Here is a 286,556-nt window from a genome sequence, read left to right as displayed (position 1 = left end):
CCACTTCAGATCTCTCTCTTCAGAAAGGATCTAGACAGTTAAGGACTCACCTGATTAGGTCAGGCCCACCCAGAATGGTCTTTCTTTTAATTGCCTCATAATCAGCTGATTTGGGACCTTGATTATATCTACAAAACCCTTTCACATTTGTCTTATAACATTGTATTCACAGTCCCATCCACACTTAAGAAGGAAGGAGATTATATAGGGTATGTTCACCAGAGGCAGGAATTGGGGCCATCTTAGAATGTTATTGGTTGCATTCCTCTGGAGAACCCTGGCACATACACAAGGTTAGTGCATGAGTTACAATTCGGGTCCACTGTGCATCTCTCCAAACCCAATCTGTCCTGTATTTTAACTACCTTCACACAAGGGGCAAGAATGTTAACCCTCAAGGATGCTTAAATATTCAGTTCAGCCCAGAGGGCTCCAGCAGACTTGAATTCTATGTAACCTTGAGGTTGTCATTGGTTTAGTTTACCCAGAAACCAGTGACTGTCACTTCCCCCTTGGGAGACTTTTCTGTAGGCACAATTAATGTTCTCAGCCTGATGACACAGAAAGTGGAAGACAATAAACAGAGAATGCTGCTGTTGCAGTGGATATGATATTAACTATCAGACATGCTTTCAGCTGCAAATGATTAAAACCCTAACCAAACGAGGCTTAAACAACAGTAAAGACGTGTCCATACCAGGTATGGAGACAGAGAGGCTCCAGGTTAATTATTCAATTACTCATAAAGTACATGGGTTCTTTCCTTCTTTCTCCTCTGCCACCCTTAGGATGTTGACTTGGGAATATCTTCCATTATATTCCCAGAGAGGCTGCCATAGATATAGGTATAACACAGTGATGACATCTAGAAGCACAGTGTGGTCCTTCTCACTTGCCTCTTTTTACCTTTTAGAATATAATAGAATTTACCAATTTAGCTCTGAGAAGAGCTAAATTGCAATGCAAAATAGTGAAAAACACCAGTGCTTCACAAATTCTTCCACAAAAAGAAGACGAAACACCTCCAAACTCACTCTATGAGGCCAGTATTACCATGATACCAAAACCATAACAAAGATATTACAAGAAAAGAAAACTATAGGCCAATATCCCTTATGAATATAGAAACAAAAATCCTCAACATAATACTAGCAAACTGAAAACAGCAACATAAAAACAGGTTTATGTACTATAACCAAGTGGGATTTATCTCAGGAATACAAGGTTGGTTGATATGAAAATCAATCAATGTAATACACTTTAATGGAATAAAGTGAGAAAACACATGATCTGACATGGAAAAAGCATTTAACGAAACCCCACGCTCTTCCATGATAAAAACAATGAATAAAGTAGAAATAGAAGGGAACTTTCTCCACCTGACAAAGGGCATAAACAAAAACTCATAGTTAATATATTTTTCACTGTAAATTTACAAGTTATAATTGTATGTATTTATGAAGTACAAAAATTTATGATATATTTATACAATGTGGAATGATTAAATCGAGCTGCTAACATACCCATCACCTCAAATACTTACCATTTTTTGCAGTGAGAACATTTGAAATTTACTCTCAGCAATTTTGAAATATACAATACACTACTGTTAATTATAGGCATGCTGTTGTGCAATTGGTCTCCGAAACCTATTCCTTCTGACTGAAACTTTATACTCTTTGACCATAACCTCCCTGTTCTTCTCACAACCCCAGCGTCTGGCAACCACCTTTCTACTCTCTGCTTCTATGAGTTTAATTGTTTCAGATGCCATATACAAGTGAAATCACGCAGTATTTGTCTTTTGGTGCTAGACTTGGTACATTTAGCATAATGGCCTCCAGGTTCATCCATGTTGTCGCAAATAAGAGAATTTCCTTCTTTTTTAAGGCTAAATATTATTCCATTGTGTCCATACCACATTTTCTTTATCCATTCATCCACTGATGAACATTTAGGTTGATTTCAAAACCTGGCTATTGTGAATAATGCTGCAAGGAACACAGGAGTGCAGGTATGTCTTTGACATACTGATTGCAAATCCTGTGGATATATTCCCAGAGATTACTGGATCATATGGTAATTCTATTTTTAGTTTCTTGAGGAATCTTCATACAATTTTCCATCATGGCCGTACTAAGTTATATTCCCATCAACAGTGTACAAGGCGTCCCTTTTCTCCACATCCTTGCCAACACTTATCTTGCATCTCTTTGATAATAGCCACTCTATTGTGTGAGGTGATATTTCATTGTGGTTTTAATTTGCATTTCCCTAATGATTAGTGATGTTGAGTGCTTTTTCATATAGCTGTTGGCCATTTGTATGTCTTCTGTTTTGTTTTTTTTTTTTCTTTTTTTTGAGACAGAGTCTCTCTCTGTTGCCCAGGCTAGAGTGCAGTGGCATGATCTCAGCTCACTGCAACCTTCACCTCCTGGGATCAAGCGATTCTTGTGCCCTGCCACTCGAGTAGCTGGGACTACAGGTGTGTGTCACCACACCTGGCTAATTTTTATGTTTTTGGTAGAGACAGGGTTTCACCATGTTGGCCCGGCTGGTCTCGAACTCCTGGGCTCAAGCAATCCCCTGCCTCGGCCTCCCAAAGTGCTGGGATTACAGGCGTGAGCCACTGTACCCAGCCTGTATGTCTTCTTTTCAGAAATGTTTATTCAAGTCCTTTGACCATTTTTAACTGTATTATTTGTTTTCTTGCTATTGAGTTGTTTGAGTTCCTTATAGATTTTGGATATTAACCCCTTATCACATGTATGGTTTGTAAATATGTTTTCCTAATCTATAGGTTGTTTCTTCACTCTGTTGTTTCCTTTGTGGTGCAGAAGCTTTTTAGTTTGAAGTAATCCCATTTGTCTATTTTTGCTGTACCCGTGATTTTGGAGTCAAATTCAAAAAAATAATTGCCCAGACCAATGTCATGCAGTTGGACCCTTATCTCTTAACATATACAAAAAGTAATTGAAATGAATCAAAGTCCTGAATGCAAGAGCTAAAACTCTAAAACTCTTAGAAGAAAAAAAAATAAGTATAAGCCTTCATGACCTTCAATTAGGCAATGGTTTCTTTGACATGACACCAAAAGCACAAACAACCAAATGAAACAAATAGATAAATCAGGCTTCATCAAAATCAAAAACTTTTGTGCTTCAAAGGACACTGTCAGGAAAGTGCAAAGGCAACCCACAGAATGGGAGAAGATATTTCAAATCATATATATCTGTTAAGGGTCTAGCATCCACAATATATAAAGAAATCTTACAACTCAACAATAAAAGGATAAATAATTCAATTGTTAAATGCAAATCAAAACCGCAAGATACTTCCTCACACCCACTAGGATGGCTTCAATGTAAAAGACAAAAAAACAAGTGTTGGTGAGGATGTGGAGAAACTGGGACCCTCATACACTACTGGTGGGAATGTAAGATGATGCAGCCACTTTTTTCTTTTTTTTTTTTTTTTGAGACAGAGTCTTGCTCTGTCACCCAGGCTGGAATGCAATGGCATGATCTCAGCTCGCTGCAACCTCTGCTATTTTTTAAAATTGCTGAGTAAAATGTTGGATGTGACTCAGGCATCCCGAAAGTCTCAAAGCTCTGAATATTCAACGTCAATTTAAAGAAGACACAAGATACTGGACTTTTTTCCCCATTGTCAAAATATGGGGCGTATGCCATTGCAAGTTGAGTATGTAAAAAACCATGATGCTATTTTATAGTCATGGAATCAATCACGAGAATTCACAGTCTTGTGAACAGGGACTTCTCATATGTGATAAATGACTTGATTGCTGTGTTTCTGATTAGCGGCTTTTCAAGTGCATTACAAATGTTGGAAACATCCATTAGTCACTATTTAGCAACATTTTAGGAACTGATTAAAGTGAATCAGTGTTTCAGAAACATAGAGGAACTACTTGTGCTATGAACGCAACAGTGAAGATATCCAGCAGATCCTTTCGGAAGAGAGAAATAGACAAGAATCTTAAGCCACCTTCCTTTTGTTGTTGTTAGAGACAGAGTCTCACTCTGTCACCCACACTGGACTGCAGTAGTGTGATCATAGCTCACTGCAGCCTCAATCTCCCAATCTCAAGCAATCCTCCCACCTCAGCCTCCTAAGTAGCTCGGACTACAGGTGCACACCACCACACCTGGCTCATTTTTCTTTTTCTAATTTTTAGTAGAGACGAGCTCTTGCTATGTTGCCTAGGCAAGTCTCAAACTCCTAGCCTCAAGCGATCCTTAAGCCTCAGCCTCCCAGAGTGCTGGGATTACAGGCATGAGCTACTGCTCCCATCCCAGGCCATCTTCTGAATGTAATTTAATGTCTGCAGGTTTGCCAGTTAGCTTGTCACTTTTACCTAGAAGTATTTCAGAGAGAAAAAAAAAGTTAAAGCAGGTGTGGAGCGAGAGGGAAAGCAGACACAAATGCAATCCAATATTATAGTAGAAGATCACTGCTTAGATTGTCTCCATAGTTCATCTTTGCTTTGGTTTCCATCTTAATTTTTTTTGTGAAAAGATATACATATATTTAGAATTAGCCAGTTGCACTCAGTTTAGATGACCCCAATTTTGTTGGCAACATCCAAAGCGTCGTAATCCGGAGCCGGTGGAATATATGCCTTCTTCTCTCCATCAGGCCGAATCAGGGTGTTGACCTTGGCCATGTCAATGTCATAGAGCTTTTTCACAGCCTGTTTGATCTGGTGCTTGTTGGCTTTCACATCCACAATGAACACACATGTGTTGTTGTCACCTGTTTTCTTTATGGCCAACTCGGTGGTCAGCGGAAACTTGATAATAGCATAGTGGTGAAGCTTGTTTCTCCTGGGGGTGTTCTTCTGAGGATATTTGGGCTGCCTCTGGAGTCGCAGTGTTTTGGACTGCTGGAAGGTGGGTGACGTGGATCATTTTTTTTGTGGCTGTGGACACCTTTCAACACTGCCTTCTTGGCCTTTAAAGCCTTCGCTTTGGCTTCAGCTTTAGGAGGGCAGGAGCTTCCTTCTTTGCTTTCGGTGCCATCTTATGAAAAGCCCATCTTAATTTTTAAATTGAGATTGGTAAAGTTTTTCTATTTCTTCATAGTAAATATGTTCAGCTTTGCAGGCCATACATACAGTCTCTGTTGCAACTACTCAGCTCTGCCTTTGTAAGAACAAAGCAGCCATAGGCAATATGTAAATGAAGGGTGTGTGTAGCTGTGTTTCCATGAAACTTTATTAATAAAAACAGGCATCGGGGCTGGGCACGGTGGCTCATGCCTGTAATCCCAGCACTTTGGGAGGCCAAGGTGGGACGATCACTTGAGCTCAGGAGTTCGAAACCAGCCTGGCCAACATGGTGAAACCCTGTCTCTACAAAAAATACAAAAATTAGCTGGGCGTGGTGGCACGCACCTGTAGTCCCAGCTACTCAGGAGGCTGAGGCAGGAGAATCGCTTGAACCCAGGAGGCGGACATTGCATGCAGTGAGCCAAGATCGCACCACTGCACCCAGCCTGGGTGACAGAACGAGACTCCATCTCAAAAACAAACAAACAAACAAACAAAAACCAGGCATTAGGTTGGATTTGGCCCATGGGTCACAGTTCATCAACCCAGCTCTTCACTATGCTAGAATCAAGAGCCATGATTATGTTTTACAATTTTGATAGCTGCTGACATCAGTGATTGTATGTCATATTTACCCTACTTCAGACCAATATTTATTTCCTTTTCTCTTTGTACATTGCCAGATTACATTGCAATGCTATATCACAAATTTGGAGGTAACACATTTTAATGGGAAAGAAAGATTGTGATAATGGAGACAAATATACATCACTCCAAGCCTCCCCACCGCTATCCTATGCCCCCATGAAAATGAATGATTGTGGAGGAGTGGAGCAAGAAGTTTTCAGTGGAAATAGTGAAATGATTCTAAAATCCCTCTGCTTCCACCAAGCATGGTGGTTCACACCTGTAATCCCAGCACTTTGGGAGGCTGAGGCGGGTGGATCACCCGAGGTCAGGAGTTCGAGGCCAGCCTGGCTAACATGGTGAAACCCCATCTCTACTAAAAATACAAAAATTAGCTGGGCGTGGTGGTGCACGCCTGTAGTCCCAGCTACTCGGGAGACTGAGACAGGAGAATTGCTTGAACCTGGGAGGCAGAAGTTGCAATGAGCCGAGATAGCACCACTGTACTCCAGCCTGGGTGACGGAGCAAGACTCCGTCTCAAAAAAACAAAAAACAAACAAACAAAACCCCCAAAAAACAAAAAGAAATGCTTCGCTTTTCCTCCTCAGTCCTTAACTTCCTCTCTTCCTCCCCTTTCAGAATGAGATTTTGCGTGGTAAGATTTGGGGAGACATGTTTTGATATTCCTTGTGCTTTTGAATGGGAGGCCAAGCAGGGCTTCAGGAAGTGAAGCCCAGAGCTGGTGTTCCTGGGCTTGGTGACAGGTCCTGGGCCCCTCTGTGTCTGAGGATACCATTCTATGTGTCCCCATCACAACTCCGAGGTTTGATGCTGGTGGAGCTGATTGCTTCCATGAGGGCTTCATAGTCTAATTCTAGCACATTCTCCATTTCTCAATGGACCACTCCAAAAAGCTTCCCTCGAAGGATCAGTCTGGCCAAGAAAAACTTGCATGGCCCTGGGTACCTGTCTACCTGCACAGCTCCAGACAACTGCAGAATCCTGATGCCCGCTCTATGTGGGACCAAGAAAGGCCCTCTCGACATTGTCCTGCTCTCAGATTTCTTTTTCCAGAAAGTTCAGCTGCGGCTCCCATTTCCACTGCTCTGTAACACTGCTGTGCTCTGGCTGGGGAAGCCCCTATTTTTCCAACAGGGAAATAATCTCATATATTGAGACCAACTGTAACATTATCCCAAGCAGCTACGAGGTGTGCACAAGTCATTTGTTATTAATCCAAATTTAGCCTCCCTGACATAAAATTAAATTGTGCCTTCAAAAGCCTAGAATGGCTTAAACATCATCCCTAAAATAATGTCACTTCCGATGTGCTTTCTGTAGTGGAAAAAAAAGAAGTTAGGTGAGAATGAATGAACCACCTATGCTTCCCCTCACAACCCAGAAGCCCTTGATCCACAGTGAGCAGCCGTGGGAACTACAGATTGTTCTGCTGCTTGCAGGTGTGGTTTTATAGTTTCTGTTGTTTTCTTTTGCATTTCATTCTGAAATATATTCTTCGTTTTCTTTTTTCTTTTCTTTTTTTTTTCGAGACATAGTCTCGCTCTGTTGCCCAGGCTGGAGTGCAGTGATGCGATCTCGGCTCTCTGCAATCTCCGCCTTCCAGGTTCAAGTGATTCTACTGCCTCAGACTTCTGAGTAGCTGGGATTACAGGTGCCCACCGCCACACCTGGCTAATTTTTTTTTGTATTTTTGGTAGAGATGGGGTTTCACCATGTTGGCCAGGCTGGTCTTGAGGTCCTGACCTCAAGCTGTCTACCCCACTGAGCCTCTCAAAGTGCTGAGATTATAGGCGTGAGCCACCGTGCCCGGCCCTGAGATGGATTTTTAACAGGAAAGATGTCAAGGCTAAACGCACGTGTGAGTAACACCTGCACTGCTGATGAACAAATACGCCACCCTGCCTCTCTCCAGGCAAAGAGGAGAAACCTGCCATCAGGCTGTATGAACTCCTCTTTGCTTTTTTCCAGTATTATCATTCAGATTAGCTTTCATGCACATACCACAAAAAAAATTAGATGTCCTGGATTTGTCCTGTGTTCCTCATCAGCAGGGGAAGCCACTAGCAGCCCTTATGAGAATCAAGGCTACTCTACTGGAGCTCTTCTTACATAGCCAAAAATGTGTGAATTCCATTTACTGTGATTTTTAACAAAAATGTGTTTATTTAAATGTGTTTATTGTGGTACTTGCTTGCTTAATTATCTTATTTATTTTATTTATTGTATTTTTGAGACAGATTCTCACTCTGTAGCCCAGACTAGAGTGCAGTGATGCAATCCTAGCTCACTGCAGCCTTAACCTCCTGGGCTCAAGCAATCCTCCTGCCTCAGCCTCCAGAATAGTTGGGACTACAGCTCTGTGCCAGCATGCCCAGCTAATTTTGTGTGTGTGTGTGTGTGTGTGGAGACGAGGTCTTGCTGTGTTGAGCAGGCTGGTCTCAAACTCCTGGCCTCAAGTGATCCTCCCGCCTCAACCTCCCAAAGTGCTGGGATTACAGGTGTGAGCCATCACTACCCTTGGCCTGTTTGCTTAATTATCTGTGGAATATAGAAAAGGAAGACAAATCAGTGCTCTTTTAAAAAATAATCTAGTCCTTAAAACACATTTTTAGACCAGCCACAGTGGCTCATGGCTGTAATCCCAGCACTTTGGGAGGCCAAAGTGGGTGGATCATTTGAGGTGAGGAGTTCAAGACCAGTCTGGCCAATGTGGCAAAACCCCATCTCTATTAAAAATACAAAAATTAGCCAAGTGTGGTGGTGAGCGCCTGTAATCTCAGCTACTCAGGAAGCTGAGGCAAAAGAATCTATTGAATCCAGGAGGTGGAGTTTGCAAGGAGCCAAGATTGCACCACTGCACTCCAGCCTGGATGACAGAATGAGACTCTGTCTCCAAAAAAAAACTAAAAAATAAAATACATTTTAAATGATTTTCAATGACTAGTTTTTGAGACCTTTACATGGCTGCTTTACTCATGTGGATGAATGTGTTTATCAATGTCCCTGGGGGGGAAAAAAAAGCAGCATTATTTGCCTTACTTCCCTACCAGATTTTTGATATTTTCTCAAAATCAGCTGGGTGCAGGAGCATGAGCCTGTAACCCCACGCTACTCAGGAGGCTGAGGTGGGAGGATCAGTTAAGCCCAGGAGGTCAAGGCTGCAGTAAGCTGTCACTGCACCACTGTACTCCAGCCTGGGTGACAGAGCAAGACTCCGTTTCTTTAAAAAAAAATAAAATAAACTTATATTTTCTCAAAATCGGAGTCCACTCATGGGATGTGTCATTTTATTAGCTATATATATATACATCTATTCCATTTGGATTTGAATGCCATCCATTATATGTTGCAGTGGGTTGAATTGTGTCCCCTTCCCCCAAAAAAAGACATGCCCAATCCCTAAGTCCCAGTACCTGTGAATGCGGCCTTGCTTGGAAATCATATCTTTGCAGATGTCATTAAGAGAAGGATCTCAAGTTGAGATCATACTAGATTAGCTGTGTGAGCCCTGAATGCAATGAGCCTTACAAGACAAAAGGAGAAACAGATACAGAAAGAGACATGGGAGAAGGTGATGTGACCACAGAGGCAGAGATGAGAGTGACGCAGTGGCAAACCAGGGAGCCCTACGGATGGCCGGCCGCCACCAAAAGCTGGGAGAAAGGCAGGGAACAGATTCTCCCTGAGAGCCTTCAGAGCAAGCACAGCCCTGCTGACACCATGATTTCAGACTTCCAGCCTCCAGGACTGTGTGAGAATAAATGTCTGTTGTTTTAAGCCACCGAGCTTGTGGAACTTTGTAATGGCAGCCCTGGGAAACTAACACCTATGGGTCAAGGCAGGGGAAAAAATGCTGCCCCAGTATAGAGAAGATTTGCTCCAGGTTCTAAGAGAGCCAAAAAGCAGCATCTCATGGCTGTCAGCAAACCCCTGGGAGGATGGCAGACCCGGCGAGGGGGGGCGAGCAAGCTTGCTGGTGGTTGGAGCATGCCTGATGCTATCACTCTGTGGGTACCAAGTACCAGGCAAACACTTAGGCCTTGTTCAAAGCCAGTGATGGAGAGAGGCACTCGCCAACAGAGCCATCGAAGAGAGCACATACTGTATCAGCTCTAGCAGAGGCCAGCAAAGGGCTTGATAGTAAATATTTTCAGCTTTGTGAACCACAAACCTAAGTAGTCTCTGTCATACCTACTCAGCTCTGCTGTTGGGAAGTGAAACCAAGCATATGCAACTGGCAAACAAATACACATGAAAATCTTTATTTACACATGCCTGGGTCTATACCCAAAAAAATGTAAAGCAGGGACTCAAATAGATACTTGTATATGAATGTTATTCTCACAACAGCCAAGAGGTGGAAATAACCCAGGTGTTCATCAACAAATGAATGGACAAACGAAATGTGTAGATACACATACATAGAAAGGAATAGTATACAGCCTTAAAAAGGAATGAAATTCTGACACATGCTACAACATGGGTGAACCTGAACGCATGATGCTAAGTAAAATAAGCCAGACACAAAAGTAAAAAGATCGTATGACTGCACCTACATGAAGTACCTAGAACAGGCAAATTCATAGAGATAGAAGGTAGAAGTTACCAGAAGCTCGGAAAGTGGGAAATGGAAAGTTACTGATTCATGGTACAGAGTTCCTATTTGGGGTGCTGAAAAAGTTTTGAAATTAGATAGTGGGGATGGTTATACAAAGTGTGAATATACTCAATGCCACTGAATTGTACAATTTAAAATGGTTAAAATAGTAAATTTTATGTTATGCATATTTTGTCATAATAAAAAAGTTTGCATTTAGAAAAAAAAATTTCTTTCAGAGTCTCACTCTGTCACCCAGGCTGGAGTGCAGTGGCATGATCTTGGATCACTGCAACCTCTGCCTCCCAGGTTCAAGTCATTCTTTCTGCCTCAGCTTCCTGAGTAGCTGGAATTACAGGTGTGCATCACAACGAGCTAATTTCTGTATTTTTCGTAGAAATGGGGTTTTGCCATTTTGGCCAGGCTGGTCTCGAACTTCTGACCTCAAGTGATCCACCCAGCTCAGCCTCCCAAAGTGCTGGGATTACAGGTGTGAGCAACCATACCCGGCTTAGGAAAAAAAAAAAATTATTTACAAAAATAGAAACTGGCCATAGTTTGCCAACTCCTGGTATAGAATTTTCTATAACATCAAAGTGGCTCTTGGTATGTGATTGTTCCAGAATTATCCCAGCATAGCAGATATGAGGTGGTACTTCCCATGAGCTCCGCCATCCTCAGTCCCTGGACTGCGTCATTTGGGAATGTGCACATATGCCCCTGGAACATGGAGGAAGGCATATTAATAGGGGGTAGTATGGATTTAAAAGCCTCAAAACTGTGTCATTGATGCTATGCTCTGTTCCTGGAAGTGAAAATGCACAGAGGAACCAGCTGGTACAGCATGATGTTAACAGGCTTAGGGTACCCAGTCACCATTCACTGCATGGCCTGTCACATTATCCCAGCTCTCTGGGCCTCAGTTTAATCAGATGATTCTCATTTGCTGGCTATATGATGTCCTGCTCTGGAAAAGCATGTAACTTAGAAATGAGACTGCATGTGAAGGTATTACACCACCCCCGGTGAATGGCTGCCACCATCCTTAAGCATATTTTCATCCAGAAGAATAAACATCCTCAGAGAAATACACATGAAACGCAAAGCTTGAAGTCATAACTCAATACATAACAACCTGCAAACCAGTACAGGTTTATGAGCTAGCTAATAAAATAAATCATAGTCGTGTTTTTAAAATGACTTTTCATGTGTTGTCATTACTTCTCTGACGTGCCGTAAATTAACTGTGAAGTGCTACTTCCTGCAGGGAGGTTTTCCCCCCCCCAAATATAAAGAGGTTGTAAGGCTAAAGAATGCAGACATGCATCATGTCTGCGAAAATCATTTTTTAAAAAGATCAAATGTAATATTTTCTTTCAACATGGACAACTGCTTTGAGATTTTCCATTCAAGCAGCCTTGAACACAGCCTCCAGCGTTTGCCAATTACTCCTGACAAATACCATTTGGGCCTGAGTGAGGTTGTAAGTGAAATAAAACAGTGGAAGGAAAAAAACCAGAACATGATAAAAGGAATTTTTTTTGGTCTGCTGAGAACTTACTGTAAGTTATACATTCAGGAGGGAAGGCCCTGCTTCCTGCCAGTGACAGACTCCATGTGAGCTGGAGTTTGAAGGTGACTTTTGTTTGACAGTAATAGGAAGGGAAGACAAAACTCAGTTTTCATGTCCCTTGAAAGGGAGTCAGCTCTTTTTTCTCCCTCACAAAGAGGAAAAAAGTATATAAACAAAAGAAGGGAAAAAGAGGCACTAGGCCCTGTTCCCCGTCATTCTGCACAATACGCACTAATGGCTGAAAACAATCCCATGAAATCAGCCTGGCCAGCATGCCCGGGCGGCCGGCAGCCCCACCTGCCTCCGTACGTGAGCCCTGAGCATGTTAGAACCAGCTGAAGGCAACCAAAGCCAAAGGAAAGAGAGGGCACAGCCAACTTTCAAAGTGCAGTCATCTGGTCCCACCCCCACCCCCCTACCCCCATCTCTCCCGAAGTTTCCTCCTTTTTTTTTTTTTTTTTTTTTTTTTGAGACAGAGTCTCCCTCTGTTGCCCACGCTGGAGTGCAGTGCTGCAATCTCAGCTCCTGCAACCTCCACCTCCTGGATTCAAGCGATTCTAGTGCCTCAGCCTCCCAAGTAGCTGGGATTACAGGCACCCACCACCACACTCGACTAATTTTTGTATTTTTAGTAAAGACGGGGTTTCACCATGTTGACCAGGCTGATCTCAAACTCCTGATCTCAAGTGAACTGCCCACCTTGGCCTCCCAAAGTGCTGGGATTACAGGTATGAGCCACCACGCCCGGCCAAGTTTCCTCCTTTTCTGAGGTTCCTGTCCCAGAATCTATGATGGCCAAGACAAAGCAAAGGCGAAGTCTGCTCCCCTTCCACCACCGCCTTTCCCAACATCCTTCTCTGCTTGTTCTTTAAGATTCCACTGAAACTCAACCTTGACCTCAGTGCTGTGAGGAATCAGAGAGCAGCCAGGGGAAATGACTGGAAAGAGGCTGGGTGGTAACTGGGCACAGTGGCTCATGCCTGTAATCCCAGCATTTTGGGAGACCAAGGTGGGAGGATTGCTCGAGGCCTAGAGTTTGAGACCAGTCTGCACAACATGGTGAGACCCCTGTCTCTACAAAATATTTTTAGAATTAGCCAGGTGTGGTGGTGCATGCCTGTAGTTCCAACTGCTCAGGAGACGGAGGCAGGGTGGTTGCTTGAGCTCAGGAATTTGAGGCTGCAGTGAGCCATGACTGGCCGTTGCACTCCAGCCTGGGCAAAAGAGCAGGACCCTCTCAAGGCTGCGAGGGTACCAAGTGCCCGCATGGTATCCAGCAGACCAGGACCCAAAGCTGGTCTGTCTATACCAGCCACGAACCTTGGAAAAGGAAGGGACTTTGTTAGCTAATAAAAATAAGCTGGACTGACTGACCGAGCTGGACTTTCCCCATCTGTTGGGAGTAGACTAGTGTAGCCATTGAGGACGAAACTGATTCAAGGCTGGCAGCCTGTGGTAACGTGCTGGCACCTAGAAATGCTAAGTCAATGCCACGGTCCAGTCTGAACATCCTGGGACCCCTCCAATCAGGGTGCACCAGTCCTAATGCACCTGTGGGGCTCGGCGATTTTGTAACCACACTGCTGCACTGGGATCTGTTTTTCCCGGTGAATGAGAAACGCATGAATGCATGTGATTTAGGCTGGAGGTCCATAGCCCCATGGCACAGAGGGTCTCCAGCATGTGATGTAAGGGGCTGGTGGCTTTCTGTCCAGCTGCCTCCCACTTCAAGAAGTCTTTGGCAACTGCCATGCCCCAAAGTAAAAGGAGCAAAACCATGCTCATTGTGCTGATAATCGGGCCTCGTGGGTCCTCTGAGCAGAACGCCAGCCAGCCCTACCTCACTTTCTGTAAATGAGCCATCTCCACTGGCACCTCGTGTCAAGGAAGGGTGAACCACAACAGGGCTAAAGGGATTGCCAATGGACAGCCCATAAGACGGGTCATAAACTGCCCAACTGGCTCGATCCCTGGAGTCGGTCACACCTCGAAGACACTGTTTTTCTAACTTTCACGTACATAGGAATCTTGTTCCGATGCAGATTCTGATTCAGTGGGTCCCGGGCAGGGCCTGGGATCCTGAATCTCTTTTTATTTGTGTGTGTGTGTGTGTGCGCGTGTGTGTGTGTGTGTGTGTGTTTGAGACAGAGTCTCACTCTGTCGCACAGGCTAGAGTGCAGTGGTGCGATCTCGGCTCACCTCCCAGGTTCAAGCGATTCTCCTGACCTCAAGTGATCTGGCTCAGCCTCCCTGGGTAGCTGGGATTATAGGTGCCATCACCACACCCAGCTAATTTTTGTGTTTTCAGTAGAGACGGGGTTTCCCCATGTTGGCCAGGCTGATCTTGAACTCCTGACCTCAGGTGATCCTCTGCCTCCCAGGGTGCTGGGATTACAGGTGTAAGCCACCGCGCCCAGCAGAGAGCCTGAATTTCTAATAGGCTCCCAGGTGCTGCTGATGCTGTGCTCTGCAGATCACCCTGTGAGGAGCAGGGTTCTAAAGCAAACGGCCCCAATCAACAAAGCTGAAAGCACTTATTTAGCTTCCTGGGGGACATTTTTTGGTGGTAGTGGCCTCCTTTATAGACTTTTTCCCTGGTGACCTATAAAAGAAAGAAGCTAGATCCTAGCAGTTGCCCCCTGCCAGTACTTTTCTCCTGCTGGTATCAGAGACACTGCCTTCTAATACAGAGACACAGTATTTCTTCTCTCGCACGATTGCTGCCATGGTTGTGAGTCAAGACTCCCTGCCTAGACTACATGGTGGCCACCTACTCTTAACATTGAACCACAACCATCAAAAATCACTTGTGGCCAGGTGTGGGTGGCTCACACCTGTAATCCCAGCACTTTGGGAGGCCGAGGCGGTTGGATCACCTAAGGTCAGAAGTTCAAGACCAGCCTGGCTAACCATGGCAAAACCCATCTCTACTAAAAAAAATACAAAAAAATTAGCTGAGAGTGGTGGTGTAGTGCATGCCTGTAACCCCAGCTACTTAGGAGGCTGAGGCAGGAGAATCACTTGAACCCAGGAGGTGGAGGTTGTAGTGAGCTGAGATTGTGCCACTGCTGCACTCCAGCCTGGGTGACAGAGCATGAAACTGTCTCAAAAAAACTTATTCCAACCTGAATACTTCTTTTTTTTTTTTTTGAGATGGAGTTTCACTCTTTTTGCCCAGGCTGGAGTGCAATGGTGCGATCTCGGCTCACCGCAACCTACGCCTCCCAGGTTCAAGTGATTCTCCTGTCTCAACCTCCCGAGTAGCTGAGATTATAGGCGTGAGCCACCGTGCCCTGCTAATTTTGTATTTTTAGTAGAGACGGGGGTTTCTCCATGTTGGTCAGGCTGGTCTCGAACTCCTGACCTCAGGTGATCTGTCTGTCTCAGCCTCCCAAAGTGCTGGGACTACAGGCGTGAGCCACCTCACCCGGCCTACTCTTTTTTTTTGAGACAAAGTCTTGCTCTGTTGCCCAGACTGGAGTACAGCGGCATGATCTAGGCTCACTACAACCTGGGCCTTCCAGATTCAAGCGATTCTCATGCCTTGGCCTCCTGAGTAGCTAGCATTACAGGGATGTGCCACCACGCCTGGCTAATTTGTGTATTTTTTTTAGTAGAGATTGGGTTTTGCTGTGTTGGCCAAGCTGATCTGGAACTCCTGGCCTCAAGTGATACGCCTGCCCCAGCCTCCCAAAGTGCTGGAATTACAGGCATGAGCCACCATGACTGGCCCCAAACTGAATTCTCTTAAATAATATCTGAATTCCATGTACATAATCACCATCACCAGTGAGGCAACTCCAATCAGATAAACAGTAATGTATACCTTTCTCTACTCCTCCAATTAAAAAAAAAAAAACCTTCAATATTGTGATATTGAATATTGGCCTCATTGATGTCTTGGTAGCACCCTCTAGATCAACATGCCAAAGAGAAAACAAACTTCCACTCAACACAAAGCCAGAATGTGTATCAATAGCACGGGGCTGGGGAGGAGAAGGGTATCAGGAGGGAGAAAAGCATTATAGCAGCTTCCCGGTTCACAAGTTGAATTCATCTACACGTAAGAGCAGATGACAGAGCCTCTGATAAAGTCCAGCTGACCAAAGAAATCATTTCAAGTGAGGCCATCAGCGTCAAGTCACCATGTGATGTTGTACTGAGTCAGTCCCCATCACCAGCCATTTGGGGATCCACAGTGTCTCAGTCACCTGCGGACAGAGAAGCTCAAGGGCACTCTGATGGTTTTTTCACTCTACCTTGAGGCCCCAACCTCTGATCAATCATGCACCTCTAACAACAGATGGGCCAGGCCACCCCTCGGTCAGCAGAAATGGATTCTTTCCACCTCACCACAAAATGCTTCACGTTCTTATTCTAGAAATACCTGGTGGATGAGAAGCTAGGAGCCACAGGATCCATCCCTCTGTCTTTCTGTGGGTGGTCAGTTTCAGCTCCTTAAATGCCATCCTTCTGGCCAGGCGCAGTGGCTCACACCTGTAATCCCAGCACTTCCTAGCACTTTGGGAGTCCGAGGCAAGTGGATCACCTGAGGCCTGGAGTTCAAGACCAGCCCTATCTCTACTAAAAATAAAAAAATCAGCCAGGCATGGTGGTGCATGCCTGTAAGGCCAGCTACTTGGGAGGCTGAGGCAGGAGAATTGCTTGAACCTGGGGTGCAGAGGTTGCAGTGAGCAGAGATCGCGTCATTGCACTCCAGCCTGAGCAACAAGAGTGAAACTCCGTCTCATAAAAAAAAAAAAACAGAGCCATCCTTCTTTTGGCCTGCCTGAAACAGCCTGAGTCTACCTGCTATCAATTAGGATAGAAATTGAAACCTGCTACCCGGTGTGAAAAGTTCTTTCCTCCTCAAAAGTAAGGGCTAAATATATGCCTTTATTTGTGGCTCCTCTGTAGGCAGAGCCAGGATGGTTCCTGCACAGTCTCACCCCCTCCCCCTCTCGCCATGACCTCTGAGCCACCACTGCCCTCTCCAGCCCCTGCCCCACCTGGCCAGGTCCCTTCCAGAGCAGCTATCACTTTGAAGTGGTGTTTATCCGCCCAAAGGAGAATGTGAACGTTGGCATTTTCCTCCAGGAGAAACGCAGAGACTTGCTTTTGCCTTGTTTGGATGCTACTAATATTTGGGAAAACCACTCTCTGCTGCCTGACTTGACCGAGCCTCAGTACCCAGGTCAGCTCGGCGGTCCTCTTGCGCCATCTAGTGTACGAAAGGTGGAAGTGGCTCAAGCACGTTGCCAAGTCCCACGGGGATTCCAAGATCCACCTGGTACTTACCAAGCATCAGCCCAAACACTCTGGACACGGAGAGGTGTGGCTCCTTTTAAAGGAGACACGTGGAATTAACGTTTGCTAATCATTTGTTGTGGACTGGGCGGGCACTCCAACTGTATTTACTGAGCCAAATGATAAAGAGTTGATCTCTGGATTCATCTGTACTCAACATGAAGTGGTACTATTTAAAAGATCATTTAGGCAGCATGAACTTGTGTAGTATAAGAATTGACACTCTTGGCCAGGCGTGGTGGCTCCCGCCTGTAATCTCATTACTTTGGGAGGCCGAGGAGGGTGGACTTCCTGAGCTCAGGAGTTCGAGACCAGCCTGGGCAACACGGTGAAACCCCCATCTCTACTAAACACAAAAAATTAGCTGGGTGTGGCAGCATGCACCTGTAATCCCAGCTACTCGGGAGGCTGAGGCAGGAGAATTGCTTGAACCCAGGAGGCAGAGGTTGCAGTGAGCCGAGATCACGCCATTGCACTCCAGCCTGGGCGACAGAGCGAGACTCTATCTCCAAAAATATTAGAAAATAAATAAATAAATAATTGACACTCTCCAGCTTGCCTCCCACACCTCTGAAAACCAGAAAGTTCCAGCTGCGAAAAGGTAAAGCAGCTTGCTGCCATATCCCAGAGGTTCAGAAAGGGAACTTTGGTGAACATCAGTCACGTGGGAGCTTTAAATCTCCAATGCCCCGGCACACCTCAGGCCAACTAGTTCAGACCCCTGCAGTGGGAACCCGGCCTTAGAATTTTTTAAAGCTCCGCATGTGATTCTAGTGAACAGCAAAGCCACCAACCACTGCTACAGCCTTTACCATCAGAGGCTTAGAAGGCAAAGACGTCCAGTGACACAGGTCTCAGACATGGCACGAGAAGCAGAGGTCTACGCTGCCTGTCCCAAACACGCTCCCCTTAGACCCGACCTGCTTCCTCTGTGACATCCCAAACTCTCTTTTATCTGTCAACAGTTTAGTCTCCCTTTGTGATTATCACAGTAAAAACTGGAATTGTTGACTGTCCCAAGCATTCCTGAGTGGGGTCTTTGCCGTTCTGATCTTGGCCCTATCTTCTGACTCTGGGCATTAGGAAGAGATTTCAGGGTTCTGAGCAGTTTCTGTGGCACTGAGACAAAGCTTTCAACTGCAGCAGGAGAGCCTCTCCCCTGAGACGAACTCCACGGAAACGAGAAAAGGCCTGCTTTGGGCTCACTCACCCCTTCTCGGCCCTCTAATAACAGCTATGCCCTGTATGAGATATGAGCTGTCAGTGTGATGAGGAGTGGGCTGTAAAACTGAAATGGGACCATTCGAGGTGAGGCTGCAGTGAGAGAGACTGGCTCACTCTTTGCCCTGCAGCGGGGCCAGGGAGTGGAGCTGCCTGGTTCCTCCAGAACAGCCTGCAAGGTGAGGTAGTCACTCGGCCTTTCACAAAGCAAAACCAGACAACACAAACTGCTTGAAGGTGGTGGGTCCCCTCCCCTACCCTAGACTGCCTAACTTAGGAGGCAGAAACAGGTATCACTCACACATCAGAGGCAGGAACTCAGACACCGGACACTGCTGGCTTCTAATCCCCGCCACATGATGTGGGAGAAGTCATTTGACCCATCTATGCCTCAGTGTCTTCAACTCTAACAAAAGATGGAATACCTACCTCATAGAGCTATTGTGACAATTAGATGAGAAAGAGGAATATCACGCCGGGTACCAGGAGGACACAGTGGCTGTGAGTCCCACTCCACCTTTTTTTTTTTTTTTTTTACAGACAGGGTCTCAATTGTCGCAGGTGGGTGACAACCATTTGGGCCAGTGGCATGCAGGGGTAAAAGAATTTACCAAGACAGCTGTAGGTAAAGAAAGGCAGATTTACACCAGGAATAATGAAAACACGTTGTTAGGAGGCAACGGGCAGATCAGCAGAGGAGGAGGTGACTGCCAGAGACAAAGGCTCCTGGAGATTTTATAGGATGGTTTCGGCTACATAGGGCTACCCGCAATACTGATAACGCCAGGGCTGCAAGGAGCTAACGTGCCTTTTTCTATCAGCCAAGGTGTCTGATGATAAACAGAAGTGTTTGATGTTAAGTTGGGTGCAGGAGGATTGAGGGTAATGTACGTTATCTGCACTGGAGCGCTATGGACCATGAAGAAGGCAGGCCGATAACTTATTTGCTTTATCTCTTTAACTCCCTCAGTTCCGCCAGCCTGACTCCTTTGCCCTAATTAGGACTTCACAGATTTGTCATCCAGGCTGGAGTGCAGCTGTGCGATCATAGCTCACTGCAGCTTCGAACCCCTGGACTCATGCCATCCTCCTGCCTCAGCCTCCAGAGTAGCTAGGACCACAGGCATGCAGCACCACACCCAGCTATTTTTTTATTATTATTTTTTGTAGAGACATGGAGGTCTCACTATGTTGCCCAGGCTGGTCTCAAACTTCTGGCCTCAAGTGATCCTCCCACCTCGGATAGTAACAGCACCTCCTACTATCTACCTTGTGGAGTGGTAAGCTTACATTTTTATTAAATACATTCTATTTGGGGGAGTTTTTTGTTTTTTGTGTTTTTGAGATGGAGTTTTCACTCTGTTGCCTGTGCTGAAGCGCAGTGGCATGATACCGGCTTACTGCAACCTCCGCCTCCTGGGTTCAAGCAATTCTCCTGCCTAAGCCTCCGGAGTAGCTGAGATTACAGGCACCCGCCACCACACCCAGCTTATTTTTTGTATTTTTAGTAGAGACGGGGTTTCACCATGTTGGCCAGGATGGTCTCGATCTCCTGACCTCGTGATCCACCCGCCTCGGCCTCCCAAAGTGCTGGAATTACAGGCGTGAGCCACCGCGCCTGGCCCAGGAGTTTTTGTTTTTTTTTGTTTAATTTTCTTATAGCCTAATGTTAAAACTACATAGAATAAAAGGATATTAAAACAAGAAAATAGCAAAAGGTTACAACATGAAGATGAGAAACGCCCTCTGAAAGGTGAGAGGGATGAGCATGGGAGAGAAACGTCTGCTGGCAGGGGCAGGTGCTGGCGTGCTGTCAGTGGGACTCTAGCATGTCTGGGGGACACTGGTGTGGGGGGGAACACTGGCATGTCATGTGGGGGACACTGGCATGTTCTGTGGGGGCAATGGTGTGTTGTGTGGGGGACACTGGCGTGTTGTGCAGGGGACACTGGCGTGTGCGGGGGACACTGGCGTGTCATGTGGGGAACACTGTCATGTTCTGTGGGGGCAATGGCGTGTTGTGTGGGGGACACTGGCACGTGTGTGGGAAATGCTGGCGTGTTGTGTGTGGGGACACTGGTGCATTGTGTGAGGGGCACTGATGTGTGTGGGGGGTCGCTGTCCTACTGTGGGGGGAATCTGATGTGTGTGGGGGGATCGCTGTCCTACTGTGGGGGGCACTGATGTGTGTGTGGGTCACTGTCCTACTGTGGGGGTCGCTGTCCTATTGTGGGGGCTGCTGATGTGTGTGGGGGTCACTGTCCTATTGTGGGGGCTGATGTGTGTGGGGGTCGCTGTCCTATTGTGGGGGCTGATGTGTGTGGGGGTCACTGTCCTATTGTGGGGGCTGCTGATGTGTGTGGGGGTCGCTGTCCTATTGTGGGGGCTGCTGATGTGTGTGGGGGTCACTGTCCTATTGTGGGGGCCGCTGAAGTGTGTGGGGGTCGCTGTCCTGTTGTGGGGCGCTGATGCATGGATACACTGGCCTGGCTGGAGAAAGATGCATTGTCCCTGCTCCTTCCTTCCTCCGTTTTGTTCCCTTTAGTTCCCACAGGACTTTCTGGACTGTGGGAGAAAGCTCTTTTACAAGGGATTCCACAGGTGGCATTCCTGACAAGGCTGTTCAAATATCAGCCCACAAGTCATGGGTTCTGTTACACGTTCCCCCTCGGGACAAAATCTGCTGCCCAGCATTTACCTATAGTACGGAAGGCAGCAGCCGACCACCAAGGAGGAGCCAGAAACGCCTCTGCTGGACCCCATGGGCCCTCAAGGGGCACAGCCAGGAGTTTCGGTGAGAAAGCCATTTTCACCGAATTACAGACCTATTTCCTCAAACATCACTGCCAGCCTCCAGACTTAACACCCTCCACAGAGGAGGGCCTATTCTATTCTTAGCTGGAAAGATGATCGAGGAATGCCTCCAATCACCCTTAACTTCTTGCTGTCTGTCCCCTCGGGCCAAGTCAGCAGTTGGAGGTTTACCACCCAAACTCAGAACCAGACGCCAACAGGGGTGCAAGTCCTTAGGAGCCTCAGGCACACCCAAAGCACCAGCAAAGAGAAAACGAAGAAAGATGGCTAGGGGGAGTCCGGGGAGGGCGGTGGCGATTAGAGAATAAGGAAGAAAATAGCGCCGTTGGTTAAACAGCACCGCACACAGCACTGCACGCTGCCTCTCCCTAGGTGGGGATAGATGGGTTTGCTGCCCTCAGAATGACTTGACAAGAACAGCCTGCCACTGGAGTCTTTGAGTCCAAAACAAAAGAGCAGCCAAAAGGAAGTGTATGAACTGTAAGCGACGGTTTCACCCTGTGGCCACGGACTGCCCCACAAGGGGCCACAAGCTTCTTGCAAGGGGTCCGTGACTTCACATAACTAGCATTGTCTACAGTCTCACACTACTATTCTTCAAATAAATGCAGATCTGCTGTGCTGATGAACTATTACTCAGCTGTAAATAAATGCAGATCTGCTGTGCTGATGGAGTGTTACTCAGCTGTAAATAAATGTAGATCTGCGGTGCTGATGAACTATTAGTTGTAAATGTTTCTGAGTAGCTGCTTTTTTGTCACTGTGTATTTTTAAATTTTTCTTTATTATTATTTTTAGAGACAGGGTCTCACTCAGTTAGTTGTTGCCCAGGCTGGAGTACAGTAGCGCGATCCTGGCTCACTGCAACCTCAAACTCCTGGGCTCAAGCCATCCTCCAGCCTCACCCTTCTGAGTGGCTGCAGCTACAGGCACGGGCCACCCCGCCCAGCTCATTTTTTAAATTGTTTTGTAGGAACGGGGTTGGGGGGCGGGGGGACTCTTTACGTCACCCAAGCTGTTCCTGAACTCCTGGGCTCAAGAGATCCTCCCACCTCAGCCTCCCCTAACGTGACCACAGGTGTAAGCACCGCACCCACCCATCGCGCATTTTTTCTAATCACTGGACAAGGAAAGCACAATGACCATGCGGGGTCTGCGAGGTGTTTAATGCTCAAGGGGCTGCCGTTTTGAAAGGTGTCATGTAATTAACATATTTACGTCCACTCATAGGGAAGAGGAAAAAAAAATTCTGGCATAGCAGAGGGGTCAGGAAACTACGGCCCGCCACCTGTCGTTGTCAATAGTTTCCCTGGAGCCCAGCCTTGCAAATGGTTGACATGCTGCCGATGGCCGCTCTGCAGAATCGCTGGGACTAAGACCACAGGTCCAGAAAGCTTCAAATGGTTACTATCGGGCCCTCCACAGAAGTCTGCCCACTCTCCATACAGCATATGATGAAATACACTGCATTATACTGAATATTGAAAAAAAGAAATATACTGCAACTATTGAAAAATAAACACAAACTGTATATACAAACAGGGAAAGATGTTCAAGAAATCATGAGAAAGTTTTATTTTAAACTCTGCCTGCCTCCTCAGGCCAGCAGGCCCCATTCATTTGGTTTCGCTAGGCTCCAATGAGGAAGGAATTTGAGTTCTTGGGAAGAATGAACCATGGGAGGGTAAACAGGACTCTGGGCAACACTGTCTAAGTGGCGTCCCCGGCACGGGCCTGAACGGGACCAGAAGCCCCTCCGTTACTTATGCAGGCAGTCCCAAGGCCACAGGCCACTGAGAGCTGTGCAGGAAGCGTCCCCTTCTCCCTACCCAGGGTCTGAGCAGTATCAAAACTCAAGAATAAGAACAGAGGCCAAACCACCACCGTGGTTTGCCATCAGCTGACCTGCACTGAACCCCAGAATCAAGCAGACAGGCCCACCACGGCCCAGCTGTGCAGGACGAGCCAGCTCCCCAGGTGGAAAGGCCTGCCCAGGAAAGTCGCCAGAACAAAGCGGAAAGAGCCGCTGGCTGAGCCAGTCATTCTTCCCAGGTGAATAATTAAACAAGCGCCACCTTGAGAGGCCAGGAGCATGCTTAGAGGACATTCCCTCCTCCCGGAAGCCGTGTGTCCCCTAGGGGGCTCTTCAACACCCACCTCAGTGCAGCCACACAGGGAAGGGCTGGCGGCTGGGCCACCCTGATGGGGACCTAGGACTACCTCACACTGCCCCACACCCACCGCCAATCTGCCCCTTAACCCAATGGTATCAGAGCATCTTAAAAGCACAACCACTAGACTCTGATAGCTGCTGTGTCAGATAAGAAGCAGGCCCCGTGGTGACAGACCACACACGGATGCAGCTGGCTCCTGGCTGCCTCACAGTCCGCCTCTCTCCTCACAGTTCAGCACTTTATTCAAAAGAGTATTAGACGTGCCATCCAGACAGCTTGTCCACCTTCACTCACAGCCTCACAGTCCCAGAACCTGTGCTGCCCCCTGCAGAAATCCTGCGTGTCCTGGGGGCAGCCACCACACCAGCCCACAATGACGCTCTTCAAATTAACTTCTGTTTCTGTAGGAAAAGCAAAAGGAAAAGGATTAAGTTCCTAATTGTTGAACAGATACCACTCATCGACTCTAAACTATATTAACTTAGTCCATCAAACTTTAGTCTAAAATGTGTGACTAACACCCACCAGAGGAGGTGACCAAACGCGCTTTGGTGAAATCAGGTAGAAGCTGTTTGCAAACTGTGCAGGGTCTCGGCAGATGCCCTGAGAATCTTTAGCTCTTCTGTCCACAAGGATTCCACCAAACTGAGTTGGTTTATCAGGGCCTCTTTTTCATCCTTCATATGAGACACCTGAAAGTTATTTTTTAATTATTGTTATTGCAGTAAAACATATATATAGATATATATCTCATAGAATGTACCTTTTTAACTAATTTTAAGTGTATGGTTCAGCAGCATGAAGAACATTCACATTGTTATAGATCCACTGCCACTCTCCAGCTCCAGAACTTTTTCTATCACCCCAAACTCTACAACCATTCATCAATAACCCTATTCCCCTCTCCCCAAACCCCCAGTCACCTCTACTCCACTCTCTGTCTCTATGAACTTGTCTGTTCTAGGAACCTCACAGAAGTGGAATCATACAGTATTTGTCCTTTTGTGTCTGGCTTATTTCATTTCCAATAACGTCTTCAAGCTTCATTAAAATCACTCTTTAAATCCCAGGCATGTTTTCATACGAATGAGCTGATTTCTCATTTAACTAAAACATTTACTAAACACATCAATGAGAAAGAATGCTTGAAGTCACACAGTAACTTTTACTTTTTGCCTTTTAATAAAAAGTAAAGGCAAAGATATGGAATCAACCTAAGTATTCATCAACAGATGAATAAAGAAAACGTGGCACATATACCCAGTGAAGTACATTCAGCCTTATAAAAAAGGAAATTTTGTCATTTGTGACAACCTGGATGAACCTGGAGGACATGTTGTCACATGGCAATAGGCCAGCACAGAATGACAAATATTGCATGATCTCACTATATGTGGACTCTAAATCATCAAACTGATAGATGCAGGGAGTCAAACTGTGGTCACCAGAGGCTGAGGGGTTGGAGGGGGATTAGGGAGATGTTGATCAAAAGACACCAAATTTCAGCTGGACCAGAGGACGAAGTTCAAGAGATCCATGGTACATTGTGGTGACTACAGTCAGTAACAATATATTATGTACATGAAAATTGCTAAGAGTAGATTTTAAGTGTTCTCACCACAAAAAAATAAGTATATGTGATCATGCATATGTTAAATAGCTTGATTTAGCCATCCACAATGTATACCTATTTTAAAACATCATGTGGTCCACTATAAATATGTACAATTTTTACTGACCAATTAAAAATAAAGAGGCCAGGTGCGGTGGCTCATGCCTGTAATCCCAGCACTTTGGGAGGCTGAGGTGGGCAGATCACCCGAGGTCAGGAGTTTGAGACTAGCCTGCCCAACATGGTGAAACCCCGTCTCTACTAAAAATACAAAAATTAGCCAGACGTGGTGGCGGGCACCTGTAATCCCAGCTACTCAGGAGGCTGAGGCAAGAGAATCACTTGAACCCAGGAGGTGGAGGTTGCAGTAAGCCAAGATCGTGCCATTGCACTCCAGCCTGGGAGACAGAGCAAGACTCTGTCTCAAAAAAAAAAAAAAAAAGAAAAAATCAATGAAAAGAAAGAAAGAAAAAAATTGAGAGAAAAAGCATAGGTACTATGTTAACAGTCAAAAATGGAGGCCAGATGTGGTGGTTCAGGCCAGGCGCAGTGGACACTTGTAATCCCAGCACTTTGGGAGGCTGAGGCGGGTAGATCACCTGAGGTCAGGAGTTCAAGACCACCCTGGCCAACATGGTGAAACCCCATCTCTACTAAAAATACAAATATTAGCTGGGCATAGTGGCGGGTGCCTGTAATCCCAGCTACCCGGGAGGCTGAGGCAGGAGAATCGCTTGAACCTGGGAGGTGGAGGTTGCAGTGAGCCAAGATCGTGTCATTGCACTCCAGCCTGGGCAGCAAGAGTGAAACTCCATCTCAAAAAAAAAACAAAAATAGAGATTACATCAACATTTATTTATTTAAGGCACTAAACAATGCTCTTATGAAATGCACTATCCCTAATAACATGTACAAAACAAGGAACTGCTGAATCAAGACACTTCTTTAAGGATGTCATATTCTAGAAACATACCTTTTGAAGCACAGCATTAGTCTCTTCTATGAAATAATAGCATATTTTCTGGGCTATGTCCAAACTTGTCTTCTCATTCGTATCTGAAATTACCTCCCCAAGAAGTACTTTCTTCCAGCATGTACTAGAACCAAAATGTTCCATGACACAATTTTAGCAGACTCTCAAAAACCAGACTTTTCTGTTTCAATGCAACACATAAACTCCTTCTCCTATTTCTCCAGGGGCATAATACAACTCATTCCATAAGCAGATTCCCCAAACCTCCACGCCACTTGCAGCTCCCGTGTGGAAGCCGACCAGGTAACGGGAAAGGAGGAAGAGGAGCTGAGAATAAAAAGCACGGGGGGTGGGTACTCTCTGCAAGCAAGGACTGAATGTTATTATCATCACAAACCTGTGTCTGACCCATGAGTGAATGAAGTCCTGTTCCCGGCCATGGGAACGAAGCCAGTGACAGAACAGGAGGGCGAGTCCACAGCCGAAAGGCAGAGGACTAAGGAGCAAAGGCAGGAGTTTTCCTTCAAGTGACAGTCTGTCCAAAATAGTAGCAAACTGGGACCCAATTCACAAAGTCAAATGCTCCGTGTCTGGAAGGAGGAATCTACAGCAAGCCTTTATCCCCATGCAGGTCATTCCAGTGCTCTACCACAAAGGCTCGCAGGAAATGGGGCTCAGTCAGCAGGCAGGGCCCACTCTGGCAGGTCTGCTGTGGCAGGTGCAAGGGAGCCACAGCAGGACGCGGAGCAGAGGTGGCTGCGCCAGACCTAGACACTAGAAAGAAGAACTACTGGGAGAAAAGAGGATAGAGGACCGGATTCTGAACACCGAGAATCTGGAAGTGGAAGTGGCTTCGAAGGGGAGGAAAGATGGCTGCTGTGGAAGTAAACAGGAGCCCATTAGATTCAGAACAGCTGGCAAGACACAGCCCAGAATAGTCTCAGAAGGCTTCAGTTTCAGAGATGACAGGTGAAACGAGTTCTCAGTAAAGAAAAAGGAAATGACTGTGTGTCAGTCAGAATGGTTATTCATGAATAACCATTACCTAATTTAATCTTCACAGTTACCTAGCAAAGAAAGCACGATTATCCCCATGCTAGACTCAAAGAAACTCTCAGGAAAGTTGAAGCACTCACCCTAAGTGACAGAGCTAATGAGGCAGAAAGAACTGCAAACACGCATCAGCCGGAGCCCCACACGTGCTTTTTCCGCCACCCACTCCGTAAGCAGTAACTCTAAATGGAAGAAAAGAGGCCTAAGGAAGATCTCTGGGAAACAGCCAGTTGTTGTATTTAATTTTAGGCTGAAGTGTCCGAAAAGGACTCATACCTTGTTGCCAGAAGGATTTAAAGAAGCTAACATAAGTACATACAAAATAAAAGGTAAGATGAATGAAGGCAGAAAACAAGACAAAGGAAGACAAAAGGAGAAAAGACAAGACAGCAGGAATGGGCCAGTGCGAAACCACACACCCTAACACTAGGTACGACTGGATGGACCTCAGATTTGCCTCGCAGTTTTCCAGTGAACAAGAAAAAGAAGGAAACATCAGTTAAAGAATTCATAGTATCTGTGAGATAAAAACACTCTATTTGCTAAGAATAAAAATAAAAACTATGTCTAGTGTTGAGACCAGAGAGAAATTTTACTCCAAAAGTTCCTAGAGAAAAAGAAGGAAGCACCATCATCTCATCCACAAGAAGAACAGGCGTCACTGAAGGGGCACCGACTGCTCCCAGGCACTGTGCCTACTCCTCTCAGTCAGTCCTCCCAACTGCTCAAGGACAGCCGGCACCATCTTCAAGAGGTTCTCCCTGGATATCTAGCAGCAGAAGGTTGAAGGCTGCTCTCCCTGCCAGGGACTCAGGCTGAAGCTGCCCCTGCGCTGGGTACAGCACAGCTGGATGTGCCGACAGGTGGCTGCGGGGAGCAGGACTGACAGCAGGCAGGAACATGAGGGAGCCTGGCCAGGATGCACACCCACACCGGGGACTCCCCGACCTGCCTCCCCCATGGAAAAGTCCAGCCCTTCAGTCAGGTTTCTGGATCTGCCCCAGGGCAGGACCGACGTTAGGGGCTCTAGCTCTACTTGTCCTGGACAAAAGCTACCTACTCTAAGACTTTCCTCTGAACAGTGCCAATGCCCACACTTTTTAAAGGATTTCAGGTCACCAGGAAGAAAATATGAGTAGAAACAAAAAAATTATCAAAACTATGTATTCTGATTATGAGTCTAAAACCAGAATTCCAAAACAGTTAAAACTTAGAAATGGAACATTCACTACGTGGGCAAGTTACATAATGAGAAAGCAACTCCAGTGTCTGACATTCCTTTTTCCTCCCTGGTTGGGTATCTGAATGCAAGCCAAAAACAAACAAACCCTCCAAAGTTCTATCTAGCCTGTTGCTACAGCTTAAGACCAACACATGTGAAACTTACAATTTTTCAGCTTCCAGACATAACAACTTAAGGGCTGTGAGTAGCCTCCAAGATGGTCCATCCCATCCGAATGTCAAATTTCTGAAGTAGAAAAACAAATAATGACAAATCCGTCATTTCAGTATTTCATGACCTCATAGCAAACAACTGAAGAGCCAAATACCTTTTTAAAGGGGTTGCTAAATGTCATGCAACCTGCCATCTTGGTCAAAGGACAAGAGAAAATCAGTCTGCAAATACTTAAGAACAAAGCCTAAGTAACAGAAAATTCTCTCCCCATTTTTTTTCTAAAGAGTAAACAGCTGGCCGGGCGCGGTGGCTCACGCCTGTAATCCCAGCACTTTGGGAGGCTGAGGCGGGCAGATCAGGAGGTCAGGAGATTGAGACCATCCTGGCTAACACGGTGAAACCCCATCTCTACTAAAAATACAAAAAATTAGCCGGGCGTGGTGGCGGGTGCCTGTAGTCCCAGCTACTTGGGAGGCTGAGGCAGGAGAATGGCGTGAACCCGGGAGACGGAGCTTGCAGTGAGCCGAGATTGCACCACTGCACTCCAGCCTAGGCGACAGAGCAAGACTCCGTCTCAAAAAAAAAAAGAAAAAAAAAAGACAGAAGCTTGAACATGGATGAGGGGCCAGAGGCAAGGCCCATGCACTGGAGTTCCCAGTAAAAGAAACGCTTAAGAACTGGAACTACCCTGGGCATCCCACTGATAGCAGCCACCACTGCCAGGCTGCTCTCACACCATGGCGGGATCATTTCAAACTTAATTTCATCCAGAAAAGAAAATCCAAAAGGGAGAGCCTTGAACCCTGTTTAGCCACTTGGCATGGAATCACCTCGCTACCCACCTACCCCAAGAGCCTGAACCACGTTGCCAGGTGCGTGGGCTCTCCTGAGGCCCAGCCTGGCCTTTCCACATGACCACAGGGGAGACAGACTCACCCTGGGCCACTCATCAACACATCCAAGCTCTCTTTTGGTACCATAATTTAATATTTCTAGCTTGTACCTTATGTCCCTAAAGAAGTTTCTTTCAAGTGTCTTATACTCCTTATGTCCTCCACAACATCAAGCACAGTTTTACTGCACATACTAAGTGCTCAATACCTACCTGTCAGCTGATACAGGGTCAGGAGGTGTCTCACCCCCATCAAAAATTTAACCCCAGGTTTTCCATGAAAATTTCCTAAAGAAATAATTTTAAGAGGGAAAGAGAAACACTTACTCTATATAACCATGATCCTTTAAAATAGAAATCTTTTTGTCCATCTGTTTATCTGTTGATGGAAGATATTTAACAAGTATTTCTATATTAAAAAAAAAATCAGACTGTTAGGGCATGAATTTAGACAAAAGTATGTCTCCCTTCCCTTCTCAACTCACTTCCTTTCTCCTTAGCAACCCAGACATGCATAAACAGTTCCACCTAATTCACACAAAGGAAGTCTACTCTTCAAGTCCAATTCAGTCACATCAGTACTGAGTCCCTGAAAGGCTGTAAGAATTTCAAGGCTGGAGGACTAAACACGCATAACCTCAGCTCGTGCTCCCACTAAGTAAATCCACCAAAAACAAGCAGGTCATTAGGACATCAGCATGACTGTTGGAAAATTACAGTCAACAGAAGTAGAGGCCCTGCAAAAACACGAGGAAAGGTTTACAACACTGAGCTTTTTCCAAACCAGAATTCAAAGGAGTCTGGATATTAGTGACTGCAACTACAAAAAACTCAAAGTAAATATGCACAAATTAACAAAGCTATTTGGAGAAGCAGGGTAATGAGGGATTTTTCTATTTTATTTTTCAAATGTAAATATAACTAAAATATAATTTTTGCTCAAATTAATTTATTCAACAAATGAACACTTCATGGACATCAATATTAAATGTATCAGGATTTTGAAAACATGAAGCCAATCTCAAAGCTGGTTTTCTAGCAACAAGACCCAGTTTTTACTTTTCTATTTTTATTTTGAGAAATCACATTATTATTCTGCCTATAAGATGGAGTAGTAACAGCTTGGCCAAGTTTCTATTTCCAATCAAATCTATATTAAAAAATGCTTCAAATTATATATTTAATAAATCTCTTGCCGTTTTTTCATGGCCTAGAAAACTGCTTCTCTACAGTTTCAGAAAGGGAAAGATCAGTCTTCTATGTACTTTTTTAACACTATATTTGGGATTTTCACATTGTAAGTGTAATGGCTAACTTACTATTTTAAAATAATAAAACTGGGCCAGGCACAGTGGCTCACTCCTATAATCCTAGCACTTTGGGAGGCTGAGGCAGGCAGATCACTTGAGGCCAGGAGTTCAAGACCAGCCTGGCCAACATGGCGAAACCCCGTCTCTACTAAAATTACAAAAAGTAGCCAGGCATGGTGGTGTGTGCCTGTAATCCCAGCTACTCTGGAGGCTAAGGCACAAGAATTGGCTGAACCTGGGAGGCAGAGGTTGCAACGAGCCAAGATCACGCCACTGCACTCCAGCCTGAGCAACAGAGTGCGACTCTGACTCAAGAATAATAAAAGCAATGATGATGGCTAGTTAATAGATTACAAAAGAACATACATGAAATCAAATCTCATCATGGCATCCACCTCCAGAAACAAGGACTATAGATAGATTTATCTCTGTGATTAACACAGTGTCTTACACACAATAGGTGCTTAATAAATATTTTGTATTCATTGCTCTCTAATCCTATTTTCTTTAGTGCCAGTGACAACGTCTCAGTATAAACATTTCCATCCTTTAATACTGTATTTATTTCCTTAGCAGTTTTCCTTTTCTTCCATTCTATCTTCTGACCCAATGCAATGAAAACTTCTCAATTATTCTTATCCTGAATATCAGTGAAAACTTTGCTGTTTTTACTTCAACACTGAAATTACAGTCAGTAACAGTAAGGCTAGGCCTACCTATTAGAAAATTGGTGATGTGTCTGTCAGTCTCACGGTTTTGATATTTTTATTAAAACTGAAAATACACATCTCCAAATGGGGGAAAAAATTGTGTAGTGTTAATGTTAAGAACAAAGTTGATTCCAACCTCTTGAGACATAAACACAAGCATGAGGATTACGGACGGAAACAAATCCGTATTCCAAGAATAGCCGCTGATTATCGTGAGGGCCGTAACAGATGAATACCTCTTCATGCTTTCTCCAACGCGAAGTCGTTCTAATTTCATAAGAGTGAGTTTCTTCATTAAATGCTGCTTTTACCTAGAAAGAAAAACTGTTAAAGGTATTTTTTAAAGTAAGGTGTAAAACTACAAAGCTGATTAAGTTATTACATAATATTAATATGAGTCAGGTGCAGCTTTCAAACACCCATCAACACATGTAACTACGCACAGGGAAAATGCCATTTCCGGTTTCATCCACCTCGACTTCACCCCGTTGATGATGGAGCGAGCCCTGCCCTAGGGCTCTGGGGATGGCCACACCACAACACCTGACACAGCACAGATGACATCATCAGCAGCTTATTAGTCACGTCCACTCACAGCCCAGGGAAGGAGGACATGGTGGTGCCAATAAACTTTATCTGTAAAAAGCTACAGAGTAAATATGTTCAGCTTTGCCAGCACTATGTGGTCTCTGTCACAAGTTGTTGTATTTTTACAATCCTTTCAAAGTGTAAAAACCATTCTTAGCTCAGGGTTCTCGGGCCACAAGCCCACAGGCTGTAGTTTGTGGTGTGGTCTTCCTACAGTAAACTATAAAATCATTGTTTTGGCACATAAATGTACCAGAAGTCCCAATAAAAATAAATCACTGCACTGGGGACTGACGGAGTCCTCATGTCTAGCATCCTAAAGCACTACACACCCGATATTATTTCATCGACATCAACCACAGAAACCTCACCTAATCCCAGGCTCCTTTGCTCCCGATTGTTAAAGATACTTCTTTCTACAAAAGTAACAAGCAGACAGCCCTTGTTCTTGGGCTAAGAAAGCAGAGCAGGAACCTCCCTAAGCTCTGATCTCACGTGGAGAGCACGTGAGCTTAGCACGTGGGCTCACAAGGCATGGCTGCTCTTCTCCAGTGGAATGTCACGTGAAGGCGATGGCCAGGACATGGATCCCAGCCATGTCCCTCCACAACACACCCCAAAGGGGTTACAGGTGAGCCGACTGATGGACTCTCTTCTGCTCTCCAAGCCAGGCCTCTACCCCTGCATGCCCCACAAATACACTCATTTCCTAAATGAGCCACCTGGGGAAAACGCTGGGGAGGAGGCGATCTGTGACCACCTCCCAAATCAGGTTTCTTTCATTATTTCCCAGAACCCTTTCCCCACAAATACCCATCCACTCAATAAACATTTACTGAACACCTACTATGTGCCAGGCCCTGCCATGAGCACTGGGGTGACAGGGGAACAAGACAAAGACCCCATTCTCAAAGATTTCAGAGCTCAGTGGGAAAAAGAGCAAGTCAGTCAGTGATCAGAGCAAAGAGAAATGCTGTGACAGCTATAACACCAAGTTTAAAAGGACAGGGCAGGAAAACAAGCTGGGCTTCAGTCCCGGAAGGAGGAACGAGGCAGAAGGAAGGAAGGCTCTGCACCACAGGCTGCTGGGAAAGACCGGACAGAGGATGCAGCACGAGGCTCTGTAGGCCTGAAGAGGAGAGTGGAGAAAAGGGGCTGAGGCAAGCACTGCAGGAGGGACAGTGGGGTCTAGAAGAACAACAGGAGCCTCCTGACGTCAGGCCAACTCGACAGGGTCACCTGAAGCCGCCGACGCCATCTACAGCCACAGGTTCTGGGTGGTGGAAGCCTTCCTATCCAAATAGAATAGCTGCTCCCTTGTCAGCTTCTCACCTGGACATGTGGGCTATGATTCAGCAGGTCCAGGTACGGAGCGAGCGCACAGGTGTCCGGCTCTGCAGAAAGGCATTCCCGCTGCCTGGGCCTCAGGTACACGGCTCTGGTGTTGACGGTGCACCAAGCCCACAGCAGGGCACTGTAGCTGAAGATGCTGTCAACAGCCTCCGCAAACAGAGGCTGCAGAGAAGAGAAAAAGTCTCTGGAGGAAGCAAAGAACTCCTGCACGTGGGCTCTCTGCTCTTCAGCCTTCGCTTTTAAAGATTTGGGAAGAAGGTTCACCACTTCTGGCTCCAAACAAACAGGGCAGGTATAGGCCTTGGGTAAAATCTCCAGGTAAGGCTTCCAAAGAGATCGGTCCCCAGCATGCTTTTCTGAAACTAAAAAGGTGCACAGCGCCAGCAGAGGAGATGGAGGAGGCTTCCACCTTTGAAAATTAAAAGCCAGTTTAAAGGAATTACTTTGATTCAAAATACGAAATAAGCCAAGCAGTTTGTTTTGCTGCCAGAAGGAGTGTGTTCAAACTGTCAACACGCTCAGTTTACTTAACAGACTCAAAAGAGTTCCTTCCTCCCTTCCTTAAGGCTCTTCCTCTCCGGGGGAACACAGCCCCAGTGCTAGTGCTCTGAAAGAGCCATACTTACATGTCAGAAAAACTGACTCGCTAAGCCAAGTTCCAGGTTTGTTTGCAAGAGATTCCTCTTTGCAAAAAAACCTCTTTGCTTCCAACTTGGTTCTCCAGTTGTAAAGCTTTTGACCTAAGTCCATTTGTCTCACCTATACAAAGATATAAAATATGGTGGGGAAAAAATGGTGGAAAGAACTGAGACCTGTAGCAGCTGATATAGTAATCACTGGGTACACAGAGCTATTTAAATTTAACCTTTAATTATTTAGAATTGAATATTTAAAATTCAATCCCTTGGTGAGATAAGCTATGTTTTAATTGCGCAATAGCCATTCAGAGCTAGTGGCCACCATACTGGACAATGCAGAAAAAACATCTCTGTCATTGCTAAAAGCTCTATTGGAGGGCACCAACCTAAACCAAAACTGAATATGCTCATATACACTTGTTGCAGTTCTAAAGCTTTTATTCCTAAGTTTACTTGCTCTATTACAAATTATGTATCACAGTATTTTTATTTGCACAATTGCCAATAAAAAGATCTCATGGTGCCTGAATGTATTTAGAAAAAGTTTTCATCAGTCCTTCAACATCCAGATTCCTATACTGCCATACATTCCACTCAAAATTTCAGAATGATTCAGAAAATGTTAATAATGACAGCATCGTTGCCTCTACACAGGCCTAAAAGACCTATTCACTTTCTTCCAAAAACATGCCGGGGGAAAAAAAGACCAGCACTTACCTAATGGTTAAGAAACAGTATACGCCAGGCACAGTGGCCCTTTGCCTATATCCCAGCACTTTGGGAAGCCAAAGTGGGTGGATCTCTTGAGGCCAGGAGTTCGAGACCAGCCTGACCAACATGGAGAAACCCCGTCTCTACTAAAAATACAAAATTAGCAGGGCATGGTGGCACACACCTGTAATCCCAGCTACTCTGGAGGCTGAGGCATGAGAATTGCTTGAACCTGGAAGGTGGAGGTTGCAGGGAGCCAAGATCATGCCACTGCACTCCAGCCTAGGCAATTCAGCAAGACCCTGACTCAGAAAGAAAGAAGCGGTATACTCTTTCAACCCTTGTATTTAGAAATCCCTTCCACTGCGGGTCTCACTCTGTCCTCAAAGATGCCCCAAAACAAAGGCCCAGCAGAATGTGTGCCAGAAAACAGTTCTCTCACATCATCCTCCTCTCTTCTATACCTAAATAAAACTAATTCTTTCACAATGTCAACAGCTCTTCAAAGTTCAAGAAAAACTGAAGTACAATAAGGGCAGAAATAAGAGAGAGTAACTTACATTTGTCAAGAGCTACTATGATGGAAGAGAAGAGGCTACTATGAGCCAAGGCACTCAGCTGTGATTTACATATATTATCCCATTTAATTTTTATTTCTTAGTCAGTGATGGATCGGGATATCATACCCACACTCCAGGAAGCCTATTAAAAACCTTAGAAATGCCATTTACAGTGAATTAAGAACAAACTTTCTGGGCAGGCACGGTGGCTCACACCTGTAATCCTGGCACTTTGGGAGGCCGAGGCAGGTGGATCACGAAGTCAGGAGCTCAAGACGAGCCTGGCCAAGATGGTGAAACCCTGTCTCTACTAAAAATACAAAAAAAAAAAAAAAAATTAGCTGGGCGTGGTGGCAGGCACCTGTAATCCCAGCTACTTGGGAGGCTAAGGCAGGAGAATCGCTTGAACCCGGGAGGTAGTGGTTGCAATAAGCCAAGGATCACGACACTGCACTCCAGCCTGGGCAACAGGTGAGACTCTGTCTCAAGCAAGAAAGAGAGAGAGAGAGAGAGAGAGAGACAGGAAGGAAGGAAGGAAGGAAGGAAGGAAGGAAGGAAGGAAGGAAGGAAGGAAGGAAGGAAGGAAGGGCAGGCAAACTTTCTAGAATGGAGTAAACTTTTCACATCATTCAGGTATTTATCAGCTCTACAAAGGACTGGGTTCTAATGAATTATGTCTCAAGTGACATATTTGCCAATGACAGACCTTAAGGAGAAGCACTTGCACCAGGTAAGCATGTGTGTGGTCACTTACTTAGTAATGTATGCCCCTAAGTAGCTTCGAATCACTGTGTCCGTGGTGAGCAGGCAACTCTCAGGCAATGAAATAATCATCTGTCCCTCCTGGCCAAAAGGAAAGTAAAGTTGAGGACGCCTGTGCTTTGGGAAGGACCCATGAGTATGAGTCTTACAAAGTCTTTGATCCCACAATCACCTACCAGTAACCTACTATAACTCAACCAAAAGCCACCAATGAGCCCACCAATGGAGTCACTCCCAACTCTGTGAGTCAGCAGATGCACACGAGGCTGCTCCAATGCCAGGTCCCACAGCCCCAACAAAAATGAAAGGTTAATTATGTGACTGACGCCCACAAGCAGTCAACCCTTCACCAGAATGAGTGGTGGAAACATGTTGACAATTCAAATTACACTGTTTCTTCACTTTTTTTTTGAGATGGAGTTTTGCTCATCTCCCAGGCTACAGCGCGATGGCGCGATCTCGGCTCACTGCAACCTCCACCTCCCAGGTTCAAGCGATTCTCCTGCCTCAGCCTCCCAAGCAGCTGGGATTACAGGCACCCACCACCATGCCCAGCTAATTTTTGTATTTTTAATAGAAACAGGGTTTCACCTGTTTCTTCACTTTCTTATGCCAGGAAATAGTGCTACCAATAGCAAACAGACAGAAACTACCCCAAAAAATTGTATCCAGTGAAATCCAAGCGGCCAGGTGATGGTCTGCTCTCTACATAACCCGCGCCTATGAGCTAAAGGAAGGCCGGCATGCCCAGCACAGTGAGCATCGAACTCTACCACTTGCAGGAGTAGCGTTTTCAGTGTCTCCCACTGAGATAGAACCATAGAAAGAAAAATCAGATGTAAAGTAATAGAAAACAGTTTAAATAAACACAGCATGAAGAAGCCAGATGTAAGACTCTCCTTTAATTCTAACTGGCATCTAAGTTGGTTAAAAATCTCAGCCAAGGCCGGGCGCAGTGGCTCATGCCTGTAATCCCAGAACTTTGGGAGGCTGAGGTGGGTGGATCACTTGAGGTCAGGAGTTCAAGATCAGCCTGACCAACATGATGAAACCCTATCTTTACTAAAAATACAAAAATTAGCTGGCCATGGTGGTGGGCGCCTGTAATCCCAGCTACTCGGGAGGCTGAGGCAGGAGAATCACTTGAACTCGAGAGGCCAAGATTGCGCCACTGCACTCTGGCCTGGGCAACAGAGCGTGACAAATTTCTCATCTCAAAAAAGAAAAAAAAAAATTCTCAGCCAAAAAATCTTCCAGGATCAATTTCTGGTTTCCTCATCTGTAAAGCAAGATTAAGCTGGATGATCACTATGGTCACTTCCCATTCCAACATCCTATGATCTTCTGGTTCGAAAATATTTGGGTAAATCTCTTTATCATCAAAATGCAAACTGTACACTTCACTGTGCATTTCACTATATGTAAAATATGTCTCAATTTTCAAAAACTTTTAATAAAACAACCACATTTGAATGTATATGTGAAACAACTGCCAATTATTTCACGACCTAAACAAAAACTACCTGTAGTTACTGCTGCATACATGACATTTCTCATCCCCAAATTCTGCTACAGAATAAAGTCAATTACACTTTCCTCCAAAAATAAAAATATTGTACAACAATATGAATGTACTTAATACTACTGAACTTCAAAATGGTTAAGATGGTAAGTTTTATGTCAGATGAGCTTCCGGGTTTATGGATTCATGGGCTGCTTCCACCTGCTAGGAGGGTGGTGCACTCTAACTCGGGGACAGAAGCCCCTGTGCTCAGGACTCTTGCAGACCTCTATATCTGACTGTTCATCTTCCATAATCAGCTGGCAGATGTTACATCCAAGAGGAAATAATCTAGGCAAGGAAGCACAAGCTGATCAAGATGTGTAGTTCTGTGGCTGCCAAGTTGTGGTTTTTGACAGATCATCACATCAGGGAAGACTATCCTCAAAAAGAGATTTTACGAGCATTGAAGGCCAAACGTTGTGAGGAGGAACTGGACTTCAGGGCTGTGGTGATGGATGAGGTGGTGCTGACAATCGAGAAAGGAAACTTGGGTCTGCGGATCAATGGAGAGCTAATCACTGCCTACCCACAAGTGGTGGTAGTCAGAGTACCAACCCCTTGGGTGCAAAGTGATAGTGACATCACTGTTTTGTGCCATCTAGAGAAGATGGGATGCCAGTTAGTGAACCGACCTCAAGCCATCCTAAACTGGGTTAATAAGTTCTGGACATTTCAAGAGTTGGCTGGCCACGGTGTTCCTCTGCCAGATACTTTCTCTTATGGTGGCCATGAAAATTTTGCTAAAATGATTGATGAAGCTGAAGTACTGGAGTTCCCAATGGTAGTAAAGAATACGCGGGGTCACAGAGGTAAAGCCGTTTTCTTGGCTCGAGATGAGCACCATTTGGCTGATCTAAGCCATCTTATTTGCCATGAAGCACCATACTTGTTCCAGAAGTATGTTAAAGAGTCACATGGACGGGATGTACATGTCATTGTCGTGGGAGACCGTGTGGTTGGCACCATGTTACATTGTTCAACAGATGGGAGAATGCAAAGCAACTGCTCATTAGGTGGTGTGGGGAATGATGTGCTCATTGAGTGAACAAGGGAAGCAGCTAGCTATCCAGGTATCTAATATCCTGGGGACAGATGTGTGTGGCATTGACCTGTTGATGAAAGATGGCGGCTCCTTCTGTGTCTGTGAGGCCAATGCAAATGTAGGTTTCATCACCTTTGATAAGGCTTGTAATCTAGATGTAGCTGGTATCATAGCAGACTATGCTGCCTCCCTTCTACCCTCTGGCCGGCTCGCCCGGCGTATGTCCCTGCTCTCTGTGGTGTCCACTGCCAGTGAGACTAGTGAGCCGGAGCTGGGTCCTCCAGCCAGCACTGCTGTTGACAACATGAGTGCAAGTTCCAGCTCTGTTGACAGTGACCCTGAAAGCATGGAGCAAGAGCTGCTCACCAAGCTCCCAGGGGGCCTGTTCAACATGAACCAGCTGCTAGCCAATGAAATCAAACTACTGGTGGACTGACTCCACTGGTAATTAACCAACAAAACCCTTGTAAAACTTTCTTTCTTTTTTCTTTTCTATTTTTAAAACCAACTTGCAATGCTGTTCACAGAGGATGCTCAGGAAGATGAGGGAAAATTAGTAGGATTAGTTGGAGAGAGTGGGAGATAGATGAGACCTCTGCTAGAAAGATGTTACTTTCATTTACAAATCCTACAGACAGGCAGAATAGGTGGGGTATAGAAAAATGTCAGGCTGTCGGTTACCCTTTTAAATTGCTAAAAAATTTGTACGCTCATAGGCCATGAGGAACAAATACTTTTTTTTCATGGTCCCTTGCTTTTGTTTTTGTACAAAAAAAAACGGTTTTGCTACAAATATCCAAGTAGCATAACTTCACATTGTGTTGTAAGATTTGTCATCAGTGAGGAAAACATCTGCTTAAATTACAGGAATTTTTGTATTACACAGCTCTGAAAATTCTGCCATTTCCTTATTAACTAGCAGCTTTAGTTTGTAGTTTATGAAATCTTGAGGGGCTCTTTTACTGGGATTTCTTATTTTTGTTTTTCATTTTTTCCCTCTTAATTTGGCAGGAGGGTCAAAGTGAATATAACCCAATAAAGGCTTCTTAATTACAAAAAAAAAAGTTTTATGTTACATATATTTTACCACAATTAAAAATTTTTAAATGCTGAAAACATTAACATGGCATAATAGAATTACAACATTAAAACATACCATTCTTTATATATTGGACTTCTTGTGTTTGTGATTTTCATCTGTTTAGGAGAGATAACCTGAATTCCCTTGCTGACTATGCTTGCATTTTATTTTTTATTTTTTATTTTTTTTTTTTTTTTTGTGAGACGGAGTCTCGCTCTGTCGCCCAGGCTGGAGTGCAGTGGCGCAATCTCGGCTCACTGCAAGCTCCGCCTCCCGGGTTCACGCCATTCTCCTGCCTCAGCCTCTCCGAGTAGCTGGGACTACAGGCGCCCGCCACCACGCCCGGCTAATTTTTTCTATTTTTTTAGTAGAGACGGGGTTTCACTGTGGTCTCGATCTCCTGACCTCGTGATCCGCCCGCCTCGGCCTCCCAAAGTGCTGGGATTACAAGCGTGAGCCACCGCGCCCGGCCGCTTGCATTTTAAAGAAACTATACTTTCCTTTAATATTTTAAAAACTTATCTTTTTAACACAACATTTTTAACAATTAAAATTACTTTTGGGCCAGACATAATAACTCATGCTTGTAATCCCAACACTTTGGGAGGCCAAGGCGGGCAGATCACCTGAGATCAGGAGCTCAAGACCAGCCTAGCCAAGATGGTGAAACCCAGTCTCTACTTAAAAAAAAAAAAAAAAAAATTAGCTGGGCATGGTGGCATACACCTGTAATTTCAGCTACTCAGGAGGCTGAGGCAAGAGAATCGCTTGAACCCAGGAGACGGAGGTTGCAAGGAGCCAAGATCGCGCCACTGCACTCCAGCCTGGGCAACAGAGCAAGACTGTCTCAAAAAAAAAAAAAAAAAAGACCTTTTATCTACTTAAAAAAAAAAAAAAAAGATACCATTCCTTAGCCTAAATATATGTACACATCTGAGTGCGAGTTTTAAATAGAGAATTAAAAATAAGATAATTTTTAAATAAAGGAAGAAATTAATTTCTGGCTTCACAGAAAATCGTGCGCTAGAGATCCTTTAAAATAGCATCGGAAGAATGAAAAGAAAGCTTGGAGGCTGTCATTTACTTCCTCATTTTGTAGGTGAGGAAACAAAAGCCAAGAGTATGAGGGGTCTCATGCTGGGGCCCCCAGGCAGCTGAAGGCAACTCTGGCCCAAGCCTGAGGCCTCATCCTCCCCTAGCTCTGGTTTCTACCTGCCGCACCACGACTGCCTCACAGACAGCAGCAGCTCCCTTAGCATACTTAAAACGTGATCTGACATGTAACATGTGCTGTGGCAGAGATTGCTAGTTGCCTATCCCAACACGCCTTCTCTCCCCCTCCTCACTAACGGAATCCTACTTAGAGGGCACGTGGCTGGGGAAAGGCCAGCATGGATCTCCTCCCTTGCAGCTGGCTAGGGCTGTGTACCTGATCACTGGCCAAGGACAGAGGGACTGGAATTTCCTTAAAGGAAGGAAGCCTGCCCTTCCTCACCCGCTTGCTCTCTCCTGCTGCCCAAGTTCCAAGACCCGCACCTTGACCTGAGGGTGCAAGTTCCCTTAAGGACATGAGAGAGCTGGAAGGAGTTGGGGCCTCTGCCAGCCATGGGACTGCCCCACCAGCCAGGGTAGCCTACTCCAAGCTTGTTTCTATGAGTGAGAACAAAATAAATTTCCATGCTGCTTAAGCACCTCAATTTTGGGCTTGTCTTTTATTGCAACAAACTTAATCCTAGTTGATAGAACCATATTCAAACATATCTATTAGGTAAGTAAGAAATGACTATATGTCTGAAATTTTTTTAATCCACTTCGTTTGAAGCACAAAAACAAAGCAGCAAAATCTACATTGGGTTTCAAGGATCAAAGAAAAGTTCTCACCTGCAGGGATGTTTGACTCATCAGCCCTCTTCCTGTACCTAGGAAAGCAAAGACAGAAAGAGAGTAAATCCTACTATACACTTCAAGGTCCTAGAGATACCATTATGGAAAAAAAAAAAAAATGTGAACTTCAAAATTATACAAGGCTGAAGCTGGATGTCTCTCAGCCTTTGGTTCCCAGGGAAAACAGGGAGTAAGAAAGCTATTCCAGAAAATGTCGACCTCCAGTGAGTTATAATCCTTGAGGGGCAAAGTCAGCTTCAGAGGTGAGACCTAAAGAGCACCGTGGACTTTATACAGACCTACTGCTGGGCCTCCTGCAGGACGCTTTGGGCTGGACTCTCTCCCCTGGGGCCTACCAGCTAACAAGGTGCTATTCCGAATGCCCAGCCAACCTCTGAGGCTAGAGCCCCAGGCCACTTATCCCCATTACCAAACTCAGCTCTCCCGAGTAAAGACCTTGAGACCCCTTTGATTGGCCGGTTGGCCAGCAAACCCCACTCAAGTCCCCACAAAGCCTGCAGACATCCTCCCCTCTGATCAAGTAACCCATGAGATGGGCTCTCCATGACTTGGTGAGCTCAGCTGGGTAGGTCAGCTCCAGCTGTTCCCTGTGAGCCAAGGCTCCGGCTGGAGCACAGTCACCATAGTAACCTCAGCAGCTGCATTAGTACCAATTAATTCAATAAATTCCTTTATTTAAAAATTAATACCAACTTCCAGAAGTTTCTCCCTCCATGCCTAAGCTTCTGCTCCTGGAACAGTCAGACGAACACTGAAAGGATGATCAGATGACAGCTTTTCTGGCAGGCATAGGTATTACGTGATCATAAGAGGCCTAGAGCATTAATGTCTCCAATTCATCATTCTTCACCTTTCCTCTCTTAGCTCGGAGGGAAAATAATTCAGTCAAGTCAATGCAGGACTACTGGGAGCTCCCGGCTCACGGTGGCTCACTGCCCAAGTCCTCCATCAGTTTCCCGCAACTTAAATTTGATGCTCCCGACTCATGGTGGGAATTCCTGCCTCAAGTCTTCCATCAGTTTCCTGGCAGGTTGGATTTGATGCTCCCGGCTCATGGTGGGAATTCCTGCCTCAAGTCCTCCATCGGTTTCCCAGCAAGTTGGATTTGATGAGTCCCAATTCATCTCCCCTCCCAGGAGGATACTGACTGCTCATACAGCTAGTTCTAGCGTTAACTTACTTCACTGATTTTGTGTACCCCATTGTGGAGTTAATCATCCCTGTGCGCCAGAACTCCTCCTGGAATCAATTACTAATGGGAAGATTTTCTTCTACGTGGTTATCCTTCCAAAAACTTACATGCTAATCTAAGTAGAAATTCTCTCCAAACATATATATGAACAAAAGCTGGCCTATGGAATACATCTAGAAGATCCTTTACCTATATTTATATGATAGATAGTGTTTAATATCAAAAAACATATAGTAATCTACACTTACTTTCATTTTCATATTGGATATACTAGGCAAAGTAGAAGTGGCCATTAGAAACTCATAAGAGTAAAGCTTATTACAAATGTCTCAAAGCCTCAAAATTTCCACTATCATCAATCTACATGGGAGGCCCTGACCTGGCTAGTGCTTTTGGTGGTGAAAGGAAATGCTGGGGTCAGTTCCCAAGGCAGAAAAGAAGAGAGAGTCTAAAGATGGAATCCTGCTTAGGAGATTTCCTGTGCCCCTCCACAAACTAAGATGAATTCCCCAGAGTTCATACATTTTGACCGAAGCCCAAAAATGTCACCTCCTATCATATACTAATTAAGAGCTAAAAACTACATGAAGCACTTACAGAAGGTTCCTTGTCCCCAGAACTGTAAGCACTGGCCATAGGTCACTGCCAAGCCACTGTGCTTTTGCACCTGCATCACTGGAAATCTGGGGTTGGGGCCAGGGCAAGTTGTTCTCACTTTTAAAAATAGGAACTCTTTACTGCTCCAAATTACAAACAGATGACCTATTCTCAGGTATTCCAACTGAACCATCTGCTGATTCCTGCTTGATGATTTTAAACCCATCCTTCTTAGGGGAAATGACACCAGAGATGTGGGCAGGCCTTAGACACGGCAAGTTTACTGCTGACACTACTGACTCTCTTGATCATCTGGGGAAAAACTCTGTTCTGTACATCTAAGGGTGTGGCTTTTACTGACCATCTTTGACACACAAAAACAGAAAGTCAAGCGTTATTTTAGAGGCTGACAATATGGTTCATGACCATCAACTAGAAGGGGCCCTAATAGAAAATGGCTCAAATCAAGCATTTTAGTTCAAAGTCATGATGTGTAACTGACTCATGGAGAACAACTTTACACACATCACCTCACTCAGCAAGGGGCACAGATGGGAAATCATTTGCCTTGGCGCGGGGTATATGAGGAAGTTAATTTGCTCAAAGTTCAATTACCTAATGGGTACTTGAGTAATAATTCTAATGGCCAAGGGGAGCATTGTCTGGTATATGCTTTGACTTTTCTGTAAGGTGCAGCCTGCCCTGTGATGTAGAATTTTGGGGCCCTAATTGCACCACTATCTCTGTGCTACAGCAGACTCCAAATCCTTTTAAAGAGCATCTTGATGGCCGGGCGCGGTGGCTCACGCTTGTAATCCCAGCACTTTGGGAGGCCGAGGCAGGCGGATCACGAGGTCAGGAGATCGAGACCATGGTGAAACCCCGTCTCTACTAAAAATACAAAAAAAAATTAGCCGGGCGTGGTGGTGGGCACCTGTAGTCCCAGCTACTCGGAGAGGCTGAGGCAGGAGAATGGCATGAACCCGGGAGGCGGAGCTTGCAGTGAGCCGAGAGCGCGCCACTGCAGTCCGGCGTGGGTGAAAGAGCGAGACTCCGTCTCAAAAAAAAAAAAAAAAAAAAAAAAAGAGCATCTTGGTCCTCCCTGTGGTTATCTCCTGCCCACCCGTGGGAAGAGTGGAGTGGCCACGTATGCAGGCACACACCCATAGCAAGCTGCCCAACTTCTGTGAGAGAATGTTCCAGAAGAAAGTGGTTTTTGTTTTTTGTTAGTTTTTTGAGACAAGGTCTCACTCTCTCGCCCAAGCTGGAGTGCAAGGGCATGATCATGGCTTTCTGCAGCCTCAACCTCCCGGGCTCAAGCAATCCTCCCGCCTAAGCCTCTAGAGTAGCTGGGACTACAGGGCACACCACCGCGCCTGGCTAACTTTTGTACTTTTAGTAGAGACAGGATTTCGTCATGTTGGCCAGGCTGGTCTCAAACTCCTGAGCTCAAGTGATCTGCCTGCCTCAGCCTCCCAAAGTGCTGGGATTACAGATGTGAGCCACCGCGCCTGGCAAAATGTTAACCTAACCTCCCTAATAAGCACAAGTTCCAGAAGAGAATGTCAGTCTACCTCAGCTCAGTGCTGAGGCCCACCACTCCGCAATTAACTGGCCACACATAGGGGGCTCCTCCTCCAACCCAAGGGGAACACATGCAAACCAGCTGAAGGACAATATCTGCTGAGGCCCACCTGCAAGAGTGGCCCCTACCATCTATCTGGCTCTCGTGTGGGAAAGGGCAGGACAGCTGAAGGCTAGATCTTACCTGGAAAACAAGCAGGCGCTAAGTTTGAATCTTGAAACTTCCTAGCTTTCAGCCACTTCCTCAGCTCTATAAATTCAGACTTGTGGCTCTCATTCACTATCAGGCAAGGAGAGAACAAATGGTGATTAAAACCACTATATAATCAGATTACCATTTTTAAAAGAACATGTCTGATGAAATGTGTCAGACAGACTTACAAAATAGTTAAGAACTGGTGTATCTAAACATAGAAAAGTTACAACAAAAACACAGTATTGGCCAGGCGCAGTGGCTCACATCTGTATTCCCAGCATTTGGGAGGCCAAGGTGGGAGGACTGCTTGAGGCCAGGAGTTTGAGACCAGCCTGGCCAACATAGAAAGACCCCATCTCTTAAAAAAAAAAAAATACAATATTATAATCTGGTAAGACTACCACTGTACATGTGATCCACCAACCAAAACATACTTACGCAACATACGACTATGTTCATTCAATGTAATCCTAATCAAAATTCAAGCAGGCTTTCATACAGGAATTAACAAGATGATCCCGAAATTCATGTGGAAATATAAAATGCCTAGAATAGCCCCAATATCTTTGAAAGATTGATTTTAAAACTTATTATAAAGCTACAGTAATCAAATTAGTGTGATATTGTCAAGACAGACACAAATAGGTCAAAGGAACAACACAGAAAATAGGAAGAGGTCCACCTGTAAATGAACAACTGATTTTTGACAAAGTGCAAAGGCAAATCAGTGGAAAAAGATAGTCTTTTCAATAAATGATGATCAAACAACTGGATCTCCATCAGCAAAAAACAAAACAAAACAGTGAACTTATCAATATCTTGTACCATATCCAGTTGGATTTACATAGGACTTTCCAGATGGCCAAGCACTTTTGTATTGAACAAGATACAGTATCTTCTTCAAACAGGGTGACCCCGAATTTGAAGTCATAAATTTACATCCAAACATTGATATCCTACAGGTAGCTAAAGGCCAAGACCAGAAAAAGAAACTTGGGAGTCATCCCCAGAGAAGACAGTTGAAACAATGAGTTAGATATCTTCACATTCCCACCAGGATCTAAAAGAATACAATGGCACCATTAAAAAGAGTGTTATTTAAGAAATATTCTCTTTGGGCTGGGCACAGTGGCTCACAACTGTAATCCCAGTGCTTTGGGAGGCCGAGGCAGGAGGACCACTTGAGCCCAGGAGTTCAAGACCAGCCTGCACATCATAGTGAGACCCTGTCGCTAAAACAAATTTAAAAAAACATTAGCTGGGTGCAGTGGCACGTACCTGTAGTCCCAAGTACTTGGGAAGCTGAGGCAGGAGGGAGGCTAAGGGAGGAGATCACTTGAGCCTGGGAGTTCAAGGCTGTAGAGAGCCATGATCACACCACTGCACTCCAATCTGGGTAACAGAATGTACCTTGTCTCCAAAAAAAAAAAAAAAAGAAAGAAAAAAGAAAGATTCTCTTTGAACACTGTGTGCCTTTGAGAAAAGCTGTGTGTTAGGCTGAGCATGGTGGCTCACGCCTGTAGTCCCAGCTACTTGGGAGGCTGAGGCAGAAGAATCACTTGAACCGGGGAAGCAGAGGTTGCAGTGAGCCAAGATCACGCCACTGCACTGCAGCCTGGGTGACAGAGCGAGAATCCGTCTCAGAAAAAAGAAAGAAAGAAAGAAAGAAAGAAAAGCTACGTATGAACAAACAAGCAATCACAAAAGGATTTATTTTTTCATTACTGGCACTAAAAGAAAAACTGTACCTCCTCTTGATTCAGAACTTCTGCAGAGTTTTCGTCTTCTGATCCGGCTTGTTCTCCCTTTTCCTTTCTGCATGCTAAAACTGTAGTTTCTTTTTTCTGAAACACAGTTCTGTTTTTTCAAAAAGGACAAAACGGTATTTCTGTGGAAATGCTCGATCTAAAATAAAAAACATTTCTTTGATTTACTTTCCAGTTATATGATAATCACTGTTCTTTGTACCTTTAAGTATACAAATGCATGTTTTGGTAAACTGTTTCTCTCAAGTGCTTTTGTACATGAAAGGTTTATACGGTGAGCTAAATCATGATCCCTACAGTAACAGAATTCCCATTATATCAGTCCCTCTAAAACAGTTTTATCTTGCAGACCTAGCGACTACAGCTTAATCTACTAAAAACACAAAAAATAGCTAGGCGTGGTGGCACACGCCTGTAATCCCAGCTACTTGGGAGGCTGAGGCAGGAGAATCGCTTGAACCCGGGAGGGGGAGGTTGCAGTGAGCCGAGATCACGCTACTGCACTCCAGCCTGGGCGACAGAGCGAGGCTCCGTCTCAAAAAATAAATACATAAATAAAAATAAAATAATGGCTGGGCACAGTGGCTCATGCCTGTAAAACCAGCACTTTGGGAGCCTGAGGCGGGCTGAGGTCAGGAGTTCGAGACCAGCCTGGCCAACATGGTGAAACCCCGTCTCTACTAAAAATACAAAAATCAGCCGGGCGTGGTGGCGGGCACCTGTAATACCAGCTACTCGGGAGGCTGAGGCAGGAGAATCGCTTGATCTCAGGAGGCGGAGGCTGCAGCTAGACGAGATCACGCCACTGCACTCCAGCCTGGGCGACAGAGCGAGACTCTGTCACAAAAAATAAGTAAATAAAAATTAAAAATAAAATAAATCTACTCCTAAAACATATGAGGGCAGAATGAGCAAGAGACAAGAACTCCAGGCAATATTAATACCGCACTTCCGCAGTATAAGGTTCATTATTTGACCTAACGAAAGTCGGCATGTCCAGCTCCAGAGGCAAACGGCTGCTGGTTCGGTCCGGGTGCCAGCGCTCAGTCCACAGACCGCGCCGGGAAGTGTCCCCAAGACTCCCGGGCCCTCGCGCAAGCTGTCCACCAGCACCCTGCTGAGGACCACGTGAAGCCCGGTGACCGCCACAGACACAGGCACCGTCCCCGCCCCCACAGTCCTCAAACTGTAGTCGTGAGGCCGTCCTACGGTCCGACACACACCGCTCCCGCCGCCACAGGCCAGCCAAGCGAGCATCGGACCTCAGGCCTCAGGCTCCTTAGCGTTACGCAACGCGCCGGAGCAATATGCGCTAAGTGAACAACTCCACAAGATGAGAGGTTACTGCAGCGCACACGATAATGCCCGCCCTGGAGGGGACCTGCGACCTGAACTCAGTTCTTTTTACGCTGAATGAAAGACTAAGGAACGCACCAGGGCGACTCTGCTCCCGTTACCAGGGCAACTGGAGGCCCGACCCGGAAGTCCTACTAGCTCACCTAGGCGCCGGCGGCCGCTTCCAAGATGGCGGCTGCAGTGGGCGGGCCCAAGGCACGTGAAAACACCAAACAGCCCCAAATGAACGCAAGTTAAAGGAACGGGCCAAAACTGCAGAGGGAGAGGCTGAAGGCCGTCGCGCCCGCCTGGTGTCCTTAAGCAACCGAAGTCCTCAGTCTCCCGGGTCCGCCCCTTCCGCCCCGGGCGGAAGCTTTCGGCTCGCGCATGCGCAGTGTCCGCATGTGCAGTTGACTCGCCGCCAACTCCCAAAACAGCCGGGGACGAAGTCGGCATCCCCACATCCCCATAACCCCTACCTCGAGTCAGGGGTCAGAAAACCCAGTAACCCGCAGGCGGGCAAGCTGCGCACTAAAGAGCCGGCCTGCGGAGTCTTTCCTTACGAAGTTAAACCACCTAGGGCGCGCGGCCCTGTTCGCCCCGACCTCGGGCTTTCCTGCCAGGCTGGATTTGCCGGGTCGAGTCACTTTGCTCGCCAATCCCCGCCCCCATTCCACCGTTTCAGTGTGACCCCAGGATCCGCCTCACAGGAAAATTTTAAATAATATATCTAAATACCCCTTCTTCCAATAGCGGGAGCTCGATTTCTGCCCCACCCACCCCCACTTTGATTATGGGCTATGCCTAGTAACTTGATTCCGAAGAGTACAGCCTGGAATGGTGTTGGGGGCTACTGTGGAGAAACGTGGCAAACGGTACCTTACCAGGTGGTGAAGGATAACATCAGGAAGAAATCATGCTGATAGCATTTTCCTATGGTATCTCTCTCCAAAACCCTTCTTCTATGGAAATCTTCTATGGGGGAAAAAAAAAATTAGTACTCCTAAACATGTTTTCTGTCATGAAAAACAAGTACAGTTGTCCCTTGGTGTCCGTGGGAGAATGGTTCCAGGACCCTGCGGATACCAGAATTAGAATGCTCAAGTCCCTTGTATACAATGATGTAAACCTAAGTAACAAAAGAGGCTCCCTAAAAGAAAATTATATTTATCTGGGAGTAGCATTGCAATGGGAATATGCATGCCATAGTAAACTATGTGCGTTTTGGGGGAGGTTGAAGCAAGGAGATGTTTTTAAAAGGAAAATGAAGATTATATGAGTTGCTTTAAATCAATTATCTTTGGCTAAAAGAATCACAAAGGTAGCATCAGTCCAAGTTGCTGGACAGATGTCCTTGCAGAAGTATTTTCTGTGTAAGATTGGGCCTTTCTGCAAGGTTGTGGTTTATGCAGAGTCTTTTGTGACAATTCTTGTTATGAGGCATAGTGCACGAGAACCCTTCCTTCAAGATCTTCCCCAGCTGCATCTATCAGGGTTTTCACAAGTGACTCCATTTTGATTCTGCAACTTTCACAATGGTGTAATATTTGCATATAACCAATGCACATCCTCCCATATACTTTAAATCATCTCTAGATTACTTATAATATCTAATACAATGTAAATACTGTGTAAATAGTGAAGGAGTGGCCTGCTCCTCCACACCTGTGGGTGTTTCTCATCGGGTAGGACAAGAGACTGAGAAAAGAAAGAGACACGGAGACAAAGTATAGCGAAAGAAAAGTGGGCCCAGGGTACCGGCGCTCAGCATACGGAGGACCCGCGCCGGCACCAGTCTCTGACTTCCCTCAGTATTTGTTGATCGTTATCTCTACCATCTCGGAGAGGGGGATGTGGCAGGACAATAGGGTAATAGTGGGGGAGAGGGTCAGCAGGAAAACATGTTAACAAATGTCTCTGTGTCATAAACAAGGTTAAGAAAAAGGTGCTGTGCTTTGACGTGTACATACATAAACATCTCAGTGCATTAAAGAGCAGTATTGCCACCAGCATGTCTCACCTCCAGCCCTAAGGCGGTTTTCTCCTATCTCAGTAGATGGAATATACAATCAGGTTTTATACCGAGACATTCCATTGCCCAGGGAGGAGCAGGAGACAGATGCCTTCCTCTTATCTCAACTGCAAAGAGGCCTTCCTCTTTTACTAATCCTCCTCAGCACAGACCCTTTACCAGTGTTGGGCTGGGGGACGGTCAGGTCTTTCCCTTCCCATGAGGCCATATTTCAGACTATCACATGGGGAGAAACCTTGGACAGTACCTGGCTTTCCTAGGCAGAGGTCCCTGTGGTCTTCAGCAGTGTTTTGTGTCCCTGGGTATTTCAGATTAGGGAGTGGTGATGACTTTTAACAAGCATGCTGCCTTTAAGCATTTGTTTAACAAAGTACATCCTGCATAGCCCTAAATCCACTAAAGCTTGAGTCAACACAGCACATGTTTCTGCGAGCACAGGGTTGGGGGTAGGGTTACAGATTAACAGCATCTCAAGGCAGAAGAATTTTTCTCAGTACAGAACAAAATGGAGTCTCTTATGTCTACTTCTTTCTACACAGACACAGTAACAGTCTGATCTCTCTTTTCCCCACAAAATAGTTGTTATATGTATTTTTATTTGGAATGTTTCTGGTTGAAGATATTATTTGTGATTTACGGTCATGGTGACCTTAGCCATTAGGCTGATGCCCTTTGGATTTAGGCGGGTTTTTTTTTTTTTTTTTTTTGCCGGAGTCTTGCTCTGTTGCCCAGGATGGAGTGCAGTGGTGCTACCTCAGCTCACTGCCAGCTCCACCTCCTGGGTTCATGCCATTCTCCTGCCTCAGCCTCCAGAGTAGCTGGGACTACAGGCACCCACCACCATGCCCGGCTAATTTTTTGTATTTTTAGTAGAGATGGGGTTTCACCAAGGTAGCCAGGATGGTCTCGATCTCCTGACCTCGTGATCTGCCCACCTCGGCCTCCCAAATTGCTGGAATTACAGGCATGAGCCACTGCACCCGGCCTAGGCGGTTTTTTATTAAGGTGAACTTTAGAATGAGGGGCTTGTCCAAGATGGTGATGCTTCTGCTCTGTCATTGTGGAACAGGGGGTTAGTTAGCACCTGGTGGTGCAAGAGTGGTAATTGTTTTAATATTGCTTAGGTGGAGGTGAGTGCTTGTTTAGCTGCTAGAGAAAAAGAAAAACCTTGTAGCCATTAGAACAGAATTTATTCTTGAAGTGACTTAACCCTTTCCTGGCATGGCCTTAGGTCTTGTTTATAATTTTTGTATTTTATTGCCATAAACAGTCTGTTCCGTCAGTCTCATGGTCTCTATTTTAACATCAATGCTGGCCAGTTGTGTCTAAACTGTAAAAGAGAGAGGGTATAATGAAGCATGTCTGACCTCCCATTCCATCAGGGCTGGGAACTACGTTTTTAAGTTTTCTTCTGGGCCCTCTTGGCCAAAAGGGGTTCCATTCAGTCAGTAGGGGCTTAGGATTTGTTTAGTTTACAGCTGTTAGAAACTATGTTAGTGTTTAAATCTTTTAGTGTTGGGGGGCAGGGGTGAATAAAATCTTTTGTGTTTAGAATCTGTAGTTTAAATAGGATTTGTGCTCAGAGGAATGTGTCTGGAATTCACTGGTCAAGGAGAGAATCTTTGTCAACTGCTATGTATTTTTTATTGTTTTACTGTTGATTTATTTATTTTGATTTTTAATTTTCCCTCCTTTGTTGGTTGAATCCCCAGATGCAGAACCCGAGGATACAGAGGGCCAGCTGTAAACTCTGACAAGCTGTCATAAACCAGAGGCTACTAGGGAGACGTGACAACTCAGTGCAATATGGGACACTGAAGGATCCTGGAATAGAAAGGGACAGGAGCAGGAAAACTGGTGAAATCCAAATCAAGCATGGAGCTTAGTTAATAGTACTATTACAATCATGGTTTCTAGCTGTGACAAATGTACCGTAGTAGTAAGATGTTGATTTTAGGAGAAACTGGGTAGGAGATACACAGGAATTCTCCATACTACATTTGCAACTTTTCAGTAAATCGAACTATTCTGACATTTAAAGTTTATTTTTTTTAAAAAAGGGGCAATGGGGGGCTAGAAATAGATGGATCCAGATTTGGAATTGTTAAAAGATAAACTTTGGCACATTAAAATTTTTAAAGTTCATTTGAGCAGTCAGAAATTCATGAATCAGGCAGCTCCAAACCAGAAGTGCTTAGGTCTTCTCTAAAGTGGCCAGTTTTTGAAGCAATGGGCCTTGCTAAAAGAAGAAAGAAAAGAAAAAAAGTGGCATGAGAGGAAGGCTTTTATAGAGTTGATGTGGACATAGAGCAAGGAAATTATCTGATTAGTTAAAGTTTGATCAAGCTCCATATTTGAATTATTCCTATGGGAAGTTCAACACAATATAACTAATGCCCAGTTGACCACTTGTGATTAGCTGAGCTTAAGTTTCATTTTCTTTTAAATTCTGAGTTAGGTTTTGGTTTGCTTATGTAGGAACCCATGGCATTAGAGCTACCTCAGCCTAATGGCCCCCTATTTAATTATTTTAACAAATCCATGATTCCATGATGTCATCAAAGATCAACACTCTAACTTTCCACATTATCATCCATAAGAAGTTGGCTATTCACATTTGTTTGTTTGCTTGTGGTCTCAAGGTAGATGCTGCAGCTCCAGGCATCACACTCTCATACAACTAGATTCAAGACAGGAAGAAAAGGGTCAGCTGAAATGGGGACTTTCCTTTTATGAGGGAGGAAAATAATGCATACTCCCATTTTTACACGGCAGTTGACAAAGATTCTTTGCTTGACCAGTGAATTCCAGACACATTCCTCTGAGCACAAATCCTATTTAAACTACAGATTCTAAACACAAATGATTTTATTCACCCCTGTCCCCCAACACTAAAAGATTTAAACACTAACATAGTTTCTAACAGCTGTAAACTAAACAAATCCTAAGCCCCTACTGACTGAATGGAACCCCTTTTGGCCAAAAGGGCCCCAGAAGAAAACTTAAAAACGTAGTTCCCAGCCCTGATGGAATGGGAGGTCAGACATGCCTCATTATACCCTCTCTCTTTTACAGTTCAGACACAACTGGCCAGCATTGATGTTAAAATAGAGACCATGAGACTGACGGAACAGACTCTTTGTGGCAATAAGATACAAAAATTATAAACAAGACCTAAGGCCATGCCAGGAAAGGGTTAAGTCACTTCAAGAATAAATTCTGTTCTAATGGCTACAAGGTTTTTCTTTTTCTCTAGCAGCTAAACAAGCACTCACCTCCACCTAAGCAATATTAAAACAATTACCACTCTTGCACCACCAGATGCTAACTAACCCCCTGTTCCACAATGACAGAGCAGAAGCATCACCATCTTGGACAAGCCCCTCATTCTAAAGTTCACCTTAATAAAAAACCGCCTAGGCTGGGTGCAGTGGCTCATGCCTGTAATCCCAGCACTTTGTGAGTCTGAGGCGGGCAGATCACGAGGTCAGGAGATCGAGACCATCCTGGCTACCTCGGTGAAACCCCATCTCTACTAAAAATACAAAAAATTAGCCGGGCATGGTGGCGAGCACCTGTAGTGCCAGCTACTCTGGAGGCTGAGGCAGGAGAATGGCATGAACCCAGGAGGTGGAGCTTGCAGTGAGCTGAGGTAGTGCCACTGCACTCCATCCTGGGCGACAGAGCAAGACTCTGGCTAAAAAAAAAAAAAAACCCGCCTAAATCCAAAGGGCATCAGCCTAATGGCTAAGGTCACCATGACCGTAAATCACAAATAATATCTTCAAACAGAAACATTCCAAATTCCTCCCCGACCAGAAACATGGTAGCCCCAAGATAAACCCCGCTCCGGCTGGAAAGTGGGGAAGATGCTAGCCCTGAGATAACACCCCTCGGGGCTGGAAAGATGTCTGCCCCAAGATAACCTCCCCTCTTCCCAGAGAGATTCCAACCCCGCCATGAACTTCTCCACACACATAAACATTCCAAGCTTGTGGTAAGCCCCCTCACCCTAAAACCAATATATACACTTAGTCTCTAAGAGAAAGCGCTCCTGATTGAAACAGGCCAGGAGCACCTCTCTGGTTTCATATAAGGTAAACCTGTCTCTAACTGCCAGCCGCGTTTAGTGTTCCTTACCTCTTTCTTGAACTCTTACATTTGGTGCGGAAACCCAGGCCGGGTGCTGGGGGCAGAGGCTCTCTTGCAACCCAGGAAGCAGTGGGCAACCGCAGCTGGTCCTGAGCTAATTTCTGGATCCTGAGGGTCTCTGGCCACCCGTCCCATCTTTTCTCTCACTTCACTTTTCCCTCATCCTCTCTTTTCTCTCTCTTTCCTTCTCTCTCTCTCTTTCTTTCTCTCTCTTCCTCATGCAGCTGCAGTCCAAGAGGCCCTTTGCCAATTCCAACTAGAATATCCAACATCGGACACGAATCCAGCCAACTGGTAAGATCTGCCCTCCCCTGGCTTTCTCGTGGTAACCGGGAAAAGTCAGGTCGACCGTCTGGTCCTCAGAGGACCAGCAGGACTAAGCTAGAGGAAATCTTGGGGATGCCCAGTTTCTTCTCAGCTTGACCATCCTCTTTAGTAAGAGGATTCTGGGTCTCTGTCTTTTGTCTGGGAATGCCTAGAACAAAAAGAGACACGCTCTGCTTCTTCTCGCCAGTCCACATGGATGCCAAACAATCCCACAGTCCTTACACACACCACAGATAACATCTCCAACCAGAAACATTCCAAACTCCTCCCCGACCAGAGACATGCTAGCCCCGAGATAACCCCCCTCCAGGCCAGAAAGATGTCTGCCCCAAGATAACCTCCCCTCCTCGCAGAGAGAGTCCAACCCCACCATAAACTTCTCCACACACGTAAACATTCCAAGTCTGTGATAAGCCCCCTCACCCTAAAACCAATATATACTCTTAGTCTGTAAGAGAAAGAGCTCCTGACCAAAATGGGCCAGGAGTGCCTCTCAGGTTTCATCGAAAGTAAGCCTGTCTCTAACTGCCAACGCATTTTTGCTTCTTTCCTCTTTTTCTAACTCTTACACACAAGCCATAACTACAGCTTTGATTAGACAAGAGACCGATTTCAACAACTTTCTCCTGATAAGAAGATCGTGGACTATGGAATGGACTGGTTCTGGTTTACAGAGGCTGTGTACTTGCGTGCCTTGATGTCCTGAAAGAGCTTTTGACAGATAGGGCCTAATCGTAATACACTTAAATGTCAAGTCACCATCCCAGAGTGAATATACATGAGTCGTACGTTACATGCATGTTTCTTCAATATGCATGTATCAGGACCACCTTCATGAATATTCACAGCTCCTCCTGTAAACTGTTGAATGTGTAAGTTTAGCCAAACTGTTCAGTCTAAAGCTCCTGCCTCAAAGCCTCCCCCTTCAAAGTGCCCATCTCTGTTTCTGCTGGAGTCAGCTCCCCAGCCTCCAGGATGGCTACCTTGCAGGTTGTACCCCTTTAGAAGAAATAAAGTCCCCGTCTCCTTTTCTAAATTTATACATTGTGAGTTGTTTTTGGTTTTTCCTTTTTTTTTTTTTAAACACAGCTCAAGGCTACATGGCTAGGATGACCCTATCACCCCTAGGATGACTCTAGCCCCTTCCTGAGAATGTTAAGCTGCCAAAAAAAAATGCGGTGTTTGTAATAACCAACTTCTGACAATAGGCCCCTGATTGCCCTTTCTTAAAGCATTTACTAAAAATGGCTTACAGCTGTGAATTCTCTCTGTCCCTTTGAGATGTATCTCCCACCCAGGAGTGTTTCTTGGCTGGGCATGGTGGCGCACGCCTGTAATCCCAACACTTTGGGAGGCCAAGGTGGGCGGATCACCTGAGGTCAGGAGTTCCAGACCAGCCTGGCCAACATAGCGAAACTCTTTCTCTATTAAAAATACAGAAAGTTAGTTGTGCATGGTAGCGCACGCTTGTAGTCCCAGCTACTCGAGAGGCTGAGGCAGGAGAATCTCCTGAACCTGGGAGGCAGAGGTTGCAGTGAGCCGAGATCGCACCACTGCACTCCAGCCTGAGAGATAAGAGAGAAACTCCATCTCAAAAAAAAAAAAAAAAAAAAAAAAAAAAGAGTGTCTTTCTCAAGGACCTGGAAGCCATTCCTCTGAAATGTAATCATCAGAAATTATAGGGCCTCTGTCTTTCGGTCTTTATAGTGGGAGAATAGAATCCCAACTTTGCTAATTGCCAGCTAACAGACACAGCTGGCCTAACCAACATTTCCACTGAGCAACCCTTGGTAATTTGTCATTTCCCTAACTCCTCCCACTTCCTGATCCTTCACTCTCCCTTTAAAAGGCACAGTCACATCTGTACAAATGAAAGTTCATTTACACTGGACCCTCTTTCCTATTACAGGAGTTCATTATTGACTAAAATCTGTCCTTACCACCTTAGTGTCTGGCTTTGTCTTTCACAGAATTCAGTAAATTGCTTGAGTTACATAACTACTAAGCACCTAAGCCACAGATTGATTCCAGGTCTCAAAGTCCATGGTCTACCCCTTTAGAAAGGCTTACTGAATATCCTAAACAAGCATAAAATGCAAGAGGAACACAGCCAGTGTCAAGCAGAGATCCGTGAGGGTAAATAATCAAAGGAACGATCCGGAGAACCCCACAGTTCGTAATTTAACAACATTATTTTCCAACATCTTTTCTTTTAATATATACCACGGAACTGTGTTTTGGGCTTTTCTGTTTTTTTGTTTTTAGATTCGGGGGTACATGTGCAGGTTTGTTATATCAGTATATTGCCTGATGCTGAGGTTTGGGCATCTAATGCTCCCAAGTAGAAAACATAGTACCCAATAGTTTGTTTTTCAACCCTTACCCCCTCCCTCCCCCTTTTGGAATCCCCAGTGTTATTGTTCCCATCTTTGTGTCCCTGTGTACTCAAATGTTTAGCTCCCACTTATAAGTGAGAACATGCGTTATTTGGTTTTCTGTTTCTGTGTTAATTCACCTAGCACAATAGCCTCCATCTGCATCCATGTTGCTGCAAAGGAAATGATTCCATTCTTTTTTGTGGGAACTGTGTTCTTTAGTTGCTTTAAACTAGTGGGTAGTAGTGCTCGTTTGGGCAGCACATATACTAAAACTGGAATGATACAGACAAGATTTAGCATGGTGCCTGTGCAAGGATGACATGCAAATTCATGAAGCGTTCTATTAAAAAAAAAAAACGGTGGGTAGTAAAGATATGAATTCATTCCACAGGTTAATTGGTGTGATAAAATTCTTTATCTGTATAGCAGCCAATATAGTCTCAGACCTTTGATTCTTACAACTAAGGCATGTCTTCCAACTTAGCCAATAGCAGTAATAGCAGAGATCTGGAAACTCCATCTTTAAATTTCTGTTTTATTTCTTAAATTGTTCAGAATCCAAACAAGGTGCTACATGTTGGAGGCTCCTCACACATACCACCAGAATCAAGGCCCAGATGTAAGAGAGACAACCATACAAAATCATCCAAGTAGAGCTTAATTCACAGGCTTTAAATTATGCTTTTCAAAAACAAATTTTCAAAAAGTTTCCCGTAGTCAAACCCATCAGACATTTATGATTCTTCCCCTATTTTTATGCGTATAAAATAAAGCATTTTCCCCTATTGAAAATAAAAATTTTACTTTTGTTTTCTTTTAGTTGTTTTATGGATTCATTTATAAATCACTGTTTCTCTCTCTCTCTTCAGAAATTATTTAGTGTATGTTGTAAGGGATCTTTTTTCTTTCCAATCATTATGCCCTTTCCCCAGTGCTAATTTTGGAATAATTCTTTCCCTCACTAGTTGTTAAACCACCTTTATCATACAGTAAATTCTTGTTAATACATATTTTATATATCTTCTGGAGCATCCTGCCCAATGTACCTGTCAATTCTTATGTTGGTACCAGTCCTAAAAAAATAAACAAATCAGACTCAAACTCATGATTCATGGCCCTTGTAGGATTTGCCTTTTGAAACAGCAGGACCCTCACCCTGTCCAAAGTTCCCTGTACACCATGTGCTATTGCTGACTGGCCCTCTTAATAAATTTAATCCATCCCACTCTAACACTGACTCACACCAGCTACAGAAGACAGTAGCTAGTGAAGTGGAGAGAACCCAGCCAATGACAGACCCAACACGCACACACTGGGATAGGAAAGAAAATCCAAAACAGAGCTCTGAATTATCCTGAGTGGAAAAAAGAAACAAAACAAAATACTACAAACTGTATGACTCCATCTATGTAACAATTTTGAAACAACAAACTTGTAGAAATGGTGAACAGATTAGTGGTTGCCATGAATTAGAGTTGGTTTGGGGAGTAATAGAGAGGTATGTTTGGTGATAAAAGTGCAACAGGAGGGCTCTTTGTGCTAATGGAAACATTTTCATTTAACTATAGTGGTGGATACACAAACCAACATTTGATAAAATTATATAGGACTAAATACATACACAAAGTACACATCAAACTGGGGAAATCTGAGTATGATTGGTGGACTGTTTTGTTGTCAATATCTTCACTGTGATGTTGTACTATACTTTTGCAATATGTTACTATTGAGGGAAACTGAGTAAAGGGTAAGGAATCTATTATTTCTTACAACTGCATGTGAGTCTATAATTAGCTCGACAAAAATTTCAGTTGAAAAAAAGCAAGGGTCTTTCCTTGATTATTAACTTGTTTTAAAGCAACTAATTGGAAACCTACCTTGAAATTGCAATGTAATTGCAATCTATTTAAAGCAGTGCTGTTCAACAGACCTTTCTGCAAGGATGGAAATATCCTAAATCTGTACTGCCCAATACAGTGACCACTAACACATGCAAATATTGAGCACCGGCGATGTGGCTAGTGCAACTAAAAAACTGAATTACAAATTTTGCTTAATTTGAATTTATGTTTAAATGGCCACCTGTGACAGCAGCAACCTATCGGACAGCACAGAAATGAAACTTGACCTTATTCCCGATTCCCTTGTAAGTAGGAAGGAGGAACACTCACTTTGAAACCATGCAATTTCCCCACAGGACAGATGTTTATGGTTTTTTTTTTTTTTTTTTTGAGACGGAGTCTCACTCTGTTGCCCAGGCTGGAGTGCAGTGGCATGATCTCGGCTCACTGCAACCTCCACCTCTGGGGTTCAAGCAAGCAATTCTCTGCTTCAGCCTCCCAAGTAGCTGGGATTACAGGTGCCTGCCACCACACCCGGCTAATTTTTGTATATATATATATATTTTTTTTAAGTAGAGATGGGGTTTCACCATCTTGGCCAGGCTGGTCTTGAACTCCTGACCTCATGATCCACCTGTCTCAACCTCCCAAAGTGCTGAGATTACAGGCGTGAGCCACTGCACCTGGCCTGGTATCCTTTGAATAAACAAATTGACCCTCCCAGTCTAAAAACTTGAGAAATTTACATTTGTCTTATCTGAGTTCCTTTCTCAGGAAACTAGCCATCAGGCCTCCCAGATAGCACCAAGGAACTGAAACTTATCAGATCACCACATCTGGACAATCAGACACCAGACCCCTCACCTGCAATGATTGCCTGATGCCTGTTGACCCACTCCTCCTCATCTCTCCCTAACTCCTGCTATTTTCCCACATGCAGGTACATTTCTTCCCTGCTATATCCTAATTTTAATCAGTTGAGAAGATGGATTTGAGACTGATCTCCCCCTCTAGGCTGTAGCACCCAAATAATGCCCTCTTCCCTGACAATAATGGGGTCTCAGTGACTGGCTTTCTGTGCTGTGAACCACCGGACCTAGACCGAACTCCTGGCATTTCTCTAACAATTTCCCACCACTGAACTAAGTTATAAACTCTGAGGACAGATCCCTGTTTCTTCATTTTAAGATGGGGATTAAAAGGTCCATCCTGGAGTGTTATTGTAAGTGTAAAATAGGGCTGTGAAACCTCCTACACCTACGCACAGGTAAACTGATGGCCCTGCAAGTGCCCAGAGAAGTAACCTTGTAAAGATTTAGTGACTGTTTCCCACCATTATTGGAAAATCTGGCTAAGTCAGTAGCTTTGTTTTCATATACTTAGGGGGGAAATCAACAAAAACTTGATGCCCTGTCATTTCCTTCCAGTTTCTTCTGCAACTCTAGCTCCAAAGACTGCAGTTCCTGCAGTATTTTTTTTTTTTGGAACACCAGGAAAAAAAGAGAAAAAAACCATGCAAATGTACTATTTCTTCAAACACAACTAGGAATGATTGAACAGCTAGGAGAATAGAAAGAAAACCCCTCAGAGAACCAAGTACAAGCAGTGAGTTCAGATCTAGGCACATGGCCACTACGAATGGTTCTTCACTGCCACGTGGGCAGCCAGCAGCTAGTAGCTAGAGACCAGCCTCGGTCTTAGGCCAGCGGGTTCTGCAAAGTCAGGCTAGCTGGCTCTCCGCCTGCTCCGCACCCCGGCGAAGTTCCGCCGGGGAGGGGTAGGGGTGGTTCGGCCCCGCCCTGCTAGGGGCGGAGCCTGCGCCTGCGCGTTCAGCGACCTGGCGTGTAACCTACAGGTGCGCGCCCACGCCCGCCAGACTCTAGCAATCTCTGGAACACGCCGCACGGCTCCGGGGCTTGAGCCAGGTGTGTTCTCCACGCAGGTGTCCCGCGCGCCCCGTTCAGCCATGTCGTCCGGCGTCCGTGTAGCGCTGGTGACTGGAGGCAACAAGGGCATCGGCTTGGCCATCGTGCGCGACCTGTGCCGGCTGTTCTCGGGGGACGTGGTGCTCACGGCGCGGGACGTGGCGCGGGGCCAGGCAGCCGTACAGCAGCTGCAGGCGGAGGGCCTGAGCCCGCGCTTCCACCAGCTGGATATCGACGATCTGCAGAGCATCCGCGCCCTGCGCGACTTCCTGCTCAAGGAGTACGGGGGCCTGGACGTGCTGGTCAACAACGCGGGCATCGCCTTCAAGGGTATGGGGAGGGGACGTGGACTCCCCGAAGAAGAAGCGCAGCACTGGGGCTCCTGGCGTCTGCGGGGTCCATAACGGCTCCCTAGGGAGGAGAGGGAGGAGCTGGGAGATGCAGGGAGTGCAGAAACCTTGGAGAAAGTGAGAGTTTTCCAGCCAAAGGGAACTTTGTGTTTCCCTGGCTGGGACTCTTGGGGATCTTTTTCGGGTTTTCTGCAGTTTTTCTGAATTGAGCTTTAAGGCAATTGGATGAATTTTGAACTGATTTTAAAATAAACGACAAATTGCAAAAAAGAAAAAATGGTTATGCCAAGATCCAGTGTGCGCCCTTCATCCTTCTTCCCCCAGTGGTACCATCTTACAAAAATACTAGAACGTGATCAAACCAGGAGATTGACATTGGCACAATACTGTAACCAGACACAGACTTTAGGCAGAAGGCACTACGTTTTTTTTTGTTTTTGTTTTTTTTTTTAGTATCATTCTATAGAATTTTACCCCATGGGTACAATGTATTAACTATGTTCTCTTTCTCTCCTAAAAGTTGCTGATCCCACACCCTTTCATATTCAAGCTGAAGTGACGATGAAAACAAACTTCTTTGGTACCCGAGATGTGTGCACAGAATTACTCCCTCTAATAAAACCCCAAGGTGAGTCTGATGGGAAACAGCACACCTTCTCTTTGGGGCTTGATCTGGCCCCTGCTTGCCTGGGATCTCTCCTGCAGGCTCCTGCTTCCTCTCCATGCTGCACGTGCACTGACCTCTGTGCTTTGTCTCCTGCCAGTTGATATGTGCCATTTTGCCTCAGGACTTTGTCCTCACTTCTCCCACTCCCACGGCCATTCGTCCTCCCTGTCCCACTGGTCTTTGCACACCCGGCTGACTCCCTCATCCTTCAGGTCTTAGCTCAAACGTCTCCTGAGAGATGCCCTTTATTTGCTCCGTGCCCCTCCACATGGGAGTCCATCCTGTACCCTTTCTCTGCTCTTTCAGAGAGATCTTATTCAGGCTGGTGGAGCCTTTACTACCACCAGTTCATTAGGTCCTTCTAATGCCTGTCATCTGTCTGGAACACTCCTTAAGCTCCCAACCACATAGTTGTCTTGCCGCCTTTCCATCTCTTCCTGATGCCTTTCCCCACAATCTAAAATATTTCCAGAGGATCCCTATCCTTTTCCCTAAGTCGTCTGGGACACAGACCCCACCACCCACCCACCAGGATCCTGCAGGTCACCATGCCCCACCCCTCATAATCACTTACTAGGTCCTAGGAGTTGTGCCCACTGAGTTCCTCCTGAATCCGTCTCATCCCGGCTCTACAGCAGGCCCTCACCTGTCCCTCTGGACAATTGCAAACCCTCACAAGGCACCTCTGGTCTTGAGTCTTTTCCTTTCCCAGCATCCTGCATACTGTCTGCATGGTCATGCCTCTCCCAAAATCCCTGGGAAAGTCCAAGCCCTTAGCATGGTTCACAGAGATGTCCATAATCTGCCGCTGCTTAACTCTGGGCCCATTTTAACTCCCTTTCAACGTGCTGAAGGTGCTGGACATGACTATCACATTTCTTTGGTTGTAAACTGCTGTGATGGTTACCCTAAGTAATGGGACAGGAGATGAACCCACCCATTAAATAACACAGCAATCAAGCAGCCACTTTTAGAAAAATTTAAATGTGTGGCTTCGAGTTGGGTACTTGCATGTACAGCTTACTCTCAGCTTTTATCCTGTTTCCCTGTCCTGTCGTCCTGTTAAGTTGTGCTACTTCTAAGGCTCTGGTTCACCAGGACCTCAAAGGGCAGCTCTTCCAAATCTCACCTGACTCTACTCAGCCAAAATTTGAAGGCAGGAATGAAGTTCTTTATGCAACTACCACCACACTTTCTATGCGTATTCCTCTTAGAACTCATACCAGTAACTGTCTCTCATATGAAAATTTTCTGCTCCAAAATCTCTGCAAATCTGGCTTTCTGCGGGATTGTTGCACACCTTTCTACATAATGCTTTGTGGTGTATCTTAGGGAGAGTGGTGAACGTATCTAGCAGCATGAGTGTCAGAGCGCTTAAAGGCTGCAGCCCAGAGCTGCAGCAGAAGTTCCGCAGTGAGACCCTCACTGAGGAGGCGCTGGTGGGGCTCATGAACAAGTTTGTGGAGGATACAAAGAAGGGAGTGCACCAGAAGGAGGGCTGGCCCAGCAGCGCATACGGGGTGACGAAGATTGGCGTCACCGTTCTGTCCAGGATCCACGCCAGGAAACTGAGTGAGCAGAGGAAAGGGGACAAGATCCTCCTGAATGCCTGCTGCCCAGGGTGGGTGAGAACTGACATGGCGGGCCCCAAGGCCACCAAGAGCCCAGAAGAAGGAGCAGAGACCCCTGTGTACTTGGCCCTTTTGCCCCCAGATGCTGAGGGTCCCCATGGGCAATTTGTTTCGGAGAAGAGAGTTGAACAGTGGTGAGCTGGGCTCACAGCTCCATCCATGGGCCCCAATTTGTACCCTGTCCTGAGTTGGTCCAAAGGGCATTTACAATGTCATAAATATCCTTATATAAGAAAAAAAATGATCTCTTATCAATTAGCACTCACTAATGTACTACTAATTGAGCAGCCTACGCACTCAGTTGACTACCTAAATCTGTCAGGTCTTTTGTGATTTCCTCTGATGCAGGAGAGGAAAAATTGTAATTGATGAAAATAATGAATGAAAACAGATGAATAAATGGTTCCTTATAAGTGTCCATTTGTACAGATTGTTTAGATGCTAAATAAGCTTTGTCTCAAGTACAATCAACCTAAAAGGTCAAGGGAAGGGACAGTACAACTTGGGGGTGAACAAACCCAGAAAGTAAAGAAAGAGCCAGTTAGTCAATATTTTCAATGTTGTAGGTCAAACAATGCATTGGAACTCCCCAAATCCACATTATGTAACAAAAGCTGGCAGCATGTAAGCCTGTGAGCATAGCTGGCTCCGGCCCTTCCCAGCCTCTAGGAAAACATGGACAGTACCACAAAGGCAAAGGCAGCTGACCTGGTCTCTTTAAAAAGCCAAAGTCATTGGGGAAAAACAACCAGTTGCTATGTGTGAAACGTGAGTGTGCACTTGGGTGAAACACTGAGCTGATGAGGGACCTATCAGATCTCCATAGGAATGTGTTAGTTATGTAGGGATGAAGTGTCATGAGGTGTACAACGTATGCCCCAGGTGTACAACGTGTTTCAGCAAAGTATACACAGACTGATGAACAGGTAAGGCAAAAACAAACTTTTCTGTTTGTTGAAAGCTTTCAAAACCTGGGGGTTGGGAGGGGAAACTCCTAGCTCTGCCTGCTGAGTTCCTGACCTCAGGCAGAATACCGTATCTGGCTTTATCTCTGTTTCCTCAACTGTCAAATTGGGATGACAGTCATAGGATTATATGTATTGAGATAAAGTGTTGAGAACAAGTTAGACGGGTGTGATGGTGGGCGCCTGTAATCCCAGCTATTCAGGAGGCTGAGGCAGGAGAATCGCTTGAACCCAGGGGGTGGAGGTTGCAGTGAGCCGAGATTGCACCACTGCACTCCAGCCTGGGTGACAGAGCGAGACTTCATCTCAAAAAAAAAAAAAATAGTGTTGAGAACAGCCCCTGCTGTCATTAGTTCCTGTAAATGGGCCTGACGCTGTCCCTGTTGGTAATGAGAAGTGTGTGTTTACTGTCTAACACCCAGTAAATATCCACGCCATTCTCTTTCTTCCACAGAATCACAGTGTTGTGATCTCTCACACTTCACCAGTGAGAATTAAGGTTTACAGAAACAAAAAGCGATCACCCGTGAAAAGGAGGCCCCTTATTTTATTTTTATTTATTTTTTAATTCTCCAAACTGCTTCAGAAGAGTCCCTTATTTTATTTATTTGTTTGTTTGTTTATTTATTGAGACAGAGTCTCAATCTCAGCTCAGTGCAACCTCTGCCTCCTGGGTTCAAGTGATTCTTCTGCCTCAGCCTCCTGAGTAGCTGGGATTACAGGCGCCCGCCACCACGCCTGGCTAACTTTTGTATTTTTAGTAGAGACAGGGTTTCGTCATGTTGGCCAAGCTGATCTCGAACTTCTGGCCTCAAGTGATCCACCCGCCTCGGCCTCCCAAAGTACTGGGATTACAGACGTGAGGCATCACGCCCAGCCTAGTCCCTTAGGTTAAAAGTGAGGTTTACTTTAACAAGTTTCACCTTTCAGTAGGGCTGTTCATTTCTTCCTAGTTTTTGTAAACAGACACCAGAAAACAACCATGTCTGCAGCAAGACTGGTATTCTCAAGTGCTGGTTGAGAAATTTATACCTGTATTGCAAAGATATTTTTCCCTTAATACCTTAAAAATAACACCTAGCTTCTTTAAGCGATTTAGAGAAAGCATTGTTCCAAATTCAAGTACCTGCTTACCTCTGGGGGTGAGGGGAGGAAGACACACGTGGTTCTGTCTTTATTGCTAAAGATTTCTTTATTATACCACGTGATAGGTACATGGTGCTAAAATAAAGTTTTCAGAAAAAGGTAAAATCATGACCGTCATACAGATGTAAAAATAATATTCAAAAAAATGTATTTTACTCATAAGGGAACCAGGGAAATGTTATAACTGGTTCAAAGGAAAAGTTAAAAGGGCACAGATTATATGGAATCAACAAATGTTGAGCTGAATTGCAAATGACGACAAAACTGGTGTTTTCACAGGGAGGAGGAGGTCAATTCCATCACCACTAGACAGGACAGACAGCACTTGCACCTCTGTTACCTACAATTTAGAAAGAGATGCAAAATATCTCAAAGAATGAACAGGGCCATAGTTCGATGCTACGAGTCTTGCCTTGCAAACACCCTTCACTCTGTTGTGTGAGTCTGGCAAACACCCATCCCCATGCTTAATAACCAGCCTGCTCTAGCAGCTCTTAACAGATGATGATGCTGGGCAGAAAGGAAACAAGAGGCTGACTGTGCTCTTTTATGTTCCCACCCCAATCCCAAACAGACAAGCAATTCTCCTAGCCAATGCTGTCTTTTCCCCTAGGAAATTCACTCTCCTCCTCTGGAAGATGATTATTCTTTCCGCATATCTCCCAGACTGATTGTGCTAGAAGATGTCCTCAAATCTGTTCCCTAGAAAAGAAATAGATGCCCCTGAGGAGAGTCGTTCAACGTACCTGCAACCAGACAGCACACCCTGCCCCCCTTTCCGTTACAAGAAGTGGCACACTGCTTCCCAGGCAGCACCCCCACCGGAGTCCTGGTTCGTCCATTTATCACCCTCCCAAACATTTTGTTCTTGTAATTATTCCCTTTCTTCCCTTCACCAAATTCACCTCTCTGAGATTACCACTGCATAAAAATATGCTTTAATATCTCTCCCAGCTCTTAAAACTAGAGTTGAGTCACACAATGTTCTCTGACCACACTGGAATTAAGTTAGAAATCAATAGCAAGATGGCTAGAAAATCCCCAAATAGTTGGAAACCAACAAAATACACTTTCAAACACCCTTAGTCAAAAAGATATCAAAAGTTAAGAAAAAAAAGCAAAAAATAAAATTTTTTTAAAAGATATTGAAAGTTAAATTCAAAAGTATTTTGAACTAAATGAAACTGAAAACACAACATATCAATGTTCGTGGGATGGCACTAAAGTGGTACTTAGAGGGAAGTTTATACTACATAATGCCTACACTAGAAAAGAACTGTCTCAAACAATGACCTCAGCTTCCATGGTAAGAAACTAGAATAAGAGCAAATGAAACCCCAAATAAGCAGATGAAAGGAAATAAAGATCAGAACAAAAATCAATATAATCAGAAGAAAGCAATAAAGGTAAAAAAAAAAAAAAAAAATCAATGAAGCCAAAAGCCCGTTCCCAGAGGGAAAAAAAAAAAAAAAAAAAAAAAGCTAAACCTCTAGCCAGACAGATCAGAAAAAGAAAAAAAATGAAAGACAGATTACCAATGTCAGGAATGAGAAGCAGCATCATGATGATCAATAAGAAGATAATAAGGGGTTGGGCACAGTGGCTCACACCTAAAATCCCAGCTCTTTGGGAAGCCGAGGCGGGTGGATCACCTGAGGTCAGGAGTTCAAGCTCAGCTGGCCAACAGGGTGAAACCCCATCTCTACTAGAAATACAAAAACTAGCCAGACATGGTGGCAGACACCTGTAATCCCAGCTACTCTGGAGGCTGAGGCAGGAGAATCACTTGAACCCGGGAGGTGGAGATTGCAGTGAACCGAGATCATGCCACTGCACTCCAGCCTGGGCAACAGAGTAAGACTCTGTCTAAAAAAAAAAAGAGCATTTTACTAACAACCTCATATCATTGGAATTAACAACTTACATAAAATGTACACATTTATTAATATTTAGAAAAACACTAAGCTCACTGAAGAAGAAGTGGAAAACCTGAATAGCTCTATGTCTGTAAAGTGAAGTTTCAAATACTCTTTGGAAAGAAAGAAATATTGGTTGGGGCATAAAGGGAACCACACCCAGCAGGTGCCCAGCTATTAACTTGACTTTGATAGAGAAAGTGGAGTCAGGGTGGCAGAGCACAGGCAATTCAGCCAGATCTGCCTGAGTAAAGCAGAGTCATGATGAGATGGTAGCTCTCTGCTAATCTCAGAGTCACTAATCAAACACACTCAGATCAAACACGTGGGTTACAGTGAAGATGAATGGAGTCCAATTGCCCGTCCATACCTTGACACACCTTTGATAATTCCTTTGTTTCATGGGTACACATTTCATGGGGAGATGCCATATATTTTACATATTAACTGTGACTTTGGATAAAACAAAAATGCAGACACTTTTAGCAAACGGGTTATGTAACAATTAGATAAAACATTCTAATAAATGGCTTACAGCATAGTAGGAGCTTCATAAACATTCTCTCTCATTTGAGGGCATACTAGGAACCACACAGAGATTGCCTGCCCATGCCTGGAAGTCTAATTACAGGACATCTTTTTTCTCTAATTCTTAAGTTTCAGTTTCTCTTAAGCAAGAAAGGGGATCTATGTCCTGAGAAGCAGTTAGTGTGTGAATAATTTCATTGCATCTTAAGATAAAGCAAACGTCTGCATTTTGCAGTGGGTGATGGGTGCACAACCAAGAAAATTACTTGGCACGTGTTTTCCTCCCTTTGGGATTCTCCCAAAATACTTTTAATTCAACTGTCACCTGTCTCAGGCCCCCTACTGACCCATCACCATCCAGTTTTGCTTTCAGGGAGCCCGACCTCTTAGCCCTGCAAACTATTGCTTGGCTCAGTTAGGATCAAAAGAGGGATGTGTCTTGGCATGACCCAATACACAGCTCATGGAGAGGGTAGACCCAGGAGTGGGGGCATTAGAAAACTTTCTGGAACATTCAGCCCCTCTGGAGTTGCAGCACTGGAACACAGAACTTAGTTCTGCTGTACAGCCCCAACCCAGCCATGCTGGCCTGCAGCCATGAGGCACCTTCAGGCTGGAACAATTCAGAGAATTGACATCTGTGTACACACATGTCTCAGTACCACTTCTAATGTGTATGAGGTGTTAGTCTCAGATAAACAGGACTGGGCATGTTGGCCGCAAACAAAGTAGCATCTGGTGGGGCACAAGGAGGTACAAGGGAAAGAGGAGTTGTTCATGACACGGGGTCAGAATCCATGCCTTCCATTAGCTGGGCTACTCGATCTCCATAATCCCAATATAGGTGAGAAGGTGTCTATACCCTGTGAAGTATAATTTTGGCAGAACAAAGTACATTTCTTAGGATATGGACTATCCCAGGAAGTCTATTCCTCACAAGGATTTGCCATTCAGAACTGCCCAGTCCTGACACTAAAAGACAACAAAGCAGATTTAGGGTCACACTAGCTATTGCAGAAAGTCAGCCCCTAACTTTTCTGTAATCGCCACAATTCTATAACTTTAAGTCATCTATGCCAGAATTCCCATTTTTGGGAACAGTAATAGATTGAAGGCTGGCTGCCAAGAAGATATGTCCATGTGTCAGAATCTATGAATATTTTCTTTGAAAGAAAGATTTTTGCAAATGTAATTAAGGATTTCAAGCTGAGCTCATCCTGGATTATCTGGGTGGGCCCTAAGTCAATGACAAGTGTCTTTTTACAAAACAGAGAGAGACAAGGCAGGCATATGAAGACAGGCTGATTAGAGGGATGTGGCCGTAGCCTCAAGACAAGGAAAGCCTGCAGCCCACAAAAGCTGGAAGAGTCAAGGAAAGATTTCTCTCTAGAGACTTTGGAAGGAATGCAGCTACTGACAGCTTGATTTCAGACTTCTGGCCTCCAGAACTATGAGAGTAAATCTCTGTTGTAAGTCACCAAGGTTGGGGTTATCTGTTTTGTTTTGTTTTGTTTTGTTTTTTGAGACAAAGTCTCGCTCTGTTGCCCGGGCTGGAGTGCAGTGATGCGATCTCGGCTCACTGAAACCTCTGCATCCCGGGTTCAAGCTCAGGAGTAGCTGGGATTACGGGTACACACCACCACGCCTGTCTAATTTTTGTATTTTTGTAGAGATGGGGTTTCATCATGTTGGCCAGGCTGGTCTCAAACTCCTGACCTCAAGTGATCCACCTGCCTTGACCTCTCAGACTGCTGGGACTACAGGCATGAGCCACCACGCCCTCCCGGATCATGTGTTATGGTGGCCCTAGGAAAGTGAAACAGAAACCAGAACATAAGCAGATATCCTGTGACTGAAATTAACCCTCCAACAACTTCCCACTCTGGCCTTACCTAACTATGAACCCCTCTGCTCAGTCATACAGAAAGGCTTCCAACTTTTACCCAGTTCTCTGGAGCCTAGAAGCAAAAAGCTATGACAACCTTTTTCTTGATCCGGCAGCAAAGACCCATCCATCTCGTCTCAGAGCAGCAGTAGCAGCAGCAGCCGTGTACCTGAAGCCCTCTGTGGCCTTACCCCTGGAGCCTCCTTTAACACAGGGCCCTCCAGCTGCACAATTTTTGCTGCTCACTGAAAATAGTCAACATTTCTGAGAAAACTGATTCACCTCCTGAGACATTAGATCGAGATCTCGAATGCCTAGAACAACTGACTGCTGTACGTGTCTTCACATTTTTGTTTCTTACATACCTTTGTTTTTAGTTACTTTTGTTCCTTATTTACCTTTGTTTTTTTTGTCCCTTTCTCTGCTGGTTTAAGGTTCTGGATTGCAAATAGCTACTTGTTATCTCCTAACTATGTCACCCATGTGGGCCCCTGTTCCTAATACTGCCTTTGTACCCCTCGTGACTCCATGGCTTAAACATAATTTAACCACTGGAATTATGTCCATATTTGATATGTTTTGGATCTATGTCCCCACCCAAATCTCATGTCAATAATCCTCCCAGTGCTGAAGGTGGGTCTCGTGGGAGTGACTGGATCATGGGGACGGGTTCTCATGAATGGGTTAGCACCATTCCCCCAGTGTTGTCTTGTGATAGAGTTCTCATGAGATCTAGCTGTTTAAAAGTGTGCGGCCCCTCTTCCCTTTCTTTCTGCCTTCTACTCTAGCCATGTAAGTTGTACCTGCTTCCCGCCACGACTGTAAATTTCCTGAGGCCTCCCCAGCCATGCTTCCTGTACAGCTTGTGGAACTGTGAGCCAATTAAACCTCTTTTATTTGTAAGTTACCCAGTCTCAGAAATTGTTTTATAGCAGGGAGAGAATGGACTGATACAACATCCCTTTGAGCATTTCCCAGTTTCCATTAGTACTGATCCCTTGTAGTGAATCAGTTGGTTGTATAAACGGCAAATACTATAACAAGCTAGATGACCAAAAACCGAGTACTCTTTATAATGTCATGCAAAAAAATGGGAATTTTCTGTCTCTGTTAAAATGAAACTTGGGTATCCTTTCATAGAAATTAGCACTTCAACCAAACTTACTAATAGAGCTTAGTAAGTAACCAGCTGATGTGGGACTAACTGTACAAGTGGAAGATTCTTCTTTTACACAGATGCTTTAAGGAAGGTTTCTACTTACGCTTAGTCTCCTTGACTATGGAACTATGTGCTGATGTCTGCATCTCACTGTCTGGTGCTGGAATCGACTTGTGTTGACTTGTGTCAAAGCTGTAGGATAATTACACAATATCAAGGGGTATTTTGGCCAACAATGGAACGTTGGGTGGCCTCCAGTGACTGATAGTGGATTTATGCTACAAAAGCTTATCGGCTACTGCCCACAAATCTGACAGAGACATGCCAACCCAATAAGCTGATGCCAACTATCAGGAAAGTTCCTGATATTTCTCTGGGTCCCTTTGGCCCATTGATTTCCCCTCATTTTTTAAAAAAAAAAGTCTTCGAATCTCTTAATTCAAGATAAAGAAGCCAGGCATGGTGACTCATGCCTATATTCCCTGCACTCTGGGAGGCCAAGACAGGAGGATTGCTTGAGGCCAGGAGTTCAAGACCAGCCTGGGCAATATAGTGAGATCCCATCTCTACAAAAAAATTTAAAAATTAGCTGGCCATAGTGGCACATACATGTAGTCCCAACTGCTGGGGAGGTTGAGGCAGGAGGATCCCTTGAGCCTGGGAGTTTAAGGCTGCAGTGAGCTATGATCATGCCCCTGCACTCCAGCCTGAGCAACGGAGCAAGACACTGTCTCAAAAAAAAAAAAAAAAAAAAAAAAAAGAAAAGAAAAGAAAAGAAAACGTGAGCTTCAATTTAAAACCCTAAACTTTAACATTTGAGGAACAATTCCGTGCTGCTTTATTCTGTCTTCAGGCATACCTATTTCACACTTTAAAGAAGGCCCAAAAAGTGGCTCAAAAAACCCTACGTGTCTTGGTTCAGAGACTGACAGAGAACTAGGGAGTGTAATTAAAGCCAGAGGTCTCCTTGCCTAAGAAATTCACAGGACTGGATTGACAATGGGTTAAAAAGAGTCATTCTAGACATACTACTGCCTTCTCAAGGCAGAACAGGCACCATCTTAGAGCATGTTAAACTTCCATCCTACAGTCTTTTCTATGATCTTTAATATTATAGAGATCTGGGAAATAAAGACATTAGAAAATTCAGCAATCTGGGCTGGGTGTGGTGGCTCACACCTGTAATTCCAGCACTTTGGGAGGCCCTGGTGGACAATCACCTGAGGTTAGGAGTTCAAGACCAGCCTGTCCAATATAGTGGAACCCCATCTCTACTAAAAAAATACAAAAGTTAGGGGATAACACCTGGCTAATTTTGTATTGTTTTTAAGTAGAGATGGAGTAGTGCACGACTGTAGCCCCAGCTCCTTGGGAGGCTGATGCAGGCGAATCGCTTGAACCTGGGAGGTGAAGGTTGCAGTGAGCCTAGATCTCACCACTGCACTCCAGCCTGGGCAACAGATCGAGACTCTATCTGAAAAAAAAAAAAAAAAGAAAATTCAGTAATTTGGTTGATATTCCCACATCCAGTTCTTTGGGCTCTTCAAACAGAGCAGATAGTATCTGCTTTCTTGGCTTAAATTGTGCAAATTTGGTTCCTGGCTGAGAAGTAGACTACAAACAGTTCTTCAGTGTTGCAATGATCAAACATGTACTTCTACAGAATCATAAATGTTGCCACACAGCTGCTATTTTATCAACGATCTTGTTGACAAAAACAAGAAGACCTAATATCTATTGAAACTGAAGTGACTTCCAACCATGAATATTCCATCCAGTGCTGTAGGTCAAAGATGTTTTCTCTTCCATAGATGTGGTTGAAATATGATTCAAAAATTATGTCTCAGTAATAGAAAAGTGAAGAAATTATAACTTGTCAAGCAGATTAATTATATAGAGACCACAAACTTAAAATCCAGATAGACTGGTTCAAATTCAAACACCTTGAGTGTCAGTTTGTTCGGTGGAGTCATGTTTTAGAAAGATAAGCTCATAAACGGTTCAAATACAAACAACGTTAGCACCTCTCCTAGTTTACAAATTCTGACCAACCATAACGTAAACCTCAATTATGAACTTCTGCTCTAAGATCACCCTATGACTAACCATCCAAACATAAAAACTCGTAGCTCAAGACCCTGGGGGAGTCTATTGGGTGGAATTATTCAGCCAGTGGCTCCCTTGCTTAGTAAGTTTCTAATAAAGTTAGCTTTTTTATTTTTTAATAATCAGGTTTTTCTGGTGGTCATATATGAGTCTTTGAAAGCTTATTGTGTAATATTCAGGAAGCAGTAAAGAAGGCTTTTTATACCCTTGAACTTGCTTTCTTTCCTACTGTTTATAGCCAATGATTCTGGGATAGAGAATATAAGAAGAGGGAAGTTGTTTGTTCAAATTACATATTCCCTTACTTTCCCCAATCTCCAACAAGATCCTGCCATGCAACCCAAAACTCAGAAGCACAACTGCAGTAAGCCAGTGCCAGTGAAAGAGGTAAGTTGCTCCTCCAAATAGTGCTAGAGAAAGTGTTGAAACCATTGGCCATGTTGAAATCATCCACGCAAAACCATATTAAGTTGGAGATATGACAGTAAGTTAGTATAACATTTGCTGGGGCCAGGCACCATGGTTCATGCCTGTAATCCCAGCACTTTGGGAGGCTGAGGCAGGTAGATCACCTGAGGTCAGGAGTTCAAGACCAGTCTGGCTAACATGGCAAAATCTTGTCTCTAGTAAAAATACAAAAACTTAGCAGAGCCTGGTGGCACGCCTGTAATCCCAGCTACTTGGGAGGCTGAGGCATGAGAATCGCTTGAACCTGGGAGGCAGAGATTGCAGTGAGCCGAAATCACACCGCTGCACTCTAGCCTGGGCAACAGAGTGAAACTGTGTTGCAAAACACAAACAAACAAAAAAACAAAAACACACACACACATTTGCAAAAAACATAACTTCAAAGAGTAGCTCTTCAAGTCACTACTCCCATCTCTCTATGCCATGTGATATCACCTGCTTTCTCACTAGGTGAGGGCTTGGTGGGGGTGGTTACAAGGAAGAACACATCAGGGAGAAGCACCAGAGGTAGCAAGGTCACAGGTGTGGGGCCTGGAAGCATCATTGCTGCTCACATCATTAGTGCTGCTGGTGCTGGTCCTCACTCCAACCCCATGTCTGAGCTCAGGAGAACTAGAGTCCCGCCGTCCCTCCTGTGCCTCCACTTCATGCTAGAGGCCTTAAAGGACTGCAACCACTGGAAACACAAACAGGCCCCTGGCAGGGCTGGTCTTTGGACAATTGTGAAAGACACAAAAGAAGACAGCTTCTAGGGGTGGGCATGGTGGCTCACACCTGTAATCCCTGTACTTTGGGAGGCCGAGGCAAGTGAGTCACTTGAGATCAGGAGTTCGAAACCATTCTGGCCAACATGGTGAAACCCTGTCTCTACTAAAAATACAAAAATTAGGCCGGGTGCAGTGGCTCACGCCTGTAATTCCAGCTACTTGGGAGGCTGAGGTAGGAGAATCGCTTGAACCCGGGAGGTGGAAGTTGCAGTGAGCCAGGATGGCACCACTGCACTCTAGCCTGGGCGATAGAGTGAGATTGCTTCTCAAAAAATAAATAAAATAAATTAAAATCAGCCAGGCATGGTGGTGCATGCCTATAATCCCAGCTACTCAGGAGGCTGAGGCAGGAGAATCACTTGAACCCGAGAAGGGGAGGTTGCAGTGAGCTGAGATCACACCAATGCACTACCTGGGTGACAGAGTAAGATTCCATCTCAAAAAAAAAAAAAAGACAGCTTCTAGGACTCTCACAATGCAGTGAGAATTCTTGAGTTCTTGGAATGGATGCATTAACCTCTGTTTCCAAGATGGAGAAGGAAGCCAAGTGTGGGGATGCTGTTCTGTCCAGGGGGAAGATCTGAAGATTCAAACAGAAGGCACAAATCCAGGAGGCAGTCCACAAGCCAAGCCTACGAAAATGTATATCCTACAAGATTCAGGTTGCTGATTTTGGAGAACAATTTTCTGAACCCAGCTTATGAAGGCCACCTAATGGTGGGGACTCCTACTCATGACAAGGTATGGAAAATCTGACAAAGAAAATTATAGAACTCCTAATCCTCTTTGGCCAATATGAACTGAAGCTTCAGAACAAAGTTCTAGGCCCCCAAAAAAAGTCTTGATCCAGCCTTTTTAATCCAAAACACACCATAGTTATAGCATTGCAGTTGGGACAGAGTAACTGTATCCTCAGAATCAGGAGCAGTTGTATGCAAGGGCTTCAGACTTACTCAATAGCAGAATTTGTGTAGGTGATTTGAATACTTAGGGTCACTTGAGATCAGTGCCATCAAGACCAGCTTTTGGGAGATCTCAGTCTCCCAAGCAGTTGTCCCTCACAAGAAAATCCATGCCATGGGCAGACTGCTCCCTGTTCAGATGGAAAACATCAAGCACTCACACTCAGAGCTCATCAGCTGCTGGCTTCAGCTTGAGCAAGAAGTCTTCAGTGTCCCAGCAGGTGATATCTCACTACCGACTTGCTTTGCACAGATTTGCTGCTGCTCCATCAAGATGCACAGGCCAGGCTGGGTGTTGCGTGGCTCACACCTATAATCCTAGCCCTATTGGGAGGCCAAGGCAGAAGGATTGTATGAACCCAAGAGTTCAAGACCAGCCTGGGCAACACAGCAAGACCTCGTCTCTAAAAACAAAGACAAAAACAAAAAAAAAACTAGCCAGACATGGTGGCATGTACCCATAGTCCCCCCCTCCACCCCAAAAAAATGCACAGACCAACCAGAATCCAAGGATAACCATTCTGACATTCATGGGTTCCATCTCTGATGGCTACTTCGTCACATACCAGAGACACCAAGGGTTCCCTCAGCCCAGGTCTCCATGCCAACCAGGCTCAAGTTTTAAACCCTAGAAATTAGGTTCTCTAGGGCCAACGAGAGACTAGAGATAAAACCTAGAGATAAAATCCAGGTCCCAGCTGTGCTGGCCTCTGCCAAGGATTCTTCAGGCTTCCCTGCTTCTTCATCGTCAGGATCCCTAATCTTACAAGCAGTAGCCAGGGCCTTTGCCCACTGCCACGCCCAACTAATTTTTGTATTTTTAATAGAGATGGGGTTTCATCATGTTGGCTAGGCTGGTCTCGAACTCCTGACTTCAGACAATCTGTCCCCCTCGGCCTTCCAAAGTGCTGGGATTACAGGCATGAGTCACCATGTCCAGCTTGTATTGTTTAATTTCCATGTGTTTGTGTAATTTCCAAAGTTTCTCTTGTTATTGATGTCTAGTTTTCTTCCATTGTGGTCAGAAAAGATACTTGATATGGTTTCTATTTTTTTGAATGTGTTCAGACTTGTTTTGTGGCCTAAGATATGGTCTATTCTGGAGAATGTTCTATGTGCTGATGAAAATGTGTATTATGCAACAGTTGGGTGAAATGTTCTCCTATTGTGAGTTAGGCCTATTAGATGTAGTGTGTAGTTTAACTCTGTTTCTTTTTTGATTTTCTGCCTGAATAATCTGTACATTAAAAGTCTTCTACTATTATTGTATTTCAGTCTGTCTTTCCCTTTAAATCTATTCATGTTTGCTTTATATACTTGAGGGCTGCAGTGTTGGTTGCATATAGGTTTATAATTGTTATATCATATCTTCTTGCCAAATTGATCCTTTTATCATTACATAGGGACCTTCTTTGTTTCATTTTAGTCTGATTTGTAGTCTATTTTATCTGATATAAGTAGACCGCCAGGCGCGGTGGCTCATGCTTGTAATCCCAGCACTTTGGGAGGCCGAGGCGGATGGATCACAAGGTCAGGAGATCGAGACCACGGTGAAACCCTGTCTCTACTAAAAATACAAAAAAATTAGCCGGGCGTGGTGGCGGGCGCCTGTAGTCCCAGCTACTCGGAGAGGCTGAGGCAGGAGAATGGCGTGAACCCGGGAGGTGGAGCTTGCAGTGAGCCGAGATTGCGCCACTGCACTCCAGCCTGGGCGACAGAGCAAGACTCCGTCTCAAAAAGAAAAAAAAAAAAAAAAAGTAGAGCTACTCCTGCTGTTTTTTGGTTTCCAATTGCATGGAATATCTTTTTCCACGCCTACACTTTCAGTCCATGTGTGTCTTTATAGGTAAAGTGGGTTTCTTGTTGGCAGCATATATGGGTCTTGTTTCTTTATCCATTCAGCCTCTCTATGCCTTTTAATTGGAGAACTGAGTCCATTTATGTTTTTCATTACTGACAAGTAAGAACATACTACTGCAATTATGTTGGTTGTTTTCTGGTTGTTTTGTAACTCCTCTCTTCTTTTCTCACTGTCTTCCTTTGTGGTTAAGGTATTTCCTCTGGAAATGTTTTAATTCATTGCTGTTTATTTCTGGTGAATTTATTATAGGTTTTTGTGTTGTGGTTACCATGAAACTTAGAAAAAACATCTTAGAGGCCAGGTACTGTGGCTCATGCCTGTGGTCTCAGCACTTTGGGAGGCTGAAGTGGGTGGATCACAGGGTCAGGAGTCGAAGACCAGCCTGGCCTACATGATGAAACCTCATCGCTACTAAAAATATGAAAATTAGCTGGGCATGATGGCAAGCGCCTGTAATCCTAGCTGCTTGGGAGGCTGAGGCAGGAGAATCGCTTGAGCCTGGGAGGCAGAGGATGCAGTGAGCCGAGATAACGCCATTGCACTCCAGCCTGGGTGACAGAGCAAGACTCCATCTCAAAAAAAAAAAAAAAAAAAAAAAAAAAAAAAATTCATAGAGATAGAACAAGTTATTTTAAAGAGATGACAACTTAGATCACAAAGAAACAAAAAACAAAAAAAAAGTTTACACTTTAACTCCATCCCCTCCCACACATTTTGACTTTTAATTGTCTCAATTTATATATTTTATTTCACCTCTTAACTAGTTGCTATTGCCATTATTATTTTTCGATAGATTTGTCTTTAGGGTTTCATATGAGAGTGATGAGTGGACCGCACACCATACTTACAGCATTAAAATATTCTGGGTTTGTCCACGTACTTAATTGTACCCATGGATTTTATACCTTCAATTGCTTTCTCTTTTCACATTAATGTTTTTTCTTTCAGATTGAAGAACTCCCTTTAGCATTTCTAAATGCCACGGGTCTAGCAGTGGTGAATTCTCTCATAATTCAGTAGTGCTCATTAGCTTATTTTTATATTAGTAGCTTTAAGGTTTTTGTCTTTCTTTGAGTGAGATTCTCTGCCTCAGATTTGGTCCACGGCCATCCTTTCTTAAGTTACTAAGGCACACGTTAGGCTTGGCCTCAGCCAGCCCCCCAGTGGTACAGCTCATGCCCCCAAGAGTCCCCTACTCTTCTCCCACATCACACAGGGACACTGGAGTTGTTCCCAGGGTGTATCCTTGGTCTGGGTCATTTTCTGTGTTGAGATGACATCATGGCCGGCAAACAAAGACAGTGTTATCTGTTGCTCTTTTTATACAATGCCAAGTACCAGCCTACCCAAGCCTCCATCCTACTGCCAGCCAGCGTGGAAAGGCCTCATTGGCATTCAGCACCAGGCTTCCAGACACTCAGGCACCCAACAGTTGCCACCATACCTCAGCTGCCTGCCCTTTCACAAAGAGGAGGGTGGGCAAGTGAGAGCTCATGTTTCCCACCAAGGAAGGGATTTATCAGCCAGTGGGAGAGGGAGAAGCTTAAGAGAAGAAGAGACTAGAAGTTTCCCTCTCCTCCAGTCTCTCATTCACAATCTCCGCAACCTTCAGAGAATGGCTCCTCTGTTCCTGGATGCTGAATAGTTAGTGGGTGACTGGACATTTCTCAGAGAGCTCATGGCCCTCTGCCAGCTGCCCTCAGGAGGATCTGGGGCCTGCCAGAGCTAGCTATAAAGGGATGCTGGGTTTTGGAAGGAAGAAGAAGCAGTTCTCCTCCATAAGGAAAGGTCCTAAAACTGCTCAGGGATGGAGAGGCAACCTGGCTGATATTTATTGGTGGCTGGGCCTGGCCTTCCCCCACACAGGGCACCAGGCATGTGACTGAGATTATCTTGGACCCTCTAGCCCACCCCAGCCACCAATAAATATTACCAAGAAATTCCAGTGAACATCGCATGAAGCAAAAGAACTGATCATCTATGTCCTGCCCGAATTCCCTGACCCACAGAAGCATAAGAATAGTTGTCATTTTAAGCCAATATATTTTGGGGTAATTTGTTACATAGTAACAGACAGCTAGAACCCCTGACCAATATAACTCTCAATAGGAAATGGGCAAATATCTTAAACAGATAATTCACAATAGAAGAAATATTGACTACTGAGAATATGGAGAAATTATGTCCCAAATTCATTATTAATAATAAAGAATAAACTGAAACAAATAGACTATGTGTCAACTTGGGAAGTTTGTGTTTTTGTTTTTAATACCTGGTATTTGCAAGACTGTGGTAGAAGTGCTATTTTCTTGTTCTCCTGATGCTATGGTTTTAATTTTTGTTCCTTCTAAAACTCATGTTAAGCTGAGGCAGGTGGATCACTTGAGGTCAGGAGTTTGAGAACAGCCTGGCCAACATGGTGAAATCCCATCTCTACTAAAAATACAAAAACTAGCTGGGCATGGTGGCAGGTGCCTGTTATCCCAGCTGTTTGGGAGGCTGAAGAAGGAGAATCACTTGAACCCAGATAGCAGAGGTTGCAGTGAGTCGAGATTGTGCCACTGCACTTTAGCCTGGGTGACAGAGCAAGACTCCAGCTCAGGAAAAAAAAAAAAAAAAAAAAAACTTAACCCCCAGTGTGGCAGTATTGAGAGGTGGGGCCTTTAAGAGGTGATTGGCTCATGGCCCTGCGCCGTGAGTGGATTAATCCATTCATGGACTAATGGGTTATCACAGGAGTAGGACTGGAAGCTTTATAAGGGGAAAAGGGACCTGAGCTAGCATGCTCACCCCCCTCAGGACTCTACAGAGAGTCTCCACCAGCAAGTAGGCAGATGCACCCCTTTGACCTTGTACTTCCCAGCCTCCAGAACTATAAGAAATAAATTGGTTCTTTATAAATTACCCAATTTCAGATACTCTCTTATAAACAATGGAAAATGGATTAAGATACCTGACTATGAATTTTTCTTTTTTTTTTTTGAAACAGGGTCTCACTCTGTAACCTAGGCCTAGAGTACAGTGGACACAATCACAGCTCACTGCAGCCTCAAACTCCTGGGCTCAAGGGATCCTCCTATTTCAGCACCTCACTGCTGCCCCCAACCCCTTTTTTTAAGGAAAATGTAATAAATACTAAATCTTTTATGAACCACTTTGGAAAAACCAGCCACTGATTCTATGACTCTTGTTTTTCCCCTGTGCATCCTCAAGCTGGTTCAATAAACCTTGGTGGTTTGAGACTTAGTGCCTCAGTCACTCATTTTGGTTGTAATTTTGGTAACCATGAAGGGATTATGGAGAAGAGATTAGCTCCTTTGACCTGCAGCAATTCTCCTTCCAACAAGAGATTCCCTCTGACTGTGCAAATTGCAAAGGTTCAGAAGCTTGCTCTCTCTCCTGAGGTTCCCTGATCTCCCGAAATTTTTGGTTTGAGATTCAAGGTTTATTTTGCTAGGGAACTCCTCTAGAAAAGGAGTTTGCTCACTTCGGATAAGGAAGGTGAGTTTGCTGCTTCCATGCCAACAAAGAGCAGTCTTCAGCTTGGGCTGCATCTCCAGGCAAGGAAGTGGTTTGGGATTTCATTTGGGGATTTGGTAGCTGAAGGTCAAGGTTTATTGACAGCTGGCTATAACTTCTCCTTTATACTCAGAGGTCCCAGCAATATGTAAATTTTGCTATTGCTTTTTCTGCTCTTTTTGTTTCAGTCCATCTTCTGTTAGATTTGACCAATTCTTACCACCTCTCCATGTTGATTAAAACCCCTGCAGCTGCAGAAAATCAAGTTTCTACCCCAGGAACACTGGCTGGTTAAGATAAATGAATATTTTACCCTCCAAAAAATATTTAAAAATTATTTTACCCCCCAAAAAGTATAATATATATATATAAATATATATATTTTTACATGTAAATATATATATATATTTTTATATGTAAATATAAATATATATATTTTATATATGTAAATATATATATTTTTATATGTAAATATATATATAAAAATATATATATATTTATATGTAAATATATATATATATATTTTTTTTTTGAGACAGACTCTTCTCAAAGAGAAGAGGCTAGAGTTGTCCAGGCTAGAGTCCAGTGGTGCATCTCAGCTCACTTCAGCCTTGACTTCCCAGACTCAGGTGGTTCTCCCACATCAGCCTCCCCAGTAGTTTGGACTACAGGTGCATGCCACCATGTCAGGCTAATTTTTTGTATTTGTGGTAGAAATGGGGTTTCACTACATTGCCCAGGCTGGCCAAAATATATATCTTTGACATATTTTAAAGTAGCCCTGCCAGACTTTCTCTAGTCTGAATCTAGGAAAGGTTAGCTAAGGTCTTCATTCTGAAGGCTCCCTTGTACACATGTTAAATAAATGTGCATGCCTTTCCTACTAATAATCTGCTTCACACCAGTGATTTTTTTTCAGTGAACCTTTAGGGGGCCAAGGGCCTATGACTCCCACAGTGTGGCACAGCAAGCAGGGTGGAAAAAGCCATTCTTCTCTTCTGGAACCCACAGTGAAGAGAATCCAGGAACCTGATCTGCCAGCCAAGAACTAGGAATTTCTCACCAGCCAGGGTCTCTGTGGACTCCAGCTGGGTGGATGGTAAAAATCACTGTCTCATCTCCAAGGTTCTTTTTTTGTTTTGTTTTTGTTTCTGTTTTAGATAGGATCTCACTTCATTACCCAGGCTGGAGTGCAGTGGCACAAACACAGCTCACTCTAGCCCCGACCTCCAGGGCTCAAGTGATCCTTCTACCTCAGCACCCCCAAGTAGCTGGGACTGCAGGCATGCACCACCATGCCCAGGTAACATTTTTAGTATTTTTTGTAGAGATGGAGTTTTGACATGTTGCCAAGCCTGATCTCAAACTCCTGGGCTCAAGTGATTCTCCTGCCTCAGCCTCCCAAAGTGCTGGAATTGCAGGTGTGAACCACCATGCCCAACCTCATCTGCAAAGTTTTGATTATGGGAAAAAAAGGATTTGTGTAACTAGTCTTGCATTGTGGTGACTCTGCTGTAACTCTGGTATTTTGTGTTATGAGTATTCACATTTGATCCCTTTTCCTCTAATATCCTTTTTTGTTGCCACTTTGCTTCTTCTTTCTGTGTCCTTCTGTCAGAATGAAACTGACCCAATTATTCCATAGAACTTTACAGTTCACCATCTCATAGATGTTTACAGTTTCTTTTGAATAAACATAGAAATTTACCTTTCCAATCTTGAAACTTGAGAAAGTTACATTCGTCTTATCTGAGTTCCTTTCTCAAGAAACCAGCCATCAGGTCTCCCAGATAGAATCAAAGAATTGAAACTCATCGGATCACCACGCCTGAATAATGAGATGCCATACCTCTCTCCCTTTATGATTGACCGACCCACCACCTGCTGCCTATTGACCAAGGTCCCTTTCCTACCCCTTCCTAATTCCTGTTTTCCTGCATGTTGTTACATTTCTGCTGTATAAACTCCTAACTTTAGTCAATGAGGAGACAGATTTGAGACTGATCTCCCATCTCCTCTGCTGCAGCACCCAATTAAAGCCTAGCAATACTGGCTGTCTCAGTGAGTGGCTTTCTGTGCAGTGAGCAGCGGGACCTAGCCTAAACCTCTAGGGTTTCAGTAACAATAAAGGGGGGTACCATAGGGTAGAACACGAGCCTAGAACTCTTGTAAGCCCCTGTAAGCCTGCTGTGAAAACGGCACTGCAGCCTGGTCAGTCTTTTGTGGTTCTGACCAGACCAGTGTCTGTTAAGACAAACTTTGCTGTGGGTCCCTGAAACAAAAACCAGATGAAGTTTCCCACTCTTCCTGTTTCGTGTCCTTGAGAGCTTCACTTTGTGACTAAGGGGGGGATACTCTTAGTCTCTGCCATCCAGAAAATGTGATTTTTCGGGTCCTCATCTGATTTTCTGAGGGTCCAAGACACATAATATTTTAAACAGCTCACTTTTTACTCTGAATGTATCAGGCTGTTATGGGAGTTTTGTCTTAAAAGGTCCCATCCCTACAGGGCTTTTGTCATTTGCTATCTTTTTTTTTTTTTTTTTTTTTGAGACAGAGTTTTGCTCTTGTTGCTCAGGCTGGAGTGCAATGGCGTGACCTCAGCTCACCACAACCACCACCTCCCAGGTTCAAGTGATACTCCTCCTCAGCCTCCCGAGTAGCTGGGATTACAGACATGTGCCACCATGCCCAGCTAATTTTGTAGTTTATTAGAGACAGAGTTTCTCCAATGTTGGTCAGGCTGGTCTCGAATTCCTGACCTCAGGTGACCTGCCCACCTCAGCCTCCCAAAGTGCTGGGATTACAGGCGTGAGCCACCATGCCTGGCCATCTTTTGCTATCTTAAGTCTATTTATAAGAGTGAATTTTGGGAGATCATGAAGATGCCTCCTCTATACCCTTTCTAGGAATATCTCTTGCTTACATGGTAAAAAACCTGGAAAATTCCCACCTAGGCTTGAAAGAAGCTTTTGGATTGAGTCACTATTGGAACTAAATAAACCGCTGAAAATAAAAAAATGTTGGAGATATCTTATTCCAAGCAATGTCAGGAAGTTACGCTATATGGTCTAAAAAGGGGAAGCATGAATAATTCACCCCTCGTTTAGCATATAATCAAGAAATAACTATAAAAATGGGTAACCAGCAGCCCTCAGGGCTGCTCTGTCTATGGAGTAGCCATTTTTGATTCCTTTCCTTTCCTAATAAACATGGTTTCACTTTATAGACTCACCCCTAATTCTTTCTTGCACGAGATCCAAGAATCCTCTCTCGGGGTCTGGATCGGGACCCCTTTCCAGTAACACTGCTGCAAAACCAAAAGACAGTTCAGGAGGACTTATCAAATCTGCTGTCTCAACTTCTCCTCAAGAGTCTTACAGATGCTAGTAAACACATTAGGCTAATTAACAAGAAAATGCTGAAGGCATCCGGGATCATGGTGGCTCACACTTATAATCCCAGCACTATGGGAAGCCGAGGCAGGCAGATCACTTATGGTTAGGAGCTTGAGACCCATCTGGCCAACATAGTGAAACCCTGTGTCTACTAAAAATACAAAAAATTAGCTGAGTGTGGTGGTGCACGCCTGTAATCACAGCTACTCGGGAGGCTGGGGCACAAGAATTGCTTGAGCCCAGGAGATGAAGGTTGCAGCAAGCCAAGATCACGCCACTGCACTCCAGCCTGGGCAACAGAGTGAGACTCTGTCTCAAAAAAAAAAAAAAAAAAAATGGTGAAGGCAAAAGGGGGAATCAAAGGACTCATCCCAAAAAGGTGGGGATTTTTAAGCAGTTATTTACAAAGTAAGGTAAAACTTAAAAATCACTGATGGGGTGAAACTAAGAAAAAAGAAAGGGCAAATCATGGAACCCATCACAGCAGGGTGGAAATCTTTAGATGGTTATTAAGAAATGAAATGAAGGCTAGGCACGGTGGCTCACCCCTATAATCCCAACACATTTGGAGGCCGAGGCAGGTGGATCAACTCAGGTCAGGAGTGTGAGACCAGCCTCGACAAACATGGAGAAACCCCATCTCTACTAAAAATGCAAAATTAGCCAGGTGTGGTGGTGCATGCCTTTGCTCTATATATGTTATGTGTAATGTCTATTAAAAGAGCTCTAATTGATTGGCTTAAAGAAAAATAAGTGCTTAAATCAAATATTTTTTAGTTCACATAACTTTAAGAAATAAAATGGTCAAGGATTATTGGTAAAATGCAAGTGTTGTCAAAATACAAATAGGTGGTCTAAATCATACAGCTTAGATACTAGGTTTGCTAAATGTTCCAAGGTTGTGTATACTGCCTGCTTTTCAGATAGGTAAGGCTTGGGACACATGGAGTCAGATGCTGAAAAGTCAGACTTTATCTGCACTTCTGTCTGAGTCCTAGGATCCACATCTGGTACATAATTAAAATAGATTACTAACCAGGTTTTTCACCAAAAATAAAAGTTGCTAAAAGTTTAACAGTGAACATTAATTAGACTTAAAAGTGTATTATATGATCTTTTCATAAATTGAGCATTGAAATAAAAGCACAGCAAAGAGGTCTTAAGACACTAATCTGTCCTTTAGTAAAAGGGTTATGAAAGGTTTGTAAAGATTTCACCTCATGGTCAAATTGGTTAAGGTTAGATGGAATGATCTATAAGGTTTAATTTAAACAAATTGGGGTTAACATTAATAAATTAATGCAAGGGTAAAATTTGGGTTTGAACAGGATTTTCATGTCATAGTAAAGGCCAATGAACAGTTTTTGCCTTTTAAGTCACCATTTTGGCAAAATAAATAATGTATGGCAATCTGGAATTCCATTTCATAACATCAAGTGTTTTAAACCTCAAACATTTAACAGGCATCCTAAAGTCAGACTTCAAGTTTCAAAATTGTCCTTCCTGATGCCTGGCTTTTTGGTGGTTCAGAGGGCCCCTGAAACATTCAGAAAAGAGATAAACAGGATTATCTGACATATTTAATCACATGAGATTGCCAAAATGATGTCCAATCTTAAGTTATACTTTGGTAAATAATACTAATATATTCTGGCCGGGCACAATGGCTCAAGCCTATAATCCCAGCACTTTGGGAGGCTGAGGCAGGTGGATCACCTAAGGTCAGGAGTTCAAGACCAGCCTGGCCAACACGGTGAAACCCCATCTCAACTAAAAATACAAAAAAATTAGCCAGGTGTGGTGGCAGGTGCCTGTAATCCCAGCTACTTTGGGAGGCTGAGGCAGGAAAATCACTTGAAACCAGAAGGCACAGTTTGCAATGAGCCAAGATTGTGCCACTGCACTCCAGCCTGGGCAACAAGAGTAAAACTCCATTTCATAAAAATAATTTTTAAAAAATACTAACGTATGTTCCAAAATTATATATGATTTCTAAAATTCTGATGTCTAAGTATATGCTATCAATCATAATTAAGGGTAAAGTTGTTGTAAACCACAGAAATAAATAAATTTGTCAATCATGTTGTTAACTGTAAATATCCTGGAAATTTTGTCATTCACAGACAATTGTTATCTTGCTTTGTTCCTTCTCAAAAGATGGTTTATAATCAAGCTATATTAAAGACTTTAACAGGTGTTCTCAAATGCAGGTTTTTAATAGCTTTGAAGATTGTAACATTGGAATAGAGAAAGAATGTATGGGACTGATAATGATCTTACATGTTCACAAATCAAGCAAAACAAGAGTTAACTAGATGGACTGTACTCAGAAGGTTAAAGCAACTTTTTGACTCTTGCTTGGAATATTGCTGATCCTTGTTTTATTTTTCAGAGTGAAGGAAACTTATTTTGAACTATTTATGGCCTTTGATAATTGAGTAAGGTATACTACTGTAAACAAAATTTGGAGTGTATTTGTTTTTCTCTGCCTGGTTCCTCTAGAATTTGGAAACTATCTGTGAGTACTCTTAACTTATGGCAATATTTGCATCAGTGCAATAAGAATCAATTTTTCTTTGTCAACAGGACACAACTGAAAAAACTGGTTATTTTACCAAGGCTTTGACTGAAAGGGTGTGTTTCCCTTTAAGGAATCAAGCTTGACATGCAGACCCAATAAAAGCCCCTTGAGGAGAACTGGCCTCATACCTTGTCTATACAGTTCTTGCACAAGGTTCCTAAATTGTAGTCAGTAAAGAATGTCACTTTCTAACAGGTCCAGCAGCTCCAAATTTACCTTGGAACCTCAAGAGGAGAGGATTACCCAACTCACAGGTATTTGAGGATACAAACCCATGGCTGGGCTCAGCTTTAAAGATCTTATCTGAAATTCCTTGTGGAACAGAGTTTCATCAAAGCCAATCCAAAAGGCCTACATAGAAATAACCATTCTTGCTGCACTTTATGCAAATAATCAGACCAAGTATAAGACTAAAGTTTATTCTATGAACAACCCACATGGTCCTATCATAATTTGTTTTTACCAAAAATGAGGACTGGAGAGAGAAATTGTGCTCCAAAGCTTATCATACATTTGTCATTAAATCCTAGTCTTGTTAATTGTTTTTAAGCTTTTCGCCTACATTTTAGACTAACCCTGCTTATTCCTGTTAATCAAGTGGTGATCTCCTGCAGCTTGGAAAAATCAAAAGGGGATGGTTAACATAAAAACCTGGATCAATATGCTAGTTCTGGACAATTCTCCTGCAAATTCTGCCAGGTAATGAAAGTGAGTAGGGTGTCCATAACCCAGAGGTTTCTTTGTTTGGGAAAATAAAACCAAGGAACTTCACAGACCTCCCCAAAAGGAAATTCTATATCTTAGGTTAACACCTCTGGTAAAGTAGAGGAAAATTGTTAGATATGAGTTCTAAATTTCTCTTCAAAGAATCAATATGTTAGTATGTTCAATTCTTTGCCTTCTACTTATAAACTTAACTTCCTCATAAAGCAACCTTTTTCCATTACCTGCTCCACCCGGACTCATTCCGATTTCCTGCTCTGCCATAACCATTTTTCCCACCAAGCCACACACCCCGTCACTCTCTTTAAATTAGCCAATTGGAATTAGTTTAGTCTGTGCGATCTAACCCTAGCGAATAGGGAAATGACACAGCAGCAGGGGCCACGTGTGTCAGGGATAATAACCCCTTCCCCTCCTTTGTCCAAGTGTGCGCTCACCATTGCTCCATCTGTCAGGGTGTACCCTTCTATAGAAGTACATTGCCTTGCAGAGAATTAAAATTTTATGTTTGAGTGCTATTTCTTTTTGCGGCACTGAAGCTTTATTTATAACAATTTCAGGGCTCGCCCTTGATTACATTTCCCCCCAGGGGCGGTCTCTGGTTCTCTCGCGTGAGGAGGCGCACCCCGCCCCCTTGTGGTGGCCTCAGGGGTGAGAAATCAGGACTCACCCAGTGCGAAGAATGACCGGAGCTCTCTGCAGAAAGAAACTGGCCAGCAACCTAACTTAAAGGGTCCGCACACCTGCGGCGATGACTCTGTGCACAGACCAAGGAAGAAGCCACCGGAGCCAGTAAAGTACTCCCTTGGTGGTCAAATTCCGGAGGGCTAAATGTGTGTGTGCATGAATGATCACAAACAACCCTACTTGCGGTGTTGTTCGTGTGGATGGTGACAAGTCCTACTGCTGGACAGAGTGAGTGGGACCTCTCCCCATTTCCGTAGCTACCTCATATGGCTTAGGGCGGATCCTGCCGTGGGATTTATACTGGCACACCGACACTAAGAGGGGCCTAATTCTCCCTTGGGGGAGCAGCCAGAGAGGACAACGCAAGTGGGAAGTGTGCAAGGGACCTTGAGAGGGGGAAAGGGAGGAAACAGGTCAACCTTCCAGAGAGGCAAGGCATGACATCCCTGATTTAAGGGATTGAGCATTCCAGGGCAGGCAAAGCAAGACATCCCTGGTTTGAGGGGTTGAGCCTTCCAGGGCAGGCAAGGCAAGACACCCCTGTTTTGAGGGGTTGAAACTTCTGCAAGCTTCATGAACCTCACACAAACCTCCAGTAGTAAGAAAAATATTCGTAACTCTCCTTTCCTTTCTTCTCAGGGGAAGAAAGAGTAACTCCACTCCTGCAGGTCCCTCCCCTAGGGAAAGGGGAAGGAGAGGGGAGAACAGCAGCGTAAGCGGCTGGCAGAGGCAGAGAAAGAGAGAGTCAAAGAGAGAGAGACAGAGAGAAGAGAGGCAGAGAGAGAGAGAGAAAGAGACAGAGAGACAAAGAGGGAGTCAAAGAGAGAGAAATTGAGAGAGAGAGAGAGAAGTAGTAAAGAGAAAACAGTGTAACCTATTCCTTTAAAAGCCAGGGTAAATTTAAAACCTGTTAATTAATAATTGAAGGTCTTCTCCATGACCCTGTAACACTCCAATACCACCTTGTTGTCAGTGTTAACAAGGGCATAGCCCGAAAGCACTGAGGCCACTGACAACCCGTAGCCTTCCTATCAAAAATCCTCAACCCAGTAACCCACGGATGGCCCAAATGTATTCAATATGTAGTGGCAACTGCTTTGCTAACAGAAGAAAGTAGAAAAATAACTTTTAGAGGAAACCTCATTGTGAGCACACCTCACCAGTTCAGAACTGTCTAAGTCAAAAAAGCAAAAAGGTAGCTTACTAACTCAATCTTAAAGTATGGGGCTATTCTACTAGAAAAAGATGATTTAACACTAGCCACTGAAAATTCCCTTAACCCAGCAGGTTTCCTAACAGGGGATCTAAATCTTAATTACCATAGAAAGGTCAGACCAGACCTAGGAGGAACTCCCTTCAGGACAGGACGATAGATGGTTCCTCCAGGGTGATTGAGGGAAAAAGACACAATGGATATTCAGTAAGTGATAAAGAAACTCTTGTAGGAGCAGAGTTAGGCAAATTGCCCAGTAATTGGTCTGCTCAAACGCGGGAGCTGTTTGCACTCAGCCAAGCCTTAAAGTACTTACAGAATCAGGAAGGAGCCATCTATACAAATTCTAAGTTAATAGGGACTGAACGAGGTCTTATTAATAGCAAAGAATAATTGAAATCCCAAACATACAAGGTTTTCAACAAAAGTAAAGTTTGCTAAAAGTTATCAGTGTAACGTAATATCCTAACTTCTAATCTTGTGGCCTTAGACACAGACATGAAGTTCACTTTGGAAAAGAATGGTTATCATCTTTGAGAAAAAAAAGGGGGCCGGGCGCAGTGGCTCACGCTTGTAATCCCAGCACTTTGGGAGGCCGAGACGGGCGGATCACGAGGTCAGGAGATCGAGACCACGGTGAAACCCTGTCTCTACTAAAAATACAAAAAAATTAGCCGGGCGTGGTGGCGGGCGCCTGTAGTCCCAGCTACTCGGAGAGGCTGAGGCAGGAGAATGGTGTGAACCCGGGAGGCGGAGCTTGCAGTGAGCCGAGATTGCGCCACTGCACTCCAGCCTGGGTGAAAGAGCGAGACTCCGTCTCAAAAAAAAAAAAGGGGGGGGGAGGGGTAGAATTTATGTAAAAAGGAATGTTATGGTAAATTCTTAAAGTAAGTTAACTGGTTGTTTAAAGAAAGGGATGTTTGCAACAAGTTAGAAAGTTGAGGCATGTCGAAGAATTGTCTGTGAAAGTCGTGGAAAAATGTTATAAAAGGGAATTTATGCAAGAAATGTATAATTTAAAAGTAATTAGGCCTCCTGAATGTAAAACTATTGAAGAAACAGTTTGTGTGCAAGGTGTGTAAGGAAAGTAGAATATAGTTTTGGCAAAAGGATTATAAGGACGCATAAGTATGTGGATTTTTACCTACATTAAAAGGTTAAAAAAATACATTTTGTTTTAAAGGTTTAAGCAAGTTTTGAATTGTTAATTGTAAAGGAAATTCTGTGTGTAATCATATTGGCTGAAGTTAAAGGGGTATCATCCAGTTTTTCTGTGAACTAGACATTAAAATAAAAGCACAACAGGTTTTTCTTAAAGCACTAACCTGCTCTTTAACCAAAATTATAAAAAGGTTAAAAAGAGTCTATAAAAATCTCACCTTATGATCAGACATTAAAAATTGGATAAATATGCCTACAAGGTTTTATTAAAATTAAGTTTAACATTAATAACACACTAACATAAAGGTGAAATTTAGCTTATCTGGTATAAAAATCATACAGGAAGCGATGTCAAATACAAAATGGTGTTTGGCTTTCTTTGGTCTAAAAACTAACAAAAATAGGTGCCAAAGAAAATTTCTCAACAAGAAGGCATGAAGGACTATAAAGTCCACTGTTGATATCCCCACATTTAAAACAAAAGATCAATTTCTTAGAAATTATGTACTTGGTTTATCCTCCACCTTCTCTTCCCTTAAAACAGAGGTCTTTTAGCACAGGCACTGCCTTTGGACTTTGCAGTACATCAGCATCGGCCTGGGGATCACGTTCTCATCAAAGTGGGGAAAGAAGGGAAACTCCAGCCAGCCTGGGAAGGACCCTACCTTGTGCTGCTAACCACTGAGACTGCTGTTCGTAAGGTTGGAAAGGGATGGACACATCACACACGAGTCAAGCAAGCACCATTATCCTCAGAATCATAGGCCACTGTTCCTGGATCAAGCCCTACCAAATTAAAGCTAAGGAAAGCTTAGTCTGTCTATCTTTTCCTTTCCTTTCCTTACCCAGTGCTTATATGCATTACTATTCCTACCACTAGCAACTCTAACCCCACTTTAGAGCGCTTCTATGCTTTAGGAGCAGAGGTCACTGCAAAGGATCCTATGGGCTTCTTTAAGGTGCACTTTGTTCTCCCTCCCCCACCTCCTATGGCTGCCCCTTTCCCAAACCTACGAAATCAAACTATGACTCACCTCATGGCAAATGACAAAAGCAAGGTCCCAGTAGTAGAAATAGGAGACCTAAGGCAAACGATAGCCATTAAAACAGGGTATAAAAATGTAAATGCCTGGTTGAAATGGATTAAATGTTCTGTCCACACGTTAAACAAAGGCAATTGTTATACTTGTGCACACGACAGGCCAGAAGCCCAGATTGTCCCCTTCCCACTAGGGTGGCCCTCTAGTTGACCAGGCATGGCCTGCATGGTAGCTCTTTTCCAGGATTATTCAGCCTGTGGTAACAAGTCGTGCCAAGCTCTCTCTCTGCTATATCCCGAAGTTCGACACCCTGTGGGTCAGCCCCCAAGGGCCATCCAGCTTCCATCTCCCAACACTAAGTTCACTTCATGTCTCTCACGACCGGGAGGAAACTTAGCATTTCTTGGAGACCTGAAGGGATGCAGTGAGCTTAAGAAATTTCAAGAGCTTACCAATTAGCCCTTATTCATCCCTGAGCAGATGTGTAGTGGTATTATGATGGACCTTTACTGGACACTCTGCCGAGTAACTGAAGTGGCACTTATGCTTTAGTCCAATTGGCTATCCCTTTCACCCTGGCATTTCATCAACCAGAGAAAGGAAAAATAAGATATTGTAAAGCAAAAGAAGCCCCTTATGGGTCTTTTGACTCTCACATCTATTTAGACACAATTACAGTCCCACAGGGAATACCAGATCAATTTAAAGCCTGAAATAAAATAGCTCCAGGATTTGAGTCAATACTTTGGTGGGTGACAATAAAATGTAAATTGGATAAACTACATGTATTACAACCAACAGCCATCCATTAACTACACTAGAGATGCTGTTGCTGTTAAAGGAATAGCTGAGCAATTAGGGGCTACTAGCCAGATGGCTTGGGAAAAATAGGATAGCCTTAGACATGATATTAGCAGAAAAAGGAAGAATTTGCATCATAATTAAAAATCAATGTTGTACCTTCATCCCAAACAACACCGCCTCCAATGGAAGTATAACAAAGGTATTGCAAGGTCTGACTGCTCTATCCCATGAGTTAGCCAACAACTCAGGGGTAAATGACTCCTTTACAGGATGGCTAGAAAAGTGGTTCAGTAAATGGAAAAGAATAATAGCCTCAATTCTTACTTCCCTCGCAGCCGTCATAGGTGTATTTATTCTTGTCAGGTGCTGTGTCACACTAAGGAAGGAGACCACTACTACTCCTGCTGCCCTCCTCCCACCACCTTGCCTAGTTCACAAGACAGGAGGAAAGAGAGAAAGCAAAAAGCTGGAAAGAAACAAAAGTAAGATAAATAGCCAGACAACCTTGGCACCACCACCCGGCCCTAGGAGTTAAAAAAGTAATAATAATAACATCAACCCCTGACCTAAACTACTTGTGTTACCTGTAAATTCCAGACATTGTATGAAAAAGCACTGCAAAACTTTCTGTTCTGTTAGCTGATGCATGTAGCCCCCAGTCACGTTCCCCATGCTTGCTCATTTATCACGACCTTTTCATGTGGACCCCTTAGAGTTGTAAGCCTTTAAAAAGGCCAAGAATTTTAGTTTTGAGGGAGCTTGGCTCTTGAGACACAAGTCTGCCGATGCTCCCAGCTGAATAAACCTCTTCCTTCTTTAATCCAGTGTCTGGGGAGTTTTGTCTGCGTTGGTGCAGAGGCTTATAAAAACGGCACTTACTAAAACCTCCCTTAACTGTCCTCCACCTTATCCAGAGAAGCTTCTTCTTTTGGAAAATCAAGCAGAACAACTAAGCCAAGACATGTTAAAGAAGTTTGAAGAGAAAGAGCTGTAAGGAAATGCAAGAGGAGAGATTGTTAGATGTGAGTTCTAAATTTCTCTTCATAGAATCAATATGTCAGTATGTTCCTTTCTTTGCCTTCTACTTTTAAGTTTAACTTCCTTGTAAAGCAACCATTTTCGATTACCTGCTCTGCCCTGACTCATTCCGATTACCTGCATGCCCTGACTCATCCCCTACCATGACTCATTCTGATTTCCTGCTCTGCCATAACCATTTTTCCCGCCAAACCACTCACCCTGTCGCTGTCTTTAAATTAACCAATCAGAATTAGTTTAGCCTGTGCGGTCTAACCCTAGCCAATAGGGGAATGACACAGCAGCAGGGGCCACGTGCATCAGGGATAAGAATCCTTTCCCCTCCCTTGTCCAAGTGTGTGCTCACCACTGCTCCATCTGTAAGGGCGCACCCTTCTATAGAAGTACATTGCCTTACGGAGAATTAAAAAGAAAATTTTATATTCGAGTGCTATGTCTTTTGCGGCACCGAAACTTTATTATAATAAACAAAATCTACAGGGGCTTAAAGACAAAATCAAAATTACTGACAGGCTCAGGGAAAATGCAGACTTCAGTCCCAGGTGGCTACAATCCCTCTTTAACGAATTCCAGTCTTCTTTATGGAATTGGTTAACCCCTTTAGTAAGCCCCCTCTTGCTTTTATGTCTTGTATTAATAATTGGACCCTGTATACTCAATACTATAACTTGAATTGTTTCCTCTCACCTAGAAGCGATCATACTCCAAATGGTCCTGCAAACTGAGCCACCCATGGACAGGCCATTCTTCTGAGGACCTTTAGATTGACCCCACGAGGAGCCCGCACTGCTGTTCCCCATACAACGCCCCTTTTCAGCAGGAAGCAGCCAGAAAGAGTCATTACCCAAAACCCCCTAACAGCAATTAGGGTGACCCCTCCACAGTGAGGAATGTTATAGGAGTTATTAAGAAATCACTTTAGGCAGATAGAGAGGAAAAAGGGTCCTTGGGAAGTTTTTGTTTCTCTTAAAGCAGCTCCAGAAACATTTCTTGTCTAGCAGGAAAGCCCGGGCTCTTAGAGCCAGGCCGGCAAACTTTGATATGCAAATGCAGGCCATTAAAAACTGGGTCCACCCAAACATGGTGATTCCTGCCCTCTTCTTCTTAGTGCCTCAATCACTCATTTTGGTCATTACCAGAAAGGAACTCATATTTAGCTGGAATCTATGCCAGGTAATGTTACAGAGGGTAGTAGTCAGACATGAACAGAGCAGGAGAAGGCCCCCACACCCCACCAGAAATGTCAGGTGATGGTCCAGCAGTTATCACGCTGCCTCTCTAAAATAATAACTGGTCTGAGCCAGCACCAGGGAAAGACAGTTTCCCAACAGATTAAAAAACACCTGAAACTGGTGATTGGCAGCTTCCCGATAAGATCTCAGGAATTGGGTGAGTGGGCTCAAGCATGTACATTAAGAGGCAAAACAGCAGAGTTTAACTGGCATATGACCTTCCAGGTACATTCCACCAGAAAAGGGAAGAACACCTACCTCAGGTGAGCATGCATACAACTCTAGCAAACACACTGGGCATGCTCATCTCCCAAGCCTAGCAGGCCACTGCGCATGAACGCGGCTCACCCTCACCCTAAGGGAAGAATGAGGGGAAGATGCACAAGATGCTGGAAGTATGCCAGCATCTAAATCCCTAAATCCAAGGTCAAGTGGGGCACTTGTCCTTCAGCTTGCCCACTTGGGCCTCCTCCAAGTGTACTTTCCTTTCCTTCATTCCCGTTCTAAAGCTTTTTAATAATCTTTCACCTCTGCTCTGATACTTGCCTTGGTCTCTTATTCTGCCTTATGCCCCTCAGTCAAATTCTTCTGAGGAGGCAAGAATTCAGGGAAGGAAGGAAGGAAAGAGAAGGAAGGAAGGAGAAGGGAAGAAGGAAAGGAAGGAAGGATACACCCTTGAGAAAGGATCAATAAGGACCAAAGCCCCAAAATGACAAATGTCCCATAGGACAGGGTGGGGTAGCATTTCTAATGTGGTGCTAGCCTGCGTTCCATCAAAAATGGGTTTACTGGCCGGGTACCATGGCTCACGCCTGTAATCCCAGCACTTTGGGAGGCCGAGGTGGGTGGATCACTTGAGGTCAGGAGTTCGAGACCAGCCTGGCCAACATGTTGAAACCCCAACTCTCCTAAAAATACAAAACATTAGCTGGGCGTGGTGGTGGGCGCCAGTAATCCCAGCTACTCGGGAGGCTGAAACAGGAGAATCGCCTGAACCCGCGAGGCAGAGGTTGCAGTGAATTGAGATTGTGCCATTGCACTCCAGCCTGGGCAACAAGAGTAAAACTCCGTCTCAAAGAAAAAAAAAAGTTTACAAATCCCATCATAACCCTAAGGCAATCGCTTTGAGATCTGTTCACAAGAGCCATAGATTTATCATGTAACTTAACTTCATTTGGTATAAACTTTGTTTTTTTTTTTTTTTGGAGTTGGCCCCATTTGGGAAAATCAGAATGTAGATCTGGAATTTAAATATTGCCTAAAAAGCTAAGTAGACAAAATGCAGTTCTTTCTTACCTGAAACAAATGTTTGCGGCATCTAAGGACTGATAGGTTGGGACAGAATTAAGATAGTGTTAGGAAAGGGTCCCCTAAAGCTGGGTCGAGTTGCCTTTCAATAGGAAGAAGAGAGGCCTGGGAAAACTTTCTAACCAGGAAGGTAGACATTAATGTCCATAGTTAACATTAGTCAATGGTTACTTACTAGGTATGCTCGTTTTAGAGACGTTTATGTACCCTCTCATTTAGTCTTAATACAGCTCATAATGAGCTGGTAATATTATAACCCTCATTTTACAGAGGAGGAAACAGGCTTCAACATGTGTACGGAAATCAGTGAAGCCTGCCTATCACCCATACTTGCTGGGTTCAACATGAACGGCACAGGCAAGGAGAAAGCCCTGTGACCAGCGGTGCCAGAAAGAGTGAAAGGGCGCCATCTAGTGACTGTCATGGTGGTTGGCAGTAGAGGCTGGAAGCCAGTGGTTTTTTTTCGTGGGTTTTTTTGTTGTTGTTTTGGGGTTGTTTTTTTGTGTAAGACAGAGTTTTACTCTTGTTGCCCAGGCTGGAGCGCAACTGCGGACTACCAATTTCAGTTGTTTCTATCTATTGAGAAACTGCCGCTCCCTGGTGCCAGCTGCAACCAATTATCATTTTAGAGAGGCAGTATGACAACCTCCGGCCCATCACGTGATGGTCGCCTGACATTTCTAGTGGGTAAGGGGAGCTGTCTCCTGCCCTGCTCATGCCCCACTAGCTACCTACTGTAACATTCTTGGGTATCTGGAATACAGTACTAAGCACCTTAAAAAAATTTCACTGGCGGCGGGGCTCAGTGGCTCATGCCTGTAATCCCAGCACTTTGGTAGACCGAAGCAGGCGGATCGCGAGGTGAGGAGTTAGAGACCAGCCTGGCCAACATGGTGAAACTCCATCTCTACTAAAAGTACAAAAATGAGCTGGGCATGGTGGTGCGCGCCTGTAGTCCCAGCTACTCAGGAGGCTGAGGCAGGAGAATCACTTGATTCTGGGAGGCAGAGGTTGCTGTGAGCCGAGATTGCACCATTGCACTCCAGCCTGGGCAACTAACAGTGAAATTCTGACTCAAAAAAAAAACACGAAAAACAAAAAAACCACACACACACACACACACACACACACACACACACACACACACACAGGCAAAATGGCGGAGGGTAACCTTCTGGGGGCCATTCCACCGGAAATGGGAAGAACGACTCAGGTGAGCATGCCTGCAGCTCCAGTAAACACACGTAACTCAGGTAAACATGCTTGCCTCCCAAGCGCAATCAGGTCACTGCGCATGCGGGTGGCTCACCCTAAGGGAAGAATGAAGGGAAAGGGGTGTAAGACGCCAGAAGCAGGGCAACATGTAAAATCCTAGGTCCAAGGTCAAACAGAGCACTTGACCTCCAAGGTGCCCCCTTAAGCCTCTTCCAAGTGTACTTTCTTTCATTCCTGCTCTAAACCTTTTTCATCAATTTCCACTCCGCTCTAAAACTTGCCTCGGTCTCTTTTCTTGCCTTATGACAGTCTAATTTTTTCTTCTGAGGAAGGAAGAGTTGAGGCTGCTGCAGACTTGTACAGATTCGCTGCCGGTATCTCAGATAACTTCCACTACTAGCAAGAAAGCAAACATACCACATCAATGAACCACCACCATGTAGCTTAAGAGCCTTAAACTTTCACTTTTCCTTTTTTTTTTTTTTTAAAATGGAGTCTCCCTCTGTCACCCAGGCTGGAGTGCAATGGCACAATCTTGGCTCACTGCAACCTCCACCTCCGGGGTTCAAGCAGTTCTCCTGCCTCACCCTCCCGAGTAGCTGGGATGACAGGCATGTGCCACCACACCTGGCCAACTTTTTGTAGAGATGGGGCTTTGCCATGTTGGCCAGGCTGATCTCAAACGCCCAGCCTCAAGTGATCCACCCGCCTCAGCCTCCCAAAGTGCTGGGATTACAGGCGTGAACCACTGTGCCCGGCCAATTCTTCACTTTTTCAAGTAAATATATGCACACTGATTAAAAACCCAAATGAACGAAAGCTAGATAGAGTGAGAAGTCAGCCTCCATATCCCCCAGCTACCCAGTCGTCCCCAGAAGCAACTGCTGTTACCAGCTTCCCATGTCCCCTTCCAGAGACAGTCTAAGTAAGCAAATATTTTGATACAAATAATAGCACACCACGGTAGCCGGAATAAAGCCTCCTCACCAAGATGTCCATGTCCTAATGCCTGGGATCAGTAAATATGTGATACGGCAATAGGGACGGGGCAGCTGATTAAAGTTAAAGGCCTTGAGAAGGCAGATTATCCAGGTGGGCCCCATGTATGGGCCCCATGTAACCACACAAATCCTTAAAGTTGAGAACCTTCCCAGGATGTAGTCAGAAGAAGATGTGACTTTGGGGTTAGAGAGACGCAAAGTTGCTGGTACTGAAGATGGAGGAAGCCAAGTAATGCAGGTGGCAAAAACACTGATTCTCTGCTTAGCCCCCTGGAAAGGCATGCAGCCCTGCTGGTGCCTTGATCTCAGGCAGGTGAGGCCTGTGTCAGACTTCCTATCCCAGAATCAGAAGGTAGTAAGTTTGTGTCTTAAGCCCCTAAATTTAAGACCATTTGCTACAGCAACAATAGAAAACTAATAAATACACTAGTACCCTTTTCTTTCCTTTTTTTTTTTTTTTTTTTTTGACGGAGACTCTGTCACCCAGGCTGGAGTGTAGTGACGTGATCTCGGCTCACTGCAACCTCTGCCTCCCCTGTTCGTTCAAGCAATTCTCCTGCCTCAGCCTCCCAAGTAGCTAGGATTAGAGATGCACAGCACCACACCTGGCTATTTTTTTTTTTTTTTTTGTATTTTTAGTAGAGACATGGTTTCACTACATTGGCCAGGCTGGTCCGGAACTCCTGACCTCAAGTGATCCACCCACCTCAGGCTCCCAAAGTGCTGGGATTATAGGCATTAGCCACTGTGCCCAGCATCATCATCTTCTTTTTTTTTTTTTTTTTTTTTAAGATAAGGTCTTGCTTTGTTGCCCAGACTGAGTGCAGTGGTGCAATCATGGCTTACAGCAGCCTCAAACTCCATGGCTCAAGCGACCCTCCTGCCTCAGCCCCAGGAGTAGCTGGGACCACAGATACGCACCACCACACTCAGCTAATTTTTAAAAATTTTTTGTAGAGATGGGGTCTGTGTTGCCAAGGCTGGTCTTAAACTTCTGGCCTTAAGCAATCATCCCACCTCAGGCTCCCAAAGTTCTAGGATTAGAGGCATGGGCCACCGTGTCCCACCTCCTTTCTTCACTTAATACATTTTGAAGCCTCTTCCCTTTTACAATATTTAGAGCTGCCTCATTCATTTTAATGGCTGCATAGCATCTCATCATATGAGTATTTAATCATTCTATTAAGGATGGTCACGGGGCTATTTGAGACATATAAATAAGTTACAAATAAGTCTGTAATGTCATACTTCCCAATTATTTTCATCTCATAGCACACACAAATATGTTAATATTTATATAACACACTGAAGTGAATTGAAGGTACTGAGGTCATTTACCTTGGACCTTGATGGAAAAGGTTACTAATAATACATTTTCTTTTTCTGTTCTTTTTTTTTTTTTTTTTTTTAATGAGACAAGTTCTCATTCTATTGCCCAGGCTGGAATGCAGTGGCATGATCACGGCTCACTGCAGCTTCAGCCTCCCAAGTACCTGGGACCATCAGTGCACACCACCACACCTGGCTAATTTTTTATTTTTAGTAGAGACGAGGTCTTATATGTTACCCAGGCTGGTCTGGAACTCCTGGGCTCAAGTGATCCTCTCACCTCAGCCTTCCAAAGTGCTGGGATTACAAGCGTGAGCCACCATACCCGGCCTATATTCTTTATATTATACAGTTTTGTTAGTTTTTTCAGACAGGCTTCTCTCTGTCACCAAGGCTGGAGTGCAGTGAAATGATCTCAGCTCACTGCAGCCTCCACCTCCTGGGCTCAAGCTATCCTCCTGCCTCAGCCTCCCAAGTAGCTGTGACCATAGACATGCATTACCACACTTGGCTAATTTTTGTATTCTTTTGGTAGAGTCAGGGTTTCACCATGTTACCCAGGCTGGTCTCAAACTCCTAGACTCAAGCAATCCACCTGCCTCGGCCTCCCAAAGTGCTAGGATTACAAGTGTAAGCCACCACACCTGACATACAGTTATTAAACACACAAACACACATACAGGAGAAGATATTGATACTGAATTTATATAAAACTTTTTTTTAACTGAGGGTCCCACTCTGTCACCCAGGCTAGAGTACAGTGGTGTGATCCTAGCTCATTGCAACCTCAAACTCTAGGGCTCAAGGGATCCTCCCACCTCAGCCTCTCAAGTAGCTAGGACTACAGGTATGCACCACCACACCCATGTAATTTTATTTTATTTTTTTAGAGTCTCTCTTTACTGCCCAGGCTGGTCTCAAACTCCTGGGTTCAAGCAATCCTACTTCAACTTCCCAAAGTGTTGAGATTACAAGCATGAGCTACCACACCTGGCCTATACAAAACTTCTAAGTCTTTAATTTTTCTGAAGAAGTTGATTTTTTTATTTTTTTATTTATAATATCAGGCTTTATAATATTTAATATTTTAAATATCAGGCTTTATGCCTGAAATAGCTGATTCTCATTATTCACCACGGTTATGTTCTATAAAGTCACTGCAAACACTGAATCTGTTAATACTAAATTATTGTTCCTAGTGGAAATACAGGGTTAAGTTCCTATGAACCTCTGGCCACATTTTTGTAAACTGAAATGCCACCTGTGGTATAGGTTCATTTGCCAACTTCCTTGCATAACAAACCAGTTTCATTAGCATTGAAAACCTGTTCTTCCACAGGACTCTTTTAAAATACCACTCAGCAGGTATTTTAAAAATTCTTCCAGATCTACAGAACATGCCTCACCTGCAACTTGATGTTTTTCACTCCATGTCACCTTCTGAAACATGCTTGGTGACCAGCAATGGCTGAGAAGGGTTTAACAATGTTCTGATCCTGTATTGCGTGACTGGAAGTTTCCTGGGCTTTCAGCTTCACAGTGCTGTCTGCTGTGGTTGGTTGGTTTTGTTAAATGGGTCGTCATCTCAGGAATCCACAAATGTAGCCACTTCTCCATAGCTTCATCACAGATTGGCAGTCTTCCTCTTCCTTTTTCTGGATGGACTGTATTGTTACTCATTCACGCTGAGCTCACAGCCAAAAGCACTGCAACTCATGCCTGAATTGAAGCCTATCGAAGGCCCATCCCAGCCTTCCTGTGCCAAGGAATGCTGGACAGCCCCCTCTGCATAGGGCCATTTTGAACAAGCGCAGTGGCTCACACCTATAGTCCCAACATTTTGGGAAGCCAAGGTGGGCAGATCACTTGAGGTTAGGAGTTTGAGACCAGCCTGGCCAACATGGTGAAACCCCATCTCTACTAAAAATACAAAAATAAGCTGGGAGTAGTGGTGTGCACCTGTAATCCCAGCTACTAGGGAAGCTGAGGCAGGAGAATTGCTTGAACCCCAGAGTGCAGTGGTTGCAGTGAGCAGAGATTGCACCACTGTATTCCAGCCTGGGTCACAGAGCAAGACTCTGTCTCGAAAAAAAAAAAAAAAAATCACCACCAAGAGGCACAAAAATGTGAAAAATGTGGCACTAAGACCACAAAAAGGACACTGATTTACAATATTAGAACAAAACAAGAAGGCAGGGTGTCCCCCTGTTTGACTTCATCTGCGAACGTGCATGTTAGGTGATAAAAATTTTTGCCACTCTGTGCATATCTGCAAACAGCTGCAAAAGTGCCAGGAGCACTGATTTTGGAGTTACACGTAAATTTTAGTGAGTAGTTGAATTCACAAAATGGAGTTCATGAATAATGAGGACTCTCTAGATGCAATTCCTGATCAAGGTAACTTTTTAAAGATGATCACTTCCATTTTTTTTTTTTTTAGCGTTACCATTGATTAGAAAATGTGTTTGTAGGCCAGGCGCGGTGGCTCACGCCTGTAATCCCAGCACTTTGGGAGGCCAAGGTGGGCAGATCACAAGGTCAGGAGATCGAGACCATCCTGGCTAACACGGTGAAACCCCATCTCTACTAAAAATACAAAAAATTAGCCGAGCATGGCAGCGGGTGCTTGTGGTCCCAGCTACTTGGGAGGCTGAGGCAGGAGAATGGCATGAACCCGGGAGGCGGAGCTTGCAGTGAGCCAAGATCGCGCCACTGCACTCTGGCCTGGGTGACAGAGCGATACTCCATCTCAAAAAAAAAAAAAAAAAAAGGATATATGTTTGCTCAAGTAGGTGGGAACAAACAGGAGACTGTTTATCCCTATTTTTTAAACATTTTCTGTTCTTGCCATTAACTAGATTTCAGATAATTTAATCTATTTAATTCTTAGTTCAAAGCAATAGTCTAGTCTTTAAATCTAATAGCTTTTCTTTTCATTCACAAATTGACATCGTCTTGTGATATTGTCAATGAATTCTGAGTCCAGTCAAACTTTTCCATTTCAAATCATCACTAACCAAAAGAAACAGAATTTCAGCTACAAATGCAATCACATGTCATTTCAAATTTTGTAGTAGCACATTACAGTAGAAAAAAACATGTGAAACTAACATTTTAACATTTAATTTCACCCAACACAAAATATCATTGGAAAATGATGTATTTTGCAGTATGATCAGCATGAAAAATATTGGTGAGGTACTTAACAATTTTCTGTACTAAGTCTTTGAAAGTTTATGTTGATGGCAACATCCCATTCAGGCTGGTAACATTAAGTGATCACCAGCCACAATGTGACTACCTCATTGAACAGCACAGTTTTACTTCAAAAATAACGCTCAAGCCATTCCTCAAGTACATGTAAATATTATTCTAGTAACTATAATTTTTTAGAATTAAATTTATATTAATAATACTGACTAGTAGCTACTAGTAAAAAATTCCTAAACTCGCTTTTCCAAAGTTGAATTTTTGCTTTGAAAGCACACACTTTTTCAATACACATTTGTATCTGTACATACATATGAGATATTTTCACATGATCCATGCAGTATTCTTTTCTTTCTTTCCTTCTTTCTTTTATTTTCTTCCTTGCTTTTGTTTTTATTTTTTTGGAGTCAGGGTCTAACTCCCATAGCCCAGGCTGGAGTGCAGTGATATGACATGATCTTGGCTCACTGCAACCCCCACCTCAGCCTCCCAAGTAGCTGGTATAGGCGTGCACAACTGCACCTGGCTAATTTTTGTCTTTTTAAAAGAGAAGGAGTTTTGCTATGTTGCCGAAGCAGGTCTGGAACTCCTGGACTCAAGCTATCTGCCTGCCTCAGCCTCCCAAAGTGTTGGGATTACAGACATGAGCCACCGTGCTTGGCAATATTAATTAAAAAAAATTTTTTTTAGAGACAGAGTCTCACTCTGTCACCCAGGCTAGAATGCAGTAGTGTGATGACAGGTCACTTGCAGCCTCAAGCTCCTGGGCTCAAGGGATCCTCCTGCCTCAGCCTCCTAAGTAGGTAGGACTACAGGTGCACACCACCACACCTGGCTAATTTTTTTAATGTTTTGTGGAGATGGCTATTTTTTAAAATTTTTTGTGAAGATGGAGTCTCACTATGATGCCCAGGATGGTCTGAGACTCCTGGCCTCAAGTCATCCTCCCACCTCAGCCTCACAAAGTGCTGGGATTACAGGTGTGAGCCACCGTGCTCCACCTCCCTAATCTTTCTGTATTACCTACTGGGCAACATAAGTGATTTTTTGACTGCCAGTCTAGGGAGTCAGATGACTGCCCAGCTTGTGGTGGCCGGCCTCCAAGACCATCCCATGATCCCTGCCTTCTGTTCTTCAGACCGTGTGTAGGCCCTTCCCACACTGGATCAGACTTGCTCTGTGTGACCAGCAGACATGCGGAAGGAATGGTAGAAGTAACTAGGTCATAAAAGACAGTTTGGCTTTCATCTTTCTCACTCTCTTGGGTCACTCATTCTGGAGGAAGCCAGCTGCAGTGTCTTGAGGCCACCCAAAGAGAGGCCCTCTTGGCTAAGAGCTGAGGCCTCCAGCCACGAGCTTTCTGTCCCCAGATGACCGCAGCCCCAGCTGACAGCAAGATGGCTCACAAGAGGCCCCAAGGCGGAACTACCCAGCCAAGCTACTCTCATTCCTGATCTACAGAAACTGAGAAAATAAATGTTTTAAGCCACCAGAGTTTGAAGTAACTTGTTATGCAGCAATAAGTTACTAACACACAGACTTAACTTTAAAAGTTATATTTAGCTGGGCACAGTGGCTCATGCCTGTAATCCCAGCACTTTGGGAGGCTGAGGTGGGCAGATCACCTGAGGTCAGGGGTTCGAGACCAACCTGGCCAACATGGGAAACCATTAGTCCATGATATATTAATCCATTGGTGAGGACAGTGCACTAATGACCCAATCACCTCGTACAGGCTCCACCTGTCAATATTGTTACATTTGGGATTAAGTTTCATCATGAGTTTCAGAGGGGAGAATCATTCAAACCATAGCAAACTCCTATGATGATAGAAAAATAAATATAAGAGCAAACTGTGCCAAAAGGAAACTAAGCTTTATATATGCTGCTATAGTTTGAATTATGTGTCATCCCAAAATGTATATGTTGAAACCTAATCACCAAGATGATGGTATTAGAAGGTGGAGCTTTTGGGGAGGTGATTGCATCATGAGGGCTCTGTCCTCACAAATGGGATTAATGACCTTATAAAAGATATATAAGGGAGCTGCCTCCCTCCTTTTTGCCCTTCCACCATGCGAAGACAAAGCATCCATCCCCTCTGGAAGGCAAAACAACAAGGCATCATCTTGGAAGCACAGACCAGGCCCTCACCAGACTTCGTAGAACCTTGACCTTGGACTTTCTAGTCTCCAGAACCACAAGAAGTAAATTTCTATTGTTTATAAATTACCCAGTCTCACGTATTTTGTTACAGCAACACAAATGGACTAAGACATGCAGACAAGAATTTATGATAGGCAAGGCACGGTGGCTCATGCCTGTAATTCCAGCACTTTAGGAGGCCGAGGCGGGAGGATCACCTGAGATCAGGAGTTCGAGACCAGCCTGGCCAACATGGCGAAATCCCATCTCTACTGGAAAAAAAAAAAAAAAAAAAAAAAAAAAAAAAATATATATATATATATATATATATATATATAAATTAGCCAGGTGTGGTGGTGCACACTTGTAATCTCAGCTACTCAGGAGGCTGAGACAGGAGAATTGCAGAATTCTCCTGTAATTCAGGAAGCAGAGGTTGCAGTGAGCTGAGATCGTGCCACTGTACTCCAGCCTGGGCAACAGAGCAAGACTCCATCTCAAAAAAGAATGTATGATAAACAAGTCAGGCTGTCCAGATGCAAGGGCTCATGCCTGTAATTCCAGCACTTTAGGAGGCCAAGGTAGGAGGATTGCTCTAGCCCAGGACTTCAAGACCAGCTTGGGCAATATAGCAAGACCCCACCTCTTAAAAACATATATAAAAATAAAAAATTGTCCAGGCATGGCGGCACACCCCTGTAGTCTCAGCTACAAAGGATCACTTGAGCCTGGGAGGTCAAGGCTGCGATGAGCTATTATCATGCCACTGCATTCCAGCCTGGGCAACAGAGCAAGACACTGTCTCGAAAAAAAAAAAAAAAAATTCAGGCTAAGTAATATATTAGACCAATTGAAAGGGATCAATAGAAACATTAAAGAAAGATTCTATAGTGGGTTAGTTCTGTAGTGTCCCCTCAAAATTCATGTCCACCTGCCACCTCAGAATGTGCCCTTTTGGTAATAGGGTCTTTACGGATGTAATTAGTTAAGATGAGATTATGCTGGAAGACTAATGTCCTTATAAGAAGAGGAGAAGGGTCAGGCATGGTGGCTCATGCCTGTAATCCCCACACTTTGGGAGGCTGAGGCGGGTGGATCACTTGAGGTCAGGAGTTCGAGACCAGCCTGGGCAACATGGTGAAACCCTGTCTCTACTAAAAATACACAAATTAGCTAGGCGTAGTGGCGGGCGCCTGTAATCCTGGCTACTTGGGAGCCTGTAATCCTGGCTACTGAGGCTTGAGAATTGCTTGAACACAGGAGACGGAGGTTGCAGTGAGCCAAGATCATGCCACTGCACTCCAGCCTGGGCGACAGAGTGAGACTGTCTCAGGAAAAAAACAAAAACAAAAACAAAAACAAAAAAAGGAAGAGGAGAGGAGAAGACATACACAGATGCCCAGTAGAGACAGCAGCTGTATGAAGACAGAGGCAGAGATTGGTATGATGCTGTCCCAAGACAAGGAACGCCAAAGATTGCTAGCAACCACCAGCAAGTGGAAGAGGCAGGGAAGGATTCTTTCCCAGCGCTTGGAGGGAGAGCATGGTCCTGACAACATTTTCATCTCGGACTTCTGGCTTCCAGAACTATGAGAGAATGAACCTCTGCACCCGTATTTGGTGTTTAGTTACGGTGACCCCAGGAAACTGATACATATGCCATGTAGTGCAGCCACTTAACCACAAGGGGCACTGTCTGGCAGCAAGTTCTACAACACAAACGGTCCAAAATAATTACTGAAGTTCACAGAGAAAGCCATACAAATAGCATTCAAATATTTTTAACGATGATCAACAGGCTACAATTCATCATTTTTAAAAACATAAAACCATTATCATCTTGCTGAATAATTTGTGACCTATGTAACAAACTGGCTGGGAACCACTTTCAAAGAACGTCCTGGTCCAGCTATCATTACACACACGAGAGGGTATCTGTAGGATAAATTCCCCCAGCAATTCCCTTTCCAAGAAGAGATGCGTATTTTTAATTTCAATAGACAACAGCCAAATTACCCTCCAAAGAGGAGGTACATTACACTTGCCAGAAATATACATGAATGGCTGGTTTTCCCCAGCCTTGGCAATACTTTGCCAAGCTAAGAGACAAGAACAGGCTTTAAAACAAACCAAGATGCAGTTCCCACGGAGAGGACTGGGGCCTTCGGACCCACATTTACCAGCACAGGTGCTTCACCAGCCTGCCATGGCCCCTTCTCCGTCCAGTTTAGCAAGGGTGTAGCAGATTTCCTTTCAGGCACAGAGCCCAGCCTTCCAGACATCACACTTAAACTGGTTCCTACCACATTTGCAAGGAGAATCTCTTCCTCCAAGTCAGCAGTGTTTACAATAAGCAGTACGCTTTTCCCTGAGTCACTCTGAATATAGAGACCAGAAACCAATTCCAGGGTAGCAAACGGACAGCCACCATGGTGAGCTCAAGCATACAAATCACACACCTGCTTGTCCTGCCTGGTCAAGCCCTGTTGGGATCGTGCATAATCCTGACCACAGCGCTCGGGCACAGAACACTTAGGAGATGAAGGCAAGGTTTCAGCTACATGAGGTGGCATCGTAGGAATTGTCTTCTCCCTGACACCCCCCATGGCACTCAACAGCCTCACTGTCCTGACCCTAAACCACTTTGTGACCCACCCCTGGGAAGGGCAGGCAGTGAAGAACTAGGGATAGAGAAGAAGAGGTGGGAGTTACCAAGCTGTTTGCTGACCTCTTCATTTGACTCAGAACCTGACCTTAATCTTGCTTCCAGAAAAACAATGGGCCCCATTCCTGCCCAAGCTTGCCTTCTGCAACCCAGACTTTCTTAGAACGCGATGGGAGTCAAGAGCACTTTCTTTAAGGCGAAGCTGTAGACAGGTTCCCCTCACCTCCCGCCTCTGCCCACATTATCTGCCTCTAGCAAATTATGGTAGTCTGACTGTGCCTGTTACCCAGGAGAACATCAATCAATGGCTGTAAAGACAAGAATGTATGGTTTTAGATGGTGTCTGCCTGCCTTTGCTGAAAAATGTAAGAACAGCAAACATCTATATATTACCGTTTGTCAGTACTGCGCTAAGCACTTTTATAATATTAAACATTCATGCTGTACTCCTTAGAGCAATCATAAGAGCTAGGCACTAAAACTATTCCCATTGTACAGATGAGCAAACTGAGACACTGAGAGATTGGGAACCTTGCCCAAGATCACACAGTGAGTAAGTAGGAGCTACAATAAGGAGCCATGAGGGCAGGGAGCTCCACTCCTGCCCTCCCCAGCCCTCTGTTCACTCCTGAGCATGACTGGTACCTAACAGGTGCTCAGACAGTCGCTGGATGCAGATGAGGGAACGGCTGTGGACATTCAGTCCCTCAGACCACAAAAGGACTTTGGAAGGAGAGGAACCCTGGAAAAATGCCATGTTACTGGCAAAGGTTTGGTTTCTTACCCAATGATTTGGTAAACACAAAGGGACAATAGCATTAAGTGATAGCAAAGCCAATCTAAACAGAATCACAGCCGTAAACCACCAGAACCCACAACTTTTTTTTTTTTTGAGACGGAGTTTTGCTCTTGTTGCCCAGGCTGAAATGCAAAGGCGCCATCTCGGCTCGCCACAACCTCCATCTCCCAGGGTCACCCAATCCTCCCAGCTGGAACTACCAGCACACACCACCACACCCAGCTACTTTTTGTATTTTTGGTAGAGACAGGGTTTCACTATGTTGCCCAGGCTGGACTCAAGCTACCTGCTTACCTCAGCCTCCCAAAGTGCTGGAATTACAGGCATGAGCCACCATGCCTGGCCACCAGTATTTTCTTTTCTTTTCTTTTCTTTTCTTTTTTGAGATGGAGTCTTACTCTTTTGCCAGGCTGGAGTGCAGTGGCACAATCTAGGCTCACTGCAACCTCCGCCTCCCGAGTTCAAGCAATTCTCCTGCCTCAGCCTCCCCGAGTAGTTGGGACTATAGGCACGTACCACCATACCCAGGTGATTTTTGTATTTTTAGTAGAGATGGGGTTTCAGCCTGTTGGCCAGGATGGTCTCAATCTCTTGACCTTGTGATCCACCCTCCTCAGCCTCCCACAAGTGTTGGGATTACAGGCGTGAGCCACTGAGCCCGGCCCGCTCTTTTTCTTAAAAGATCTGCTCACAATTCCAATTATTTGCACAATGCTGTGCTAAGTACAAGAGAAAGGTGTTTCCTCTCAGCCAGGACAGAAGGTAGGAATCTTCCTCTAACTTCAGTCCTTTCTATGGCCACTATAACAAATTACCACAAACTGAGGGGTGTGAGACAACACAAGTTTATGATCTTACCATTCTGGGGGTTAGAAGTCCTCAAGTCAAGGTATCAGAGCTGTGCTCCTTCCAGAGTCCCTGAGGGAGGAACCCCTCTACTGTCCTGCCAACTTCTGGAGGCTGTGTTCCTTGGCACATGCTCTTCCTCTGTCTCCAAATCTCTCCTGACCTCTGCTTCTACCATCTTCGTCTCGGACCCTTCTGCCTCCCTCTCATAAAGACCCTTGTGTCTACACTGGACCCACCTTGGTAACCCAGGCTAATCTTCCCACATCAAGATCCGTAATCACTTCTGCAAAGTCCCTCTTGTGAAGGAAAGCAAAATTCACAGGCTCTGCGGATTCTAATGCAGACCTCTTGGGGGAGGGGCGTTATTCTGTCCACGGCAATAACCGGAGCCATTTCTTTCTTTCTTTCCTCTTTTCTTTTCTTTCTTTCTCTTTTTCTTTCTTTCTTCTTTTTTTTTTTTTTGAGACAAACTCTCACTCTATTGCCAGGCTCCAGTGCAGTGGTGTGATCCTGGCTCACTGCAATCTCCACCCCCTGGGTTCAAGCGATTCTCCTGCCTCAGCCTCCTGAGTAGCTGAGACTGCAGATGGATGCCACCACACCTGGTTTTGTTTTTTTTTTTGTTGTTGTTGTTGTTGTTTTGAGACAGAGTCTCACTCTGTCACTGTCACCCAGGCTGGAATGCAGTGGCCTGATCTTGGCTCACTGCAAGCTCCGCCTCCCAGGTTCACACCATTCTCCTGCCTCAGCCCTCCCGAGTAGCTGGGACTATAGGCGACCACCACCACACCCGGCCAATTATTTGTTCACATTTTTAGTAGAGACAGGGTTTCACCGTGTTAGCCAGGATAGTCTTGAACTCCTGGCTTCCAGTGATCTGCCTGCCTTGGCCTCCCAAAGTGCTGGGATTACAGGTATGAGCCAGAGAAAAAAAAAAAAATCACTCTCAATCTGCAGAATGGCTACTGTCTTCAATTTCCCCACACTGATCCCTCTCAATTATGACCTCAAATCTCTCACCCTCCAAAGAGATAATGAGAGGTGACAGCGTGCTGGCAGTCCTCACAGCCCTCGCTCGCTCTCGGCGCCTCCTCTGCCTGGGCTCCCACTGTGGCTGCACTTGAGGAGCCCTTCAGCCCACCGCTGCACTGTGGGAGCCCTTTTCTGCGCTGGCCAAGGCCAGAGCCCACTCCCTCAGCTTGCAGGGAGGTGTGGAGGGAGGCGCGAGCGGGAACCGCGGCTGTGCTCGGCGCTTGCGGGCCAGCTGGAATTCCGGGTGGGCGTGGGCTTGGCTGGCCCCGCACTCGGAGCAGCCGGCCGGCCCTGCCGGCCCCAGGCAATGAGGGGCTTAGCACCCGGGCCAGCAGCTGCGGAGGGTGTACTGGGTCCCCCAGCAGTGCCAGCCCACCGGCGCTGCGCTCGATTTATCACCGGGCCTTAGCTGCCTTCCAGCGGGGCAGGGCTCGGGACCTGCAGCCCGCCATGTCTGAGCCTCCCCCACCCTCTGTGGGCTCCTGTGCGGCCCGAGCCTCCCGGACGAGCGCCGCCCCCTGCTACACGGCGCCCAGTCCCATCAACCACCCAAGGGCTGAGGAGTGCGGGCACAGGGCACGGGGACTGGCAGGCAGCTCCACCTGTAGCCCTGGTGTGGGATCCACTGGGTGAAGCCAGCTGGGCTCCTGAGTCTGGTGAGGACGTGGAGAACCTTTATGTCTAGCTCAGGGATTGTAAATACACCAATCAACACCCTGTGTCTAGCTCAGGGTTTGTGAATGCACCAAGACGCTCTGTATCTAGCTACTCTGGTGGGGCCTTGGAGAACCTTTATGTCTAGCTCAGGGATTGTAAATACACCAATCAGCACCCTGTGTCTAGCTCAGGGTCTGTGAATGCATCAATCGATACTCTGTATCTAGCTACTCTGGTGGGGACTTGGAGAACCTTTGTGTGGACACTCTATCTAGCTAATCTAGTGGGGACGTGGAGAACTTTTGTGTCTAGCTCAGGGATTGTAAAGGCACCAATCAGCGCCCTGTCAAAACAGACCACTCAGCTCTACCAATCAGTAGGATGTGGGTGGGGCCAGATAAGAGAATAAAAGCAGGCTGCCCGAGCCAGCAGTAGCAACCCGCTCCGGTCCCCTTCCACACTGTGGAAGCTTTGTTCTCTTCCTCTTTGCAATAAATCTTGCTACTGCTCACTCTTTGGGTCCACACTGCTTTTATGAGCTGTAACACTCACCGCAAAGGTCTGCAGCTTCACTCCTGAGCCAGCGAGACCACGAACCCACCAGAAGGAAGAAACTGCAAACACATCCGAACATCAGAAGGAACAAACTCCAGACGCGCCACCTTAAGAGCTGTAACACTCACCACAAGGGTCCGCTGCTTCATTCTTGAAGTCAGTGAGACCAAGAACCCACCAATTCCGGACACAATAACAGATGCCCTCAGGAAGACCTTAGTTTCCCCAACATGCTTGGGTCTAAACCCACACACTCTGCCTTCCCTTGTGTTACAAGAGAAGAGGTGTGCTGCTTCCCCCTCCACACCCCCACCTGATTCCTGGATCCACCCGTGCTTGGTCTTCCCACACATTTTGTTCTTGCAGTTCTTCCTGTTCTTCAACTGTTCTCTCTCTGAGATTATTATCGTTACATAAAACATGCTTTAATATCTCTCTCAGCTTTTGAAATTCTTTAAAAAGGAGATAAGTTGTGCAATGTCAGTTCATTGACCACAGTGGATTTAAGTTAGAAATCAATCGCAAGATACCTGGAAAAATCCCCAAGTAAGTTAGAAACTTAAAAAATACACTTCTAGCCAGGGGCGGTGGCTCACACCTGTAATCCCAGCACTTTGGGAGGCCAAGGTAGGCAGATTGCTTGAGGTCAGGACTTCGAGACCAGCCTGGTCAACATGGTGAAACCCCATCTCTACTAAAAATACAAAAATTAGCTGGGTGTGGTGGCGGGCGCATCCCAGTTACTCAGAAGGCTGAGGCACAAGAATCGCTTAAATCCAGGAGGTGGAGGCTGCAGTGAGCTGAGATCGCACCACTACACTCCAGCCTCAGTGATAGAGCAAGACTGTCTCAAAAAATAAATAAGAATAAAAATAAAAATAAAAATAAACTGAATGAAATTGAAAACATATCAATGTGAGATGCCACTAAAGTCATACTAAAAGGGAATTTACACCACTTACTGCCTACATTAGAAAAGAAGTCTCAAATCAATGCAAATCAATGACTTCTGCCTTTACAGTAAGAAACTAGAAAAAGAGCAAATAAAATCCAGTAAGCAGAAGAAAGGAAACAAAGATCAGAACAGAAATTAATATAATCAGGAAAAGAGAGAGAGCGAGAGAGAGAATCATTGTAACCAAAAGTCTGAGGAAAATCAAAACAATTGATGAACCCCTAGCCAGACAGATCAGAAAAAAATACGAAAGACACAAACCAGTCTCAGAAATGACAGGTAGCATTATTACCAACATTAAAAGGATAAGGGCATATTAAAAGGATAAGGGTATCAATAGAATCAACACCTTAGATGAAATATATAAAAAATTTGAGCTCTTTCTCAGTGACCAGGGCCTGCGCTTAGGCATAGACGGGCAAGTGGAGCCAACATGCCAGTGGCCCAGAGCTGGGTTTGTCGCAAAACTTATGTGACCCCGCAGAGACCCTTCGAGAAAGCTCATCTCGACCAAAAGCTGAAGCTGATTAGTGAGTATGGGCTCCAGAACAAATGTGAGGTCTGGAGGGTCAAATTTACGCTGGTCAAGATCCATAAGGCTGCCCGGGAGCTGCTGACGTTTGACGAGAAGGACCCATGGCGTCTGTTCGAAGGCATTGCCCTGCTGCAGTGGCTGGTCCGCACTGGGGTGCTGGATAAGGGCAAGATGAAGCTGGATTACAGCCTGGGCCTGAAGATCGATGATTTCTTAGAGATGCCTACAGACCCAGGTCTTCAAGCTTGACTTGGCTAAGTCCATCCGCCACACTCATGTGCTGATCCAACAGTGTCATATCCGTGTCCGTGAGCAGGTGGTAAATATCCTGTTCTTCACTGTCCACCTGGATTCCCAGAAGCACATCGACTTCCCCCTCTGCTTCTCTACTGGGATGGCCACCCCAGCCACGTGAAGAGGAAGAATGCCAGGAAGGGCCAGGGTGGGGCTGGAGCCAGAGATGACGAGGAGGAGGATTAAGCCTGCATGTCCCCTCCTGGGCTGGTGGATTGTCTAGTTTTCCTGCCAAATGATAAAACAGGATCAATGCTTTATTTTAAAAAATGAAATTGTGAAAAACAGAAATTAAGGTCACTCAAGAAGAACTAGGCCAGGCACGGTGACACAAGCCTGTAATACCAGCACTTTGAGAGGCCAAGGAGGGAGAATCGATGTAGCCCAGGAGTTCAACCAGCCTGAGCAACACAGTGAGACCCCTATCTCTAAAAAAAAATTTAAAAAATTATCCAGGCATGACTGTGGCACACCTGTAGTCCCAGCTACTAAGGAGGCTAAAGGGGAGGATCATCTGAGCTCAGGAGATTGACGCTACAGTGAGCCATGACTGCAGCACTGCACTCCAGCCTGGGCGACAGAGAAGACCCTATTTCAAAAAAAAAAAAAAAAAAAAAAAAAACACAGAAATAGAAAGCCTAAATAGCCCCGTATCTTTAAAACAACGTTCCAAATGATCTTTTTTTTTTTTTTTTTGAGAAGGAGCCTCACTGTGTTGCACAGGTTGGAGTGCAGTGGTGCAATCTCGGCTCACTGCAACCTCTGCCTCCCAGGTTCAAGCAGTTCTCCTGCCTCAGCCTCCTAAGTAGCTGGGATTACAGGCACATGCCACCACACCCAGCTAATTTTTGTATTTTTAGTAGAGATGGGGTTTCACCATGTTGGCCAGGCTAGCCTCGAACTCCTGACTTCAGGTAATCCATCAGCCTCGGCCTCCCAAAGTGCTGGGATTACAGGTGTGAGCCACCGCGCCCGGACCAAATGATCTTTAGGAGAAAAAAGAAGGAAATACTGGGGGAGGCGCAGTAGGAGATCACAGCAGGGGCCCACCTCCGGAACCTCAAGTAAGGACTTCAGAGAGAAGGTGGAGTCAGAGTAACAGAGGCACAGGCGGGTTAGCCAGCTCTGCATGGAAAAGGCTGAGTCGTGATGATGTCATAGTTCTCCCCAAATCTCAAAGTCACTGATCAAACAACTCAGTTTACACTGAAGACGATGGACGAGACTCTAATTTTGTGCCCACAGCTTGACACACCTTTGGGAATTTGGTTTCAGTTTAACTTTCTTTGCCGGTACACAGATCTCACTGTGAGCCTATATGATCAATCCAGATCTTTATAGATCTATATCCTCCTTGGACAAACCTAAATGCAGACACTTTTAGCACCCATAGGAGTTAGGTAGGATTAAATAAAAACATTCCCTCCCACTTGGGGGCACATTCACTGGGAATCCCAGAGCGATGTCGCCTGCCCACACCTGCTAAGTGTGCTCACAGGGCATCTAATTCCCTCTCCTTGAGTTCTTTTTAAGCAAGCAAAGCAACCTATGTCCAGAGAAGCAGTTACTGTGTCTAAGTAAGTCACTGCATCTTAGGAAAAAGCAAACATTCGCATTTTGCAGTGCATGATGGGCGCACACCCAAGAAAATTACTCAGCACTTGTTTTTCTCACTTTGGGGTTTTCCAAAAATAATTTCTTCAGTCCAGTTGTCATGAATCTGGAGCCCCCGACTGACCCAACAAGGTCCGATTTGGCTTCGGACACCTCGCAGATCACCCCGCGGCTCAGAGCCCAGATCCTGAAGGGCGCAGCGTGGGCAGGGGGCGGGCCCGGGAGTTGGAACAGAAGGCACAGACGGCCCCTCCTAGGAGGGGAGGGACCGAAGCCGTGGCCTTTTTCTTTAAGACTCGCAGCACTGGATCCCAGAACTTAGTCTGCGCGGCGGCATTGACACTAGCTGGGCTCCTCGGGGCGCGCCCCAGGTGGTCCGAAGCCCGGTCCGCCCTCCACGCAGGTGCCCCGAGTGCCGCGCTCAGCCATGTCGTCCTGCAGCCGCGTGGCGCTGGTGACCGGAGCCAACAGGGGTATCGGCTTGGCCATCGCGCGCGAACTGTGCCGACAGTTCTCGGGCGATGTGGTGCTCACCGCGCGGGACGTGGCGCGGGGCCAGGCGGCCGTGCAGCAGCTGCAGGCGGAGGGCCTGAGCCCGCGCTTCCACCAACTGGACATCGACGACCTGCAGAGCATCCGCGCCCTGCGCGACTTCCTGCGCAAGGAGTACGGGGGGCTCAATGTACTGGTCAACAACGCGGCCGTCGCCTTCAAGAGTAGGTGCAGGGCTTGGGTTGGGGCCCCCTGGAGCGCTCCGAGGGTGCGGGGCGGCCAGACGCAGGCTCTCCACCCATCCACTTGAGCGACCGCGGAGGGTGGCGCCGGCCCCTAGGGATGCGCTCAGCCCACGCCTCCCGCGAGGCGGTTTTCGCTTTCCGTGATTCGCTGAGCCCCAGGCGGGCCCGGGCGACAGACACAGCGCGCCCCGCCTGCCGGCCTGTGCGGGCCTGTGCGCGGCCCGGGGCCCTCCCCGAACTGTCAGCCGCTGCTGTGTGCAGGAAAACTGGCCTCCTGGGAGGGGGCAACGCCCTGCTAGAGTTCATCAGCTTTTCTTCCAACGCGAGAAACATTTTCTCTGCAAAGAAAAGGTCTCCGCTCGCTTTGGGCTTTCGCTTTCCTTGAAAGGGTGCATTCATAGATGCCCGGAGGCATTTGCTCGGGAAAGGAAATGAATCGCTAAAACAGGATTAGCGCGCACTTGCACTTGGTGGACTTGACAATTTGTGTAATGCAGAGCTTTGATAGGCTCTGGCAAAAAGGAAGCGAGCCTTCTCGTTCCCTCCCCCCAGGGAGCTTATGTTTGTTATAAAATACGTGCGTGTGGTCTTAAAAGCAACTTCCTTAAGGAGAGGGGCGGGGATCAAGACATTACTTATTCTAACTACTACTGAAGAAAATTACAGGACGGGCGCAGTGGCTCACGCCTGTAATGCCAGCACTGTAATGCCAGAAAAGATTCTATGGAGAAATAAACAGGCCGGCTTCACCTCCAGCCTAGTGGGAAAAAAAGCCTAAGAGGGAGTGAAATGAAGGATGGGGAAGCAGAAGTCTCCACCCATCCCTTTGGCCCTAGGCACTCCGCATTGTTGTGCATGGGGACCTGAGACTTTCTTTGACCCGCATCGGCAACTCAGCCTGCCGGCTTTCTGGGAGCTGGGGTGCAGGAGTGGGGATTAACACCCCCAACGCAACCCTCAGCCATGGGCTGAGAGATTGGTGGATAAATACGCGGCTTCCTGGACGACAGGCGGAGCGACTTCCCCTTGCCTTCCAAGGTGTGGGGAATGGACCACCAGCAGCTGCAAACCTGGGCGCTGATGGCAAGGCAGAATCTCCTGCCTTGCCCAACACCTGCTGAATCAAAATCTGCGTTTCCGCTGGGCGCGGTGGCTCACGCCTGTAATCCCAGCACTTTGGGAGGCTGAGGCAGGCAGATAACCTGAGGTCAGGAGTTCAAGACCAGCCTGGGAAACATGGTGAAACACCAACTCTACTAAAAATACAAAAATTAGCTGGGCGTGGTGGCTCACTCCTGTAATCCCAGCTACTCGGGAGGCTCAGGCACAAGAATCCCTTGAACCCAGGAGGCAGAGGTTGCAGGAAGAAGAGATTGCGCCCCTGCACTCCAGCCTGGGTGACAGAGCGAGACTGTCTCAAAAAAAAAAAAAAAAAAAAAAAACCTGCATTTCAACAGAATCCCCAGCTCCCTCCTGTGCACCTTTAAGTTTAAGAAGTGGTAGTCAAAGCCAAGTGTTCTCAAGGTGTGGCTGGAGACCAGTAGCTGTCACATCATCTGGGAACTTAGAAATGCAAACTCAGGCCAGGTGCGATGGCTCACGCCTACAATCCCAGCACTTTGGGAAGCCGAGGCGGGTGGATCACTTGAGGTCAGGAGTTGGGGACCAGCCTGGCCAACATGGCGAAACCCCGTCTCTGCAAAAAGTAAAAAAATTAGCTGGGTGTGGTGGCACATGCCTGTAATCCCAGCTACTCCAGAGGCTGAGGCAGGAGAATCGTTTGAACCCAGGAGGTGGAGGTTGCAGTGAGCCGAGATTGCGCCACTGCACTCCAGCCTGGGTGACAGAGTAAAACTGCAAAAAAAAAAAAAAAAAGGAAGGAAAGAAAGAAGGAAAGAAGGAAGGAGAAAGAAAGAAGGAAAGAAAGAAAGAGAAGAAGAAAGAAAGAACGAAAGAAAAGAAAAGAAAAGAAAAATACAAATTCTGGAGCCCTTATTCCAGCCCTTTGCAATCAGAAACTCCAATGGTGAGGCCCAGGAAGCTGTGTTTTAACAGGCTCTACAAGTGATTCGGATGCACACTAAAGTTTGAGAATCACCGACCTCGTTTTTAAAAATTGTTTTAAAATTAACTTGTTTTTCCTTTAGTTGTTAGGAGTTAGGATCCACTTTGTCATGTGAGTTTCAGGGGGAAAAATATGACTTTCTTTTTGTTTCTTTCTCTTTTTGAAAGGTGATGATCCAATGCCCTTTGACATTAAAGCTGAGATGACACTGAAGACCAATTTTTTTGCCACTAGAAACATGTGCAACGAGTTACTGCCAATAACGAAACCTCATGGTAAGCCCAATGTATGGACAGTCGGGTTGCATCCCTCAGTAAGAAGTGGGCCACAGGCTTCCCGGAGCAGGGCTGCCCTGCAGAAATCACTCAGGGTTGCTATTTCTCTGAAGGGGGAAAAATAGAAAATTGCTTCATTTTCCCACAGTGTTTGGCTTCTCACTCCAACATTTTAGGTTTGTTTTGTTTTGTTTTGTTTTGTTTGGCGGGGGTTGGGTGGTGGGAAGAAATTTTGCTCTTGTTGTGCAGGCTGTAGTGCAATGGTGTGATCTCGGCTCACTGCAACCTCCACCTCCCGGGTTCAAGCAATTCTCCTGCCTCAGCCTCCCGAGTAGCTGGGATTACAGGCACCCACCACCATACCCGGCTAATTTTTCATATTTTTAGTAGAGACGCGGTTTCACCATGTTGGCCAGGCTGGTCTCGAACTCCTGACCTTAAGGTGATCCACCCACCTTGGCCTCTCAAAGTGTTGGAATTACAGGCGTGAGCCACTATGCCCAGCCTTAGCTTTAAGTTCCAAAGATAAGTGTGACATATCACAATGCTTTTGGGATCCATGTCATGAACTCAATCCTAGAATGATAGAATGCTGTGAGTCCCCAAAGGCCTCTTGCCTCTGGTCAATCTCATGAGTCCTCCAGCCCTCCAAGGTGATGGGCCCACATCTAGCTCATCTCTGGATCTTGGTATCTGTTTCAACATTACGACTTTTCCTATATTCCTTTCTTCTTGTACCAAACTTTCTCAAGTTGATTCAGAAAATCCAAAAGAAAAATTTTTTTTTTTTTTGAGACAGAGTCTCACGCTGTCATCCAGGCTAGAGTACAGTGGCACAATTTCGGCTCACTGCAGTCTCCACCTCCCAGTTTCAAGCGATTCTCCTGTCTCAGCCTCCCAAGTAGCTGGGATTACTGGTGTGCACCATCACACCCAGCTTATTTTGTATTTTTAGTAGAGATGGGATTTCACCATGTTGGCCAGGCTGGTCTCAAACTCCTGACCTCAAGTGATCCACCCACCTCTGTCTCCCAAAATGCTGGAATTACAGGTGTGAGCCACTGTGCCCTAAATAAATTTTCTTTATTAGGAAACATCTTGCCTATACCTGCAGGTATTCAATAAGTGTTACTATTATACTTTTCCTACAAATATTGGAGTGCCTGCCATATTCCAGGCATTATGCTGGGATCTGGGTGTACAATGGTGAGCATTACAGACAGGGACCATCTCATTTGTGGAACTGAGAGTGCAGTGGGGGAGATAGCCATTAGCAAATAATCTGAAGTGTGAAATGACAGCTGTGCTGGGGGACAGGGAAGCTTGCTTCCTTGAGGATTTTCTTCCCCAAGAAGTTAACTGTGGATTCTTAGAACTGTGGTTCTTATTAAAAATGTGCCCTTTTTTTTTTTTTTTTTTGACAGAGTCTCACTCTGTTGCCCAGGCTGGAGTGCGGTGGCAGGATCTCAGCTCACTGCAACCTCCACCTTCTGGGTTCAAGGGATACTCCTGCCTTAGCCTCCTGAGTAGTTGGGACAATAGGCGTGTGCCACTACGCCCAGCTAATTTTTATATTTTTAGTAGAGGCAGGGTTTTGCCATGTTGGCCAGGCTGGTCTTGAACTCCTGACCTCAAGTGATTCACCTGCCTCAGCCTCCCAAAGTGCTGGGATTACAGGCGTGAGCTACTGCACCTGGCCAGAAGTAGTGTGCTTTTCTTAATTTAACATTTTGAATAAGGATTATTGGCTGGGTGTGGTGACTCATGCCTGTAATCTCGGCACTTTGGGAGGCTAAGGCAGGAGGATCACTTGAGCCCAGGAGTTTAAGACCAGGCTGGAAAACATGGACTCTCGTCCCTTTAAACAAACAAAATTATCTCTGGATGCAAAAACTTTTTTTTTTTTTTTTTTTTTGAGACAAAGTCTCCCTCCATCGCCCAGGCTGGAGTGCAGTGGCACAATCTCAGGTCACTGCAACCTCCGCCTCCCAGGTGCAAGAGATTCTCCTACCCCAGCCTCCCAAGTAGCTGGGGTTACAGGCGAGCACCACCACACCCAGCTAATTTTTTTGTATTTTTAGTAGAGACAGGGTTTCACCATGTTGGCCAGGTTGATCTTGAAATCCTGACCTCAGGTGATCCACCCGCCTTGGCCTCCCAAAATGCTGGGATTACAGGCTTGAGCCACCATACCCAGCCGCAAAAACTTCTTAACCTAAGAAGGTGAATGGTGAGCGTTGCACTTGTACTCTATCAGTTTCTTAGTGGGATGAGATTGTAGAAAGCCTGCAGGGAGAACTGCAGGTGCTTTGAAAGGGGATGGAGTTTCTAAATGCAAATCTGAGCCAATATAAATGCACATTTTAAAAACTCTCCTCTTTACACAAAAGGTAACATTTCATACAATGTTTGCCACTTTGCTTTTTTTACTCCTTATGTCTGGGGCTCTCTCCAGATTTGGTCAGAAAGCTTTTATCTTTTTTTGTGGCTACATAGGGATACAGCCATTATAGGGATGTCTTTTACCCAGTGTTGGGACGTTTTCTCCAGATAAATTTTTGAATGGGAACTTGACAGCTGCAAGGTATTAAAGATACCTTTAAAACTCCATCTCCCTTCAGAGCACCTGCAGTTCTCCCTGCAGGCTTTCTCCAATCCCATCTCACTAAGAAACTGAGCAAGCACAAGAGTACAAGTGCAATTCTCACCATTCACCTTTTTAGGTTAAGAAGTTTTTGTGGCCGTGCACAGTGGCTCACACCTGTAATCCCAGCACTTTGGGAGGCCGAGGAGGGCAGATCAAGAGGTCAGGAGATCAAGACCATCCTGGCTAACATGGTGAAACCCCGTCTCTACTAAAAATACAAAAAAATTAGCCGGGCGTGGTGGTGGGCGCCTGTAGTCCCAGCTACTCGGGAGGCTGAGGCAGGAGAATGGTGTGAACCCGGGAAGCGGAGCTTGCAGTGAGCTGAGATCGCGCCACTGCACTCCAGTCTGGGCGACAGAGCCACACTCCTTCTCAAAAAAAAGAAAGAAAGAAAGAGAGACAGAGAGAGAAAGAAAGAGAAAATATCATAAGAATGGACTTAATCCTGAGCAACATAGGGAGACCCCATCTCTACACAAAAAATGAAAATTAAAAATTAGCTGGGCATAGCGGCATGCTCCAGCTTCTCGACAGACTGAGGTGGGAGGATTGCTTGGGCCCAGGAGGTTGAGGCTGCAGTGAGCTATGATTGTGCCATTGTACTCTAGCCTGGGCGACAGAGCAAGACCTTGTCTCAAAAAAAACAAAAAATGCATTTAACGCATCTGACGTACCAAACCCCATAGGTCAGCCTCGCCTAGCTTCAAGGTGCTTTGAACGCTTACATTAGCCTACAGTCTGGCAAAGTCATCTAACACAAAGCCTATTTTATCATAAAATGTTGAGTATCTTATGTAATTTATTGAATCTGTACTGAAAGTGAAATGCAGAATGGTTGTATGGGGGCTCCAAGTACAGATTCTGCAGAATGCATATCGTTTCCTCGTCCGTCAGTGAAGTCAGTAAGTCCTAAGTGGAACCATCAGAAGGCAGGGACCATCTGTATTTGACTTGCTTGCTTGTTCAAGGTTCTGAGTAAATAGGCCAAGTAACTACTAAGCCACTAGAGGGCGCTACTTGCCTACTCTTTCTAGAGTAAGGCAGCAGGAGTTTCGGGCCTGGTGGGGCCACTTGGACCTCAGTGGAGGGTGGTGTGGGTGCAGCCCTTCCCAGGGCTGATGACCCATCTGGCTGACGAGGCTGACTGTCAGCCTCTGGCCTCTCTCCCAGAGGTGTGCCCTCAGATCAAAGAGGACACCTCCTCCCCTTAAGAGGATTTATTTCCTCGAAGGCACAGCTTCTATGATCTCTGTTTTTCTTTCTTCCTTTCCCTTTTACATTTAATTCCTTGTAGCCACCAAGTTTTTGAGAACAAAGCTGTTTAGAAAGCAATGAAGAATGCAACATCACTGATGTAGTATTCCTGGCCAAAATATTGATGTGACTCTCATCATGAGAAAATCAGACCAATTTACTTTGAGAGAAATACTATGAACTAATGGTCTACAGTTTTCAAAAAAGTCATTGCCAACTACTCTACATTAAAATATATGAAAGAGATGTGACAATTTGCAATCCATGGGCCAGACGCGGTGACTCACACCTGTAATCCCAGCACTTTGGGAGACCGAGGCGGGCAGATCATGAGGTCAGGAGATTGAGACTATCCTCGCTAACATGGTAAAAGCCCATCTCTACTAAAAATACAAGAAATTAGCCGGGCATGGTGGTGGGCGCCTGTAGTCCCAGCTAGTTGGGAGGCTGAGGCAGGAGAATGGCATGAACCCGGGAGGTGGAGCTTGCAGTGAGCCGAGATCACGCCACTGCACTCCAGCCTGGGGGACAGAGTGAGACTCCACGTCAAAAAAAAAAAAAAAAAAATGCAATCCATGATCCTACTTTGGACCCTAGATTAAAGCAAACAAAAACTGTAAAAGAACATTACTGGGACAATTTGGACACATTTGAATATGGGCTGTATTTTAGATAATAGTGTTGTATAATGATAAATGCCTCGCATGTGGTCACAACTGTAGTAACGTAGGGGAATGCCCTTGTTACCATATATAATACTAAAGTGTTTAAGATGAAGGTTTATGATATCAGCAACTTGGAGAGAAAAAGGGACAGAGAGGGAAAAAGCAAACATAGCAAAATGTTAACAATTAGTGAACTTAGGTGATGGGCATAGGGTATTTATCGAACTATTCTTGCAACTTCTCTGTAACAGTTAGGAAATACATACATACACTTCATCTTTGAAAGTGAGAGAGAGAAGGAAGGAAAGAAATACTGAACAGTACTAGGTACCTGGAGGGATGAGTGAGGTGCTAGTTTCCAAGGACAGAGTGAGGCTATCTCTTGTGGGATTGGGGTCCACAAGAATGTGCAGCTCCCCTACGATGGGAACCTGTGGGGAATGCCATTCAGAAAATGAAATAAAATCTACAGATCCGGCCGGCTGTGGTGGCTCATGCCTGCAACCCCAGCACTTTGGGAGGCCGAGGAAGGCAGATCACCTGAGGTCAGGAGTTTGAGACCAGCCTGGCCAACATGGTGAAACCCCATCTCTACTAAAAATACAAAAATTAGCTGGGCATGGTGGCACACATCTGTAATCCCAGCTACTTGGGAGGCTGAGGCAGGAGAATCACTTAAACCCGAGAGATGGAGGTTGCAGTGAGCCGAGATCACGCCACTGCACTCCAGCCTGGACGACAGAGCAAGACTCATCTCAAAAAAAAAACAAAACAAAAACTAGAGACCCTATTGGACACAGAGAATATGCATTCAGAATAATATATAATAAAAGAACTCACTAAAATTAGTGGGGTTTGATGCTGATGAAACGTGTAAATTAACACATTTACTGGTTTTTGGATTTCCACCAGTACTTCAAATTGTTGTAAAACTTTTGGCCTACATATTTGTTTCTATGGGCACAATTGTCTCTTTAGTAGCTGTGAATTATGATCAACATGAATATTAATTCATAATTTAATGAATATTAATATTATCAAATAGGGACTAAAAAGTAATGAAATCAGGCCGGATGCAGTGGGTCACGCCTATAATCCTAGCACTTTGGGAGGCCGAGGCAGGCAGATCTCCTGAGCTCAGGAGTTTGCGACCAGCCTGGCCAACATGGAGAAACCCTGTTTCTATGAAAAATACAAAAATTAGTCGGGCGTGGTGGTGTGTGCCTGTGGTCCCAGCTATTTGTGGGGCTGAGGCAGGAGGATCACTTGAGCCTGGGAAGTGGAGGCTACAGTGAGCCGAGATCATGCCACTGCACTCCAGCTTGGGTGGCAGAGCGACATTCTGTCTCAAAAAAAAAAAAAAAAGTAATGAAATAAAAACCAGGATGGAAAAACAGCCCTTTCCACATGTGAGGTGTCCATAATGAAGGACAGAGTCATCCCCAGGGATTCCTTACTGCTGATTGTGGCACTAAGGAATTGGGGTGGCTGCCCACGGTCCTAGGAAATTGGGTGTGCCTAGGAAATTGAGAGCGTTAGTCCTTAGGATGAGAGCACTGTCCCTTGGAAAGCAGGTTTATAAGTACTTGGAGTGTGTATGCTGGGGAGGAGCAGTTTTATAAAACTGCCAGCGGGCTGGGCACATGGTGGCTCACACCTGTAATCCTAGCACTTTGGGAGGCCAAAGCGGGCAGATCACTTGAGGTCAGGAGTTCAAGCCCAGTATGGCCAACATGGTGAAACCTCATCTCTACTAAAAAAATACAAAAATTAGCTGGGCATGGTGGTGCACACCTGTCATCCCAGCTACTTGGGAGGCTGAAGCAGTAGAATCACTTGATCCTGGGAGGTGGAGGTTGCAGTGAGCCGAGATTGTGCCACTGCACTGCAGCCTAGGAGACAAAATGAGACTCTGTCTCACAAAACAAAATAAAAAATTTTAGGCTGGGTGTAGTGGCTCACGCCTGTAATCTCAGCACTTTGGGAGGCCGAGGTGGGCAGATCACTTCAGGTCAGGAGTTCAATACCAGCCTGGCCAACATGGCAAAACCCTGTCTCTACTAAAATTACAAAAATTAGCTGGGCGTGGTGGTGGGCACCTGTAGTCCCAGCTACTTGGGAGGCTGATGCAAGAGAATTGCTTGAACCCAGAAGTCAGAGGTTGCAGTGAGCCAAGATTGTGCCACGGCACTCCAGCCTGGGTGATAGAGCAAGACTGCGTCTTGAAAAATAAATAAATTTAAGTAAAAATAAAACTGCCTGGGGAATCTAACAAATTTACTACCTCACCCATCTCTCAGAGAATCCCTGAGAAAGGGAGCCCCTCTCGCTGATGGAGGTGTGTTCTTCCCCTTCGGAGAATAGGGCCAAAAAAATATTAAAGCCCATGGGTGCACAGATTTTATGCCTTCAATAGTCACATTTTTAATTTTTTTTAAATTTGATTATTACTTTTTGAGAAAGGGTCTCATTCATGTCACCCAGGCTGGAGTGTAGTGGAGTGTAGTGGTGTGATCATGGCTCACTGCAATCTCTACTTCCTGGATTCAGGTGATCCTCTTACCTCAGCTTCCTGAGTAGCTGAGACCACAGGCGCACGCCACCACACCCAGCTAAGTTTTCTATTGTTAGTAGAGACAGAGTTTTGCCATGTTGCCCAGGCTGGTCTTGAACTCCTGGGTTCAAGTGATCCACTCCTTTCGGCCTCCCAAAGTGCTGGGATTACAGGCATGAGCCACAGTGTCCAGTCACTTTTTTGGTTTTAATCAGCAATTAAACCTGCACAATGGCCGGGCGCGGTGGCTCACGCCTGTAATCTCAGCACTTTGGGAGGCTGAGGCAGGCGGATCACTTGAGGTCAGGAGTTCACGACCAGCCTGGCCAACATGGTGAGACCCTGTCTCTACTAAAAATACAAAAATCAGCCAGATGTGGTGGCTCAAGTCTGTAATCCCAGCTACTCGGGAGGCTGAGGCAGGAGAATTGCTTGAACCCGGGAGGCAGAGTTTGCAGTGGGCTGAGATGGCACCACTGCACGCTAGCTTGGGCAACAGGGCGAGACTCTGTCTCAAAAAAAAAGAAAAACCAACCTGCACCAAGACTCAATTATATGTTTGGTATATTCAACCAGTGGTTGTATCTCTGTGATATGCTTTCATATTTTTATCATTCTGTTTCAGGGAGAGTGGTGAATATCAGTAGTTTACAGTGTTTAAGGGCTTTTGAAAGCTGCAGTGAAGATCTGCAGGAAAAGTTCCACAGTGAGACACTTACAGAGGGAGACCTGGTGGATCTCATGAAAAAGTTTGTGGAGGACACAAAAAATGAGATGCATGAGAAGGAAGGCTGGCCTAACTCACCTTATGGGGTGTCCAAGTTGGGGGTCACGGTCTTATCGAGGATCCTGGCCAGGCGTCTGGATGAGAAGAGGAAAGCCGACAGGATTCTGGTGAATGCGTGCTGCCCAGGACAAGTGAAGACAGACATGGATGGGAAAGACAGCATCAGGGCTGTGGAGGAAGGGGCTGAGACCCCTGTCTACCTGGCCCTCTTGCCTCCAGATGCCACTGAGCCACAAGGCCAGCTGGTCCATGACAAAGTTGTGCAAAACTGGTAAACGTCTGCTTCGGAGCTTGATGCTTAATAAATGTTGCTGGAATGAATGAATGAATTGATGCTATGGTTTGATTATTTCTGTTCTTTTTTTTTTTTTGAGACAGAGTCTCGCTCTTGTCGCCCAGGCTGGAGTGCAGTGGCATGATCTCAGCTCACTGCAACCTTTGCCTCCTGGGTTCAAGCTGTTCTCCTGCCTCAGCCTCCCGAGCAGCTGGGATTACAGGCATGTGCCACCACACCTGGCTAATTTTGTATTTTTAGTAGAGACGGGGTTTCTCCATGTTGGTCAGGCTGGTCTCGAACTCCCAACCTCAGGTGATCCACCCGCTTCAGCCTCCCAAAGATCTGGGATTACAGGCGTGAGCCACCGCACCTGGCTTCTTTCTGTTCTTGAAAAGGAATGTTCCTAAGAATCTCCCGGGGAGAAAGGTGTCTAGTTCTGGAATCTGGAGCTGAACAACATTGCTATGCCCAACTCTTTAGCCTGAGATGGAGAAGAACATGGTCTCAAATTTTAGTGGGCATCGGGACCATCTGGAGGGCTGATTAAAACAGATTGCTGGTTCCCCTCCCCACACCAATTCACTGCATTTCTAACAAGTTCTCAGGTAGTGCTGACACTGCTGGTCCTGGGACTGCACTTAGAACCACTGGCATAGCCAGTGGTTTTAGAGCTATGGAGCCATTTTCCAGCTGTTCCTTGCTGTTTCCAGTTTTTTGATTCTGTAAGGGTGATGCTTTATCCTCTATTTCCTTAGCTCTGCAAGCTTTCTTTGCATCTCATTCTGTTTTAAGTATATTTTTATTGGTTCTTATACTTTTTTTTTGTTTGAGACAGAGTCTCACTGTGTCGCCCAGGCTGGAGTGCAGTGGCACAATCTCGGCTCACTGCAACCTCCACCTCCTGGGTTCAAGCAATTCTTCTGCCTCAGCCTCCCAAGTAGCTGGGACTACAGGCGCCCGCCACCATGCCTGGCTAATATTTTGTGTTTTTAGTAGAGATGGGGTTTCACCATGTTGGCCAGGCTGGTCTCAAATTCCTGGCCTCAAGTGATCCGCCCACCCCGGCCTCACAAAGTGCTGGGATTACAAGCATGAGCCACCACACCCGGCTGGTTCTTATACTTAAAAGTAGTAGAGCTTGACAGACTCAGGAGGAATACCTTCTTTAATTGGGACATGATTTCTTCTAGATTTTTCAGCTGGGTTTTGCATTCTGCATTCCTTCCCAGAATGTTTACAAGGTTGCCCAGCCACGCAACTTTCTCTCTTTGCTAAAACACATGCAGATGTCTTCTCCTTAACCTATGCACACCCGCTGTGAACTACATACAGCCCAGGGTGATTCTTCAGTAACTCCCTAAGCCTTTTTTTTTTTTTTTTTTTTAATTTGAGACAGGGTCTTTCTTTGTTGCCCAGGCTAGAGTGCAGTGGCACGATCATGAGTTACTGCAGCCTCGACCTCCAGGGCAAGAAACTTCCATGACTAAAACCTCAAGTGATCCTCCCACCTCAGCCTCCTAAGTAGCTGGGACTACAGGCATGTGCCATCATGCCCAAATAATTTTTTAATTTTTGGTAGAGACAGGGTCTCACTATGTTGCCCAGGCTGGTCTTGCACTCCTGGACTAAAGTGATCCTCGCTCCTTTGCCTCTCAAAATGCTGGGATTCCAGACATGAGCCACCACACTCATCCTCTTTCATAATTTTTTTTTTTTTTTTTCCGACAGAGTCTCGCTCTGTCGCCTGGCTGGAGTGCAGTGGTGCCGTCTTGGCTCACTGCAACCTCCACCTCCCAGATTCAAGCAATTCTCCTGCCTCAGCCTCCTGAGTAGAGTGGCTGGGATTACAGGCGTGCACCACCATGCCTGGCTAATTTTTGTATTTTTAGTAGAGATGGGGTTTTGCCATGTTGGCCAGGCTGGTCTTGAACTCCTGACCTCAGGTGATCTGCCTGCCTTGGCCTTCCAAAGTGCTGGGATTACAGGAGTGAGCCACAGCCTCTTTTATAATCTTTATGACAATAGGTGAGTTCACATTCCCTGCTTTCAAATGGGATTGGTTTTGCAACAGGCCTCCTGGCTTCTGGTCACACCCTGTAGAAAAAAAGACTTGGAGACCAAGGAGTCTTCTGAAATAGAAGAAATGTACTCGCAAAGGTTTGCAAGAGTGTCAAGGCTTTGGCAAGAATGGCTAATCAAACAAAAAAATTCAGTGGAATTTAAATTCCTGCTGGCCACAGTGGCTCAAGTCTCTGATCCCAGCAGTTTGGGAGGCTGAGGCAGGAGGATCACCTGAGGTCAGGTGTTTGAAACCAGCCTGGGCAACACAGCAGGCCTCCATGTCTGCAAACAAATCAAATAAAAATTAGCCAGACATGATGGCACACACCTGTAGTCCTAGCTACTTGATAGGCTAAGGTGGGAGGTTCACTTGAACCCAGGAGTTCAAGGCTGCAGTGAGCTATGGTCGTACCACTGCACTGCAGCATTCTGGGCGACAGAGCCAGACACTGTCTCTACTTAAAAAGAAAACGAATCCATTGAACGATGGAAAAAAACACAAAGGGAAATAACTACAAATTTGCCAAGGTTACCAAGTTTATGATAGGCTGCTCACTGTGTGAAATTAGAAATGTTGTCACTTGATTATCAAATCCACAAAGGTCACATCATATCCCCTGACATAGGTAAGCACTGCAGTCATTAGAGATAATGCTGTTTTTCTTTAGGGAATCAGTGAAGTATGGGAATGCTCAAGTTTCTTTTATTTGGCGGAACTGAACTGCACGGGATGACCTGGTTATTTCTGGTTCATCACAGTGTGTAGCTATTTGTTTTTCTTGCCTCTCTGATTTACAATGGCAGCACCTCAAATGTCAGTTTAACTCTCACAGCCTGCACCCACTTTTTTATCCACTTGGGGTAGGGGGAAATCTGAATCCCACCTAGATTGCATTTAACGTCTTCAGGCCAGATGGAGTGGTTGATGCCTCTAATCCCCGCACTTTGGGAAGCCAAGGCAGGCAGGTTGCTTAAGCCCAGAAGTTTGAGACCTGCCTGGACAACATAGCGAGCGCTCTCTCTACAAAAATTCAAAAAAGATTAGGAGGGCGTGGTGCACACCTGTAGCCCCAGCTACTCAGAGGCAGAGGTTGGGAGGATCACTTGAACCTGGGAGGTCAAGGCTGCAGTGAGCCACGATTGTACCACTGCACTTCAGCCTGAGTGACAGGACAAGACCCTGTCTCAAAAAAAAAAAACCAAACCTAAAACAACAACGAAAACTTCCTTTAGCCTATTTGTATGTCACTGATTAAATCCAACATGCTCTTATAGTATTCATCTCAGGCTACAGCTCCTAAGACATTTTAATGTCTCCTTTCCTGGCTCTAAAAACATTTTAATGGCTTTCAATCAGCTTCCTGAGTATCTTTTGTACTCTGGCCTCCCTCTGCAGCCAAACTCCAGTCCTGCTAATGATGGGCAATAGCCCAGGAACCACAGAGCACTTCAGGCTCTGCCTGACAAAGTTACAGACAGGAAGTGCATGAGGAAATAAGCCAGTCCTTTTTATTTCTTCTTCCTCTTTTGTCTCTAACCAATCTTTTTGGGTAAGTGTGTAACCCACTTCCTCTTTTGTCTCTAGCCAATCCTTTTAGGATAAGCACGTAGCTCATTTGGATGACCCTTAATTGTCAACTGCTGGTCAGAATGACATTTCTCATTCCTAGAGAAGGGCTGCCATTGGCCCTTATTGGATGGTCTGCCCAGTACCCTCTTCCAAAATATGATCTCCTGCCCCCACCCCACCCCCCCGCTTCCTTCCCATGTTTGCAGCTGCAGCAGCCACAAGGTGACCTTGCCTCTGCTGACTGCTCCAGCTATAGGTCTTTCCTCTAAAAAGAACCAGTTGGATTGGATCAGAGTTGTTACTGTGCCTCCCACCCCATGTGCCTAAGGAGCAGAGGGAGCCAGCCATTGCCAGAGAAGGAGGCCAACCATCAAGAGGAGCATTTAAGCCAGGTGTGGTGGCTCCTGCCGGCACAATCCCAGCACTTTGGGAGATCAAGGCAGGTGGATGGCTTGCGCTCATGAGTTTGAGAACAGCCTGGGTAACATGGTGATACCCTGTCTCTACAAAATAATACAAAAATTAGCCAGGTGTGGCAGTACATGCCTGTAGTCCCAGCTACTTGGGGAGCTGGGGCAGGAGGATTGCTTGAGCCTGGGAGGTGGAGGCTACAGTGAGCCGTGTTTGTATCAGTACACCCCAGCCTGGATGACAAAGCGAGACCCTGTCTTGGGGAAAAAAAGTGGCCCAAAGAGAAACTCCCTTCCCTGTCCTTAGATCATTCCTGAAATCTTGAATTCTCAGAGATGCTCCAAGATACCCTTGTATCCTTAAAATATATTTTCCTTCTCATAAGCTGTATTGAATTGGGTAGTTGTTGCTTGCAATCAAAAGGAACCTAACTAATAGAAGTGTATTAACATGTTTTACAGTATTGTGAAAGGAAAATAAATCTCGGGGCCCCAAAATCACTAAGCTAAAGGGAAGAGTTAAGCTGGGAACTGCTTAGGGCAAACCTGCCTCCCATTCTATTCAAAGTCACCGCTCTGCTCACTGAGATAAATGCATATCTGATTGCCTCATTTGGAGAGGCTCATCAGAAACTCAAAAGAACGCAACCATTTCTCTCTTACCTACCTATGACCTGGAAGTCCCCTCCAGGCTTCCAGCTGTCCCGCCTTCCCCTGGAGTTGTCCCACCTTACTGGATTGACCCAATGTACATCTTACACATATTGATTGATGTCTCATGTCTCCCTAAAATGTATGAAACCAAGCTGTGCCCCTATCACCGTGGCCACAAGTTGTCAGAACCTCCTGAGGCTGTGTCATGGTTGCCCATCCTCAACCTTGGCAAAATAAACTTTCTAAATTAACTGAGACCTGTCTCAGATGTTGGGGGTTCACCCTATGCTGTAGGAAAAAAAAAAAAAATTGCGCTTGGAATCAAAAGGAGAAAAAAATCATGAATTGAGAACCTATGGCAAATTAGACCATATGTCCTGCTTAATGCTTTCCCAGCATGGTTTTAGGTAATTCTGACTACAGTCCTTTGCCTTAGTTCATTTTGTGTTACTATAATGGAATATCACAAATTAGGTAATTTATAAAGAAAGCAAATTTGCCTGGGCACAGTAGCTCATGCCAATAATCCTATAACTTTGGGAAGCCAAAGTGGGAGCATTACTTAAGGCCAGGAGTTCAATGCCAGCCTGGGCAACATAGAGAGACCCTATCTCTACAAAAAATAAAAATTGACCAAGTGTGATCATGTTCACCTTTAGTACTACCTACTTGGTAAGTTGAGGTAGGAGTATCACTTGTGCCCAGGAGTTCATGGCGGCAGTAAGCTATGATCATGCCACTTCACTCCAGCCTAAGCAACAGAGTGAGACTCTGTCACTTGTCTCAAAAAAAAAAAAAAAAAAGTAAGTTTATTTCTCACAATTCTGGAGGCTGGGAAGTCCAAAAGCATGGCACTAGCATCTGGCAAGGGTCTGCTTCTGTGTTCCTACCATGGCAGAAGGCTGAAGGGCAAGAGAATGCTCATAAGGTACAAACTAAACTCATCCTTCTATCAGGAATCCGCTCCCCTGATAAAGGTATTAATCCATTTATGAGGGCAGAGTCTTCACTCATGATCTTAAAGGTTCCACTTGGCAACACTGTTGCCTTGGGGATTATGTTTCTAACACATGACTTTAGGGGACACATTGAAACCACTGCATCCTTTAAGGTAGGAATCAACATCATATTTCAAACGAAGAAATAAAGGCTTGGAGAGGTTAATTAACTTGCCCAAGATCTCAGAGCTAAAGCCAGGATCATATCCAGGACTGACTACAAAGTCCTGTGGTCTCTAGTGCTTGGCAGGTCCAGCTTCACTGATGAGTCTAGAAAGTAGTAACTCTCTTGGTGTAAAAACTAAGGGAGATGATACATTAAATCTAAGTGTAAATTAGACTACGTTTAAAGTATAAATCATATGGTTATTATTAATAGATCCCCAAGTTAGCCTATATGTGAACTTTTCCATACAGAAATGAAACATGGTTTAAATGCAGCATATTTTAAATGGATTATCTCATACAATGTGGGTTTTTTTTTGTTTCATATTGTTTTTGTTGTTTTCTGAGACAGAGTCTTACTCTGTTGCCCAGGATGGAATGCAGTGACAGGATCTCGGCTCACTGCAACCTCCAACTCCCTGGTTCAAGTGATCCTCCTGCCTCAGCCTCCCAAGTACCTGGGAGTACAGGTGCATGCCACCACACCTGACTAATACAATGTGTTTTTTTAGACACCAGAGGGAGCCAGTGGTTCGTTCTACATCAGCTTTTCTGTGATACATTTTTCTTTTTTTTTGAAACAGAGTTTCACTCTTGTTGCCCAGGCTGGAGTACAGTTGCACTAACTTGGCTCACCGCAACCTCCCCCTCCTGGGTTCAAGCGATTCTCCTGCCTCAGCCTCCCAAGTAGCTGGGATTATAGGCATGCACCACCATGCCCAGCTAATTTTGTATTTTTAGTAGAGAAGGGGTTTCTCCATGTTGGTCAGGCTGGTCTTGAACTCCCGACCTCAGGTGATCAGCCCGCCTCGGCCTCTCAAAATGCTGGAATTACAGGCATGAGCCACCAGGCCCAGCCTTGTGATAGATTTTTCTAGACTGTTGCATGTGTGGTACACCTACATACAATATCAGCTTTAGACTCAACCCTTTGACTTTTCCTTCACCTACTGAACAGCAACAAGGATTGTGACAGACCAAGAATCTGAAGAAGGATGCAGTGTGGAGACGAAACAGTGTCAATGACAAAGGTTTAGTTGTTATTTCAAGTCAACTGCAAAGTGGATGCGGTATCAAGTACAGAACTGCACAGGACTTCTCCACTAAGAACATGGGGAGAGCAAAGGGAATGGATATTTTGGGAAAGGAGGCAGAAGCCAACAGAGAACAGTGGTTACTATCAAGATGGGTGGAGTAGAAGTTAGTTTATAGAACTAACTTCTATGTTCTAAACCAGAACACTGGCTTAGGCCTGGTGCGGTGGCTCATGCCTGTAATTCCAGCAATTTGGGAGGCCGAGGCTGGCAGATCACTTGAGGTCAAGAGTTCAAGACCAGCCTGACCAGCATGGTGAAACCCCATCTCTACTAAAAATACAAAAAATTAGCTGGGCATGGTGGCGCACACCTGTAATCCCAGCTGTTCAGGAGGATGAGGCAGAAGAATCGCTTGAACCTGGGAGGAGGCGGAGGTTGTGGTGAGCCGAGATTACACCACTGCACTCCAGCCTGGGTGACAGAGCTAGACTCCATCTCAAAAAAAAAAAAAAAAAAAGAAAGAAAAAAGAAGACACTGGCTTAGAGGGTCACCAATATCTGCATATCAAAACTAAGAATGAATTTACTTGGCCAATCTCTCTACTGGGTGCAACAGCCTGAGCCAGATAATGCAGTGGGTTCTGATTTATAATGCCTTCTTTACCGTCAAGAGGGGTAAGGATTAAAGTTCGGGTTTAAATTAAAGTTGAAATGCTTTACTTGGTTTGAGTATTATTTTGCAAGGACCATGGCTGTTTCTGCATGTCTTAAACTGATGAACGTACCTAAGTAGACTTTTAAGTGTGACAAGACAACTTGATCCAAGAAAACAGATTTCTTGTCAGAATACACTAATTTTTTTTTTTTTTTTTTTTTTGAGATGGAGTCTCACTCTGTCACCCAGGCTGGAGTGCAGTGGTGCGATCATGGCTCACTGCAATCTCTGTCTCCCAGGTTCAAGCAATCCTCCTGTCTCAGCCTCCCCAGTAGCTGGGACTATAGGCGCACACCACTACGCCCAGCTAATTTTTGTATTTTTAGTAAAGACAGGGTTTCACCATATTGGTCAGGCTGGTCTCGAACTCCTGACCTCAGGTGATCCACCTGCCTCAGCCTCCCAAAGTGCTGGGATTACAGGCGTGAGCCACTGCGCTCGGCCAGAATACTCAAACCTCAATGTTGTACATTTACTGGCAATCCTGTCACTATCAGTATATTGTATACAGTATACAGTAATTGACAGTATACTGTCAATTATAAATTGAGTTTTTTAAATGATGATTTACAAATGAATTTGTCAAAATTAAATTAACCCCCCGCCCCCCATATACACACACACCTGGAATCCTTTACAGATAGGTAATGTATGAATACAAGGCACAGATTGTATGTGCATGGTGGCTTTGGCACAAATAGACTGGTTCTCTTTTCAATGTTAAGTGTAAAGCGTTCTTTCATCTCTGTTCAGTGCAGTGTTGAGTGTGACTAGGATTTGAAGAACCTAAAAAAAAAAACAAAAAACTCACCTGCTTGCTATCTTCTTGGTTTTTTGTTTTTTGTTTTTGCTGTTTTTGTTTGCTGCTTTTGTAAAACCAGTTTATCATATTCTCATTAAGAAATCAATTTTCATGAAATTAATTTTTTTTTTCCTGCTAACTATGGCTCAATCTTCTCGTTTCTCTCTGCTTCTATCTTAAGACTATTCCTCAAATTGACCATGAGAGGATTTACATCTGGGGCACTTGGTATATGCCAAATGGAGACAAAATCAGGATCAGCAGCCTGGCTGGGCCACAGGTCCAGCATCCCAAACTATTAAAATATTCTTAGTGTTTCCAGGGAAGTGATAGATCCACTTTGGAAGCTGATAATATACCCCCTCCCTAGAAACACGTATATACACCAAGTGTTCTAAACAAGTTCCAGGTGCTCATGAGCTCCCCCACCTCCCAAGCTCATTGACCACTGCCTCGCCTTCACGAACTCCAGCCCCGGTCTGATCATTTCTAAAGGACGCTCGGGGGTTAAAAGGAGCGAGGCCACTGCAGAAATGACAGCCTTCATCCACAAGTGGCCCACTTCGGGTTGGCTGGAGCCGCAGCTGGGTGGGGACAGGGCCTGTGCTCAGGTGAGCACTGCCTACCGCGCACCCTCCAGGTGCGTCCTGCCCTGAAGCGGTCGGACTGGACCGTCCAGGTCCCAGCGCTCGAGAGGATGGCAGGCAGGGGCTGGGGATTGTCTGGAGATATGAATGCTTTCTAAGGTTGACGTCAAGGTCTCTTTCCTGAGCCATAGTCCACGTGACTAGCTCCGTCCAGGTAGAAATGATCTCATCTCTCCTGTCGCCCAGGGTCAGAAACCTGAGGCCCGTGCGGGCTGGGGCAACTTAGCGGGGGTCCCAAGCCCGCCGCGCCCCCTGCGCTCCAAACGTGTGTGGAGGACTTGGACACGTTTTCCCTCTGGGCTGGACATGGCCCAGAGGGAAAAGATGGGGTGAACCAGGTGCCGCGCACCCTTCGAGGAGCCCCCGCTTCTCCGTTTCTGTGAGTGACTCCAAAGCACCTCCGAGGGCCGATACACGCGCGGACGACCCTGGGCGGGCACTGACCAATGTCCCCTTCCACTCGGTTGTGTCGGGGGTCCCCAGGTGAGGCGCGAACGCCGCCCCGCTCACCTGTACGAGGCCTTTCCCGGAGCAGCCCGGCTACGAAGCGACGCCCATGGCGGGGAGGCTAAGGAAGACTCCCGCTCCCTCACTCCGCCGCTGCGGCGACTGAACCGCCCCAGCACGCCGGAGCCCTCCCCAAGCCCCGCTCCCAAGCTGAAGCCCCGCCCCCGCACCTATGGCCCACCTCCAGGCCCCGCCCCTGATCCCGCCTCCATGAGTCAAGCCTCGCCTTTCAGTCCAGCCCGGCCCTTCGAGGCCCCGCCCCTGTTGTTATGGCCCGCCTCCAGGCACCGCCCTTGATCCCGCCTTCATGAGCCAGGCCCCGCCTTCCAACCGAGCCGGCCCGTCCAGGCCCCGCCGCTGTACGTACAGCCCACTTCCAGGCCCCGCCCTTGATCCCGCCTCCATCGGGCAGGCAACGTCTTCTAGTTCCGCCCCGCCCGCGGAAACCCCGCCCCCGCGCGCCTATGGCCCACCTCCAGGTCCCGCCCCTGAGCCCGCCTCCAGGCGTCCAGCCCCGCCTTCCAGCCCCGCCCCAAGCCCCGAGGCCCCGCCTCCAGGCTCCGCCCCGACCCCCGCGGTGGAGAAGAGCCGCTGCCGCTGGTTCTCCGGCGCGGCGCTTCCTCCGCGGTTGTGGCTCCCGGCCGCTTCGCAGCCCTGCCCAGTTTCTCTCCCGCAGCCCGGAGGGCTCCTCCGCGCCGCACGTGAGCGCGCCCGCCAACAGGGCCGCTGCCGCGGTAAGTCGTGCCCGTGCCCTGCCCGGCGTCCAGTCCTCAGCCGCTGGGCAAAGCCGGAGGAGCCGGGCGTCTCCTACCCGCCGGCCTTCCCCGGGTCCAGAGGGCTTGGGCGGCGCCGTGGGGCGGCCCGGGGTGCAGGTGGCTTCCTGACGCGCGGCCCGGGCCCGCGGCGCGCGCTGCTGCAGTGTGGGGGCGGGGAGCTCGGGGCCGGAGACCGGGAGGGCAGCGGGGAGACTGGGTGGGGTCCCCTCGGGTTACCCGACCCTGGCGCGGAGGATGTGATGCCGGCCACGCCCTCGCCGAGCGGGGCGGCAGGTGCAGGTCAGGGGTGGGTGGCGGCCCGAGCGCCCTCCCGGGGCCGGCCCACGGCGAGACGCTCAGCCTTTGTTTGCTCGTGAGGTCCTGGCTGGGGAGGAGGCTGGGGACACGGACCTGTGAGAACTGAGGGCTTTCCTCGTCGGGGAAGACCCTAGTCTTCCAGTCAGTCCCCAGGAGAAGGGATCCGGGCCGCAGTGCGCGCTCCGCCAGCCTGGCCCCTGCGCCCTGCCGGGTTCCCGGCTGCTCGCGGGACTGTTACCCGCAGTGTTGCCTTACACTCGCGACTGCAGCCCCGCAATTGGGAAGACTTTGCTACGATTTTTTTGGTAAGGTGAGGGAAGACCGTCCCCCCGGCCCCACAAGCCTACTGCCATTAGGTGGCTTAAATTTTTTCCAGAACAATTTAATTACCACTTTGAAAGACCAAATTCAAAACAGTGTGTCCCAGAGTTGATTAAGCCCATTGGTGATGAGGGTTTCTGTGCTGTGGACTAAGGATCATTATCAGTTTTATTACTAATAGTACAGATCTGTTATCTGTTGCTAAATGTTTTTGTTTATGTGGTAGGGTCACTGTATCCTCATTTTCATCGAACTGAGGAATGTTCCTTCATATAAACGTATTTACAGTGAACTTTTTTGGGATCTGGCAGTTGGTTTTTCTCTTGAACTTGTTTTTTTTCTATATTATTATTATTGTTATTATTATTATTATTTTTGAGACGAAGGTCTCATTATGTTGTCCAGTCTGGTCTCAAACTCCTGGGCTTAAGCAATCCTTCCATCTCGGCCTCTTTTTTTTTTTTTTTTTTTTTTTTTGAGACGGAGTCTCGCTCTGTCGCCCAGGCTGGAGTGCAGTGGCGCGATCTCGGCTCACTGCAAGCTCCGCCTCCCGGGTTCACGCCATTCTCCTGCCTCAGCCTCTCCAAGTAGCTGGGACTACAGGCGCCCGCCACCACGCCCGGCTAATTTTTTTTTTTGTATTTTTAGTAGAGACGGGGTTTCACTGTGGTCTCGATCTCCTGACCTCGTGATCCACCCGCCTCGGCCTCCCAAAGTGCTGGGATTACAAGCGTGAGCCACCGCGCCCGGCCCCATCTCGGCCTCTTAAAGTGCTGGGATTACAGGTATGAGCCACAGTGCCCAACCCTGAATTTGATTTTCTATGAAATTAAAAATGGGTAAAGTGAGAGATTTCTTGCCGACATTTTTGATTTTAAGGTATCTGAGCAGATACACTTCTTATGTGATTACTTCTTTGTGTCTCTAGTTATTTATGGGCTGTATAACTGTCGGTTTTACTGAACTGTTCAATCTCTCACAGGAGACATATCCAGGATAGATTGCAAGATCATTGGCAAAAGAGCTATTTAAGGACTGAACCAATAATTTTATCACTAGCATAATGTAGTGGAGACCCTGTACTATCTCACTGACCTGAGCTCGAATCTGGTTCTCCTAACTGCTGGGTGTGTGACCTGGGCAATTTTCTGAATGGCTGGACTTCCAATATCCTCATCTTGGGCCTAATACCCATCTCACAGGACTCGTGTATTGCATCAAAGAAATGCATGCAGCCGGGTGCAGTGGCTCACACCTGTAATCCCAGCACTTTGGGAGGTCGAGGGGGCGGATCACAAGGTCAGGAGATCAAGACCATCCTGGCCAACATGATGAAACTGTGTCTCTACTAAAAATACAAAAATTAGCTGGGCTTGGTGGCACACGCCTGTAGTCCCAGCTACTCGGGAGTCTGAGGCAGGAGAATCGCTTGAATCTAGGAGGTGGAGGTTGCAGTGAGCCGAGATGGCGCCACTGCACTCCAGCATGGCAACAGAGCGAGACTTTGTCTCAAAAAAAAAAAAAAAAAAAAAGATAAGAAATGCATGCATAAGGCCAGGTGCGGTGGCTCATGCCTGTAACCCCAACACTTTGGGAGGCCGAGGTAGGAGGATCACCTTAGGTCAGGAGTTTGAGACCAGCCTGGCCAACATGGTGAAACCCCGTCTCTACCAAAAATATTTTTAAAAATTAGCCAGGCGTTGTGCCGGGCGCCTATAATCCCAGCTACTCGGGAGGCAGAGGCAGGGGAATCGCTTGAATCCGGGAGGCAGAGGTTGCAGTGAGCCAAGATCACACCACTTTACTCCAGCCTGGGTGACAAGAACGAGACTCCATCTCAAAAATCAAAAACCAAACCAAAACAAACCAAAAAAGAGACCGAGCGCAGTGGCTCACGCCTGTAATCCTAGTACTTTGGGAGGCCGAGGCGGGCGGATCACCTGAGGTTGGGCGTTTGAGACCAGCCTGACCAACATGGAGAAACCCCATCTCTACTAAAAATACAAAATTAGCCGGGCGTGGTGGCACATGCCGTAATCCCAGTTACTCAGGAGGCTGAGGCAGGAGAATCGCTTGAACTCAGGAGGCAGAGGTTGTGGTGAGCTGAGATTGCGCCATTGCACTCCAGCCTGGTCAACGAGCGAAACTCCATCTCAAAAAAAAAGAAGAAAAACAAATGCATGCATAAATGGTGAGTTTACCAAGCTCACCCAGAAGACTTGCTTGGTAGCATAGCACGTGCCCCATATTTTGAAATAAAGGAGCTTGCATGAATGACGATTTCCAAACTTCTCACGTGTGCTGGTAGTTACACCAAATAGCACTTTCTTCATGTGGCCAACCATAACACTGAACTGCTCCAGCTACCTGCTCTTACCTGGCTGATGCCCTCCTTGCCATGAGCAGTGGCGTCCCTTGCCACCCCACCTTCTAAATACACACCTTATCGTCAATACACACCTTATCACAGTTCTCTTCCTGGTAACTCTAGCCGTCCACACTTCTGGACTTTGAAGACTCCTCTGCCGGTGGCTGAGTTTCCTCTTGGTATCATCAGACTCTCACTTTGTCCACCCTCTGTCACTTATGTGTGTTAAAAGGAGCAAGGCCACTTTGTCCACCCTCTGACACTTACGTGTGCCACATTAAACTGAAATTAGGTATTTAGGTACTTCCACTTTTATTAGGCTATGAACTATGAGAGTAGGGACCTTGTCTTATTTATGTTTCTTTCCCCCATGTTTAGACACTTAGTAGAGTGAACAGACTGTGCACCATTGGAGTATTGCGGTGGTTTAGAGATGCTGGGTTTCAGAACTGAATTTTCTGGAAAAAAAAAAATAGTATGGACCGTTTGGATATATCAACTTCTTAGTCTTTACTTGGCAAAAGGAACAAACTACCAGCTCTCATTACCATCTTTTCCTTAATATTTTCAAAATGTGTGAAGGCAGTTATTTCAGAAAAAGGGACAGGCTTTCCCAGGAATGAGTAGGCGGTCTTATTTTGTGGGTGGGCGTGCAAGGTGCAGTATATTTTTGCAGAGAGGCACGCATATGCAGGGGCTCTGTGGCAGGATGGGTCTGTCTTGGGGTTGGAGGGTGCAGTGACAGGTGGGTAGAGTCTTGTAAGCTGGAAAAGGGGTTGTTTGGTTCTATTTTAAGTTTTCTTTTCTTTTTTTTTTTTTTTTTTGAGACAGAGTCTCTGTCACCCAGGCTGGAGTGCGGTGGCACAATCCCAGCTCACTATAACTTCCACCTCCCAGGTTCAAGCGATTCTCCTGCCTCAGCCTCCTGAGTAGCTGGGATCACAGGCATGTGCCACCGCACCTGGCTAATTTTTGTATTTTTAGTAGTGACGGGGTTTCGCCATGTTGGCCACGCTGGTCACGAACTCCTGATGTCAGGTGATCCACCTGCCTCAGCCTCCCGAAGTGCTGGGATTACAGGCATGAGCCACTGCACCTGGCATTATTTTAAGCTTTATGGAAACAATTTTAAACATGGCAGTTGTATGCATTATGTTTTAAAAGGATTCTTGGAGCACTGTGTGTAAAGGCACTGGAAAGGGGCAAGTGTGGGAGAATCATTGGGAAGCTTCTGCAAACATGCAGGCAACAGGCAGCCCACACTGCGGTGTGGTGATGGAGAGCAATTGAGTCAACAGGTGTTTAGGAAGAAGAGGCAAACAGGACTGGGGTTGAGCACGGCAGATGAAGAGAAGGAAGAGTCTAGAATGATCCCACAGGTGAAGGGGCTACTTTCTGAGAAGGGAAAGATGGGAGAAGGAGCATGTTGAGCAGATGGAATTGAGAGTTTACTGTTGTTTTTGGTTTTTGGTTTTTGGTGGGGACAGAGTCTCACTATGTCATCCAGGCTGGAGTGCAATGGTGCGATCTGAGCCCACTGCAACCTCCGCCTCCCGGATTCCAGTGATTCTCCCGCCTCAGCCTCCTGAATAGCTGGGATTACAGCCACCATGCCCGGCTAATTTTTCTATTTTTAGTAGAGATGGAGTTTCACCATGTTGGCCAGGCTCGTCTCGAACTCCTGACCTCGTAATCCACGCACCTCGGCCTCCCAAAGTGCTGGGATTACAAGCATGAGCCACTACACCTGGCCTAGTTTTATTTTTTTAAACAGCTTTATTGCACTATAATTTGCAGCTCATAAAATTCATTCAAGTATATAATTCAGTGTTGTTGTTTTTGAGACAGGATCTTGCCATGTTACCCAGGCTGGTCACAAGCTCCAGGGCAGAAGCAGTCCTCCCACCTCAACCTCTGGAGTAGCTGGGATCACAGGCATGAGCCACTGTGCCCAGATACTTTCAGTGATTTTTCATACATTTACAAAGTTGTGCAAGCATCGCCATCATCCCATTTTAGCACATTTGCCTTACCTGAGAAAGATCGCCATGCCCAATGGCCATTACTCCGTTTTCATCGCACCCCAGGCAGCCACTAACCTACTTACTTGCCTTCTCTCTAGATTGCCTGTGGAGGGCATTTCATATCAATGGAATCATACAGTGTCTGGTCTTGTGTGTCTGGCGTCTTCCACTAAGTGTGTGTTTTCATGGTTCATCCATGTTGCGGCGTGTATCAGTATTTGGTTCCTTTCCATTGCCTCAGCGTTCCTTTGTGGATAGACCATATTTTGTGGATGGATACTTGTCTTAGTTAATTTAGGCTGCTCCAACAAAATAGTGTAAACTAGGTATTTCTGTTATAAGTGACAGTAGTGTATTCTTATCGTTCTGGAGGCTGAGAAGTTCAAGATCAAGGTGCTGGCAGATTCAGTGTCTGGTGGGGCCTGCTTGCTGTATCCTCACAGTGGAATGAACAGCCAGGCTCCCTTGGGTCTCTTTAATTTAATTTATTTATTTGAGACAGGGTCTCATTCTGTTGCCTAGACTGGAGTGCAGTGGCATAATCGTGGCTCACTGCAGCCTCAACCTCCCAAGCTCAAGTGATCCTCCCAACTCAGACTCCTGAGTACCTGGGACTATAGGCATGTGCCACTACACCCTGCTAATTTTTGTATTGTTTGTAGAGATGGGGTTTCACCATGTTGCTCAGGTTAGTCTCAAACTCCTGGACTCAAGTGATCCACCTGCTTTGGCCTCCCAGGATTTCAGATGTGAGTCACTGTGTTCAGCTCGTGTCCCTTTTAAAAGGGCACTAATCCCATGACATAATCACCTCCCAAAGTCTTCACTTTTTTTTTTTTTGAGATGGAGTCTTGTTCTGTCACCCAGGCTGGGGTATGGTGGTGCAGTCTCAGCTCACTGCAACCTCCACCTCCTGGGTTCAAGCAATGCTCATGTCTCAACCTCGCAAGTAGCTGGGACTACAGGTGTGTGCCACCATGCCCAGCTATTTCTTATTTTTAGTTTTTGGTAGAGATGGGGTTTCACCATGTTGGCCAGGCTGGTCTCAAACATCTGACCTCAAGTAATCTGCCCGCCTTGGCCTCCCAAAGTGCTGAGATTACAGGTGTGAGTCACCATGCCCAGCCGCCAGGGAATGTATTTAGCAGTTGGTAGAGGAGGAGGAAAGAAGTTCAGAGAGGTAGGTGGGAAACAAGCTCTGGGGCTGGAGGGGCCGGAGGAGTGTGTGGGCCAAGCGGAGGCTGCTAGGCTGCTTAAAGAAGTGGTCTGCCGCAGCGTGCTACTGAGAGGTAAAGTGAGGAAACAGAAAGGACCTCTGCCATCGGTGATGTGAAAGTAGTGGTGGTTGCCAGGCGCAGTGGCTCACGCCTGTAATCCCGGCACTGTGGGAGGCTGAGGTGGGTGGATCACGAGCTCAGGACTTCAAGACCAGCCTGACCAACACAGTGAAACCCTGTCTCTACTAAAAATACAAAAATTAGCTGGGCATGGTGGCACGTGCCTGTAGCCCCAGCTATTTGGGAGGCTGAGGCAGGAGAATTGCTTGAACCCAGGGAAGCAGAGGTTGCAGTGAGCCAAGATTGCGCCACTGCACTCCAGCCTGGGCAACAAGAGTGAGACTCTGTCTCAAAAAAAAAAAAAAAAAAGAAAGAAAGAAAGTAGTGGTGGCCTGGTGAAGATTGGATTGGGTCTGGAGTGATCGGAAATTGAAGTATGAGATTTCATGAAATTTTTATAACTGTATTGGCCCGTAAATGAAAGACTCAAGCTTAAAGAACGTGTTGTACCTTCAGTTCAGTTTCTTCCGTTTACCATATTTGCCTTTTTATTTGATTGACTACATCCAACTTGTTTAGCAATCTACCCAGCTAACCGCGTTCACTCATGTTTAACTATATAGCATTGCTCTGTATTTGTCTTTCCTTTCAGACTGAGCAGTACTGGTGAAATACCATTTGTCCTCATATATCAATTAGGATTGTGGTTGGCTGTAACAGAAAACCTGATTGAACAGTGACTTAAACAAATTAGCTGTTATGTGCAGAAAACATACACCAGACATTACAGCATCCGGGGTTGGCGTGTGGTGCCTTCATCATGCCATCTGGGGCCGCAGGGGCTCTGTCGTTCTACTCAGCCATCGTTAGTATGTGGCTTTCGTGCATGTTTCATGACAGGTGCAAGATGTAGCTTCACTCCAACATCATGCCTTTGTTCTAGGCAGAAAGAAGAACAATGGAGGACAAAAGGCTTATGCCAGGAAGTCTGCCTCCTTTCCAAAAGCCTTTTTGACCCACGGCTTCTACTGACATCTCATTGTCAAGAGCTATCACATGGCCACCTAGATGCAAGGGAGTCTGGGAATTACAGTGTTACCGTGAACAAAACCAGTGCTCCCTTAGTACAGAAAAGGAGAACAAGGCATGTTGGGTAGATGCCTGCCACACTTTAAATAAAACAGCCAGGCATGGTAATGCATCCCAATAGTCCCAGCTACTTGGGAGGCTGAGGTGGAAGGAAGGATCACTTGAGCTTAGGAAGTCGAGGATGCAGTGACCCGTGATCGCGCCACTGCACTGCAGCCTGGGTGGCAGAGTAAGACCCTGCCTCTAAAAAAACATAAAAAATTTAAAAATGCCATATGATGGGAGGGGCCGTACTCATTCAAAATTACCAGCTGGCAGCAACATATAGTCTAGCAGCTTTGGAGCTTTGATCCTGGAATTAATTTTGTAAATTACTTGGAGCCCTAGCACTTTTATGCTGTCTGCTCCTGTTTCCTGTTCTCTCCCAGAATCCACGAGGGCGGGAACTATTTATCTTTCATCTCCCACAGTGCCTGGCCCAGAAGCCTTGCTAAATATTTGAACAGGATTGCCCAGTGAGTTTGTGCACAGTTGTGTTTGTGGACGCGTGTCTTCTGTAGCTCTGGGTTGGGAATGATTTGTATCCCTGAATGGCTCTCTCATTTGGTTATTTTTTGATTTGCTTTCAGATACTTTTCTGCTGTGAGAATGTAAGATGGATCCAGAAGAGCAGGAGCTCTTAAATGATTACAGATACAGAAGCTACTCTTCAGTGATTGAAAAGGCTTTGAGAAATTTTGAGTCCTCGAGTGAATGGGCGGATCTCATATCTTCACTTGGCAAACTCAACAAGGTATGTAGGGTGTATCCTATTTGGATTGCATGGAGGTGGGGACGTAATTGTCTTTTTATTACTACAAGAAATTACATGATTATATTATTTTTATTTTATAATCTTTATATTATTACATATTATACAGTATAATCTTTATATTATTTCAAGGAAATACCATTAAATATACAATGATGATTACAACAATTAGAAAATATAGAAAAGAAAAAAACCACTCGTAATTCTGTCCTCCAGTGTTACCCACTGTTAACCTATCAATGTATTACCTCCTTCCAGCTTTTTCTGAGCATAAAAATATATATAGTGTTCATACAGTTGAAGTCTTCTTCTTAACAATGTTAATGTCTAGACAAGATAAAATTTAAAATTGTCAAATTAGGTATTCAGAGACTGTTCTTTGTAGACTCCTTAGGATTTTTATTTATTTTTCTTCTTTGATCTACTTTTTTGATCCTTTTACTGCTGTCTGGTAACTCCTAGAAGAATAAAAGTTGAAATAAATATTGAAATCTGCCCAAAACTTGTATGTGTGTGCATGTGTGTGCATACGTGTGTGCGTGTGTGTGTGTGTGTGTGTGTGTATGGGGTCAGATCTAGGAAAACCAAAACTGGTCAAACGTGGGCTTCACCTTGTACTCTATATCAGGGGTCCCCAACCCCCAGGCCGCTGACCGGTACCAGTCCATGGCCTGTTAGGAACCGGGACGCATAGCAGGAGGTGAGCGGTGCGAGCGAGCGGTGCAAGCGAGCATTACTGCTTGGGCTCCGCCTCCTGTCAGATTAGTGGTGGCACTGGGTTCTCACTGGAGCATGAACCCTATCGTGAACTGCACATGCGAGGGTTCTAGGTTGCATGCTCTTTATGAGAATCTTTTTTTTTTTTTTTTTTTTTTTTGAGACAGTCTCACTCTGTTGCCCAGGTTGGAGTGCAAAGGCGCAACCTCGGCTGACTGCAACCTCCACCTCCCAGGTTCAAGCGATTCTCCTGCCTCAGCCACCCGAGTAGTTGGGATTACAGGCATGCGCCACCATGCCTGGCTAATTTTTGTATTTTTAGTAGAGACTGGGTTTCGCCATGTTGGCCAGGCTGGTCTCGAACTCCTGACCTCAAGTGATCCACCCGCCTCAGCCTCCCAAAGTGCTGGGGTCACAGGCGTGAGCCACCATGCCTGGCCACTCTTTATGAGAATCTAATTAATGCCTGATGATCTGAGGTGGTACGACAGCAGATCTACAGTTTCATCCTAAAACCAACCATCTGCCCTCCCACCCCTCCGCCACCCCATCTGTGGAGAAATTGTCTTCCACGTGGCCGGGCGCGGTGGTTCACGCCTGTAATCCCAGCACTTTGGGAGGCCGAGGCGAGCGGATCACGAAATCAGGAGATCGAGACCATCCTGGCTAACGCGGTGAAACCCTGTCTCTATTAAAAATACAAAAAAATTAGCCAGGCGTGGTGGCGGGCGCCTGTAGTCCCAGCTTCTCAGGAGGCTGAGGTAGGAGAATGGCGTGAACCCGGGAGGCGGAGCTTGCAGTGAGCCGAGATTGCGCCACTGCACTCCATCCTGGGCGACAGAGCAAGACTCCGTCTCAAAAAAAAAAAAAAAAAAAAAAAAAAATTGTCTTCCACGAAACTGGTTCCTGGTGCCAAAAAGGTTGGGAACCACACCGCTATATAAGTGACGTATAGATGGAAGCATTATATTTTCCCATCCTTTCTTTCCCAGAAAGAAAGTGACACAGGGACTTTCAAGTGCTCAGATGACCACTACAACATGTAGGTAGGTGATATCTGGGCTTAGAGAAGCTGTACCTGGCTCTGTTACTGTTCGGACAGGACCTGAGTTTGGAGCCCAAGTGCCAGGTGGGAGTTAGGAGATGTCTAACTCTACTCTGCAGATCTCAGCTCCCCAGGTCAAACACACCAGGGGAATTGGGGTGAGTGAAGAATTTCAGCAGCCTGACCCTCCAGCCCTGACAGATGGCTATCAGGCACGCTGCAGATAGGCAGTTCTTACGGCTCGTGGCCAGTAAGCTGCTGGTCTTTTGCAAGGCATATTTACAACATGTAAATGTCACGGCTCTGTGCTGGCTGGGGTGGATAAATGTTCCTAAGGTCTTTAAAACAGGAAATAAGAGCTTGCAAATTCTTTGGTTGTACAGCTCTATCTCAGGAATTCTCTAGGTGAATGCAGATTGCATTCGCAGACTTGCATGAAGGTAGATTGCTTTTTGAGGGGAAAGGGAGAAGCAGTAGAACCGCCTTGAGTCCCACATTCTTCTGGATGTTTCACTGTTTCAGTACTCAGCCCTCCTGGAGTGTAAGAACAGCCTACTTTTTTTTTTTTTTTTTGAGACAGTCTTGCTCTGTCACCCAGGCTGGAGTGCAGTGGCGCGATATCAGCTCACGACAACCTCAGCCTCCCAGGTTCAAGCGATTCTCCTGCCACAGCCTCCCGAGTAGCTGAGATTACAGGTGCCCGCCACCAGGCCCGGCTAATTTTTTTGTATTTGTAGTAGAGATGGGGGTTTCACCATGTTGGCCAGGCTGGTCTCGAACTCCTGACCTCAAGTGATCCGCCCACCTCAGCCTCCCAAAGTGCAGGGATTACAGGCATGAGCCACTGCGCCCAGCCGAACAGCATATTTATTGTTGGGGAGGGCACAGTCTTCATTATTTCTGTTTTTTCTTTTTCTTTATTGAGATAAAATTCACATAACACAAAATTCACCGTTTACCCATTTTAAAGTGCACAGTTAAGTGCCCTTTAGTACATTTACCATGTTGTGCAACCATTAGTACTCTCTAGTTCACACATTTTCATCACTCCAAAAGGAAACGCACACCCTTTCAGCAGTTCCTCCCCATTCCTCCCTCCCCCAGCCCTGGTAGCCACGAATCTACTTTCCCTGTCAACAGACTCTTCATGGAAATGGAATCATACCATATGTGGCTTTTTGTGACTGGTTTATTTCATTTAGCATAATGTTCTTAAGGTTCATCCATGTTATAGTATGTGTTAGAATTTCCTTCCTTTTTATAGCTGAATAATACTCTATTATATGGGTAAGTCACATTTTCTTTTCTTTTCTTTTCTTTTTTTTTTTTTGAGATGGAGTCTCACTGTGTCATCCAGGCCGAAGTGCAGGGTCACAGTCTCGGCTGACTGCAACCTCCACCTTCTAGGTTCAAGCGATTCTCCTGCCTCAGCCTCCCGAGTAGCTGGGACTACAGGTGCACACTACCACACCCAGCTAATTTTTGTATTTTTAGTAGAGACAAGGTTTCACCATGTTGGCCAGGCTGGTCTGGGACTCCTGACCTCCAGTGATCTGCCTGCCTTGGCCTCCCAAAGTGCTAGGATTACAGACATGAGCCACCGCGCCAAGCCACATTTTTCTTTATCCCTTGATCAGTTGATGGACATTTAGATTTTTACCTTTTGGCTATTGTGAATAGTGTTGCTATGAGCATTCGTGTACAAGCTTTTGTTTGAACCTCAGTTTTCAGTTCTTTGGGGTGCATTCTTAGGAGTGGCATTGCTGAGACATACAGAAACGCTATGTTTAACTTATTGAGGAGCCACTCAGTTTTTTCCCCAGCAGTTGCACCATTTTACATATCCACTAAAAGCAATGCGTGAGTGTTCCAATTTCCTAACATCCTCACCAATACTTATTTTCAGTTTGTTTTTTTTTTAACACTCGCTCTGTTACCCAGGCTGGAGAGCAGTTGTGCAATCTTGGCTCCTGCAACCTCCACCTCCTTATCCCTCAGCCTCCTGAGTAGCTGGGGTTACAGGCATTAGCCACCATGCCTGGCTAATTTTTTATTTTTATTTTTTAATACAGATGGGGTTTCACCATGTTGGCCAGGCTGGTCTCGAACTCCTGACCTCAGGTGATCTGCCTGCCTCGGCCTCCCAAAGTGCTGGGATTACACGTATGAGCCACTGTGCCCAGCCTATTTTCAGTTTTTTTAAATGATAACCATACTAGTGGTGTGAAGTGGTCTCTCCTTGTGGTTTTTTTTTAAATTAATAATTAAAAAAAAAAACTTCTATTGAGACCCCACCAGGTGCAAAACTTTCCTGGAGTTAAGCTCCTTCTTCCTTTGCAATTCGGTCTTTCTTGAGTGGTCCCATGAATGCTTTCTTCTCCTCCATGGTCTGGAAGCGGCCATGGCCAAACTTGGAGGTGGTGTCAGTGAACTTAAGGTCAGTCTTCTCCAGAGCCCACCGTCTGGTCTGCACCGGCAAAGATGTGCAGAGAATGAGCACTCGCTTCTTGGTTCCCACCACACAGCCTTTCAGCCCGACAGAGTCATTGGTCACTTCACCATAGTGGACAAAGCCACCTAGAAGGTTGATGCTCTTGTCAGACAGGACATAGTCAGTGGGGGCATTGTTCTTGATCAGTTTGCTATCCTCGGTAAGGTAGCCCTGGCCAATTTTACAGATCTTCTTGTTGATCTCAGTGCAGTGATGGTCGCCTTTCTGCCCAGCGCATGCCATGGAGAAGGCCACATGGGCAGGATGCCATGCCCCAATCCAGGCCACCTTGCACAGGCCTCGGTGGGTCTTGTGGGGCAGCTTCTTGGTGTGCCAACAACTGGTGACCCCTTTGTAGCCTTTGCCCTTGGTCACCCCGATGACGTCGATCATCTCGTCCAGCCCAAACGCTTGGTTCACAGGTACCTGCTGCTCTAGCCCCTCCTGGGCCCAGTCCAGCTTCTCAGCCATGGTGCCTCTGTTCACTTGGATCTCCATCAGCTGGGCCTTCTGGCGCAGAGGAAGCAGGCATGTCTGGGTGTGGGCAGCAACGCGGGTGACTTGGCAGTGCTTCCTCATGCTGCTGAAGTCTTCTCTGGCTGCTTCTTGCCATCCTCATCCTGCCATTTCTTGCAGTACTTGGTAAAGGCCTTCTTCCTAGATTTATGCCGGTTATTAGAGAAACGCCTTTTGCACTCATCATTGATGTGCTCAGCAAAGATGGTCTTGAAGGTCCGGAGGCCTCAAGGGGTTTCCACATAGCCCGCAATGCCCACAACCCCCATAGGTGGTGTCTCCACAGTAGTCACGGCCTCTACCACCTCCTTCTCTTTCACCTTGGATCCTGGCCTGTCGCCTTCCCGTGTGATATGGGTCATGCCAGCCTTGTATCCCAGGAAGGCTGTGACGTTGACCTGCTTGGAAGGGTCATCCTTAGGGAAGCTCTTCACCTTCCCACGATGCCTATTTCTCCACTCCCATGGCAGGAAGCAGAGGGACCCATGTCTGGGAGTGGAGAACTTTCTGTGAGACATCACGCCATCAAATTCCACTGGTAGAGCTCTCCCTGTGGTTTTGATTTGCATTTCCCTAATGACTAATAATTTTGAGCATCTTTTCATATGCTTGTTGGGCATTTGTGTATATTTTTGGAAGAAATTTCTATTCTAGGCCTGGCACGGTGGCTCATGCCTGTAATCCCAGCACTTTGGGAGGCCGAGGCTGGCAGATCACAAGGTCAAAAGATCGAGACCACCCTGGCCAACACGGTGAAACCCTGTCTCTACTAAAAATACAGAAATTAGCTGGGCACGGTGGCACACGCTTGCAGTCCCAGCTACCCGGGAGGCTGAGGCAAGAGAATTGCTTGAACCCAGGAGGCAGAGGTTGCAGTGAGCTGAGATCATGCCACCGCACTCCAGCCTGGGTGACAGAGTGAGACTGTCTAAAAAAAAAAAATATATATATATATATATTTTATATATATAATATATATATTTTATATATATATTTTATATATGTAATATATATATTATATATATTTTATATATGTAATATATATATTATATATATATTTTATATATGTAATATATATTATATATACATTTTATATATGTAATATATATATTATATATACATTTTATATATGTAATATATATATTATATACATTTTATATATAATATATATATTATATATATATTTTATATATATAATATATATATTTTATATATAATATATATATTATATATATATAATATATATTATATATATAATATATATATTATATATATATATTTTATATATATAATATATATAATATATATTATATATATATTATATATATATTATATATATATATTTTATATATATATAAAAATGATGAGACATGGTAGTGCTTGCTTGTTCTCCCAGCTACTCAGGAGGCTGAAGTAGGAGGATGGCTTGAGCCCAGGAGATCAAGGCTGCAGTGAGCCATGATCATGCCACTACACTGCAGCCTGAGTGACAGAGCAAGACCCTGTTTCAAAAAAAAAAAGACATAACTTTTGTTAGGGTTGTTACCTGAGGAATCCCACCATGGTCTCCTCTTGGATCTCGTTTCTTGTTCCCTGCTGCTGTGATTAACTGTTGAGTTCAAGCAGCCACCTTGAAGAATTTGCAATATATGGTTGAGACAAAGGTGATGCTGTCAGTCCCTACCTCTGCCTTGCCTGAGGCGGCTGACATTCATGGAGAGCTCACTGCATGCTAAGGAGTTGATGTGCATTATTGTATAATACTTAAAATGTATCTTGAGATCCGTCTAAGGTTCAACCACTTGTGCAAGGCCACTGCCAGCCAGTGGCAGAGAGAGGGCTCAGACCCCGACCAGCCTGGTTCCAAAGCCCATGCTTATGAGCAGAGCCTCCAGCCTTCTTCATGTCAATATCTGTATAGCTCATGTAAGGGGAAAGGGCTGTGCTTCTTTGCTGCCAGGGACCCTGTCTCCATCACCCAAATGCAGTAGGTGCAATTATTAGGCCTGTTTTACCGGTGAAGGTTAACCCGCTTGCCCAGTGTCTTATGGCAACTGAGTGGTTATTATGGATTGAATTTTGGCCTCCCTAAAAGAAACCCTGGAGTCTTAACCCTTAGTACCTCAGTATGTAACTTGATTTGGAAACAGCATCTTTACAGAGCTAATCGAGCTAGAGGAGGTCATTAGGGGGTGGCCCTAATCCAGTGTGACTGGTGTCCTGATGAAAAAGGGGAAATGTAGACGCAGACATGCATGAGGGAAGGCACCACGTGAGGATGAAGGCAGAGACCAGAAAGATGTGTCTACAAGCCAAAGAGTGCCAAAGAGTGACAGCAAACTCCTAGCAGCGGGGGGAGAGGCGCGGGACAGATTGTCTATGCAGCCTTCAGAAGGAAGCCGCTCTCTTGACACCTTGATTTCAGACTTAACATGAGAGAATACATTTCTGTTTTTGAAGCCACCTGGTGTGTGGCACTTTATTATAGCAGCCCTAGAATGCTATGACAGTGGTAAGACAAGATCTATTAACACCTCAGTGCTGGGGATAAGGCATTGAACACTAAGCCCCTGCTCTCATGGAAAGAAACGACGCTTTCTTGGCGAGAGACAGACGACAGATGACTGTGTGATGTCAGATGCTGAATGCTAAGAAGAAAAATAAATTGGGGAAGTGGGGTATGGAGGAAGGAGGAGGGAGTGCTATTTTAGACAGAGGGGGAACTGACAGCGTGACCTTAAAGCAGAGGTCAGGGTGAAGTGAGCAAGCTGGGGGGAAGGGCAATCTGGGGCATGGGCCTGTGTCCAAGGCATGGGAAGGGGACAGGAGTAGCCAGAGGACAGAGTGACTAGAGATACAGCAGGGTCAGGCCACTGATAGGATTTTGCTCTGGCGGGGAGGGGAAGCCACTGAGCTTCCTCCCAGGGAGGCTGTGAGCAAGGGAACCTCTGCCTCACCCATTGCAAGAATCCCCCGGGCCGTCAGCAAGCTCAAGAGCCAGTGTGGATGCCCGCACCATTAGGCCTGAGATCAGTTCGTGCCATTACTGGATGTGGAGGGTTTGGATGGTGCTGGAGGGAGCACATCTTGATCAGCATCAGGAATACTTGGTTCTGTGAAACTTGCAACTTCTGTATTCAAGAGTCCCTGATAGGAGTTGATATGAATAAAGAATTTTCTTCACTGGGTGCAGTGGTGCATGCCTGTAATCCTAGCACTTTGGGAGGCTGAAGGCAGAAGGATCACTTGAGCCCAGGAGTTTCAGACCAGCCTGGGCAACATGGCGAAACCTTGTCTCTACAAAAATACAAAAATTATCTGGGCATGGTGGTGCACACCTGTAGTCCAGCTACTCAGAAGGCTGAGGCGGGAGGATCCCTGGAGCCTCAGCCTGGAGCTCTTGCACCACTGCACTCCATCCTGGGTGACAGAGTGAGACCCTGGCTCAAAAAAAAAAAAAGGAATTTTTTTAAGGCTTTGGTGATCGTCACATTTCTTGGACTTATGCACAGAAATTCAGTGAGTAAGAGTTGAGAGTTGGGTGGGGCACAGTGGCTCACACCTGTAATCCCAGCACTTTGGGAAGCCGAGGCAGGTGGATCACCTGAGGTCAGGAGTTTGAGACCAGCCTGGCCAACATGGTGAAACCCTGTCTCTATTAAAAATAAAAAAAAATTAGCCAGGCATGGTGGCGAATGCCTGTAGTCCCAGCTACTTGGGAGGCTGAGGCAGGAGAATCGCTTGAACCTGGGAGGCAGAGGTTGCAGTGAGCCGAGATTGCACCACTGCGCCCCAGCCTTGGGGACAGAGCGAGACTCTGTCTCAAAAAAAGAGTTGAGAGTTGAATTAGGAAAATTCTTTATAATACAGATTTAAACAATGATATAGGACACAAAAGCTTAGGGTCAACATTCTTTTTTTTAAGGTAGGTAACTAAATGTTATAATGCATAAACCTTAGATTTGGAGAAGACTCATCCAGTCAACCCTTTTTTCAACCAAGAAAACTGGTTTCTAGAAGGTCTTGGTATGTCCAGCTGTAGACAGATTCTAATGGTATCATTTTCAAACTTGCTCAATGTTTCAGCATCATTTTTAGAATTTTTCTGTGTTAGAGAATAGTTTATCTTTTTTTTTTTTTTTTTTTTTTTTTTTTTTTTTTTTTTTTGAGATGGAGTCTTGCTGTGTCACCCAGGCTGGAGTGCAGTGGCCCCATCTCAGCCCACTGCAAGCTTCGCCTCCTGGGTTCACACCATTCTCCTGCCTCAGCCTCCCAAGTAGCTGGTACTACAGGCGCCCGCCACCACGCCCGGCTAATTTTTTTTGTATTTTTAGTAGAGACAGGGTTTCACCATGTTAGCCAGGATTGTCTTGATCTCCTGACCTCGTGATCCACCTGCCTCGGCCTCCTGAAGTGCTGGGATTACAGGCGTGAGCCACCTTGCCCAGCCCAAGAAAAACATTTTAATCAAGTGCCTTTTGAGCCCTGAACCCAAGTGCTCTACCAAGCGTGATTTACAGCTTTGATTTTGGAAATGAAGGCTAATAGAAATAAATTAACTCTAGATTTAAAAATCTTATCATTAAAGCTCTTTAAAAAAAAAAAAAACTCATAATGGTCCTAAATGAACCACTTTTTTTTTTCACTGCTTTTATCTGATGACACACTACGGTTTCACAGAGCAGCCATGAACAGGAAGGGCAGCATGAGGTCTGTGGGGTCACACAGTTCAGCTTCCGGAGTCTTCATCAGTTGGCTACAAGCACCTCCTGTTTAAAGCAGAACCTCCTGATGGTGTGTTTCAGAATTAGTGCTGCAGTGTGGTGGGAAGAACACGGGCTGGAGCTTGGAGACCTAGTGAACTACTCCAGCCCTTTACAGATTGGCTGCAAGACCTCTTTACCTAAAAACTTGGTGAGAGGCCAGGCGTGGTGGCTCACACGTGTAATCCCAGCACTTTGGGAGACCGAGGTGGGTGGATTACTTGAGGTCAGGAGTTTGAGACCAGCCTTGCTGACATGGCGAAACCCCGTCTCTACTAAAAATACAAAAATTAGCCTGGCGTGATGGCAGGCACCTGTAATCCCAGCTACTTGGGAGGCTGAGGCAGGAGAATTTCTTGAACCTGGGTGGCGGACGTTGCAGTGAGCCGAGATTGCACCACTGCACTCCAGCACTCCAGCACTCCAGCCTGGGTAACCAAAAACTAAAATAATAAATAAATTAATAAAAACTTGGGTGAGTCCAACAGAATCTTTCTTTTTTTGAGGGTAGAGTGCAATGGCATGATCTCAGTTTACTGCAACCTCTGCCTCCTGGGCTCAGGCCATCCTCCTGCCTCAGCCTCCCAAGTAGCTGAGACTACAGGCATGTGTGCGCTACCATGCCTGGCTAATTTTTGTATTTTCTTTTTGTAGAGACAGGGTTTCACTATGTTGCCCAGGCAGGTCTCAAATTCCGAGCTCGAGTGATCCTTGCAAAGTGCTGGAATTATAGGCGTGAGCTACCGTGCCTGGCTGGGATCCTGATTTTTTACCCCTGCCTGAATCAACTCCTCTTCTCTGTTGACTGGTATTAGTTCACATAAATCCTCTTCAGCCTGGAGTCTGTGTTAGTCTGCTAGGGCTACCATAACAAAATACCACTGGCAGAGTGGATTAAACAACAGATTGTTTTTTTTCACAGTTCTGGAAGCCAGAAGTCCAAGATCAACATGTTGGCAGGGTTGGTTCCTCTGAGGCCTCTCTGCCTGGCTTGGAGATGGTGTCTTCTCCCTTGGTCCTCACAGGATATCCCTCTGGGTGTATCTGTATCCAGATTTTTTTTTTTTCTTTTTTTTTTTTTTTTTTTGAGATGGAGTCTCACTTTGTTGCCCAGGCTGGAGTGCAGTGGCACGATCTCAGCTCACTGCAACCTCCACCTCCCGGATTCAAGCGATTCTCCTGCCTCAGCCTCCAAAGTAGGTGGGATTACAGGCTCCTGCCACCACAGCCAGCTAATTTTTGTATTTTTAGTAGAGATGGGGTTTCACCATGTTGGCCAGGCTGGTCTCGAACTCCTGACCTTAAGTGATCCGCCCGCCTCGGCCTCCCAAAGTGCTGGGATTACAGGCGTGAGCCACCGTGCCTGGCCCAGATTTCCTCTTCTTACAAGGGCACCAGTCGGACTGCATTAAGGCTCACCCTAACTGCTTCATTCTACGTTGATTACCTCTTTAAAAATGCTGTCTCCGGCCGGGTATGGTGGCTCATGCTTGTAATCCCTTGGCCTATGGGAGGCCAAGATGGGTAAATCACTTGAGGTTGGGAGTTTAAGACCAGCCTGGACAACATGGTGAAATCCTGTCTCTACTGAAAATACAAAAATGAGCTGGGTGTGGTGGCGCATGCCTGTAATCCCAGCTACTCAGGAGGCTGAGGCAGGAGAATCACTTGAACCCAGAAGGCAGAGGATGCAATGAACCAAGATGGCACTGCTGTTCTCTAGCCTGGGCAACAGAGTGAGACTCTGTCTCAAAAAAAAAAAGAAAAAGAGAAAGAAAAAAAAAACACCTGTCTCTAAATACAGTCCCAGTCTCAGGTGGAGGTCAGGAAAGGCTTTGCCATAGGAGTTTGAGAGGGATACAATTCAGCCATGACAGAGTGTGATAGGAGGTGCAGGCTGTCTCTCCACCTGTCACCTATTTACAAAGCTGATCTCTGGTGGAAGCCCAGATGGCCTTTATCACACACCTTGTGGAGGAACAGAGGAAGTGTGATTTCTTTAGTCTTGTTCGTGGTCCAGGAGCCCGGTGAGGAGCTTCGACTTTGGGGTGTGTGTTTGTGTGTGTGTGTGTGTGTGTGTGTGTGTGTGTGTGTGTGTGGTGATACAGTTAAGCACCCAGAACTGCTGAGTCAGGAAAGCCTTCCAGGTGATTTGTGCCCCCTCCACCGCATGTCAAGAGCTCTGCACCAGCTTATTCATGGGGCACTGCATTGTGGGGGTATCCTACATGTCTGCTGGGGATGGTCCTTTCAGCCTTCCTCCCTCACTGGAGCCTTGGTGCTCCTGCCACAGTTAACTCTGCACTCCTTATCCCTGCTGGCCAGACCCTGCATGCTCAGTGGCCTAGAACAAGGCCACGAGCCCTGCCAGCCTCCTCGTGTATGAGCTGCATCTCTCAGCCTGCAGGGTGCCTGGTTTCATCTCAGCATCTCACTTGTAGGGCATCATCTGTTAGAGCATGACACCTAAATTTGGGGCTATGATTTTAGCCATTTTCCAGCAACCTTTGTTCTGTTAATCTCTGTGGCTATGACCGTGAGGGTGGAGGTGGTCAGGTAAATGCAGGGCCAGGGTCATTGTGGAATGATAAGGGCCTGAATTGCCTTCTGAGAAGAGACCAAATGGAAAGGATGCTGTTGATGGGAATTCTTGACTGGCTTCACATTAAACTAGATCCTGCACCTCTGCAGGAGAGGGGCCAGCCCAGCATGCATTTGTCTCTGGCAGTGTCCTGATGCTCTTGGCACCGGGATTTAGAAGATGCAGATCCAACTCCCATTTTTTTCCCTCCCCTCCCGTTTCTTTTCTTTTTTGAGACAGAGTCTCACTCTGTCGCCCAGGCTGGAGTGCAGTGAGCGAATCTTGGCTCACTGCAACCTCCACCTCCCAGGTTCAAGTGATTCTCCTGCCCCAGCCTCCCGAGTAGCTGGGATCACAGGCATGTGCCACCATACCTGGCTAATTTTTTTGTATTTTTTGTAGAGTCGGGGTTTCACCGTGTTGGCCAGACTGATCTTGAACTCCTGACCGCAGGTGATCCGCCTGCCTCGGCCTCCCAAAGTGCTGGGATTACAGGCGTGAGCCACCGTGCCCAGTCCTAACTCCCATTTCTAAGGTGTGGCAAAGGCTGCTGAATCTTTTGCTGTCATTCTGTTGTGGGTGCCATGCTGGGGCCCTGATGACGTTGCAGCTTCGCCCCTTCCCCCAGGTTATCTGAAGGAGCTGAGGATGTTCGAGAGCACTGCTACCCCAGGCTTCACAGCAGCCTCAGCGAGGGCCACTCACACTGTAAGGTCGAGGTGGTCTTTTTGAAAAGAGCATTTCTCTTTGCTGAAGAGTCTGATATGCTTTTCAATAATTTGTAGCCAGGATAGTCTATTTACTTTGTGTTTGAGTGAAGGAATATTTTTGCCATTCTTCCTTTCAGGAAGTTTTCCTTTCAGGAAGGCCAACATGGTGAAACCCCATTTTATGACAATATTGTCATAAAAAAATAATATGACAATATTGGGGTTGGGGGGTCTTTAAAAGGTGATCAGATCATCAGTGCTCTGTTCTCATAAATGAGTTACTCGATGTATGGATTAATGCATTGATAGGTTATCCTGGGTGAGGAACTGGTAGCTAAATAAGCAGAGGAAGAGAAGCCTGAGCTAGCATTAGCATGCTCAGCCTCCTTGCCACGTGATATCCTGCACCACTTCGGGACTCTGCAGAGAGTCTCCACCAGCAAGAAGGCCCTCACCAGATGCAGCCCCTTGAGCTGGGCCTCTGTAACTAAGAAGTAAATTTATTTTCTTTATAAATGACCCAGTTTCAGGTATTCTGTTATAAGCAACAGAAAATAGACTAAAACATCCAGTAACCTAACAGAATTGAGTTTATAGATAAGGGAAAGGGTTTGTAACCCACCTACACTATATAAATTCTGCCAAGAGAGTTATGAGCTAGAAACTCTGTGTCAGGCCTTGGTGTGGAAGGTGCTGTGGACTGAATTGTGTTTCTCCTCCTCCCCCTCGAACTCATATGCTGAAGTCTTAACCCCAGTGTAGCTGTATATCAAGGTAGGATCTTTGGCAGATGATTTAAGTTAAATGAGGTGATGAGGATGAGACCCTAATTTAATAGGACTGTGGCCTTATAAGAATAGGAAGAGGCCAGGCACAGTGGCTCACACTTGTACTCTCAGGACTTTGGGAGGCTAAGGCAGGTGGATCACTTGAGCCTAGGAGTTTGAGACCAGCCTGGACAACGTGGGGAAACCCCATCTCTACAAAAACAAACAAACAAACGAAATTAGCCTGGTGTGGTAGCATGCACCTCTAGTCTCAGCTACTTGGGAGGCTGAGGTGGGAGGTTTGCTTGAGCCCAGGAGTCTCTTAAAAAAAAAAAAAAAGAAGAGGAAGGGACAGACTTCCTCCCACCTCGCACCGTGTGAGGACACAGTGAGGAGATGGCTGTCTGCGAGCCAGGAAGAGAGCCGAAACTGCTGGCACCTTGACTGCGGACTCCCAACCTACAGAACTGGGAGAAGTAAATTTCTGTTGTTTAAGCCGCCCACTCTGTGGTATTTTGTTATGGCAGCCTGGGCCAACTAATACAGAAGGAACTAAGTTAAACTTGTATTTTTCAGAAAAAAAGCAACTGTTTGAACAGGAATACCAACATTCAAGCTTGTATTTGAGTCACATACAGGCATTCCCATTTACCTATCTTTTAAAAATAGTCTTTTCCTTTTAAATTTCTTTCCAACTTTATTAGACATACAATAAACTGCAAGCATTTAAAAGTGTATAATTTAAAGAGTTTTGACATAAGGTTTATCCCTGTGAAACCATCACCACTATCAAGACAATGAGCGTGGAAGTTTCCTCCTGTCCTTTTGTCCTCTCCCTCCCTCCCTCGTCCCCAGACAACCACTGATCTGTTTTCTGTCACCATAGATTCGTTTGCATTTTCTGAAAGTTTATATAAATGGAATCCCACAGTATGTGCCCTCTCTCTCCTCTTCTGGTCTGGCTTCTTTCACTCAGCAAAGCTATTTCGAGAGTCATTCAGGCTGTTGTGTACATCAAAGTTTCCTACTTTTTTACTGCTGAGTAAGATTCCATGGATATATACAATTTCTTTATCCATTTCCCATTAGTGGACATTTGGGTTGCTTCCAGTAGGTATATGTTTAATTTTTAAGAAGCTGCCAAACTGTTTGCCAAAGTGGTTGTATCGTTTTACATTCCCAGCTGCAGTGTATGAAAGCTCCAGTTCTCCGTGATACTTTTCAACAGTTGGTGTGGTCAGTCTTTTTCACTTTGGTCATTTTAATGACAGTGTAATACTCTCTTATCGTGGCTTTTGCATTTTGTACATGACAGATGATTAGAAAGTCAGTAAGTGGTCATTGTAACTTTGGTTTAATTCCGTAGACACATAACATAAAGATCACTGTAAGAATCTTCACTGTTTTATTGTATGTAATAGCAAAAAATTGGGAGTGGCCACCCCTGGTAGGGGAGTAGTTGTGAAGTGAGTCATGGAACGACAATATAATGCACACAGCCATGGAACCAAGTAGACTGGTAGTTACTAACATGAAAAATGCTTTTTATAAATAAGGGGGAAAAAAGGACAGGCGAACAGTTTACATATAGCCCACTCAATCTTGTGTGTGTGAGAGAGAAAGGGAGGGGGAACTGTATAGGAGTGGACAAGATCTCGAAGCCCCTTATTGTAGGACTAGTGTATTTCCAGTTTTTCATGACTCTGAATAAAGCTGTAATGAACATCTTTACATACATGGCTATTTTTGTCAAGATAAATTGCTAGAGGTGGAGTAGCTGGGTCAGTGGACGTACAGTGAAGCCTCTGGACACAGGGGTATGTGCTGGCCTTTATTTGCCCCTCTCCTCTGCCTGCACAGATGCCAGAGCCACAGCCTGTCACCTGCTGTACTTTGTCATGTGTTTATCCAGCAGGACCACATTCTCTACCCCAATCTTGTCACTCTTCTGATTCCAGAATTTCTCCACTATTCCCATGTTGGGAACATTAGGATAATTTATAAAGTTAAAAAAAAACTAGAGGGGGTTATTGATATTAACCATTATAGGTAATAAGAATTTAGATTATTCTGGGAAGAAGTGACATCTTTACACACTTGGGCCCTTCCATATAGAGATGTGGTAGTTTCCATCATTCATTAAAATGTACTCACTTTGCTGGCCACGGTAGCTCACGCCTGTAATCCCAGGGCTTTGGGAGGCCGAGGCAGGCAGATCACCTGAGGTCAGGAGTTCGAGACCAGCCTGGCCAACATGGTGAAACCTCATCTCTACCAAAAATACAAAAAATTAGCTGGGTGTGGTGGCGCACACCTGTTAGTCCCAGCTACTTGGGAGGCTGAGGCAGGAGAATCACTTGAACCCAGGAGGCAGAGCTCACAGTGAGCTGAGATCAGACCTGGGCAATAGACGGTGCTCCAGCCTGGGCAAGAGTGAGACTCGGTCTCAAAAAAAGAAAAAGAAAAAATGTGGCTGGGCATAGTGGCTCATGCCTGTAATTCCAGCATACTGGGAGGCCAAGGCGGGGGGATCACCTGAGGTCAGGAGTTTGAGACCAGCCTGGCCAACATGGCAAAACCCCATCTCTACTAAAAATACAAAAAAATAGCTGGGCATAGTGGCACGCACCTGTAATCCCAGCTACTCGAGAGACTGACGCATGAGAATCGCTTGAACCCATGAGGTGGAGGTTGCAGTGAGCCGAGATCATGCCACTGCACTCCAGCCTGGGTTGTCAGAGTGAGACTGTGTCTCAAAAAAAAAAAAGTATTCACTTATGTCCTTAAGAGTTCTTCTTAAATAAGACCTTCCTGTTCCTCAAGTATATTAAGTATTTTATACATGTGTTTTTGCTATTGTGAATGGGATTATTTTCCTCAGGTAGACAGGTGTACCATCAGCCAATACTGATTTGTATTTTTTTCTAATATTTTGCTAGCATTTCCTGGAACAGTGTTGAATAGCAATGTTACTATCAGTGTGTTAACCACAGTAATGTTGGCTGCTGTAACAAAGAAGTCCAAAATCAATGTCCTTGATATAATTGAAGTTTATCCTCACTCGTGTATCAGTTAAGCATGTTATTCAGATGGGTGGGTAGCTCTCTTCTACATGGTCATTCCAGAAACTCAAGCTAGGACTCTGTCTTCTTTTTTTTTTTTTTTTTTTTTTTGAGACAGTGTCTTGCTCTGTCAGCCAGGCTAGAGTGCAGTGACACGATCTTGGCTCACTGCAACCTCCAGCTCACTGCAACCTCCGTCTCCCAGGCTCAAGCAGTTCTCCTGCCTCAGCCTTCCGAGTAGCTGGGATTACAGGCGTGTGCCACCACGCCCGGCTAATTTTTGTGTTTTTAGTAGAGACGGGGTTTCACCATGTTGACCAGGCTGGTCATGAACTCCTGACCTCAGGTAATCCACCCGCCTCAGCCTCCCAAAGTGCTGGGATTACAGGCATGAGCCACCACGCCCGGCCCAGGACTCTTGTCTTCTTGAACACATGGCTTTCACAGTTTCTCTGTTCATTGCCATTCTGTCCCACAGGAAGAGAGAAGGACACAGAGAAGCACACATACTGAGGTTTTAACCAGCCAGGTCCTGATGGCACGTGTGATGTCCACCCATGCCTCCCAGGGGGACTGGGCAGCCATGGCCCAGCTGCAGCCCTAACTGAAGAAGAAGGGAGCCGTGATTTGGGTGGGCCAGGCCCAGTGCCTGCACTCACCTGGCACGCACTGATTTTAATGGAAGGGTCTGTAGTGTTTCACCTTCATCTCTACCCTGTGACCTCCCTCTGTTTCTTGTCTCGTAAAGGATCAGTTTATTCCTTGGTCACTAACTTTAATAACTACTTATCTTTATATGGCAAGAAAGGCATGTCATTTCATTACCTGATCAGCATGTAAAGTATTGAATTGCTTTTTGCCAAACATCACAGTTCTGCTTTACGTATTACTCTTGTGTTTCGGAGTCATTCTTGTACTTAGGCTAGATTTTCCCAACGCCTAAGACATGCCTGGGAAGCAAATATGTTGGAGGATAGTCTAATTCAGATTTGTGGAATTCAGGAAGGAGCCTGGAATTGGAGCACCTGGGGTCATGTTCAGACTCACCACTTACTTCTGAGATTGGGGCAGACGCACTGGTTACCCACCTGATAACCATTCTCCCCTCTTCTTTCTTGCCAGTAGAGAACCCCAGTTATATTTGGGGATCAGGTGGTCATGTGCTGCAGGGTGGGGGCCCCAGCACTAAATGTTATTGTTCTAGGACTTCATCCTAAAAATCCTGTTTTCCTTGGCAGGGATTAATTTCGAGGTGGGCACATGACCTGCTCTAGCCCAATGAGATATGGCAGGAAGGCTGCAGGGTGGCTTCTGGAAAGGTTTTCTTCTCATACAAAGAGATAAAAAGGAATACACACTGCCACGACAGGGAAAGATAGGTTAAGAGTCAACTCACTGGCAGGGCGTGCTGGCTTACATCTATAATCCCGGCACTTTGAGAGGCTGAAGCGGGAGGACGGCTTGAGGCCAGGAGTTTGAGATCAGCCTGAGCAACATAGCCAGACCCCATCTCTATAAAAAAAGTTAAAATTAGCCAGGTGTGATGGTGTGTACCTGTGGTCCCAGCTAGTTGGGAGGTTGAGGCAGGAGAATTGCTTGAGCCCACCAGGTTGAGGCCACACTCTGCACTCACCTGGCACGCACTGATTTTAATGGAAGGGTCTGTAGTGTTTCACCTTCATCTCTACCCTGTGACCTCCCTCTGTTTCTTGTCTCATAAAGGATCAGTTTATTCCTTGGTCACTAACTTTAATAACTACTTATCTTTATATGGCAAGGAAGGCATGTCATTTCATTACCTGATCAGCATGTAAAGTATTGAATTGCTTTTTGCCAAACATCACAGTTCTGCCTTACGTATTACTCTTGTGTTTCGGGGTCATTCTTGTACTTAGGCTAGATTTTCCCAACGCCTAAGACATGCCTGGGAAGCAAATATGTTGGAGGATAGTCTAATTCAGATTTGTGGAATTCAGGAAGGAGCCTGGAATTGGAGCACCTGGGGTCATGTTCAGCCGTGTTTGCACAACTGTACTCTAGCCTGGGCAACAGAGCAAGACCTTGTCTAAAAAAGAAGAGTCAACTCATCATTGGCAGCATGTAAAGCACCAGAAGGCTTGGATCTTTGGGGGATGTCACTGAGCCCTTGCAGGAACCAAATGCAGAAATGAGCTCCTTTAGCCCCGGCTTCCCAGCCTTGGCATGCTGTGGCATGGCAGACATTCTGGCTGCAGGTGGGTGGTGGTCTGTGCACCGTAGGATGTTTTGTTTTGTTTAAGAGGCAGGGTCTCACTATGTTGCCCAGGCCAGAGTGCAGGAGCTGTTTACAGATGCAGTCATAGCTCACTACAGCCTCACACAATCCTCTCGCCTTTGCCTCCCGAGTAGCTGGGATCACAGGCGCACGCCACTGTGCCCAGCTCTCTGTAGGATGCTTATTCCCATCCTGGCCTCCCTGACTTCTGTCCAGTAGATGCCAGTATCACCCCCTCCTCCACCCAAAGTTGTAACAGCCAGAAATGTTTCCACATATTGCCAAATGTCCCCTGGGGGCAAAATTTCCCCAGTTAAGAACCACTGCTGTAGACCTTTGGTTTTGTGAGGCAATACATTGCTTCATTTAAACCTGTATGGCTTGATGGTCTGTTCTTTACGGGTATAAAGCTCAGCACATGTCCTAGCTGAGCTCACAACCCTGGACCATCCTTAACCCCAGAGCCAGAGCCTGTTTCTTCCGCAGGCTGACGTGGACTACTTGTCTGCTGACAGTAAAGGTTTTTTGTGCATCCTTAAAAGATGTAGTGTCTTGCAGCTGTTGGAGTGGTTTCTGGCTGGGAGCAGGACACCTACATAGCAGTTGCGGAGGACCTTCTGTCTCCCCGTGGCGGAGGCACCATTCCAAGTATGGAACCTTTGTTGTGTTTTGGAGGGGGGTCGTGTGCTTCCAGCACCTGCCGCCTCTGCCAGGCACAGCACTCTGCCTCTTTGTTCTAAGTGCCCAGGACAGGGTTGTATAGCTGCTGCCTTTTGGAGAGAGGAGTCAGCTTTGGGCTTGAATGTATCTGGAGACAGCCCAGCTTTCATGCCGTCTTCACATTTCCTGTGTACATGGTTTCTTTTTTTTTTTTTTTTTTTAGACGGAGTCTCGCTCTGTCGCCCAGGCTGCAGTGCAGTGGTGCAGTCTCAACTCACTGCAACCTCTGCCTCCCAGGTTCAAGCTATTCTCCTGCCTCAGCTTCCCGAGTAGCTGGGACTACAGGTGCGTGCCACCACGCCTGGTTAATTTTTGTTTTTTGCTTTTTCTGTTTTATCTTTTTTTGAGACAGAGTCATACTCTGTCGTCCAGGCTGGAGTGCAGTGGCGTGATCTTGGCTCACCGCAACCTCTGTCTCCCAGGTTCAAGTGATTTTCCTGCCTCAGCCACCCGAGTAGCTGGGATTACAGATGTGCACCACCACACCTGGCTAATTTTTGTATTTTTAGTAGAGATGGGATTTCACCGTGTTGGTCAGGCTGGTCTCAAACTCCCAACCTCAGGTGATCCACCTGCCTTGGTCTCCCAGAGTGCTGCGATTATAGGTGTGAGCCACCGCGCCCGGCCTAATTTTTGTATTTTTAGTAGAGATGGGTTTCGCTATGTTGCCCAGGCTGGTCTCGAACTCCTGACCTCAAGTGATCCACCCACCTTGGCCTCCCAGAGTGCTGGGATCACAGGCATGAGCCACTGTGCCCAGCCCCCATATACACCGTTATGGCCCCTTCCCACCTAGCTGCCGAGAGCTGGTTCTTTCACAGGTCTCCTGCTTCTGTGCAGGTGGCTTATTGCAGGGACAGGGAAGCAGGAGGAAAAAGCACGAGGAGGAAGACCACAGACTGGATTCAGAACAGGCCATCACGGAGAGCTGTGTGCTTCGCTGCCGGCCTGAGGCTCTGCGTTCCCCTTCTTGGTGCTCAGGCTGCCCGGCATACTCAACAAGTGCTGACCCAGCAGGCAGCCCATGTGCACTTCAGGTGTGGGAGGCTCTGCGGGCCACAGGGAGCCAGATTGCTGTGGGAGGTTGAGCCTGGAGCTCTGAACAGCCACTCTGCACCCACTCTGCTGTAGCGCTGAGGGTCAGGAAGGCCTCTGGGAGTTCTCTAGAAGGCGGCACTGGGGAGGAGGAGATAACATCTCATTTCATTAGAGCATGCCAGTTCTGTTCTGGGTGTGATTTTTGAAGAATATTGAGTTCTACCAGTAGAACTTTGGGGACTGAAACCTTTTGAGGATTTGTAGTAAGACTCTGTCCCGAAGGCGTTCTTTCTTTTCTTCTGTCTCTGACTTTAACAAGCAGGTTTCCCTATAAGCTTTGCTGTTTGTTAAACAGATCATTTGTATGTGGAATAAAATATGTTTAAAAATTAGAAAAATAACATTTCCCGATACTATGTCATTTTATATTTTTAATGGTATGATTACTATTATTTGATTTTCTGGTTTGTGATGATAAATGCATAAGAATGGCAGTGATGGGCCGGGTGTGGTGGCTCACGCTTGTAATCCCAGCACTTTGGGAGGCCGAGGCGGGCGGATCACGAGGTCAGGAGATCGAGGCCATCCTGGCTAACATGGTGAAACCCCGTCTCTACTAAAAAATACAAAAAATTAGCCGGGCGTGGTGGCGGGCGCCTGTAGTCCCAGCTACTCGGAGAGGCTGAGGCAGGAGAATGGCGTGAACTCGGGAGGTGGAGCTTGCAGTGAGCCGAGATTGCGCCACTGCACTCCAGCCTGGGCGACAGAGCGAGACTCCATCTCAAAAAAAAAAAAGAATGGCAGTGTTCTCTGCATCATGTGCATTTCAAGGTGTACACTGTGTTCTGAAGGGCAAGTCGGCCCCACATCCTTACCTTCTTTTCCTGTGGTTTATTACAGAACTCAGCTGCCTTCACCTCCTCCTGCCATTTTTCATCCCTTCTGAGACTGTTAGCTCTTAGACCCCCCAAATAGAACAGTTTCCTTTGTGAGCCCCTATTATATGCTTGCCACCATTGTTTTTCAAACCTAGGATCCTCCAAACTCAGTGCCACTCAGCCTCTTCTACTGACGAAGAAACTGGAATTCAAAGGCTCGCTTGCAGCTTCCCAGGTGTATGACGAGTATTTCAGGTCGGCCAGCGCCTTGGGAAGCCCACACTCCAGGGTTGAGGGCAACACGTAACAATGTCAGGGAAGGCTGACGAAGTGTTGTGCCGTCGCAAAAGAATAAAATATAAGTCTAGAGGCCGGGCGCGGTGGCTCACGCCTGTAATCCCAGCACTTTGGGAGGCCGAGGCAGGCGGATCACGAGGTCAGGAGATCGAGACCATCCTGGCTAACACGGTGAAACCCCGTCTCTATTAAAAACACACAAAAAATTAGCCGGGCGTGGTGGCGGGCGCCTGTAGTCCCAGCTACGCGGGAGGCTGAGGCAGGAGAATGGCGCGAACCCCGGGGGGCGGAGCCTGCAGTGAGCCGAGATCGCGCCACTGAACTCCAGCCTGGGTGACAGAGCGAGACTCCTCAAAAAAAAAAAAAAAAAAAAAAAATATATAAGTCTAGAAATGCGGAAGGCACTGTACAGCATCACAGCTACCTAAATTTCCTCTGTGGGAAGACAGGGAAAGTAGGCATTAGTGGCAAGACAGAGTGGCTTTGAGTCTAAGTGTCATAATAAACTCTGACGGGGAAAAATAAGGGGCAGCATTTGCACATGTGTGCTGCAGCTTACCTGCTGTGAGTCAGCGGTGAGTTTGTTGCCTTGTGTTTTAAAAAGTAATTTTCTGGGCGGGGCGCGGTGGCTCCCACCTGTAATCCCAGCACTTTGGGTGGCCAAGGCGGGTGGATCACTTGAGGTCAGGAGTTTGAGACCAGCCTGCCCAACATGGTGAAACCTCGTTTCTACTAAAAATACAAAAATTAGTTGGGCATGGTGGCGGGCGCCTGTAATCCCAGCTACTTGGGAGGCTGAGGCATGAGAATTGCTTGAACCCAGGAGGCAGAGGTTGCAGTGAGCTAAGATTGCGCCACTGCTCTCCAGCCTGGGCACCAGAACGAGACTTTGTCTCAAAAAAAAAAAAAAAAAAAAGAAGTAATTTTCTGATCTAGCATGTGGATTCCTGAGTCATCTTAACTAAGAGATTGGGAGCAGCCTGTGTGGCTGACAGGCCCTATTGCTCATGACTTGTGTATGTGTACATGTGTGGGATGTGTGTATGCATGTGTGTATATGTATGCAGTGTATATGTGTGGAGTGTGTATGTGCATGTGTGTACATGTATGCATGTGTAGAGGGTGTGTGTATATGTATGGGAAGTATGTGTGTATGTATTTGTGTGCCTGCATGTGTGGACATGTGTACGCATATCCAGTGTTAACCCTGACACACTGGGGAAGTGGAAATAGAATGAATACCCTGTGTGTTTCAGCTCCTTTTTGAGTTTATCCTGCACGACCAGCTTATGAGTAGGTGATGGTATATTTTTGGTCACCTATAGCACTTCCTCAGCCTCCCCTGACATGTCTACATGTTCCACCCCCACCCCCGGAGTGTTGGCTTTGCAGGGCGCTGGCGGACCTGAAATACTCTGCACACCTGGGAAGCTGCAGGCAGACCTCTGAGCTCCAGCTCGTTCTTCAGTAAAAGGGGCTGAATGGTGCTGACTTTGGAGGATTCCAGGTTTCAGAAATAATGGGTGAGAAAGCAGAGCCTCAGAGCTATCAGGTGACTTGTGACAGGCTTGCTCAGATGAGAGCTGGAGCCCGGACTCGGACCCAGGCCTGCCACTCAAAGCCTGGCCTCTGTCACAGTTCCCCTCCCATTGACTTTCGGAGCTCGTCTTAGGAGCTCGACCAGTGGCCAGCAAAACATTCCCTCCACAGCAGAGCCATCTCTGGGTAAACTGATAAAAATGAGCTTCTGAACCTGCCAAGGTGCCAGGGCTCAGGCCTTGGCTTCAGCAATGTCATTCCCCCAACAGACGGTGAGTGGGTGCCCGCCACAGTCAAGCACCCACTGTGCTCTTCCCCCAAGGCCTGGCGTGGGTGAGCTGGCTATCCCGCCCCACCCCTCCCCTCCCCTCCCCTCCCGGGGGAGGGTGCTTGACTGTGGCCAGCACCCACTCATCGTCTGTGGGGAGAATGACATTGCTGAAGCCAAGGCCTGGCTTTCGACAAGAGTTTTGCTCTGTTGCCCAGGCTGGAGTGCAGTGGCACCATCTCGGCTCACTGCAACCTCCGCCTCCCGGGTTCAAGTGATTCTCCTGCCTCAGCCTCCCAAGTAGCTAGGATTACAGGAGCCCGCTACCACACCTGGCTAATTTTTGTATTTTTTTTAGTAGAGGCGGGGTTTCGCTATGTTGGCCAGGCTGGTCTTGAACTCCTAACCTCAGGTGATCCGCCTTCCTTCGCCTCCCAAAATGCTGGGATTATAGGCATAAGCCACTGTGCCCAGCCTATTTATTTTATTTTTTATTTTATTTTTGAGACAGGGTCTCACTTTGTTGCCCAGGCTGGAGTGCAGAGGTGCCATCGTAGCTCACCACAGCCTTGACCTAGACCCAAGTGATCCTCCTGCCTCAGCCTCTCAAGTAGCTGGGACTACAGGTGCATGTCACATGCCCAGCTAATTTTTGTATTTTTTATAGAGACAGGGTTTTGCCATGTTGCTGGTCTTGAACTCCTGGGCTGAAGCAATTCACCCGACTCGACCTCCCAAAGTGCTGGGATTACAGGCGTAAGCCACTGTACCCGGCCTGCCTCTTTTGGTGATATATTCAGCCTTCAGTTCTACTCCTACTCAAGCAGCATGGTAATTTTAAGAAAATTTTAAAAGGAAAAAAATGCATATTCTAATGTGTCTTCTTACCTGATGCAGAAGATGGAGTTAGCCTGAGTGACCCATTCCTTGCTAGCAGCTTTATTGGAAGCTGGGATTTGGGGATGTGGATAACTCATGCTGAGAGCTGATTAATCACGTGCATGGCCCTGTTAGGGTTCAGCTGACTTAGGTAAATACAACACAGTGATATTTCAGCTGTGACCTTTCAGAGAAGGAAGCTGCTTGTTTACATAGGAGTTATAGCAGCACTGCTCTCTCCCAGTTCAACAAAAACTGGTCTCACTTGTTACCTGTAGAATCCCGACTCCCTGAGATGGCTCTCGGCAGCCTTGCCTTGTGCCTGTTTCTCCAGCTTATCTCTTGCTACCGCCACTCCCTCAAGCTGGCAAAGCAACCGGGTCATGCCATTTCAGTCAAGGTGGAATGCCACACCATGAGCACTTGGGAAATCCCGGCCAAGTGCTGGCCTGTTCCATTTTCGTCCTGTCTAAAGGGCACTAACAGTGCCCCCTGGCAGGTGCTTCACTGAGCGTTCGAGCCTGTGCCACCTGGCCTCCCTGACTCACTGTGCCACTGTGCAGCTTCCTTTCAGTGGCATGAAAAGAACACCCTTATAAAGATGCCTGACTTCCAGAAGGAAGACATGTCGGTGTTTCACCGTGAAAAATGCAACTCCTCGTTTGCTTGGTGGGAGACGTGCTTTTAAATTGGCTGACTTACATTTCTTTCTAGACAAAGACATCTGGCGTTCTGAAGTCAGCATTGTACTCTGTGCAAAAGTAGGGTGACTGTCTCTTCTAGGAACTTTTAAAGGAAACATTTAACATTTTTATTTTACAGGCTAAATAAAGCGTTTTAAAAATGAAACATAATTCTCTCCACTCCCCACCCATATGGTTAAATTACTCCTTTTTTAAAGCATTTTAAATTGTGGTAAAATACATATAAACAAATTGTGGTAAAATACATGTAACAAAATTTACCATCTTAACCATTTTTAAGCATATTAACTTGTGTCCATGGTGTAGCCTTTTGGAATTTTTCATCGTGTTGCCTACACAGAATGCTTCTAAATCATGCCACGTCCTGGGGACTGTCATACTGTCAGGTTGTGTAAAGTCAAAGGAAAACAAAGATATTTTCTTGGGTGGAGCAATGGTGACACTTCCTGATTTCTATTAAGCTTGGATGTAGTTTGAATCTTTTTTTTTTTCAAACATACTTTATACTTAACATTTTAGTATTTTCTTTTAGGATTACCCTACTGAGCCTATGCATATAATGAGGTCAAAAATGTTACAATTATGTCCTAATTATAGCTCAAGGAATGCTTTTAGAACAGTGTAGTTCCTGAGTGAAATAAATAAGAAAGTTTAATTTCCTGTTTAATCAGTTTCTCCTTTTTTTTTTTTTTTTTTTAGCACTTTAAAAAGTGATTTTGAAGGCCGGATGCAGTGGCTTACATCTGTAATCCCAGCACTTTGGGAGGCTGAGACAGTGGATCACAAGGTCAGGAGTTTGAGACCAGCCTGGCCAATATGGTGAAACCCCGTCTCTACTTAAAAATACAAAAATTAGCTGGGTGTGGTGGCGCACGCCTGTAGTCCCAGCTACTCGGGAGGGCTGAGGCAGGAGAATCGCTAGAACCCAGGAGGCGGAGGTTGCAGTGAGCCGAGATTGCGCCACTGCACTCCAGCGTTGGGGGACAGAGTGAGACTCTGTCTCTAAATAAATTAATTAATTAAATTAAAAGTGATTTTGAAAACATGGCCATTTTTCCTGGCCAGTTCATCTGTTTCTTTTTTTTTTTTTCTTTTTGAGATGGGGTCTCGCTCTCTCACCCAGGTTGGAGTGCAGTGGCGCAATCTCAGCTCACTGCAACCTCTGCCTCCCGGGTTCAAGTGATCCTCCCACCTCAGTCTCCCAAGTATCTGGGATTACAGGCCTCTGCTACTACGCCAGGCTAAATTTTGTATTTTTAGTAGGGACAGGGTTTTGCCATGTTGCCCAGGCTGATATCAAACTCCTGACCTCAAGTGATCTACCTGCCTCGGCCTCCCAAAGTGCTGGGATTACAGACGTGAGCCATTGTGCCCGACCTCAGTTCATCTGTTTCTCTGTGATAGTTATTCTATAGTTGCAGAAGAATATTTCTCGTATGATACGTATATTAAGCTTACTGGCCAGCCAGTTTGGGTTTCTGGATAGTGAAACTGTCCTGGAAGTGTTTGCTGAGCTTTTCGTGCTGGAGAAGATTCTTGGCAAAGCCTGGATGGAGGATGGAGATGAGAAAGGTAGTGTGAGGGTGGCACACCCGATTTGTGCTAATTCCAGTCTTGGCAGCCCTGGGCCTGCTGGGAGAGGGATGAGAGTGACATGTGGCCCAGTTTTAGCTCAAAGAAGGAAAAGTCACCAAGACCGGCCATGAGCGCAGGAGCTCTTGCTTCTCCTCCTAGATGAGAGTTAGAAGGAATTTGAGAGCAGGGCTTCCTTCTTGGGATCCAAATACTTCTTATCTTGGAGTTTTCCTAGCTGTGGCTAGTGGGTCACAGTGTCAGCGACATTGCCAAATGGGAACTGAAGCGTGTTGTTTGGTGAAGGGTGAAGACGCTGTCAGAGAATAAGACAAACCCCACTAGAACTTTAAAAAACAAGTCAGAAAAAAAAAACAAAAAAAACACATACCCACACACACACCCTGAAGAGGAAATCAGGAGTTTGCAAGCCCTAGAAGGTGGTTATTGTGCTAATTAAAGATTGAAAGATCACTCTCAAGAGAGCTGGACTGAATCCCTGGGCTGCCTCAGGATTTGCTGAAATGAGTCCCATTGTTTTCTGGTCAGTTCATTCCAGGAGGGACTGGCGTGCAAGCGTCACTCAAGAATTCATGGCTAGGCCGGGCGCGGTGGCTCACGCCTGTAATCCCAACACTTTGGGAGGCCAAGGCAGGTGAATCACTTGAGGTCAGGAGTTCGAGACCAGTTTGGCCAACATAGTGAAACCCTGTCTCTACTAAAAATACAAAAATTAGCCGGGCTTGGTGGCACGTGCCTGTAATCCTAGCTACTTGGGAGGCGGAGGCAGGAGAATTGCACTCCAGCCTGGCAACAGAGTAAGACTCCGTTTCAAAAAAAAAAAGAGTTCATGGCTCTTGCAGCCTTAGCCAGCAAGAGCAATTGCCATGAAACAGCATTATTTCTTTTCTCTTTATGCTATTGTGGTAAAATACACATGGCCTAAGGTTGACCATTTTAACCATTTTTAAGTGCACAGTTCAGTGGTATTAAGTACATTCATATTGTGTACTCTGCCATCCATCTCCAGAACCTTTTCATCCTCCCAAACAGAAACTTCCAGATGGAGTCCTACAGAATTGCCCAGGCTGGTCTTAAACTCCTTAGGATAACTTTCATTCTTGGCTGGGCATGGTGGCTCATGCCTATAATCTCAGCACTTTGAGAGGCCAAGGTGGGTGGATTGCTTAAGCTCAGGAGTTTGAGACTAGCCTGGGCAACATGGCGAAACCCCATCTCTACAAAAAATATAGAAATCAGCCTGGTGTGGTGGTACACGCCTGTAGTTCCAGCTACTCAAGAAGCTGAGGAGGGAGAATTGCCTGGGCTTGGGAGATTGAGGCTGCAGTGAGCCAAGATCACACCACTGCACTCCACTGTGGGTGACAGGGCAAGACACTGTCAAAAAAAAAAAAAAACTACCAAAAACCTAACTTTCATTCTTTTTTTTTTTTTTTTCTTTTTGAGTCAGAGTCGCCCAGGCTGGAGTACAGTGGCATGATCACAGCTCACTGCAGCCTCAACCTCCTGGCCTCTGGTGATCCTCCCACCTCAGCCTCCCAGGTAGCTAGGACCATAGCCATGTGCCACCACACCCAGCTAATTTCTTTGTATTTTTTTTAGTAGAGACCAGGTTTTGCCATGTTGCCCAGGCTGGTCTCCAATTCCTAGGCTCAAGTGATCTGCCCTTCTTGGCCTCTCAGAGTGCTGGGATTACAGGTGTGAGCCACTGTGCCCAGCCACTTTCATTCATTTTTTTTTTTTTTTTGAAATGGAGTCTCGCTCTGTCTCCCAGGCTGGAGTGCAGTGGCACGATCTCGGCTCACTGCAAGCTCCGCCTCCTGGGTTCACACCATTCTCCTGCCTCAGCCTCCCGAGTAGCTGGGACCACAGGCGCCCGCCACCAGGCCCGGCTAATTTTTTTGTATTTTTTTAGTAGAGACGGGGTTTCACCATGTTAGCCAGGATGGTCTTGATCTCCTGACCTCTGATCTGCCCACCTTGGCCTCCCAAAGTGCTGGGATTACAGGCATGAGCCACCGCACCCGGCCCCACTTTCATTCTTTAGAACAAGGAAATTCATACTGTTTTATCTAAGAAAGAAGCTTTCCTAAGTCCTGTACTTGGAAGAGGGCACCGGTGTTGTCTTTGGATACAGGGCATTAGCAGTTGTAAAGAACAGTGTTGAAGGGGTGAAGAAGTAGTATCTTTTCCTCATCCATTGCGACGTTCATGGCTGAGACCCCTATAACGAAAGAGAGATTAACGAGAGAAAAGCATGCAAATTAAGTTTTACATGGCATGAGAACCTTCAGAAATGAAGACTTGAAGAAACAGGGATTCCAGTCTGTGTTTCTATGCTTGGGTTTGATGAAGTCGCGTAGAATGACTGGATGCGGGGTGTGATGATTCAGGAATACCCCGGGGGGAATTTAGCAAGGCCTGTTTGTTCAGGTTCTTCTTGGTGCCTCTGTGAGACATTCCTTCCTTCTGGGTATAGGGCAGGACAGCTGTCACAGAGCGTTCAGGGGAGAAGGGAGGGAGAAGGTCAGAGACCTCCCTAGGCTTTATGAGCTGCCACAGGGAGGAAGGTGAGAGTATCCTTCCTGCTTCTGCTGTTTTCTCAGTTTCCCAGGTACCATATTTTGGCGTAGCATTTCATGCACCCCATTAGTATCCACCAGAGAAGTTTGCCCTAAAAATGTGCTGTCCCTCTTGTGGCTGGTGCTGGCCCTCAGTGAGACTGAAGGGCATCACGGAAAAGTCTCGTAAGGTGGAATTGCAGGGACCCCAAGTGGGAACCTCCATGGTGGCCTTTACCGCTGATCCAAGCAGCTGGTTCTGCCTTCTCCATTGGGCTACAGCTCTGAGCTTCTGCACAAAGGGTAGAGTCTCCATCTTTAAATATTCTGCTTATTTTTCAATTTGTCATTATACTAAGAGGTCATATGTGTGGATTACTTACTTTGTGCCAGGCAGTATGCTAAATTCTTTATACATGAGATCTCTTTATGCTTGTAACTTGGTGAGATATCACAGTCCTCATTTTTACAGATGAAATTTCAGCCCAGAAAGGTAGTTTGCCCAACCAGCAAATTCTGAAACTGGAATTGGCGACTCTGGTGCCCAAGCTTGCATATTTAGACCAGGCATTAGTAATAGCCTCAGTTTTGTTTATTGGTTTGTTTAGCCTTAGTTTTGAAGCACTTGCTAAGTGCGAGCCTCCATGTGGAGTGTATAAACACTCAATCTTTGTGTGATGACAGCTCCAAGGAGCAGTCTAGCAAGTTCTGTCTGGCCAAATCCAGACCTGGTTTTGATTAACTTTGTTCATGATCTCTAGATCACTCTGCTCTATGCTTGAACCTGTATGCTTGAGTCAAGCTTACCTCTCTGATGGGTGAAGAAAATGATACTTCACTGTTATATTAATTTTATTTTTCTTATCACAAAGGAAGGGTATCTTTTCATTTTTCTAAGTCCTATTGGTTCATTGCCTTTGCTCTTGCTGCATTTCTCTCTCTCTCTCTTTTTTTTTTTTTTTTTTTTTTTTTTGAGACAGAGTCTCACTCTGTCATTCAGGCTGGAGTTCAGTGGCACAATCTCGACTCACTCCAACCTCTACCTCCCAGGTTCCAGAGATTCTTCTGCCTCAGCCTCCTGAGTAGCTGGGACTGCAGGTATGTGCCATCATGCCCGGCTAATTTTTGTATTTTTAGTAGAGACCGGGTTTCACCATGTTGGCCAGGCTGGTCTCAAACTCCTGACCTCAGGCAATCTGCCCATCTTGGCCTCCCAAAGTGCTGAGATTACAGGCGTGAGCCACCACACCCGGCCTTCTTGCTGCATTTTTAAAGAAGACAACTGCAGCTTGTCTCTCTTGATAAGCAGTATGAGTTTGCCTTTAGTGCACCTTTTCTTCAACAGAAATCAGTTGCCTGTCTCAGATGGGCCTTGCTCACATTATTCACGTGGGCTGGGTACAGTGGCTGACACCTGTAATCCCAGCACTTTGGGAGGCCAATGCAGGTGGATCGATTGAGCCCAGGGGTTCGAGACCAGCCTGGGCAACATGGCGAAATCCCATCTCTACAAAATATACCAAAGATGCTGGGCATGATGGCTCAAGCCTGTAATCCCAGCACTTTGGGAGGCCAAGGCAGGTAGATCACTTGTGGCCAGGAGTTCAAGACCATCCTGGCCAATGTGGCTCAACTTGTCTCTACTAAAAAATATAAAAATTAGCCGAGTGTGGTGGCACATGCCTGTAATTCCAGCTAGTTGGGAGGCTGAGGTGGGAGAATCACTTGAACCTGGGAGGTGGAGGTTGCAGTGAGCTGAGATTGCACCACTGCACTCCAGCCTTGGTGACAGAACAAGACTCTGGCTCAAAAAAAAAAATCCCCCAAAAACAAAAAAAAAATCAGCAGGATGTGGTGGTGCACGCCTATAATTCCGGCTACTCAGGAGACTGAGGGGGGAGGATTGCTTAAGCCTGGGAGTTAGAGGTTGCAGTGAGTTGCGATCACACCACTGCATTCCAGTCTGGGTGACAGAGTGAGACCCTGTCTCAAAAAATCAAAACATGATAAACATGGTCAACATACAGTGAACAAGTTCATTCCACTTATACTGGTTACAGCCTCAGTTCTGGGTTATGTGTCTTTTTCTATGTCTTTTCCACATTACATGAAGTGAGGTAACACATGTAAATGAGAAAAAATAGCAATCAGTTCTATTAATTTGAAATGAGTGGTTGTGGTTCCTTGCAATTGCGTTCATGTGAAAAGAGATGTATCAGTCAGGATAGGGAAAGTTATGCACAGTAACAAACAATCCTCAAATCATGGTGACTTTTACAACATGGTTTATTTCTGCCTTACTGGATCAGAAAGTGGTTTCTGCTCTCTGAAATTTCTCAGGGGCTTTATCTCAACCTGCGTTTCCATAATCTTAGAGGCAGGGAAAAGAGAAGTGATAAGCTATGAGTTGGCTTTGAAGATCTGTGCCAGAAGTGACTCCCGTAATTCTATTCATCTTGTTGGCCCCAAATATGTCATGTTGCCATGCCTATACTCAAAAGAGCGGAAGAAAGGGATCCTGCTATGTGCACAGACTGAGGGAACCCCTTAGGAATCCCAGATGCTCCCCATGGGAAGTACTTAACATCTTTTTTTGCCCCAAATAGCAGAAGTCTTAGAGTATACTGAGCAAAAATGAGATTTGGTAGTGTTAAAAAGAGAAAACTCTGCTTTGACAAAAATAATGGTACAGGTCAAGACAGCTTTTAGCTCTCCTACTCTTGAATCCATGGAGAAATCTTGTTAGCCTGTGATCAGTCAGCCGTGAGAGTCGTGGAAATGTTTTCTGCAGGCTGGCCGGGCATTGCTGGTGGTGAAGCTGGGTGTTGGCTGCCTGACCGTTCTATGTGTTTGAAATTGCCCGTGAGCAAATGTACTATTTCCTGTCCATTATCCACATTCATTCCTTCTCTGCTGCTACCGTCAGTCTGTTCTCATCCTTTGTGACAGTGTGGAAGTTAAGTGGCCTCTCCTCTGTTCTTTTTTTTTTTTTTTCCTTTTTGGAACATAAGCACATTTTTTCACATTATTTTGTTAGCATTCCCTTTGTTTTAAGGTATTGCATTCTTCATAAATGATGTTTTAAGGGCTGGGCGCAGTGGCTCACACCTGTAATCCCAGCACTTTGGGAGGCTGAGGCAGGAGGATTGCATGAGCCCAGGAGTCTGAGACCAGTTGATCATTCTGGGCAATGCAGGGAGACCTTGTCTCTACAGAACAGGCTTGGTGGCATGCACCTGCAATCCCAGCTACTCAGGAGGCCAAGGTGGGAGGATCACTTGAACCTGGAGGTTGAAGCTGCATCAAACCATGATCGCACACTTGCTCTCCAGCCTCTGTAACAGAGTGCAACTCTTTTTTGATGACCACTAGTTATATCTGATTTTTTTTTTTTTTTTTTTGAGATGAGATGGAGTCTCGCCCTGTCGCCCAGGCTGGAGTGCAGTTGGCTCACTGCAACCTCTGCCTCCTGGGTTCAAGCAATTCTCCTGCCTCAGCCTCCCGAGTAGCTGGGATTATAGGCATGTGCCACCACGCCCGGCTAATTTTTTGTATCTTTAGTAGAGGCAGGGTTTCATCATGTTGGCCAGGTTGGTCTTGAACTCCTGACCTTGTGATCCACCCACCTCTGCCTCCCAAAGTGCCAGGATTATAGGTGTGAGCCACTGCGCCTGGCCATATCTGATTTTTTTTAAAGATGTCACTTTATTGAATTTGAGAATTCACTTAGACCACAGATATCTGATGGAAAATATTCTTGTTTTCCTTGTCTTCCTTTTATGTCCTGCATAACCTGAGTGTGCTTTAGAGATGGGATCGTAGTGTTTGCGTACAAGAGGAAAGTTGTCATGGCCCTGCAGTCATGAGGCTGAGGGCCAACGATTCTGATGTGGATGGAATGCAGCTGGCATTGCACATGTCTTAGATGCTCTTCCCAACTGCCCGCTTTGTTCTAGGCACTGTGCAAGGTGCTGGAGACAGCAGAGAAGAATGAGATAGTCCCTGCCCTCGCACTGCAGAGGGAAGGCCTGTTCTGCCTCCCTGAGATGGGGGCACTGAGCTAAATCACATGTGAGGAAGAATTAGCAAGGTGGCCGGAAGGGCATTTAGGCAAGGGGCAGTGAAAGGAAGGCTGGAGCCACGGATTGCAGGCAGAACAGGCAGGAGCTGTGCTTGGGAGACCTTTTAAGAAACGTGAACTTGGCTGGACGCGGTGGCCCACGGCTGTAATCCCAACAATTTGGGAGGCCGAGGTGGGTGGATCCCTTGAGGTCAGGAGTTCGAGACCAGTCTGGCCAACATGGTGAAACCCCATCTCTATTAAAAATACAAAAAATTAGCTGGATGTAGTGGTTTGTGCCTATAATCCCAGCTACTCAGGAGGCTGAGGAAGGAGAATGGCTTGAACCCAGGAGGTACAGGAGGTGGAGGTTGCAGTGAGCCAAGATCACGCCATTGCACTCCGGCCTGGGCAACAGAGCAAGACTCCATCTCAAAAAAAAAGAAGCATGAACTTTACCCTGTAGGCTTTCAGTAAATATTTGTGTGAGCAAATAAGCTACTTATGTGGATCATTCCCTGATAACATCAGACACTCTGTTACAAGATTAAGCTGGCCAGGCGCAGTGTATCACACCTGTAATTTTAGCACTTTGGGAGGCCGAGGCGGGTGGATCACGAGGTCAGGAGATCGAGACCATCCTGGCTAACACAGTGAAACCCTGTCTCTACTAAAAATACAAAAAATTAGTCAGGTGTGGTGGCGGGCGCCTGTAGTCCCAGCTACTTGGGAGGCTGAGGCAGGAGAATCACTTGAACCTGGGAGGCAGAGGTTGCAGTGAGCTGAGATCGTGCCACTGCATTCCAGCCTGGGTGACAGAGCAAGACTGCATCTCGCAAAAAAAAAAAAAAAAGATTAAGCCATGAGGGGCCTCCCACGCACAAAGCTCTGCCCATGGTTACTCGATGCCACGAAGGACGGCATCGATCTCCACACTCTCGACCTTGCTTCTCAGGTACAGCAAGCACTCTGGGATGCTTCCCGCAGATGTGTTGTGTGTCCTGCTTATGGAAGCCTAGCTCGGGACTAGCATTGCTCCAGCCCGGTGGGGTGGTGCCATTTTCCTCCTGGGGAACACGGATCTCTCCCAGCACCATCTCCAACTGGTAGAAATGTCAGGAGTCACAGCCTGGAAGGCTTTAATCCCAATCCATATCTTCTAAGTGAGCCCCTACTCATGGCTTCCTGCGATAGAGAAGCACACGGCCCTCACCCATCACGGGCTCCGAGGTGTGACTGAGAAGCTGGCCACGTACTAAGAAAGTCTTTGTGCCTGCCTCATCTCCAGCACTGCCAGAGCTGCTGTGGACTCTCGCCATGTAGTCCCTCTGCCCCTTTGTTGTGTATGTGTCTTTCTTACAGCCACACCAGGGCATGGCTGCAGTCTCTCTGGCTTCAGCAGATTCACTCTCCATTGTAAATATCACTGCCTTCTTCCTCATGTGTTTTTTTTCTCTTGTTTGACAGGCTCTTCAGAGTAACCTGAGGTACTCCTTGTTGCCAAGACGGCTCCTCATCAGCAAAAGATTAGCTCAGTGTTTGCATCCTGCCCTGCCCAGTGGTGTGCACTTAAAAGCTCTAGAAACCTACGAGATTATCTTTAAAATTGTGGGGACCAAATGGCTGGCCAAGGACTTATTTCTGTACAGGTGCGATTGCTTCTCTGCTGTGTTCCTTTTTATTACCCAAGTAACTGGTATTTCAGCTCACAAGATGAGACAATGACAAACAGGCAAAATAAGCGTAGGGCTGTATGCGCAACAATTAATCATAAAGCCATCACCAGGAGACGTCACTGGGCGCCTTCTGGAGTCTATCCGTCCTAACTTTTTTTTTTTTTTTTAATTTAAGTTCTAGGGTACATATGCACAACGTGCAGGTTTGTTACATATGTATACATGTGCCATGTTGGTGTGCTGCACCCATTAACTCGTCATTTACATTAGGTATATCTCCTAATGCTATCCCTCCCCCCACCCCACAACAGGCCCCGGAGTGTGATGTTCCCCTTCCTGTGTCCAAGTGTTCTCATTGTTCAGTCCCCACCTATGAGTGAGAACATGCCGTGTTTGGTTTTTTGTCCTTGCAATAGTTTGCTGAGAATGATGGTTTCCAGCTTCATCCATGTCCCTACAAAGGACATGAACTCATCCTTTTTTATGGCTGCATAGTATTCCATGGTGTATATGTGCCACATTTTCTTAATCCAGTCTATCATTGATGGACATTTGGGTTGGTTCCAAGTCTTTGCTATTGTGACTAGTGTCACAATAAACATACGTGTGGATGTGTCTTTATAGCAGCTTGATTTATAATCCTTTGGGTATATACCCAGTAATGCATGGCTGGGTCAAATGGTATTTCTAGTTCTAGATCCTTGAGGAATCGCCACACTGTCTTCCACAATGTTTGAACTAGTTTACAGTCCCACCAACAGTGTAAAAGTGTTCCTATTTCTCCACATCCTCTCCAGCACCCCGTTTTGACTTTTCTATAAGGGAACTTTAGGATCTGAATGTGCGGACAGCTTCATTGCCGGCTCGTTACGTAACAGTGTTTTGTGACCATCTCATGTCATACACACACATCGAAACCAGCAGTTTAAATGGCCAGCTGTTTGCTTGTGAAAACTCCCCTTGGCTGGCTTGTCACCTGGGAATTCTGACGGGGTATCTTATTTCTGCCCCGCTCCCTCTCGTTCTTTCTCGAAGCTGCGGGTTATTTCCTCTCCTGGCACACGCGGCGGTGTCGGTGAGGCCAGTGCTGCTCACCCTGTACGAGAAGTACTTCCTCCCACTGCAGAAGCTGCTCCTGCCCAGTCTGCAGGCCTTCATCGTCGGCCTGCTGCCCGGCCTCGAAGAGGGCTCCGAGATCTCCGACAGGTGCGTGGGTGTCTTGTCCAGGCTGTGTTTACTCCACTGCTTTATAAGACACGGGGAAGGGGCCAGGCGCGGTGGCTCACGCCTGTAATCCCAGCACTTTGGGAGGCCGAGGTGGGTGAATCACAAGGTCAGGAGATCGAGACCATCCTGGCTAACACGGTGAAACCCCGTCTCTACTGAAAATAAAAAAATTTAGCCAGGCGTGGTGGCGGGCGCCTGTAATCCCAGCTACTCGGGAGGCTGAGGCAGGAGAATGGTGTGAACCCGGGAGGCGGAGTTTGCAGTGAGCCGAGATTGTACCACTGCACTCCAGCCTGGGCAACAGACTCCATCTCAAAAAAAAAAAAAAAAAAGGACACGGGGAAGGAAGTGCAGAGACACGGGAAGCAGTAGTAGGTGTGGAGGTCGGGTTGCTCTTTCACATTTCCTTGGTGGTTGTGATTTCAAATTCCTCCCGGGAATCTCTCTGTGTCTCTTTACCAAAGGGGAAGTCCCGAGCCTGGAGAGATGAGATCCTTTACGCAGAGAGAAATGTAGCTCATTAATAAGGGACACCATAGTGCAGGGTTCCCATGATCTCCTGTCCCGTTACGGAGTTACCCACGGAGTCACCATGTGTGGAGGGGAAGACATACCCTCTTAGGGCGCCTAGTGTGGAGGAAATGAATGGACCCTTTCCTGGGCACTTGCAGCGTGCATTACACACATGATCACATTGTGTAATGAATTCCTCTGCTCCAGGAGTTACCTCCATTTACAGGTGAGGATCAGAGGGTAAGAAGGTTTCCCAGTCGCACAGTCAGCAAGCCCCAGAGCTGGGATTCTATTCTACTGTATCTATCGGATTCTTTTTTTTTTTTTTTTTTTGAGACAGAGTCTTGTTCTACCACCCAGGCTGGAGTGCAGTGGTGCGATCTCGGCTCACTACAACCTCCACCTCCTGGGTTCAAGTGATTCTGCCGCCTCAGCCTCCCAAGTAGCTAGGATTACAGTCACGTGCCACCACACCCAGCTAATTTTTGTATTTTTGGTAGAGATGGGGTTTCCCTTTGGTGGCCAGGCTGGTCTCAAACTCCTGACTGCAAGTGATCTGCCCACCTCAGCCTCCCAAAGTGCTGGGATTACAGGCGTGAGCCACCGCGCCCAGCGCATATCGGATTCTAAAGTCCTTCTTCTTTCCATTAAACTAGGCTGCTTCTAAATTAAAAAGCAAAGCCAGGGCAGGGCTTGAAAATGCAATTTAGTGTGATGCGAAGCAGAATATCTTGACAGATTTCAGTAGCACCTTGGAGAAATCTATAACACTCATATACACAAAAGTTCATGTAGCTTTTTTTTTTATTTTGTGGTCACTGCTTAGGAATGGGAGAAAGTGTGTATCTGTTCAGACTATTGAGTATGGCTGGGCACGGTGGCTCACACCTGTAATCCCAGCACTTTGGGAGGCCAGAGCAGGTGGATCACTTGAGGTCAGGAGTTCAAGACCAGCCTGGCCAACATGGTGAAACCCTATATCTACTAAAAATACAAAAAAATTAGCCAGACATGGTGGTGTGCACCTGTAATCCCAGCTGCTTAGGAGGCTGAGGCAGGGGAATAGCTTGAGCCCACGAGGTGAAGGTTGCAGCGAGCCGAGATTGCACCACTGCACTCCAGCCTGGGCGACAGAGTAAGACAGACTACGTCTTGGAAAAAAACAAACAAACAAACAAACCAGACTATTGAGTATATACAGTGACTTTTGTTTCTGGAGAAGTATAAAGTAAGAACTCACTTCCAGCTTATTAACTCTTCTGAGAGATGCCACAGTGATTCACCTCTGTTAATGGCACCTGTTTTAAGAGCCCATGTTCAGTCACTGGTGACTTTTGTGCTTGTAAAAGCTTCCATGTGATGACACAATGCACTGCTCATATTTCCCTGTGCTGGAGGCCCTAGTCAGGTCACCCTTTCCTGTGGTAGTAGCTGTGACTGAGGGGTGCAGGAGGCTGGAGTGGAACCCAGGAATCAATCTAAGGTCCATTTGCACGGCTCCCCCAGCCTCAAGTAAACCAAGTAATCAGAATGGTTTGAAGGGTTATTTAGGAAGTGGCCAAGGGTGCATTTCATGAGCTCTATATCAGGACTTGACAGATGTAACCAAAACATTGCGCTTTAACCATTTCAAGCTCTCACATAGACCAGGTGTTGGCTCTCCATTTTCGAAAGGAGAATCCACCTTTACAGTTTCCACCTTAGGAGGCAGAATCTGTCTCGTTGCGGTTTTAAGCCCAGCGCCAGGCCCTGTGGCTGGTACATGGTAAAACTTGGTAAGTGTGTGTTGAGTTAATGAGTGGTCCAGGTCACATAGGAGGCAGCTGGAGGACATTACCAGACTCCATGCCAATGGACTCCTAATCCCAGGCCCTTTCTAGAAGTTCTGCTATGTTTATGTTCTGATGACAGATAGGTGAGTATATGTCCTACATGATTTTTCCATCATTGGACAGATGAACACGTTAGTTCTCTAAAGCTTACTGTGATCTTTTAAATCTGTGTGAATCACACTAGAAGTGTAAATAGTTGGAGTGTTTTTGTTTTCTTAGTTGATAAATGAAGGTTCATTTGAACAGTTGTTAAAGTTGCTTAACACTGATGGTTTTTTCCAAATATCATGATTTCTTGACATCGAACCAAGAGCCAAGTAAAGCTTCATGAATCACTGAATCTATTTAGCTGCGACAGAAAACCAAATGCAATGTGGCACCCAGAAGTGATTAGTTATCAGCTCTCCAAGGTGGATGCCAGTGAAAGGTTATACAATAATCTCTGAGTCAGTGTGTTGCAGCCACAGTAATTGAAGTGACTGTGCAAGATTTTTTGGTTGCTGTATCCATTTTAGTCTGAGACGGTTTGGTAACTGTTCCCAAAAGTGCTTGGGTAGCCAGGTGGGACTACAGGCACGCACCATGACACCCAGCTAATTTTTGTATTTTTAGTAGAGAAGGGGTTTCACCATGTTGGCCAGGCTGGTCTTGAACTCCTGGCCTCAAATGATCCGCCTGCCTCAGCCTCCCAAAGTGCTGGGATTACAGGCATGAGCCACTGCACCCAGCACCAACATTTCTTTTGGTTGGTTTCAGGCCCTGTGATGATGGTCTGTGCTGGTTCGAGGCTTTTTTTTACTCCCTCTTTAGCGCTGTTTCTGACTTGCAGTTTATGGTACAGGGTGCTGTCGTCACTGCCCTGCCTCTTCAGTTTCAGATGATTGTACCAAAGTGGTGCTGTCTTGTGACAGCTTGGCTTTCCGTGGTTGTCCTTTCGGCAAGCAGCTGCAGAACCAAAGTTGTGGAGTGCTTGGGATTTGCAGTGCCCGGCCCATGCCACTCACCTGCTCTCAGTTGTGAAGAGTGGAGCATGCCAGTGTCATTTGAAGGAGCTGTGTTTGCAGGAGGCATGAGAAAGCATAAGCCGGGATGAGTTAGGAAGGATGGAAATACTTGGGGTGTGGAAGTTAGGTTGTTTTTTTTTTTTAAATGTTTGTTGGTTTTTTGTTTGTTTTTGTTTTGTTTTTTGAGATGGAGTCTCACTCTCTTGCCCAGGCTGGAGTGCAGCGGTGCAGTCTTGGCACCCTGCAGCCTCCACCTCCTGGGTTCAAGCAATTCTCCTGCCTCAGCCTCACGAGAAGCTGGGATTACAGGTGCAAAACACCATGCCCGGCTAATTTTTGTATTTTTAGTAGAGACGGGGTTTTACCATGTTGGCCAGGCTGAACTTGAACTCCTGAGCTCAAATGATCCACCTGCCTTGGCCTCCCAAAGTGCTGGGATTACAGGTGTGAGCCACCGTGCCTGGCCCATTTGTTCGTTTTGAATTAAAAGTTTAGGGTTCCCGGCGGGGCATGGTGACTCATGCCTGTAATCCCAGCACTTTTTGGAGGCCGAGGTGGGTGGGTTACCTGAGGTCAGGTGTTCAAGACCAGCTTGGCCAACATGGTGAAACCCCGTATCTACCAAAAAAAAAAATACAAAAATTAGCCAGGCATGGTGGCGGCTGCCTGTAATCCCAGCTACTCAGGAGGGTGAGCCAGGAGAATCACTTGAACCTGGGAGGCGGAGGTTGCAGTGAGCCAAGGTCATGCCATTGCACTCCAGCCTAGGCAACGAGTGAAACTCCGTCTCAAAAAAAAAAGTGTAGGGTTCTGTACTGTAAACTGCACACTAATATTGGAATTTAACAACCGAGATGATCATAGTAACTCTTGTTGAGTAGGAAGTTACTTCGTTTTTAACCCCGGTTATTTTGCTCTCTCATACCAAAGGTTTGTCATAGTTGCTGTTGTTTCTACTGTGATGTCATTTAAATTGTTAGTATGCATCCATTTTTTTTTAGAATAAAATGATACTTACAAAATAAAGCTGGCTGGGCACAGTGGCTCACACCTGTAGTCCCAGCACTGAGATGCCATGCAGGGCAGATCACTTGAAGCCAAAAGTTCAAGACCAGCCTGGGCAACATGATGAAACCCTGTCTATATACAAAATGCAAAAATTAGCCCAGTGTGGCGGCATGGGTGTGTAGTCCCAGCTACTCAGAGGCTGAGCGAGGAAAATTGATTGAGCCCAGGAGGTCAGGGCTGCAGTGAGCTGTGTTCGTGCCACTGCACTCCAGCCTGGGTGACAGAGTAAGACCCTGCCTCAAAAAAAGAAAAAAAAAATTTATTTCTTTAATAGAAAGCTAGTAGCCAGTTTTCAGAATATTGAAGAGATAACATAGGCAGCATTTCCCAAACCTTTTGAGGGTGGAACCCCTCTTCTGTGGAACATCTCTAGTGGCCAGTGTTCCATGGAACATACTTTGGGAATATGCAGTTCTAAGTAAAGGGGGACTGTGACACCACGGTGTGTACATTATAGTGTTTGTGATGATTTCAGAGTTGGGCAAAGACAAGCTCTATTTGTTTACTCAGCCTTTAATAGAAGACCAATCAATAACCTCAGCCACTAAATCACCCTGTGTACTTCTTCTGTACACTTAGCCATTACTTATGCCTCTTCATTTTTATTTTTTCTAAGAAGACGGTACCATGCATTATTTCCTGCAGTATTTTACAGGACCCCAAAAAGTTCAGACTAATTTTAAGGAGAACAAAATGCACTTTTAATATAACACGATGGTAGATATTTTTGAAGGAAATACAAAAAAATTATCTGAGGGGTTTTTTGAGTGCCAACCTGGAGTCAGATGCTCAAATAGGCACTGGGGCTGTGACAGCAAACAGAGCGGACCTAGTAGTAATTGCAGGCGGCATGGCCCAAGCATTAGGTCTGTTCTCCTGGGTTGAGTGTTGGTTTTTTTTTTTTGTTTGTTTGTTTTTTTGAGACAGAGTCTCACTCTGTTGCCCAGTCTGGAGTGCAGTGAAGCCCTCTCGGCTCACTGCAACCTCCGCCTCCCGGCTTCAAGCAATTCTCCTGCCTCAGCCTCCCCAGTAGCTGGAATTACAGGCACCTGCCATCATGCCTGGCTAATTTTTGTATTTTTAGTAGAGACAGGGTTTCACCATCTTGTCCAGGCTGGTCTCAAACTCCTGACCTCAGGTGATCCACCGGCCTTAGCCTCCCAGAGTGCTGGGATTACAGGCGTGAGCCACCGTGCCCAGCCGAACTGTTTTTTTGTTTTTTTTCGAGGGGACTCTCGCTTCCTTCTCACAACATCTCCACAAGGTCGAGGCTCCTTCCCCTGTCTTTTAGCTGAGCACAGGCATGCACAGATGTTAAACTTGTCCTAGGTCCTGCAGCTAGGAAGCATCACAACCAGGATCTGGACACAGGAGGGCCAACTCTGGCAAGCTCGGTGAACCAACACATTCCACCGGGTTGGTTTTTCTGTCATTGTTTTCTGTGGTCTTTGCAGATAGGAAGCATGTGAGAAACTGAATCCTTTCAGGTAATGAGTCAGATCCTTCGTGGGGTGATATCCCTTAGGGGGAATGTGCCTCTGCTGTTTTACTGGTAGATGCTGTCACCCAGCCTGCAGATTGTGTGCACTGCGGACAGGGAAAGGGCCGCAGTCAGCTGCAGGGACACCACCGAACAGACATGGGCCTGGCCTTGGTCAGCATCAGTGGAAAAACAAGCCCTGATCCACTGGTGACGCTGCTTTTCTTAAAGGATGCGTGAGAAGGTGCTGACTTTGTATCATGGGAGACCTAGATAAAGATAAGAGGCGAACAAATGCCCGGCCTCAGCACAAGGGCCCCTGGGAGCGGGAATCAGCACATGCAGGTCCTGTGGGCAGACTGAAAGGAAACACCACTCCAGGCTGATGGAATTTGCAGGGTCGTGGGAGGCAGGCAGATTTGCCCCTAGTATTTCTAAAGGCAGATGTCACTTGGCACATTTTTGGCTGTGCTCAGGTTGGTGGCATCTAATTGCTTAAGTCTTTGATCAGTCTCCTCAGCATATGCTTGTTTTTGATACATGAATGGCTCCTTCCACCTTTCTGTGAAGTGGCTGACCTGCCCATCCCTCTTATGGTGGAACCTCCCTTCCGTGAGCACCTAGGCATCTGTGGCGCGGCCAGGGTGGAGATGGGTCTCTGCCCCGCCATGCACGACTGCTTAGACACTTTCCATTGGCCAAGACACTGCGCTGCCTAGTGACATTGGTTTTAGCAAATCCAGGATCAGTGTGACAGCCAGCAGGTGGACACACACAGCAGAGTGAGAGATGGCAGCGGCTCCCGGCGATGAGGAAGGTGGGGCTTCCCCAGCCAGGCGAATCCGCTGTGGTTCTTCATGCAGCATTCACAGAGCAGTCTGCAGTGGGACTCGGGAAGACGGGACGAGCCCTTGAACCCTATCCTCTCTCATCAACAGAACGGATGCTCTGCTCCTGAGACTGTCGCTGGTGGTTGGCAAAGAGGTGTTTTACACCGCCCTCTGGGGGAGCATCCTGGCCAGCCCGTCCATCCGCCTCCCTGCCTCAGTCTTCGTGGTGGGCCACATCAACAGGGATGCCCCCGTCCGGGAGCAGAAGTACATGCTGGGGAACAATCACCAACTCACGGTGGGTGCTGTGTTCCTCATGGGGCGTGGGGAGGAGGCGACACGTGGGCACAGCATCCTCATGGGCAGGTTGTCACTGAAGCTGCAAAGGGACATCCAGGAAAGGGAGGTGCACCAAGCTTGAGTCTGGGTAACGAACGGCTGAGCAAGGCGAGAAGGAGGCCTTGTGCAGTTGAGGCTGGTGGTGGCTTTTTTAACATATGCATTAAGTTGTTTTTTTTTTTTTTGAGATGGAGTCTTGCTCTGTCGCCCAGGCTGGGGTGCAGTGGCACAACCTCGACTCACTGCAACCCTCGCCTCCCGGGTTCAAGCAATTCTCCTCTCTCAGCCTCCCGAGTAGCTGGGATTACAGGCACCCACCACCACGCCCGGCTAATTTTTGTGTTTTTAGTAGAGATGGGGTTTCACCATGTTGGCCAGGATGGTCTCGAACTGCCTGCCTGGCAGGTGATCCACCCACCGCAGCCTCCCAAAGTGGCATTAAGATTCATACATTCGAATAAGTGTTCACACCCTCAGAGGTCCCTTCTGGAGGCCCCTGGCTTTGCAGAAATGTGCTTAGCTGCACACGGCGCTCAGACGGCCTGTGCACGCAGGGGGTCTGCTGCATTGGCAGGTCTTTGTTTCCTTCCTCTGGCCTGTGTCACGGGGGCCACTGCCCACTCCTACATGGAAACCCCCTCCTCCCTTGTCGTCCTCCCCCTGCTCTCCTGTCTCTGTTGGCTGCTCTCAAACCTGAATTATCGGGGTTCCCCAGGTATCCATCTCCAGGCCCTTCAAGGGAAGCTCTCTTCCGTGGTAACGACATCCCTTCTCGTGCCATTAGAAATGGTAACCTCCCAGATCTTTGTCTCTTTTCCCCAAACCTGCCTCTTGTGCTTTTATGGCTTGCTGTCTTTCGCCACCTGGTGGTGTTGCCACACTTTGATCTTAAAGTGTTCAGATTGAATTCTCAGGCGAGATCCACAGCTGAGTGTGAATTACCCTCTGATTCCATTTCTCCTTGCAAAATGGGGGTTGTAGACCTGCCTCACAGGATCTCTCTGAGGACAAGGTGGAAAAATGGATGAAAAGCGCCTCGTGCAATGATCAGGACACGGGAGATCCCGATGAACGTGTCCCTTTCCTGCCCTGTCAGTATCCCCTTTGTCTCTTTCTCTCCATCGTCTCAGCTTTGCTCTGGCTCCTTGTCTCTTACTCTTGGATCTGACTGGTTTTTCCCCCATCCCAAATCTGCTTAGAGATTTGGGATGGGGAGAAAGCCTAGCTTTGCTCATATGTATCCTGTGCTTTAAAAATGTCTGACTTCCCAGCTGGGTGTGGTGACTCATGCCTGTAATCTCAGCACTTTGGGAGCCTGAGGCAGGTGAATCACTTGAGGTCAGGAGGTCAAAAGCAGCCGGGCCAACATGGTGAAACCCCACGTTTATTAAAAATACAAAAATTAGCCTGGGCGCAGTGGCTCATGCCTGTAATCTCAGCACTTTGGGAGTCCGAGGTGGGTGGATTACCTGAGGCCAGGAGTTCAAGACCACCCTGGCCAACATGGCGAAACCCCGTCTCTACTAAAAATACAAAAATGAGCTGGGTGTGGTGATGGGCGCCTGTAATCCCAGCTACTCAGGAGGCTGAGACAAAGGAATCGCTTGAACCTGGGAGGCGGAGGTTGCAGTGAGCTGAGATTGCACCACTGCACTCCAGCCTGGGTGTCAAAGCGAGACTCTGTCTGAAAAACAAACAAAAATTAACAGAGCATGGTGGCGGGCACCTATAATCCCAGCTACTCAGGTGTCTGAGACACGAGAATCGCTTGAACGCAGGAGGCAGAGGTTGCAGTGAGTCAAGATCATACCACTGCAGTCCAGCCTGAGTGACAGAGCAAGACCCTGTCTCAAAGAAAAAAAATATATATATCTGACTTCCCATTGCCAACAGCTATAGTCCAAGCTCAAGAGCATTCTAACCATCTGCTCCCAGCCACAGCACCTCACTCTTCCCTGCAGGCCCTGCGCTCCCACACGACTGCCACGGGGCCTGGCCTCACAGTGCCTTTGCTCCTGGCCATTCCCGTCTGTCCCACTGGCTGTCCATTCCTGCCCTTCTTTGCGGTCTCAGTGTAGCTCCTTCCTGTCCTTCAAGCCCAGCTTTCCCATGGAACATCAGTGTTCTCTGCAGTTGAAAGAGTTCTCTTCTAAATTCTGAGCATTTGTCTGTGGCTCTAATTTCTTATGCATCTCTAGTCTACCTATCTGTATTAGAAAAGACACTCAAAATATCTACTGAATTGATCAGGAATTATTTTCCCGTGTGTCTTCAGAGCTTTAGTTTAAGGTTCCTGTTGGATCCTTTCTGGGATCATAGAATTTGAGATCATAGAACCCGGCCATCTGGTCCAAACCCCTCCGGCTCTCACATGGAACAGTGAGGTCTGCAGCTGAATGTCTTCTCCGATGTCACACAGCCTGTGGCTTCCAGAGCTAGAACCCACGCCCTCCTGACCTGTGGCTACTGGTTCTCTTCTGAGTGATATAACACAGGAGTTTCAAGATTCCTGGGAAAGGTTACTTTCATTTTTATGACCATAAAGAGTAGCCTGAAAATGCTAATGCCATTTGATCGTTTACAGGTGAAATCTTTGTGTGCCTCCCTGTTGGACTCAAATGTTCTTGTGCAAAGAAATAATCTGGAAATCGTTCTGTTTTTCTTCCCATTTTATACCTGTCTGGTAAGTCATTTGTACTCTTCTAGTAAGTCACTGGTGTTTCCCAAGGGGTGGGATATAGATCTCAAGCCGTTTGTCGTACAAGGACAGCTCAGCCACTCATGGGCGTTATTTGCTGGTAGCCAGTGAAAAGTCCTTGTTCATTTTTGCAAGGATAGCATTTTCATTGCACCTATTGAATAGCTTCTTTCCATGGGTAATGTGTAAGGAACCAGCCCTTTTTGAGATAGAGCTTTGTAGACCAGCAAGGAAGGGCTGCGTGTCAAAAAGTCAGCAATCTACGCTATTGTTCCCTTGCAGTAAATTTCTCTGTTCTTCTAATAGGATTCCAATGAGAGAGCCATCCCCCTCCTCAGATCTGACATCGTGCACATTCTCTCGGCCGCCACCCAGACCCTACTGAGAAGGGACATGTCCCTGAACAGAAGACTGTATGCGTGGTTACTAGGTACTGAGCAGTATGCACCCTTTTAAAGTCAAAGTTAATGTGAAACCTTTTAGTGCTGACTTCTGGAATAAGATTTGGTCTTGGTGATGTATCTCTGAATCATGGAGTATGGAAAGATACCACAATGAGTAAATATGGCACTGGTCAGTTGAGGTCTGCTGCCTACAGATAGCTTGGTTATTTTGCAGTTTCTTTTTAAAAAAGGGGAAGTAATAAGTGGGATTTTTAAAATGCCAACTGAATTCCATTTAAGAGCTTGAAATACCACCAAAAAATGGTAGCGAAACCTTATTCAAGTAGAAGCCTATCGCTATGGAGAAGTTTCATGGGATGAGGGTGTACTGTGGAGAAAACTTACAAATATTGTGGAAGATGTGTAAATAAAGGAGGAGGTTTTGTGTAAGTGGAAATGTTTTGGTAGACATTTGGATAACTTTGGAGATCACGAGAGCCCCTGGGCCATGTTTCTGTGTGTCAGAGTGTGTGGACTGCCTATAAATTTGTTGGCAAAGGGCCCTTGACTGTTGGTTGGAAGGCCTCCCAGGGACAGAGTCTAGGAAATTGCAACTTTAAAGATAACACGTTCATGAATTTTCTAAAGTCCCATATTCGCGTACCTAAGAAAACGTGGTATGCAAAATGATTGTGACAGGACTTTACAGCTCCGATTAACTCTCAACATTTAGATCTTTTTTTTCCTTTTTGAGATGGAGTTTCACTCCGTCGCCCAGGCTGGAGTGCAGTGGTGCAATCTCAGCTCACTACAACCTCTGCCTCCCAGGTTCGAGTGGTTCTCCTGCCTCAGCCTCCCAAGTAGCTGGGATTACAGGCACCCACCACCCGGCTGGGTAATTTTTGTATTTTTAGTAGAGATGGGGTTTCACCCTGTTGCCCAGGCTGATCTTGGACTCCTGACCTCAGGTGATCTGCCCACCTCTTCCTCCCAAAGTGCTGGAATTACACGCCACCGCACTCAGCCTAGCATTCAGATCTTATCAAAGATCTGTACCAAAGATCTTACCAAAGTCAAGAAGTCCTCTTCAGTCCTTCCTGCTCTTCTCCCTAGTTATAAAACTTTAAAAAGTCATTGCATGGAAGCTTACTAAGGATTTTAAGAAGACTATTTGTAGGCTCTTTAAGGATTTGTATGTAAAGGATGATTTTGTTAAAGGCACAGCTCTGCTCCTATGGGGCTTGATATGCTGTGTGGAAGACACTGGGCCTGACCACAGCGCCAGCTCTGACTCACTTAGTTGCGGTCCCAGGAGCCCCATATTCTTTGCCCATACCATGAGGATGCACTTCCTTGCCCTGAGAACCTTGCAGACTTATCCAGGGCTCCAGCTGATGGGAGCATGTGCATGAGAATACCTGGATCTCACATAATGCTGGACAAAAAAACACTGGTTTTAAAAAGTGATCCTCAGCCAGGCATGGTGGCTCATGCCTGTAATCCCAGCACTTTGGGAGGCCGAGGCAGGTGGATCACCTGAGGTCAGGAGTTCAAGACCAGCCTGGCCAACATGCTGAAACCCCTTCTCTACTAAAAAATACAACTGATTCTTCTGCCTCAGCCTCCCAAGTAGCTGGGATTACAGGCGTGTGCCACCACGCCTGGCTAATTTTTTTGTATTTTTAGTAGAGATGGGGTTTCATCATGTTGGCCACGCTGGTTTCAAACTCCTGACCTCAGGTGATCCGCCTGCCTTGGCCTCCCAAAGTGCTGGGATTACAGGCGTGAGCCACCGCGCCCAGCCAACAGGGTGAATTCTCAGAACAAACTAAATTGATACCCATTAAGATGGAATTCTGCCTGTCTGATCATTAGCCACACCACTGTCAGAAGAAGAAAATCTGACGTGGTCTATCTGGATCTGATTTTGGTTTTCCGTCAGAGGAATGATATTTTTAAAAATATTGGAGCATGAGACTTTTGCACGATATGATGTCCTTTAAAAGCAAAGCTCTCTTTACAGCTCGGCGCTTATTCTTTTATAGGCTCAGACATTAAAGGAAATACCGTTGTGCCAGAATCTGAAATCTCAAATTCTTATGAAGACCAGTCGTCTTATTTTTTTGAAAAATACTCCAAGGATCTTTTAGTTGAGGTAAAGGAGCATTTCTGGAAAGTTCAGGGCATCCTTGGTGACGATTCTGCAGTGGATTTCTTTGGGAGGCTTCTACGTAGGCAGTGAGCACGTTCCTTGGCCCCTGGTTTGGGGAACTGCAGGGTATTTGTTGCATGCTGGGTGACTGGTTTTCCTTCTGTCCCAGAGTATTTAACAATTAGAATAGCCAGTAATGTTGTTACACTTTATGATATACGATATTCTAATATTTGGCTTTTTTTAAATAAATAGGGTTTGGCTGAGATATTGCATCAGAAGTTCATAGATGCTGACGTGGAGGAACGCCATCATGCATACCTGAAGCCTTTTCGCGTCCTCATCAGTCTGCTTGACAAGCCAGAAATAGGTAATGTTAGAAATACTGCTACCATCCTATGCTGAATACAGATTACCTGTTTTCAGGGAAACACAACATGGTGAGATACAACCAAAGCGTTACTTTGAATATAATTTAATCTTTGGAATTTCACAACTTTGAAGTCATGTTACATGGTTCAGTGATCATATCTGTGGTCACTTAAAAGTTTTGCATGGCTGGGCGCAGTGGCTCATGCCTGTAATCCTAGCACTTTGGGAGGTACAGGAAGGAAGATCACTCGAGCTCATGGATTTGAAACCAGCCTGGGTAATATGGCTGAAAAGCCATGTTGAAAAACCCCATCTCTATAAAAAAATACAAAAACATTAGCCAGGCGTGGTGGTGCTTCCCTGTAGTCCCAGCTACCAAGTGGCTGAGGTGGGAAGACCACCTGAGCCCAGGGGGTCGAGGCTGCAGTGAGCTGCGATTGCACTATGGCATTACAGCCTGGGTGACAGAGACTCAGTCTGAAAAAAAAGTTTTGCACAATAATTTGAACATTTTTGTTAGGAAAATACCTTTGAGCTCCTATAGTGTGTACAGAACACGTGGTATTTCCTTTTTAAGACTGTTTTTTCAATGTCATACATAAAATGAGCTCTGGTTTGATTTTCAATTAAGTAGGGGACCCCCTCCATCTTTTTGTCCTGGGATCTTGGACAAGCCACTTCTTTTCACTGACATTTTCACTGTAAAATGAAGGGGGTTGAACTAGACTCTGGTCACCAAAGGCTCCCTTCTTAGATACTATGGTCCTATGAACATAGGTTGAGAAAAGTGACCTTCTCTCACTATTTATTTATTTATGAATGAATGAATTAACGAATGAAAGAATGGCAGAGTCTTGCTCTGTTGCCCAGGCTGGAGTGCAGTGGCACAATCTTGGCTCACTAAATCCTCTGTCTCCTGGGTTCAAGCAATTCTCCTGCCTCAGCTTCCCCAGTAGCTGGGATTACAGGCATGTGCCACCATGCCTGGCTAATTTTTGTATTTTCAGTAGAGACAGGATTTCATCATCTTGGCCAAGCTGGTCTCGAACTCCTGACCTCAAGTGATCCGCCCGCCTCAGCCTCCCAAAGTGCTGGGATCACAGGTGTGAGCCACCACGCCCAGCCCTCTCCCTCACTTTAAAAAGAATTTGCGGCCAGGTGTGGTGGCTCACGCCTGTGATCCCAGCACTTTGGGAGGCTGAGGCAGGTGGATCAGGAGGTCAGGAGTTCAAGACCAGCCTGCCCAACATGGTGAAACCCCATCTCTACTAAAAATACAAAGATTAGCTGGGCATGGTGGCACGTGCCTGTAGTCCCAGCCACTCAGGAGGCTGAGGCAAGAGAATCGCTTGAACCAGGGAGATGGAGGTTGCAGTGAGCCGAGATTGCGCCACTGCACTCCAGCCTGGTAGCAGAGCAAGACTCCATCACAAAAAGAAAAGAAATTTGCAACCAGGTGTGGTGGCTCATGCCTGTAATCCCAGCACTTTGGGAAGCTGAGGCAGGTGGATCACCTGATGTCAGGAGTTCAAGACCATCCTGGCCAACACAGTGAAACCCCATTCCTACTAAAAACACAAAAATTAGCCAGGCATGACAGTGCATACCTGTAATCCCAGCTACTCGGGAGGCTGAGGCAGGAGAATTGCTTGAACCCAGGAGGTGGAGGTTGCAGTGAGCTGAGATTGCACCATTGCACTCCAGCCTAGGCAACAGAGTGAGACTCCATCTCAAGAAAAAGAAATTTGCTACCATATCAGCTCACTTTAAGGTCTACATCTGCTTATGTGAGCCCTACACCAGGGAAAAGATCCCCATCTCTTCCATTGGATTGCAAGCCTAAGAATGTCATTTCAGTGCTCCAGGTGTACCTGCCTCCTGGTAGCTGTTTGCAGAGAACAAGAGAGCTGAGGGCTGGCCGGGTGCCGTGGCTCACGCCTGTAATCCCAGCGCTTTGGAAGGCTGAGATGGGCCTCACTTGAGGTGAGGAGTTTGAGACCAGCCTAGCCAATATGGTGAAACCCATCTCTACTAAAAATACAAAAATTATCCAGGCATGGTGGTGCACACTTGTAATCCCAGCTACTCAGGAGGCTGAGGCACGAGAATCGCTTGAATCTGGGAGGCAGAGGTTGCAGTGAGCAGAGTTCACACCACTACACTCCAGCCTGAGTGGCAGAGCAAGACTCCATCTCAAAAAAAAAAAAAAAAAAAAAGAGAGCTGAGGGCATTAGTGAAGTGGCCTCTCTCTGGCCTTGGGATGGAGGCCCTTCACTTATCCATTCAAAAGCACAGAGCATCTGCCGTGTGGCCGAAACGGTACCAGCTCTAGGGGGACAAAAGGGGAACAGCTTCTCGTGAAGTTAGAGGGAAGGGGAGACTCCATGTTCCTGGAGTGTTTTCACTGTTCATTAATAATAACCATGGCTGACATTTTTTGAGCAATTATTTTGTGCCAAGTGATTTGCATACATCCTTTTATATCTGTCTGCACTCACACCTCCGTCCCTCCAACAACCCCAAGGTAGGTGCTCCCACTATGCCCATTTTACAGATGGAAAGACTAAGGTTGAGTGGGAGTAGGTCATTTGCCCAGGGCCAGTCAGGAGCCTAAGCTCGGTTTGTCAGCACCCCCTGATGCTTACTTGATTGCACTCAGAGAAGCCCTACCCGAGATGTTTGCTTCTGTCACCAGGTGAACTTTATTCCAAGAGTTGTGCAGCTCTCGTCGTTCTTAACCAAAGTCCAAGTATGAAGTGTTTGTTCTTCCAGGCTCTGCCCCTGATGTGCTGCTTCAAGGTGTCTGCACTTGTTCAGATTCCTCTTCCCATCTCCAAGCTCCCACCTCAAACCAAATAGATTTTCCTGCTAGTGTAAAGTAACTGCAGTTCTGAAAAATCATGATTTAGTCCAAAAAGTGGAACAGTTATATAAATGTATTGGGAGCTTGCTGTGTAACTTCAGGAAAGTATTAAAAGAAGAAAATATAACTTAGCATTCTGGAGATGTGTGTTTTATGTCAAAGCCACGCACCTTGGTGAGCCAAGTAAATGTTGCTGCTAACTTGGGCTCCAGGTCATATTTTCTGGAAGCAAATGAATATCACGCTCCTGCCCAATCATAACAGTCACTTAATTTACTCTTTCTAATTTTTTAGCTGTCTGCAAGAAATCACACTCAGGAGGCAAAGGAGGTGATTATACAGAACTAGAAGGCACAGGACGGCCATTCAGTCCTGTCCATACTTTTTGTGTCTGGGCTTTAGCCATACCTCATTTCCTCCCCCATCAATCAAGGCAAGAAAATTGCCTTCATTTTTGTAACAAGCATTTAGCTTTCTTATGCTGTAGATAAAATACACAGGAAGCCAAGGCCAGGTGCAGTGGCTCACACCTGTAATCCCAGCACTTTGGGAGGCGGAGGCAGGCAGATCACCTGAGGTCAGGAGTTCGAGACCAACATGGCAAAACCCCACCTCTACTAAAAATATAAAAATTAGCTAGGCGTGGTGGCACACACCTCTAATCCCAGCTACTTGGGTGGCTAAGGCGGGAGAATTGCTTGAACCCGGGAGGCGGAGGTTGCAGTGAGCTGAAATCACGCCACTGCACTCCAGCCTGGGCAACAGAGCAAGACTCTGTCTCCAAAAAAATAATAAATTCTATCTTAAAAAAAAATAAACAGGAAACTTAGCATGAAAATAGTTCTCTCAGAGGCACATCTTTTGGTTTTGTGAAAAGAAAGTGTACAAAGATTGGATTAATCTGCTTTTTTTTTTTTTTGAGACGGAGTCTCGCTCTGTCGCCCAGGCTGGAGTGCAGTGGCGCAATCTCGGCTCACTGCAAGCTCCGCCTCCTGGGTTCACGCCATTCTCCTGCCTCAGCCTCTCCGAGTAGCTGGGACTACAGGCACCCGCCACCACGCCCGGCTAATTTTTTTTGTATTTTTAGTAGAGACGGGGTTTCACTGTGGTCTCGATCTCCTGACCTCATGATCCACCCACCTCGGCCTCCCAAAGTGCTGGGATTACAAGCGTGAGCCACCGTGCCTGGCCTAATCTGCTTTTTTGCCAGTGTTGACAGAGCTTTCATTTTCTCTGAATTGATTGTGTGTTTCTCCCTCTGTATACATGGGTAAGAAGTCAGGCCCTCAGCTGCCTGAGGGTTGCGTTTTGCAGAGCAGAAATGCCCTGCCCATCCCCTGCCTGGTTGCAGTGAAGCTTCTCTAACGTGCAGCTGGTCCAGTTCTTTTGTGCCATCTTTCTCAGCATTTCAGGATGGCCATCATTTCTTTTGTTTTGCTCCAGCTCATGACTAAAGGAATTGAAGAAGTTGCCCTGCTCTCTGGATATTTCTGTTGAGTAATGTCCCTGGCCAGCAGTTTATGCACACTTAACACACGTAGTCTGCGCTCTGCCTCCACGTAGCAGAATCTGCCTTGGGCAAGTTACTTAAGCTCTCTGTGCTTCCGTCTCCTTATGTGTAATCAGCAGTACAGGATCTGTCCGCATGGGTGTTAACGAGGGTTTAATACGTTAATAGATGTAAAATGCTTAGAAGGGTGTCTGGCACACAGGAAGTTCTACAAAAATGTTGGCTATATTCATGAATGTTGTTTCCCCAGCTAAAGTTGTCACCACTGAAGTTAAGTTTCTATATATTTTAGACTATATAAAATGTCTGTATGCACAGGTTTACTGTATATATGTCTTATGTGTGTGTATATATATATATATATATGTCACTTACTGATTTAAGGGGGATTGTTAATCTGTCTCTGACCATCTTCCTTCTAATTGCAGGGCCTCAAGTGGTTGGGAATTTGTTTCTCGAAGTCATCAGGGCCTTTTATTCTTACTGCAGAGATGCCCTTGGCTCTGATCTTAAACTTAGCTACACCCAGAGTGGAAATTCGCTGATAAGGTATGGGTTTGGCCTCGAACGTCACGCATCTCTCTCCCTCCCCGGTACTATAATTTTTTTTTTTTCCTCTCTTGCTTACTATAAATTGTGAAGTGGTAGAGAAAGTGGAGATGCAGCAGGTGAGACCACTGGGTTAAAATAATCAATGCGTTGAAGTCAGTCCATGGGAATTGACTGTTCCCTAATGAGTACTGTGAAGAGTTTAAAGGGAGTTTGATGTAGTTTCCCCAGCCTGGGATGGACAGGTATTTATTGATTTTTTGATCAAGTATGAAGTGTATTTTTGATCAAGTATGAAACAATGAAATGTATGTATTGATCAAGTATGAAACTTGTTTAACAAAAGCAGCTTGATCTAGTATACCCAAGTGGTGAGTTATAGGGCGGAGAGAACAGGGAAAATGGAGGGGAGGGCACCTGGCAAGTGGAAAGGGGATGTGAGTCTTCAGGACAGGAGTCCAGGGGGTGTTGGGGGAGACTGGGGGAGACCCAGGCAGGGCACTGGAGAGCACAGGCTCCATTGCCCCAGAGGCAGAGTGAGTGGTGTTTGGAAGACAGCAGGCACATCGGCCTCACGTGCGCAGTTACACACAAACCCTGTTTTGTTTGTTTAGTTTTTTCCTTTTAAGGGGATACAACCTTTTCCTTTTTGCTTTACTCTTAATGTAATTTCCTTCTGCCTGAACTAGCATTGGGTACATTGAAAATTTAAATCAATTTTAATATTTTTCTGGTTTGTTAGTTGTAAGCGTACCAGGAGTTCTTAGTGTTTGCTTTTTTCTCCCAGAATGAAAGCGGTTTATTGTTTTTCTGTGTATGGAAGTAATACATGCTCATTGTCGAATTTACTGATATTTGAAAGATCAAGAAAAAAGGTGTCACCCGTAATCCTAGCACTCTTCAGAGAAAACCATAAAACATTTTTACTTCTTTCTAGATTTCTATTATGTACATAAATACATAGATGCCTGTCTTTTATTTTAAAGGTAGAATTACACCAGTTATGTAGTTGCTTGGGGTTTTCTTTTTGTTTTCTTGTTGTTGGTTTGTTTGGTTGGTTTTGAGACAGGGTTGCCCAGGCTGGAGTGCAGTGGCTCACTGCAGCCTCAGTCTCCTGGGCTCAAGTGATCCTCACGCCTCAGCCCCTTAAGTAGCTGTGACTACAGACATGCACCACCATGCCCAGCTAATTTTTGTTTTTTTGTTTTTTGTTTTTTTGTAGAGATGGAGTTTCACCATGTTGCCCAGGCTGGTCTCAAACTCCTGAGCTCAAGCAATCCACCCACCTCAGCTTTTCAAAGTGCTAGGATTATAGGTGTGAGCTGCCATGCCTGGCACTCTCTGGAGTGTCACTCTCTAGCATGACAAGGCTAGAGCACAGTGGCACCATCAAAGGTCACCACAGCCTTGAACTCCTGGGATCAAGTGATCCTCACACCTCAGCTTCCCAAGTAGCTAAAACTATAGGCACACACAACCACACCTGACTAATTTTTAGTTTTTCTGTAGAGACAAGGTCTTGCTGTGTTGCACAGGCTGGTCTTGAATTCCTGGCCTCAAGCAGTCCTCCTGCCTCAGCCTCCCAAACTGCTGGGATTACAGGTGTGAGCCACTGTGCCCGGCCACTGCTTTTTTTTTTAAATGCAAGTTGTGAGTAGCTCTACACTGTTCTCCTATGGGATTAATTGCCTTAGATTTTTTGTTAAGGATTTATCATTTATTTAAGGCCAAGTGCAGTGGCTCTCGCCTGTAATTTCAGCACTTGGGGAGGCCAAGGGAGGCTGAGGCAGGCAGATCTCTTGAGGTCAGGAGTTCAAGACCAGTCTGGGCAACATGACAAAACCTGGTCTCTACAGAAAAATACAAAGATTAGCTGGGCGTGGTGGCCCATGCCTGTAGTCCCAGCTACTTGGGAGGCTGAGGCACGAGAATTGCTTGAACTCAGGAGGTGGAGGCTGCAGTGAGCCGAGATCACACCACTGCACTCCAGCCTGGGTGACAGAGCGACACTTCATCTCAAAAAATAAAATAATAAATCCTGACTGATTGACCAATTTCATATTGATTGACTTTTAGAGTTTCTGCTTTTTCAGTTTTGTTTGTTTGTTTGTTTGTTTGTTTGCTTTTGAGACGGAGTCTTGCTCTGTTGCCCAGACTGGAGTGCAGTGATGCAGTCTCGGCTCACTGCAACCTCCACCTCCCAGGTTCAAGTGATTCTCCTGCCTCAGCCTCCTGAGTAGCTGGGATTACAGGCACCTGCCACCACGCCCGGCTAATTTTTTGTATTTTTAGTAGAGATGGGGTTTCACCATGTTGGCCAGGCTGATCGCGAACTCCTGACCTCGTGATCCGCCTGCCTCAGCCTCCCAAAGCACTGGGATTACAGGCGTCAGCCACCATGCATGGCCTGTTTGTTTGTTTTTGAGACAGAGTCTCGCTCTATCACCCAGGCTGGAGTGCAGTGGCGCCATCTTGGCTCACTGCAACCACCACCTCCTGGGCTCAAGCAATTCTCCTGCCTCAGCCTCCCGAGTAGCTGGGATTACAGATGCCCACTACTATATCTGGCTAATTTTTGTGTTTTTAGTAGAGAGAGTTTTGCCATGTTTGCCAGGCTGGTCTCAAACTCCTGACCTCAAGTGATCTACCTGCCTTGGCCTCCCAAAGTGCTGGGGTTACAGGTGTGAACTAACGCACCTGGCCTTTTTCAGTGTTTGTTAATGGCCTTTTAGTGGTACGCTTCTGCACACATCTATGTACCTGTGCAAGGATTTCGGTAGGATAAATTTCTTGAATAAATTTCCTGAGCCATAGAAGATAAACATTTAAGGCTGGGCACTGTGGCTCATGCCTGTAATTCCAGCACTTTGGAAGGCTGAGGCAGGTAGATCACTTGAGGTCAGGAGTTCGAGACCAGCCTGCCCAACATGGTGAAACCCCATCTCTACTAAAAATACAAAACTTAGCTGGACGTGGTGGTGCACATCTGTAATCCATCCCAGCTACTCGGGAGGCTGAGGCAGGAGAATCGCTTGAACCTGGGAGGCAGAGATTGCAGTGAGCCGAGATCGTGCCACTGCACTCCAGCCTAGGAAACAGTGAGACTCTGTCTCAAAAAAAAAAAAAAAAAAAGAAAGATAAACATTTAAAATCTTGACTAAATTTCCATGCTGAATATCCATGTACCATGTTATTCCACCAATAGAGTTTGGACTAAAACTGATTTTCTGTACAAATTCTTTTTACAGTAGCTCTGAAATTATTATCTTTTTATTTTTTATTTTTTTTTGAGACAGAGTCTCACTCTGTCACCCAGGCTGGAGTGCAGTGGCGCAATCTCAGCTCACTGCAACCTCTGCCTCCCAGGTTCAAGCGATTCTCCCACCTCAGCCTCCTGAGTACCTGGGATTGCAGGTATCCACCATCATGCCCTGCTAATTTTTGTATTTTTGTAGAGACAGGGTTTCACCATGTTGGCCAAGCTGGTCCACCCACCTTAGCCTCCCAAAGTGCTGTGATTACAGGCGTGAGCCACCGCACCCAGCTCTGAAATTTATTTTTAAGAGACTGTATCAATATAAATATTGTTTACGATGGCATTATGCAAACACATAAGAACAGTAATATTTTCATTTTTATCAGGGTGTGTCAGCTTCTCTAGAAATAAGTTGCAGATGGTGAAATTACAGTTTTTTGGACACTTTTTGTAATTCAGGATTTTTTTATAGACATATTTATTCATGTCCTCCCCTTTTACAGTGCAATCAAAGAAAACAGAAATGCCTCTGAGATTGTCAAAACAGTAAATTTGCTGATCACTTCTCTAAGCACAGACTTTCTCTGGGATTATATGACGAGGTGTTTTGAGGAATGCTTTAGGTAAGTATGCAGTTCAAGAATGCAGAATATTTAGGAAGCATGAGAGGGTTTAATGATTTTGTAGCTGCTTAGAATATCAGATTATGTATAAGTAGCTGAAGCTGAGTAGTCTTTTCTGAGTTTTAAAATTCAACTAAAACAAGATTGGAAAGAATTCACTTAAGATTCTAGCAGAATAAAAACATCTCCAATAAGAAGGTTCACATAATCTTTGCCATGTAATTCTGAAGCTGCTTTAAAAGTCTAACTTTAGAAAATCCTCAGTGCATTTTCTGGTTACATTCATCAAACCAGCTTTCCTCTCCTGGCTGCCTGATCTATTGAAAGCAGCTTAGTTTTGTGGCTTTGTGACTGGATAGAGTGTTTTTGAAATTCTTACTGAAATGAATGTATAACTGGTCAGATAAAAGCATTAATTTTTAAGCTACTATAATCAGCTTTACCATCTCTTTTAACCGGGTGAATTGCACCATCTCTAAATTGTTTGCAGTGGCATACCCCGGGAATACCGAACTTTCCTGGAGAGCCCTTTCCCATGCCATTTTCTTTACGGGAGGAATAAGGTCATGTCTCAAACCCTGTTTTGTCCTATGAGGCATGCTGTAAAACTTATTTCTTGTTCATCTCCACTGTAATGCTCTTGGCTGTCTCAGTCTTACTTCTCAGCTGCTACCACTACACTTTTATGCCCAAATAAGCTCACAACCCTGGGAAAAATAAGTTAATTGCAATTGGATCCACAGGCAACAGCAAGGCCATATTATATTGAGGTTAGAGTATGCTTTTGTCAGCCTGGTTGTTATGTTATTTTTTATTTTATGACGGAGTCGCTCTCTATCACCCAGACTGGAGTTCACTGGCACGATCCCAGCTCACTGCAACCTCTGCCTCCCAGGTTCAAGCGATCCTCCCATCCCAGCCTCCCAAATAGCTGGGGCTACAGGCTCAGCCTCCCAAGTAGCTGCAACTACAGGTGCACGCCACCACACCCAGCTAATTTTTGTATTTTTAGTACAGACAGGGTTTCACCATGTTGGCCAGGCTGGTCCCAAACTCCTGACCCCAAGTGATCCACCCGCCTTGGCCTCCCAAAGTGCTGGGATTACAGGCATGAGCCACCACATCCGGCCATCCTGGTTATTTAAAAAAATAAAATAAAATGTTTCTACCCAGATAGAGCTGACTCTCCACCTTCGCAACATTTTGTCCTCTTTTCGTCCCAGAGTTAATCACTGTCTTGAGATTAATGTCTGTCTTCAGTAGAATGTGGCTTTGCTGTTGCCTGTGGATCCTATTACAGTTAATTTATTCATCCCAGGGTTATGAGATGAAAAGCAATAGATACTTTTTAACTTAGCCATTTATCTAGTAGCCTGTTTATTTTAAAAGAAGTCTTGAATTTCAGTATAAGATAAGCAACTAATAATAGTTGATTGGTGGGGTTACGCTTCTCTACAGAAGCTGAAATGTTCTAAGCAACTCAGGTGCTGATAAACTCCTGGTATTACTTGGAGAGGAGTAGTCCCAGGCCACTCCTACAGCAGGGTGAACAGCCATGTAGACTGATGTTCTCCAGCCCAGCCTCGTTCCTTTGGATCGTGCCTTTGGGCTTGGACTGGGGACCTGGGATTACATCTGTCAATGGTACTCCGGGTCTCCTGGGAGACACCTGAATTGGTAGAGTTCAAGTCAGAGGGAACCTGTTTGGACACCAACAGATTCAAGACACTTATTGACACTTCTACATGTTAGATACTTTTAGTCACCAAAATTTAGTTATGAGAACTACAAAAGCTGTCTTCCATTATGTTTGAAGTAGAATAACATTACTGGAAATTGTAAGAAATGCTTGGACTTAACTGCAGGAAGAAGAATTGTTTTTTTTGTTTGTTTGTTTGTTTTTGAGACTGAGTCTTGCTCTGTCACCCAGGCTGGAGTGCAGTGGTGCGATCTTGGCTCACTGCAACCTCTGCCTCCCGGGTTCAAGCAATTCTCGTGCCTCAGCCTCCCAAATAGCTAGGACTACAGGCGTGGGCCACCACACCTGGCTAATTTTTTTGTACTTTAGTAGAGATGGGGTTTCACCATGTTGCCCAGGCTGGTCTCAGACTCCTGAGCTCAGACAATCCACCCATCTTGGCCTCCCAAAGTGCTAAGATTACAGGCGTAAGCCTCCATGCCTAGCCGAAGAATGGATTTTTCTTTGCTGTGATTTATAGACCAGTGAAGCAGCGTTACAGCGTGAGGAACAGTGTCAGCCCTCCCCCCACGGTCTCGGAGCTCTGCACCCTCCTGGTCTTCCTGCTGGATGTCATTCCCTTGGTGAGTGCTGGGGAAGAGACAGCTCAATGTCTGCTATTATTTACATTCTTACTGGTGGTGATGGCCTGCTTTATCAACCTCACATTACTGAAAATGTTTTACATAAATATGCAACACTGTTTTGATGTTTGTTTTGGCATAACAGATATAGCTGGTTGTAATCTCTTGTATTTTTAATGTCTTATTTAAAAGGGGCTATAACTTTTGGGTCAGTTGTAAGTGGGCAAAGCTGAAGTTAGGTCAACCAGCTGATGAACTGGGTATCATTCCCGTACTACAGTTACTTTAGGGAAAGAGTCAATACATTTCCTAGTTAAAATTGTGCACTGGCTAATTTTCTCAAAGGAAACTAATTTCCTTAATATAGAAACATGTGCCAATTTTATTTTCTATTAGAAAGCGTAAAGCCACTTGTGAGGAGAGGAATAACATCCTTGATTTGTCTAGATCAGATTGAAATAGTAGCCTAGCTCTGTGGTATGCGCTCGTTATTCCCTGCTACTCAGGAGGCTGAGATTGGAGGATTGCTTGAGCCCAGGAACTTGAGACCAGCCTGGACAGCATAGCATGATCCAGTCTCAAACAAAAACAATAGAAATGTTCTTTTCTTTTCTCTCTCTCTCTTTTTTTTTTTTTTTTCTGTGACAGAGTTTTGCTCTTATTGTCCAGGCTGGAGTACAATGGCGTGATCTCGGCTCACTGCAGCTTCCGCCTCTGGGGTTCAAGTGATTCTCCTGCCTCGGCCTCCCAGGTAGCTGGGATTATAGGCACCCGCCACTGCGCCCAGCTAATTTTTTGTATTTTTAGTAGAGACAGGGTTTCACCATATTGGCCAAGCTGGTCTCGAACTCTTGACCTCAGGTGATCCACCAGCCTCAGCCTCCCAAAGTGCCGGGATTACAGATGTGAGCCACCATGCCCATCCTCTTTTCTCTTTTTTGAGATAGAGCCTCACTGTCACCCAGGCTGGAGTGCAGTGGCATGATCTCAGCTCACTGTAGCCTCATCCTCCCAGGCTCAAGCAGTCCTCCCACCTCAGCCTCCCAAGTGTCTGAGACCACAGGCATGTGCCACCACATCTGGATAATTTTAGTATTTTTTGTAGAGATGGGGTCTTACTGTGTTGCCCAGGCTGGTCTCGAACTCCTTGAGCTCAAGCAATCTCCCCGCGTCAGCCTCCCAAGGTGCTGGCTGGGATTATAGGCATGAGCCACTGCGCCTAGTCTTCTTTTGTTTTCTGATTTGAAAATTAATGTGGTACGGTGGCTCACGCCTGTAATCCCAGCACTTTGGGAGGCCAAGGCAGGCAGATCACGAGGTCAGGAGATCGAGACCACCCTGGCTAACACGGTGAAACCCCGTCTCTACTAAAAAAAAATACAAAAAGTTAGCCGGGCATGGTGGCAGGCGCCTGTAGTCCCAGCTACTCAGGAGGCTGAGGCGGGCGAGTGGTATGAACCCAGAAGGCAGACCTTGCAGTGAGCCGAGATCGCGCCACTGCACTCCAGCCTGGGCGACAGAGCGAGACTCCATCTCAAATAAATAAATAAATAAATAAAATAAAAAAGAAAATTAATGTGGGCCAGGCACGGTGGCTCACGCCTGTAATCCCAGCACTTTGGGAGTCCGAGGTGGGCGGATCACAAAGTCAGGAGATCGAGACCATCTTGGCTAACGTGGTGAAACCCCGTCTCTACTAAACATACAAAAAATTAGCCAGGCGTGGTGACGGGCACCTGTAGTCCAAGCTACTTGGGAGGCTGAGGCAGGAGAATGGCATGAACCCGGGAGGTGGAGTTTGCAGTGAGCCGAGATCGTGCCACTGCACTCCAGCCTGGGCTAGAGAGCAAGACTCTGTCTCAAAAAAAAAAAGAAATAAAATTAGTGTGAAATTTATGCCCTAAAAAATTGAATTAGATGCCATTTTGAGATGCATTGTTTTTCTGATTGTGAACCAACAATGTGGGGTTAACCTATGTGTTTATTTCACAGGAACTTTACTCTGAGGTGCAAACCCAGTATCTCCCTCAGGTGCTTGGCTGCCTGGTGCAGCCTCTTGCTGAGGACATGGAGGCCTTAAGTTTACCTGAACTCACGCATGCCTTGAAGACGTGTTTCAAGGTGCTCAGCAAAGTCCAGATGCCGCCTTCCTACCTCGACACGGAGTCCACCAGCGGAACCTCGGTGTGTACCCTGAGGGGCAGAAATGGTCCTGGGGGCTAAAAGCAGCTTATGCCTTCCTGGGAGTAGAAAATCTTTAGGGTTGGTTAGGATAGGAATAAAGACGAGAAGATACCCAGGTGATATGTCAAATATGCTTGTAAAACCCTCACTTTAAAAGGTTTTAGCACCTAGCATGGTGCAATGGCTCACACCTGTAATACCAACACTTTCGGAGGCTGGGGCAGGAGGATTGCTTGAGCCCAGGAGTTTGAGACCAGCCTGGGCAACATAGCAAGACCTCATCTCTCTATAAAATAAAAATTAGGCCAGGTGCAGTGGCCCACACCTGTAATCCCAGCACTTTGGCAAGTCGAGGCAGGTGGATCTCCTGAAGACAGGAATTCAAGACCAGCCTGACCAACATGGCAAAACCCCATCTGTATTAAAAATACAAAAATTAGCCAGGCATGGTGGCGCATGCCTGTAGTCCCAGTTACTTGGGAGGCTGAGGCTGGAGAATCTCTTGAACCTGGGAGGCGGAGGTTGCAGTGAGCCATCACACCACTGTACTTCAGTCTGGGCGACAGAGCGAGACTCCGTTTCAAAAAAAATTAAATTAAATTAAAATTAGGCATGGTGGTGTTCACCTGTAGTTCCATCTACTCAGGAGGTTGAGGTGGGAGGATCACTTGAGCCCAAGAAGTTGAGGCTGCAGTGAGCCATGATTGCATGGCTGCACTCCAGCCTGAGTGAGAGCAAGACCCTGTCTCTACAAAAAAAATTTTTTAAGTTTTAGCACCCTTTGTTTCACCCACTCTCATGATACTTGCCTGCTCTGTAACTGCAGTTAATGGTTAGATATAGTTAAGAACTATGTAACTACAGTTAATGGGCTAGTTATAACTAGCCTTGCAGACTGTTTTATGTGTGTGTTTGTAGCATGTGATTTTGGTTATTTTGAATATAAGCGAGATGAGGTACTGGATTAGTTTACTGGGGCTGCCATAATAAAATACCACAGACTGGGTGGCTTCAACAACAGACATTTGTTTTCTCATGGTTCTGAAGGCCAGGGCCTGACAGGAAGGTGTCAGCAAGGTTGGCACCCCCTGAGTGCACTGGGGAAAAAGAGTCTGTCTCATGCCTCCCCCGAGCTTCTGGTGGTTTGCTGGCAATATTCAGCATTCCTCGGCTTGTCGAAGCATCAGCCCAGTCTCAGCCTTTATGTTCACTTGGCTGTCAACCTGTGGGCATGTCTGTCTCTGTGTCCAGATCTCCCCTATTTATAAGGACACCAGTCCTACTGGATTTGGGCCCACCCTAATGATCTCATCTTAATTGGATCATCTGCAAAGACTCTATTTTCAAATTAAGGTCACATTCACGGGTACTGGGAGTTAGGACATCAACATATATTTGGGGACACAGTTCAACCCATAACATACCCTATTCTCTGACTTGCTTTACCTTTTTTTTTGAGACAGAGTCTCTCTCTGTCACCCAGACTGGAGTGCAATAGCGTGATTTTGGCTCACTGCAACCTCCACCTCATGGGTTCAAGCAATTCTCCTGCCTCAGCCTCCCAAGTAGCTGAGATTACAGGCACCCACCACCAGGCCTGGCTAATTTTTTGTATTTTTAATAGAGACGGGGTTTCACCATGTTGGCCATGCTGGTCTCGAACTCCTGACCTCAGGTGATCCACCCACCTCAGCCTCCCAAAGTGCTGGGATTACAGGCAGGAGCCACCATACTTGGCCTTATTTTATTTCTTCATACCTTTATTTTACCCTCAGCTCAGTTTCCTCATTCATATTTGTTAATTTGTCAGAAACAGTTCTCGCTCAGTTGTCCAGAGAAGTGTGGCTGGTGATCCGCCCACCTTGGCCTCCCTAAGTCCTGGGATTACAGGCTTGAGCCGCTGCACCCAGCAGAAACAATTTTTAAACAACTTTTTTGAATTCTAAAGGGGTTATATATTTAGACAAAAACACAAGAGAAATAGGCCCAAAAGTCAGCTTCCCCAGAGAGCATGTGGGTGCACCAGCCTCCTCTTTGCCACCCACCCCTCTCCTTCCCCTGCTTTGGGTGCCTCCTAAATTTCATTATACACTTAACACAGGGATTCTGTAATCTAGAGAGTGATTATTTTGAAAAACAGAATTGAAATACATTCATGATTTCAACTGATACTTGAATAGCTTGGTGTTAAGAGATGCACAATTCACATCTTTTTATTTTTTACAGAGTCCAGTAAAAGGTGAAAACAGCAAAATAATTTTGGAAACAAAGGCAGTGATTCCCGGTGATGAAGATGCTTCGTTTCCCCCTCTGAAGTCTGAGGACAGTGGGATCGGGCTCAGTGCCTCGTCACCGGAGCTCTCTGAGCACTTGAGGGTTCCTCGAGTTTCCCTGGAAAGGGACGACATTTGGAAGAAGGGCGGGAGCATGCAGAGGACGTTTCTTTGCATCCAAGAGCTAATCGCCAACTTTGCCAGCAAGAACATTTTTGGAGTACAGCTGACAGCGTCAGGAGAAGAAAGCAAGTCCGAGGAGCCTGCAGGGAAGAGGGACAGGGATGGGACGCAGAGCCTGGCGGCCAGTGATTCCAGCAGGAAGAACTCTTGGGAGCCCAAGCCCATCACCGTACCTCAGTTCAAGCAAATGCTTTCAGACTTGTTCATGGCAAGAGGGTCTCCATTCAAGATGAAAAGTTCGGAGTCACCGTCGTCTTCGCCCAGCAGCCCTGCCAGGAAAAACGGGGGAGAATGGGATGTTGAGCAGGTGGTCATTGAGCTGGGGGGTTCCAGGGAGGAATGCAGGGAGGCCTTTGCCGCCGCCTGCCACCTGCTGCTGGACTGTGCCACCTTCCCTGTCTACCTGTCCGAGGAAGAGACCGAGCAGCTCTGTGCAACGCTCTTCCAGCTGCCAGGTGAGAGGCAGCCCTGCCGAAGTCCCTCTTCGGGAATCACACGATGAGGCGATTGATGCGGGTGGTATATCCCCTATCCACAAAGCTAGGGACCAAAAGTATTTTGGATTTCAGACTTTTTTCAGATTTTTTGAATATTTGCCTTACACTTACTGGTTCAGCATTCCTAATCCAGAAATCCAAAATCCAAGATGCTCCAGTGAGTATTTCCTTTGAGCATCATGTCAGTGCTAATAAGGTTTCAGATTTTGGATTTGAGATTTTCAGATTAGAGATTCTCAACCTGTATTTAAAGACTAGCTCACATTGTGTCAGCCAAGAAGGCGCTATTGGCCTCATTTGTTCCCTTATTTGTAATTAGTACATTTTTGACTTGTATCTCACAACATGGCAAAGTGGTAAGGGTGGGGTCTATGTTTTTAAGCCTTGGGTGTCCAGCACAGCCCATCAGAAGACCTAGAACATGAGTGGCGTTCAGGGATAATAAACAGACTATTTCATGATACCTGTTGATAAAGTTTTTTTTTTTTTTTTTTTTTTGAGACAGGGTCTGGCTTTGTTGCCCAGGCTGGAGTATGTTGGCACCAACTCAGCTCACTGCAACCTCTGCCTCCTGGGTTCAAGTGATTCTCCTGCCTCAGCTTCCCCAGTAGCTGGGACTACAGGCACGTGCCACTATGCCCAACTAATTTTTTTTTTTTTTTTGAGACAGCATCTTGCTCTGTCACCAGGCTGGAGTGCAGTGGTGCAATCTTGGCTCACTACAGCCTCCTCCTCCTGGGTTCAAGTGATTCTCCTACCTCAGCCTCCGAAGCATCTAGGATTACAGGCACATGTTACCACGCCCAGCTAATTTTTGTATTTTTAGTAGAGAGAGGGTTTCACCATGTTGGCCTGGATGGTCTCGATCTCTTGACCTCGTGATCCACCTGCCTAGGCCTTCCAAAGTGTTGGGATTACAGGCGTGAGCCACCGCACCTGGCTCCCTAATTTTCATATTTTTAGTAGAGATGAGGTTTCACCATGTTGGCCAGGCTGGTCTCAAACTTCTGGCCTCATATTATCTGCCCGCCTCGGCCTCCCAAAGTGCGGGGATTACAGGCATGAGCCACCGTGCCTGGCCGATATTTATATATTGGTTTGCTAGGGCTCCTCTAACAAAGTACCATAAACTGAGAAATTTGTCTCATAGTTCTGGAAGCCAGAAGTCCAAGATCAAGGTGTCAGCCGAGCCATGCTCCTCTTCTGAGACCTCAGATGAAATACTTTCTGGCCTCTTCAGCTCCTGGTGCTGGCCGGCAACCCTTGGAGGGCTCCTCAGCTTGCAGCTGCATCAGTCCTGTCTCTGCCTTTGTCTTCGCAGGGTGTCCTCTGTATGTCGTGTCTTCCCTTGACATGTCCCTCTTATAAGGACACCAGTCATATTGGATCAGGGCCCACCCTAACGACCTCATCTTAATTTGATTACCTCTGTAAAGACCTTATTTCCAAATAAGTCTCACCAGCAGGAGGTTAGCGCACTGCTGTGCAGGTGCATTTCTCAGGTAACTTCCCAGATCTAGGGTGCTGTAGAATCTGCAGACTGGGGACCCATTCTCACGTGGTTCTGCTTGTTTCTGCCTCTCCGGCTGGCTTCCTTTCAGGAGCCGGTGATTCCAGTTTTCCGTCTTGGCTGAAGTCCCTCATGACCATTTGCTGCTGTGTGACTGACTGCTACCTCCAGGACGTGGCCATTTCCACTCTGCTGGAAGTGATAAACCATTCCCAGTCCCTGGCACTTGTCATTGAAGACAAGATGAAACGCTATAAGAGCTCTGGACACAACCCTTTTTTTGGCAAGCTGCAGATGGTGACGGTTCCTCCCATTGCTCCCGGGATATTGAAAGTCATTGCAGAGAAAACAGATTTCTATCAGGTATTTCCCACTGGGAACACTCTTCTTAGGGCCTCCTTCTCCCCCCAAGCAGAACTCAGAACCGTATTGCTGGGGATGGGGGCAGTGGCCCACTTCTCTGAGAGTGATATTCTGTAGGGCACTGGGCAGAGGCAATAGCCTTTGTTCTTCCTCTCCCAGCATGTAACTTTCACCCTCCAGGAAAGCTACAGTGAGAACAACTGGGGCCCCAGTATTCTGGGCCTGCCGTGACTGAGTGGAACCCCTGCCTGGGAGTGGGGTCTGGGTGGAGGCAGGGAGCCCATGACTCCTCCACTGCACTCACCTGGATTTAGCCTCTGCCACATCCAGCAGAGGGGTGGGAAGGTGACGTGCTGGTGGCCTGCCCCTCCCAGGAGGTGCAAAAGCCCTTGACTGGGAGCTGGGGAAAGACAGCACCCTTTTTCTTGGCCACACGCACCGAGTGGATAGTGACATTTCCATGGAGCTGAGCTGGGGAAGGAAGGAGATAATGAGCAGGTCATGGCTCAAGTGCCGTGACTCTTGCCGCTTTGACCAAAATGTCGTAGATTTTCCGGAATAAATGTTTCTTTATTTCCTGAATGTCCTTTGGATAATTTCCAGACTCTAAATGGTTGGTTGGTGTTGGTTTTAAAATAATTTTCACCAGTTATGGTTGCGTTGCTGGGGAGAGGGTCCGTCTGTGGAACTCCTCACACCTCTCAGCTTTGGTTCCATGTGGGACACCATCTACGGTGTCAGGTCCTGGGGGAGCTTTTACTTAATTGCTCATTGACTTTTTTTTTCTTTTTTTTTTTTTTTTTTTGAGACAGAGTCCCGCTCTGTCGCCCAGGCTGGACTGCAGTGGCGCGATCTCAGCTGACTGCAACCTCTGCCTCCCGTGTTCAAGCAATTCTCCTGCCTCAGCCTCCCGAGTAGCTGGGACTATAGGCACCTGCCACCACACCTGGCTAATTTTTGTATTTTTAGTAGAGATGGGGTTTCACCACATTGGCCAGGCTGGTCTCAAACTCCTGACCTCAGGAGTTTGGGAGGCCCGCCCCAGCCTCCCAAAGTGGCGAGATTATAGGCATGAGCCACTGTGCCCAGCTGCTCATTGACTTTTGTACCACATTTCTTCTTCCTGCTAGAGTTGAGTCACATTAGATCTTGAATAGATAGAACTTGAAACCAGGACTGCAACCGCTATAAGCAGCAGTGATTAAGCAAGTGTCATCTTGGCCCTACATAGATCAGAGATCAGAAAATTTGGCATATTTACACTATATATAGACACATGGAAGAAAAAAGAAGAAAAAATTGAGACCATGAAGCTTTGGAAAGATACTCATAGAATAAAAGTGACAGCATTAAATACATTCCTTTTATTTTGGGGCAGTGAGGGAAGCTTTTCCAAGTTCTTACTGAAGTCTTGATTTTTACTTTCATTTTCAGGTAGTATATATTCAGGTACTTACCACTTGCCTGGCACTAGAGCATACTTTTCTTTTTTTTTTTTCTTGAGACAGAGTCTTGCTCTGTTGCCCAGGCTGGAGTGCAATGGCATCATCTTGGCTCACTGCACCCTCTGCCTCCTGAATTCAAGCGATTCTCCTGCCTCAGCTTCCCTAGTAGCTGGGACTACAGATGCACCCCCTCATGCCTGGCTAATTTTTGTATTTTTAGTAGAGACAGGGTTTCACCATATTGGCCAGGCTGGTCTCAAACTCCTGACTTCAAGTGATCCTCCCACCTCGGCCTCCCAAAGTGCCTTACAGGTGTGAGCCACCGCACCCGGCCAAGGGCATACTTTTTTTATTGACTTGTAATAATTGTATATATTTATGGATACGATTTGATATTCTGACATATTTATACATTGTGTGATGATCAAATCATGGTAATTAGCATACCCATCACCTTAAGCATTTATCATTTCTTTGTTGTGAAAACATTCAGAACCCTCTCTTCTAGCAATTTGAAATACACAATGCATTATTGTTAGCAGTAGTCACCCAATCGCTTCTCGGCCTTTTGGCTAAAATCAAGTGTAGCAGTAGTCACCCTACTGTGCAATAGAGTACCAGGATTTATTCCTTGGAGCATACTTTTATGTACTATACAGTTCTTGAGAGTTGGGGACAGCAGCAGCTAGTGCCTGTCCCTGTTGCAGATGCTGGAACTAGAGACACAGCAATCTTACCCATAGCCAGGATGTGCCCCCAATTCTCAGACTCCAGACAGGGCTGTTGTCTGATCTGTCAGCCTTTTTTTAATCCTGAGGAACAGCTCACATACCAGAGTTCCTGCTTCCCACAGTGCAAACAAGAAAAGGTCAGATAGCCCAAGGGTGCCCTGACCTTTCTTATCAGGTAGTGTTGGCAGATTTCAGATAACTAAGACAACACCCAGAACAGAGGAGGAGAGTAAGGTTTAAACATGTGAAGGAAGGCCCGGCGCGGTGGCTCATGCCTGTAATCCCAGCACCCAGCACTTTAGGAGACTGAGGGCTGCTTGCTTGAGCTCAGGAGTTCGAGCCCAGTCTGGCCAACATGGCAAAATCCCATGTCTACAAAAAAAAAATACAAAAATTAACCTGGCATGTTGGCACACACCTGTAGTCCCAGCTACTTGGGAGGCTGAGATGGGAGGATCACTTGAGCCAAGGAGGCAGAGGTTGCAGTGAGTTGACATTGTGCCACTGCACTCCAGCCTGGGGCACATAGTGAGACCCTGTCTCAAAAGAATATATATGAGGGAGTAGGTATGGTTTTGTGATCAGCATCAACTCTCAAAAACCTTGCAAAAAATTTTTTTAAACCTTCCAGAAGGGAGTCTCTTGCATATATATTTGCCATAGTGACAGCAAGGAAGTGGGGGGGGGGGGGTCTACTTAGTCAAAAAGTTTTATATCAGAATTCAATTGTAATGTGATTGTTGGAAATCACTTTCCCTTAGAGAAAAAGTAACAAAATAATAGTTAGGAGTTTGAGCCAGTCAGTGGTTAACTTGATCTGTGCAGAGAAAGACGGTTTTGTTGAGTAGAAATAAATGGGCCAAAAAAGTTATTTGATGTAAGTTATGCCTAAAATACTCCAGTCTATGAGATATAAACTTCATATAGTCTATGAAGTATACGAATGTCTTTAGAAATTTAGAAATTTCCCTCCCGGAAGTGGGGACCAGCCCTCCTTCTGGGTCTCACCCTTGTTGGGGCAGGCACACTGGCTCCTGCTCCCTGCCACTTGGCAAGGGGCTGTGGCCCTTTGCAGACCATGTATGTTTAATGAGCTCAGTTCAGGGCTGGGAAGATGGAGGACGCGATTTGGGGGTATAATATTGTTTTGAAAGTGAGGCAGGCACCTGTCACAGCGTTGTGCACGGAAAAGGGAAGAGTCAAGTTAGTGGAATTAAAGCTGGCAGGCGTGGCTCTTTATCCATGCTGCGTGGTAACCAATTTGAGCAAACCCCAGAGGTGACCAAGTGCTATGGAGCTGAACCCCAGAATGAGTGATCTTGACAACCACTGTAAATTCACCGAACTCCCCAGAGGGCTCATCTGTGCATTCCCCAGCGCCTGCATAGAATGAGGCTCGGTACCTGCCTGTTGAAAGAATGCTTCAACCCCTCTGGTCCAGTTTCCAGTTAATTCCCTTTCTGAAAGTAATGTTGAGGTTGAGGCAAGAGCTGCAGTGTTCTTAGCCAGAAACCTCCAGGTTTGACCTCCTATAACATTTCCTGCTGCCCGGATGACTTTGGTGGGTTTTTCTTTTTTTTCTTTTTTTTTCTTTCTTTTTTTTTCTTTTTTTTTTTTTTTTTTTTGAGACAGTGTCTCACTCTGTTGCCCAGGCTGGAGTGCAGTTGCATGATCTCAGGATCTCAGCTCACTGCAACCTCCGCCTCCTGGATTCAAGCGATTCTCCTGCCTCACCCTCCCAAGTAGCTGGGATTACAGGTGCCCACTGCCACACCTGGCTAATTTTTGTATTTTTAGTAGAGTTGGGGTTTTGCCGTGTTGACCAGGCTGGTCTTGAGCTCCCGACCTCAGGTGATCTGCCCCACCTCGACTTCCCAAAGTGCGGGGATTACAGGCATGAGCCACCGCTCCCAGCCTTTGGTAGGTTTCTTGCTTTGATTTATTTGTTGGTGATTTGTCTCTGGGCATAGAGGATCCTCACATGGTAAATATAGGTGAGAGCCAGTATGTCGGGGCTGGGACTGACTGAGTGAGGATGTGAGTGGATGTTGCCTGTGTTGACATGGTCCCCCACCGCCTGCCTTTTCCTTGTCCCAGAGGGTGGCTCGTGTGCTTTGGAATCAGCTGAACAAAGAGACCCGGGAGCATCACGTCACCTGCGTAGAATTGTTCTACCGGCTGCACTGCCTGGCCCCGACGGCCAACATCTGCGAGGACATCATCTGCCATGCCCTCCTGGACCCTGACAAGGTGAGCCTTTCTGGTCACCACCTCCATCCTGCAGCGCCCCGGCCCCTGCTGTACTTGCCCTTGGCCAACTGACATCCATTCGGTCGAAGTCTTTCTAGGGCTGAGTGGACATCGTGATTAACAAAATAAGCAGAGGTGTTCTAGGATTTCAGTACTGGAAGGCCACTAGAAGCATGAGCCATTCTTTTTTTTTTTTTTTTTTTTTTTTTTGAGACGGAGTCTCGCTCTGTTGCCCAGGCTGGAGTGCAGTGGCGCAATCTCGGCTCACTGCAAGCTCCGCCTCCCGGGTTCACGCCATTCTCCTACCTCAGCCTCTCCGAGTAGCTGGGACTACAGGCGCCTGCCACCACGCCCGGCTAATTTTTTTGTATTTTTAGTAGAGACGGGGTTTCACCGTGGTCTCGATCTCCTGACCTTGTGGTCCGCCCGCCTCGGCCTCCCAAAGTGCTGGGATTACAAGTGTGAGCCACCGCGCCCGGCCTGAGCCATTCTTTTTACAGCCCTGGAAATGTGGTTTGTGACCATATTGAGGCTCACCAGGGAAACCTGCCCAAACTTGCTGGGAAACCTGCCCAAACTTGCTAGAAGGACTTGCAGGGCTTCTGCAGGTGTTGGCAAAATAGGCAGTTGTAGGGAATTTATTGTCCCTTTAAGAACTTATTGAAGCAGGGCATGGTGGCTCACACCCGTAATCCCAGCATTTTGGGAGGCTGAGGTGGGAGGAATTGAGGCCAGGAGTTCAAGACCTGCCTGGGCAACATAGTGAGATCCATCTCTACCAGAAATAAATAAATAAATAAGGCCGGGTGCAGTGACTCACGCCTGTAATTCCAGCACTTTGGGAGGCCAAAGCAGGCGGATCACCTCAGGTCAGGAGTTTGAGACCAACCTGGGCAACATGGTGAAACGCTGTCTGTACTAAAAATACAATATTAGCTGGGCGTGGTGGCACATGCCTGTAATCCCAGCTACTCGGGAGGCTGAGGCAGGAGAATCACTTGAATCTGGGAGGCGGAGGTTGCGGTGAGCCGAGATCGTGCCACTGCACTCTGGTTTGGGTGACAGAGCGAGACTCCATCTCAAAAAATAAAAATAAAAAGAATAATTAACCAATTTTTTTAAAAATGTGTATTTTGTTGAGAATTTATTGTCCTGGGTCTCCTTTGCAGTCTGTTGTGTGTCCTCGTTCTTTAAGACACTTGGGCCTGACGCTTGCAAGGAAGCCATTCTCCTTTGTGTTTTCCTTTGGCTGCAGACCACAGGGGTGACCCTGGACTCTAATACTGAGTTCCGAATGTGCCGCTGTGTTAAAGTGAACAATCAGAGAGAGAGGATGCAGGTTCTCCTTTTCCTTCTGGCCGAATCAGTCAAAGGAGAATGCAGCATCTTTGCTGTGGTTGCTGTCAGTTCTGCTGAAGTCTTTGATCTATTGTTTAAATGGGGTTTATGGTGACTGAAGACAGTGGTCAGTTACAAAACCAAGTTCCTCACTCCCATGTATTTCCTCATCAAGGGAACAAGGCTGGAAGCTCTGTTTAGATTTTCCGTGATCTGGCACCTGACAAGAGAGATCCAAGGCAGTCGAGTAACATCTCACAATCGCTCCTTTGATAGGTGAGGCGGCCTTCGTTATGATCTACCGTTAACTCACGAGGAAACTCCACAGAGGTTCCTGCCCAGCGTGTGGGGCTGGGGAGGGAGAGGAGCGTGCAGTTGAAAACATGACCCCATGTGACCAGGTGTGGTGGCTCACACCTGTAATCCCAGCACTTTGGGAAGCCGAGGCGGGCAGATCACTTGAGGCCTGGGAGTTAGAGACCAGCCTGGCCAACATGGTGAAACCCCATCTCTACTAAAAATACAAAAATTAGCTGGGCGTGGTGGTGGGCACCTGTAATCCCAGCTACTTGGGAGGGTGAGGCAGGAGAATCACTTGAACCCGGGAGGCAGAGGTTGCTGTGAGCCGAGACTGTGCCACTCCACTCCAGCCTGGGTGACAAGAGCGAAACTCCATCCCAAAAAAAGAAAAGCTGACCCGTGCACATGACCCATCCGAGCACAGCCAGTGGTTCCCATAAACCCCTAAGTGAATTTAGGCCAGACACATGTGAACACGTTAGGAATTTTCTTAATTTGGTTGGGATGTGAGGAATCCTGGCATGCCCCGGAATCACCTGTGCAACTTTTACAGCGTGCCTCTACGAGGGGACTTTGCAGGGAGGTCAGATGGCCTAGACCTCCCCTGGAGCAGTGACCACACTTGGTGTGTGTGCTTGTCCCATCACTGACTCATGCTTAAGAGGTGAACTTGATTGCAGCCCATTTTACTCCACCTTTTTTTTCCCGAGTGCCTCCGAAACTCTAGGTGTGAGGCCAGGCACCCGGCCTTAGAGACGCCAGCTGATTCTGATGCCTGAGGCCCAGGCCCAGACTCAGATATGTAACCCATTTGGGGTGAGGCCTGAGCATTGGGATTTTAAATGCTCCCACTGGTGATTCCAGTGTGAAACCAAAGTTGAGTCCCCCTTGTCCTCATCCACTTGGGTCTGGAAGTCCAGCTTGGGTGGAGCTCCTGGGGTACCTGTGTTGGGTGGCGCCCTCTGCCCAGTGTCTGCCATGGTGCCGGGCACACAGGGGTGGCTGCGAGTGAACTCACTGGTGTGTTTCCTACTGCAGGTCCCTGTTTGTTGTGCTGGACAGCCTGGCCTGCACGGATGGCGCCATCGGCGCAGCAGCCCAGGGCTGGCTGGTGCGTGCGCTCTCCCTCGGGGACGTGGCTCGCATCCTTGAACCCTTGCTCCTGCTCCTGCTGCAGCCAAAAACCCAGAGAACCTCCATCCACTGCCTCAAGCAGGAGAACTCGGCCGGTGAGCAGCCTGCACAGGACCCGAGCGTGAGGGAGGAACGGGTGGGGGGACTGGACCTCAGCAGTGATAGTTGGGGCACTGGACCTCAGCAGTGATAGTTGAGGGACTGAGGCCCACTAGGTGATTTTGTTAGATGCAAATGGTACTTTGTAAATTGTGAGGACTTCGACAATTTAAGGACCCAGTGATCTAGCATTTAGAACTATTACAGAGTGGGTTTGCTGTTTTCACTGAAAAACCAGATTATTTTGCTATTAATAAAGGAAAATTGGCCAGGCATGGTGGCTCACAACTGAAATCCTAGCATTTTGGGAGGCTGAGGCAGGTGGATCACCTGAGGTCAGGAGTTCAAGACCAGCCTGGCCAACATGGTGAAACCGTGTCTCTACTAAAAATACAAAAATTAGCCGGGTGTGGTGGTACATGCCTGTAATCCCAGCTACTCGGGAGGCTGAGGCAGGAGAATCTCTTGAACCCGGGAGGTAGAGATTGCAGTGAGCTGAGATGGTGCCACTGTACTCCAGCCTGGGTGACAGAGAGAGACTCTTTCATTCATAAATACATAAATAAAATAACTTTTATTTGTGAACCTTCAACTACAAGGTAAGTGGTTTATTTTCTGTCTGTGCTCTAAGATTCTTTTAGACTATAAAATCTTGTTAATCAAATTATCAGAAATGAAGAAGAAATAAACCTTTCAGTTCAGAGAACTTCCAGAGGCATCTTTAACACAAACGTAAAAGAATATAGGTAGAAATTAGGAAAGGAAAGAAAAACTAAATAAGCCTGATGAGTCAATTAAACTTCAATGATTAATATCTAATGCATTTTATGAACTAACATTATTTCCTACAATAGCTGTATTTAATGACTTCACAATTTTCTAAGGGATGGTTTGCAAACTTTGAGTGAGTTTGTTTAGCTTGAGGCAGAAATTTAAAAATAATAATAAGTACTGCATTCATTCACTCCAAGAAAAGTAACAGATAAGGCTGTAAAAAGGTTGTAGTGACCTAGTCTAAGAAGTAAAAACCAAGGCCCAGAATGTGGCAAGACAAGGGTTAAAAAGTAAAGAAGGGCTGGACGGTAGCTCAACCCTGTAATCCAGCACTTCGGGAGGCCGAGGCGGGTGGATCGGGAGGCCGAGGCGGGCGGATCGCGAGGTCAAGAGATCGAGACCATCCTGGCTAACACGGTGAAACCCCATCTCTACTAAAAATACAAAAAATAAGCCGGGCGTGGTGGCGGGCACCTGTAGTCCCAGCTACTCGGGAGGCTGAGGCAGGAGAATGGCATGAACCCAGGAGGCAGAGGTTGCAGTGAGCCAAGATCGCGCCACTGCACTCCAGCCTGGGCAACAGAGTGAGACTCCATCTCAAAAAAAAAAGAAGGAAAAGAAGAACAAGTTTTCTTCTGCCTAGCAAGCTCACTTCAAGGACAGTTATAAGCTAACGCTGTTTGAGAAGTTGAAACCAAAGGAATAAGCTCCAGACACCCCCCTATCCGGGGCAAAGGTGAAGGAAAAAAAGGACAAATGTCTGTATTTAGCCAGTTAGCCAGTTCTTGTTTTTTCTTATCCTGTATTTATCTTAATCTTTTTTTTTTTTTTTTTTTTTTGGAGACAGAGTCTCGCTCTGTCACCCAAGCTGTAGTGCGGTGGGCAATCTCGGCTCACTGCAACCTCCACCTCCCGGGTTCAAGTGATTCTCCTGCCTCAGCCTCCTCAGTAGCTGGGATTACGGGCATGCACCACCATGCCCCGCTAATTTTTTTTTTGTTTTTTTTTTGTATATTTAGTAGAGACAGGGTTTCACCATGTTGGTCAGGCTGGTCTCGAACTCCTGACCCCAAATGATCCTCCCGCCTCAGCCTCCTAAATTGCTGGGATTACAGGCATGAGCCACCACTGCCCGGCTATCTCAATCTTACAGAGAAAAGCAGCCCATTAGCTAAGTAAGCAGAGGTGTGTGAAATGGTTTCCTGTCTTTATAAGGCTCCTGGCCTAAACCTCTAACCTCCGGTTTTCCTTTAGGGGAAAAGCTGGCTGCCCTATCAAATAGGAAACATTTTATTGTTCCACATTGTAAGAAAGTAAAACTGAAAGAAGTATAAACAAAGAACCTTCTTAAAAGTTTGGCTACTATTCATGGCAGCTACATTTTTTAGTATTTCTTTTTCTTTCTGTTTTAAGAGGAAAGCTCTATCTCCACAGTTCCTTGGGCATTATTATTATTATTATTATTATTATTATTATTATTATTATTATTATTGAAGAAGAGTCTCACTCTGTTGTCCAGGCGGGAGTGCAGTGGCATGATCCCAAGTCACTGCAATCTCTGCCTCCCAGGTTCAAGCGATTCTTCTGCCTCAGCCTCCTGAGTAGCTGGGATTACAGGTGCTGGCCACCACAGCCAGCTAATTTTTTGTATTTTTAGTGGAGACGGGGTTTCACCATGTTAGCCAGGTTGGGTCTCAAACTCCTGACCTCAGGTGATCCATCTGCCTCTACCTCCCAAAGCGCTGGGATTACAGGCGTGAGCCACCACTCCCAGCCTTAGTTTTTGTATTTTTATAGAGATGGGTGTTTCACCGTGTTGGCTAGGCTGGTCTTGAACTCCTGAGCATCAAGTGTTCCGCCCACCTCGGCCTCCCGAAGTGCTGGGATTACAGGCGTGAGCCACTGTGCCTGGCCTTCCTTGAGCTTTAAAAGTCCCCCAGCACTACCTTGCTGCTTCCTCGAATTTGTGTTTCCTGCTGACCACAGAAATGGTCTGCCACCTCTGAGTAGGAGAGAACATCTTTGCTCTGCCATTTTCTTTTTCTGAAAAAAATGATAAGTGTCCTGCTTACCCCACCCTATTTCTGTAATCCTGTAGAAATCTATTTTTAAAATACTGCTATGCACTTCAAGCAGCTCATCAATTTCTGATGTCTCATTCTTCTTCATTTCTTGATCTTGCTTAATGTACATGGCATAGATTTTTTTTTTTTTTTGAGACGGAGTCTCGCTCTGTGGCCCAGGCTGGAGTGCAGTGGCACAATCTTGGTTCATTGCAACCTCTGCCTCCTGGGTTCAAACCATTCGCCTGCCTCAGCATCCTGAGTAGCTGGCATTACAGGCATGCGCCACCATGCCCAGCTAATTTTTGTATTTTTAGTAGAGATGGGGTTTCGCCATGTTGGCCAGACTGGTCTCGAACTTCTGGCCCGAAGTGATCCGCCCACCTCAGCCTCCCAAAGTGCTGGAATTACAGGTATGAGCTACCATGCCTGGCTCATGGCATAGATTTATTGAACACTGCTTATTTAAAATGTTTGGCAATATCAAAGACTTTTGACTCACTTCTTTTTTTTAAAACTTTTCTTCTTTTTTTTTTTTTTAAATAGGCAGTGGTCAGTGGCCTATTTGACTTCTAAAAGAGACTTGAATGTTTAAAAGTGTCATACGTTTTCTGATTATAGAAGTACTAACATGCTTATTTTTAAAATGGAAATAATGAGGACATAAAAACCTAAGTGGAAGTCCTTTGTAATGCTAGTTGATAGAACTAGGGATTGTTAATGGTTTGGCAGGTCGTCTCCCAGACTTTCCTAGTGGCTGTGTATTATACATACTCTCTCCTAATTGGGCTCATTCTATATAATACTCTTCTGCTGCTTGATTTTTTTTCCTTTCTTTTTAGAGACAGGGGTTTCACTCTGTTGCCCAAGCTGGAGTGCAGTGACACCATCATAGCTCACTGCAGTCTCGAACTCCTGGGCTCAAGAGACCCTCCTGCCTCAGCCTCCTGAATAGCTGGGACTACAAGTGTGTGTCACCATACCAGATAGCTTTTAAATTTTTTATAGAGATGGGGTTTTTCCATGTTGCCCAGGCTGGTTTGGAACTCTTGGGATCAAGCAATCCTCCTACCTTGGTCTCCCACGGTATTGGGATTACAGGCATAATTCACTGTACCTGGCCTGATTTTTCCTTTCTTTTTTTTTTTTAGACAGAGTCTCACTCTGTTGCCCAGTCTGGAGTGTAGTGGCATGATTTCAGCTCACTGCAACTTCCATCCTTCAGGTTCAAGTGATTCTCCTGTCTCAGCCTCCCACGCTGGGACTACAGGCACGCACCACCACGTCCAGCTAATTTTTGTATTTTTAGTAGATGGGGTTTCTCCATGTTGGCCAGGCTGGTCTCAAACTCCTGACCTCAGGTGATCTGCCCGCCTAGACCTCCCAAAGTGCTGGGATTACAGGCATGAGCCACCATGCCACCACACCCGGCCTCCAGTTTGTCTTTATACACACGTGACATTTCGGTGAATATCCACATCCTTATGGCTTTGAAAGTCTTCTACTGACATTTCTGCAGGATACATTTCTGTTTTTTTGTTTTTTGAGACAGAGTTTCGCTCTTGTTGCCCAGGCTGGAGTTCAGTGGCACAATTTCAGCTCACTGCAACCTCTGCCTCCTGGATTCAAATGATTCTCCTGCCGCAGCCTCCCGAGTAGCTGGGATTACAAGTGCCTGCCACCACGCCCAGCTAACTTTTTGTATTTTTAGTAGAGACAGGGTTTCACCATTTTGGCCACGCTGGTAGATGGGGTTTCTCCGTGTTGGCCAGGCTGGTCTCGAACTCCTGACCTCCGGTGATCCACCTGCCTTGGCCTCCCAATTGCTGGGATTACAGGTGTGAGCCACTGCGCCCGGCCAGGAGACATTTCTTGAAAGAGAATTCCTAGGAAAAAGTAATACGTATTTTTAAAAATTGCTCTCCCCATAAAGTTAAGATACTTAAGTTTACTGTAACAATATAACTAAATGAGCCTATCCTTGAACATTCTGTAAAACCTATCCACCTTCCTTTGTCTACTTTTGTCTGTAATGTAACCCGGACTCTGGTGGTGGTGTTTCATGTGAGAGTTTTAGGAATATTGATCTTTCTGTCTGGCTTTAAGACAAAGACCGCCCTACAGCTAATGTATCATAGCTGACCCTTCTGTTCTAAAGTCGTTTGTCATCTTGTAATTTTCAGATGACTTGCACCATTGGTTTAACAGGAAGAAAACCTCTTTCAGGGAGGCATGTGCAGTGCCCGAGCCTCAGGAGAGCGGCTCTGAGGAGCACCTGCCTCTGAGCCAGTTCACCACAGTGGACCGTGAAGCCATTTGGGCTGAAGTGGAGAAGGAGCCCGAGAAGTACCCGCCGCGAGGCGAGCTGAGCGAGGAAGAGCTGCCCTACTACGTGGAGCTTCCAGACAGGACGGCCCACGGCGCCCCGGATAGCAGCGAGCACACCGAGTCTGCAGATACAAGCTCCGGCCACACGGACAGCGAGAACACGTCCTCCTTCTCCTCCCCTTCCCACGACCCGCAGGAGCTGAGCAACGAAGAGAACTGCTGTGCGCCCATCCCCATGGGGGGCAGGGCGTACCCCAAGCGCTCGGCCCTGCTGGCGGCCTTCCAGTCAGAAAGCTTCAAGGCTGGGGCCAAGTTAAGCCTGGTGCGGGTGGACTCGGACAAGACGCAGGCTTCTGAGTCGTTCTCCAGCGACGAGGAGGCCGACTTGGAGCTCCAGGCCCTCACCACGTCCAGGCTGCTGAAGCAGCAGCGGGAAAGGCAGGAGGCCGTCGAGGCCTTGTTCAAGCACATCCTGCTCTACCTGCAGCCCTACGACTCTCGGCGGGTCCTCTACGCCTTCTCGGTGCTGGAGGCTGTGCTCAAAACCAACCCTAAGGAATTCATCGAGGCTGTGTCCAGGACTAGCATGGACACCAGCTCCACTGCACACCTCAACCTCATCTCCAACCTCCTCGCTCGCCACCAGGAGGCCCTCATTGGCCACAGTTTCTATGGAAAGCTCCAGACCCAGGCCCCCAACGTGTGCCCCCACTCTCTGCTCTTGGAACTGCTCACCTACCTCTGCCTGAGCTTCCTGCGCTCCTACTACCCTTGCTATTTGAAGGTCTCGCACCGAGACATTCTCGGCAACCGGGACGTGCAGGTCAAAAGTGTTGAGGTTTTGATCAGGATAATGATGCAGCTGGTCTCGGTGGCCAAGTCTTCAGAAGGGAAGAACGTGGAGTTCATCCACAGCTTGCTGCAGAGGTGCAAAGTTCAGGAGTTTGTCCTGCTCTCCCTGTCGGCGTCCATGTACACAAGCCAGAAGCGCTACGGGCTGGCCACCGCCCACCACGGCAGGGCCCTGCCGGAGGACAGCCTCTTTGAGGAGAGTCTCATTAACTTGGGTCAGGACCAGATCTGGAGTGAGCACCCGCTGCAGATTGAGCTGCTGAAGCTGCTGCAGGTGCTGATTGTCTTGGAACACCACCTGGGTCGGGCCCACGAGGAGGCGGAAAACCAGGCCGACCTGTCCCGGGAGTGGCAGAGAGCCCTGAACTTCCAGCAGGCCATCAGCGCCCTGCAGTACGTGCAGCCGCACCCCCTCACCTCCCAGGGGCTGCTGGTCTCTGCGGTGGTGAGGGGTCTGCAGCCCGCCTACGGCTACGGCATGCATCCGGCCTGGGTGAGCTTGGTCACGCATTCCTTGCCCTACTTCGGAAAGTCCCTGGGCTGGACGGTGACACCCTTTGTTGTCCAAATTTGCAAAAACTTGGATGACTTGGTCAAGCAGTATGAAAGCGAATCTGTGAAGCTCTCTGTCAGGTGCGTTGCGCTCCTGTGACATCTTTATTGCTTTAGTGATGGTTTTTATAATGAATGACTGTTTTGCCATGGATGTCGGTTGGAGGATAATTTCATTCCAGTGAGAAGCCTGTTTAGCATTGTCAAGAGGGGTAACAAGCAACTAAATGTTCTGATCCTTTATTTTATTTTATTTATTTTATTTTTGAGACGGAGTCTTTGTCACCCAGGCTGTAGTGCAGTGGCATGACCTCAGCTCACTGCAACCTCTGCCTCCCAGGTTCAAACAATTCTCCTGTCTCAGCCTCCCGAGTAGCTGGGATTACAGGCCCCTGCCGCCACACCTGGTTAATTTTTTGTAGTTTAGTAGAGACGGGGTTCCACCGTGTTGCCCAGGCTGGTCTTGAACTCCTGAGCTCAGGCAATCCCCCTGCCTCGGCCTCCCAAAGTGCTGGGGTGCTAGAGTGAGCCACTGCGCCCAGCCCTGATCCTTTATTTTAAATCCACACAGGTACCCAGTCTAGCTCAGTGTTGCAGGGCGTGTCAGCTACTCTCTACTATTTTTGCAAAACAGAAATAAAAATGTGAATCATCTTCACAGAAATTCTAAAACTTTGAAACCATTTTTCCAAAGTGACTATATGAATGTAAAATCGCACAAAGGGTGGTTAACATTATTATAATGATATTCCATGACGAGAGCTCCAGTTTATTTGAGATGGTGATCTCTCTCTAGTTCCTGTGTTTATGTATAGGATTAGAAAAGCTTATGGCCTCATTCTTTAAAAATTCTCAAACCAGTTTCTCTTTTCTTCACCACAGCACAACCTCCAAGAGGGAAAACATTTCTCCGGATTATCCACTCACCCTTCTAGAAGGTCTAACAACCATTAGTCATTTTTGTCTTTTGGAACAAGCCAACCAAAACAAAAAGGTAAATTTTTTTTCCTGAGTTCAAGGCAATTTTCATGTATTATTTTGTCTTTGGGCTATGACTGTTTCAAATAAGTAATGTATGTATGTAATATCTGTAACTAATATGCGTATGGAGGTGATGCAAATGTGTATGCAAATATTACATAAGTCATGTACACACGTATGCAAATGCATGTGTGTTAGCAATACAAGTGCCTACGCAAATGCGTATGTAAATGCGTGTATATAATTAACGCAAATACATGTGTATAAGTATGTATGTCAGCCATGCAAACATAGTTGTCTTCCTGCTGGCACTCCCTGTGCCAGCCCTTTGCCCATTGTTCCATCAGTAGCCTATGAGATAACATATAAAGCCACTTGTTTAATTTTAGGCTTCTAGTCATCTTTTTCCACGTATTTTTTACTTGCTGTCATAGTGTTCATGAAATCTGAGTAGGCAGACATTTTAGCTGTTGGTTATTCTACACTGTCTGGGATTAAGTCTTAGAATACATCTAACACTTTGGTTGAATGGTTGAAAAGTTTGTAATTTGGAACATCAGACTCACAGCTGTCTCTGTGAAAGAGAACCATGGGTTGAAATGCACAGAGAAGCTTATTGCTCCCAGACCACCACATGTATGAGTTGCTTAGAAGAGAGTCCAACAGCCCAGACCTAATCCCGCCAGCACTGCTGCCCTCGTGGGAAGAAAAACCATTCCATAGACACAGCCAGCCTCATGTATTCATTTTAATTTTTAGACCATGGCCTCAGGTGATCCTGCCAACTTGAGGAATGCCAGAAATGCCATTTTGGAAGAGCTGCCTCGAACTGTTAACACCATGGCCCTTCTCTGGAATGTTCTCAGAAAGGAGGAGACTCAAAAGAGACCTGTCGACCTCCTAGGGGCCACGAAGGGATCCTCTTCCGTTTACTTTAAAACCACCAAAGTAAGAGGACGTCTCTGTAGTTCTGTCATTTACTTGGTCTTGTATTGTTCCACCCACAATAAATATGTATAGGAAAGTGTGCATGATGAAGAGATGTGCTCAATGAAACCCAAGTCAGAAGTCAGAAGTAGAAATCTCTAGTTCGTTTGTTATCAGTAAGTTTCCTATACCTGAAATGGAAGAGTCTGAGTGGTTTCAGCCTGTTTTCTTCTTATTTTGCATTCACCTTATTTTGTAGTTAAAAATAAAGTCTTGGCCGGGCACAGTGGCTCACACCTGTAATCCCAGCACTTTGGGAGGCCAAGGCGGATGGATCTCCTGAGGTCAGGAGTTCAAGAACAGCCTGGCCAACATGGTGAAACCCCATCTCTACTAAAAATACAAAAATTAGCCAGGTGTGGTAGCACGTGTCTGTAATCCCAGCTACTCAGGAGGCCGAGGCAGCAAAATCTCTGGAACCCGGGAGGTGGAGGTTGCAGTGAGCCAAGATCGCACCACTGCACCCCAGCCTGGGCGACAGAGCAAAACCCCATCTCAAAAAAAAATTAAAAAAATAAAAATAAAGTCTCTAGAGCTAGGCGTGGTGGCTCATGCTTGTAATCCCAGCACTTTGGGAGGCCAAGATGGGTGGATTGCTTGAGCTCAGGAGTTCAAGACCAGCCTGGCCAACGTGGCGAAACCCCGTCTCTACAAAAAATGCAAAAATTAGCTGGGTATGGTGGTAGGCATGGTAGGCACCTGTAGTCCCAGCTACTCAGGAGGCCGAGGCAAGAGGATTGCTTGAGCCCGGGAGGTGGAGGTTGAAGTGAGCCGAGATCACGCCAGTGCACTCAAGTCTGGGCAACAGAGTGAGACCCTGTCTCAAAAAAAAAATAGTCTGTAGTGGTTCAAGGCGGGGATACCTAGATCCTCACCTCTAAATGATTTAGAGACCCAAGTCTTGAGTCTCTAAAGCATTTCTGCTAGACAACTCATCTCTGTTCTGCTTTTAGTGGTGCCTGTCAAATATGGCCCCATCAGAGTGGAATGTCAGGATGCCTTTGAGTTCTTAAACCAAAAACGCACAACCGTGAATATTTATATATAGTTTAGTCTTCTTTGGTTTTCAGTGTCTGCCTCAGAAGGCTGTAGGCGCAGGACTCGGTCGCTCACCATCTGTGTTACTGTGTGTGGCATCTCAGAATTATCTGCCACATCTGACATCAGTTGAGAGCCCCCAGGTGCCAGCTGTGGCCTCAGGGATGATCCTTGCCATCCTGCATTTAGGTACCACAGTGCACTGTTGGCTTCCAGACATTGCCTCCAGACATTCTGTCGGTTCCAAGGGTGCCAAGGGAATTCCGTATTTCAAGCTCCTACAAGAACCTGCTCTTAAAAAGATTCAGAAAACCTTTTTTCTCACTCAGAAAAAAAGATTTTCTAAACCTTTTTTAGGGGAGCTTCCTGTAGTACTCAGCCTCTCTGAGCTGTTAAACCAGACTATGGCTAGCATCCTATCCTCATGGGTTGATGGAAAGAGTAATTACGATAAAGGCCGATGCTCATCAGGCACTTAACTCCTAGCCCTCCCTGAGGAACCCAGGGCTGAGGAGCGGGACCCCACATTAGTCCCTCTAGAGCAGAAACCATGGTGGAAAGGAGGGGACAGCTCCGTGCTGGCTCAGTTGTATCTAATGTGAAATAAACATGGGCGGTTGACACAGGAAGTGCTGGGTAAATCCGTCTCTTCGACAGATGTTTTGTGCCTGCTGCCACGCACCAGGCTCTCTTGCTTTACCGGTGGACAAGAGAGATGAAGTCCCTGCCCCTGTGGCAGGGGCAGACATTAACTGGCAGTGTAATAATGATGCAAGCAGGGCTTCAGAGAAACACAGGGTTTCCTGAGAGTGTGTGAACAGGAGGCCTGGCCTGATCTGGGGTTCCTGAGGCAGCGCGGCTTAGCTGAGGCCCCAGGTGGAGAGGATTTCACTAGGGTGGGCATTTCAGGCTGGGAGAGCAGTAGGATTTACAGAGTGAGGAACGTGGCAGGAGCACAGAGAAATTCATAAGTAGCAAGACAGAGGGTGCTGAGTGACAGCAGGACCATGTTACAGGTTTAAATTGATTACCTGATAGAATTAGTTAAATGGTGCTTATTTCTGGAAATTGAGCAACAACTTTCCTAATGAATATAAGCCTGCCCGCAGCAGATGCAGTCAAGCTGAGGCTGTGGGATTTTCAGATGGAAGCAGTGCTGCAAAGCCTTGCCAGGCTTCCTGTAAGACCCCCGCTGTGCTCACAGCAGCAAGGGTGATATTCATCGTCTCCCAAGATGCTCCTGGCCAATCGAGCTGGCCATCCGTCTCTCCACCTTGGCCTCTCACTGCCCCTTCCCCCCCGGCATGACACGCCAGCATCACACATCCAACTCCTTCCAGAAAGGGTTTGATTCCTCCCTTTACTGGGATCCACCCATCAGGGAAGCGCCTCAGCACAGCATTGGGCACAAACATGACAGGGTCATTGCTCTCAGTATGGACAGCAGTGGTGGTTCAATGTATGGGATGCCATAGCCCCAGTATTACTCTGCAGTAACTTTTTTTTTCCTATTTTCTAGACCATAAGACAAAAAATTTTAGACTTCTTAAACCCCTTAACGGCCCATCTTGGGGTTCAGTTGACAGCGGCTGTTGCGGCAGTGTGGAGCAGAAAGAAAGTCCAGCGTCACAGTAAGATGAAGGTAAAGTTTAAAAAGTTAGAGGAGTGGTTCAACTTACAGTGACAAAGAAATACCACAGAATCATGTGGAATCAAAGGTGACATTGGAAGCCAGCATGGGAAACTATTGAGTTGATTTAATCATTTTATCTTATTTTATTTATTTATCTATTTGAGATGGAGTCTCTCTCTTTTCACCCAGGCTGGAGTGCAGTGGTGCGATCTTGGCTCACTGCACCCTCCACCTCCTGGGTTCAAGTCATTCTCCTGCCTCAGCCTCCCATGTAACTAGAATTATAGGCACCCGCCACCACACCGTTAATTTTTGTATTTTTTAGTAGAGTCAGGGTTTCACCATGTTGGCCAGGCTGGTCTTGAACTCCTGACCTCAGGTGACCCACCCACCTTGGCCTCCCAAAGTGCTGGGATTACAGGCGTGAGCCACCGTGCTGGCCAATTTCATCATTTGAAATGCATGAGATAATATAGCTGTGTCTCAGTACAAGTAGAATGTGTATTGGGCAGGTAGGGAAGAGCCCACCTGACTTCTGTTTTCTAATTTTTCTGTAATGAGTATATAGTACTTGTGTTTAATCTTTTTAAATCTAAAATACATATAAGAGTATATATAACATGAACATTTTTAAAGAATAAAAAAGGCACAGTAGCTCACACCTATAATCTCAACACTTCGGGAGGCCAAGACGGGCAGGTCGCTTGAGCCTAGGAGTTTGAGACCAGCCCGGGAAATATGGCAAAAAATTAGCCGGGCATGGTGGTGTGCACCTATAGTCCCAGCCACTCAAGAGGCTAAGGTGGGAGGATCACCTGAGCCTGGGAGGTGGAGGGTGCAGTGAGCCATGATTGCGCCACTGCATTCCAGCCTGGGCAACAAAGCAAGTCCCTATCAAAAAAAAAAAAAAAACTTTAAACTACCTGAGAACATACTACTACCCATTTGGCTTAAGAAATGGTTACTTATCCTAGCACTGTGGGCCTTTCTTTATTTGTAGTACCATCTTACTGCTTTTTTAATGTGTAGAAATCACACTTGTTAGCTGGGCATGGTGGTACGCGCTCGTAGTCCTAGTTACTTGGGAGGTTGAGATGAAAGGATCACTTGAAGCCAGGAATTTGAAGCTGCAGTGAGCTATGATTGTGCCACTGCACTCTAGCCTAGACAACAGAGTTGACACCTCATGTAAAAAAAAAAAAAAAAAAGGAAATTACATTTGTCCATGATAATAAAGAAAATTGAAATCACCAATCATATTTCTATGCCCAAAGATAATTTCTTTTTTTTTTTTTCTGTTGAGACAGAGTCTCGCCCTGTCGCCCAGGCTAGAGTGCAGTGGCGCAATCTCAGCTCACTGCAACCTCTGCCTCCTGAGTTCAAGCAATTCTCTTTCCTCAGCCTCCTGAGTAGCTGGGATTACAGGCGCATGCCACCACACTCAGCTAGTTTTTGTATTTTTAGTAGACACAGTTTCACCATGTTGGCCAGGCTGGTCTCAAACTCCTGACCTCGTGATCCGCCTGCCTCGGCCTCCCAAGGTGCTGGAATTATAAGCGTGAGCCCAAAGATAATTTCAGTTTGTATTTTACCCATTCTTTATCCACTTGACTGGTCCATCATGAAGTCCTGCAGGGGTTGGCTTACCTTTTTCCACCTCAATCCTCTTCCTTTGTTCCCTCCCACCCCCGCTCCGTTCCCTGCTCAGGGTCTGCTGCTGTACCTCCTGGACACTCCCCCAGTGCTCAGCCTCTGTGGCTGACATGGGCACCTGTTCTCTGGGAAAGAGTCAGTGGTCGGTGTCCGAGGCCACCCTCCTGAGCGCCTGTGGTCTCCTTCCCCGGTGAGGAACCTAGCGCTAGTTGTTTTTCTTCCACATGCCCATGACCAGGGTGTGCAGACTTCTGTCATCAAAAATATGCCTCCTATACTGGCGCTTTGCTTCCAAGGCCAGCAAATGGGAGCCTGATTTATCTGTTTTTTCTTCCTGTCTTCATATTTTTTATTCCATCTCTTGTTTCCTTAAATTTCGTATATTTGTTTCTAAAATACTTTCTACGAAATCCAAACATACCACTATTAACAGCCCCATCATGGACTGTACCTTTTATTCCTAATTTGTATCAAATTATGATGTTCCCATGGGTGGAGTCCTTTACCGAGTTCAATAGGAACTGTTTATTTAGAAGAGATTAAAACAGGCCGGGCGCGGTGGCTCATGCCTGTAATCCCAGCACTTTGGGAGACCCAGGTGGGCAGATCACCTGAGGTCAGGAGTTCGAGACCAGCCTGGCCAACATGGCGAAACCCCGTCTCCATTAAAAATACAAAAATTAGCCGGGCATGGTGGTGGGCACCTGTAATCCCAGCTACTCAGGAGGCTGGGGCAGGAGAGTCGCTTAAACCTGAGAGGCGGAGGTTGCAGTGAGCCAAGATTGCACCACTGCACTCCAGCCTGGGTGACAGAGAGAGACTCTGTCTCAAAAAAAAAAAAAAAAAAAAGATGAAAACAGATTGATTTCTCCAGGGACGACGACTATAGAATACTTTTTGTGCATCATCTTTATTTAAGCTTTCAAGGAGTTTTTTTTTCTTGACAGATTATCCCAGCGGCGAGTACATCCCAGCTAACCCTTGTCGACTTGGTGTGTGCACTCAGCACCCTGCAGACTGACACATTGCTGCACCTGGTGAAGGAGGTGGTGAAGAGGCCACCCCAAGTCAAAGGGGGTAATGAGGTGAGGAGCCTTGGGGAGCCTCTCGGCTTCTGCAGATGAGTGGGTGGTATTCGTCATAACTCTGCTTCCTTATAAATAGTGTTTGGGAGGGAAAGATAGGTAACAAGAGCGAGTGGGAATGCTTGGGGTAGTGAAGTAGAGGTGCTGTTTGCTGTGCTTTGGGGGAGATCTGTGAAGATTTGGTGCTCCTTTTTTAAGATTGGAACTGCCTGAGGTCAGGGGCTCTCATCATTGTACCCTGCTGCTGAAGACACTGCCTGGTTACATGGGTTAGCGCCTTCTGGGCACCAAGTGGAATAAAATCTTTAGAAAGAGGAAATGGCACCTGCCTCAAGGAACTTGCAGCTGTAAAGATGTCAAAGATAAACAAAACCAGACGCTAGTGAAAGGTGGTAAAGACAGATGTGATTCAGTAACCACTGCCGTAAGAGAAAGTGCTGGGTTCAGTTTAGATTTGTGTGGAGATGACTGGGAAAGGATGAGGGAGGAGGGAGGGGGAAGGAGCAGGGGTTTATGGAGAGTTGGAGAAGTAGAAAATTACAGAAGAGCAGGTGGGGAGGCTGCTCAGTCCATAGATGTGATTAGGCCATCTGGGTTTGCTAACTGGGGCTTATCCAAATGAGGCTCGTACCCTCCCACAGAGGCTGGGAGATCGAGACTCTGTCTTTCTTGATGATTCTATTTTAAAGAGATGGCTCCCAGGTCCTTGAGAAACACATTCCTAGGTTGTGGGAGACACATACATATCTCAAAGGGACAGAGAAAGTATTTATCATTGTAAACTTAAAAGAAAATGCTCTAAGAAAGGGAGGTCAGGGGTCTGTCTGCAGGTGTTGGCAGGAACAAACAGTAAATTATTTGGCAACCTTGAGCTTTCTTGGACAAGTGTTTGAAGAGCACTGGTGTCCCCATCCTAGGGATCCATGCTAGTGTTGTTTGGAGCTGTAGGGGGTGGACAGAATCATTTGACAAGCAGAGGGCTCAGAGGAGCCTAGCTAGAATCAGCTCAAGGAGAGAGTCTTTGTCAAGGGCAAATTAAAATTTGCGTAACTTTTTTTTTTTTTTTTTTTTTTTGAGACAGAGTCTCACTCTGTCACCCAGGCTGGAGTGCAGTGGTGCAATCTCAGCTCACTGCAACCTCTACCTCCTGGGCTCAAGTGATTCTTGTGCCTCAGCCTCCCGGGTAGCTGGGAGTACAGGTGCATGCTATCACTCCTGGCTAACGTTTTGTTTTGTTTTGTTTTGTTTTGTTTTGTTTTGTTTTGTTTTGTTTTGTTTTTTCGAGATGAAGTCTCACTTTGTCGCCCAGGCTGGAGTGCAGTGGTGCAATCTCAGCCCACTGCAACCCCGCCTCCAGGTTTCAAGTGATTCTCGTGTCTCAGCTTCCTGAGTAGCTGGGATTACAGGTGCGCACCACCAAGCCTGGCTAATTTTTGTATTTTTTTTTTTAGTAGAGACGGGATTTTGCTATGTTGGCCAGACTGGTCTCGAACTCACTTGCCTTGGCCTCCCAAAGTCCTGGGATTACAGGCGTGAGCCACCGTGCCCGGCCAAAATTTGCATAATTTTTTTTAAAACTTTTTTTTTTTTAAGGCAGGATCTCACTGTCACCTAGGCTGCAGTGCAGTGGCGAAATCACAGCTCACCATAGCCTCGGCCTCCCCAGGCTCAAGTGATCTTCCTAAGTAGCTGAGACCACACATGCACACCACCACGTCTGGCTAATTTTTATATTTTTTGTAGTGACGGGGTTTGCCACATTGCCCAGGATGGTCTGGAACTCCTAGGCTCATGCAATCCTCCTGCCTCGGCCTCCCAAAGTGCTGGGATTACCGGCGAGAGCCACCATGCCTGGCCGCATAATTTTTTTATAAAAGTAGAAAATAAATGTCAGAGAACATAACTAATGATAGACACTCTGAGAAAGGAGATTTCATCTGGCTGCTGTGAAACAGAAACCTTCAGGATAATGTCATTGAACCGAGAAGTTCCTTGTAATTTTTCTGCTCAATTTCCTTACAGCAGCCTGGAGGGCCCATGTTGTCTAGAGCGCTTCTTCAATTATACACAGTGGATTTAAAACAGGGCAAGCTGTGTGCTTTAATATTTGCATTCCCTGCTGGGCGCGGTGGCTCACGCTTGTAATCCCAGCACTTTGGGAGGCCGAGGCGGGCGGATCACGAGGTCAGGAGATCGAGACCACGGTGAAACCCTGTCTCTACTAAAAATACAAAAAATTAGCCGGGCGTGGTGGCAGGCGCCTGTAGTCCCAGCTACTTGGAGAGGCTGAGGCAGGAGAATGGCGTGAACCCGGGAGGCGGAGCTTGCAGTGAGCCGAGATTGCGCCACTGCACTCCAGCCTGGGCAACACAGCGAGACTCCATCTCAAAAAAAAAAAAAAAATTTGCGTTCCCTTAGTGTCTTCTGTTTTTGTTTTTACCAAAGCAGGCTTCATCATTGAAAGCAGCAGAGCTGTTTTGCTCTTAATTAACTAATTTAATAAAAACCAGGGATTTATTTCAATCTTGAAATAATTGCCTTCTGTCAAACAATTTAAAATCATACAGTTAGCAAAAATTTAAGAATAATCTAAATGAAAATTAGGGGGGCCGGGCATGGTGGCTCATGCCTTTAATCCTAGCACTTTAGTCCAGGAGTTCGAGACCAGCCTGGGCAACGTAAGGAGACACCATCTCTACAGTAAATTTAAAAAATTAGCTGGGTGTGGTAATGCACACCTGTAGTCCCAGCTACTTGGGAGGCTGAGGCAGGAGGATCAGTTGAGCACAGGAGTTTGAGGCTGCAGTGAGCTATGATCGAGCCACTGCACCCCAACCTGGGTGACAGAGTGAGACTGTCCAAAAAAAAGAAAAGTCGTGCAATGGAAAAAGCGATTATTAAAAAACATAGCTTTACTTGAACAGATGTTTGTGTACCGATGTTCATAGCAGCATTATTCACAACAGCCAAAAGGCAGAAGCAATCCATGTGTGTATCAGTGGGCGCGCGGATAACGAAGTGAGATCTGTGCGTGCAGTGCGCTAGTACTCAGCTTTAAGAGGAATGAAATTCCAACACGTGCTACACAACATGGATGTCAGACCCTCAACATGGATGAACCTTGAAGACGTTAAGTTGAATGAAATAAGCCAGTCACAAGAGGACTAACACAGTTCTGTATCTGGAAAAAAAAAAAAAAACTCAACTGTGTCCTCACTCAACAACATAAAAATCAACACAGAAGGCTTCTCTTACCCCAAATATGAGGGGAGTTCTCCCCACCACCAAGCAAGCAATTGATTCCGCAGTGGACACCAGTTGGGTGTCCTCCAATTCAATTCCTACTCTATCTGCTTGGAGATAGTGTCAGATCCCACAGGGTGAGGGCTCAGTCCCCAAGAGCACCCTTCACTTCAGATACCAGTCACAGGTCTGGGCCTCTGGAACTTCTGACTGACTAGCTTCAAGATGGGATTCCCACGAACCCCCCTCTTTGGGTTCAATTAATTTGTCAGAGCAGCTCGCAGAACTCCAGAAACACGTTTACTGGTTTATTATAAAGGCTACTACTGAGGATACAGATGAAGGGATGCGTAGGGCGAGGTGTGGGGGAAGAGGTGCGGAGCTCCCGTGCCCTCCGTGGGCACAGAACCTTCATGTGCTCTGCTCTCTGGAAGCTCACCAAACTCAGTCTTCTTGGGCCTTTTATGGAAACTTCATTGGATGGGCATGACTAAAGCATGGACAACCGTGTTGAAATATGATTGGACAAAAAGAGTGTGATCTAGTACTTAATACAGTGACTGGGGAAACCCAGCAGGGCCTGCCTGTTAGATTCTTCTTGGCCTGTCTGCACAGCACTCCTTCCTCCAGGGTGGGGGACAGGACCGTCTCCAGAATGAGGGTCTTACGAACCGTAGTCAGATTAGATTCCTGCCTTGGGGCAGGTAAAAGGAGGGCAGGAGTTACGAACCAAGAACTGCGGACGGACAAACATGTAAAAAAATAGGTTGGTAGGTAGGTAGGTAGGTAGGTAGGTAGATAGATAGATAGATAGATAGATAGTAGTTAGGTAGGTAGATAGATATAGGTAGGTAGGTAGGTAGATAGGTAGGTAGGTAGGTAGGTAGGTAGATAGGTAGGTAGGTAGGTAGATAGGTAGGTAGGTAGGTAGGTAGATAGATAGATAGATAGATAGTAGTTAGGTAGATAGATAGATGTAGGTAGGTAGGTAGGTAGGTAGATATTATGATTTTAGAGTGTTAAAGGGTGGCTCACTCCTGTAATCCCAGCACTTTGGGAAGCCGAAGCAGGGGGATTGCCTGAGCCCAGAAGTTCAAGACCAGCCTGGGCAACAAAGTAAAACGCTGACTCTAAAAATAAAATAAAATAAAATAAAATAAAAAACTGAAAAAAGAAATTAACCAGGCATGGTGGTACGCACCTGTAGCCTCGGCTACTTGGGAGGCTGAGGTGGGAGAATCACTTGAGCCAGGGAAGTTGAGGCTGCATTGAACCAAGATCACGCCACTGCACTCTAGTACAGAGCAACACCGTGTCTCAAAACGAAAGACTTTTTTTTTTCACATTAGACGGGTAATGTGCCGACCATTGTAACAAGGTTTGAGGGTGGCACATCTCATGCATGCGTGTGAACACCCAGTCATCACACTCATGAACTGCAGATGAATCGGAAGACTTTTTTCTTCAGCCATTTTTTTCAGCCTCACATATGACACAGGGCAGCCACCTATAGAAATGTCCAGGCCCTAGGCCGGGTGCGGTGGCTCACGCTTGTAATCCCAGCACTTTGGGAGGCCGAGGCGGGTGGATCACGAGGTCAGGAGATCGAGACCACAGTGAAACCCCGTCTCTACTAAAAATACAAAAAATTAGCCGGGCGTGGTGGCGGGCGCCTGTAGTCCCAGCTACTTGGAGAGGCTGAGGCAGGAGAATGGCGTGAACCCGGGAGGCGGAGTTTGCAGTGAGCCGAGACTGCGCCACTGCACTCCAGCCTGGGTGACAGAGCAAGACTCCGACTCAAAAAAAAAAAAAAAAAAAAAAGAAATGTCCAGGCCCTGAGGGCCTGGCCATTGGGCGTTACCCGGCCAGTTATCCTCCAGCCCCTGGCCTCTTCGTTCGTTCCAGTGTTTATCGACAAGCTCTGTGTGCACTGAGTGGTGTCGTGGAGGCTAAATAGTGGAAAAAACAGTTCCTGCCCTCAGTCCTCCTATATTCTAGCTTGGCAGAGAAGAGAAGAGAAGCCATCCTAAAAAATAACAACACAACACTGCGAGGCCAGGTTATGAGCCAGCTCAGTGCTTAAGGCTTCAAATGTAAAAGGACCCCGATGACTTCCACAGTATTTCTTGGGGATCTGGCCCAGGTCTCCCACTCTCCCAAGAATGTATGGTCATCCCGTTGCCTTTTTTTTTTTTTTTTTTGAGATGGAGTCTTGCTCTGTCACCCAGGCTGGCGCGATCTCGGCTCACTGCAAGCTCTGCCTTCTGGGTTCGTGCCATTCTCCTGCCTCAACCTCCCGAGTAGCTGGGACTACAGGCACCCGCCACCACTCCCAGCTAATTTTTTGTATTTTTAGTAGAGACAGAGTTTCACCTTGTTAGCGAGGATGGTCTCGATCTCCTGACCTCGTGATCCGCCCACCTCGGCCTCCCAAAGTGCTGGGATTACAGGCGTAAGACACCGCGCCTGGTCTTCCTTTTTTGAGATGGAGTCTCGCTCTATTGCCCAAGCTAGAGTGCAGTGGCATGATCTTGATTCACTGCAACCTCTGCCTCCTGGGTACAAGCAACCCTCCTGCCTCTGCCTCCTGAGTAGCTGGGATTACAGGCTCGCGCCACCATGCCCAGCCAATTTTTTTGTATTTTTAGTAGAGATGGGGTTTCACCATGTTGGCCAGGCTGGTCTTGAATGCCTGACCTCAAGTGATCCACCCACTTTGGCTTCCCAAACTTCCGGGATTACAAGCATGAGCCACCACGCCCGGCCTCCTTTCACTCTTGTCCATAAATGTTAGGAGTGGGAATGGCACTCCACAGGGCGGTCTGTGCTGCTGCAGGCTTGGTCGCCGTAGAACCAAGGGGTTCTTCAAGGTCCTGAAGACAGCTCTACAGAGGCTATGACTGCCAGAGCGAGTGTGTTTAGGTTGTGTTCCTTCACGTTACTTGAATTTTTACAAATACCTGCCATTTCTAGTCTTTCCTGGGCTATAAAGGAACCAGATTTTATCTAGCTGACTGAGTTTTGGCAGTTCAAATAACAAAACTATATTTTGTGGTTAGTTGAGTTAATTAATAGCTGCAAATAGCTTTTTATAAACAAGGAGGGGGAAAAACTACTTGTTTCCAAGTAGTTCCAGCCACAGGGTTTTTGGGGAAGCTGTCTGGGCTGGGTTTGAAGTCATCTTCTAAACTAAGAATTAGAATTTTGTGGCCGGGGTATGGTGGTTCTACTTGGAGGGGCTGAGGCACGAGGATCGCTTGAACCCGGGAGGCGGAGGTTGCAGTGAGCTGAGATACGCCAGTGTACTGCAGCCTGGGCAACAGAGCAAGACTCTTGTGTCAAAGAGAGAGAAAGAGAGAGAGAGAGAGAGAGAAAGAAAGAGAGAGAAAAAAAAGAAAAGAAAGAAACAAAAGAAGAATTAGAATTTTTTCTTGCCTCTTGGTAATCATGTGCATTCATTGGAGTCAGCACTGGCCCTAGCTTTCTGTTTGGGCAAGTTCGGTTACAATGCCGATTTCCCCTAAATGCCTGTTGACGCCTGGAATGTAAAGTTAGGTACACAGGGTGGGAGATCACTGTAGAAGTCTAAGGGGGCGCGAATGATTTGGGGACTCATAGGACACACTTGTTTTAATTGTACATGATGGGCACTATCATGTCTGTTGTTATATCTGAAAGATTCTTTAGTCAAAAACCTTCACTTTGTTAGGCTATAGGTCTGTTTCATTTTGTATCTGAATTCTTTTTAGCCTTATTTCCCACCAACTTGGAGTAATTGGTTTTACTTTCATTTTCAGAAATCGCCCCTAGTGGATATTCCTGTGTTGCAGTTTTGCTATGCTTTTCTCCAAAGGTAATACAGTCCCCCGTCCTCCAAAAACTTCCTTAAATACAGATGCTATTGCAGTGAGCCTGCATAATATCTCTGGTTTTATTTCTAGACTACTAGAGAGCCATAGTTCAGAAAATATCTTGAAGTTGTCATAATTTCTTCCTGAGGTATTGATCTATAGTTTTCTTTCTCCAGAGAGTTAACATCTTAAAATCCGTGCAGTGTATCTCGAACACTTTATATGAGCAAAGCTTTATGTGAGGCCTGTTAAACTTTAAAAGGCTCGGATTTGCATTAAATTGATACAGAAAAAGAAAAAAACCAAAGATAGGGAAGTGTTAAAGACCTCTGAGAAAAAGGAGAAATGGGCCGGGCGCGGTGGCTCACGCCTGCAGTCCCAGCACTTTGGAAGTTGGAGGCAGGCGGATCACTTGAGGCCAGGAGTTTGAGAGCAGCCTGGTCAACATGGTGAAACCCCGTCTCTACTAAAAATACAAAAATTAGCCGGTCATGGTGGCATGCGCCAGTAATCCCAGCTACTCGGGAGGCTGAGGCAGGAGAATTGCATGAACCAGGAAGGCTGAGGTTGCAGTGAGCCGAGATCGCGCCACTGCTCTCCAGGCTGGGTGACAGAGCAAGGCTCTGTCTCAAAAAAAAAAAAAGGCAAAATGATTCTTTCTGGTGGCGTTCTCAGTGTGCCTTCCCATGTTTTATGTGGAGAGGTTTCTGCTTTGATTTGCTAAGTTAATATATGTATTAGGTGTCTTAGCTAAGAGAGCATTAAAGGGGATTCCGCAGGTTTTTCCCCATGGATGAAAAAGAAGCTTTACTGGACCTCATTCAGATCTTACAATGGCTGCATCCCAGGTGCAGCTCTGTGTTGCAGAAAATGAGGGTGAGGTGGCTGGGTGCGGTGGCTCAACGCCTGTAATCCCAGCACTTTGGGAGGCTGAAGTGGGTGAGTCACTTGAGGCCAGGAGTTTGAGACCAGCCTGGCCAACATGGTGAAACCCCATGTCTACTAAAACTACAAAAAAATTAGCCAGGGCTTAGTGGCAGCATGCCTGTAGTCCCAGCTACTCGGGAAGCTGAGGCAGGTGAATCACTTGAACCCAGGAGGCAGAGGTTGCAGTGAGCTGAGATCACACCACGGCACTCCAGCTTGGGGGACAGAATGAGACTATCTCAAAAAAAAAAAATTGGGGGTGGGGCGGGTATAGACCACTTCTCAGGGAAGCCTCAGTATCCCTACATTGCCATCAGGAGCCTCACTATAAATAACTCCAACAAGCAGTCACAGGTTCCTTGGTTCACACAGTTAACATTACGTAGTTATTCCCACTCACCACATTCTGAAGTTGCAGGACGGTAAACTGAGGCTTCCTGGTAGATGACCAGGGTGGGGTTAAATTCAGACCACTTTCCTCGTGAGCATCATTGTTGTTCTTTCCTCCAGGAGTTAAAGATGAGCCGGTCACTTCCCTCCTATGACAGCTAATATATATTGTGTTGCTGGCGAATGTTGAGTGTAGTGGCCTGAGGGATAGCTGAGCTTTCCCGGGAGCTGCAGGTTAGATTTGGTCATCCTCCTTTTGCAGAGGAGGAACCGCCTAGGTCACACAGTAGGTAGTAAGTTGGAGAACCAGGACTTGGACCTGGGACGCTCTGACTGCAGTCTGAGCTTTCACTTCCTGAGCTGTGCTGCCTCACTTTGGAGCGGTGATCTCAGAACCCTCATCCTGAGAGCTATAGAGCGGGGTAGGCCAACTAGTTTCCTGGTGAGTGTCCTGGGACCTAATGCTTTGCAGCCTTCTGACAGGTGATGCTGTGTTACCAGCCACTTCAGGGAAGCAGACTATTAGCACTAGAAAGGCCTGAGAGATCAGCCGGGCACAGTGGCTCACCCTTGTAATCCCAGCACTTTGGGTGGCCGAGGCAAGTGAATTTACTTGAGGCCAGGAGTTCAAGACCAGCCTGGCCAACATGATGAAACCCTACTAATCTCTACTAAAAATACAAAAAATTAGCCCATTGTGTTGGCCCGCGCCTATAATCCCAGTTTGGGAGGCTGAAGAACGAGAATCGCTTAAACCCCGGGGGCAAAGGTTGCAGTGAGCTGAGATTCATGCCACTGCACTCCAGCCTGGGCGACAGAGCAAGACTCTATCTTAAAAATTAATAAATTAATTAATTTAATTAAATAGAAGAAAGGCCGGGCGCAGTGGCTCACGCCTGTAATCCCAGCACTTTGGGAGGCTGAGGCGGGTGGATCACCTGAGGTCAGGAGTTCGAGATCAGCCTGGGCAACACGGTGAAACCCTGTTGCTACTAAAAATACAAAATTAGCCGGGCGTGGTGGCACATGCCTGTAATCCTGGCTATTTGGGAGGCTGAGGCAGGAGAATCGCTTGAACCTGGGAGGTGGAGGATGTGGTGAGCCAAGATCACGCCATTGCACTCCAGCCTGGGCAACAAAAGTAAATCTCCGTCTCACCAAAAAAAAAAAAAAAAAAGGGAAGGCCTGAGAGGTCAAGGTCGATTATATAGTTTAAGGCTTTTATTTTAGAGACAAGGAAACCAGGGGTATCTCACCTGCCAGCAGTAGGATTTCAGGTTCCCAAACTCCAAGTGTTTGCCAGAATACCAAAGTTTAGCTCATGTACATTGTAAGTTTTTAAAAAGAAAAAGTTCAGTGAGGTATGCTGTTTACCCTTTGCTTTCCAACTGCCAGGATCTTAAATGTGCTTATAAGTAAATGTTGTATTTTGACTTGTTCGTAGTTGAGTATTTTTCCTATCTTTTAAAAAAACAGGCTCCCAGTACCAGCCTTGCAAGAGAACTTTTCTTCACTGTTGGGAGTATTGAAAGAGTCTGTACAGTTGAATCTAGCCCCACCTGGGTATTTTCTGCTTCTCAGGTATCATGTCACCACATTGTCATTGTGTAATATTTTCTTTTGGCACATATTTTATTTCTGCAGCATTTTTAATCTGAAGCTGATTGTCTCCCAACAGCATGCTGAATGACTTTGTAACAAGAACTCCCAACTTGGAAAACAAGAAGGATCAAAAAGACCTGCAGGTTTGTATATGAAAGAGGTTCAGCCAAATGACATTACCCCAGCAGTGCTGTCCTCCTTCGGGGGATATCAGATAGCAGATAGACAAGAGACGTTGAACAGAATCTGAGGTTAGCTTTGCACTTGTTCTCAAGTCTTACTTCTGCCATCGTTGTCTCTAGAGATTTCGGACAGTCCCGGGGCCCGGGTTTTCTGATGAAGGTTCTTGTGTAATGCTTGAGCAATCGATTGTGGAATTGACAGCTGCACCCCTCACCCTCCACACTGTATGCAGATGTATGTGGATCTCACTGTAAAACATAGATGGAATAAGAAATCTATCTCCCACCAGATGCGGTGGCACACACTTGTAATCCCAGCACTTTGGGAGGCTGAGGCGGGCAGATTGCTTAAGCTCAGGAGTTTGAGACCAATCTGGGTAACATAGTGAGACCTCATCTCTACAAAAAAACAAAAATTAGCCTAGTGTGGTAGCTACACCTATAGTCCCAGCTACTTGGGAGGCTGAGGATCCCTTGAGCCTGGGAGGTTGAGGCTGTAGTGAGCTGTGATCGCGCCACTGCACTTCAGCCTGGCAACAGAGAGAGATCCTGTCTCAAAAAAATTTAAAAAAAAGGAAGCTATCTCCATACATGGATATTTCTTTTTTTTTTTTGGGCGGTGGGGTTGGACAGAATCTCACTCCATCACCCAGGCTAGAGTGCAGTGGCACGGTCTCAGCTCACTGAAACCTCCACCTCCGGGGTTCAAGGGATTCTCCTGCCTCAGCCTCCCAAGTAGCTGAGATTACAGACACACGCCACCACGCCCAGCTAATTTTTTGTATTTTTAGTAGAGGCGGGGTTTCTCCATGTTGGCTGGTCTGGTCTCAGACTCCTAACCTCAGGTGATCCTCCTACCTTGGCCTCCCAAAGTGCTGGGATTACAGGCGTGAGCTACCACGCCCAGCCTCCATACATGGATTTCTTTCCTTAAACGCCTTATCCCCCATTGTAACAGTAATATATGCTCATAAAAATTTGTTTAATACTGAAAAATAAAACTCATCATAGGAGAAGGAAAACTCAGAGTGGAATGCCAACTAATAAATATGGAAGTTATGATGAAGTTGGAAAAATCACTGTTTTGCAAACCATTATAGACATTGATTCAGTTGGCTTTTCTATCACATTTATAGCCTTGGCGGTACTACTGCTAATCTTTATGATCCCTGGCATTTGTGAAAGGTATATCTAGAAACAGCCTCAGGTCCACAGTTCTGAACCACAAGAGTACTGTATAAAGTACAGTAGGCTGGGTGTGGTGGCTCACGCCTGCAATCCCAGCACTTTGGGAGGCCAAGGTGGGCGGATCATCTGAGGTCAGGGGTTCGAGACCAGCCTGGCCAACATGGTGAAACCCCACCTCTACTAAAAATACAAAAATTAGCCACGCCTGGTGATGGATGCCTATAATCCCAGCTACTCGGAAGGCTGAGGCAGGAGAAGTGCTTGAACCTGGGAGGCAGAGGTTACAGTGAGCCGAGATCTCACCACTGTACTCCAGCCTGGGCAACAAGTGTGAAACTTTGTCTCAAAAACAACAAAACAAAACAAAACAAAAAAAACACCATAAAGCATAATTAGAAAATTCCAGTGCCTCCTCCTTTGGCCTTGGCTTGTAGCCAGAGAAGAAAACGTTGTTACAATGCCGATGCTGCACGTCAAGGTGCTGGGATAGCACTTGCTCACCTAAGCCGTCCTTGCTTTTGTGGCCTGTTGCCTGTAGTAGGCCCCTCTGTCTTCAGCCAGCCTGGAGAGGGCTCTGGCCACAGGCATTCCCTCCGTTGTTGCAGCTGGCATGCCTCTTCTCTGCTCCTTTTGGTTGCGGGGACCAGGTGGCATCTGCTTCTTTCTGTCTCATGACACCTGGCCTCCCCGACACTAATTCCTTCCTACTGTTTTGAGCCACACCCTATGCTTCTTCCCCACTGAGGATATAGAAAAAAACAAAGTGTGATTTTCCTACTACACTCTCATAACATAGAATCCTCCTATGACCTCGTAACCAAAATGCGTGGGAATTTCTTCCCACCAGCAACCAAGCTAGTAGTTCTGCAGTGGACACTAGATAGGCGCCGTCCAATTCCATTCAATTCTGGCATTCCCCACCTGGAGATAGCTTCAGATCCTGCAGGTTGAGGGCTTAGTCTCACAAGACTGCCCTACCCCTTCAGATGCCAATCACAAGCCCCAAGTGGTTTCATCTGTGCTTCTGACATACTAGCTCTAAACTAGGGTTCCCACCACCCACTCCATGGGTTCTGTTAATTAGCTGGAATGGCTCATGGAACTCAGGGAACACATTGAACAGTTTATTTTATTTATTTATTTATTTATTTTTTTGAGATAGAGTCTTGCTCTTGTTGCCCAGGCTGGAGTGCAATGGCACGATCTCAGCTCACTGCAACCTTTGCCTCCCAGGTTTAAGCGATTCTCTTGCCTCAGCCTCCTGAGTAGCTGGGATTACAGGTGCCCGCCACCATGCCAGCTAATTTTTGTATTTTTAGTAGAGGTGGGGGTTCACCATGTTGGCCAGGCTGGTCTCGAACTCCTGACCTCGTAATCCGGCCGCCTCAGCCTCCCAAAGTGCTGGGATTACAGGCATGAGTCACCACACCCAGCTGACCAGTTTATTATAAAGGAGATTAGAAAGGATACAGATGAAGCGATGATCAGGCAAGGTATGTGGGAAGGGGCACAGAGCTTCCATGCCCTCCTGGGGCACCGCCCTCTAGGAACCTCCACGTGTTTAGCCATTGAGAAGCTCATCCGAACCCAGTTACTTTGAGGTTTGTGGAAGCTTCATTACATAGACATGTTGGATTAAATCACTGGTCATTGGTGATCAATTTAACCTTTAGCCCCTCTCCCCTTCCTGGAGGTTGGGGAGCTGAAGTTCTCTGGGGGCCCCCATACACAGCCATCTAAGACACGTATTATTTTGGAGAATCCAAGGAATTTAGGAGTTATAGCTGGGAAATGGGGAGAAAGGCCAAAAACATTTCCACAATATCACACCCGTCCACTCAGTGCTTTCATCAGTCCTTACAGGAACTCCTCTAAGCCCTTAATCCCTTTTCCTGACTTTCCTTGTGCCCTTCACATCCAGCCCTGCCTAAGTTAGCCGATTAGCCAGTTCCCTCGAGTGCACCCTTCTCTCACCCAGCAGGCAGGTGTGCCCTGCTTCACACCTCAACACAACTGCTGAGCCTAGGAACCTTGTGGCACAGTTGAGGTCAGGATTATAAAATTCTCGGATGTCAAGGATTATAGCCACTCGTAGCTGGTGACACTTGATGACACTGGCTGAGAAGCCTGCTTCGAGTTTCTCTCCAGCTACTAACCAGATTCTTTACTGATCATACTCCTGAGAGTGGATGACTCCTCACTTCACCCCACTGAGTCAGTTTAACTTACTGACCTTTAGTTCTTGTGTATTATTGAAAGATGCATTTCTAGGAAGAACCTGTGGTCCTAGAGAAACCAGAAAGCCAATCCACTAAATACAATTTATGGCTTTTTCATCAGTGCGCAGCGATGACTTATGTTCTCTGTATATTTTACCTACATTGGCCAGTATAGTAGCCGTTAACCACAGGTGGCTGTTGAGCACTTGAAGTGTGGCTAATCTGCAGTCTGGGCAGCATAGGGAGACACCGTCTCTACAAGAAATTTAAAAATTATCCAGATGTGGTGGCATGCACCTGTAGTCCCAGCTACCTGGGAGCCTGAGGATGGCTTGAGCCCAGGAGGTCGAGGCTGCAGTGAGTCTTTTTTTTTTTTTTTGAGATGGAGTCTTGCTCTATTATTGGGGGAACTCACCCCCAGTATTTCAACGTAGGTTCTATTTTCTGTAAGTGTCAGCTGGCTGAGAAATAAAGAGACGCAGTATAAAGAGAGGAATGTTACATCTGGGCCACCAGGGGTGACATCACATATCAATAGGACCGTGATGTCCGCCTGAGCCTCAAACCAGCAAGTTTTTATTAAGGGTTTCAAAAGGGGAGGGGGTGTAAGAACAGGGAGTAGGTACAAAGATCACATGCTTCAAATGGCAAAAAGCAGAACTACTGATAAGGGTCTAACAAAGATCACATGCTTCTGAGGGAACAAGACAAAAGGCAAAAGCAGAACCACTGATAAGGGTCTATGTTCAGCGGTGCACGTATTGTCTTGATAAACATCTTAACAGAAAACAGGGTTTGAGAGCAGAGAACCGGTCTGACCACAAATTTACCAGGGTGGAGTTTTTCCCCACTCTAGTAAACCTGAGGGTACTGCAGGAGACCAGGGCGTATCTCAGTCCTTATCTCAACCGCATAAGACAGACATTCCCACAGCGGCCGTTTATAGACCTCACCCCAGGAATGCATTCCTTTCCCAGGGTATTAATATTAATACCCCTTGCTAGGAAAAGAATTTAGCAATATCTTCCCTACTTGCACGTCCGTTTATAGGCTCTCTGCAAGAAGAAAAATATGGCTCTTTTTTCCCTGACCCCACAGGCAGTCAGACCTTATGGTTGTCTTCCCTTGTTCCCTAAAAATCACTGTTATTCTGTTCTTTTTCAAGGTGCACTGGTTTCATATTGTTCAAACACATGTTTTACAATCAATTTGTACAGTTAACACAATTATCACAGTGGTCCTGTGATGATGTACATCCTCAGCTTACGAAGATTACAGGATTAAGAGATTAAAGACAGGTGTAAGAAATTATAAAAGTATTATTTGGGAACTGATAAATGTCCATATTAAAATGAAATCTTCACAATTTATGTTCCTCTGCTGTGGCTCCAGCCGGTCCCTCTGTTCAGGGTCCCTGACTTCCCACAACACTCTGTCACCACGTTGGAGTGCAGTGACACTATGTTGGCTCACCACAATCTCTGTCACCTGGGTTCAAATGATTCTTCTGCCTCAGCCTCCCAAATAGCTGGGATTACAGGCACGCACCACCACGCCTAGCTAATTTTTGTATTTTTAGCAGAGACAGGGTTTCACCATGTTGGCCATGATGGTCTCGATCTCTTGACCTTATGATCCGCCTGCCTCGGCCTCCCAAAGTGCTGGGATTACAGGCATGAGCCACCGCACCCGGCTGCAGTGAGTCTTGATTGCACCACTACACTCCAGCCTGGTTGACAGAGCAAGACCCTGTCCTGCCCACCACCTCCCAAAAAGAAAAATGTAGTCTGAATTGAATGTGCTGTAAGTGCAAAATACACATTGGATTTCAGACTTAGGGCACACACAAAAGAGAATGCAAAATCTGATTAATAGGTTTTGTTTTTGTTTTTTCTTTTTGAGACCAAGTTTTGCTCCTGTTGCCCAGGCTGGAGTGCAATGGCATGATCTAGGCTCACTGCAACCTCCACCTCCTTGGGTTCAAGTGATTCTCCTGCCTCAGCCTCCAAAGTAGCTGGGATTACAGGCATGCATCCACCACACCCACCTAATTTTGTATTTTTACTAGAAACAGGGTTTCACCATGTTGGTCAGGCTGGTCTCAAACACCTGACCTCAGGTGATCCGCCTGCCTCAGCCTCCCAAAGTGCTGGGATTATAGGCATGAGCCACCACACCTAGCCTATTAATAATTTTTATATTGAGTGCATGTTGATAATATTTTGTATATATTGGGTTAAATAAAATATATTATTAATTTTTTTTTTTGAAACGAAGTCTCACTCTGTCATCCAGACTGGAGTGCAGTGGCATGATCTCAGTTCACTGCAGCTTCCACCTCCTGGGATCAAGCGATTCTCTTGCCTAAGCCTCCCAAGTACTGGGACTACAGGCATGTGCCATCACGCCCAGCTAATTTTTGTATTTTTTTTAGTAGAGACAGGGTTTCACCATGTTGGCCAGGATGGTCTCGAACTCCTGACCTCAAGTGATCCCCCTGCCTCAGCCTCCCAAAGTGCTGGGATTACAGGCATGAGCCACTGCACCCAGCCTATATTATTAATTTAACTTTAACTGTTTATTTTTACCTTTAATGTGGCTCCTAGAAAGCTTAATGGTACATATATGCTCACAGCTGTGGCCTGCATTTTATTTCTACTGGACAGTGCTGTTTTAGGCACTTAACATTCTTTTCCTTAATTAACTTCCTTTCCCCCTCCTCCTGATTATTCTCAGGAAATCACTCAGAAAATCCTAGAAGCTGTGGGGAACATTGCCGGCTCTTCTTTGGAGCAAACCAGCTGGCTAAGCAGAAACCTGGAAGTGAAGGCCCAACCTCAGGCCTCTCTAGAAGAATCTGATGCTGAGGAGGACCTGTATGGTAGGTGGAGATGGGTCGGCTGATAGTGCCTCTGGTCAGCGGATGGTTCTGGCTTTTCCTTAAGAGAGATCTTGAGTGTTCTCACCACAAAAAGAAAGAAAGTACTTAAGGTAGGCTGGGTGCGGTGGCTCACGCCTGTAATCCCAGCACTTTGTGAGACTGAGGCGGGCAGATAAAGCAAGGTCAGGAGTTCGAGACTAGCCTGGCCAACACGGCGAAACCCCGTCTCTACTAAAAGTAAAAAAATTAGCCGGGCACAGTAGTAAGCACCTGTGGTCCCAGCTACTTGGGAGGCTGAGGCAGGAGAATGGCTTCAACCTGGGAGGCGGAGGTTGCAGTGAACCGAGATCACGCCACTGCGCTCCAGCCCAGGTGACAAAGCAAGTCTCCGTCTCAAAAAAAAAAAAAAAGTATTTAGAACAGTGACACGATGTTAGTCAAACTTTAGAAAACATCACTTTGAGGCCAGCCATGGTGGCTCATGCCTGTAATCCCAGCATTTTGGGAGGCCGAGGCGGGTGGATCACCTGAGGTCAGGAGTTCAAGACCAGCCTGGCCAAGATGGTGAAACCCCATCTTAACTAAAAATACAAAAATTAGCTGGGTGTGGTAGTGGGCGCCTGTAATCCCAGCTACATGGGAGGCTGAGGCAGAGAATTGCTTGAACCTGGGAGGCGGAGGTTGCAGTGAGCCAAGATTGCGCCACTGCACTCCAGCCTGGGCAACAGAGTGAGACTCCACCTCAAAAAAAAAAAAAAGAAAGAAAGTACATGAGGTGATGCATGTCTTAACTTGGGTTATTTCACAATGTATGCATATATCAGCAGGGATGGTGAAATATTGAAAAAAGAAAATGTATCAAAACATGATGTTATAACCTGAAATCTATACCAGTTTTATTTGTCAGTTATATCTAATTAAAACTGGTAAGGGAAAAGATGTTGGAAAGTTAAAAAAAAAAAAAAAGTTTAGGCATAGGAAAAAGCAAACTATCTTCTCAAGTCTGTGTTCCTTCACCCAGACTCTTTCTTTGTTTTTTGTTTTTCGTTTTTGTTTTTGATTTTTTGAGACAGAGTCTCACTCTGTCACCTGGGTGGGAGTTCACCAGGTTGGAGTGCAGTGGCGTCATCTTGGCTCACTGCAACCTCCACCTCCCCGGTTCAAGCCATTCTCCTGCCTCAGCCTCCCAAATAGCTGGGATTACAGACGTCTACCACCATGCCTAGCTAATTTTTGTGGTTAGTAAAGACAGCATTTCACCATGTTGGCCAGGCTGGTCTCAAACTCTTGACCTCAGGTGATCCACCCGCCTTGGCCTCCCAAAGTGCTGGGATTACAGGCGTGATCCTCTGTGCCGGCCCAGACTCTTCCTTTGTATCCATAGCTAGATGACTGAACTGTCTGTTTTGACTTCTTACAACATAATTTGTGTGTGTGCTAAACACCAGGACGCCTTACCTGGTGTCCCACAATGTGTATGCCACCCTGCTGACCTTACCGAGCCTCGGTGGGGCTCCAGAAAGTAACACCCCAAGACCATTTACCTGGACGTGGTGATAGAAATCCGTGTGGGATAAAGATGATGAGAATGTGTGTTTTTCTTTTTGCAGAACAATGGAAAGAAAATTTAGCAAATCAAGCTGGGAGGGGTGACTCATGCCTGTAATCCCAGCACTTTGGGAGGCTGAGGTGGGCAGATCACTTGAGGTGATTACAAATGATCCTTTTTTTTTTTTCTCAGGATTAAGCATATCTTGGGGCAAGTGATTTTCTTTGCTACTGTCAGTGTCATTTAACAAAAGGGACAGGACAGTATGCCTAGTGCCAGTAGAGCTTAATACAACATGAGAAAGGATGTTTGGTCCCAGTTTTATTTAATACAGGAACAAGAAACTACATTTCAGTTTTCAGTGTAAACTGTGACGGTACCCGGCACAGAGTAAATGTTCAAATATTGTTAGGTTTCATTATGACTTCTGTGAAAATTGTTAACGGGGCTGGGTGTAGTGGCTCCCACCTGTAATCCCAGCACTTTGGGAGGCCAAGGTGAGAGGATGGCTTGAGGCCATGAGTTTAAGACTATCCTGGTTAGCTGGCATGGTGGCTCACACCTGTAATCCCAACACTTTGGGATATACTCCATTTAAAAACAAATCAGGCCGGGCGCGGTGGCTCAGGCCTGTAATCCCAGCACTTTGGGAGGCCAAGGTGGGTGGATCACCTGAGGTCAGGAGTTCGAGACTGGCCTGGCCAACTTGGCAAAACTCCATCTCTACTAGAAATACAAAAACTAGCCAGGTATGGTGGCGGGCATCTGTAGTCCCAGCTACTCAGGAGGCTGAGGCAGGAGAATGACTTGAACCTGGGAGGTGGAAGTTTCAGTGAGCCAAGATCATGCCACTACACTCCAGCCTGGGTGACAGAGCAACCAAACTCCATCTCAAAAAAAAAGACAAAAAGACTATCATGGTAACGCAGCAAGACCCCATCTCTACAAAACGGGAGGCAGAGGTTGCAGTGAGTCGAGATGGCATCACTGCACTCCAGCCTAGGCGACAGAGCAAGACTCAAAAAAAAAAGGCCAGGCGCAGTGGTTCACACCTGTAATCCTAGCACTTTGGGAGGCTGAGGTGGGCAGATCACCTGAGGTCAGGAGTTTGAGACCAGCCTGGCCAGCATGGTGAAACCCTGTCTCTACTAAAAATACAAAAATTAGCCAGGTGTGGTAGTGTGTGCCTGTAATCCCAGCTACCCAGGAGGCTGAGGCAGGAGAATCACTGGAACCTGGGAGGCAGAGGCTGCAGTGAGCTGAGATTGCACCACTGTACTCCAGCCTGGGCAACAAAGAGAAACCTTGTCTCACAAAAAAAAAAAAAAAAAAGAATTATGTCGGAGAGTGGGAAAGCCAGCACCCAGCCAGCACCCCACTTGGGAACATGTGTTAGCATCAAGTCTCTTGAGAGATTCATGGTCATGACATAAAGTAAGATCAGTAGCTTGGTGATCTGGTTTTCTCTGGAACATTTAGCTACACATAACTACGCAGACAGATCATTGGGTGTACCCAGCAGTGCATTCTTCTGGTTGAGTCCTTCCGAGGGAAAGAAGCAAAGGAATGAAGGGTGTTTCCCAGGTAGATGACTGACGCTGGGTGTGGGTGGGAGGTGAGGACCTGTAGCAGCTGCTGGGTAGTTAGGCAGTAGGACTCAGACACTGGAAAGCTGTCCTAGGATGCAGGAAAATGCCAGGGGGTGGTCAGAGGAGGATGCTGGAAACAGAGATTTGAGAAGCTGGTGAGGTTAAGGGTATGACAGTGGTGGAGCTGGAGCAGAGTGGGGGATGGTTAGAAGAGAAGAGGGCCAGGGGCTTAGAGGCTGGGATGTAGGAGGGAGCATCCAAAGGGGTCGTGAAGTTTCAAGAACGATAACGAGAATGGAAATGGAGAGGATGTCAGTGAGTTAGTGCTAATTTATTTGATCAAAATATCCAGATTCTTAGTTGTTGAAACTGAATGTTGGCAGGGTGCAGTGGCTCACGCCTATAGTCCCAGCACTTAGGAAGGCCAAGGCAGGCAAATTACTTGAGCCCAGCAATTCAAGACCACCCTGGGCAACATAGCAAGACTTTGTCTCCATAAATAATTTTAAAATTACTTGGGTGTGGTGGTGTGCGCCTGTGCCCTCAGCTACTCGGGAGGCTGAGGCAGGAGGATCACTTGAGCCTGGGAGGTCAAGGATAGAGTGAGCCATGATCATGCGACTGCACTCCAGCTTGGGTGACAGAGCGAGAACCTGTCTCAAAAATAAAAATAAAAAGTTGAATGTTGGCCAGGCACGGTGGCTCACGCCTATAATCCCAGCACTTTGGGAGACCAAAGCAGGAGGATCACTTGAGGCCAGGAGTTTGAGACCAGCCTGGCCAACATGGCAAAACCCTGTCTCTACTAAAAATACAAAAATTAGCCAGGCATGGTGGCACATGCCTGTAGTCCCAGTTACTCGGGAAGATGAGGCAGGAGAATTGCTTAAACCCAGGAGGTGGAGGCTGCAGTGAGCCGAGATCACATCACTGCACTCCAGCCTGGGCGACAGGGTGAGACTCCATCTCAAAAAAAAAAAAAAGGGTGAATGTTAACAGAGAGGAATACCTGAGTCATATGGACACAGTTGGTATGAAAGGTGGGAGCTGATGGCTCACATTCATGCAGTGCTTTTGGGGACAGTAAATGGTGACCCATCCATCATAGTTAACACACAAATGCCTCTTTCTGTTCACAGATGCTGCTGCAGCTTCAGCAATGGTGTCTTCATCCGCCCCTTCGGTGTACAGCGTGCAAGCCCTCTCTCTCCTGGCAGAGGTAAATACACACCTGACCTGTCATCCTTTGTGGAAATGAGCACCGTCACGAATTGTTGCAAAGACATTTGTTCATTCTCAGGTGCCAGTGAGCGTGGACCGCACCCTCCCAGGTGAGCTCGTCCATCAGGCAGCATTGGCCTCAAGCTGCACCATGGAGTTTTGGGTTAGGTTTTGCTTTAAGAACTGCACTTTTTTTTGTTTTTTTGAGACAGAGTCTTGCTGTGTCGCCAGGCTGGAGTGCAGTGGCGCCATCTTGGCTCATTGCAACCTCCACCTCCCGGGTTCAAGCGATTCCCCTGCCTCAGCCTCCTGAGTAGCTGGGACTACAGGTGTGCGCCACCATGCCCAGCTAGTTTTTTGTAGAGACAGGGTTTCACTATGTTGGCCAGGATGGTCTCAATCTCCTGATCTCGTGATCCACTCACCTTGGCCTCCCAAAGTGCTGGGATTACAGGCGTGACCCACCACTCTCGGCCATGACTGCTCTTCTTATTGTTGCTTGCTTCCGAGGGTTTTTTTTTTTCTTTCTGTTTTCTTTTTTTGAGATGGAGTCATGCTCTGGAGTCTGCACTCAGACTGGAGTGCAGTGGCGTGATCTCGGCTCACTGCAACCTCTGCCTCCCAGGTTCAAGCAGTTCTCCCGCCTCAGCCTCCTGAGTAGCTGGGATTACAGGACCTGGCTAATTTTTGTATTTTTAGTAGAGATGGGGTTTCACCATGTTGGCCAGACTGGTCTCAAACTCCCAACCTCAAGTGATCCGCCGTCCTCAGCCTCCCAGAGTGCTGGGATTACAGGCATGAGCTGCCGCACCCGGCCAGTTTCTGTTTTCTTAGGGTCTTGTTCTTTTAGGTACTGGCTTCCCTCCTGGACATGGTTTATCGAAGTGATGAGAAGGAGAAAGCTGTGCCGTTAATTTCCCGTCTGCTTTACTACGTTTTTCCATACTTACGCAACCACAGGTAATGTCATCTTCGCCATTTCTTCCCACCCATACACAGAAAAATATGTTTTCACAAATGAATCAAGTGGTTTTCCTTGGACAGTCCTTGACCTTGACCCTTCTCTCTTCTCACTCCCACTCAGTGCCTACAATGCTCCCAGCTTCCGGGCTGGCGCTCAGCTGCTGAGCTCCCTGAGTGGCTATGCCTACACAAAGCGAGCCTGGAGAAAGGAGGTCCTGGAGCTGTTTCTCGACCCCGCTTTCTTTCAAATGGATACTTCTTGTGTTCAGTAAGATATGCTGTCTGATAACAATGTGCTCTGAATCTTCAGGTGGAAACAGCATTTTGGTTTACATAATTCTCATTCCTGAAATAGAAGCACAGCCATAGGATCAACCCAAATAACAGGACGTTCCTGTCACAGGCTCTCATGTTGACCATGTGTTCATGGGAAAGGGATTAAGTCTTTTAAAGTACAAAGAGGAATTTCACTTAATTCAGAGAGCATGTTATTTCTTGACTGGGCACAGTGGCTCATGCCTGTAATCCCAGCATTTTGGGAGGCTAAGGTGGGTGGATCACCTGAGCCCAGGAGTTCGAGACCAGCTTGGCCAACATGGCAAAACCCCATCCCTACTAAAAAATTCAATAATTAGCCGGGCATGGCAGTGCACACCTGTAGTCCCAGCTACTTAGGAGGCTGAGGTATGAGAATGGCTTGAACCTGGGAGGTGAAGTTTGCAGTGAGTCAAGATCCCACCACCGTACTCCAGCCTGGGCAACAAGAGTGAAACTCCGTCTCAAATAAATAAATAGCAGAACCTGGGGTTCCAGTGATAGTTGTTCTATCTAATACTGCTTTGTCTTGTAACCACAAAATAATTGGCCAGTGTTAAGATGACAGAGCCCACTGGGTGACCCTGGGGGTGTCTTTACCCCACTTCTCGGCTGATACTCCACAAGTTCTTCCTGAGATCTTGCAGCAGTCAGGCAGAGATCCGCTGAGACTCACATGCAAGATGTGCTCCTGGGCCTTTTCCTGAGATCGACAAAATCGCTCAGGGCGGGTCACGGTGGCTCACACCTGTGATCCAACATTTTGGGAGGCTTAGGCAGGAGGATTGCTTGAGCCCAGGAGTTGGAGACCAGCCTGGGCAACAAAGTGAAACCCCATCTCTACAAAAAAAATCAAAAAAATTAGCCAGGCATGTGGGCATATGCCTGTGGTCCCAGCTACATGGAAGCCTGAGGCAGGAGGATCGCTTGAGCCAAGGAGGTTGAGGCTGCAGTGAGCTGTGATTATGCCACTGCACTCCAGCCTGGGCGACAGCTCACGACCCTGGGCCCTATCTCAAAATAACCAGAAAGAAAGCAAGCCACTCCTTTATTAATGACGGGAAGGCTCAGCGATAGAGCGTAGAGATTGGGAACCCTTTTTGTATGGCATGAAAGCATGGCCACCCCTAGAGGGCTGCTGGCGGCCCTGTGGCCTCCCTCCATGTGATCTTGTTGCTCTGCTGGGGTAGCCCATTTGGAAAGAAGAGCTAAGGGTGGTATTTGTCTTCACTACCCCACTCTTCATCAACACAACTGTGTGAATATCATCCTGTATGAACATATTTAAGAATAACCCTTGAAAAAGCCAGAGTGCCTTGTCAATTTGTTTCTTTATGGTAAACTGGAAAAAGTCATTATTCATTCCCTATGTTAGGGTTATAAATGAAAAGCTTTTTTGTAGCTTTCTTTTATATGTAAACTATTTATTTCTGTAACTAACCTGTTTTCAGAAAGCAGTTTTTTTGTTTGTTTTTGAGATGGAGTTTTGCTCTTGTTGCCCAGGCTAGAGTGCTATGGCACAATCTCGGCTCACCACAACCTCCACCTCCCAGGTTCAAGCGATTCTCCTGCCTCAGCCTCCCGAGTAGCTGGGATTACAGGCATGCGCCACCACGCCCTGCTAATTTTCTATTTTTAGTAGAGACGGGGTTTCTCCATGTTGCTCAGGCTGGTCTTGAACTCCCAACCTCAGGTGATCCTCCCACCTCAGCCTCCCAAAGTGCTGGGATTATAGGCGTGAGCCACTGCACCTGGCCCAGAAAGCAGTTTTTAATATATCTTAAGAGGGTATGTTATTTTCTTAATGTTTTGAATCAAACTATCATCCACTGCAAATTTAATTGATTTTGCTTTCTTTAATATCCAGTTGGAAGTCCATTATTGACCATCTTTTGACTCATGAGAAAACAATGTTTAAGGATTTAATGAGTAAGTTCTATGTTACTTTTGCATAACTCACACTTGATAGGATCAATGCCAATATAACCAGCTTTTATCATGTATTTCTGAACCCTACTCACACTTTTATGGTGCTGTCTAAGCCACAAAGACTGTAATGTGATGTCATAATATGGCAGGACTAAATCAGTGAGTCTTTTCCAGTTGCAATTTATTGACAAGAATGCCATGACAACCTTTTTCATAGTTTTATAGTGGAGAAATACTGCTGAAAGCATCCAGCTTCACATCTTGACATTTGTGCTGAAAGTAATAAGTTTCTATAATTTACTAGGAGGACTTTTCTACACCTCAGATCCCTTCTCATGCACTATCATTAAGTATCATTAAAGAAATCAGTATTGGGCTGGGCACGGTGGCTCACGCCTGTAATCCCAGCTACTTGGGAGACTGAGGCAGGAGGATCACTTGAACCCAGGAGGTCGAGGCTGCAGTGAGCTGTGATCCCACCACTGCACTCCAGCCTGGGTGACAGAATGAGATCCTGTCTCAAATAAGAAATAAAAAGAGAAATAACCATTTTTTTAAATATACATGGGAACAGTAATCTCATGTCCTTACTTAATAAAGATCATGATTTTTCACCAGGGAATATAGAATTACACGAGTATGAATTTCCCATCACTTACCTCCAATTGTGGTTTTCTCACTAAGTAAAACATATTTGCTGTATTTATTCTAGACATGCAGAGCAGTTCTTTGAAACTATTCTCAAGTTTTGAACAGAAAGCCATGCTGTTAAAGCGCCAGGCTTTTGCTGTATTCAGTGGAGAACTTGATCAATACCACCTTTACCTTCCACTGATACAAGGTAAGACAGCTGTCTTAGTCTGATTTTTGCTGCTGTAACAGAATACCTGAGACTGGGGAATTTATAAAAACAGAAATTTGTTTCCTCACAGTTCTGGAGGCTGAGAAGTCCTATATCCAGGGCTGGCATCTGGCAAGGGCCTTCTTCCTGCGACATCCTATGGCAGAAGGTGGAAAGGCAAAAGAGCAAGAGGGGGCTGAACCTGCCCTTTTATTACAGTACCAATCCCATCTATGATGTGGCCTAATCACCTCTTAAAGGCCCCACTTCCCAATAATATTACATTTACAATAAAATTTGAGCATGCATTTTGGACAGGACATTCAAACCACAGCAACAGCTGACCTGCCCTCACTGCCCCCACACACAGATAGACCTATGAGGGGCTGAGATGATTAAGTACTAGAGGGGTCTACTGCGTGCTTTGGCATGATTGTCACGTGTTAAAACAAGTATTCTGCGGAGTTATAGAACTTCAGAAGTATATTGGTAAATCTGAAACTTTATTTTAAAATCAATTATAGGCCAGGTACAGTGGCTCATGCCTGTAATCCCAGCACTTTGGGAGGCCCAGGTGGGTGGATGACTTGAAGTCAGGAGTTCGAGACCAGCCTGACCAACGTGGTGAAACCCCATCTCTACTAAAAATACAAAATTAGCCAGGCATGGTGGTGCACACCTATAATCCCAGCTACTTGGGAGGCTGAGGCAGAAGAATCACTTGAACCCAGGAGGCCAAGATTGCAGTGAGCCAAGGTCACACCACTGCACGCCAGCCTGGGCAACAAGAGCGAAACTCTGTCTCTAAATAAATACATGATAAAATCAATTACAGTGTTATTAATTTTTATTAGTTTTTAAAATCTGACTACAGTGTAGGAATAATACTTCCTCAGCACTGTCTCTTGCTAGAATCCTCCTGCAGTCAAGATACTTGGTGTTTACAGTACTCCCTTAATCAGCACCTTCAGCTGAGGCCAGGGAAGGGGCAAGATTTTGGAGAAGGATCTAATTTTTCCTTAACAATTTTTTTTTCTCCATCCCCACTATACTCTTTGACTGCATCAAAAATAATTATTGCTGACTGGGCACAGTGGCTCACACCTATAATCCCAGCACTTTCAGAGGCCAAGGCGGGTGGATCACTTGAGGTCAGGAATTTGACATCAGCCTGCCCAATGTGGTAAAACCCCGTCTCTACTAAAAATACAAAAATTAGCCTGGTGTGGTGACTCACGCCTGTAATCCCAGCTACTGGGGAGGCTGAAGCAGGAGAATCGCTTGAACCCGGTAGGCACTGAGCCGAGATTGTGCCACTGCACTCCAGCCTGGGTGACAGAGACTCCATTGCAAAAATAAATAAATAAATTGTTATTACTATTGCCAACATTGTACGTGATTGTCAGGGTTTTTTTTTTTTTTTTTCTTATAAAATGTTCAGGTGGCAAACTTGACATTCTGTTCTGTTTTTTGTTTTCATTTTGAGCCAGGGTCTCCCTCTGTCACGCAGGCTGGAGTGCAGTGGCGCAATCTCGCCTCATTGCAACCTCCGCCTCCTAGGTTCAAGTGATTCTGCTGCCTCAGCCTCCCAAGTAGCTGGGATTACAGGCACCCACCACCATGCCTGGCTAATTTTTGAATTTTTTTTTAGTAGAGACGGGGTTTCACCATGTTGGCCAGGCTGGTCTTGAACTCCTGACCTCAGGTGATCTGCCCGCCTTGGCCTCCCAAAGTGCTGGGATTACAGGCATGAGCCACCGCACCCAGCCGGAAAGACCTTGTTTTAGTTCAGAGCATTAACAGCGTTGACTCTTGTTAGTCATGATAACTTACATTTGCAATAATAAAACACCTTTACACTTTAACTGACATAATTTCAACATGTAGCGCACATAAGATTTTTACCTTGTAATATCTTGAACACTTAAGAAACATGAAAGAAAACTTTCAAATATTAACAAGTCCAGTTGGCGTGCCTTGCTTGAATAACTGTGATAGGAGGATGATTTAATCAGATGGTAACCAGGAGCGCCAGTAAAGGTAATGGCAGCCCTCCAAAGACTGGCTGAATGCAAGGTCAGCGCTGAATTTTGTTGCCTCCCTACAAAATCTGGAGAGAAAAAGAACAACAGGAATCACCTTTCCTTTAGTTCATGTGCACTATCGGGGAGGATTCTTTATGAACCCAACCACTAGACAGTGGTCCTAAGGGAAGCAGTAAGTCTACTTTCTCAGTGGAGGAAAACGAAAAGGAGAGCATATTGGGCAATGTACCTGGTAACCCTTTCAGTGCCTTTTCAGTCTAAGAGCAGACAACTGTTCCTTTTTTTCTTTTTTTCTTTGAGACAGAGTCTTGCTCTGTCGCCCAGGCTGGAGTACAGTGCCGTGATCTCGGCTCACTGCAACCTCCACCTCCCAGGTTCAAGCAGTTCTCCTGCCTCAGCCTCCAAAGTAGCTGAGATTACAGGCACCTGCCACCACACTCAGCTAATGTTTTTGTACTTTTAGTAGAGATGGGGTTTCACCATGTTGACCAGGCTGATTTCAAACTCCTGACCTCAAGTGATCCGCCTGCCTTGGTGCAGATCAAGGTGCGGATCAATCCCAAAGTGCTGGGATTACAGGCATGAGCCACCATGGCCAATCACCTGTTCCCTGTTCCTTCTTTCTTTTTTTTTTTTTTTTTTCGAGACAGAGTCTCGCTCTGTCGCCCAGGCTGGAGTGCAGTGGCGCAATCTCCACTCACTGCAATCTCTGCCTCCTGGGTTCAAGCAATTCTCCTGCCTCAGCCTCCTGAGTAGCTGAGATTATAGGCACACACCACCACGCCCAGCTAATTTTTGCATTTTTAGTAGAGACAGGGTTTCACCATGTTGGTCAGGCTGGTCTTGAACTCCTGACCGTGTGATCCACCTGCCTCGGCCTCCCAAAGTGCTGGGATTACAGGCGTGAGCCACCGTGCCCAGCCCTGTTCCTTCTTTCTACCCCATCTCACGCTCCTCTCAAATTTGGGAGGAGGACCAGATAGCTAAAGAGACAGCATTAGGTGTATAGAAGCTAGAACCAAAACAACAAAAAGATAGACAACATTCTCAAACAGGGGTGTGGAGAATTTGACCATGGTAGAGTTTAAACACCCAGCAATTCTGAGAAATTATTTCTCTGAGAGGGAGCAAGCACAGGCAATATAATAGAATATATATATATAAAACATGTTTTACATAATATATTAATATGTTATATAATTCTATGACATTGTAACATGTAATTATTATATTTGTATTATATTGACATGATTGTAATAACTAATAAGTAATGATTATATAAATAGTAATATTAAATATTATACTATATAACATATACTTGTTTATATTATATATTCAAATATGTAATAAAGGCAGCAGAATGCTAACTTAAAATGGAGGTAGGTTTTGGGCTTTTGGGAAAAGAGAAATTTTTGGGGGGGCGGGGAGGGGAACAGAGTCTCACTCTGTTGCCCAGGCTGGAGTGCAGCGACACAATCTTGGCTCACTGCAACCTCCGCCTCCCAGGTTCAAGTGATTCTCCTGCCTCAGCCTCTCAAGTAGCTGGGATTACAGGCACCCACCACCATGCCTGGCTTATTTTTGTATTTTTAATAGAGATGGGTTTCACCATGTTGGCCAGGCTGGTCTCGAGCTCCCGACCTCAAGTGATCCACCCGCCTCGACCTCCCAAACTGCTGCGATTACAGGTGTGAGCCACCATGTCCGGCCGGGAAAGAAGAATTTCTAAATAAATATGCTTCATTTTGGGTATCTCAAGTGCTATATTTCTAAAAATACTACGTGTTTTTAAAAAATAAGCCGTTTGCCCTGTTTTCATTTTTGATGAACTGACAGTTTACAGAGCACTTTCCTACTTGTTGTCGTTGTCCCCAGGACGTCCGTGGATAGGCCCAGCCCCCCTGAGTCCTGGGTTGATGGCACTCAAAGTGTCCTGTGCCGGAGCTGGGGGACACTGAACTTGCCTGGAGATGCCCTGTGGAGGGATGATGCCCACATCTGCCTCAGAGAGGTAGATGCATCCAGAAGCTCCCAAGATGTGTCCCTTAGTAAATAGTTTGGGCCCAATTAAAAGAGGCAGGAGGCTGGGCACAGCGGCCTGTAATCCCAGCACCTTGGGAGGCTGAGGTGGGCAGGTCACTTGAGGTCAGGAGTTCAAGACCAGCCTGGCCAACATGGTGAAACCCTACCTCTACTAAAAATACAAAAAATTAGCTGAGCATGGTGGCAGGCGCCTGTAATCCCAGCTACTCGGGAGGCTGAGGCAGGAGAATTGCTTGAACCCTGGAGGCGGAGGTTGCAATGAGCCAAGATCGCGCCACTGCACTCCAGCCTGGGTGACAGAGTGAGTGACACTCCATCTCAAAAAAAAAAAAAAGAGACAGGAGTGGAGAATTTCTAACACTTCTCTCCTGGGATACTGTTTGGGGTCCTTTTCCCCAGACACTGTTGCACCATCAAGTAGCAGAGAAGGAGATGGGTGCACGGGTGGGGAGCTGAGCAGCTCTGTACGTCTCGGCTCCGAGTGACATCAGTCTTATGTCTTTGGGGGCTGAGAAGATGTAGGTGAAAGGGTACGAAGGTGCAATTATGTAGGATGAGTAAGTCTAGAGAAGGCATGTACAACATGAGGACTGTCGTTAGTAACACTGCATATGTACTGGGAATTTGCCAAGAGAGTAGATGTTAGGTGTTCTTACTACAAAAAAGAAAGGTCAAAGCCAGGCGGTGGCTCATGCCTGTAATCCCAGCACTTTGAGAAGCCAAGGAGGGCAGATCACTTGAGGTCAGGAGTTCGAGACCAGCGTGGCCAACATGGTGAAACCCCATATCTACTAAAAATACCAAAAATTAGCTGGGTGTGGTGGTGGGCGCCTATAATCCCAGCTACTCAGGAGGCTGAGGCATGAGAATCATTTGAACCCAAGAGGCAGAGGCTGCAGTGAGCTGAGATCGCACCACTGTACTCCAGCCTGAGTGACAGAGCAAGACTCCATCTCAAAAACACACACACACACACACACACACACACACACCACACACAAACTGACTGGGCATGGCAGCTCACGCCTGTAATCCCAGCACTTTGGGAGTCCGAGGCAGGTGGATCATCTGAGGTCAGGAGTTAAAGACCAGCCTGGCCAACATGGCAAAACCCTGTCTCTACTAAAAATACAAAAAATTAGCCGGGCGTGGTGGCAGACACCTGTAATCCTAACTACTCTGGAGGCTGAGGCAGGAGAATTGCTTGAACCCGGGAGGCGGAGGTTGCAGTGAGCGGAGACTGCTCTGCTGTCCTCTAGCCTGGGCAACAGAGTGAGACTCCGTCTCAAAAAAAAAAAAATTATTACTAATATACTAATGTACTACAGCAGATCTTAGCTAGCATGACTACCATTCAGCTGTTTGCTGTAGCAATTTGTTACATTCCTAGGAAACCTTAAGCTATGAGAAGAAAAAAAAAGTCTCATTCTATAAACAAGACATTTCAGGGGAGAAGCAGGGAAGAGTGTTAGGGGCTAGAGAGTGTTATTTGAAACACTTTTCCCTCCATAAGAATTAAAGTTTTTGTCATGGCCATCAAGTTTAAACCTTACTCAATAAATGTTATATTTACTTGCTCCGCTTCCCACCCACCACCCCCAAAATATGGTGGTGTCTGCCAGCCAGTCCATATGATTGTGTAAGTCCGTCCCATGCCATGGGCTGCTTGGTTTCTGCGTCTCCTCAGTCATATTCTTAAAAGAACATTTAAGTGGCTGTTGGTCATCCAGTGGATTTCTGGTGACAGATGTTCATGTCTTTCTACTCAGCTGTGGCAGGGGGACAGCCCATGGGAATCATTTCCTTTGAGGTTTGGCAAGAGCCAGGAACTGCTGTATTTCACAAAGAAGAGGGCTGGGGTAGACTAGTTGCACAAAAGCGTCTCCTAACATTCTTTCTTTCTTCCTTTTTTTTCTTTTTTTTTTTTTTTTTAAGAGATGAGTCTCGCTCTGTCACCCAGGCTGGAGTGCAGTGGTGTGATCTCGGCTCACTGCAACCTCTACCTCCCAGGTTCAAGCGATTCTCCTGCCTCAGCCTGCCTCCCAAATAGCTGGGACTACAGGCGCCCACCACCATGCCCGACTAATTTTTGTATTTTTAGTAGAGATGGGTTTTTACCATATTGGCCAGGCTGTCCTCGAACTCCTTACCTTGTTATCTGCTCGCCTCGGCCTCCCAAAGTGCTGGGATTACAGGCACGAGCCACCGAGCCTGGCCTGTAACACTCATTCCTTACACTGGGTTGTTACCAGAATGTCAGAACAGTCACAATTTTATTTAACTTTGTCTGATAAGAGACTCCAAACTGCATATTTGTGTGACCTCTTTACAATCTTCTTTCCTTAGAACGCCTGACAGACAATCTCAGAGTTGGACAGACATCCATAGTTGCTGCTCAGATGTTTCTTTTTTTCAGAGTTTTGCTGCTAAGAATATCTCCTCAGCATTTGACTTCATTGTGGCCAATAATGGTCTCTGAATTGGTGAGTACAAGTATTGTAAGTTTGAAAGCAAGGTTGGAGCTTTTTAAAATGCTTTTTCGGTAACATAACATACTATTTCATATGTATCCCATTTTACCTAAAAGTTATTTTTAATCAGGTTGGTAGCACATGGTTAGCTCTTGGTTAAATAGAGAATATTTTACCCTATGATCATATTTGATCTCTCACCCAATCAGTTATTCCAGCTAACTTGTACCATTTGATAATATTTACCAGTTTTTTTATATACATATAAATTTGGGCTGGGTGTGGTAGCTTATGCCTGTAATCCCAGCACTTTGGGAGGCCAAGGTGGATGGATCACTTGAGCCCAGGAGTTTGAGACTAGCCTGGGCAACATGGTGAAACTCCTTATCTACAAAAAAATATAAAAATTAGTTAGGCATGGTGAGAAGTTACATCTGCAGAAGGTTGAGGCTGCAGTGAGCCATGGTTGTACCATTGCGCTCCAGACTGGGTGACAGAGTAAGACCCCATCTTATTCATTCATTCATAAATTAATCGATTTTTAAAAATAAATCAGTAAAAAAAATATTTGGGCAGGTTTAATCTCTCTCAGATAGTAACTTGAATGCATTTTTTTTCAGATTCAGACATTCACACAGCTTGAAGAAGATCTAAAAGACGAAGATGAGTCATTGAGGTACGCAGTACAAGATCTGTGCACAAGAGGAAAAGATGGTCACGATTAAAGCACATCACTTTAGATACAGAGATCTAATGTTGAATGCTGTTTTCTTGAAGTACTTGTGAAAGGACCAGCTATTCTAAAAATTTCTTAAAAAGAAAATTCTTCTGAGGGACAGGTCATAGGTGAATGGACTATAACAGATCTGAATGAATTTATAACAAGCGTTTCTTTGCAAATTTATAGAAGCAGCAACAAAGTAAACAGAACGAAAGTTTCAGTCCCGGATGCAAATGGACCCTCAGTGGGGGAGATACCCCAGAGTGAACTCATCTTGTATTTATCAGCTTGCAAATTCTTGGACACAGCACTTTCTTTTCCACCTGACAAGATGCCATTATTTCAAATGTAAGTCAGATAGGATCATGTGTCCTTTTTGAAGTAAGAGATTTTGTTTTTTCCTTTTGAGCACTTTCACTTGTTTTTCATGTACAGTTTATGGGAAACCACCATCTGGGTTTCTAGTGACAGCTGAGCCAGCTCGGAATACCAAGTTTCAGATTACTTGCAACATCTGTGGCTCTGCAAATTTGGCTCACAGGAGTGTTTATGAATGTGTTTCTATGGTGTGTGTGTGTGTGTGCGTGTGTGCGTGTGTGTGTGGTTTTTGCTACTGAATGCTTACAAAACAGGGCTTACCCACTGGTGCTCCTCACTGCCTTTGTGTAGACCTTTTTGTCTGTGTTTAGTTAGATACAAATGCCTTTATTTGGAGCCTGCCATCTCCGATTCACTTTGCCCCGTAGGCTTATGTTTCCTGCCGGCTTAGCACAGCTGCTCATTTGTTTAATTTCATGACCAGCCCCAGAGGCTATTTCTCTCTCTCCTACCCCCACAAAGAGAGTAATCATATAGAAATGTTTGTGGTTAAAGAGTGGGTTCTCTTAAATGCACATTGCTAAGTGAAAGAAGCCAGTCTGAAAAGGCTACACACTGTATGATTCCAACCATGTGACATTCTGGAAAAGGCAAAACCATGGAGACAGTAAAAAGATCAGTGGTTGCCAGGGGTTGGGGAGAGGGAGGCAGGGATGAATGGGTGAAGCACAGAGGATTTTCAGGGCAGTGAAATTATTGCATACGGAGCTGTAATGGTAGATCCATGTCATTGCCCATTTCTCCAACTCCATACAATGTGCACCACCAAGAGTGGACCCTGATGTAAACTCTGGACTTGGGAGGATAACGGTGAGTCAGTAGAGGTTCTTCAGTTTTAACAAATGTACCGCTCTGGTGCAGCATGTCGATAATACGGCAGGCTTGTATGTGTATAGGATGGGATATACGGGAACTGTACTTTCTGCTCCATTTTGCTGTGAACCTAAAGCTGTTCCGCAAAAGAAAGTCTTTTAGTTTTTAAAAAGTGGGTTTGGGCTGGACGTGGTGTCTCATACCTGTAATACCAGCACTTTAGGAGCCTGAGGCGGGTGGATCACCTGAGGCTGGGAGTTCGAGACCAGCCTGGCCAATAGCATGAAACCCTGTCTCTACTAAAAACACAAAAATTAGGCGAGGTACTGTGGCTCACGCCTGTAATCCCAGCACTTTGGGAGGCCAAGGTGGGTGGATCACTCGAGGCCAGGAGTTCAAGACCAGCCTGGCCAACATGATGAAACCCTGTCTCTGCTAAAAATACAAAAATTAGGCCGGGCACGGTGGCTCACACCTGTAATCCCAGCACTTTGGGAGGCCAAGGCAGGCAGATCACCTGAGGTCGGGACCAGCCTGACCAACATGGAGAAACCCCATTTCTACTAAAAATACAAAATTAGCTGGGCATGGTGGTGTATGCCTATAATCCCAGCTACTTGGGAGGCTGAGGCAGGAGAATCGCTTGAACCCAGGAGGCGGAGTTTGCAGTGAGCTGAGATCATGCCATCTGTCACTGCACTCCAGCCTGGGCAACAAAAGCGAAACTCCATCTCAAAAAAAAAAAAAAACAAAAATACAAAAATTAGCCAGATGTGGTGGTGGGCGCCTGTAATCCCAGCTACTCGGGAAGCTGAGGAAGGAGAATCACTTGAACCTGAGAGGCAGAGGTTGCAGTGAGCTGGTATCACACCACTGCACTCCAGCCTGGGCAACAGAGCGAGACTCCCCCTCAAAAAAAAAAAAAAAAAAAGAGTCCGGGCACAGTGGCTCATGCCTGTAATCCCAGCACTTTGGGAGGCTGAGGCAGGCGGATCATGAGGTCAGGAGTTCAAGACCAGCCAGGCCAACATGGTGAAACCCTGTCTCTACTAAAAATGCAAAAATTAGCTGCCCGTAGTGGTGGGCGCCTGTAATCCCAGCTACTCAAGAGGCTGAGGCAGGAGAATCGCTTGAAACCGAAGGCGGAGGTTGCAGTGAACCGAGATCGCACCACTGAACTCCAGCCTGGGCGAAAGAGCAAAGCTCCATCTCAAACTAAAAAAAAGTGGAGGCCAAGCGCAGTGGCTCACGCCTGTAATCCCAGCACTTTAGGAGGCTGAGGTAGGTGGATCACAAGGTCAGGAGTTCAAGACCAGCCTGGCCAAGATGGTGAAACCCCGTCTCTACTAAAAATGCAAAAAAATTAGTCAGGCATGGTGGCAGGTGCCCATAATCCCAGCTACTCGGGAGACTGAGGCAGAGAATTGCTTGAACCTGGGAGGTGGAGGTTGCAGTGAGCCAAGATTACACCACTGCACTCCAGCCTGGGCAACAGAACGAGACTCTGTCTCAAAAAAAAAAAAAAAAAAAAAGTGGGTTCCGATATATGCAAATGTGCCTAGCAACATTATTTATAATAGGCAAAAAGTGGAGACAACCCAAATGGCCATCAGCTGATGAACGGATAGATAGCGCCACATATCCATACAGTGGAATATGGTTCAGCAATGAAAAGAATTGAAAAACTGAGACATGCTGGAACCTGGATGAACCTGGAAAATATGATGCTAAGTGAAAGCTCCAAACGAGGGAACACATAGTGTATGATTCAGCTTACATGGAATGTCCACAATGAGACAGAGTGTGGATTAGTGGGTGCCTAGGTCTCAAGGGTATAGGGGGTTGGGGTGCTGATGGCTGAGCAGGGCAGGATTTCTTTTTGGGGTAATGAAATACTCTAAAATTGACTGTGATAATAGATGTGCAACTCTATGAATATAATAAAAGGCATTGAGTTTGTCCATATTAAACAGATACAGTATGTGAATTATATCTTTTTTTTTTTTTTTTTTTTTGAGACGGAGTCTTTCTCTGTCCCCCAGGCTGGAGTGCACTGGCGCGATCTCGGCTCACTGCAAGCTCCGCCTCCCGGGTTCACGCCATTCTCCTCCCTCAGCCTCCCAAGTAGCTGGGATTACAGGCGCCCGCCACCACGCCCGGCTAATTTTTTGTATTTTTAGTAGAGACGGGGTTTCACCGTGTTAGCCAGGATGGTCTCGATCTCCTGACGTCGTGATCCGCCCGCCTCGGCCTCCCAAAGTGCTGGGATTATAGGCTTGAGCCACCGCGCCTGGCCAATTATATCTTAATAAAACTAATTTTAATGATGTTGAAGGTCTCTTACCAGCAGACCTGACCTTCCGTTTGTTCTCTGCAGTTACAGGTGGGCATTTATTCCGGAAGTGGACACAGAGGGCCCTGCCTTCCTGTCGGATGTAGAGGAGAATCACCAAGAATGCAAACCCCACACTGTCAGGATTCTAGAACTTCTAAAATTAAAGTTTGGGGTAAGTGCTTTTCTTGTCTTGTGTGTGCGTGTGTGTGTGTGTGTGTGTGTGTGATGGAGTTTCACTCGGCCACCCAGGTTAGAGTGCAGTGGTGCGGTCTTGGCTTACTGCAACCTCCACCTCCCAGGCTCAAGTGATTCTCCTGCCTCAGCTTCCTGAGTAGCTGGGATTACAGGAATGTGCCACCATGCCTGGCTAATTTTGTTTTTGTTTTTTTTTTTTTGAGACGAAGTCTCACTCTGTTGCCCAGACTGGAGTGCAATGGCGGGATCTCAGCTCACTGCAACCTCCACCTCCCACCCAGGTTCAAGCGATTCTCGCACCTCAGCTTCCCAAGTAGTTGGAACTACAGGCACGCACCACCACGCTTGGGGCTAATTTCTGCATTTTTAGTAGAGACAGGTTTTCACCATATTGGTCAGGCTGGTCTCGAACTCCTGAACTCAGGTGATCTGCCTGCCTCAGCCTCCCAAAGTGCTGGGATTACAGGCAAGAGCCACCGTGCCCAGCCTGCTTTTCTTTTTAAAAATTACATTCATGGCCGGGCGCGGTGGCTCAAGCCTGTAATCCCAGCACTTTGGGAGGCCGAGGTGGGCGGATCACAAGGTCAGGAGATCGAGACCATCCTGGCTAACACGGTGAAACCCCATCTCTACTAAAAAAAATACAAAAAAAAATTAGCCGGGCGTGTTGGCAGGCGCCTGTAGTCCCAGCTACTTGGGAGGCTGAGGCAGGAGAATGGCGTGAACCCGGGAGGTGGAGCTTGCAGTGAGCCGAGAACGCGCCACTGCACTCCAGCCAGGGGGACGGAGAAAGACTCCGTCTCAAAAAAAAAAAAAAAAAGGCCGGGCGCGGTGGCTCAAGCCTGTAATCCCAGCACTTTGGGAGGCCGAGGCGGGCGGATCACGAGGTCAGGAGATCGAGACCATCCTGGCTAACACGGTGAAACCCCGTCTCTACTAAAAATACAAAAAATTAGCTGGGCGTGGTGGTGGGCGCCTGTAATCCCAGCTACTCAGGAGGCTGAGGCAGGAGAATGGCATGAACCCGAGAGGTGGAGCTTGCAGTGAGCCGAGATCGTGCCAGTGCACTCCAGCCTGGGGGACAGAGAAAGACTCCGTCTCAAAAAAAAAAAAAAAAAAAAAAAAAAAATTACATTCATGAGGCTGATAATCCCAGCATTTTGGGAGGCCGAGGTGGGCAGATCACCTGAGGTCAGGAGTTCAAGACCAACCTGGCGAACATGGTGAAACTCCGTCTCTACAAAAATACAAAAATTAGCTGGGCATGGTGACGGGTACCTGTAATCCCAGCTACTCAGGAAGCTGAGGCAGGAGAATCGCTTGAACCCGGGAGACAGAGGTTGCAGTGAGCCGAGATCACACTGCTGCACTCCAGCCTGGGCGACAGAGCAAGACTCTGTCTCAAAAAAAAAAAAAAAAAAAAAAAAGGGACTGTATTTCTTAGGTTTTGCCACATGCACGTGCTTCCTGGCCATCTCGAGCCCTCAGTGAAACCATATCATTGTTATGGGTTTGTTTTTTCTGCAGGAAATCAGTAGCTCTGATGAGATCACCATGAAGAGTGAATTCCCACTTCTGCGCCAACATTCTGTTTCCAGCATCAGGCAGTTGATGCCATTCTTCATGACTCTAAACGGTGCATTTAAGACCCAGAGACAGCTGCCTGCTGATACCCCAGGAACTCCATTCTTGGACTTTCCTGTCACAGATAGCCCAAGGGTCTTAAAACAACTGGAAGAATGCATCGAATATGATTTTCTGGAACATCCAGAATGTTAACCATGTGAGAGAGAATATGTTTAATCCATGTATTGGTACTTTACTGAAAACCAGGTTATATTCTAAAGAAGAAAGAAGGCAGGATAGCGCTTTTAAACAAGGCTATTTCCATTTTGAAAGTAGATTTCAGGCTAGGTGCAGTGGCTCACACCTGTAATCTCAGCACTTTGGGAGGCCGAGGCAGGCAGATCACTTGAGGTCAGGAGTTTGAGACCAGCCTGACCAACATGGTGAGACCCAGTCTCTACTAAAAATACAAAAATTAGCCGGGTGTGGTGGCGGCGCCTGTAATCCCAGCTGCTTGGGAGGCTAAGGCATGAGAATTGCTTGAGCCCAGGAGGTGGAGGCTGCAGTGAGCCGAGATCAAAACACTGCACTCCAGCTGTATGACAGAATGAGACCATCTCAAAAAAAAAAAAAAAAAAGAAAGTAGATTTCAGATAATTTGCTGTTCAGCAACAGGACACACCTCCCTAAATGCCTTGTAATATATTTGAATCTGATTCTGCGTTTCTTCCTCAATTTATGTAATGAAAATAAAATTAATATATCATCTAACAGTAGCACAAAATTTGTAATATGAAGTAAAGTATGAAGATAATGAAGAAGTTGTTTTCTTTGTTGAAGCAGTTATATGGGTCTTTCTCAGTATATTTCTCTAAAAGTTTAAACTTATTAAAAGAATGTTATTTTTAACCTTTCACACAAATGTCCTTTAAAGTGCTTATTTTGGTATTCCATTTTAAAACTAAAATACATTGTTTTCTGAGGACAATAATTGCCCCTTACCTATTCAGCAGAGGTAAGGTAACCTCAGTGTATTCAAAGATAACCTCAATGTATTCAACCCTCACACATTAAAAATTACATGTTTGCCGGGCGCAGTGGCTCATGCCTGTAATCTCAGCACTTTGGGAGGCCAAGGTGGGCAGATCATCTGAGGTCAGGAGTTCAAGACCAGCCTGACCAACATGGAGAAACCCCGTCTCTACTAAAAATACACAATTAGCTGGGCATGGTGGTGCATGCCTGTAATCCCCGCTACTCGGGAGGCTGAGGCCGGAGAATCTCTTGAACCGGGGAGGCGGAGGTTGCCTTGAGCCAAGATCGCGCTGTTGCACTCCAGCCTGGGCAACAAGAGTGAAAAAAAAAAAATCACGTTTGCACAGTTTAACAACATAAGTACAGGGTTTTAAATTTCTGACAGCACGTTCTTTTTTTTCTTTTTTCCCCCTAAACGTTTAAAATATATTTCTGAATAGAATGGGCTGACTCAGCCACAGTAACTGTTGATCTCCATAGCAGAGCAACCCACAAAGAGAACTGATTTTTTTCCCATAATCGGGGTGAAAAATATACAACTTGTTTCTGAACCAAAACCACAATTTCTGCAGTTTAAAATGTTTCACTGCTAATACGGCCCTGGTAGAAATTAATGTAGTTTCTTTTCTTCTTTAAAAAAAAAAATTAAAAAAATTTCCTAAGACACTAAATGTTCAATCTGGAATGTAGATTCTGATCACAAAGCAGCTCAGTTAACCTAAAAAATCCCCATCACCTGTCTCAGTAGGGCCTGAGAGTAGTGTGGGGAACCCCAGCTTTGGTATGGAGAGTCACGGCCCCTTGAACCAGAGACCATGAGTAGCCATAGCTGGTGCTTCTCTCAGGATAAACTCTGATGTAGGAAGTTTCACCCTCATGAGAGTGGAATTTGGTGTCATCCAGTTGACGCAGGGCATATTCCATGTCTTCTTTTCTGAGACACCCAACCATCCCCACTCCATCCTTCTGCACATCCGCGTAACAGACATCCCCAGCTTCTCACATGTGATCCTTCAGGTCCTGCCAGCTGCCTGATGGAGGAAGTCCATTTCTTCCATAAATAGCATCCTCTTCATCTCGGGGGTGTACTTGTAGAACAGGTCCTCCAGGTCCTTCTCGCGCACGTGGGTGGGAAGGTTCCCCACGTAGATGCGCCCGTCACCCTCTCGGCCGCGCTTGTCCGCCCAGCCCGACATCCGCACCGCCCGACGCCGCTGGCCACCGCAGCCCGCATCGGCCCATTTCGCCGCCGCCGCCGCCTCAGCACGGTCCCCCGCAGCGTCTGTTTTTTTTGTTTTTTGTTTTGTTTTTCTAACAGGGTCTCTCTCTGTCGCCCAGGCTGGAGTGCAGTGGCGTCATCTTGGCTCCCTGCAACCTCCGCCTCCCGGGTTCCAGCGATTCTCTTGCCTCAGCCTCTCAAGTAGCTGGCGTTATAGGTGCCAGCTAACCATGGCCGGCTAATTTTTTTTTTTTTTTTTTTTTTTTTTTTTTTTTGAGACAGAGTCTTGCTCTGTCACCCAGGCTGGAGTGCAGTGACGCGATCTCTGCTCCCTGCAACCTCCGCCTCCTGGGTTCAAGCGATTCTCCTGCCTCAGCCTCCTGAGTAGCTGGGGTTATAGCTATGTACAGCGATGTCTGCAAAGATAGGGATTTAACAGCACTCATATCTTCATGTTCATAAAACAGTCCCACACGCGTGATGTACGTCTAGATCTTTCTATTTGTCACAGGATATAGCACAGTAGTTAAGGATATAGTCTCCGCAGTGCCTAGGTTTGACTCAGCTTCCCCATGTACTGGCCTGCGCATACTTTGTGTCTCAGTTTCCTCATCTTTAAGGTAGGGAATATCAATGGTAACTACCTCTTACGGTGGTAGCAACTAACCAGCTCTGCCACTTCTGTGATCTCTAAGCAGTTTTGATCATACACCCAGCAGTAAAAATTAAGTATCTCTCCAGCCCCAATATCTATAAGCTATGTGTTAACATTAATTTACTTGGATTCCAACATGTGTATTTTATAAAACAGAGGATGGGGATTTTAAAAGTATGAGGACTGGGGCCGGGCATGGTGGCTCACGCCTGTAATCCCAGCACTTTGGGAGGCCAAGGCGGGCAGATCACAAGGTTAAGCTATGGAGACCATCCTGGCCAACATGGTGAAACCCTGTCTCCACCAAAAAAACAAGAATTATCTGGGCGTGGTGGCAGGTGCCTGTAGTCCCAGATACTGAGGAGGCTGAGGCAGGAGAATCACTTGAACCCGGGAGATGTAGGTTGCAGTGAGCAGAGATCATACCACTGCACTCCAGCCTGGCAACACGGCAAGATTTCATCTCAAAAAAAAGTATGAGGACAGGCCAGTCATGGTGGCTCATGCCTGTAATTCTAGCTTTGGGAGGCTGGGGCAGGAGGATTACTGGAGTCCAAGAGTTTGAGACCAGCCTGGGCAACATGGCAAAACCCTGTCTCCATAAAAAATACCAAAAAAATTAGCCAGGTGTGGTGGTGCAAGCCTGTAGTCTCAGCCACTTGGGAAGCTCAGGCAGGTGGATTGATTGAGCCGCAAAGGCCTGAGGTTGCACTGAGCCGTGATCACCCCGCTGCACTCCAGCCTGGGTGACAGAGTGAGGCTCTGTCTCAAAAAAAAGAAAAAAAAATGAGGACAAACAAAATTACCAGTTTGTTCTTTTTAGTTTTTAGAGATAGAGTCTTGCTGTGTTGCCCAGGCTGGAGTGGACTGGCATGATCATAGCTCACTGCAGCCTCGAACTCCTGGGCTCAAAGCAATCCTCCTGCCTCAGCCTCCTGAGTAGCTGGGGCTACAGGTGCACACTACCATGCCCAGCCAACTTTTCGATTGTTTGTAGAGGTGGGGTGTATTAGTCCATTTTCGCACTGCGATAAAGAACTACCTGAGCATGGGTAATTTATAAAGAAAAGGGGTTTAATCGACTCACAGTTCTCCATGGCTGGGGAAGCCACAGGAAACTTACAATTATGGCAGAAGGCAAAGGGGAAGCAAGGCACATCTTACATGGCGGCAGGAGACAGAGTGAAGGGGGAAATTGTCACACACTTTAAACCATTAGATCTCGTGAGAACTCACCATCATGAGAACAGCATGGGGAAAACCGCCCCCATGATTCAATCACCTCCCACCAGCAACACGTGGGGATTACAATTCTATATGAGATTTGGATGGGGACACAGAGCCAAACCATATCACAGGGGTCTCACTATCTTGTCCAGGTGAGTCTCCTGGGCTCAGGTGATCCCCCTGCCTTGGCATCCCAAATTGCTGAGGTTATAGGTGTGAGCCACCACAGATGGCCTGATATTTTTTTCTTAGCCCCCAACAATGAGCTTCTGCACCCTCTTTGGAGACAACTGCTGTAACTCAGTTTGTCCCAGAAGTAGGCCATATGCGGCCCTAGGACCAAAGGGTCGCTACACCGAGGGCAGGCAGTGTTTTGGAAGGGCTGGTGTTTGCCAAGGGTGGCTGTGGCAAACAATGAGAACAGACTGGGAATTCTCACAGAGCAGAGAGTTGAACACACGGAGCTTCAGGGAGTGTCGGTGTGGGTGTAGCCCGTGTGTATGTGGGCAAGAAAGGAGCCCTACCGCAGCAGCCAGGGTGGTGCTCAGGACTTCACATGCATGATTTTATTACCACCCCTCAGAAAGTAGGAACCCTTAGCCCATTCTACAAAGCCAGTAGAACTGAGGCTCAGAGAAGCAGGGTGAAGAACTGAAACCTAGGTCTCTCACTAGCGCTCTGTGTTGTCAACCGCAGTGCTGAGAAAGTTAAACAGGAACCAGATAGCCGGGGCTGTCTAGTCATGTGTGGAAGAGACAGTTTCTGAGACTGCCCCACCCAGTTATGACTTCCTGCTAAACCAGCTCCTGCCAGGGCCACAGCAGAGGAGATAGGAGATCATACACAGAGAGGAGGTTCCCCGCTTACAAGGCGTGATGAAGTGTGTTTTAAAGGAGAGCAAGCCTTACTTTGCAGTATTTGCACACAATGCCCAGTTGAAAATTAGTAGAAGTAGCTGGAATCATGGAGATCATTGATGAAGACTGCAAAGTTTTGAACAACTGTCTTGGGGAGCAGACAATCTTCTGTGCTATTTGGTCTTAAATGCTCTGAGGTAAAAGAATGCAGTTGTCGGCCAGGCACGGTGGCTCACGCCTGTAATCCTAGCATTTTGGGAGGCCGAGGCAGGAGGATCACAAGGTCAGGAGTTCCAGACCAGCCTGGCCAATATGGTGAAACCCTGTCTCAACTAAAATTAGCCAGGCGTGGTGGTGTGTGCCTAAAATCCCAGCTACTCGGGAGGCTGAGGCAGGAGAATTGCTTGAATCTGGGAGGCGGAGGTTGCAGTGAGCCGAGATTGTGCCACTGCACTCCAGCCTGGGCAACAGAGCAAGACTCCATCTCAAAAAAAAAAAAAAAAGTTACAATAGTAGATAGTAAAATGTTATGTATATTTCACCACAGTGAAAAAAATTAAAAACAAAACACTATGGGCTGAAAGTGGGGGCAGGGGAGACAAGTGTGATTGTTCTGCAACTGGAGAGAGCCGGGGCTCCCCCTTCTCCGATGAGCAAGCACCTGTCCCATCCTCAGAGGTGTTTAGAAGCAGATGAGAGGTAGCAAATTAAGCAGAAGCTTGCCCTTCAATGTTTTGGCTATAGAAATGGAAGTCACTTGACATTTTACCCTAAACCGATGTTATAATAATGACTTTTGGGAACAGATGGCCCCTTCTTTCTAGCCTCCTTCCTGGCGGCCACTTATCCATCTCTTCTGCCTCCTCCAACCAACCACTCAGCATTATCATCTCTTACATTTCACAACATATGCCATTCCATCTGCTCGATATTATTTTATCCTCCTCCTCCACCTGGCAGAGTCCTAGTTAAGTCATTTGTTGGTTTATTTAACAAATATATGGGAGCCAGTCTGAGTTCTGGTTTTGAGGAGCTTCTTGCTCTCTTTCTGTACTTCCTCAGATACAGGGAGGGACTTTGCCACAGGGTGGCCCTATGATTGCACCTAAAAACATAGTTGCCCATTGCTGGCTGAGAGACAGGAGCTGTTTCATGAAACAAACAGGGTCTATATCTTCATTTCCTAGCAGTGCCTGGCATGTATAGGTGCCCGGTACATGACTAAACGAACATGAAGGTTGATGTATCTGCCCAAGGTGGTGCTAGAAGGAAGAGGGGAAGGTACTAAACCAAAGGTTTAATCAATTAATCTGTAGGACTAGACAGGTGGGGGCTCAGAGAACAGTGGGTTTTCTGCCCCAAACTTGGACTTTTCATCATCTTAATAATCACCTCCCCGAGGCAGATGCTATTTCACTGATCACCCACCTTTTGCTCATAAGGATGTTCTTCCTGGCATGCTTTTTTTTTTTTTTTTTTTTTTTTTTTTGAGACAGGGTCTCACTCTGTTGCCCAGGCAGGAGCGCAGTGGCGCAATCTTGGCTCACTGCAACCTCCGTCTCCTGGATTCCAGTGATTCTTGTGCCTCAGCCTCCTGAGTAGCTGGGACTATAGCCATGCAACAACACGCCCAGCTAAATTTTGTATTTTCAGTAGAGACAGGGTTTCACCATGTTGCCCAGGCTGATCTCAAACTCCTGAATCAAGTGATGTGCCCACCTTGGCCTCTCAAAGTGCTGGGATTACAGGCGTGAGCCACCACGACTGGCTCTTTTTTTTTTTTCTTTTGAGGCAAGGTCTCACTTTGGCTTTGTTGCCCAGGCTGAAGTGCAGTGGCGTGATCATGGCCCACTGCAGCCTCGACCTCCCAGGTTCAGCCTCATGTGTAACCGGGACCACAGGTGTGTGCCACCATGCCCAGCTAATGTTTTTTATTTTTATTTTATTTTATTTTATTTTTGAGATGGCGTCTGTCTCTGTTGCCCAGGTTGGAGTGCAGTGGTTCAATCTTGGCTCACTGCAACCTCTGCCTCCCGGGTTCAACAATTCTCCTGCCTCAGCCCCCAGAGTAGCTGGGGTTACAGGCATCCACCACCACAACCAGCTAATTTTTGTATTTTTAGTAGAGACAAGATTTCACCATATTGGTCAGGCTGGTCTCAAATTCCTGACCTCAGGGGATCTGCCCACCTCGGCCTCCCAAAGTGCTGCGATTACAGGCATGAGCCACCGCACCTGGCCTGTTTTTCATTTTTTGAAGAAACTGGATCTCCCTGTGTTGACCAGGCTGGTCTCAGATTCCTGGGCTCAAGCAAACCTCCCACCTCGGACTCCTAAAGTGCCGGGATTACAGGTGTGAGCCACCATACCCAGCCCCCTGACATGCTTTTTACCTCTTCCCTGCTGGTTCCAGGAGTACCCAGCTTCAGTCCAACCCCACTAAAGCATCTCTGTGAAGACCACCCATGCTGTCTTCACTAGGCTTGTCCATAATTCTCACTGGACCCTTTGACAACCAAACAGGACTCAGTGCACAGCTGCACTTCTTGCAGCTCTTTGTGTTATATAAATGGTACTGTGTTAACTAAGAAGGACTCGGTCAAATACTGTTCCACGTTTCTCCTCCTATTATGTTTTGTTTGTTTCCGTCTTATCCAAGATAACAATCTAAATTTCATGGCCGGATATGGTGGCTCACGCCTGTAATCCCTACATTTTGGGAGAGATCACTTGAGGTCAGGAGTTCGAGAGCAGCCTGGCCTACGTGATGAAACTCTGTCTCTACAAAAAATACAAAAATTAGCCAGATGTGGTGGTGTGTGCCTGTAATCCTAGCTACTTGGGAGGCTGAGGCAGGAAAATCGCTCGAACCCAGCGGGGCAGAGGCTGCAATGAGCCCAGGTTGCACTACTGCACTCCAGCCTGGGTGACGGAGCAAGACTCTGTCTCAAAAAATAAATAAATAAAATAAATAAATTATGTCAGGAAACAGACAAGTTGTTTAATGTTTTGGGAGGGGTAGTTCTTGTGGCCAGCTGAAGACGATGATTGGCCTCATAGCAATCGATTAGGTCAATACTGTTTGAAATGCTTGTTCCCCGGTGCCATAAAGAAATAGCACTTGAACATAAATTTAACTTACTCTGCAAGGCCATTTTTACTTCCTGCAGAAAGGGTACACTCGCCAGCAGTTTTGCCACGAGAGTACACCAAACAAAGGAGACAGGCTCATTTATACTGCTGTGTCCGGTTTCCATTGGCTGGAATGGCACCTCACATTCTGTATTTGTACCGACTGGCTAGCAACTTAGAACTTTTTAAAAGAGGCAAAGGTAGAGGAGAACAAAGGAAGGAGGAAGGTCGGGTGCAGTGGCTCACGCCTGTAATCCCAGCACTTTGGGAGGCCGAGGCGGGCGGATCACGAGGTCAGGAGATCGAGACCATCCTGGCTAACATGGTGAAACCCCGTCTCTACTAAAAATACAAAAAATTAGCCGGGCGTGGTGGCGGGCGCCTGTAGTCCCAGCTACTCGGAGAGGCTGAGGCAGGAGAATGGCGTGAACCCGGGAGGCGGAGCTTGCAGTGAGCCGAGATTGCGCCACTGCACTCCAGCCTGGGCGACAGAGCAAGACTCCGTCTCAAAAAAAAAAAAAAAAAAAAAAAAAAAATTAGTCGGGCGTGGTGGCAGGCACCTGTAATCCCAGCTACTTGGGAGGCTGAGGCAGGAGAATGATGTGAACCTGGGAGGCAGAGCTTGCAGTGAGCTGAGATTGCGCCACTGCACTCCAGCCTGGGCAACAGTGCGAGAAAAGAAAGGAGGAAGTAACTTGTGGAATGCCGAGAAAGTTAAAAACACCTTCAAATAAGGAAAAGGAACAGGCTATGACCTAATGCTTGCTTGGACCAGTATAAGCATGCCAGGGCAAATATTTAGGCTAAATTGTGGGAGCTAAGAACATAAAGTACATTGATTATCACGGCTAGCAGATATTTAAGAATGTTAGCACAGGTCTTTGAATAAATTTTGCTTCTAAGAGAAGTTACTATTTATTCCTAATTAAATGGGGAGGAAAGTCTTTGAAGAGGAACCTCTACTTTACTTTTTACAATATGTACATATGAAGCTAGGCAGGCACCATGACACACCGTAGTCCCACTTACTCAGGAGGCTGAAACAGGAAGATGATTGAGACCAGGAGTTTGAGACAAGCCTTGGCAACGTAGCAAGACCACATCTGTATAAAAAGTCAGAAAATCAGCTGGGTGTGGCTGCACAAACCTATAGTCCCAGCTACTCAGGAGGCTGAGGCAGAAAGATAACTTGAGCCCAGGAGGAGTTCAAGGCTGAGGTGACTTATGATCAAGCCACTGCACTCCAGCCTGGGCAACAGAGTAAGACCCTGTCTCAAAAAGAAAAAAAAAATCTGCATAATCAATATCACAAGCAAGGTAAAACATAAATGGCAAACTGAGAAAAATATTTCAGACTCCTATCACAAAGTGCTTATTTCGGGCCGGGCGCGGTGGCTCACGCCTGTAATCCCAGCACTTTGGGAGGCCGAGGCGGGCAGATCACAAGGTCAGGAGATCGAGACCATCCTGGCTAACATGGTGAAACCCCGTCTCTACTAAAAATACAAAAAATTAGCCGGGCGAGGTGGCGGGCGCCTGTAGTCCCAGCTACAAGGGAGGCTGAGGCAGGAGAATGGCGTGAACCCCGGGGGGCAGAGCCTGCAGTGAGCCGAGATCGCGCCACTGCACTCCAGCCTGGGTGAAAGAGCGAGACTCCGTCTCAAAAAAAAAACAAAAACAAAACAAAAAAAAAAGCAAAGTGCTTATTTCTCCAATACTTGAAGAATGCCTGCCAAAAAAAAAAAGAAAAAAATGGGCAATGGATATGAATAGGGAGTTTACCAAAAAATACAATTGGCCTTTACACATGTAAAATATGCCAAAATTTACAATGTTAAAAAAAATAAAAATTGTCCTGAGATATTATTCACTGATCATTTGCAGGTATCAATAAGCGAAAACAGGATACCCCATATATTGCAGGTGGGAATATAAATTGGTTCAACCTCTCTGGAGGAAATTTGGCAATTTCTATCAAAATTACAAATGCATGTACTTTTTGACCCAGAAAATCTATTTCCAGGAATTTATCTGATATATGTGCATATGTGCAAAATGACTTATGTACAAGTTATTCATTAAAGTAGTACTGGCCAGGTGTGGTGGCTCATGCCTGTAATCCCAGCACTTTGGGAGGCCGAGGCAGGTGGATCACTTGAAGTCAGTCAGGAATTCAAGACGAGCCTGGCCAACATGGTGAAACCCCGTATATACTAAAAATACAAAAATTAGCCAGACATGGTGGCATGTCCCTGTAATCCCAGCTACTCAGGAGGCTGAGGCAGGAGAATCTCTGAACCCGGGGGGATTGGAGGTTGCAGTGAGCTGAGATCGTGCCCCTGTACTCCAACCTGGGCGACAGAGTGAGACCCTGTCTCAAAATAAATAAATAAATAAAATATAAAGTATTACTGATAGTAGCATAAGTTTGGAGACAAACTTGGTGTTCTCCAGTAGGAGACTGGCTAAATAAATTGTGATACATCAATTTAATGGAATATTATGAAGCTGCAAAATACAGTGAGGAAGCTCTTTTTTTTTTTTTCCTGAGATGGAGTTTCGCTCTGGAGACTGGAGAGCAGTGGCACGATCTCGGCTCACTGCAACCTCTGCCTCCCAGGTTCAAGCAATTCTCCTGCCTCCGCCTCCTGAGTAGCTAGGGTTATAGGCGTGCACCACCAAGCCCGGGTAGTTTTTGTATTTTTAGTAGAGACGGGGTTTCACCATGTTGGCCAGGCTGGTCTTGAACTCCTGACCTCTGGTGATCCGCCTGCCTTGGCCTCACAAAGTGCTGGGATTACAGGTGTGAGCACTGGCCAGAGGAACTTCTTAATAGCCTTGTCTTTTGGCACGCATAGGGCATAGTTTGTGCAGTGAATCAGCTGCATGTGGCCGCAGCACTTTTTGGCAGGACCATTATTCCTTTCCTTTGTATCTTTATTGGAGGTGGGGTTTCACCATTTTGGCCAGGCTAGTCTGAAACTCCTGACCTCAAGTGATCCGCCGCCTCAGCCTCCCAAAGTCCTTATCTTTGTCATCTTGGAGGCGAGGACCCAAGAGAGCAAATGGGGATTTTTTTTTTTGCTTTTTGTTTGTTTGTTTGTTTTTGTTTTTTATTCTGTTTTCTTTGGGTTTTTTTTTTTTTTTTTTTTGAGACCGGGTCTCACCCTGTTGCCCAGGCTGGAGTGCAGTGGCAGGATCAAGGCTCACTGGAGCCTCAGCCTCTCTGGCTTAGTCAATCCTCCCACCTCAACCTCCCAAGTAGCTGGGGCCACAGGCGTGCACCACCACACCCGGCTGATTTTTTATAATTTTTTGTAGAGATGGGGTTTCACTATGTTGCCCAGGCTGCTCTCAAACTCCTGGAATCAAGTGATCCTCCGACCTCAGCCTCCCAAAGTGGCAGGATTACAGGCATGAGCCACCACCCCCAGAGTAGTTTTTATAATTAAAAAAAATCCTTTTATACCAATCTCTTGTAAGTTTAACCTCTAGTTGATTGCCTTCTGCTTCTCTTATATGAGTAAGACTTGGGAATGTAGAATTAATTTCACAGTATGTTACTGTTGTGTTAAACAAAAGTGGGGAAGTGGGACTGGCAAGAATTTGTATGTATAGGTATGTATTTGCTTAGACATGGATAGACTATTGTCTATTTCTATTGCTGCTGTAACAGATTACTGCAAATTTAGTGATTTAAGACTACAGAAGTCCGGGCTTGGTGGCTCACACCTGTAATTCCAACACTTTGGGAGGCCAAGGCGGGCGAATCACAAGGTCAGGAGTTCGAGACCAGCCTGGCCAACATGGTGAAACCCTGTCTCTACTAAAAATACAAAAAATTAGCTGGGCGTAGTGGTGGGCACCTATAATTGCAGCTACTTGGGAGGCAGAGGCAGGAGAACTGCTTGAACCCGGGAGGCGGAGGTTGTAGTGAGCCGAGATCATGCCACTGCACTCCAGCCTGGGTGACAGAGTGAGACTCCGTTTCAAAAAAAAAAATGAAAAGACTACAGAAATGTATTTTCTTCCAGTTCTGGAGACCAGACGTCCAAAATGAGTTTCACTAGGCTGAAACCAAGGTGTCTACAGGGTCTCGATCCCTCTGGAGGCCCTAGGGGCTCTAGGATGCAGTCTCTTGCCCTTCTAGCTTTCAGAGCTGCATTACCTACATTCCTTGCCCCCTTCTCCATTTTGAAAGCTAGAAGCACAGCATCTTCTCGTCTCTCTCTGCTTCAGCAGTCAAATAATCTTCTGTTGGCTCATGCCTATAATCCCAGCACTTTGGGAGGCCAAGGCAGGCAGATCACCTGAGGTCAGGAGTTCAAGACCAGCCTGGCCAACATGGCGAAACCGCGTTTGTACTAAAAATACAAAAAATTAGCTGGGCATGGTGGTTTGAGCTAGTAGTCCCAGCTACTTGGGAGGCTGAGACAGGAGAATCACTTGAACCCGGGAGGCAGAGGTTGCAGTGAGCTGAGATTGTGCCATTGCCTTCCAGCCTGGGTGACAGAGCGAGATTCTGTCTAAAAAAATAAATAAATAAATAAATAGGCCGGGCGTGGTGGCTCACGCTTGTAATCCCAGCACTTTGGGAGGCCGAGGCGGGCAGATCATGAGGTCAGGAGATCGAGACCATGGTGAAACCCCGTCTCTACTAAAAAATACAAAAAATCAGCCGGGCGTGGTGGCGGGTGCCTGTAGTCCCAGCTACTCAGAGAGGCTGAGGCAGGAGAATGGCGTGAACCTGGGAGGCGGAGCTTGCAGTGAGCTGAGATTGCGCCACTGCACTCCAGCCTGGGCGACAGAGCGAGACTCCATCTCAAAAAAAATAAATAAAAATAAATAAATAAATAAATAAGCTGGTTGTTGTAGCACACGCCTGTAATCCCAGCTACTGCGGATGCTGAGGCAAGAGAATCGCCTGGGAGACGGAGGTTGCAGAGAGCCGAGATCACACCACTGCACTCCAGCCTGGGCGACAGAATGGGACTCTGTCTCAAAAAAAAAGATAAATTGGCTCATTTGGTCTTGTGGCCCCCACCCAGGAGCCAACTCTGCACAAGAGGACGGCTTCAACCCCCTATATTTCATCTTCAACCTGACTAATCAGCACTCCCGGCTTCCTGGCCCCCATCCACCAAATTATCCTTAAAAAACTCCAGTCTCCAGGCGGAGGTTGCAGTGAGCTGAGATCGCGCCACTGCACTCTAGCCCAGATGATAGTGCGAGACTCTGTCTCAAAAAACAAAAAAACCCAGTCTCCAAATTTTCAACTGTCGATGAAAAGAATCAAACTCTGTAAAATATGTGAAGAGATTTATTCTGAGCCAAATGCAAGTGATCATGGCCCATGACATAGGCCTTAGGCTCAGGAGGTCCTGAGAACATGCGCCCAAGGTGGTTGGGGCACATTTTAGGAAGGCATGAGAAATCAATCAAATACATTTGAGAAATACATTGGTCAGCTGGGCGTGGTGGCTCATGCCTATAATCCTAGCACTTTGGGAGTCCGAGGTGGGTGGAACACCTGAGGTCAGGAGTTCGAGACCAGACTGGCCAACATGGTAAAACCCCGTCTCTCCTAAAAATACAAAAATTAGCCGGGCAAACTCGGGAGGCTGAGGCTAGAGAATCTCTTGAACCCAGGAGGCAGAGGTTGCAGTGAACCGAGATCCCAGCAAGGGCAAAACTCTGTCTCAAAAAAAAGAAAAACATTGATTTGGTCCAGAAAGGCAGGACAACTCAAAGTTGGCGGGGGGTGGTGGGCAGGGGTTTGAGGCTATAGGTAAATTTAAACATCTTCTGCTTGACAATTGGTTGAGTTTGTCTAAAGACCTGGGATCAACAGAAAGGAAATGTTCAGGTTAAGATAAAGGATTGTGGAGACTGGGTGTGGGGGCTCACGCCTATAATCCCAGCACTTTAGGAGGCTGAAGTGGGTGGATCTTTTGAGGTCAGGAGTTCGAGACCAGCCTGGCCAACGTGGTAAAACCCCATCTCTACTAAAAATACAAAAAAAAAAAAAAAAAAAAAAGCCAGGCGTGGTGGTGGGCGCCTATAGTCCCAGCTAATTGGGAGGCTGAGGCGGGAGAATCGCTTGAACCCAGCAGGTGGAGGTTGCAGTGAGCCGAGATCTCCTCACTGCACTCCAGCCTGGTCAACAGAGCGAGGCTCTATCTCAAAAAAAAAAAGAAAAAAAGATTGTGGAGACCAAGGTTCTTTTGAAGTCTTTATACTGGCTGCCCTTAGAGACAAAGATGACAAACGTTTCCTATTCAGACCCTTAAAAGGTGCTAGAGTCTCAATCTTTTCAAGATTGGGAGGGCGTGGAAGAAAGAGATCCGGCTATGTTAATAGAGATTCTTTACAGATGCAAATTTCCCCTCACAAAGGACGGCTTTGCAGGGCCATTACAAAATATGGCAAAGAAACATGTTTTGGGTTAAAATTTTTCCTCTTTGTCACCTGTTATGCCAGAGTCAGATTGGAAAGTAAGTCACAATATATAGGTTTAAGTAAAACCCGTCTGATGAGAATTTATGGTTTGTAGGGCATGAATCCCCAGATCCCTTAGATAGGAATTTCGTCACGATAAGAAAAACATTAGCGTTTAAACTGGGCACAGTAGCTCACGCCTGTAATCCCAACCCTTTGGGAGGCCAAGGTGGGCAGATCACCTGAGTTCAGGAGTTCCAAGACCAGCCTGGCCAACGTGGCAAAACCTCATCTCTACTAAAATTACAAAAATCAGCCAGGCCTGGTGGCGTGTGCCTGTAATCTCAGCTACTCAGGAAGCTGAGGCAGGAGAATCGCTTGAACCTGGGAGGCGGAGTTTGCCGTGAGCTGCACTCTGGCCTGGGCAACAGAGTGAGACTCCCTCTCAAAAAACAAAACAAAACAAAAAATCAGTGCTTAGTCCTCACAACTTTTGGGGAGACTAAATTTGAGTAATAACAAAACGTCATTCAGCCAGCTCTATGTGAATTAAACCCTTTCTCTATTGCAATCCCTCTGTCTTGATAAATCGGCTGTGTCTGGGCAGTTGGCAAAACGAACCCCTTGGGCAGTTACAATTCCCTTTTGCCACATATGTTTACATTCACAGGTTCCAGAGATTAGGATGTGGCTATCTTTGGGGGTCATTATTCTGCCTATTAAATAAAGTCTATGGGGTGGGCAAGGTGGCTCATGCTTGTAATGACAGCACTTTGGGAGACTGAGGCAGGAAGATCACCTGAGGTCAGGATTTCAAGACCAGCCCGGCTAACATGGCAAAACCCCATCCCTACTAAAACTACAAAAATTAGCCAGGTGTGGTGATACGCATCTGTAGTCCCAGCTACTCAGGAAGCTGAGGCAGGAGAATCCTTTGAACCCAGGTGGTGGAGGTTGCAGTGAGCCAAGATTGTGCCACTGTACTCCAGACTGGACAACAGAACAAGACTCCATCTCAAAATAAATAAATAAATAAATAAATAAATAAATAAATAAAAATAAGTAAATAAATAAAATATATGGGAAGCCATTTATTTGGACCGAACACTTGCACTAGACCCAACAAACTAAAACAAAATGGAGTCACTCATGCCAAAGTTGCACGTCACCAAACAAAACTAAGTTGTTAATTTGGCGTAAATGGGCCAGTTTTAGCCAGCATAATAAGGAAGTCCCCTCTGTTTTCCCTTACAAGGAAAGTAACCTGAAGTAACCAGATACTAACCAATCTACTTTTTGTATTTGCTGTTTTCTTGTTCCTGCTCAAGTTACCTTCCAAACCCAACTGTTCTGCCATGCCCAACAGAGCACCTGTGTTTTTAGATGAGATGCTCCCTATTCATGACTCACAAAAAAAGCCAGTTATATCATTAAACTAAATTTGTTGAAATGTGGTCTTTTGAGAAACCTAACAAAACTGTCTGTTCAAATTGGCTCTCAAT

The 286,556-nt window shown here is 46.2% G+C and overlaps 5 protein-coding genes, 2 non-coding genes and 3 pseudogenes across 18 annotated transcripts; 6 read left to right on the top strand and 4 right to left on the bottom strand.

The window, feature by feature from the left end:
- Nucleotides 1-4,426: 4,426 nt before the first annotated feature.
- LOC129481835 (large ribosomal subunit protein uL23-like) lies at nucleotides 4,427-5,215 on the bottom strand (annotated as a pseudogene).
- Nucleotides 5,216-22,377: 17,162 nt separating this feature from the next.
- SETD4 (SET domain containing 4) lies at nucleotides 22,378-49,355 on the bottom strand. 8 transcript variants are annotated; one of them, XR_008657861.2, is made up of 14 exons: nucleotides 48,391-48,604; nucleotides 46,874-47,030; nucleotides 45,114-45,209; nucleotides 41,533-41,570; nucleotides 35,957-36,045; nucleotides 33,273-33,702; nucleotides 31,489-31,663; nucleotides 29,660-29,741; nucleotides 28,432-28,512; nucleotides 25,992-26,115; nucleotides 25,759-25,833; nucleotides 23,932-24,098; nucleotides 23,701-23,807; nucleotides 22,378-22,706 (listed from the first exon to the last, which is right to left on the bottom strand). XR_008657861.2 is itself a non-coding variant. In XM_055279634.2 (13 exons), exons 2-12 carry the CDS (start codon nucleotides 46,944-46,946, stop codon nucleotides 23,964-23,966), a joined length of 1,398 nt encoding a protein of 465 aa, XP_055135609.2. In that variant the 5' UTR covers nucleotides 46,947-47,030; nucleotides 49,111-49,355; the 3' UTR covers nucleotides 22,378-23,807; nucleotides 23,932-23,963. The 8 variants fall into 8 exon arrangements, 5 of the variants coding, with proteins under 5 accessions (XP_055135609.2, XP_055135608.2, XP_055135606.2 ...); XR_010120772.1 differs by lacking the exon at nucleotides 25,759-25,833; XM_055279634.2 differs by lacking the exon at nucleotides 48,391-48,604 and adding an exon at nucleotides 49,111-49,355 and having other exon boundaries at nucleotides 22,378-23,807.
- Nucleotides 37,845-39,049, top strand: LOC129482966 (beta-citrylglutamate synthase B-like). The gene is given in 2 exon segments (XM_055279636.2): nucleotides 37,845-38,549; nucleotides 38,551-39,049. Coding segments are annotated over 2 exon segments (1,161 nt in total). The 3' UTR covers nucleotides 39,007-39,049.
- An 8,002-nt stretch (nucleotides 49,356-57,357) lies between the features above and the next one.
- On the top strand, nucleotides 57,358-57,465 carry LOC129483608 (U6 spliceosomal RNA). Its single transcript, XR_008658126.2, has one exon. It is a non-coding gene; the product is annotated as a U6 spliceosomal RNA (small nuclear RNA).
- Nucleotides 57,466-60,707: 3,242 nt separating this feature from the next.
- CBR1 (carbonyl reductase 1) lies at nucleotides 60,708-63,947 on the top strand. Of its 2 annotated transcripts, none has more exons than XM_055279647.2 (3): nucleotides 60,708-61,211; nucleotides 61,752-61,859; nucleotides 63,231-63,947. In XM_055279647.2, the coding sequence occupies exons 1-3, from the start codon at nucleotides 60,923-60,925 to the stop codon at nucleotides 63,665-63,667; spliced, it is 834 nt and encodes a 277-aa protein (XP_055135622.1). In that variant the 5' UTR covers nucleotides 60,708-60,922; the 3' UTR covers nucleotides 63,668-63,947. The 2 variants fall into 2 exon arrangements, with proteins under 2 accessions (XP_055135622.1, XP_055135623.1); XM_055279648.2 differs by having other exon boundaries at nucleotides 60,741-61,211; nucleotides 62,611-63,947.
- Nucleotides 63,948-112,841: 48,894 nt separating this feature from the next.
- On the top strand, nucleotides 112,842-113,462 carry LOC129482976 (small ribosomal subunit protein uS4-like; annotated as a pseudogene).
- A 1,596-nt stretch (nucleotides 113,463-115,058) lies between these two features.
- Nucleotides 115,059-126,160, top strand: CBR3 (carbonyl reductase 3). Its single transcript, XM_055279649.2, has 3 exons — nucleotides 115,059-115,567; nucleotides 117,821-117,928; nucleotides 125,674-126,160. Exons 1-3 carry the CDS (start codon nucleotides 115,279-115,281, stop codon nucleotides 126,108-126,110), a joined length of 834 nt encoding a protein of 277 aa, XP_055135624.2. The 5' UTR covers nucleotides 115,059-115,278; the 3' UTR covers nucleotides 126,111-126,160.
- Nucleotides 126,161-136,238: 10,078 nt separating this feature from the next.
- Nucleotides 136,239-271,584, top strand: DOP1B (DOP1 leucine zipper like protein B). 4 transcript variants are annotated; one of them, XM_055279637.2, is made up of 37 exons: nucleotides 136,239-136,412; nucleotides 144,460-144,623; nucleotides 179,552-179,733; nucleotides 180,796-180,966; nucleotides 187,823-188,012; nucleotides 190,638-190,736; nucleotides 191,058-191,181; nucleotides 193,180-193,289; nucleotides 193,542-193,656; nucleotides 198,460-198,580; nucleotides 202,340-202,459; nucleotides 204,679-204,781; nucleotides 206,774-206,965; nucleotides 209,192-209,876; nucleotides 211,520-211,791; nucleotides 216,065-216,217; nucleotides 217,731-217,831; nucleotides 218,894-219,084; nucleotides 224,109-225,738; nucleotides 226,540-226,651; nucleotides 227,398-227,586; nucleotides 230,183-230,305; nucleotides 232,897-233,034; nucleotides 240,075-240,130; nucleotides 242,922-243,026; nucleotides 243,124-243,190; nucleotides 249,373-249,517; nucleotides 253,795-253,874; nucleotides 254,727-254,836; nucleotides 254,961-255,107; nucleotides 257,022-257,083; nucleotides 257,796-257,924; nucleotides 264,359-264,495; nucleotides 265,104-265,159; nucleotides 265,391-265,552; nucleotides 268,773-268,902; nucleotides 270,453-271,584. In XM_055279637.2, exons 2-37 carry the CDS (start codon nucleotides 144,486-144,488, stop codon nucleotides 270,702-270,704), a joined length of 6,897 nt encoding a protein of 2,298 aa, XP_055135612.2. In that variant the 5' UTR covers nucleotides 136,239-136,412; nucleotides 144,460-144,485; the 3' UTR covers nucleotides 270,705-271,584. The 4 variants fall into 4 exon arrangements, 3 of the variants coding, with proteins under 3 accessions (XP_055135612.2, XP_055135613.2, XP_055135614.2); XR_008657863.2 differs by lacking the exons at nucleotides 265,391-265,552; nucleotides 268,773-268,902; nucleotides 270,453-271,584 and having other exon boundaries at nucleotides 264,429-264,495; XM_055279638.2 differs by lacking the exons at nucleotides 264,359-264,495; nucleotides 265,104-265,159; nucleotides 265,391-265,552; nucleotides 268,773-268,902; nucleotides 270,453-271,584 and adding an exon at nucleotides 258,016-258,244.
- LOC129482970 (large ribosomal subunit protein uL3-like) lies at nucleotides 148,693-149,943 on the bottom strand (annotated as a pseudogene).
- Nucleotides 237,621-237,725, bottom strand: LOC129483800 (small nucleolar RNA U13). The gene has a single exon (XR_008658293.1). It is a non-coding gene; the product is annotated as a small nucleolar RNA U13 (small nucleolar RNA).
- Nucleotides 271,585-286,556: the final 14,972 nt, after the last annotated feature.

Source organism: Symphalangus syndactylus, chromosome 5 (genome assembly GCF_028878055.3).
Source record: "Symphalangus syndactylus isolate Jambi chromosome 5, NHGRI_mSymSyn1-v2.1_pri, whole genome shotgun sequence".
Taxonomy (NCBI): Eukaryota; Metazoa; Chordata; class Mammalia; order Primates; family Hylobatidae; genus Symphalangus; species Symphalangus syndactylus.
This window is presented reverse-complemented; position numbering and strand designations above follow the sequence as displayed.

Excerpts from the sequence above, each read along its gene's own strand:
- SETD4 (XM_055279634.2), bottom strand. The coding sequence starts at position 46,946 with ATGCAGAAAGGAAAAGGGAGAACAAGCCGGATCAGAAGACGAAAACTC. Across the intron at positions 45,210-46,873 it reads AAGTTCTGAATCAAGAGGAG|TGAATGAGAGCCACAAGTCT; the intron begins GTACAGTTTTTC and ends CTTGCCTGATAG. Across the intron at positions 25,834-25,991 it reads CTAATGCTGTGCTTCAAAAG|ATGGAGTTTCACTCTTGCTG; the intron begins GTATGTTTCTAG and ends TTTTTTTTTGAG.
- CBR1 (XM_055279647.2), top strand. The coding sequence starts at position 60,923 with ATGTCGTCCGGCGTCCGTGTAGCGCTGGTGACTGGAGGCAACAAGGGC. Across the intron at positions 61,212-61,751 it reads CGCGGGCATCGCCTTCAAGG|TTGCTGATCCCACACCCTTT; the intron begins GTATGGGGAGGG and ends CTCTCCTAAAAG. Across the intron at positions 61,860-63,230 it reads CCCTCTAATAAAACCCCAAG|GGAGAGTGGTGAACGTATCT; the intron begins GTGAGTCTGATG and ends GGTGTATCTTAG.
- DOP1B (XM_055279637.2), top strand. The coding sequence starts at position 144,486 with ATGGATCCAGAAGAGCAGGAGCTCTTAAATGATTACAGATACAGAAGC. Across the intron at positions 179,734-180,795 it reads AAGGACTTATTTCTGTACAG|CTGCGGGTTATTTCCTCTCC; the intron begins GTGCGATTGCTT and ends TCTTTCTCGAAG. Across the intron at positions 217,832-218,893 it reads CACAATCGCTCCTTTGATAG|GTCCCTGTTTGTTGTGCTGG; the intron begins GTGAGGCGGCCT and ends TTCCTACTGCAG.
- CBR3 (XM_055279649.2), top strand. The coding sequence starts at position 115,279 with ATGTCGTCCTGCAGCCGCGTGGCGCTGGTGACCGGAGCCAACAGGGGT. Across the intron at positions 115,568-117,820 it reads CGCGGCCGTCGCCTTCAAGA|GTGATGATCCAATGCCCTTT; the intron begins GTAGGTGCAGGG and ends TCTTTTTGAAAG. Across the intron at positions 117,929-125,673 it reads GCCAATAACGAAACCTCATG|GGAGAGTGGTGAATATCAGT; the intron begins GTAAGCCCAATG and ends ATTCTGTTTCAG.